This window comes from Dasypus novemcinctus, chromosome 12 (assembly GCF_030445035.2).
Source record: "Dasypus novemcinctus isolate mDasNov1 chromosome 12, mDasNov1.1.hap2, whole genome shotgun sequence".
NCBI lineage: Eukaryota > Metazoa > Chordata > Mammalia > Cingulata > Dasypodidae > Dasypus > Dasypus novemcinctus.
In genome coordinates this window covers 91,465,008-91,753,365 of record NC_080684.1, presented here as the reverse complement: position 1 = coordinate 91,753,365, position 288,358 = coordinate 91,465,008, and the positions used below count along the sequence as shown (strand labels likewise).

The following is a 288,358-nucleotide window of genomic DNA, read 5'->3' as shown; positions in this document are numbered from 1 at the left end:
TTAGATGAAGGATAGGCAAGACTAATTTGCATTGTTAGAAATTAATCTGGTGGTTACTTCTCAGAATAGGGATGACAATTAATGACGGGGCACAAGGGCACTTCTGAGAGTTGGTAGTATTCTAGTTCTTGATCTAGGTGGTAGCCATTTGGGTGGGTTCACTTTATAATAATTCATTGGACTGTTCACTGATATTTGAACATTTCTGCACATTGTTAGGCTTTAATAAATAGGTTTATTCAAATAAATAAAGTTTAAAAATAAAAAGGGAGGGTCCTGTCAAAGTCCTAACAGGAGTGACTGGCTCACTGTGCAGTTCTGCCTCTATGGCCTGGCTTAGTTCCCACAATAGAAGGCTGCCAGGGCCCACTGGCTAAGCTAGCCCACTCTCCCCAGGTTCTCAGCTCCTTCAGCCCCTACTACAACCCTCCGTCCCTCTCCACTGTCCCCTACTCCAACTGCCACCTCCCCACCGGGGCTCCAGCTGCCTCAGTTGGGTTTTATCAGAATTGTTCTTGAGTATCCTCCTTCAAATCCAGAACCACTTGCCTCCGCCAGGGAAATACAGAAGGGCCAGTTCAGTTCCTTTAAATCTTAAACTGAGGCTATTATGTCCCACCCTTTCCACCCTTGCTCACCCTGCGCTGCCCTCCTTCAGGGACTTGTGGGACTGCGCAGCTGCCTTTCTGAGGGCGGCTCCCCTCCTGTGACAATAACTCCCGTTTATGGTGGCTTCACTCTTCATCAGATGCTGTTACGTGCTTCTGCTATATAATCTCATTTGATCTCACAACAATGTTTTGAGGTAGGCACTCTTATCATCCTCACTTTCCAGGCAAGGAAGGAGATACAGCAAACAAATTGGCAAGGACTTTTGTTCCTGGAGGAGAAACTGCATGTTCCCATCCTTCTGGTAGTTCCCAGGTGAATTCCTGGGACATCTCCCAGAAGAGTTGGGAAGGAAAGGTTGCTCTTGCTAGGCCTCTCACTTGAACTGTAAACTATAAAAAACGACTTTGTGAGGGAAGTATGATAGAAACCAAAGACAGACACAAGCAAAGGAGGGACAAAGGGGAGGTGAGATAAACATCACACCCAGGAGAGCAGGAGATACTGGTTGGAGGAGGTGGCATTTGAGAGGGCCCTCAAAGGGTGGGCAGGAGCTGAACAGGCAGAGGGCCCTCAAAGGGTGAGCGACTCATGTAGACCGAGGTAGGGAAATGGGAAGCACCAGTCATGATTAGAAAGCAGTGAGGGTCCAGTTTAGCAGGGGTATAAAGTGTACGGGGGTGGTGAGAAGTGGGGCAGGAGAAAGAGAAAGGGCCTAGCCCAACAGAGGGAAAAGGAACTGACACCAAATTTGGTCAACAGTGGGAAAGAAGGGATTGAGTTTAGCAGGTGGGATTTGGGAAGATTAATTTGGCTGCAGATTGAGATATGTATCTCCTGGAGAAACACTCAAAAGAGTTCAGGAGCACCTCCTCAAGCCACTCTTAATTTTCGGGAAAATCTTTGGTTTAAGGATTGGCCTGGATGTGCTGTGGTCTGGGTCTAAAGGAATTCTAGTAGCATATTCAGGCAAGGGGCTCTGATATTTGGGAGAGGGGTTATCTTAATAGGAATGTAGCCTCTTACATAAAAAGGCCCTAAAAAGAATGATTCTAATTCGAGCAACTTCTTGGCTTTTATAAGACCACACATATGAAAATATAGAGCAACCAAAGTCTCCCTAGAAAGCCCTGCCTTGATTAGAGGATGAGTGTGTTTTAGGTTTGTTTGTTTGTTTGTTAGGTTTTTTGATTGCAAAGAACAGAGACTCATTCGGGCTATGTTTTAAGTAGGGTGTAGGTGGGGAGATTATTGCAAGGTGGTACTTATTATAAGCACACACATTCCTGGAATTGGAACTGGGTAGCTACCAGAATCAAGGCACTCTTGGGACCGGCTCCTCTGAGTGTGTCTGTCACAGCCAGATTGGTCTAACTCTTCTGATGTCCCTGTTTCCCTGTCCCCCATCACCGCTGACTGGTCTATACTCTTGGAATACGCCAGTCCACACTCTGCAGGGAGCTGTCTGAGTAGTTCAGCTAATTCCTCTTCACCTCCACAAGTAGTCAGCCAGCCTTGGGTTAGGGGCCACCTTACAATCAAGTGAACATTTGCAGTTTTATAGTGTTTAAGTGCACAGGCGTTGGGGCCAGACTGCATGAGTCAAGTGCCTGAGCCATCATTTACTAGCTCCATGACTTGACCATATGAGTTATTTAACCTCTCTGTGCCTCGCTGTGAAATTGGGATACTAATAATATCTGATGCATATGGTGGTTGGAAGGATTAAAGGAATTAATGCTGTAAAGAGCTTAGAATCGTGCCTGGCACACAGGGCACATTCAATAAAGTTAGTTATTATAGTGATATGCTTTTTCTTTTTATTTGGGTTTTTACGTAGAGAAACATTTGTGTTGTTTAAAATTTCAAAGGTATAAGAGCATCCCACTGAAATTTTCCCTCCCCACTCATGTTCTTCAGCATCCCACTTTCCTTCCTTAGAGGCATCCAATGTTACCAGTTCCTTATGTAGTCTTCCACAGATAATTTATGCTTAAATATGCATACCAATATATTTTCCTCACTTTTTTACAAACAGGAAGCCCAACAGACGCGCTGTTCTTAGCCTTGCTTCGTTCAGTTGATGATATATCTTGGAGATCATTCCTTATCCTTACATGAAGATCCTCCTCATCCTTTTCATGGCTATATAAAATTCCATGACAGGAATGTGCCATTGTTTTATTTAACTCTCCCCCCTAGGGATGGACACTTAAGTTCCTTTCATTCTTTTGCAATTACAAACAAAGCTGCAATTAAACAACCAAACAAGCAAAATTTTTGAAAGTATACATATGTCATTTCACACATATGTAAGGATTTAGAAGTATTTGAGTAACTTTTGAAAGCAGAAAATCATTTTCAACATTTCCCCTCCTACATTCACCTCTTTCCTGCTTGGCTATTCCTTGTGTCCCTCATTATCTACATTTCCTTCTCCCAGGTACAGGTCCCCAAGGACCTGCCATGGCTGCCTTCTCTTCTTCCTTTATATTCTTCTGTAAAAGCTGTTCTCCATCTGCACTTGGTGTACAGGCAATGGCCAAAGCCATCCATTTGGCCACGACTTCTTTTCTGTACCCTGATTCTGAATCAAGGGCCAGCCCTGGTTGGACTTTCACCATGCATGTCCTGCTGGTACTTTGCTCCTGTCATGTCCAAAAAAGAGCTCATCCCCTTTCCTTGTGAATCAGCTCTCTTGCTTCACTTGATGGTATCACAATCTTGTCACTTAGCCTCAAACCTCCTCTGCCCTCTCCCCCAGAACATCCTTTAGAGTCCCTTCCATCTTCCCTACAGTTCATCCTTGCTTTCTTATTTCCACGGCTTATCATGGATGCTCTTTAAGCTTACTAGCCTCTTAACTAGTTGCCCAGCTTTTAATTTCACCCCTTTAGAGGAAATCTGACTCACTGCTGCCAAATGCTCTTCCTAAAACATACTAATTATGATATTCCTCTGATCCAAAACCATCCATGATTCCCCATTGCCTACAGAATAAGGTGCAAACTCTTGAAGAGGGTATTTAAGACTATCTAAGATATGCCCCAAACTCTCTCTCTACCTTCTTCCCTCTACCCCTCACACTCACTCTCCAGCCATGCTGAACCACTCCCTGGTTCCTCTAACACACCATGTTCATGTCCACCTCTGATCTTAGTTCACGTTGTTCTTTCAACCTGAAGATCCCACCCACCCATCTCTAGAATGGGTTTCCTAAACTCCAGCTAAGATGCTACATCCCACACGGGATATCCTCTCATTGGAAGTATCTGCCCTTCTTACACACTCCATAATTCTGTGTACCTCGAGTTTGAGAGACTCTTTTCTGAGACCCCCTTTATATTGAGACAGGCCACCCATGAGCTTTCTAACTTGGTTTCTTCCTGTCCTCCATCCTTTCCCCTTACCTCCATTCATAGTCAACTCTCCACATAGCAACCAGATATTTTCTTAAGTGTCAGATATTGTCATTGCCCTGCTCAAGACCCTCCAGCAGTTTCCCATCACACTTCATCCTTGCCATGGCCTTCAAGACCTCCCACAATCTAGCCTCTGGTTGGTTACCTCTCGAATGCCCTTCTTCTCTGACTCACTCTTTTCTGGCCACGGTGGCCTCCTTGCTCTTCCACGACTCACCAAGCTCCTTCTCACCTCCTTGGCTTCAGATTTGCAAGTCACTCAGCCTAAACTCTCTTTCCTAAGAGATTTGCCTGGCCCTGCTCCTCCCTCAATCAGGTCTTCCCAGAGAGTAGCTGACCACCCGATCTATAATAGCCCCCTCATAACTTTTAACCCACTTACCCTGCTTTGTTTTCATCATAGTGTTTAACACTATCTGAAGTTAAGTTATATACATTTTTATTTATTTTCTGTCTTCTCAATAATCTGTCTGAGTAGGGGCTTTGTTTTGTTCACTGGTATATCCATGACTACAAGAACAACAGGGGCATATAGTAGATTCTCAATAAGTATTTGTTGAAGGAAGGAAGGAGTTTTAATGCTTGCATTCTCCTTCATTAAGGAAGGTACCAGTTCACCTTGGCTCCTCACTGTGTCTCAACCATCTTAGCAAGGTACCTGGGCCATGGGAGGAGGTCAGGAAAAGTATGCTGAATGGTAATTGCCTGAAATTTGGTTATTCTATACTTGTTTCTCTTCCACTCTAGATTGCAAACTATCTGAGGACAGGGACCATCTATCAATGGCCCACCTTGCCTATCCCAAAGCCTTGTGCAGCAAAAGCTGTGGTATTTGTAGAAGTCGATGAATTGTGTCCCTGAAATGCATGGTAACTGCTGTGTACCAAGAAAGCACTCCATCAAAATTTTTAAATCGCTACTGAACATTTCCACTTAAACCTTTCATTACTGAGTTCATTATGAAGAAGGAACACACACATTAAACAAGAGAATGACCACTTGGGGAAGATTTGACCCTCATTTTGATTCATTGGATGATTTTCTGTCTAAGACATTAGCAACCTGCTATTTGACTGTGCCACAATTATTTTGTTGAATACAGGATCAGATTGACTTAGAATGTGATTGGTTTTCCTTTTCTGAAGTGCCACTTTTGCCTTTCTTAAAGGAAGCCTCTCTGAACTTTTCATTTTGGGACATCTTGTTTTGGAAAGTTGTGTCTTCAGTGAAATAAAATCGCTTTGATGAGAAGCACTTTTGGAATAAGCAAGTAAAGGAGGGAAGAGGCTTTTCTTTTTGATCTGAGGGTCACAAGAGAATGAAATTGTCAAACACTTTCGCCCCACGAGAGAGCTAAAGTGCTGAGCTTAAGCTGTTTCATTATACGGGGAAGTGAAGAGTGGAAAGCAGAGGAGCGAAAGAATGTAGTGTTATTTAGTTAATTTCCTAAGGAAAACTTGAAGCAGGCTACCGCTTGCGAACTGCTGCTCTAGTCAGCCACATGAGCGCAGGGCTCAGGTGATGAGGGTTCTTGCTTCATCCAAGCATTGGCTTGTTGTACACAAAGCTCAGGAGAATTTGGATTCTCTCTGATTCTGGGAAAATCAAATTTAGAAACAGGACAGGGAGGGAAGTTTCTAGAACCTAATGACTCCCATTATAAGCCAAAGGCAAAATGTTAGCTCAGGGCGGACTGATAATGAAGTTGGTCGTTAGCAGCTAGAAAATACCATTCCCAAAGATTATCCAGCTCTGGTGAACCACGTGAAATTGGTTGGAAGATTAGAGATTGCCAATTTACTCTGCTCTCACGGGTCTGTCGCAGAGCGAGAGCTGGCTGTTGTCACCAGTTGCCTGTTTGTAAAAAAAAAAAAAAAAAGAAGCAGAATAAAGCTGACATGAATCTGGAAAAAAATCTCGAAACGATATGAAAGGGTGGATTTTTAGAAAGTGATCTGACTCTAAGGATGGGCAGGGTTCCTCACTCCTGAGTACTGTCGCACCCATTTCAAAGGAAAACATTCTTGCTTCCCCCCTCCTCCAAGAATTCATTCCCCCAAGAAACTAAAGTCTTATTTTGCTAAATGGCTATGAATTGCAAATCACTTGTACAGCTAAAAGTTTTATCTTTATAACTGAGAAAGTTTAAGGTTACCATGGAAAACATGTATCATATGTATTTTTTCAAGTCTGGTGGAAAGGCAGATTCAAATTTAAGAAATACTGTGTTCAGGAAGATCTGGCTTCTGTCAACTTCATCTTCTATCATATGGTCACTGGCTTAGAACCGACATTTCTGGAAAAAGCCTAGAAGTATGTTAACAATTACTTAGAGGTAAGAGAAGAAAATGCATACAGATTTGGAGCATTTCTTTAATATGACTTAGCTTCTATTTCTGTGAGCATGAAACATCAGGTTTTTATAGGCATGTCTGGAAAAAAAAAAGCTTGTTGAATTAGTATTACAGGTTAAAACCCTCTATTCACCAGAAGGATCAAGGATGCATGTTGTCCTAACTGGAGCGTTGGTGGTCAGACTCTGAAGACCAGGCAGACACAAGGGTCTCAAGGCCTGTACACCTCAAAGGCATAAAAGTTGAATTTGGCTCATGAGAGCTGATTGCTAAAGACTCAGCAATTTTTTTTTTTTTTTAGATACCAAGGCCAGAGATTGAAACTGGGACCTCATATATGGGAAGGTGGCACTCAACCATTGAGCCAGATTGATTCCCCTGAGTTGTTTTTTTTGTTTGTTTGTTTGCTTGGCGTTGTTGTTTTTTTAGGAGGTATCAGGAACAGAGCCCCAGACCTCCCATGTGGGAAGCAGGTGCTCAACTGCTTGAGCCACACCCACTGTCTTCAGCAGTTTTGAGAGCTTGATGGTAAATTGATGGCAGCTTGAAATCTGCTATGGTAGAGATATTTACACCACAAAAACTGACACACTTTATAGCTTAGCTTTTTTTTTTTTTTTGAGAGTCAGCTTACCAGCACATTCTACTGCAAAGAAGTCATGTGAAACTAGTCCTCTGGACTTGTATCATTGATATAAAGGCAGTGGTCACCAGAGGTTCTGAGGGGAGAGACAGAGAGAGAAAAATAGGTGCCATATGGGGCCATTTTTGGGACATTGGAATTGTCCTGCATGACATTGTAATGAAGGATACAGGCCATTATACATTTTGTCAAAACCTATACAATTGTGCAGGGTAAAGTGTGAACTATAATGTAAACTATAGTCCTTGATTAATACAATGCTACATTCAACATGTGTTCATCAATTTTAACAAATGTACCACACTAATGAAAGATGTTGTTTTGTGGGAGAGTGTGGGAGGGGGCGGGGGGTATATGGGAATCCTCTTTCTATATATTTTTGTGCTCATTGTTTGTTCATTGTTTTGTGCATTGTCTGCTCATTGTTGTTTTGCTCATTGTCTGCTCATTGTTGTTGTTGTTGTTTTGCTCATTGCTTGTTGTTGTTGTTTTGCTCATTGTCTGCTCGTTGTTGTTGTTTTGCTCATTGTCTGCTCGTTGTTGTTGTTGTTGTTTTGCTCATTGTCTGCTCGTTGTTTTTGCTGGTTGTTTGTTTTCTTCAGGAGGCATCAGGAGCCACATGGGAAGTGGGTGCTCACCTGCTTGAGCCCATCTGCTCCTCACCTATCTCTCTCCCTAGATAGATTTATTTATTTATTTATTACCCCCACCCCTTGTTGTGTGCTTTCTGTGTCCATTCTCTGTGTGTTTTTCTGTGTCTGCCTGTCTTCTCTTTAGGTAGCACCAGGAACCAATCCTGGGACCTTCCGGAATGGGAAAGAGTGCTCATTCTCTTGTGCCACCTCAGCTCCCTGGTCTGCTGTGTCTCTTATTGTCTCTCCTCTGTGTTTCTTTTTGTTGTGTCATCTTGCTGTGCCACCTCTGCACTTGGGCCAGCTTGCTGTGTGAGTCAGCACTTATATGGGCCAGCTCTCCTCTTGGGCCAGCTCACTGGATGGGCCAGCACTCTGTATGGACCAGCTCTCCACTTGGACCAGCTCATTAGGCAGGCTAGCTTGCCTTCACCAGGAGGCCCCAGGAATCAAACTGTGGACCTCCCAATGGTAGATGAGAGCCCAATTGCTTAAGCTACATCCACTTCCAGACCACCTCTATGTTTTTGATGTAGCATTTATGTAAGCTAAAGCTTCTTTAAAAATTAAAAAACAAAAGGCAGCTAAAAACAAACAAACAAACAAACAACAACTGAAAAAAAAAAACCAGTCCTCTGGGAGCCAACAAGTTAAGCCCAGGAGTCCCGGCTAACTGAGGGGCATTTCGTGGTTTAATGGTTAAGAACATTGGCCTTGGAGTCAGTCAGACCAAGACTACTGCTTACAGTTGTATCACCTAGGCCAAGTCACATACCTGAAGCTGAGTTTGCTCATTTATAAAATGAAATAATGACACCCTCCTCGTAGGTTTGTGAAGATTAGGTAAAACAATATGTGTATAGTAGTAACCTCACATAAAGATTTCAATGTCTAGAACAGTGCCTGGCACACAGGAACTCCAGGGTGGGCGCACAGGTGTTGAACGCTGGATGAGTGAATTCCCAGCCCAGGCTGTGAGCTCAGTTGCCTCGCAGACCTCTGAGTCCAGGGCACTTCATGCCCACCTCTGCCCCTCCTTCAGGGCTCAGCTGGTCTCTCTATCCTTGACCAGTGCCTCTGTCTTTAAGCTCTTGTTGGCACTCTCTCTTGCTCACTCTCTCTCCCCCTCTCCCTCTCCCTCTCTCTCTTTCCCTTTCTCCCTCTACCTCTCTCCCTCTCTCTCTCTCTCTGCCCCGCTCTGTCTCTCTCTCTGTCTCTCTCTCCTGAGGTTCTCTGGTTCTGAACTCCCAAGCCACAGAGGCTAGTTGGAAGCACTGAGCTTGTCTGTAATCTGTATGTTGAAGGAGCATAATTAGGACACAATTTTATATTTGTCTCCAACCCTTTAAAAGTGATTCTGTGAGCCATCTGGTAGTTCCTCAGAAGAGTAAACATAGAGTTACCACATGACCCATCAATTCCACTCCTAAATATATACCCAAGAGAAATGAACCATAAATATAAACAAAAACTTGTTCATAATAGCTAAAAAATGAAAACAACCCAAATATCTACCAATGAATGAATGGATGAACAAAATGTGGCATATCCGTACAATGGAATGTTACTTGGTAATACAAAGGGATGAAGTACTAATACAGGCTACGACGTGGATGAACCTTGAAAATATTATTATTATTTTTTAAAGATTTATTTCTTTTTCTCCCCTCCCCTCCCTCCACCCCAGTTCCCTTTGTCTATTTGCTGCGTCTTCTTTGTCCGCTTCTGTTGTTGTCAGCGGCACGGGAATCTGTGTTTCTTTTTGTTGCACCATCTTGTGTCAGTTCTCTGTGTGTTTGGTGCCATTCCTGGGCAGGCGGCACTTTCTTTCACGCTGGGCGACTCTCCTTATGGGGCGCACACCTTGCACGTAGGGCTCCCCTATGTGGGGGACACCCCTGCTTGGCAGGGCACTCCTTGTGCACATCAGCACTGAGCATGGGCCAACTGCACACGGGTCAAGGAGGCCTGGGGTTTGAACCACGGACCTCCCATGTGGTAGACGGACGCCCTAACTGCTGGGCCAGGTCCACCACCTGAAAATATTATGTTACATGAAAGAAGCCAGTCCCCCAAACCACACATTGTATGATTCCATTTATGTGAAATGTCCATAATGGGCAAATCTGTAGAAACAGAAAGTAGATTAGTGGTTGCCTTGGACTGGGGAAACAGGTACAGGATTTCTTTTTAAAGTGATGAAAATGTAAAATTGATTGTGGAGGGAAGCGGACATATCTCAACTGATAGAGCAACTGCCTACCATACAGAGGGTCCAGGATTCAATTCCCAGGGCCTCCTGACCCACATGGTGAGCTGGCCCACAGGTAATCCTGCGGCGTGTAAGGAGTGCCCTGCCACACAGGGGTGTCCCCATGTAGGGGAGCCCCACATAAAGGAGAGCCACCCAGCGTGAAAAAAGCACAGCCTGCCCAGGAGTGGTGCCACACACACGGAGAGCTGATGCAGCAAGATGACGCAACAAAAAGAGACACAGTTTTCCGGTGCCACCGGATAACGCAAGCGGACACAGAAGAACACACAGCGATTGGACACAGAGAGCAGACAACGGGGGGGATGGGGAGAGAAATAAATAAAAAATAAATCTTAAAAAAAAGTGATTGTAGAGATGGTTACAGAACTCTGAATATATTAAAAACCATCAAATTGTACACTTTAAATAGGTGAATTGTATGGTACATGAATTGTATCTCCAAGTGTTATAAAATGAAGACGTGATTCAAAGGGGTAATTTTCCCTTGTACATGGAGAAAACCTGTCAGACCCTTGATTTTTCTGCATATACTTAGGTAATGTCCTGGTGTTACTATAAGTACAAATACAAGTTCAATTCAGAAATCATAAAGTCCAGTTCAAAAATTTAACGTCAGATCTTCTTGCCTCCCCAGTTTGGGTTTGCTTTAGGTTGGAAGGCTGAATTTGGCAAGAGGGATAGACTGGCTTATTCCCTTCCTTCCACCTTGAGCTTTTGCTCCTATTTTGCACCCACTCATATATCACTTTCTGATCTCAGCAACATGGGATGGAGAAGAGGAAAGGGGCAGTAAAGTTTTGTTTGAGCTGCCCTCATAGGACACTGTGCAATTTGAGCCTGGCAGCTATTTAAGTGGTACTTCTAATGGGGCCCTTGCTAGGGTCTCAGGGAGAACTACCTCTGGAATATCTCTCCTGCCGTCCCCTAAAACCAGGGAAACACATCAATGCCAGGTAGTCCTTGGCCAGACCCTAGGAATCGCATATGTGTCAGCTTCTCCTGCTGGGGTCCCTTAGCCGCTCTGGGAGGCCCTACTGGAGAGTCCCCCAAACGGCCTCTGCTAGCCTTCTTCCCCCATAGGTCACACGTCTGGCCCATGGGACACACTCACCCAGCCCGGGAGTGCAGGCCCAAACCCAACATGGCAGCCATCTCCCAGCTCTACCACGAAGGAGAGTGAATCCAGTTGCTCTTTTGACCTCAAGATTTTTCCATAGTTGACTCAGTCCATGGTGTCTCACAATTACCCAGAACATATTTTAAATTCCCCAAGTGATCTTGTGTAAGTCTCCCCTCACTAGACTCTAGGTGGAGGCGGTACCTCCCTCCCATCTCTCCCTTTCTGGTGTGGGTACCTCTCCAAGGATAGTGCTCCATGAATTCCTGTCTTCCTTAGCTGACCCCTTTTTATATCTTTGAGCTGGTTGAAGGATTCAAGAATCACAAATGAGTCTTCGAGATCTACCTGGTAAATTCTGCCATTTTAATGTAACCCCTAGCCTTGAGGGAAATGTCTGGGTAGGGTAAATACCAATGCCAGTCTTACTTGTCACCTGGCCTGGATCCTGGGCAGTCTCTGCTCTCAGGGGACAGGCCTACTCAGCAACTTCTCTTGATAAGTCATCAGTTAGCAATTGTTGTGTGGTAAAGCTGCCTCTTGAAAAATTGCTAAAGGGGCTTTTCACAGGGAGAAATAGGGATGTGAGCAAGCAACTCACCTAACTTTTCTAAGCAACCTTTTATAATGTGCTGCCCCAACTCCTTATATACTCCTTTATCCAATTACCACCTGTTAACTTATCAAGGACAGAAGTTGAATGGACAAAACCTTTAGTCCACAAATCTAGGGTGCAAGAGATGTCACAGAACTTCATTTCTCTAAATAAAATATAATCTGCTTCAAGCTCCCCAGCCTTCTCCTGGCTAGTGGGAAACATTTTGGGGACTCAGTAATGTGGGGGGGAGGGGTCTCCCTTTCCATTGGTTAATTCTAGAATTATGGAATTAGTGAAGGCAAAAACTGGAGTAAGCGGCACCTCATCACACCAGCTTTACCACTCACCTCCCCTTCAGTGTGCCTGCTGAGCACTGGTCTGCACCACCCATCTTGTGGAGGCTGCTCTGCAGGTGGGCCCAGAAACACCCCCACAGCAGTACTCCCTCTGGGGCGCTGCCTTCAGGGCTTTAGTTGGGCTTTAGTCTCTAGCACCCATCTCCACACTTTCCCAGTCTTGGATGATGCTCTAACTTCCTCCCACCTGCCCTACCCAGGAGCTCTTCCTTTGGCTACAGCTACCTCTAGCAGGTCTTTAGATATTCAGTGCTGGCCTGGTTTCTGGGGGTAGGTGGGAAAAGTAGATGCTAACATAGCTAGTCTTTCTCCCCTCTGCTAATAATTCAGCCTCTTTGTGTTTCCTAGGGCTGCGGTAACAGGTACCACAAACTGGATGGTATGGAACAACAGAAGTTTGTTGTTTCAAGACTAGAAGTTCAAAATCAAGATGGCAGCAAAGCCACGCTCCCTCTGAAACCTGTAGGGCAAAATCCTTCCTTGTCTCCGCTGACTTTTGGTGTTTGCCAGTGATCCTTAGAGTCTTTGGTTTGCAACTGCAGCATTTCAATCTCTGCTTCCATTGTCATTCTCCCTTTTATGTCTGTCACTATGTCCAAGTTTCCTCCTTTTATAAGAGTGCTAATAATATTGAATTAGGGTGTACCCTAACCCCATTTGGCCCATCTTAATTAATCATCTCTTCAAAGACCCTATTTCCAAATAAGGTGACATTCACAGAACCAAGAGTTAGGACTTGAACATATCTTTTGGTGATACACAATTCAACCCATAAGATACCCTGCAACAGAATCTCAGAATCTTGAGGCTTAGCAAAAGATTCATAACCTGTTCAATGGAATATTTCTGGGCATGTGGATCCTTGGGTGTCACCAATCATGAATCCAAACCATGGATAATAGGGCAAGCTCGTAAAGGAAACATGGCTAGGAGGACTCATCTTTCAGTGCTCTCCAGCCAAATTCTCTCTGTACCTGGTAGGCCTACCAGGTTGGACAGCTGGCATTGCCCCTCTGGAGCACATCTACTGTCGCCTTGCCTCCCAGCCCAGTCAGGGCGGTTCCATAAGTCATGCACAAGCCAAGGAGGGTGCAGACATCTTGGTGCTTGAGCCACACCCACGCAGTCCCAGTACAGTACCAGCCCTATACCCAAGTAAATTTCAGATTTAAAATTCTGTGTATAAAGAAAAGAAAAATTACTATGATTTCCACTCCCTGAGAAGGAAACTAGACAGGACTTTACCCTACTTATATTTTATTTAAAACCCTCTGCTCCATCAAAGCAGTCTGTGAACTGATCTCTGAAAGCTCATTTCATCCTTGCCTGGAAATCTCACCATCTCCCTTCCTGCCACACCAAAATACTAAGGCCCAGCTCCTTTCCCACTGCCCCTGTGAAGCCTCCCTTGCCTATCAGCACGAGGGGCTTTTGCACCCTCCTGAGTCCTGATCGCACTGTTTTCTGTGCCCTACTCTGGCTCCCAAATCAGATAGACTTTTTCATCTGATTGTTTTAATGTTTTACATATCTTATCTCCTCAAGGTCAGGGACTATGTCCTCTGCTTTAGACCTCCAGTCTCTTCCCTGCCATATACCCCAGGACATTGTTTTGACAGTGATGGGCTGTGAGTCAAGAACTCAATTAAGTGTTCCCTTCACTAACCCTCAGAGCAATCCTAAAAGTCGGGCCAATTCACAAAGGAGGAAATAGTGACTTCCAATGGCTGAATTTCCAGAGGTCATGGAGAGTAAGTGGCAGATCTGAGTGCCGAGCCTGGATGCTTAGTTTCTAGGAGGTATGAGGAGTCCGATTACACAGCGTGGAAGGGAGGACGCCTCAGTCTCCCAGGGCTGCCATAATATAAAGTAAGACTAGCTGGACGGCCTAAAACGACAGAAATGTAATGCCTAGAACCTAGAAGTCCACAAGCTGCAAGGGAGGCTCTTTCCTTGCCTCTTCCCAGCTTCTGGTGGGTGGCCCACAGTTCTTTGGGCTTCAGTCTTAGCCTGTTGTCACATGGCATTCTCTCTGCCTGTCTCGCTGTGCCCAGTTCTCCCCTTCTTAGAAGAACATTGGTTATGTTGATTAGGGGCTCACCCTCTTCTAGTATGACCTCCTTTAATTTGCCTAATTCCATCTGTAACGACCCTATTTCCAAATAAGTTCACATCTGAGGTGGTGGGGATTAGGATGTCAACACATCTTTTTGGGGACAAAATTCAGCCCAAAATTCAATATGCATTCCATAGACAAGCACTAATCCCTAAAAAGACTCTAAAACTCAGAAAGGTGACTTGCCCCAGTCCAACCGTTTGTTCAGAGCAGAGGATTCTTGAGCCCCCGGCCCAGTCTCTTTCATATCCTGGTGCTCCCATTATAAGACAAAAACACTCCTTCCAGAGACTTAGTATTTTGGTACTTCTCTGGTGTAAAACAAACCACCCTTTAGCAAAACCCAAAATAGTCGTTTTCTGTGGCGTGGATAATCACTCACTGCAGCAAACTGAGACATAGTGTGGTTTCAGTAGGAGAAACGTGAAGAATCTATGGCTCTGTTTTTCTCCGTATATAGACGGTGTGCATGTGTGTCTGTGTGTACACGCCATGTGTGCACAGACTTTCCAGTTCACCTAACTTATACATAAGAGTCTCTCCTGGCTGGGCCGCCCACCCACGACCCTTCTGACCTCCCTTTCATAGACTAGAGTAGGGCCAAGTTGAATCGGTTTCTGTGACTATTATTTATAGTCTTTAGCTTTAAAAATCCACATCCTGGAAAATTTGGAACAGTGTGGCATTGACGAGGCATGAGGGAGTTTGAGAGAAAGAAAGAAGGGGAGGGGGCAGAAATGGCTGAGGCTGCAAACCACCCAGCACTGTTCACATTTTAACAGAGGTCAGTTCAACAGACGTTTACTGAATGCTCATTACTTGCCAGACACTGTGCTAAGTGACAGAGATGAAAAAATGAATACGATTTGGACTCCAGCTTGAAAGGCTCATAGTGATGAGGTAAATGGTCATGTCAGAATAAAGAATCTTAAAGAGACAGGGAAGATTAAAAGAAAACACCAAAGGAATCATCTGAAGGAAGAATCATCTGGGGGCGGTTTAGCAGCCAGGGCGCCCTGGGTTCACAGCCCACCTCCATTACCAACTTGCCAGCTCCGTGCCTTAGTTCCTGCATCTGTAAAACGGGCACACTATTGGTAGTAAGGGCTCAATAGATTGAAGTAAAATAAAATGATAGTTAAAAAATACAATTGAGTTTCCCTGGCCCTGGAGGCTCAAAAGCAGATAGCCCCTTAGACCAGAATATGGAGGGGCAAGTGGCCTCCAAGGGACCTTTCATCCCCGAGATTCTAGACTCTTAGGGATAGTTCTTACGTGGAAGTTTTCTGTATGGCTCTAGGGATCAGCCAGGAGTCACAAATGGGAGAGGGAGGTGAGATGCTGGAAGGAGAGTGAAAATTTAAAAGTATAATGAAAAAGTCCTTGTCTTCTATTGACAATCTAGCTGGAGAAATGTGACATACCCCTGAGAAAGCAGTATAATAAATGGATTCTTCCATTCATTAATAATGATAGAATCCAAAACACCCTGAGACAGACTACGTGAGATGTTTTTGGACAAGAAGGCCCTCTCTCGGCATTCATTGCACACACATTCATTTTTATTTAGCAAATACTTACCCAGTATCTAGTATGCATCAAGCATTGTTAGAAGTGCTTTACAAAATATTAACACAGTTAATCCTCATGCTAACACCCTTACACCTACGAGTCTGTCATTATCCCCATTTTAGACCAGGAGAGGTTGAGGACTTGCCTTAGAGCCCCCAGCTGGTTAAGTGGGGCGCTCTGAGCTTCAGGTCCAGGCTGCCCAGCTCTGGTACCTGTGCTTTCACCACAATGCTCGGCTTTGTAGGCTACGGCAGACCAGGTGCAGTTTGGAGGCTGGGAATTCAGCAGTGAACCCGACCAAGCCCTGGCCTTTTGGAACTTATATTCCCCTGTGGAGACACAGCCCAGAACAGACAAACCAATCACCAGAGAATACCAAGGACTGGTAAGCACTGTGAAAATAAGTAAAGCAGGGTAAAGGGCTAAAGAAAGATGGGTTGGAGATCTCTTTTTTTTTTTTAATATATTTTTAATTTATTTTTAAAAGATATATAGATTACATAAAATGTTACTTTAAAAAATATAGGGGATTCCCATATACCCAACTCCCCACACCTCCCACTTTTCCCCACATTAACAACTTCTTTCGTTAGTGTGGTACATTCATTGCAATTGATGAACACATTTTGGAGCACTGCCACACAGCACGGATCGTAGTTTACATTGTAGTTTACACTCTCTCCCACTCAATTCGACTTTGGGGGTATGTACCTCAGAGTGGAATTGCTGGATCATATGGTAGTAGACTTTGACTTTTTATGACTTTGCCTATTCTAAATATTTTATGTAAGTGGAATCATACAATATTTATCCTTTTGATATTTATCTGGCAAATTTCACTTAATATTTTCAAGGTTCACCCATGTTGTCACCTGTATCAGAATTTCATTCCTTTTTAGAGCTGAATAATATTCCACTGTCTGAATATACACCATTTTTAAAATTCATTCATCTGTTGGTGGACACTTGAGTTGTTTCCACCTTTTTGCTATTCTGAATCATGCTGCTATAAACATTCGCATACCAATATCTGTTTGAATCTGTTTTCAGTTCTTTGGGGCTATGTATCTCAGAGTGTAATTGCTGGGTCATATGGTAGTAGACTTTGACTTTTGTTTTGAATGTGATGAAAACAAAATGTGATGGAAAGCCATTTGATATGATGTAAATTGTGTGTTTTAAAAGGCTTCTCTTGCTGCTGATTGGAAAATAGATGTAGGGAACCAAACCAAGAGTGGACACAGGGCAACCAGTTAGGGGGATGTTGTAATAACCAAGGCCAGAAATGACAGTGCCTTCTACAGTGGTAGCAGAAGAGGTAGTGAACATGGTCAGATTTGAGACATATTTTGACAGTACAGCTCACAGGACTTGATGATGTCATAGTACTCATTTACTTTTCTGTTTAGTGGCCATTTCTGGTCATGCAAAATGCTCTCCAAGAGGGCAGAGACTTCTTTTTGTTTTATCTAATTTTTCCCTATGTGGTTCTGCCCCAGCTCTTAAAATAGTGCCTGCTATACAACTAGCACTCAATGCATATTTGTCATTGAAAAATAATACATTGACTGTAGGGAAAAGACTGTAGAGAAAGAGAGGCATCAAGGTTGATTCCAAGGTCATCACAGAGGTGGCTGTGTCCCTATCCTGATTAGTATCAGCTTTACACTTATGGTCTTCTCAAGGGCTGGAGAATTCTAGACAAGTAGATGAATAAATTTATTCTTTTATTTTATTTTATTTTTTTAATTTAATTTAATTTAATTTTTTAATTATCTTTTTTTAAAGTTAATAGATCACACAAAAAGTAGATGAATAAATTTAAACAATATGTTGTATGAGTCAGCCAAAGGGGTGTTGATGGCTAAGTATCAGAAATCTGTTGACTTTTATGATGGGTACTTATTTGGGGTAGAAGCTTACGTTCAAGGCTCTAAAGAGTCCAACTCAAGTTTACTTCCTTACCAAACTCTGTTGTCACGTGTTGAAGCAAGATGGTGGGCAACATCGGCAAGAGTTCAGCCTTCCTCTTCCTCTTAAGGCTCCGTGGGCCCAGCTTCTTCTGATCTTATCTGTAGGGTGGGGTAAGGCTCAGCTGTTCTGTTCTCTTCAGCTGCAAACTATCAGGCGAATGGCTCATCTCTCTTTTGTGTCTGTATCATCTCCTGTGTGTCTAGTTCTCTGTTCTCCTTGATTGAGTGTCCGTTTATATATCCCACAAAAGGGGGTGGGGACTCAACTACTGACATGGGTGAACCAAAGCCCTAATCTTAACATAATTTAATCAAAGACATCTCAGCTGAATCTATTATAATCAAAGGGTATCAAGCCCAGAGGAACAGACCAGTTTACAAACATAATCAATATCTCTTCTTGGAATTCATAAATGATATCAAGTTGCCACATATGTATATAATTAATACACATTTATCCTTCCAAGAATCACAGCACACAACCTTGGGAGACTATGTGATGCTGCGCCATCAGGTGAATACAAAAAGCCATGCCCCTTTTGACTTAGGAGACAAACTAAGGCCCAAAGAGCCCAAGTGACTTACCTCATAATAATTTAAAATAAGGATGAAAATAGATTGCATTTATTTTTGCATTTGCTATGTGGCAAGTCCATCATGAAGTGCTTTATAATTAATTCTCACAGTTACTCACAGAGGTAGGTACTGTTGCCATTCCCATTTCACAAAAAAGGAAAACGTGTTGCTACAAAGGTGAAGTCATGAGTCCAAGACCAAACAACCAGGAAATAATGGATCCAGGACTCAAACCCAAGTCTACTTTTTTTTTTTTTAGGATTTATTTTATTTATTTCTCCCCTCCCCCATCATTGTTTGTACTTGCTGTCTGCTCTCTGTGTCTGTTCATTGTGTGCTTGTCTTCTTTTTAGGAGGTACCAGGAACCAAGCCTGGGACCTTCCATGTGGGAGGGAGGCGCCTAATTGCTCGAGCTCCCTCTACTTCCTGCTTATTGTGTCTCTCATTGTGTTTTCCTCCTCGTGTCTCTTCATTGTATCATCTCATTGCATCAACTTCCTTCACCAGCCCATTGTTTCAGCTCACAGTCTGCTCATCTTTTTTAGGAGGCACTGGGAACTGAACCCAAGACCTCCCATGTGGTGGGCGGGCACCCAACTGTTTGAGCCACATCCAATTCCCTCTAGTTTGCTTTTAAAGCCACAGTCTCATGCAGTTTCCTAGAGTTACATAACTCATTGTGCTATAACACCCAGTTATGGCACAATGGTTGTGGTATAACTTCCTGAGTTAGGTAGATAAGAGCAACCCAAGGGAGAACCAGCAAAATGGCAGCAGAGTAAGGAGCTCCTAGAGTCAGTCCCTGCTACAGGGCAGTTAGTAAACACCCAGAGCTCTCTGGAGCTGGCTACAGCACCTGTTTGGGGGCTCCAGGAGACCAGCAGAGCATCCTGCCACGTCCTTGAAGAAATGGAAGGAGGAGACTGCCCATCTGCAGAGAAGACTCCATTTGTAACAAAAGAACTACACCAAAGTTAAGAGTCAATAACAGATGGGTCTTAATCTTATTACTGGAGTCCTTTATACACTGAATGAAATTCAGACAAATAGAGAGTCAAAGGAAGGAAGAAGGTGAAGGTCAACAGAACATAGAAGATAAGGGAGAGGCAAGAGTGTCCACCATGTGCCTTGCCATGTGAGATAGGACCCTAGGAACAAGAACAATTGGCAGCCTGTCCCAGAAAGCCATAGTCTTCAAGAAGAAAGCATAACCTTGATGATAACTTGATTTGGCATTTTTTCTTATCCTCAAAACATTGGGGTAATAAATTCCTATTGTTTAAGCTCCCCCCTCCCCCCAAAAAGAGCAACTCAAGGGCTTATAAAGAACTGACTTCTTTGGGTTCCTCTTTTAGCTTAGCTATCTTTGTGCCCTTTGGTACTTTGTTCCTATTAAACTGAGGAGGGATCAATCTACTGCTATGCTCTGCCCTGGTTTTACTCTCCCCCACAAAGGGATCACTTTTAATGAATGCATAGCTTGAACATATAATATTGCATGTTGTTAAAACAAATTGCAGGGAAACAGGGAAACAGATGTGGCTCCAGCAGTTGGGTGCCCAACTACCACATGGGAGGTCCTGGGTTCAGTTTCCGGTGCCTCCTAAAGAAGACAAGTTATCAGCCATGTGAGATCTAAGTCCCCTCTCAATTTAGAGGTAGAATGGGTATAACCATCCCAGAGTCCTCAGGATGGAGGAATAAAATATGGACTAGAGTGAATTTATTGGTACTCTCCTATAGAATTACTGAGACCCTAGTAACCAAAGAAATTATATCATTGATGTGGAGACAGTGGCCACGGGAGTTGCTGAGGGCAGGGAGAGGGAAGAAGATGTATGATATGGGGACATTTTCGGGACTTGGAGTTGCCCTGAATGATATTGCAGGGACAGATGCAGGACATTATATATCCAACCATAATCCACTGAATGGACTGGGAGAGAGTGTAAACTACAACGTAAACTATAATCCTTGCTGTGTAGCAGTGCTTCAAAATGTACTCATCAAATGCAATGAATGTACCACACTAATGAAAGAAGTTGTCGATGTGGGAGGAGTGGGGGGTATGGGAAATGGGGTATATGGGAACCTCTTATATTTTTTAATGTAACATTTTGTATGATACATACATCTTTTTAAAAAAGATAATAATTTTTAAAATGAAAGGAAAAAAAAAGAAGACAAGCAAGACAGCAAGCTGGCACCTCAGGCTGGAACAGCGAGCTGATGCGACGAGATGACACAATGAAGAGATACTATGAGGAAACACAATGAGAGACACAACAAGCAGGAGTGGAGGTGGCTCAAGCCACTGGGCTCCTCCCTCCCACATGGGAGGTCCCAGGTTCGGTTCCCAGTACCACCTAAAGAAAAGAAGACGAGCACACAGTGAAGACACATAGAGAGCAGACAGCCAGTGCAAACAAGGGTGTGTGTGTGTGTGGGGGGGATAAATAAATAAAAATAAATCTTAAAAAAAAACAGATTGCAAAGACCTGTTAAATTGAGTTCTATTGTCTTATCAAAAGATCCAAAAGTTATTGTAGTTTGTCTTCCTTTTATGTCCAAATCCATTATAAATGGCCTAAAATTGGATTATTGTTACATATATTGCCTAGACCACAAATTTGGTTACCTTTTCAATGTTTTCATGCATTTTAATGAAATATTGATTAAGACTACTATTCATGAAATGTTTTATGTGTAACCAATAGCTAACACTGAACGACTAAATGAGAAAAATTATAGCATCGGTTGACCTAAAGAGAAGTAAAAATTTGAAGCACCTCATGGTACATTAAGTTTTTCAGAGCTAACGATTTGTATTTTCTCTATCCTTTACAGGACTGTGGCTTTTATTCAAAAAAGAATTAGATGGTTTTTAGAAATGATTGAACACTTCTGGATACTAGAACATGTGAAATAGTCATAACCAAAAGTTTCATTTTTTTTTCTTTCTGGGTGTCAGGATTTACATAAATTTATTTCACTTTAATTTTTTAATAGTTTTTATGTTTTCTAAATAAAAGGCATTGTTTTTGTAATTCGAAATAATAATAGAGTTGTTTTCCTTTTACTAAACACAGTCACATCACAGAGGGTTTGATTGAGTTTGAAAGAACAGGGAAATTTTCCCCAAGGGGGTGGTGGTGGCTGAGATCTCAAAGTCAAGCAGGAGATTAGGCAAAGGGTAGAAGGAGCACCCTTTCAGGAGCAGGAGCAGCAGGAGGACTCCAAAGTGAACCTGCACTGCAGGGAACAGTGAACAGGGCAGGGAGGCCAGGGCAGGGAGCAGGACATGGTGGGCCTGAGGCTGGAGAGGGGTGCTGGGGCGGAGCACAGACACCCTGCCGTGGGAAGCATGTAGGCCTTCATTTTTTTTTTTTTTTGGTCTTTATTTTTTATTTTTTTTAATTTTATATTAAAAAAATATGAGGTCCCCATAAACCGCCCCCCCCCCCATCCCCTCACTCCATTCCTCCCACAACAACAACCTCCTCCAACATCATGGGACACTCACTGTACTCGGTGAACACATCTCTGAGCACTGCTGCACCGCATGGTCAATGGTCCACATTTAAGTTTACACTGTTCCCCAGTCCACCCAGTGGGCCATGAGAGGACACACAGTGTCCAGTAACTGTCCCTGCAGTACCACCCAGGACAACTCCAAGTCCTGAAAATGCCCCCACATCACATCTCTTCTTCCCACTCCCCACCCCCAGCAGCCATCCTGGCCACTTTCTCCACCTCAATGCCACATATACTTCCATCACTAATCACAACAATTCCAGAATAGAGCATCAGCAAGTCCACTCCAATCCATACTCCATTCCTCCATTCTGTGGACCCTGGGATGGTTATGTCCACTCCACCTCTGTATCAGAAAGGTGCTTAGATTCCATTTGGATGATGGATGCAGTTCTCCTGTTTGCAGTTGTAGGCAATCTTGGCTCCCTGGTGTGATGGTTGACCTTCTTTCACCTCCCTGTTAGCTGGCTGGGGTAAGTCCAATAAACCAGAGGATAGGAGTTGCAAGTCTGTTGAGGTTCAGGGCCTGGCTATCACATGGACGGTCCAGAGATTTAGGTCCCTTGAGTAGACACTAAACCCAGGTACCAACCACAGGTCCGGTAAAAGTGACAGGAGAGGCTTGTGAACAAATATCACATCTGAGTCCAACTCCATCACATTCAGGAACACAAACTCCAAAGTAGGGCCAACTGATATGGCACTGAAGTCCATCTGCCATGATCATAGAACTTGTGGGTTTCTGTAGCCCTCAGAAGAACCAATACCTGGGGTTGTGTCTACTTTAGCTGCCTCTGGGACTCTGCTGAGGTGTGTGTAAAGGCGACCCCTCTGATGACCTCCTGGCTCTTTTTTGGAGACTCATAGCCATATAAACTCATTTGTCCTTTCCAATTCCCCCTTTTATTCAAGGTCAGAAAGCATTTTTATCTCCTGATATTACATGTAGACTGAGATATTCTGCTGGTCTGAGTTGACCCTTTTATTCAAGGTCGTTCTCCAGTCACATCATCAGCTGGTACTTGGTATTGATCCCTCGGCGCCAGGGAGGCACATCCCCGGGAATCATGTCCCACGCTGGGGGGAAGGCAATGCATTTACATGCTGAGTTTGGCTTTGAGACTGGCCACATTTGAGCAACACGGAGGCTCTCAGGAGGTAACTCTTAGGCACACTGCTGTTCTAGGCCTTGTTCTTATTTCAGGTGCACAGGCTCACAAGCATAGCCATTAGTACCAGGGGCTCTTCATTCTTTTTTGGTCTTTGCCATTGCACTTGGGGGATTGTTGCTGTTCCTTTAGGGACTGTGATAGTGCTCCCTTGGCTAGAATCTCAGCACTCCCTCAGTTGTTGTTTTTAATTGTTTCCACTATGAAAATATCCAGACATTTTTATGTACCTTGGATATATGCCCTGTAGAACTCCCTGCCAACCATGTGTCCTCTGTCAATAACATCCCACACTAGTATTCCTCCGCTGCCCTTGTTGAATCTCTCTGTGATGCAAAATTTCCTGAAAAGTGAAGCCCAATATATTGCCAGGTTCCCTTAACAGTAAAATGGAATATAGCGATGAGCTTAAAGGTTAGATATAGAATACATATTAATTTGGAAAAATTCTACGTCCTATCTTTTTCTTTTCTTTTTTCTAATTATTAAGCTTATCTTCACAAGAGTCTTAGGTCACAGTAATTCATATATACAATATACAGTACTACCACATATCCAACATAAAACCTTTTTCCTTCTATACTCATAGTGGCAACAATTAAAAACCACAGTAGGGGGGGGTACTGGGTTCCCGGCCAGTGGTGCTCTGTCGTGGTCCCTAGGGGAGCAGCGACAGTCTCCCAGGTACAGTGGTGGGGACCGGGAGGGAGTGAGGGTTCAACAGTGAGCCCCTGATACTAATGACTATGCTTGTGAGCTGATAAACCCAAAATAATAACAAGGCCTAGAGCAACTTTGTGCCTGGGAATTTCCTTCTGTCAGCCTTCATGTTACTCAAATGTGGCCAGTCTCGAAGCCAAACTCAGCATGTAAATGCAATGCCTTCCCCCCAGCGTGGGACATGACACCCGGGGATGAGCCTCCCTGGCAACGAGGGACCACTATCAACTACCAACTGATGATGCAACTGGAAAATGACCTTATACGGAAGGTTCAATGCGGATCAGCAGAATATCCATGTCTACATAAAATACCATGACTTTAAAATGCTGTTTGACCTAAAGTAAGGGGGAAATGGAAAGGAGAAATGAGTTTATATGGCTACGAGTTTCTAAAAAAGAGTCTGGAGGCTGGCAGAAGGTTTGCCCTCATGCACAACTGAGCAGAGTCAGAGAGACAGATAAAGCAGATACAACCCCCAGATATTGGTTCCTTTGAGGGCTAAAGAGACCCATGGGAGTTATGGTCATGGCTGATGGGGTTAACTACCAGGGCAGATGGCCCCTCTTTGGAAATGGTGTTTATGTGTGATGAATCTGGACTCAGATGGGATCTCCCTTCATAAGACTTTCATGCTAATGTGCTGGAGGTGCAGTTAATGTTGGGGTTTAAGATATATTTAGGGGATTTGAATCTCTGGACTGACAATGTGATAGCCAGATCCTGAGCCTCAACAGACTCCAGCACCTACAATCTGATTTATTGGACTTACCACACTCAGCTAAGATGGAGGTGAAGAAGGACAACCACCACACCATGGAGCCTAGAGTGATTACAACTGAAAATGGGAGGATTGCATCCAGCATCCAGGTGGAATCTGAGCCTCCTCTTGACATAAAGGTGCAATGGACACAACCAATCCAGTGTCCACATAGAAGAGGTGGCATTGGATTGGGAAAAGCGGACATAATGGACAAAGGGTATGGGGAAAGGCAGGAAGAGATGAGAGGTGGAGGCATCTTCGGGACATGGAGCTGCCCTGGATGGTGCTTCAGAGGTAATCACCGGACATTGTAAATCCTCACAGGGCCTACATGATGGAATAGAGGAGAGTATGGGACATGATGTGAACCAATGTATATGAGGTGCAGAGGTGCCCAAAGATGTACTTACCAAATCCAATGGATGTGTCATGATGATGGGAACGAGTGTTGTTGGGGGGGGGGAGAGGGGGGGTGGGGGGGTGGGGTTGAATGGGACCTCACATATATATTTTTAATGTAATATTATTACAAAGTCAATAAAAAATAAAAAAATTAAAAAAAAAAAACAAAAACAAAAAAAAAACCTTTTTCCTTCCACAGCAATAATCTTTTAACATATTCATACCATATTTACTGAAACTGATGTACAGATATTGAGACAATAGCTTTCAAACAAGGTAACATTTGTGTTTACATTGTGGTTTATATTTTAGACTATACAATTTTCTAAATTTTTAGTTATCTTATGTTTTACATTATGATTTACATTTTAGCCTATCAGTCCCTATATATTTTTGGTGTAATTTTACATGTCTTACATTCATCCTTGCATACTCTTGTGAAACACTTCTATTGCCCACACAGTTACATTGGTTCCATCTATTCAATACTTATTTCCCCCTCCCCTTAAGACCCACAGTGCCAGTCAATCTTCATTTCTTAAAGAGCCATGTTCAGAGATACTTGCAACAGTGTTGAGGGCTTGACATGCTGAACTGCCCTAATGCCCTGGGAGCCACCATTTCTCTTGAGGGATACAGTTCCCTCTATTTGATGGCCTCAGTCCTCGCCAGGGTGTCAGTATACCTTCACTCTCATTTTATGGGTCTCTACCCAATGATATAACCCACTCTGGCAAAATGAGCATTCACATATTCCCTAGGAGTCTGTCATGTGTCAGATTATCCCCTTTAAGTATCTTAAACAGGTAACTTTCCTTATTATATTTTTTAAAAGGTTTTCTCAGCATTATACTCTCAACGAACACCTGACAATCTCCTATGTTTGTATGTCGCCCCAACCTCCCCCCAATTTCTTGGGCAATATTACCCGTCCTCCAATCCCTAGCCCCACTCAAGCCCACAAAGCCCCACCCAAAGGTAACCCTATGCCATTTTATCCCTTCCATGTACACATACTTACCTCCAGCTTATCATAGATATCACCCATGCAGATGTCAACTTACGTCCTTCTTCTACCCACCGATTTCCTGTAAGCCTATCATCCACTCTCTAGCTCTCTGAGGCAGCTTGGTTTACTTATTTCATATCAATGAGGTCATCAAGTATTTGTCCTTCAATGCCTGGGTTGTTTCACTCAACATAAGGTTCTTGAGATTCATCCATGTTATCATGTGTGTTTGTAGTGTATTTGTTCTTAAAGCCGAGTAGTATTCCATTTTATGTATATACCACATTTTATTTATCCATTCATCCGTTGATGGGTATTTGGGTTGATTCCAACTTTTGGCGATAGTGAATAATGCTGCTATGAACATTGTTGTGCATGTATCGGTTTGTGTCCTTGTTTTCAGTTCTGCTGGGTATATACCCAACAGTGGAATTGCTGGGTCATATGGCAAATCGATGGTCAGTTTTTTGAGAAACCTCCAAACTGTCCTCTAGAATGATTGGATCCTTCTGCATTCCCACCAGCAGTGGATGAGTGTTCCCATTCCTCCACATCCTCTCCAGCATTTGTAGTCTTCTGTTTTTTTCATAGCTGCCAATCTTATGGGAGTAAGATACAATGGTATCTCATTGTAGTTTTGATTTGCATTTCCCTGATAGCTAGAGATTTGGAGCATTTTTTTCATGTGCTTTTTAGCCATTTGTATTTCTTCTTCAGAGAAGTGTCTGTTTAAATCTTTTTCCCATTTTTTAAATGGATTGTTTATCTTTTTATTTTCAAGATATAGGATTTCTTTATATATGCAAGTTATAAGTCTCCTATCCGATATATGGTTACCAAATATTTTCTCCTATTGTGTAGGCTCCCTTTTCACTTTCTTGAGAAACTCCTTTGAGGTGCAGAAGGCTTTAATTTTGAGGAGGTCCCATTTATCTATTTGTTCTTTTGCTGCTCGTGCTTTTGGTGTGAAGTTCATGAAGCCATTTACTATTACAAGGTCTTGTATATGCTTCCCTACTGCTTTCTAAAGTCTTTATGGTCTTGGCTCTTATATTTAGGTCTTTGATCCATCTTGAGTTGATTTTTGTGTAAGGTGTGAGATGGTAATCCTCTTTCATTCTTTTACATATGGATATTCAGTTCTCCAGGCACCATTTGTTGAATAGGCCATTCTCTCCCAGTTGAGAGGGTTTGGTGGCTTTATCAAATATTATATGACTATATATATGAGGATCTATATCAGAACTCTCAATTTGGTTCCATTGGTCTGTGTGTCTCTCCTTATGCCAATACCATGCTGTTTTCACTACTGTAGCTTTGTAGTATTTTTTGAAGACAGGTAGTGTCTTCATTTTTCTTTTTCAATATGTGTTTGGCTATTCGGGGCCTCTTTCTTTTCCAAATAAATTTCATAGTTAGTTTTTCTAGTTCCTCAAAGAATGCTATGTTGATTTTTATTGGAATTGCTTTGAATGTGTAGATCAGTTTTGGTAGGATAGACATCTTAATAATATTTAGTCTTCCTATCCATGAACAGGGAATATTCTTCCATTTATTTAGGTCTTCTTTGATTTCCTTGAACAGTCTTGTGTAGTTCTCTGTGTATAAGTTTTTTTTTTTGTTTTTTTTTAAAGATTTATTTATTTATTTAATTTCCCCCCCTCCCCTGGTTGTCTGTTCTTGGTGTCTATTTGCTGCGTCTTGTTTCTCTGTCCGCTTCTGTTGTCGTCAGCGGCACGGGAAGTGTGGGCGGCGCCATTCCTGGGCAGGCTGCTCTTTCTTTTCACGCTGGGCGGCTTTCCTCAGGGGCGCACTCCTTGCGCATGGGGCTCCCCCACGCGGGGGACACCCTTGCGTGGCACGGCACTCCTTGTGCGCATCAGCGCTGCGCATGGCCAGCTCCACACGGGTCAAGGAGGCCCGGGGTTTGAACCGCGGACCTCCCATATGGTAGACGGACGCCCTAACCACTGGGCCAAAGTCCATTTCCCTGTGTATAAGTTTTTTACATCTTTAGTTAAATGTATTCCTAGGTATTTGATTTTTTTATTTACTATTGTAAATGTATTTGTTTCTTGATTTCCTCCTGAGCTTGCTCATTATTGGTGTACAGAAATGCTACTGATTTTTGCACATTGATCTTATAACCTGTGACTTTACTAAACTCATTTATGAGTGCTAAAAGCTTTGCTGTAGACCTCTCAGGGTTTTCTATGTATAGGATCATGTCATCTGCAAATAATGAAATTTTGACTTCTTCCTTTCCAATCTGAATGCATTTTATATCTGGTTCTTGCCTCAGTGCTCGAGCAAGTACTTCTAAGACAATGTTAAATAGAAGGGGAGAGAGTGGGCATCCTTGTCTTGTTCCTGATCTTAGAGGGAAGGATTTTAGGATTTCACCATTATAAATGATGTTGGCTGTGGGTTTTTCATATATACTCTTCATTATGTTCAAAAAATTTCCTTGTATTCCAAACTTTTGGAGTGTTTTTATCAAGAAAGTGTGTTGTATTTTGTCAAATGCTTTTTCTGCATCTATAGATATAATCATGTGATTTTTTTCCTTCAATCTGTTTATATGGTGTATTACCTTGATTGATTTTCTTATGTTGAACCATCCTTGCATACCTGGAATGAATCCCACTTGGTCATGGTGTATAATTCGTTTAATGTGTTGTTGAATACAGTTAGCAAGTATTTTGTTGAGTATTTTTGCATCTAGGTTCATTAGAGAAATAGGTCTGTAATTTTCCTTTCCTCTGGTGTCTTTGTTTGGCTTTGGTACTAGGGTAATGTTGGCATCATAGAATGAGTTCGGTAACATTCCTTCTATTTCGATTTTTTTGGAAGAGTTTTAGCAGGATTGGTGTTACTTCTTTCCGGAATGTTTTGTAGAATTCACCTGTGAAGCCATCTGGACCTGGGCTTTTCTTAGTTGGCAGGATTTTAATGACTGATTCTATCTCTTTACTTGTGATTGGTTTGCTGAGATCATCAATTTCTTCTTTCGTCAATATAGGCTGCTTATGTGTTTCTAGGAATTTGTCCATTTCCTCAGAATTGTCATTTTTGTTGGAATATAGTTTTTCAAAGTATCCTCTTATGATAGTCTTTATTTCTGTGGGGTCAGTGGTGATATTTCCTTTCTCATTTCTTATTTTGCATATTTGCATCTTCCCTCTTTTTTTCTTTGTTAGTCTTGCTAAGGGTTTGTCAATTTTATTGATCTTCTCAAGGAACCAGCTCTTGGTCTTGTTTATCTTTTCAAGTGCTTTCTTATTTTCTATTTCACTAAGTTCTGCTCTTATCTTTGTTATTTCTTTCTTTCTTCCTCCTGTGGGGTTACTTTGTTGTTCTTTTACTAATTCCTCCAAATATGCAGCTACTTCTTCAATTTTGGCTCTTCTTTTTTGATGTGTGAATTTATGACTATAAATTTCCCTCTCAGTACTGCTTTTGCTGTATCCCATAAGTTTTGGTTGTTGTGTTATCATTATCATTAGTTTCAAGGAAGTCATTGATTTCTTTTGAGATTTCCTCTTTGACCCACTGTTTTTCTAAGAGTGTGCTGTTTAATTTCCATATCTTGGTGTGAAATCTGAGCTTCTGGCCCTTGCAGATTTCCAGCTTCACTCCACTGTGGTCAGAGACATTATTTTGTATGATTTCAAACTTTCTGAATTCATTGAGCCTTACTTTGTGGCCTAGCATATGGTCTATCTTGGAGAATGATCCATGTGCACTTGAGGAAAATGTATATCCTGCTGTATTTGGGTGTAATGATCTGTATATGTCTATTAGATCCAGCTCCTCTAATATACTGTTCAAATATTTTGTTTCTTTAGTGATTCTCTTTTGAGATGTTCTGTCCAAAGTTGACAGTGGTGTATTAAAATCTCCCACTATAATTTTAGAGGCATCTATTCTTTCACTTAGTTTTTCCAGTGTTTGCCTCACGTATTTGGAGGTGCCCTTGTTAGGAGCATAAATATTTATGATTGTTCATTCTTCTTGAGAGATTGTCCCTTTCACTAATATGTAGTATCCTTCTTTGTCTCTCACAGTTGTTTCGCATTTAAAGTCCATTTTGTCTGGTATTAATATAGCTACTCCTGCCTTTTTTTGGTTATTGTTTGCTTGTAAGATTGTTTTCCAACCATTCACTTTCAGCCTCCATGAATCCCTGGGTCTAAGATGTGTTTCTTGTAGACAGCATATGGATGGGTCATATTTCCTTATCCAGTGTTCCAGTCTGAATCTTTTGATAGGTGAGTTTAATCCATTGACATTCAGTGTTATTACTTTCAAGGAATTATTTATGTTAGCCATATTTTGATTGGATTTGTGTTTGTCTATTTTGTTTGTTTGTTTTCCTTCTCTTTTTGTCTTTTTTGTTGCTCTTACACTCTCCTCCAACTCTGCCTCTCCTGTTTTTCCTTTCTTCCTGCAGAACTCCCTTTAGTATTTCTTGAAGGTGAGGTTTCTTGTTGGCATACTCCTTCAATTTCTGTTTATCTGTGAATATTTTGAACTTTCCATCATTTTTGAATGCTAGTTTAGCTGGGTAGAGTATTCTTGGTTGGAAATTTTTTTCTTTTAGTTCCTTGACTATATCATACCACTGCCTTCTTGCCACCATGGTTTCAGATGAGAAATCAGTGCTTAATCTTATGGAACCTCCCTTGTATGTTATGGTTTTCTTTTCTCTTGCTGCTTTTAGAATTTTCTCTTTGTCTTGAGCATTGGATAATTTGACAAGTATATGTCTTGGGGTGGGCCTGTTGGGGTTTATGATGTTTGGGGTGCATTGTGCTTCCTGGATATGAACATCTGTCTCTCTCAGTAGATTTGGGAAGTTTTCAGCCATTATTTCCTGCAACACACCTTCTGTCCCCTTTCCCTTCTCTTCTCCTTCTGGGATGCCTATAATACTTATATTTGTGCATTTTGCATTGTCATTCAGGTCCCTAAGTCCTAGCTGGATTTTTTCTATCTTTTTATCGATCAATTCTACTATCTGTTTGATTTCTGATGTACTGTCTTCCACGTCGCTAATTCTCTCCTCTGCCTCTTCTAATCTACTGCTATTTGCTGCGAGTGTATTTTTGATTTCTTGAACTGTGGTGTTCATTCCCATAATATCTGTTATCTTTTTGCACATGTCTGCAATTTCCTCTCCAAGTGTTTTCTTCATATTGTTAAACTCTTCCTTTACTTCATTAAGTTGGTCTCTAATATATGTTCTGAGATCTTTAATTACCTGTCCAATGTTCTGTTCCCCTTCCTGGTTTTTAGTTGTTCATTGGATTCAGCCATGTTTTCCTGATTATTGGTTTGGTTTGTAGTTTTTTGTTGCTGTCTGGTCATCATTTTATTGTGACAGGTTTAATCAGTTCCTTAGCTTCTTTGTCTAGTCTTGGGGATTAATTAGTTGTTGTTCTTGCATAAGTGTTATGTCTTCTCTTTGTCAGTTTGTTCTTCTTATTCTAATTTCTTGTTGCTGGCTGAGTTCACTTTGAAGGAAAATATTAGGACCAGGGAAAGAAATTGTGTAAGAAAAGAAAGTGTGTAAAGTAGTATTGGTAATAAATGTTAACAGAGCAACAATGCGAGATCTGGGAGAATGGATATTAGACTCATGTAAGTTGTGTAGAGTTATAGCAGTAAGTAGAGTACCTATAATGGGATAGTCAACCGAATATGGGGAGGAATATAGTATGAATTAAAAAGCCAGTGTTTTCATGAGAGAGGGAAAGAGAAAAGAAAGACAATAATATCAAGAGTGGATAAAAGACAGAAAACAGAACAAAGGTATTAGAAATTAAAAGTTAGACAATTTGGGGACCAAAGAAAGGGAGGTGGAATGTAAGAGAGACAGTAGATGATGGAGGATAGCAAGATGTGGGGGAAAGGGGCTAGTGTAGGTGGTCAAAATCAATTCACACAGAAACGAGGAAATGGAGGATGAGGAGACACAGCAAATGTGAGGCACTCCCTGCAGCACCTATTGTATAAATAAAATAAAATAAGAAGAAAAAGAGAGAAAAGAAAAAAATGAGAAGAAAAAAAGGGGGAGTGGGCAAAGAAAAGGGAGGGAAACAAGCAAAAAAAAAGAAAAGAAGAATGAAGAAAAAAAAACCCTAAATAAACAAAAAAGGACCTTGGGGGATACAATGGGAGAAAAGACCAGGAGATAATGCAATATTAGCAACCAAGGCAAAAAAAAAAAAAAAAAACACAAACACCAAGGGCTAGGACAATCAAGGACCTCAGATGGACCTCAGGGTGTGGTGGATTCAGGGATGGGAAGTCTGTGATATTGCAGACTCAAGAGATGTGAGTCTCTGGGGTGTGGGCCACCAGGGTTTAGGGGACACAGACCTGGGAACCACGCATCTGGTTAACAGGGAGCCTGGGAGCACCACAGTGCAACACAGCCTTCAGGGATCCCCGCAGCTGGGTGCCAGCCCTAGGGGAAGGGGTCACGCCCGCAAACTCTGACCTCTGTGTCAGAAACCCAAAATTCCACCTCTCACAAGAGTCTCTTCTGTCACTGTCTCACCAAATCGACTTCAGGACACCTCCCGCCCTGTAAGCCCCCAAAACAGCCTCCTAGGGGGCGCCGCTGTACTACAAACAGTTTGGGGATGCCGCAGATGGGCAATCTGCCCTAGGGGGAGGGGCTCTAGCTGGAAGCTCTGATCTCCATGTCAGAAACCCAAAATTCCACGTCTCACAAAAATCTCCTCCGTCTCTGTCTCACCACATCAGCTTCCAGACACCTCCTGCCCTGCAAGCCCCTGAAACAGCCTGCTGGGGCGCCGCTGTACTACAAACATTTTGGGACACTGCAGATGGGCTGTCTGCCCTAGGGGGAGGGGCTCTAGCTGGAATCTCTGATCTCCATGTCAGAAACCCAAAATTCCACGTCTCACAAGAATCACCTCTGTCTCTGTCTCACCAAATCGACTTCCAGACACCTCCCGCCTTGCAAGCCCCTGAAACAGCCTGCTGGGGGGTGCCACTGTACTACAAATAGTTTGGGGATGCCGCAGATGGGCCGTCTGCCCTAGGGGGAGGGGCTCTAGCTGGAATCTCTGATCTCCGTGTCAGAAACCCAAAATTCCACGTCTCGCAAAAATCTCCTCCATCTCTGTCTCACCAAATCGACTTCCAGACACCTCCCACCCTGCAAGCCCCCAAATAGCCCGCTCAGGGCTTGGGAACTCCCCAGCACAGCAAAGCCACCCCAGGGGGAAGCATCCCACACGCAGCCCCAATTTCCGTAAAAGAGACCCCAAATTCTACCTTTTACAAGAATCTTCTCTGTCACTGTCCCACTAAATCGATGTCCACACACCTCCTGTCCTGCAAACAGCTGAAACAGCCCAGTCCAGCAAAATTCCAACCCTACTCAGCCGCTTCTTTGCAGGAGAGATTATAAGGTGCACTCACTCAGATGCCATCTTGCCCCGCCTCCCGCCATGCACTTTTAACCTCCTTGAATCCCTGGGTCTAAGATGAGTTTCTTATAGACAACATATAGATGGGTCATATTTCCTTATCCAGTCTTCCAATCTTTGTCTCTTAACAGGTGAGTTTAATCCACTGACATTTAGTGTTATTACTTTCAAGGAATTACTTATATTAGCCATATTTTCTTTGGATTTGTGTTTGTCTTAGGTTGTTTGATTTTTTTCTCTTTTTTGTAGTTTTAGTTGTTCTTACACTCTCCTCCAACTCTGTCTGTCCTGTTTGTTTCATTCCTCCTGCAGAACTCCCTTTAGTATTTCTCGAAGGGCAGGTTTCTTGTTGACATACTCTCTTGGTTTCTGTTTATCTGTGAATATTTTGAACTCTCCATCATTTTTGAATGTTAGCTTTGCTGGATAGAGTATTCTTGGTTGGAAATTCTTTTCTTTTAGTACCTTGACTATGTCATACCACTGCCTTCTTGCCTCCATGGTTTCAGATGAGAGATCAGCACATAAATCTTATTGAACTTCTCTTGTATGTGATGTTTCTCTTTTCTCTTGCTGCTTTTAGTATTTTCTGTTTTGTGCATTGGATAATTTGACAACTATATGTCTTGGGGTATGCCTGTTGGGATTTATGCTGTTCAGGGTGTGTTGTGCTTCCTGGACATGTATATCCATCTCCCTCAATAGGTTTGGGAAGTTTTCAGCCATTATTTCCTCCAACACCCGTTCTGTCCCCTTTCCCTTCTCTTCTCCTTCTGGGATGCCTATAATGCATATGTTTGTGCGTTTTGCATTGTCATTCAGGTCTCTAAGTCTCTGCTGGATTTTTTCTATCTTTTTATCGATTAATTCTACTATCTGTTTGATTTCAGATGTACTGTCTTCCACATCACTAATTCTTTCCTCTGCCTCTTCAAATCTGCTGTTATTTGCTGAGAGTGTATTTTTTATTTTTTGGATTGTGCTATTGATCCCCATCATTTCTCTGATCTTTTTGTGCATGATCACAATTTCTTCTATATGCTCTCCAAGTGTTTTCTTGATATGCTTAATCTCTTCCATCGCTTCATTGAATTGGTCCATGATACATTTTTTTTTTTAAGATTTATTTTTATTTCTTTCTCTCCCCTTCCCCCCCCTCTGCCCCCACCGGCCCAGTTGTCTGTTCTCTGTGTCCATTTGCTGCATGTTCTTTTTGTCCGCTTCTGTTGTCAGTGGCACAGGAATCTGTGTTTCTTTTTTTGTTGCATCATCTTGCTGCGTCAACTCTCCACATGTGCAGCACCATTCCTGGGCAGGCCACATTTTCTTTCACACTGGGTGGCTCTCCTTACAAGGCACACTCCTTGCACGTAGGGCTCCCCTACACGGGGGACACCCCTAATGGCACGGCACTCCTTGTGCGCATCAGCACTGCACATGGGCCAGTTCCACATGGGTCAAGGAGGCCCAGGGTTTGAACCGCAGACCTCCTATGTGGTACAGACACCCTATCCACTGGGCCAAGTTGGCTTCCCATGATACATGTTTTGAGAGCTTTAATTACTTGTTCAGTGTTCCACTTCTCTTCCTGGTTTTTAGTTTGTTCATTGTATTGGGCCATATTTTCCTGATTATTGGTATGTTCTGTAGTTTTTTGTTGCTGTCCGGTCATCATTTTATCTTGTTGGCTTTATTCTGTTGATTATCTTCTTATTCTAACCTTGGGGTTTAATTAGTTGTGGTTTTTGTGTGTGTGTTAAGTCTTCTCTTTGTCACTTTTTTCTTCTTATTCTGTTTCCTTGTTATTGCCTAAGTTCCCTCAAAGGAAAATATTAGGTCCAGAGAAAGCAAAAAGGGTAAGAAAAGAAAAATATAATAGTAGTATTGATAGTGAGTGTTAGCATAAGAACCATGTGAGATCTGGGAGAATGTATATAGAACTCATAGAAGCTGTGTATAGTTTTGACCATAAAAGAGTGAAGTACCCATAATGAGATATTAAGCTGAATATGGGGAGGAATATACTATGAATTAAAAGGTCAGTGTGGTCAGGAGAGAGGGAAAATGAAAAGAGAGGACAATAACATAAAGAGTGAATAAATGATAGAAAACAGATTAGCGGTATTAGAGATAAAAAGTCAGAAATATTGGGAGTTAAACAGAGAGAGGTGGAATGTAAGAGAAACAATAAATGATGGAGGAGAGAATGATGTAAAGAAAAGGGGATAGTGTTGATAGCCAGTCAGTACACACAAGAAAAGGGAAAATTGAAGATGAGGAAGCACAACAAATAAGAAAGGTTGCCTGCAGCACTAATACACAGAAAAGAAAAAAGGGGAAAAAAGGAGAAAGAAAGAGAGAAGAATAATAAAAGCAGAGAGAAGGGAGAAAAAAGAAAAAGAAAAAAAAGGGTGGTGGGGGGTGATAAAGGGGAAGAAAAAACAAGAAAATCGATCAACGTAAAAGACCAGAAAAGGCCCCAGGCAAAGAACTCTCTTTGCAATTGAATAAACTGCTTAGGAGTCTGACCTTCCCCCTTTCTCCCTTCCTTACTTCCTTCTCTCCCAGGGCAGCAGGAAGGCTACATGAGGGCTCCTGTAGGAAATTCAAATGGGTCCCTGGTGAACCAACTCACCTGAGAAAATAACGACTCTTAATTTCTCGAAAGAGCACCCACCCCTTGCCAGGAACCCTAAATATGCTATTGGAAGCCTGCAAAGCACGTCCTACTGTCCCTCTCCCTTAGGTGTGCTACAAGGGGGCTGGTTAATTTTCTGACTCCACCTTCTCCCAGACCAAGTTTCCTATCCCAGGGCGTTTAGGTAAATTGGGCTCTCTTACCAGATTTGCCTCTTCTCTCTTCCTAGGCTCTCCCCAAGTCAGCTAATATCTCTGCCAAACTCAATAAAAGGGGGAGGGGAGTCCAGAAAATTGAACCTGCACTCCTTGGCCCCTCTGTACCTCCCACCTAAACTCTCCCACTTCTGGAGTTAGTCCGCTACTGGAGGGGTAAGGCAATGCTGGATTTCCGGGAGTGCTGGGCTCAGGAAACTGCAGCCTGGGAGAATGTGGACTAGGGGTATTTAGTGTGGCCCATGGAGATTCAGGGGACACAGGCTTGGGGTTCACACATTTGGGGGACACGGGGCTTGGAAACTCCGCCCCACCACCGGCAGTTCTCAGTGAACACCGAGGCTCTTAGCCCTAGGGGGAGGCTTCCCACAGCTTCCATGTTCAGTGTTAGAAACACGCAGTTCTACCTTGAGCAAATGCCAATTCTGCTGCAGTCTCGCCAGATCGATGTCCAGTCACCTCCCGCCCTGTAGGTTCCCAAAACAGCCTGCTCTGGTAGGACTCAGTCACCACACAGCTGGTCTTTTGTAAGAGAGATGACGACCGTGTACTTACTCAGATGCCATCTTGCCCTGCATCCTCTAACCAAACGTTTCATATTAAAATATTACATATAGACATATGTGTGTATGTGTGTGTATAAAACCAGGAAGGCCAGACATAGAATATTTTTTTAAACAGGGTTTTCTTGTTTGTTTGTTTTTTTATAGATTCTTTTTACTCCAATTTTTCCCTGTTTTTTTTTCTTCCCTTCTCCCTCCCCTGCCCCCTTCCCTGCCTCCTTCCCTGCCCTGCTGTTTTTGCTGTCTCTATCCATTTGCTGTGTGATTTTCTGTATCTCTTTCTCTTTTTGTCTTCTCTTCTTTTCTAGGATTCACCAGGATTCAGTCCTGGGGACCTCTGATGTGCAGAGAGGTTCCCTGTCAGTTACACCACCTTAGTTCCTGGTCTCTGCTGTGCTTCACCTTGACTCTCTCCTTTATCTCTCTGTTGTGTCATCATCTTGCTGCATGACTCGCTTGCACGGGCACTGGCTCACCACCAAGCATTCGGCTTGCCACGCAGGCACTCGGCTCAGCACACAGGCAATGGCTCACCGCGTGGACACTGGCTCACCACGTGGGCACTTGGCTCCCCATGCGGGCACTCGGCTCACTGTGCAGGCACTGGCTCACCGCATGGGCACTGCCTCACCATGCAGGCACCCACATGGGCACTCAGCTCTCCACACAGGCACTCATGTGGGCACTTGGCTCACCACACAGGCTCCGGCTCACCTTGCAGGCACTCACGTGTGCACTTGGCTCACCACATGGGCACTTGGCTCGCTGTGCTGGCACCAACATTGGCACTCAGCTCTCTACACAGGCATGTGGTTCACCACATGGGAATTGGCTTGCTGTGCAGGCACATGTTCTCTTCTTCCTTTTCACCAGGAGGCCCCAGGGATCAAACCTGGATCCTCCCATATGGTAGGTGGAGGCCTTATCACTTGAGCCACATCTGCTTCCCCAAAGATTTTTTTTAACGAAAGACATCCTCATTGATCATGTAACATTTAATAAAATAAGACAGATGTTTATCTCTCGGTTAGATAGTACCTCTTTCTACTTATATCACCCGAGTTACTAGACAGATATTCCATCTTTGGAGACAGAATCTATAATCTAATGACATTTTTTAAAAATCTCATTATTGTTTTATTTTGCATTTCTTTTATAATTAAGTCAGTGTTTTCCTATGTACTTAACAGCCATTTGTTTTTCTCCTTGTATATTTTGTGTTCATGCATGTACTTTGCCTATTTTTCTATTGGGTTTTTTTTTTTTTAATAGAGTTTGTTTTGGATCAGTGTTTCTCAATTAAGGCTGCTCATTTGAATCACTTGAGGAGATTTTAAGACTTATCAATGCCAAAGCCCATATATAGAATTTGAATATCTATTTTGGATCTACTATTTATGCCAATCACAGGAGAAAGAGTTATAAGACATGGCTGCAGTAAGCTGCATGTAGAAAACCAGGACAGAGATTTTCCCAGTTTCCAACATGAAGAGCTCAAATGGGCCAGTGCCTCTTGTCCTTTATCAAGGTATGGTGGCTATTTGGTGCCAGACTATCTCATTTGAGAAAGAGATTTAATAAAGCTAAGAAAATTTAAAACTACCACTCAAATTGCTAACATTTTGGGGGTGCTTACCTCTGCCAGGCACTATTCTCAACTCTTTAAATGTATTGACTCAATCCTCACAACAACTCTGTGAATCAGATAGTATCAGTATTCTCATTTTGCATATGGGGACAATGAAGGATTGGGTGGTTTATCTAAGGCGATATGACTAGTAAATGCCCAAGCAGGGATTTGAACACAGGCAGTCTGTCTCCAAAGTCCAGGTTCTTAACCACTACCCTGTGGTGTCTTTCAATAACAATAGCATAATAATCACATTGTTTTTAAGCCCTTAGTGTATGTGAAACTTTACTGCAAGACTGTCTTATATTTTACCTCATTTAATCCTTGGAAGAAGCCAGTGAAATTGAAGTTATCCCCAGGTTATAGGTGAGCTTAGAACTTTAAAAGTCTTATATTCATCTTGTTCTTTTTTTCTGCTTTCTTTACAGTCCCCATTGTTGGTGTTAGGGGGCAGACATAGGGCAAATGCTTGAGAACATAGAATCTCAAGACCAGAAGGGACTTAAATAACAACTAAGCCCAACCCCTGATAATAAGCTTTACCCTCTTCTACATAATTTCTGACTGGGGTTGAACCACCATTAATAGGGTCGTTATTCTAGATGTTCTCCTCAAGGTGGTGAAGTTGAATTCTGTTTCAAAGAAGAAAAATAGAAACAGAAACACAAGCCTTTCCTCATTTTAAAGAAGTTGAAATAAAACAAAATGATACTATTTATTATTTATTAGAAGGAATGCTTGGGAAGTAGTCTAAAAGGTATGAGAGCAACTCAACAACAAAAAGGCAGACAACCCAATTTAAAAATGGGCAAAGGACTTAAATAAATATTTCTCCAATGAAGATATATAAAATGGCCAATAAGCACATGAAAAGTTGTTCAACGTCATTAGCTGTTAGGGAAACACAAATCAAAACCACAATAAGATACTATTTCATACTCATTAGGATGGCTATTATTATTTTTTAAATACCAAAAATAACAAGTGTTGGCAATGGCAAGAATGTGGAGGAACAGAAACCCTTGTGCACTGCTACTGGGAATAAAAAATAATGTAACCACTGTGGATAACAATTTGATAATTCCTCAAAAACTTAAACATAGAAGGATCACATGGCCTGGCAACTCTGCTAGTAGGTATATACCCAAAAGAATTGAAATTAAGGATTCAGACAGATATTTGCCTACCAATATTCACAAGAGCCAAAAGGTTAAAACAACCCAAGTGCCCATCAGCAAATGAAGGGTTTAAAAAAAAAGGAATATTTTGCTGTAAAAAGGAATAGAATCTAATATATGCTACAACATAGATGAACTTTGAAAACATGCTAAGGGAAAAAATAAGCCAGATACAAAAAGGCCAAAGAGAATATGATTCCACTTACTTAAAGTGTCTAGAATAGGCAAATTCATAGAGACAGAAAGAGGATTAGAGGTTATCAGAACCTAAGGATATCTGGGAATGGAGAGTTATTGCTTAAAGGGTACAGAGTTTCTGGGGTAATGGAAAGATTGGGTAAGCAATGGTAGCAATGGTTGCACAACATTGTGAATGTAATTAATGCCACTTTATTGTATACTTTAAATGATTAAAATGGAAACATATATATATATATTACCACAATTTTAAAAATTTACCATAAAAAAAGGCTCTGAGATAGATTGGACCACATACTGCTTCCCATGTATGTGGTCCTGGGTTCAAACCCTCGTACCTCCTAAAAACAAAACAAACAAACAAATAAAAAAAACAAAAAAACTCTCATTGGGGAGTGGCAGTAGCTCAGTGGATGAGTACCTGCTTCCCATGTACATGGTCCTGGGTTCAATCCCGGTACCTCCTAAAAACAAAACAAACAAATGAAAAAAAAAAAACTCCCATTGGGGAGTGGCTGTAGCTCAGTAGTTGAGTACCTGCTTCCCATGCACATGGTCCTGGGTTCAATCCTAAAAAAATTAACTATGAGAGTTCAAGACTACCCTTATAAATATTAATTTTCTCAACCATTTGAAGCTAAAGGGGAAAAGGTAGATGCAACGTAGTTGTGGCTCAACTGATAGAGCATCTGCCTACTATATAGGAGATCCAGGGTTCAGTACCCAGGCCCTCTTGACCCATGTGATGACCTGGCCCACACACAGTGCTGCCATGTGCAAGGAGTACCATGCCATGCAAGGTGTCCCCCATGTAGGGATACCCCATGCACAAGGAGTATACCATGGAAGGAGAGCTCCTCCACGTGAAAAAAGCACAGCCAGCCCAGGAGTGGCACTGCACACATGGAGAGCTGATGCAGCAAGATGATGCAACAAAAAAAGTGACACAGTTTCCCGGTGTCGCATGACAAGAATACAAGCGGACACAGAAGAAAACACAGTGAATGGACACAGAGAGCAGACAATTGGGGGGGGGGGGGAATAAAATAAGTCTTTAATAAATAAATAGATAAATAAAGGGAAAAGGTAGAGGTACTGTTTGCCAACTCAAATTACAGACAAAATGACTAGCAAAGATGACCCTGCTTTAACAGTGAGCCTCCTTGTGAATAGTGTAAAGAGTTTTATAGCCATGCCTTGAAATGATATACAACACTTCTGTGGCATCCTATTGGCTAGATCCCAGTCACAAGGTTCAACCTAATTGTAAAGGAGGCTGGGAAATGTAGTCTTCCTATGTCGTTAGGAAGAGAAAAACGAAACAGGCTTTGAGAAATACACAGGTGATCTCTGTCCCCAATTACAGTGATTCCTACAATTCTAGTCTTAGATTTACACTTAATATTTTAGGAGACAATTATGAAAATGAACCAAATGAACTATATCCGTAGCACTAATACTATATCTGTAATGTATTAGAGAAGGGTAATAAATATTTGTTGAGTGAGTGAGTAAATTAACCTTTGACACTTTCTAGGTGTGTAGTCTTTAGCAAAGCCCTTCAACCCAATGGATCTCAGAGTCCTTATCTATAAATGGTGGTGGAGGTAAGTGTATGGACATTATCCAGGTGCCTATCCAACAGTCCATTCACCTTCTTCCCGGTTAACAAGACCCCAACTGTTGGTGGGTGGCAATTTGCCCATCCTGGAGGGATTAATTATGATTGGTATAAGGCAACAATGCCAATTCTTTTCTTTTTGACAATGTCTTAATCAGGATACTCCAAAGAAACAGACCCAATAAGATACATATATTTATGCGCACACAAAGTAAGAGATTTATTTTTTATCCCCCTCCCTGGCGACTTTTTTTTTTTTGCATGCTGTCTGCTCTGTGTCCATTTTGCTGTACATTCTTCTGTGTCTGCATTTATTTATGTTCCCCTCCCCCCTTGCAGCTTGCTTGCTGTCTGCTCTCTGTGGTCATTCACTGCCGGTCTTCTGTGTTCTTGCTTGTCTCCCTTCTTTTGTTGCATCTCCTTTTGCTAAGTCAGCTCTCCGTGGCATCTGTGGGCCAGGCGGTGCTCGGCAGTTTGCAGGCAAGCCTGCCTTCACAAGGCGGCCCCAGGACTCAAACTGAGGGCCTCCCATATGGGAGACGAAAGCTCATCTGATTGAGCCACAGCCGCTTCCCAAGAGATTTATTTTTAAGAAATTGGCTCATGTACTTTTGGGGGCTGGCAAATCCAAAATCTGTGGGACAGGCTGGCATATTGGAAACTCAGGAAGGAGTTGATATTGCCATTGTGAGCGCAGTGTGTACGGCAGACTGGCAGGCTGGAAACTTGGGTGGGATTTTATGCCACAGTTTGAAGCAGAACTTCTTCATCTCTGAGAAACCTCAGTTTTTGCTCATAAGACTTTCATTGGATGAGTCCTGCCCACATTAGCAAGGATAATCTCCTTTACTTAAAGTCAACTGATTGTAGATGTTAACCACGTCTACCAAACACTTTCATTGCAACACCTGGATTAGAGTTTGAGCAAGTAACTGGGTACTATGAGCCAAGTTGATGAATCTCGTCATCACAGACAGTGATTAGTCTAAAGGTAGGCTTGTGACCAGGTTAGGGCCAATGAGGTTTAAGGGAAAATCTGCCTTAGGGAAAAGAATGTCTTCCCTGATAAAATAGAAACTTACATAAAGAGAAGGCCCTTTGGGATCCACTTCCTGAAATGTGAGACTATGATAGTTGGAGCTGCTGCAGGTGGCCTACCACCTTGGGAGGAGTCACGGTAAACACACTGAAGATGGCAGCATGGAAAGATTGGAAAAGCCAAGGCCTTTTCTGACATTGTTGAGCCCTTGAAACAATCCTGGAACAACCTATTTCCAGACTTGGTGTTGCATGAAAAAAGTACATCCCTATTGTTTGAACCACCTTATTTGCATATTCTGTTACTTGCAGATAAGCTAGTTCCTAACTATTATTATATAATATGTATTGTATAATAATACAAGGTGGGTGACTTTTAGAAGTCTCTCCAGCTTCAAAACCGTCAGACTCTTAAATGAAATGTCAAGAAGGAAAAAAAGGCAACTGCCCTGGAATATATGAACAGAGAGGGAAAGTTTAAAAGGGGGGAGAAAGAATTGAAGTTGGCTAAACCTGAATATATCAACCAGGTGACAAGCATGGCAAAAAAGAGCTGAAATGTAAATTGAGATGCCCATAGAAAACAGAAAATTGGTCCAGATGCTTATGGAGGAGGAAAAGAGTTGATTCAAGTCTGTAGGAACAGAATTAGAGAGTAAATATAACTCAAACAGATATACAAATATATCAAGAAACAAATGACCATTTAAAAAAGCCTTTTGACTATATTTAAAGTAAATGTTATCTTTGGATGGGTAAAAATTATATTAAAAACAGATGACTTTGGGGAGCAGATGTAGCTCAAGTGGTTGAACATCTGCTTCCCATGCACAAGGTCCCAGATTCTATCACTGATACCTGCTAAAAACAAAAACAAACAAACAAATGGGGGGAAAAAACAACCCTCACTGGGGAGCAGATGTCGTTCAGTGGTTGAGCGCCTGCTTCCCACGTACAAGGTCCTGGATTTTTTTAAAAAAGACTTTAAAATGATCTCTTCCCATCTAAATTTTAGGAATTTATAGTTACTTTTTTGTTAATGCCATCTTACCAGAAAAGGTATCCTATGGCCAGTAATTAGGACAAGTGGAAAGTCAAACCAATATAGGAAATGAAAGACTTGAAGATTAGTTATGGTTTTTTACAAAACAGAGCTATTCAATGTCTGTATCTGATTCTGTAGTTAGGTATTAGCTTTCTATGTGTGTGTGAAAAAGTATGAGCATTTTCTGGCAAAATATCTGGCATTTATAAGACACTCCATAAGTGTTGGTTGAAGCTGATTTGTATGATGTATTTTAAGTCACTCTGTTCTATTTAGAGCAATAATCAAAACTAAATTGATGGGCATCAGTCAGCAAAAATAAACAAGAACACGTCTGGAGTCTTCTAGAAGGGACATAAAAACTTCAGGTCTAAATAAATAAATCTTTAAAAACAAAACAAAACAAAAAAGCTCAGGTCTGATCATGAACAATAGATTGAATCTAGAACCCTGTTGTTTGTTTATTTTGAGGGTTATACTAAAAACAGCCGAAGTTTGTTTTGTGCTCACTATATACCATCATTGTACATTTATGTTCTCATTTAATCCTGACAATGACCTTCTAAACAGGGAAACTTTATCATCTCCATTTTACAAATGAAGGTATTTCACCAAGGTCCTGCAGTCTAGGATGCAGCAAAACTGGGACTCAAACCCAGATCTAGCTGACTCAAAAATCCTTTCATTTTCCACTACACTACACTGACTCTCAGAAATACAAAAGAAAGAGTGGATTCTTCACAGTTGAGGCTAGAAGAAAGTTACTTCTCAGGAGAGATCAAAAAGTGTAGGCTAGGAGCAGGAACTGGAAAGTCAACAAAATCTTCCTTGGAGAGTCAAGAGAACTGGGGGAAAGAGATGACTCAGCTTGGATATGGGGTAGAAATAAGTAAAACTAAAACAAATAATACACAGACTTCTAAAATGAACAGAAGAGGAGTGAATGTAGCTCAGTGGTTGAGCACCTGCTTCACATACATGAGGTCCTGGGTACAGTCCCAGGTACCACATTAAATAGATAGATAGATAGATAGATAGATAGATAGATAGATAGATAGATAGATAGATAGATAGATAAAATGAACAGAGATCCAAGCAATTGGACAAAGAACAGTTAGAGTCAAGTATCCAGTGTATCTGGATTCCTCTTGTAGCCTGGAGAGTCTCAAAACAAAATTTTATCTCTTATACTGGATAATGCCTAAATCAGCTTTTTGGATATCTGCTGGAACTCTCGTTCCGCAAAAAGCAAAACATTTGATGAATCCTTCACTTGCCTCATTAGCAATTTCCCCTTTTAGAAGATCCAGGGAGCAGTGATGAAGGGCATGTGACTGGGTAGGGAGTGCTGATGAGCTCAAATTTTCAAAGGGCGTGTACAGAAAGAGGGAATGAGGGACACATAATCAAGGTGGATGGCACAAAGACAAGCAAGGCCCTGTAAGAATTATGTCCAGGGAGCTGGGGCCCTGAATCTCTAATGCTTGTAAAAACTTCTAAGAACAATAAAAAGGGATTCTTCTGGTCTGCATGGAGCTTAGGTCTGCTGCTCAGGGCTGGATACACAACAACAGATAAAAAAGTTAAAGCCACAGATGAAAACAAGTGGGCAGAGTCAAATTGGGATAACTTATTTACAAAGGAACTAAGAACAAAAGTGAGGGCGGCATCTAGGAGAATCACAAGGAATGGTGCAGAAATCCTAGGGCAGCAGTGGCAGAGCTGTCACCACCCAAAGGCCAGAAGGGACCTGAGGAGAGAGTGGTCACCAGAACTTGGAAGGACAGAGAAGCAGAAACCTTGAGTGGAAGAACATTGCAAGCCTAAGGCAACTTGCAGGGATGGAGCCAGGAGCTTCTCTTCTCCTTCCCTCCAGGCTCCCGCCAGGGCTACCCATTGGCTAAACCCAGTTGGAATCCAAAGGGCAAAGGAACCCTTAACGTAGCTCAAACAGGGAAGCCTCCTAGGGCAGAGAGTAGAGTGGAAAGGGTGGACAACCAATCTAGAAGGATCTACAGAAGATATCTGGCACGCTACCTAAATGATTTTTTTCCTTCTAAACCACCACATAAAATGAGCCCTGAGTCTTGACTCTCCTTCTGTTTCCCTATCACTTAGATCTGAGACAATACAGACAGTACAGCTCTCCTCCAATTCTGCAGATTCCTGCTGCCAGATACCTGCTTTGTGTATTGCTGCACTGGAACAAGTTTGGTAGCCCGCTCTAGGTTTTAGTGGGATAGGAACAATCGCATACCTAATTACTTTGAGGCTTATATCAAAGACAGTTGATACCAAAGATTCATGTTTCCTTTCCATTATGTAGCCTTGATACTGGGAAGAAGTGCCCAGCCAGAGATTGATTTCCCAGCACTACTCTTTTCTGGAGAGGGATCAGGTGACTAGTCTGACCAATGGAAGGAGAGCAAAAGTGATGTAAGTCTACTGAGCCAAGATGGTTAAATATCTGATATGACCTCATGCTCACTCTGCTTTCCACAACCATGTGTGAAGATGGTGCTGGCATAAAATGGAAGGACCTCGTAAAGGAAAGCCACTCCCTCCTAATCAGGAACAAACACATTACGAAAATGAGAAATAAACCTTTAGTGTGTTAAGAGTTGCTGGCTCTTTATCATAGCAGTTAGCCCATCCTGGCTAATCTAAGGCCCTTTACTCTGTAGCTACTTCTTATAATTCTCCTTTCCTATTTTTTAACCTTGGCTGCGAGTTAGAGTAGCTGAAATTTAAGATTGGGGTAGAAAATTGTTTACTAGCTGCCTCACTAAGATTTCAGTGTTTAACCATTCTGTATAGGAAACATCTTGCATTAATGTTTTTGTTGCTAAAGGACATGCAAATTATTCTCTTTTTGTCAAACTGCAGTTTGAGGCAGTTCTGCGATCATAGAAAGAATATATTTGGAGGATTTGAGTCCAAGTTCAACTGCTCACTTAAGCTGCATGACTTTGGGCAGATCCCATCAGTTCTCTTCTCTGTCAAATAAGGATATTAAAATTTCTTCCCTCTCACAGTTGTTGTGAGGATCAAATAAGATAAGGGATGTGGAAACACTTTATTCACTGTAAAGCTTTGGATAAAATCAGTTCTCATTTCCAGTTAAAGGGAGTGAAGTTGCATTTGCCTTTTGAGATGGTTCAGTGTCCATGGTGTTGTCATGTTAATCCCCCACCTCTTTTCTCTCAGATGGTCAGGTTCTCTTCCTTCCATTCTCTCTCTCCTCTATTATCAAAAAAACAGTTCTCATTATTGTTTGGAATTCTTGCGATTTGAGTTTTGCCCAAGGAAGAATGATTTTAAAAAAAAGATCCAAAACCAAATTAATAGAAATAACTTCTGCATATTTTAGGGACATGGTTTACAGTAAAGCTCATTATTTGCCCTGGGCTGTAGTTTCACATTGAAGTTGTTGGATTTCTCGTATGCATTCAAAATATATATACACATCCAAAAACCCTGTTTATTATTCCAAAGCAATCAAGTTATAGAATGTGTGGCTTTTTGTTGTTTTAAATTTCCTCTGTATTTATAAGTAGAATTTTAAAAATTGCTGGGTTGTTTTATTCAAGACGTAAATAATGGCCTAGTTTAATCCTCTTGTTTTATAAACGAGGAACCAGAAGCTCAAAAATATTTCATGACCCATTTTAAGCATCACCTCCTCCATAAAGCTTACCCTGACTTTCTCCTCTCCCTCACAGGCTGAGCAATATCCTTCCACTATCCAGAACTTGTTGGTGATAGGCAGAAACAGATTTTGAACTCATAGAAAGGAACTAAGTCTTTTTTGCATTCAGGATCCACTGACTTCCATTGAAATCCTCAGCAATATTCTGCTTCTGCCTCCTTAGCACAATTGTGTCACATGGTCACCTCTAGCTGCAAGGGAGGCTGGGAAAGAGAGTATTGGACTAAACACATTGCATCCCCAAACAAAATCAGGATTCTATGAGCAAGGAAGAAGGCAGGATAGATATTGACTGGCTACTTACAGTATCTGCTGTAGCCTGTGACATAGTAGTTGCTCTATAAATATTGGTAGATAAATTGAGTGCCAAGGATTCAAGGTTGAATGACTAAACTGTCTGAGGTCTCTCTAGTGGTAGAAATTGGGCTAGGACTTAGGTATGCTGAGTTCCAGTCCAAAGCTCTTTCTACTACCTGGTTCTACCTCAAAATCATAAATCCATTGTGTATTTGGGTCTGTATTCCCTTCAAGAATCACTTCTCTGGAGGATTGCATCCAGCATCCAGGTGGAATCTGACCCTCCTCTTGACATAGAGGTGCAATGGACACAACCAATCCAATGTCCACATAGAAGAGGTGGCATTGGATTGGGAAAAGTGGACATAATGGACAAAGGGTATGGGGAAAGGCAGGAAGAGATGAGAGGTGGAGGCGTCTTCGGGACATGGAGCTGCCCTGGATGGTGCTTCAGAGGTAATCACCGGACATTGTAAATCCTCACAGGGCCCACTTGATGGAATAGAGGAGAGTATGGGCCATGATGTGAACCAATGTATATGAGGTGCAGAGGTGCCCAAAGATGTACTTACCAAATCCAATGGATGTGTCATGATGATGGGAACGAGTGTTGTTGGGGGGGGGGAGAGGGGGGGTGGGGGGGTGGGGTTGAATGGGACCTCACATATATATTTTTAATGTAATATTATTACAAAGTCAATAAAAAATAAAAAAATTAAAAAAAAAAAAAAAGAATCACTTCTGCAGTCTCTGAAATCCTTTAAAAGATATATAACCAATCCAACTGGGGTTTTTTCCTCTAATTCTTCTATAGTGTTTACCCTAATACCTTTGTAATAGGAGTATGACATTGATGAGACTCTAATAAATGCAAGAGAGTGGGAGTTTTTGTAGGATTTTTCCCTTTTTTTAAATTTGACTTACTTTTAGGCTTGAATTTATTATGACATGTAACTCTATCTCTTCCAACACTACAGAGTTATTAATAACTTGCCCTGCTGAATAAATCAGAGACCCTGAAGAAATGTAGAGTAAGCATTTGTTATATACATATGGGATTTACCAAATTTCCACATTTGAAGGTCTAATATTAGGATTCACATATTGTGCAAGGCACTGCAGAGCAAAAGACATTTCATATCTTCTCGACTTTGAAAATAGGGTCTGCTTTGCATGCAAACAATGCTGTGTGAGTATAGTAATTTTGAATAAATCACCAAGAAACAGGGTTGTAGTAAACTAGAAAGAACACATTTCCAGGATAATTTCAAAAGCAGAAAATAAAATTAGGTGCAAGGATTTATATGAAACAGTGGATCAGGGCTTATACTGCATTTTTATATTAATGCCTGCTTGTAATTAACTGTACACCCTTATGAACATCTTTAGCATTTGAGGGCTCCAGTTCTGTCACCTCTAAGAACAGAGTTGAGCTAAGTGATCTCCTAGGCCCCATCCATGTCTATATTCTATGATTCCATTTTTCAAGCATCGAGACTGAGAAAGTTAATTGGTGGTGTTACATGATGTCCAAATCCTGAAAAGGGCATGCTAACCTTTTGCCAGTGTTACCCTTTGATTTAAGGCTGATAATTTTTTAAAAATTGTTCATCCTATAATTATTATAACTTTGGCATAGTACCATTTGTTTGCTTATCTATTTTACATTTTAGCATTTTACCACTTGTTCTCATTTTACTTGTAATTATCAGAAATACACTGTTTTGAACTCTACTCCTTTCACTTAACAATTATCATATCTATTTGTCCATGTTTCCACAGTCTTCAGAATTATGGTTTTATTGGTGCACATTAGTCCATTTGGTTAGTATATTCCAAATATGGATTTATCCCTGACTTCTCCCTTTCTTTCACACTCCACATCCAATTCCCCAGCAAATCCTGGCAGTTCTTCTGATAATATCCAAAATCCGACCACTTCTCACAATTGCAACCATCCTGCTCCAAACTGCCATTATCTGTTGCCTGGTTCATTTTGTGGTCTTCCGACTGGCATCTCTGCTTCCACCCTGGCCTCCTGCAATGTGTATTTCACATACTGCATCTGGAGAAATCCTTTCAAAACATTGTCATATCCTGCCCTTTTTCTTCTCAAAATTTCCAAAGCCTTCCCTTCTTGCTCAGCAATCTGGGTCCTTACTTGGGCATAAAGATTCTCCATGATCTGGTTTCCCTTACACTTCTTTGACCTCCCCTTGCTCATTCTACCCCAGCCATACTTGCCCCCTAGTTGCTCTTGCCAAGCACACTTATGTCTCAAAGTCTTTGCAATCTCTGTAAACTCTGCCTAGAACGATGATCCCCAAGATATCCTCATGGCTCTCTCTAATTATTTTCAGATGACGTTCAAAAGTGATCTCTATCTCTTTATTTTTCTTTTTTTTTTTTTTATGGCACTTATCACTCCCTGGCATGTTATTTATTTGTCTATCACCTTTCAAGAGCCCACACCACCATCACGCACCAGAATGGAAGCTCCATGATGGCAGGGACTTAGTTTTGGTCACTGCTGTGTCCCTCATGCCTAGAACAGTCAGTCGTTAATAACATTTGTTTAAGGAGTGAATTAAATCATTTGATAAATGTTGACTTCAGGTTATAGGTTTTGTGATAGAAAACTTGGTGGAGAGTGTCCGGAAGTGAAGCAAAAAAGGCAAATAGGATCTTATCCACGGATCGCTGTGTGTGTGCCATACTAAAGCTTTGGGCTTCATTTTGGCTAATTGGGAGCCATAGAAAGATTTTAATCAGGGGAATAACAATAATGCAATAAAATAATATTTGCACTGAAAAAGGAAACTCTATAAGTAGTGGGAATAATGCGTTGGAGATGGAAGATACCAAAGGCAGTGAGAGGGCTATTGCAAAGTTCACAAGAGTGCTGATGAAAGCCTGGGTCTGGGAAATTGGTGGGGAAATGGTTAGAAGGGGACAGATTTAACAACTGTAAAGGAAATTAGAACCAATGGGAGTTTGAGCCCTTTGGTCGTGGGGAGTAAAGACAGGAAAAAGATGACTTCCAAGTCTCCAGTTGAGCATCTGGAGTGGGAGGGAGTGCCCTCAGTGGAAGAAGGTGGAGGTAGAATGGATTTGAGGGAAAGATGATGAGCTCAGTTTTGAACTTTAGAGTTATCTGTGAGCCTTCCAAATGGAGATGCCCAGTAAACCTTTGAATATATAAATTCAGGGTTTAAAGAAAAGCATTTCAGCTGGAAATATAGATTTGGCATCATTAGTACATGGTCATTGAAATGACTGAATCACTTGGGAAGTATGTCAGAGAAAGAAGAGAAAAGCTTTCTGGAATCAGAAAGTGAAGAAGTATCTTCACAGAGAGACAATGAAGAAATAGTTGAAAGAGAATGAGGAGCCACAGGGAGTCCACAATTTTAAGACAGAGGGAGTGGACACTGGTGGAAAAAGCTACAAGGTATTCAAGAAGATAAATACTGAAGTGGATCCCTCTGCAATTGGGAAGGGCAGTGGAGACCTTGATAGAAAAATTTCAGGGGAAATGGTAAGTTTAAAAACCAAGTTGCAGTGAAACTATTAAAAAGGACAGGAAGTTAAAGGCATGGGTAGGAATTTAAGGAGAAAATGACAATGTCTTTTTTTTTTTATCTACTGTAATTCAGGCCCTTGATCTGGCTGATGAAAATCAATCAGATGAGGGCAAACTACTTAACTTTTGTTCACTAACTGGGCAAAGTGCATTAACACATGTCCACATACTTAGCCCTGTAAAATAAAACAAAACAAAACAGGTGACTGCTTTAAAAGAAATTGTATCTATGGTAGAGACAGCCAATTATCTACCCGTTTTCCTTTCTTACCTTTTTCATCGGTAGCAGAACTCTGCTTTCAGTCAAGGCAGCAATGTTCAGCTAATAGTCTTCTTTTCTCAGCCTCCCTTATAGTTAGGGATTTGTAAGTTGAAACCTTGGGTGTGGCTTTCAAGAGAACTCCTCAAAGAAAGTTTACACCATAGTTTCGGGCCTCCCTTTTGTCCCTTGCCCTTTCTCATCTTCCTTTCTGGAGAGAGAATGTGATGGCTGGACTTCCGGTAGTCATGTTGGGACCATGGAGCTACTTTGAGGATAAAGGTTACACATGCCAAGGATGGCAGAGCAGCAAATATGCCTCAGTCTCTGACACCATTAGAGAGATACCATACCTTCTCTGCATTATTCACCTGTACGCTTCTTACATTTTAGAGAGTAAATCCCTACTTAATTTTAGTTAGGTTTCTGCTATTAGCAGCTGAACATAATTCCTAATGGTGTGTCATCTTATGCACCTGACTTTAAATTACTATTCTGTTCAAACTTGCCTTCTACTAAAGTGCTGTAATATCAAGAACACTGTCATCAGCTGCATGAAAAATAGACCTACCTGGTTGCCAATATCTAAAATTGCTGGAAAAGTGGCCAAAGCCTTGTTTCACCACTCAGGTTAAGATTTTAGATTCAAATATCCTTGAGAGAGGTCTCATGGACCAAAATTCTCAGCCTGTCTTGGGTTTTGATCAGGAGCATGATATGGATGAATACCTAGGGAAAAGGTGGTATCAAAGGGAAGGTTCTCAGAATGGCATTAGGGCCCTAGGGCCCAGACAGTTGGTCTTGGGGTTGGTCCAGGTGATGGACTTTCTTGTCATTTAACTTGCAAGCAATAGTGAAATAGCTAATATTTATAAAGCACTCGTTCTGTGCCATGCACTTTACTTACGTTATCTTACTCAATCCTTACAATGTCCCTATGTGGTTCAGTGATGTTGTTATCAGCCCCATTTTAGATGAGGAAACTGAGGAATAGAGAGATTAAGTAAATGGGAGACGTGAAATTTGAATCAAGGCCTATCTCATGCCTTAGCTCAAACTAATGATAGTTTTAAAAAATAATTTAGTAGTCAACCTGTATTAACTACTTAGCATGTATCAAGCACTTTACGTATATCAACTTTAACAACCCCAGGAGATAATATTATTCATGTTTCCCTTTTGTAGATGAGGAAACTGAGGCAAAGAGAGGCTAAGTAACTTGCCCATGGTCCACATAGCTAGAAAATGGGAGACCTGGAATTTGAACCCAAAGTTGTCTCACTCCAGAATTAGTATTCAAGGCCTCTCAATTTGTAATACACAAAAAATAAGTGATGCCATGCAATACATCTTAGCTTTCCAATGCTCTACTCATTGTTGGAAGCACACACTAAGGTCCAGTTACTCGTGTGGGATTAATGACATACATTGACATTGGATAGCGATTCCAATTATTCTTTTTATTTTACAAACTCAGAAGCATAGAAGTCACGTGACTTGATCAAAGTACAATAAAGAAACGGAGATAATGGACCCAGGAAAAAGCGGCCCATGCTTTCATTCTGTCAGGCACTGTCTGATCTTAGTCCTCATGGTTTAGTGGTGAGAGGAAAGATGGAGCTTGTTTTCGTTTCCTACATTTGTCATAACAAATTACTAAAAACGTGATGCCTTAAAAAAATAGAAATGTATTCTCTGGAGGCTAGAAGTCCAAAATGAAGGTGTGTGTAGGGCCATGCTCCCTGATGTCTCCAGGGCACTATCCTTCCTTGCCTCTTTCTTGCAGCTCTTGGCATTCTTCAGCTTGTAGCTGCATCGTTCCACCCTCCACCCGTCATCATATGCCCTTTTCCCCTGGGTGTGTATCCGCACATCCTCTCCTCTTCTTATAAGGATACCAGTGATTGGATTTGAGGCCCACCCTCAAATCATCTTAACCAATGACATCTGCAAAGACCCTATTTCCAAAGAAGGTAGCATTCTGAGATTCTGGGTGGACACGAATTTTTTTAATTTTTTTTGTTAAAGAAATTGTAGGTTTACAGAAATATCATGCATAAAATACATACAATACAGAGTTCCCATATGCCACCCTATTATTAACACCTTGTTTTAGTGTGGTATATCTGTTTTATAATTCATGAAAGAACATTTTATAATTGTACTATTAGCTGTAGTCCATCATTTACAATAGGGTTCAGTGTGTTGTGCAGTCCTATGATTTTCCTTTTAATTTTTATTCTAGTAATATAGATACTACCTACAATTTCCCCTGTTAACCATATTCACATATATAATTCAGGGCTGTTAATTATATTCACAATGTTGTGCTACCATCACCACCATCCATTACCAATAGTTTAAAATCAACCCAAATAGAAATTCTGTACAATTTAAGCATTAACTTTCCATTCCCTCTCCACTGGTAGCCTATATTCTCAATTCTGACTCTGCAGGTTTGCTTATTGCAAGTTCTTCTTATCAGTGAGATTAGAAAGTGAATTTTTATAGGGTGGCATTCAACTCACTACAGAGCTCTTCTACCTAATTCTGAGCAGGTAAAGCTGCCCTAGTCCTTGCCCTTAAGGAGGAAATTTTTAAGATGAAACTTTATTGCCCCTCCTTCTCTCCCCCTTTTGGAATAAAGGTTTATTTTTCACTCCTGAGGAATTCAATCACTGCAGCAGCTAGTCTGGAAACAATGTCCAGGGTTAGGAGCTCAGGAGCTGAGGCTAGAGGTGCCTGGAACGGAAAGAGGGGCCATGGATCTTCTTGACATCAACAAGCGCCCTGGAAGGCGAGGGGACCGAGTGGCACGGTGTGGCTGCATTTCCACCTTCAGTGGCTACTTTCAGCGGCCTCAGGCATGTTCTCTTCGGATTGACAGGAGAAGTCAGTGAGGTGAATGCAAACACAAAAGAAATCCTGCGCTGAGGCTGAAATGTGCTTTCTGGTGCGTTGGGACAGGCTCTCAGAAGGCTGCTTGGCCTCTCCCCTTCACTGCGACCCAAGGCAGACGAACTGAGCCTCCCTGCCTGTGCCCGTCAACCACGCCAGCTAGAGGGTTCTAAAAAGGAGTCCTGTCTCTGAGGCTGTGTTTAGAAATGTTTTGTGGCAGTACAGTGTTTAGAGGAAATAGCTGCCTTCCAAGTTTCTGGTTACTTGAAGACTCGCACTTTTTAGTTCTACAATGTTAAATCGCCTAGTGAGAGGGATTCTTTTTTTTTTTTAAGGTTTATTTTATTTATTTCTCTCCCCCTCCCCGCCATTGCCTGCTCTCTGTGTCCATTTGCTGTGTTCTTCTGCATCTGCTTGTGTTATCCAGAGGCACAGGGAAACTGCATCACTTTCCTGTTGCATCATCTTGCTGTGTCAGCTCTCCGTGTGTGGCACCACTCCTAGGTGGGCTTTTTCATGTGGAGCAGCTCTCCTTGCAGGGCATGCTCCTTGTGCATGGGGCTCCCCTATGCAGGGGCGCCCCTGCATGGCACCACACTCCTTGCATGCGGCAGCACTGAGCATGAGCCAGCTCACCACACGGGTTAGGAGGTCCTGGGTATAGAACCCTGGACCCTCCATATGGTAGGTGGACACTCTATCAATAGAGCCATGTCTGCTTCCCATAAGATGGATTCTTAAAGCACATGTTGATTAATGTTCATTTTCTGTTTTGGCACAAGCTCACTGGTAATTTTTTTTAAGTAAAAGTAAAGCAACAATAAGAAGCTGTTTCCCACTTATCAGATACTCAAATTTTTTTTATGGCAGTCAATGCTGAATGAAGGGGAAGGGGCATGGAATGATCCTCTAATGCACTGCAGGTAGAAATGAAAATTGACAGACAGTCTTAAAAATGCTCATATCCTTTGACCTATTAATTCACTCTTAGGAATTTATCTTTAGGAAATAGGTGGAAATGTACACAAGGATATAGCAGTAAAACCTTTTTTAAAATTTTATCCAGAAATTTGTGTATGGCAGACATACTCATCTTTTTGGGAAACAGTCCTACCCCTGTAGTTCAGTTGCCATCTTCTTATCCATCCCAGGCCTTTGGCCACAAATGATCGGAGAAAGCAGGGCTGGGTAGCTGATCCAAAATGGGCCAGTGATAGTCCTCACCCCCTTGATGGATGACAATTAATCAATGCAGGGCTGGCCAGTTATTGTTCACACTGGCATTGTCATTTGCAACTGAAATAGTGCAGATGTTTTTTACTGCTTTTTTTTTTTTTTTTTTTTTTAGTTTTTTTCTTTGTTAGAGAAGTTGTGGGTTTACAGAGCAATCATGCATAAAATACAGGATCTCCATATACCACCCACCACCACTTTGATGGGGAACATTTGTTCTAATTGATGATAGAACATTTTATAATTGTACAATTAATTAAAGTCCATGGTTTAACTTAGGGTTCACTGTGTAGTGTAATTTCATGGATTTTTTTTACAAATTTTATTCTGTTAATATATACATACAATCTAACATACCCCCTTTTAATAAAATTCATATATATATTTCACTGTTGTTAATTCCATTCACAATGTTGTGCTACCATCATCACCATCCATTACCAAAACAATTCCATCATTCCAGATAGGAATCCTATGTATTTTAAACCTTAATTTCCCATTCCCTAGCCCCACCCCATCCCCTGGTAACCTAAATTCTAGATTCTGACTCTATGAGTTTGCATATTCTAATTGTTTCAAATCAGTGAGATCATACAATATTTGTCTTTTTGTGTCTTCTTTATTTTACTCAGCATGATGAGGTTCATCCATATTGTCACATGTGTCAATACTTCATTCCTTTTTACGGCTACATAATAATTCATTGTGTATATATACCACATTTTATTTATCCGTTCATCAGTTAATAGACACTTGGGTTGCTTCCAGCTTTTGGCAATTGTGAACAATGCCACTATGAACATTGGTGTGCATCTATCTGTTCAAGCCCCTACTTTAAGTTCTTTTGGTTACATACCTAGTAATGAGATTGCCAGACCATATGATAGTTCTCTCTTAGCTGTCTTCTACAGCAACTGCACCATTTTACATTGTCACCAGCAATGAATGAGTGTTCATATTTCTCTTCATCCTCTCCAACATTTGATATTTTCCATTTTTTTAATAGCAGCCATTCTAATGGGCATGAAATGGTTATCTCATTCAGGTTTTGATTTTCATTTCCCTGATGGCTAATTATGTTGAGCATCTTTTCACATGCTTTCTGGCCATGTGTATATCTTCTTTGGAGAGCTCTCTGTCCAAGTCTGTTACTTAAAGATTTATTTATTTATTCATTCCTACCACCACCTACCACCCACTGCTTGTGCTACCTGTCTGCTCTCTGTGTCCATTTGCTACATGTTCTTCTGTGTCTGTTTGTCTTCTTTTCTTGTCTTCTCTTTAGGAGGTATGGAGAACCAATCCTGGGACCTTCTGATGTGGAAAAGAGGCACTCAATTGCCCGAGCCACCTCAGCTCCCTGGTTTGCTGTGTCTCTCACTGTCTCTCCTCTGTGTCTCTTTTTGTTGGGTCATCTTGTTGCACCAGCTCTCCACGCCACACAGGCAGGTTGCTTTTCACCATGGGGTCCTGGGAATCGAATCCAGGACCCTCCATGTATTACCCACTTTTTAAATTATGTTGTTTGTCTTTGTGTTGTTAAGTTGAAGGATTTCTTTTTATGTTCTGAATATTAATCCTTTATCAGATATGTGGTTTTGAAATATTTTCTCCCATTGTGTAGGTTGTCTTTTTACTTTCATGATAAAGCCCTTTGAAGAACAATAGGTTTTTATTTTAATGACGTCTATTTATCTATTTTTTCTTTTGTTGCTTGTGCTTTGGATATAAAGTCTAAGAAACCATTGCCTAACACAAGTTCCTGAAAATGCATCCCTACATTTTCTTCTAGGAGTTTGATAGTTCCAGCTCTTATATTTAGGTCTTTGATCCATTTTGAGTTGATTTTTGTATGTGGTGTGAGGTAGGGGTCCTCCTTTTTTTTGGAAATGGAAATCTAGTTTTCCCAGCACCATTTATTGAAGAGACTATTCTTTCCCAATTGCATGGTCTTTGCCACCTTGTCAAAAATCAGTTGGCCATAAATGTGAGGGTTGATTTCTGAGCTCTCAATTTTACTCCATTGGTCTATGTGTCTGTCCTTCTGCCAGTACCATGCTGTTTTGATTACCGTGGCTTTGTAATAACTTTTAAGATCAGGAAGTGTGAGTCCTCTAATTTCATTCTTTTTTTCCAAGATGGCTTTAGCTATTAAGGGCCCCTTACTCCTCTGTATAAATTTGATGATTAGCTGTTCCATTTCTGCAAACAACATTGCAGAATTTTGATTGGGGTTGCATTGAATCTATAAATTGCTTTGGGTAGTATTGACATCTTAATTTAGTCTCCAATCTATGAACATGGAATATCCTACCATTTATTTAGGTCTTCTTTAGTATCTTATAGCAATCTTTTGAAGTTTTCTGTGTATAAGTCCTTTACATCCTTGATTAGATTTACTCTTATATATTTGATTCTTTTAGTTGCTATTGTGAATGGAATTCTTTTCTTGATTTTTTTATTTCTTGTTCTAATTGCTCATTGTTTGTGTATAGGGCCACTGCTGATTTTGGGGTGTTGATCTTGTACCCCACCACTTTGCTGAATTCATTTATTAGCTCTAGGAGCTTTGTTGTGTATTTATCTCCCTATGTATATAGGACCATATCATCTGCAAATAGTTTTACTTCTTCCTTCCTAATCTGGAGGCTTTTATTTATTTTTCTTGCCTATTTGGTCTGTCTAGAATTTCCAGTAGAATGTTGAATAACAGTGGTGACAGTGGGCATCCTTGTCTTATTCCTGATCTTAGAGGGAAAGCTTTCAATCTTTTGCACCTTTAAGCAGGATGTTAGTTGTAGGCTTATCATATACACCTTTTATCATGTTGAGGAAGTTTCCTTCTATTCCTAATGTTCTAAATGTTTTTATCAAGTATTTATTTTTATTTATTTTTCTTTTAGGAGGTACAGGTAATTGAACCCAGGACCTCATACATGGGAAGTAGACATTCAACCACTGAGCTACAGCTGCAATCTGCAGCTTTATTTTTAATAGAAAAATTAGACACAGAAAATGCTTGTAATATAGGATTGGTTAAATAAATTATGGTACACTTATAAATGGAGTACAGTATTATAAGCATTAAAGTTATGTTTTAAAAAGACAAGCAAATTTTCATGATATAATATGAAGGGTAAAAAATATCAATATTACCAATGTGGTACTGGTCAGGACTCTTTGATTGCAAGTGACAGACTCAGAGCTAGCATCAATTTGCAAAAAGGGGGATTTATTGGTTTTTATATAACCAGATCACAAAAAAGGAAAATGGAACTGACCTCAGAGACCTAGACTCAAATAATGTCAGTCTGCCTCTTGTACTCTTTCTTCCTTTGTCTTTTATCTCTGCTTCTCTCTCTTTCTCTCAGACTGGCTAGAAACAGGTTGTAGAATAAAACTACCAGCAACATTGCCCTCATGACCTTAACATGAAAGCAAAAAATTCATTTTAAATATTGGCATATATGTAAGTATAGAGTGTCTTGAATTTTTTTGTCCAAATTCCTTGATACAGAAATAAAATTTGTTTTTCTATAAGTAAACCCTAATTATATATAAGTATTTTATAATTTCCTTTGTAATTCTTCTTTAAACCATTGGTTGTTTAAAGGTGTGCTGTTTAATTTCCACGTATTTGTAAATTTTCCAGTTTTCCTTTTGCTATTGATTTCTAGTTTCATTCCATTGTGGTCAGAGAGGTTACTTGTGATTTCAATATTTTAAATTTTATTTAGACTTCTCTGTGCCCTAACATATGGTCTGTCCTTGAGGCACTTGAAAAGAATGTATATTCTGCTGTTGTTGGGTGAAGTGTTCTATATGTCTGTTAGATTTACTAGGTTTATTGTGTTGTTCAGGTCCTAGGTTTCCTTACAGATCCTTTGTTTAGATGTACTATTCAGTGTTGAAAGTGGTGTCTAAAAGTCTCCAATAATTATCTCCCTATACAACTATTTCTCCCTTAAATTCTGCCAATGTTTGCTTCATATATTTTGGCACTCTGCTGTTAGATGTGTAAATGCTCATAATTGTTGAACTTTCTTATTGAATCAATCCTTTTATCTGTATATAATGTCCTTCATTGTCTCTTGTGGCAGTTTTTTACTTAAAGTCTAATTTGTCTGATAGAGCCACCCCTTCTCTCTTTTGATTACTATTTGCATGAAATATTTTTTTCCATTCTTTCACTTCCAACCTATTTGTAGTTATGGATCTAAGATTGTTCTCTTGTAAACAACATATAGTTGGGTTATGTTTCTTTATCCATTCTGCCAATCTCTGTCTTTTGATTGGAGAGTTTAAACTGTTTACATTTAGGGAAATTACTGCCAAGACAAAATTTACTTCTGCCATTTGGTTAATTATTTTTTTGTAAGTCTTATAATCTTTTTTGTTCCTCCTTTCCTCCATTAGTACATTCCTTTTTGTTCAGATGACCTTTTATAATAAGCCCATTTGAATCACTTATCCTTTCCTTTTGTGTAGATTGTTTAAATATTTTCTTCATGGTTACCATGGGGATTACATTTAGCATACTAAGTCTATTACAATATAATTTATAATGATCCCAACTTGACTTCAATACCCTACATATACACAGTACCTATATCCCTCCATCCCTCCCTTTTATGTTGTTCAAGTCACAAATTACACCTTTATGCCTTTTGTGCCAAGTAACAGAGAATTATACTTGTTTTTATGCATATGAATTTTCATCTTTATTAGAAGGAAAAGACTGAATTACAAATGAAAAAAATGACATAATATTGGTATATATATTTACCCACATTGTTACCTACACTAGAGATCTTTATCATCCAACATTGAGATACTTTCCTTTCAAGATGGAGAACTATCTTTAGTAATTCCTATAAGGGAGGTCTAGTGGTAATGATCTCTCTCAGTTTTTGTTTGTCTGGAAAGTCTTAATCTCACTTTTATTTTTGAAGGACAATTTTGCCAGATATTTTATTTTCAGGAACAGTCTTTTTCTTTTCTCGCATGATTTTGAAGACTATAAAGTTTGATCTGGGTTCTAGACTAGCAGAGAATGACACCTGCAACTCAGTTCAAAATTCCTTTTACTTAGGACTGCTACTGAAATCACACAAAGAATATTAATAAAGTAAGGGTACAGGAGAGTGGACCCAGACTTCCATTCCCTGTCATCAAACATAGGTGTCTCTGAAGTGAGTCTATGACAAGTGGTATCTTCTGGTCAGAGGAGCAAGAATTGTAGTGCCAAAATTTTCTAAACCGCCAGCCACAGCCAACTCAGAAACAACTAATATTACCATATAAGGCACTAATTCTGCTTCTCAGCCTGGTCATCTAAGCTTAAGGTTTAGGTTTCAGGCCTTGTTATTCTGCACTGGGTAATACATTATCTGGGCCTGGATTTCAAGGCCAAGTTTTCTATTTTGCTGCTTAGGGGCTTTCTGTGGACAAGCATAGCCTTGGACAGGCTCACTTCAGTTATAGGATCTCTACTTCATAAAGAGGAAAATCCATGAAATGAAGTAGAAAGATCCACATGTATTCTAACTGCTCCCCCTTGGGAGAAGGTCAGGAAGGGTTGTGCAAAAGGTTTGTGTAGCAGAGGGAACATGTGAAGGTCACATATATACAGTTTAAATTGACCCTGTGCACTCAAGAGCTGCTGGGTTCCAGGCAGTGCCCTGATTCCTCCTACTGATTTCAGGAGTCTGCACATCCATGTTGTTCCATCTGTTCTACCCATTGGCACCACTGCCTGAAAGCAACCTAGGAGTAGAGGGTCACATATAGATGGTGGCCTGGGACCACAGTTAGATGGCTGAGCCCAGGAAAGCTGAACATACCAGAATATGATCATAGGAGAACAAGGAAACCATATATGCTTTTATAATTTTGTAACTCTTCTACAATCAAAGATAAGCTACTTTTACTTATAATTGTAAAAAATATATTTGGGGAAAAGGAGTAGAGCAGAGTATGAGGGTCAAGAAACAAGACAGAACCTGAAAGGCAGAACAGGGAAAGACAAAAACAAATTTTGCCTCTTAGAAGACCATTCCCCTGTTCCACAGCCAAGTGATGGTGTGGACTTGACTCCTATGCTCTTGATTCCTGCCATTAATTTAAGCTTGAGTGCTGTATTCCTGACATGTCCTGTTATTTGACCCTTGATGTCTATTTTTCTGAATTTAATCTATAAAAATTGAAACTGATTAATTGTTTAATGATTGTTTATAAGGTAATTCTGAGCCTTTATCCTGATAGATGAGTGAGGTTACCTCTGGAATACTGATTTTTATAAGTTACTTTGTTATTTCTTATTTATAAAATCATAAAATACAGGGCTGGATGATATCTTAGGGTTCACTGAGTTCAACTCTCTGAGGATAAAGAAACCGAAGCCCAAAGAGAGTCAGTGATTTGCTCAAGGCACCCCAATGTCACCTGATTTCCAGTGCTCTCTCTGCTGGATCACAGAGAATAAAAACAAGCAGGATGAAAGGGAAGAAGCAGATTCCTCTCCTGCCTACAGAGGAGGCACATGGCTCCTTCCACATATTGCATGTTACTTTGGGAATTAATGGCTCAATTTGGTATTAAACAAAACGGCTCATGTGGCTGGGCTGGTCCAAATGAAGGGTCAGCAAAATGGAAACCTGCGTTCTCTGGATAATAATGAGGCGCAGTCCCTGAAGCGGTAGGAAAAACATATTAAGCTTTTCTGCAAAGCCAGTTTTGGGAAATGGTCTGATTGCTGGATAAATCACACTAGGAAATTGAAATGAGTGGTGACGATGGCACAAGCAGGGTACATTATAGGGGAGCAAACAGCTCTCTATACCTTAGAGAAATCACTCTATCAGAAGTGAAGAGGACTTGTGCAGCATATCCAGGGAAATAAGGAGAGACAAGGAATAAGAAAAGAGTATATATGAAATATATAAATCAAAAGGATAAATTCTTGTTAGAGGTGGTATAGAATTAAAGGAAAGAAAATGATAGCTAAAGGCAGGACTAAAATGGGACAGAAGACTGCAAGGGAAAAAACAAAACAAAACAAAAGAAAAGACAGTCACCTTGCAACAGCTCATGAACTTGGACTGACATGAGCATGAACCACAGAACTCCTGTCCTGTCTCTTAACTAGCCTACCCACAGGGTTGCAAATTAGCATGATGCTAAGTACAACATAATCAGGAGATTAAACTTCTTGCAGTATTAGCCACCATTCATTTATTGGCTTAGTCATCATTTGCTCAAAACATATTTATTGAGCATCTAATATGTCCCAGACACTGTGCTAAGGGTTGAAGGGGCAATAATACACAGGATTACCATAGTCCCTGTCTTCATTAAGCTAAAAGTCTAGGAGGGAAATATGATGACTACAAAGTCACATAAAAGTGATCTGGAATATTAGCTACACCATTGCTTTTCTATCAGTACTATATTCTGCTACATATAGCAAAAAACCAGAATAATCATGGCTTAAACAAACAGAGATTTGTTTTTCACACTAGTATGAAATACAAGCAAATAGGCATTTATTTTTCATACATAGAAATACAAATACATGCAGTCCAGAGAAGGTACAAATGCTCAAGCATGCCACCAGGGACCCAGGCTCAGTCTATTTCTCTAGACAGCAGTATAGCACAGTGGTTAGTGCAGGGATGCTGACACCTAGCTGCCTGGGTCCAAATCTTGGCCCTGCTACTTATTGCTGGGTGACATTGGGAAAGTTATTTAACCTCTCTGTTCTGCAGTTTCCTTTTCTGCAAAGTGGAGATGACAAGTCCTCCACCTCCTAGGACCATCAAAAGGATTAATAGTTTAATACTGCTAGAATAGTGCACACTGAGGCAATACATAAGTGTTATTATGGCTCTTATTATGAGTGCCCTGCCAGCCTTAACAAGATGAGTTTTGTCTTCATGCCTGGCCCCTTGTGGTCTCAGGAAGACTGCTGTACCTGCAGTCATCATATAGTGTTCAGGTCTGGTAGAAGGGAGGAAGAAATGAAAAAGGCATGCCACCTACATCTGGCCATTTCCAAGTAAAGGATACAAAGGCTCTGCTGAAAGTCCCTTCCAGCAGACTTTGCTTTTATCTCATTGAACAGAGCTGTGTGGCGAGGCCATCGCTGGCTGAAGGTGGTGAAGAACAGGGCTTCCGGAGGGATTAAGGATGTCATGGATGAGGGATGGGATACAGGCATAGAAAAAGCCAACCAATAAGGTCTGTGATGGCTTCTGTCCAGAGACCGCCACTGTCAACATGTGGCATATTTCCAGTTGTGTGGACACCTTTTCCTTATTTAATTACCTGGATCAAAAGTTGGGGGAACTCAATAGTCCCTGCATCTTGTCTAGTGGCTACCTATTCAGATCTCATCTCCTCCACACAAGACAAGACACTCTAAGCTCTTCGGTTCAGCTCCGTTACAGCCAACTCAACTATTGACTGTATTCCTGGTATGTGTTCGGAGCTATTCCCTGTGAAGCAAGAGGACCTTTAGAAATTTGGAAATGATGCTTGACCTCATAGATGATAAAATCTCTTCAGCAAGAAGCAACCTAAATTAAGGGTTAGAGGACACTATGGAAAGAAACCCAGCCTTAATAATCAGGAAACAAGCAAAAATGACTGAACTTAAAAAAAAAAAAACACCTTAAAAAACAAAATAAATAAAAGAAGAAAAAATAAAGGAAAAAAAGAATCAGGAGCCTTAGAATTGTTCCCAAAAATATTCTAAACAATTCATCAGAAAACCAGACAAAAATTATATACAGAAAGATACTGTCCACATACTCAATAGCCAAAATGTTCATGCCATGGACTGTTACAAAAATTCACAAAAATTATGTTTATGAGTTTTTAATGTTATGAGAAAATTCTCATGATATATTATTAAAATACTATGCACTATAGTGGTTAAGTAAGGAATTTAGAGATAGATATAGGCCAATTTCAAGATTCTTCTCTGCAATTTACCAATTATTTGTTTGGAAACAGCTTACTAAACTTCTGTGAGTCTCTAAGTCCAACCTGGAAAAGAAAAGGGGTAAAGAAAGGCCATTACAGAAAGGAAGACTTGCCTTAACAAAGCACCCTAATTGAGAGGGGGCAAGATGGCGGCTGAGTGAACATCCCTGTTAGAGTCTTCTGCAGGGAATCGGCTGGGCGGCGTTGGAGACTCTTTGGGACCGGATTGTTTCGGGATTTTTGCTGGTCCGGAGGTGTCTGGACATCGATTTGGAGGGAAGGTAACAGAGAGGATTCGTCTGTGAAATATACACGGAGATCCCAGCTACCTGTAGAGGATTCCCTTCTTGGGTAGGCGGAGACGAGGCATCTAGCCCCGCTCGGTGGGGCTGAGCCAGGCCGGGCCGCAGCGGTGGACGCCGGAGCCGGGCGGCGCTGCGCCGGCGGTGAGCGGGGCCGGGCGGGGCCGAGCCAGGCCGAGCAGGGCCGCGGTAGCGTTTGGAGCCGGGCGGGGCCGGTGCAGGCCCCGGCTGCGGGCCGCGGTAGCGCTTGGAGCCGGGCGGGGCCGGTGCAGGCCCCGGCTGCGGGCCGCGGTAGCGCTTGGAGCCGGGCGGGGCCGGTGCAGGCCCCGGCTGCGGGCCGCGGTAGCGCTTGGAGCCGGGCGGGGCCGGTGCAGGCCCCGGCTGCGGGCCGCGGTAGCGCTTGGAGCCGGGCGGGGCCGGTGCAGGCCCCGGCTGCGGGCCGCGGTAGCGCTTGGAGCCGGGCGGGGCCGGTGCAGGCCCCGGCTGCGGGCCGCGGTAGCGCTTGGAGCCGGGCGGGGCCGGTGCAGGCCCCGGCTGCGGGCCGCGGTAGCGTTTGGAGCCGGGCGGGCCCGGGTCAGGCCGCGGCGGGTACGGAGCCGGGCAGGGCCAGTCCAGGCCGCGGTGGCGGGAGGTGGACGCCGGAGCCGGCTGGGCCGCTGTAGCGAGCGGAGCTGGGCGGAGCCAGGCCAGGCCAAGGCGGCGTGAGGAGCCGGGCAGAGCCGGTCCAAGCCTCCGCAGCGGGCGGAGCCGGGCCTGCGGAGGGGTTTCTGTTTTTTTTGTTTGTTTGTTTGTTTGTTTGTTTTTTGTTTTTTTTTTTTTTTTTTTTTTTAATTTTACTTAATTTTTTTTTTTTTGAGCATCTGCAGTACTAGGGAGTTCGTGGGCCCTGGGCGGCCTATTGGGGGTTTGTGGGAAGGGAGGTGCTTGCAGACCCATTTGGGCAGACAGACGGGGGGGGGGGTTTTAGGGCAAAGCGGGGGGAAGTTGTTGTTTTAGATAGTGTTGCAATTGTGACACATGTGTACCTGTATCTCTCTTCTCCCTATCCGTTCCCCACCGTTTGCCCATCCTCTTTTTCTTTCTTCCTTTCTTCTTGCCTTTCTTTTTTCTTTATTATAATTAGTTAGTTTGTTTTTTTTTTCTTTCGGTTTTCTCTTTCCCTCTTGTCCCTCATCTTCCACTTATTTTTACTTTAATTCAAGTATACAATAGGTGCTACAGGGAACACCTCACATTTGCTGGGTTTTCCCATCCTCCACTGCCTCATTTCTGTGTGAACTGATTTAGGCTACCTACACTATCCCCCTTCTCCTGCATCTTGATATCCACTATCATCTACTGTCTCTCCTATATTCCACCCCCCACCTCCCGTTCTTTGATCCACAAAGTGTCTAACTCTTAATTTCTAATACCTTTGTTCTGTTTTCTGTCTATTATCCACTCTTGAAACTATTACCTTTCTTTTCTTTTTCCCTCTCTCATGAAAACAATAGCTGTGTAGTTCATACCATATTCCTCCCAAATTCAGTCATCAACTTCATAAAAGGTACTCTACCTACAGCTATAACTCTATACAATCTACATGAATCTAACCTCCATCCTTCCAGATCTCATATTCCTGCTTTATTAACATACATCACCAATACAACTTTACACTTTTCCCTTGCTTACACAATTGCCTTTCCCCAACACTAATACTTTCCTCTAAAGTGAACTTAACCAACAATAAGTAACTAGAATAAGAAGAAAAAAGTGACAAAGAGAAGATATAACACCTGTGCAAAAATAACAACTAATTAACCTCCAAGAGCAGACAAAGAAGCTAAGGAACTGATTAAATTCGCCAAAATAAAGAGATGACCAGAAAGCAACAAAAATCTACGAACCAAACCAATAATCAGGAAAACATGGCTGAATCCAATCAACAAACCAATAATCACGAAGGGGAGCAAAACTTGGCACAAGCAATGAAAGATCTCAGAACATTTATCACCGACAAATTTGATGCAGTAATGAAAGAGGTTAACAACATGAAGACATCACTTGGAGGGGAAATTGCAGACATACGCAAAAACATAACAGATATGATGGGAATGAACACCACAGTTCAAGAAATCAAAAATACACTTGCAGCAAATATCAGCAGACTAGAAGAGACAGAGCAGAGAATTAGTGATGTGGAAGACAGTACATCAGAAATCAAACAGATAGTAGAAGGGGTCAATAAGAAGATAGAAAAAATCCAATTAGGATTTAGGGACCTGAATGACAATGCAAAACGCTCAAACATACGTATTATAGGCATTCCAGAAGGTGAAGAGAAGGGAAAGGGGTCAGAAAGAGTGTTGCAGGAAATAATGGCTGAAAACTTCCCAAATCTACTGAAAGAGACAGATGTACATATCCAAGAAGCACAGCGCACTCCACAAGTCATAAACCCCTACAGGCCCACCCCAAGACATATACTTGTCAAAGCACCCTAATTGAAATGAGTATGGAGAATATCAAAGAGACCATCTCAGAGTAGTTTTCCATCGTTATGCTTTCTACTTTCTTACATCTGAATTTCTACTCAGCCACCTCAATAAGGTTTCTTTCCCCACCCAACCCACAGAAAATCCTCTTTTTATTGTCACCAATGGCATCTATGTTGCTGAATCTAATATTGCTGTGTTGTTAAACTCTAATATTACTTGACTACTTCTGAAGATGGCAGAATGGTCTCTGATTTCAAGGCTGGAAGCATACATGGTACAGGGTGCTTTGGTTGGGAAGAATATAAGGACAGCCCCACTCCAACCCAGTTCTCTGTGGCCTTCAGAGGGGGTGGAAGAGGTCCTTGGAAATTTTGGTGATTCCACTGGGCGAGGGGAGGCCCAAGAGAAGGAATCTTTGAGCAGCCCAGATGGTCGCTCGGCCAAGTGATAGGACACCAACCAGGGGAAAGTGTCCTCAGCGACAGGATGAGACTGAGCATCCCACACGTGCCACCTGCAGGGAGACCACCACTCCAGCAGCGGTCAGTCACATCAGATAGAACCAGATAGAAAGGGACAGAAGCCGTAGGCACCTCCCTTACATGGACCCCTAGTGGGCAATCACAGAGGAATAACTTTGTCTCTCCTCCTCCTCCCTGTCCTCAACTACAGAGGAGCTCATGAGAAGAGGGGAGAGCGCAGTTATCAAACGGCCATCTCTGGCCCTCCACTGCCAGCCCCCACAGCCACAGAGAGAATCATCTGTCCTGGGGCCAGAAACAGGGAAGTGGGAAGGACAAAACTTTTCATCAAGTTTGATATTGGGGTCATAGAAATGGGTGAAACTGTGTCTTAAACCCTGAAACAAGACTGTTTGCATCACCAGAAGGACTAGAAATTTATTGAATATGTCCAAGCTATCGCCAAGGGAGCCTGACCCAGGGGAATATAGCATAGCACAGTTGGAAGCAGAGATTGGGCAAAATAAAACTACTTCATGTTTATTATACCCAAATGGATTGAAATGCTTCAAAGAATTGATTGCACACACATTATTATAAAGTTGAGCCTCAAAACCAGGCTGTGAGGTCAGTTATTATCCCATGTCACATATAAGAAAAGAGAGGCCCAAGAGTCATGTTAGATGACTTGTCTAAGGCCACAAAGCAAATAAACTGAACTAGAAATCACAGAGAAACTGAGAGGTGATTATTAAGGAGCAGAGGTTTCTTTTTGGTCTGGTTTTTGTTCGTTATTATTATCATTATTCTTGGAGAAATGAAAATGCTCCAATAACGATTGAAGTAATGAATGCACAGCCATGTGCTTATACCAATAACCATTGATTGTACACTTTGGGTGAATTGTATGCTTTATTAATATGTATCAATAAAATCAATTTTAAAAAAACAACTCTAATGCTCTTCCAGTAGCTACAAAATCACTATGACCTTTAATTAATTGGTAACAATGCACCCAGACCCTGAACTAAAAGCTTTAGTTACAGAAGCTCATGTAATCCTTATAAGTCTCCTGTGAGGCCAATTTTCTCACTTTCATTCTGCGGATGAGGAAGCTACCTCTCTCACTACCGGGTATGCAGCAAAGCAATCCACAAAGCACTATGTGGGTAGGTGGGTGTATTAGTCAGCCAAAGGGGTGCAATGCAAAATACCAGAAATCTGCTGGGCATTATGAAGGGTATTTATTTGGGGCAGGAGCTTACAGATACCAGGCCATAAAGCATAAGTTATTTCCCTCACCAAAGTCTATTTGGAGCAAGATGGCTGCCGACGTCTGCGACGGTTCAGGCTTCCTGGGTTCCTACATTCCTGAGGCTTGCTTTTCTCTGGTTCCTTCCTTCCTGGGGCTGGCTTCTCTTTCCTCTGCGTGCTGACTTCCCAGGGCTCCAGTTTAAGTCTTCAGCATCAAACTCCAAAATCAAAACTCCAACATTAAAAGCCCTCAACTCTGTTCTTTGCCATGCCTTTTATCTGTGAGTCGCCAGGGGACTCAACGCCCTAATTATAACTCAATCATGCCCAGATACAGACCAGATTACAAGCATAATCCAATATTTCTTTTTGGAATTCATCAATTATATCAAACTGCTACAGTGGGTAAGACACAGTTCCCTCTTTCTGTGGCCAAGTCAAAGAGAAGAAACAACTCAAAGTAGAGGATTATTAAATAGCAAATGAAGGACATAGTCTCTAATGTTAAAGAATTTCAAAGTACAGAATGAACATTTGGAGTTGGGACTATTGTCCAGGGTTTCGAGAAAGAAATGGCATTTTTACTGGATCTTCAAAGATTGCCCAGATTTGGAAGGTTAGGCCTGGAAATAGTGAGGTGAGGCAGGGAATCATCGGAAAAGCCCCAAAGGTGGAATGAACAATGAATTCCAAGGACAATGAGCCCACTAGTCTGGCTCAAAAAAAATTGAGTCTTGGGGAGCTGTAGGCCTTTGCTGCAGGCTAGAACTTTCTCCCTATCCCTGCTCTCCCCTCCTCCACAACTCCCTGCCCCTGGCTGATTCCTATTCATCTCTTCCCTTTCAGCTTAGACAGCACCTCTGCCAGGATGTCTTCCCTAACCCTTACCATGGGTTCCCATTGCACTTTGTGTGTTCTCTATCTGCTATCCAATAACCTTCACCTTGTAACTCAATGGCTTGCTTTTGCTGGAGTACCCCACCAATCTATAAACTGCTGAGGGAGAGACCATATCAATCTTATTTACCGCTCCATGTCTGACAGTGTCTGGGACGCAGTGGGTAAGCCAAAAAATACTTGCTGAATAATATCTGACTCTTCATAAGTCTCTTTAAATGCTCGGCTAAGGAGTTTTGACTTCATCCCAAATGCACTAGGGAGTTATTCAAGATGCTAGAGCAAGTGAGTGACATAGCAAAAATAGTGTTTTTAAAATAAACTTTCTATCTTGGAATAACTTCAGATCTACAAAACAGTTGCAAGGATAGTATAGAGAGTTCTAGTGCTCCCTTCACCCAGTTTTCCCTGTTGTTAACATCTTGAATTTCACACAACCAAGAAACCAACATTAGTATATTACTATTAACTAAACTCCAGGCATTATTTGCATTTCACCAGTTTTTCTATTAATGTCCTTTTTCTTTTCCAGGATACAATCCAGGGACCACATCATGTTAGGCGGCACTTCTCAGTTTATTTGAAAGGTTGGCAGTTGAAGGCAACCTGGGAAGGATCCTGAGGGTGAGGAGACTAGTTGGATAAGAATAATAAGAATCCAGGTTTGGGGACCTCATCTAAGGAGATGACAATAGGACTGGATGGGGGAGAACAAACTGATAAGGATTAAAAAAAAAAAAACAAAAAAGAAATCATCTGCTGGCCTTCTGGCCCTTCCTAAAATTCCCAGGCCTTCACACCTGCTGTTTGTTCTCTTTGCCTGGAACGCTCTTCCTCTGCATTATTTCATGACTAGCTCCCTCCCTTTCCTTTAGTCTTAGCAAACAAGTTAATTTCTCAAAGAGGCTTTCCTTCACCCAATTTTCATTCCCTCCCTAAAACTGTTTATCCCTCTGAAGCTGTAGCTTCATTAACCCCTTAAAGAAGTATCCTGTCAGGTACTTTTTTCTTACTGATTTAATAAAGTTCCTATTTCCTTAGTTTCAAAACTCCATCCTCTTTATGTATATTATTAGGAAACTTATCTCATCTTATGCATAGTAATGAGACATAATGATCTAAACCCAAGATCTGGGTTAGAACCTGTTTTTACCTTTTACTTTAGAACTAGAATAAACTGGTTCTGGTCACTAGAACATGCACAGTTAAGAGGAGCTTGACCCAAAAGTTAAACTTTGCTTCATTACAATAGTAAAATTCACGCCCACAGCTGCCATTGCACTACCATTTCTTACATGCCACAGATGACCAAGCATGTTTTGAAACAGCACATGCTCAACTAAAAACACCTCCTCCCCCACGTAATCTCACTACATCTGCCTCATTATACTAAACCAGCCCCCACAAAATCATTTAAAATTCAGCACAGCTTTCAGCTCCAGGAAAGGAATTTGAGGAAATTACTGTCCTCTGGTTGCCACTGGACTGGCCCTTGCTAATAAATCTTTCTTTTCTTGAAATCCTAGTATCACTGTATTGGCATTGTGTGCTTCAAGCAAAAGGACTCACTTGCACAATTTCAGTTGGTGACCCAGATGGGACGGGAGCCCTAAACACCCCTGCCTGAGGTTCCCTGGCCCCTGCTGAGCCAGAGCTTCCCCCTGGGGCCACCTTGACCAATTACCCTAGGGTCTGACAGCAGGAATGCACTCTCACTCCCACCAGTGTTGTCAGCTCTACAGTTTCATTTTCAAGAGGAAAAATAGCTCTGGGAACAGACATCTTCTGGGTGCTTACTTAACAAATTGTGCCTTTTCTTTCGCCCAAAACTGGTAATAACTGATTTCTGGCTGTCGGTTAAGGAATTGTGAATTTAAGTCCCACCTTAATCAGGTCTTCCGGTTTGTCAGGTACAGACCCTGTGGCTTATGAATGTCAGTCATAGAAGTACTCACATTGGTTTGGTTTCCTGTTTGGTTTCTTATAAACATATAATATTTTTTTAAGGCACCAAGAAAAGAAATTATCATTATGGGAAATGTTAACAGCACTACCAATAATTGCTGCAGCCCCCTAAATTGTATTTTAGATAGTTGGTCTACATTTAGTTATAAACCAATGAAGAAGAAAACAGTGATATTTTTTGTTCCACTATTTAAACTCAGTATAAATTAGGATGTGGAGAACAATGGCCTGCAGACCCGTTTCTTAACCACAACACTATTTGACAGTTACATTTATTTTGTAAGAGGGAAGAAAAATGGGATGAAATACTTTATGTTCAGTGTTTCATGTTTTGTTTCAAAATATGAGTCTGCAAAAGAAACATCATATTATGGTTCAGAGAGAAAATAATCTTCAAAATTTAACTGTTAATAGCAGCTCTATTAAAAGCTCAGAAAATCCTGTTTAGTACTAAACAGGTATTGCTTGTCTCGAATCCAGAGGAGGATCTTCCACCATTAGCTTTAGAATTTCCCTCTGCTCCTCCTCCTCTCCATGTTGGAGAATAAGAGAAAGAGGATGCCTCCTCATCTCTGTCTCAGAGCAAGTCATCATCTAGCCCTCCTACATCTCCTAGTCAGGAAGGAATGGTCTCCCCACCTGATACCCATCAGGGCACACCATTTGGCTGGGGAGCTATTCAGTTCCAGGTGGGGCAATTTCTTTGAGACAAGTTCCAATTAGAATTAATGATCAAGGTAACCCAAGAGGATTTGTCTATGTACTCTCCTTTTTCCACTTCAGAGTTCTATAATTGGAAAAATAATAAGCCTTCATTTTGAGATGACCCCAAGAAAATGGAAAATGTATTTGTTTGTATTTTTGCTACTCATAATCCCACCTAGGCAGAAACATTCAAGCACTTTTCAATATTTCTCCTCGCTCCTGAGGAGTGTAAGAAAGTCCTTGAAAAAGCTAAACAGGAGATTGATAGACTACATAATGTACAGTCTAACAGCCATTCCAGCTGCTGTGTTCTTTGGCCTTTCCTACAACTGAGCTCCATTGGAATGACTGGGAAGATTGAACCAAGCTAGATCACTATACAGGGTGTATAATTGTTGGAATGCAAAAAGAGATTCCAAAACCTAAGAGTTCAAAGAAGATTCAAGAAATTCAACAAGAGCCAAATAAAAATCCCTCTTTTCCTTGAATGAATATGAAGCATATAGAAAGTATACTAACTTAGATCCTGAACATCTAGATAATATGAGAATAATTAATATGACCTGTATTAGTCAGAGTACTCCAGATATAAAGAAGAAATTACAAAAAAATGTAAGGTGGATTAGAAATGCCTATGTCATGCAGGTTGAGATTGCATTCAAGGTTTTTAACAATCAAGACCAAATCCAAGAAAAGCAGAGGAAACATCAAGCTGCCTTGTTGGGGGCAGCCATCAGTCAAGGTACATCTGGATCGAGACGAGACTTGCCAACCCAAGTACAAGACAGATGAAGAGTAAGACTCTCAGGATCCCCAATGACTAAAGCAAGGCTAACCCATCCCTAAAGGCCACAGTAATGTGCCTATTGCAAGGAAGAAGGCCACTGGAAGCAGGGGTGGCCAAGTAGCCCCAGCAAGGGGATGTCCAGAAACCCACAAATCCACCTATCAAATGCCTCAACTTACTGGGGCTGAGACTGACCAAGAATGATGAGGCCCAGCTGCACCTTCCAACTTTAATAACCACATGGCCATTTCCCACCGGGAGCCCTGGCTATCTAGACTACTGGAAAAAAGCCTCATAGGCTTTCTAATTGATACTTGAGCTACCCTTTCCATTTTAAATTAAAAAATGGGATTCTTTTCCCAAGAACAGTTTCTTTAATTGGAGTATCTGGAGCCTCTAGTAACAAGCCTTTCTTACAATCTCTCAAATGACAGCTAGGAAACACTCGTTTAAAACATAGTTTTCTCTATATGCCTGAGTATACCATGCCTCTACTAACCAAACTAAATGCACAAGTACCTTTCTCAGCAGACACCCTGAACATTGAAGTTCCTCCAAACCAGGCCTATGCCGTCCAGTCTGCCCTGCTGCATCTGTGAGAGGAAGTTCTATCTGAGATACGTGCACACAGCCTTTTAAAAGGTAAAATCATAGTTATGACCTGATGAAATGCCAGGATGATCTAGAACTGTGAAACCAATTCAGATAAAACTCTGGGCTAAAGCAATTACCCCTCCTGAAACAAAAAAGGAGATACTGACTTAACTACTAGAAAATTAAACAAATACAAGGCTATTCTAAACACAGTCTCTTCTTTAAATCCTGCTAATTTACCTAAAGTAAAGGGACCAATACATAATTGTATACAAATAATTGAAGAAATCTATTCCAGCCACCCTGATCTCATAGATCAACCACTGGATCACCCTCAACTGGAAATGGTCACCAATGGAAGCAGTTTCATGGACCAAGGACATGGGTATGCCATTGTAACCTTACAGAATGTGCTCAAAGCAGGAAGCTCTTCCTTCAGAAGATACACCAAATAATTCCAGTGGAGAATACATCTCACTGCTTGAACTCCAAAAATGTCTTCAATATCATATTAAAATATTCCATTCCTCAAACCCCAGTCATTGCCCGTGACCAACAGGAATGAGCCAGAGCAGTTGTCACCTCTTATCTGTCAGGATTGTGGAATATAGCAACAAAAAGGGGCGACTGAAGCTAACGCTTCACTCACCCTTAACAGAAGCAACCTTTCCCACTGATTTATTAACATGTCTATTTCCTTAGTTTCAAAACTCCATCCCCTTTTTGTATATTAATAGGAAACTTATCATACCTTATACATAGTATTAAGACTATTAGATGATCTAATCCCAAGGTCTCAGTTAGAACCTGTTTTTGTCTTTCACTTTAGAACTAGAATACACTGGTTCTGGCCACCAGGACATGTGCGGTTAAGAGAAGCTTGACCTAAAAGTTAACCTTTGCTTCATTATAATAGTGAAAATCATCCCCACAGCCGCCATTGCACCACCTTCATGCCACGGATGACCAAGCATGTTTTGAAACAGCACATGCTCAACTAAAACCGTCTCCTATCCCATGTAATCTCACTATATCCACCACATTATACTAAATCAGCCCCCAACAAAATAACATAAAATTCAGCACAACTTTCAACTCAGGGAAATTGATTTGAGGAAATTACTGGCCTCCAGTCTGCCCTGAACTGGCCCTTGCTAAAAAATTCTTTCTTTTATTGAAATCTTGGTGTCACTGTATTGGCATTGTATGCATAGGGCAAAAGAACTCACTTGAGCAATTTCACCTCGTTCCTGTCTGTTTAGCTTTTTTTCCCTACTAACACACAAATAATTTGTTTATTCTATTTGTTTTCTGTTTCCCTCATGAGAGCAGAGAATTTTGTCTGTTTTGTTCATTTCCATACCCTGGAGCCTAGAACGTTTTTAGGTATACATTGAATCCTTGGTAGAAGGAGTAGCCAGTAGGGACTCTAAGGTTTTGAATCTGGGTGATGGGGGAAATTGGTGATTTGATTGACTGAAATAAGATATCTGAAAAATTAGCTTGGAAAGGCAGGAAGGCATGGCAGCCCAAGAGGCAGGAGTCCAGGCAGTCGCCTCCTTGATGCCGCTGCTGGTTGAGAGACAGCAAGTGCCGCAGTCCACAGGGGACCTTGTACGAACCCACCCACCCCTGGAGAAAAGAGCCAGACTTCTCAGAGGTCAGTATGTTCAACAAGTGGGACCCTAGGGCCTTCTGCATGTCCAGCCAAGAGAGCTTGCAGTGACCTCACCAAAGGATGGCTCCATATCCATTCGGGGTTCCAATGATGCTACCACTTGTCACATTATGGTCCTGAGACCCACAGGTAATGGGGCTACCTGTTTGATACATTGTGAGGGAACTGATACCACAGAGATTTACCTCCTTTTAAGCTCAAGGTCCAGAGAAGGAGCTGTGTGCTGCATGAGCTTTAAGAGGAGAACTGATGATTAGCATATATGATACAAAGACAGAACAACTTTGCATAGGACCGTATTCCTGGGTGTCATTTTTGGTTACAGCAAGATGACAACCAAATACCGGAAAACCTTTCCACTTCACCTCTGGCTGCACCCTCCCACTTTGTTGGACATATCAAAACTACCTTGAAAGAAAGAGAGAGAAAAAGAGAGAAAGAGAGAAGGCGGGAGGGAGAAAATATCCATGTTCAACTAATACTGTTTCCTGGAAATAAAGCTCTACTCTACAAAAAAAAAAAAAAAAAAGAAGATTGCTTATAAGAAAATATCTTTTCCCCAGGAAGCTGAAAATAGGAATTGCCAAAGAAAGAAGATTGCTTATAAGAAAATATCTTTCCCCCAGGAAGCTGAAAATAGGAATTGCCAAAGAAAGCAACTCTTTTTGGCATGACAAAGAACCATCGGTTGTTTGAAAGAATATGAATTTGTAATGAACGCCGCCAGTTGATTCTTAGGTTTCCTTACTTACTGTCTCTTAAATGACTTTCAAAATAAGACCTTATTTTGGCAAAGGCTAAATAAAGAAAAAAGAAAAGAAAAAAAACCCGGAGACAAAGACTCAGACTCAGTACCTGCCATTTGTAATAAGTCCTGCTAGGGTGGCAGTCATGAGTATAAAGAATAGGTCAATGACCCATGGTCAATGAACTTTGCCTGAACCCTGCCCTAACCAAGCAGGCCATGGTCTCCCCATTCCCCACCAGCATCGTTCACTTTTCACCATGCCCTACAAGGTTCACCAAAAAACTGGAAAGCGCTGGACTGGGAGCCAGGCAACTACAGTTTTGGTCTGGCCAAACTAAGAACTTGTTGGGCGACTTTGGGCAATTGGTCCTTAAATTTGAGGGTAGCAACTTCCCCAACAAGAAAATGAGAGTATTTGAAAGTGATTTCCAAGGTTCCTACAAGCTTTACAAATGCTGTCACTCCAGGACCAAGAGGCTGCAAGTTAAGTCATTACTTAAAGGGCTACTTCTTGCCTTTATATTCTGTGATTCTAAGAATATTACAGTATAGATATCGTTGTGCTCAAACAGCAGATGCAGAGCTGGACAGCTTGGGAAGAGGGGCTTTCTAAGGGTACAGGGCAAAGCTGTTTCCTTCACGAAAATGCCAGAGAAAGGGTGGAGTTGATGGTTGGTGAGGTTTTGCTTTCTAGCCTAGATTCATCGACCCTGCAGTATGGTAATCTCATTCTTAAAGCGCCATCTATTGATGAAGCATTTTTCATCACCAGGTAAGATGTGCTCCCATGGGGTTTGCTATCTCTTCCTAAACTTGTGCTCAAGCACATTACAAGAAAGAAATGTAGGATAATATTTTTAAAATAACCGCCCCCCCCCACCATAGAGGCACTTATGTTACAGTTTTTAACATTTGGCAGTAAACAGGAAAGAGAGATTTGCAGGCCTTATTCAGTACTTGTAATAAAGAATCAAACCTTTAATTGAGTCTTCTTTACAAGGCATCCCTTGCTTAATAAAACAAGGGTTTTTCTGAAAGGTCATGTGTGTTAACCAAATTTGAAGAGAGATTTACATTTTAATTGCAGTAAGGGAGATCACTGCTTTAAGGAGTCCCAAGGGTAATCCTTTCCTAAAGCAAAATAATCACTCCAGAATGTCTTGCTTTGGTAAATTCAGTCTCTCATTTATTATGTTTTAAATCTGGGCCCACCTGCTCTTGTGACATGGGTTCTGGGCAATTTTAAATGACAGCCTTTAGCTCACACCCTCTTTAAAAACAAACCAAATACACTCGAAACCCATTTGGAGCTGGCAGTGAGGCATGTGTAAGAGGTTATTTATTATGTGCTATGCCTGCCTGGATCTGGTGGACAGCCCCAAAGGGCCCCACACTTGTGTCTTTCCCAGAGTCCTCTGCCTACCCATCCCTGGCTTTTAAATGTTGTCCTTAGCAACTACCACTCTAGCAGTGCTTGAAATCATCGTTTGGACTCTACTGTTTTTGCTACTCTTTCATCCCCCAAAGAACAGAATTTAGTGTAAGATAGGCTTAAGGGGGATTGATTACTGAAAAAGGAAAAGGGACATTTTAAAAGGATTTTCAACTTTATTGTGGGCGCAAGGGGGAGGGAACATTATAATTACACCCTGAGGCCTGATAAGAGGCTGGTCAGATAAGGTAGGGATAAGGTAGGAATTTAAGCCTTCAAGGCCAATGGTTTTATACTTTTTGCCAAGAAAAGAAAGTAGTGAAAAATACAGGGAAGGTACTAAATAGTTAAAAGCTTGGGTTCTGAGGCCAGAAAGAACTGGATTTACATCTTGACCCTGACTTTTACTCATTGTTGTTCAAAATGCTGGGTAAGTTGCTTATCATATTAATAATGACATCAAATATAGTATTTCCCAAGTCAACACTTAGAAGGGGGTTAGGAGGACAAATGAGGAAGTGGAGCGGGTATTGGGTTGGAAATCAAAAGTCCTACAATTTTAAGCACAGCTCACTTAGGCACTACCCATATGACTCCGGGCTAGTCCAGGAGATTCTCTTTGAGCCTCAGTTTCTTCATTTACTGGACAGAATCACGAGTGTACCTGGTCCTTTTCAGCTTTGAAAATAAAATCAATGAGATCTATAGCTTTAAAAGTAGTTTTAAAGTTCTAAGTGGTAGAAATAATGTTATTATAAAAATGATTATTCTACAGCTAAGAAAAACATTTCAGTAGAATCTTTTGGTTATTTCCCCCACATTAGAGCTACCAAAAATATGAGACCATTTTGGAGCACAAAGACCTTCTTGTAGATTGCTATTAAAGGCTTGACTGGAAATGAGACGGGGGTAGAGTGGCAGCAGAGCACATGCACTAGAGCATGACGTCCCCAAGCTCAGGGCTGGCTTTGTCAGGGCACCTGGGAGAGGGCTGGGGCAACTCTGAGGGTTTAGGGCCATGGCTTCCCTGGGGAACACTGCCTGTTGGATTGATTATGTCAAATTGAGGCGCTTCTTGCAAAGTGAGCAAATAGTCCCCCCGGGATCAGACTGTAACCAACACATTCGTTGTATATTTCAGACTGCTGAGTATAACACGTGGGAAAATGAGGCCGTAATCAAATCAGACTGGCAATATGAGGTCAGACCAAAGTAGAAGTGATTTTGGATATAGAAATCAAATTTATGACTTCTCTACTCCAGCAGCTTTTGTTGATTCTTTGGCTAGGTTGGCAATAGGTAGAGTTTTAATGTAGCCAGTCTGCTAGCCTGCTGAGCTGTGGAATGATCTTTTCCCAAAATTTTAACTCCATCTCAATAATGATCAATCCCAAAGCCAAGTCCCTTAAGAACTATATAAAGGCAAGTTGTAAATATTGTATATTAACCCTTCAAAAGCAAAACATACTGGAATAAAATGTAATACTTCTTTTACCAGCTAACTTTTTAATTTTTTTAAATATAAACATTTTTGTTTTAAAATAAATGAATTATATTCAGAAGACATTGCTTAGGCTTAAGTACTATCTTCTAGGTTCACTTAGCAAAACTACAGTTTGCATTTTTTAAATGAAGCTATTATTACATGTAGAAAAAAAATAACAACAAAAACAAAGGCTTCCCTTAATTCTAGAACCCAAGAACTATGAGTAATGCGTTACAGAATTTTTTTTCTATGTATCTGGGTTTGGATGTGAATAAAATTGGGATAGAATCTATGGCTTTATTTTTTAAACGAATCCATTTTATTGCTACACATTAATAAAGCATACAATTTCATCCAACATGTACAATCAAAGGTATTTGGTATAATCACATAGTTGTGCATTCATCACCTCAGTCATCATTTGAGCATTTTCATTATTTCAACAACAATAATAATAAACAAACAAGAAAATTCTTCACTTTCCAATCACTCTATATTTCCCCTGCTGATAGCTGTGATTTCTGCCTATTCTTGCACAATTATTTATTTATTTATTAAGCACTTTTATTGAGATATATTCACATACCATACAATCTATCCCATGTGTATAATTTTAGTATAACCACAATGTCGTGTATTCATTACTACAAAATATTTTAGAAGAATTTCACTACTTCAAAAAGAAAAACTCCAAACTCCACACCCTTAGCAGTCCTCCAGCCCTACATAACCACTAATCTAATTTCATCTTTGTAAATTGATTTATATTTTATATAAATGAAATCATACAATAGGTAATGTTTTTCATGACTTTATTTTTTAAAATAATTATATAGAAATTTCCAGAATACTTTGAAAATCAAAAAGATTACTGAGAAGTAGGTAAGGGGTAAGTTAGAAAACTAAAACTTATCATACTCAAAACTCACGTGGGCATTTGTCTAATATTCTAGAGCAGAATATAATTTCAGAAAACAGAAATAATTTGAAATTTAAAAGTTGTGCTCATCTTCTCAGATTTTTTTTCTAAGTCTATCCATATATTTTACAGATCCTTTGCTTCTATTACAGTCTCTATGAAAGTCTGAGACCATTTAATTATGTCCCATACATCTTTTTTTAGTGCTCCCTTTATTGGAAAGAGACTTCAAAGCACTTTCCAAAGTGTAACCACAAAGATCATCATTAAACAGTCAAGGAAAGCTACGTGACTGAAGATGGTATGCAGCCCTGGACTAAAGGTTTATGTTGTCAAGAAAGGAAAAGGCACAATTAAAATTGATTTAATGCTATAAGACATTACAAAGGTATTCTTTGTATGGATAACTTTGAAATGAGTTTGTGATTTGTTATCTTGGGGTCCCAGAGCTGTACTTCTATCAAGGTGGCCAAGTTATCTATGGGCTCCCTTATGGAAGGAGGAAAACCATATGACATTACGGAACCTATAACTATATTTCGTGACTTGGAGCTGCACACCTCATGTTATTGTTATTCAGCATGCAGTCCGTATAACAGATCCACAACAACCAAAGTCAAAAGATTGCTGTGCTTCAGAAACTCAACTCAGTAGATTGGAGTCCATTATGTTAGCACAGTTCTGTTAGGTGGCTCATATTTTATAGGTAGAGAATTTTAAAAATCTGGATATTATGTAGATGCAAAGAGTATTGCTGAACATTCCAGTAAATAACAATAAGGACCAACATGCTTACTCTATGCTAGGCACTTACATGGATTAGCTGGTTGAATTCTCACAATAGCCCTGAGGCAGGTACTGCTACTCTCCGCATTGTGCAGATGAGGAAACCGGGGAGCAGAGCTAGTAAATGGCAGAGTGAGGATTACAGCCCAGGGAGTTTAGCCCAGAACCTATGTGTTTAACCCACACACAACACTGTCTCTTCACTCTTCTCATTAAAAGAACAAAGATTCATAAAAGATATAACTCAGGTTCTCCTCCCAGGTCTTGGTCTACGTAACTCCATTCATCTTTCAGAACTCAGCCAAAACCTTACTTCCCTGAAGACCTTCCCTGGCTCCTTGGGCTACATTTGGTTCATTTTCTTTTCCTGCCTTCCAGTACCATATGCTTTTACAAGCATAACACAAACCTAAGTTTGGGAAATTACTCATTGAATTAACCCAGTAGAATTCTTCCAGAGGGCAGGACTGTGTCTGTTTTTGGTCACCATTATAGCCTGACAGTCTGGCATAGAGTAGACGCATGGTAAATCTTTACTGCGTGAATGAATAAATAAGCACATCCTATCTGCCCTTGATCATGAGAGATGATAGAAAAAATGTGTGCAAAGCATACATGGTGCAAAGCATAACATGAGGTGAAAAACATTGTGTTATAGAAACAGTTCACCAAAAAGCAGGCAGCAGGTTCCCAGCAGAGATCAGGCATGACATCTGCTGGTGTTTCTGTATATATGGAAGAGGCTGGTTCTCAAATGGAAAACTGACATGGCACACTGACTCACTGCCAGCACCCATCCATTCATTCAGTCTGACTTTTATTGGGCTCTCTCAGGGTGCTGCTCTCATAGGGGATGACAGAGAATAAAGACAGCCATTATCGGGCTGACAGGTACTGGCTATGAACCCTTGAAGGAACGAGAGCAAAAGAACCAGTTCCCTTAGACCAATTTATAGGCTTGCTTCAATCTTCCCAGGCCTTTTGTTGGTGAGCAGGCTTTACAGAGAGAGGTCAACAATCCCCAAGGGCTTTGCTACTTTAGCATTAACATTATCTCTATTTTATTATGGGCTCCTAATGAGCATGTGTCACCTTTACTAACTTGACTTTGTTCACTCAATTTGGGTCCCTGGCCTTATATTCTAATTCCAGGTTAGGCTGTTTATTTATCTAACAAATTTTGATCAGAGGCCTGTTAAATGCCAAGCATTGCACTAGTCACTGAGAAACAATAGTGAAAATAGACAACCCTCTGTCATGAACAAATAGCCTAGCAGGGAATACAGATAAGTTAATAGGCAATTGCAAAAACAGCAGGGGCTGTTGGCCTGCAGTTCTTCCATGAAATTCAGGCAGTTTTTGAAATCCATAAATTGTAAGTAAAACTTGATATACGTGTTTACGTGCATTTTTCAATACTTCCAACAAGTTCTTAATCACCTTCACACTAATGACTGAAATGAGTCAAAACTACATGCAGGGGCTCAATTGACTGGGCTCATGTCTACCATATGGCAGGCCCTGGGTTTGCGTCCCAGGGCCTTCTTGTGAAGGCAAGCTGGCCCGCCCCCTTGGAGAGCTGGCACAGCAAGATGACACAACAAATGGAAGACAAGCAGACACAGAAGAATGCACAGTGAATAGACACAGAGAGCAGGCAGCAAGCAAGACGCAAAGGGGGGGGATAAATAAAATTTTTTTAAATGAATAAATAATAAAATAAAACTACATGCAAAGGGAATAGATACAGCTCAGTGATTGAGTACCTGCTTCCCATGTTCAAGGTCCCCAGATTCAATCCCCAATACCTCCTAAAATATCAAAAAAAATAACAAAAAATTAAAAATAAAAATGACATGACAAAGGTGCTGGAGAATAAAATTATAGCATAAAAAATTGCCATCTGGATCAGCTGTTTCAACCTGGATGGGCCACATAATTGGGGCCAGGCAGGGTCAACTCTGAGTTAGTTACCAAAAGATCTGGTTTAAAAATTTTGAGTAGTTTATTCAAAACAACAAAAACACAGGTGTTGCAGATTGTATTATTGTCCCTAATCATTCTCTCCTCTCTCCTGTAATATGGTTATATTTTCCCACCCCCATCCCCTGACATCAGGCTTGGCCACATGGCTTGCTTTGTCTACTAAAATGCACATGGAAGTGTTGCATGCCTCAACCACGCAGAAACTTCAAAAACTTTCAAGTAGTTCTACATTGCTCTTTTTCCTCTAGCACAAAGCAGGCCTGTTCCAGGTAATGGGCTACTTCTCCACTCTGAGTCCCAGAACGAAGATGTGGATCAGAGCTAACCCGTGAATAACAAGAAATATGAACAGGATGTTAATCTTTGTGGTTGGGAGCCACCGAGTTTTGAGGGCTGATCATTTCTGCCCATAGCCTTGCAAGGGTAGATCAGACCACCAGGTAAGTTTCAGTCACTCACTGGTATACAAATAGAGGCTTGGCCATGTGGGATTGAAGCCCCCTCTCAATTAGAGGTGGACTGAGCATCACCATCTGTATTAGTCAGCCAAAAGGGTGCTGATGCAAAATACCAGAAACTGGTTGGTTTTTATAAAGGGTATTTATTTGGGGTAGGAGCTTATAGATACCAGGCCAAAAAGCACAAGTTACTTCCCTTACCAAAGTCTATTTGGAGCAAGATGGCTGCCGACACCTGGGAGGGTTCAGACTTCCTGGGTTCCTATGTTCCTGGGGCTTGCTTTACTCTGGCTTCAAGGTTCCTTCCTTCCTGGGGCTGGCTTCTCTTTCCTCTGTGACCTTACTTCCCGGAGCTCCAACTTAAGTCTTTAGCATCAAACTCCGTCATCAAAATTTCAACATCAGAAACCCTCCACTCTGTCCTTTTCTGTGCATTTTATCTGTGAGTCCCTACCCACCAAGGGGTGGGGACTGGGTGGGGACTCAATGCCGTATTCATAACTCAATCATGCCCAGGTACAGAGCAGATTACAAGTATAATCCAATATTTCTTTTAGGAATTCATCAATTATATCAAACTACTACACCATTCCAGAATCCTCAGGATTGGGGAATGAACTATAGACTAAAGTAGACTTACTGGTATTCTACTATAGACTTACTGTGATTTTAGCTTGGAAGAACTTTTATCATTGATGTGGAAGCTGTGGCCACGGGAAGTTCTGAGGGAAGGGAGAGGGAAAAACAGGCATAATACAGGGACATTTTCAGGACTTGAGAATCATCCTGAATGACATTACAACAACAGATACAGGCCATTATATATCCTGCCATAACCTACAGAATTGTGTAGGACAGAGTGTAAACTGCCATGTAAACTATAATCCATTCTTAGTGGCAATGCTTCAGAATGTGTTCATCAATTGTAATGAATGTACTGCACTAATGAAGGATGTTGTTAATGTGGAAAAGTGTAGGAGGTTTGAGGAGTGGGGCATTTGGGAATCTTCTATATATTTTTTTATGTAACATTTATGTAATCTAAGTATCTTTTAGAATATATATATATATTTTAAAATAGAGGCTTGAAGGAAGATACAGTACAGATATAGAATAAACACAAATTCCTAGAACAAGTCAAGAAATTTAACATAAAAGAGAGGTCTATAATCAAACAGACAATGAAGAAAGTGAGGACAAAGATGATTTTACTAACCATGAGCAAATTTAATCCAACGTCGCCGTATACATTGAACCCAACAACAGAAGAATCTGCACTCTTTCTTATCAAGCCCCATGAAAAATTTACAAAATGATTTGTATACTAACCATGAAATAGTTTCAACAAGTTCCAAAAAATTGGTATCTTTAATATCCACAATCTCTGACCACAATGCAATAATTTATAAATCTTTTTCTATTAAAAAAATAGTTTTAGAAATTTCTTTTTTTTTTTTTTTTTTTTGAGGTACCAGGGGCCAGGGGTTGAACCCGGAATCTCATATGCGGGAAGCCGGCACTCAACCACTGAGTCATATCAGCTCCCCTGAGTTGGTCTTTTCATTTGTTTGCTGTTTGCTTTTCTGTTTTTAGAAGGCACCAGGGACTGAACCCAGGATCTCCCATGTGGGAAGCAGGCACTCAACCCTTGAGCCACATCTGCTCCCCTACATTTTTTAATTAAAAAAGAAAAGTTAAACACAGGGAAAAAAAATAGTGCAAATTCAAGAACATTCCTCTACTGCAAGGTGTTAAGAATATGTGATACATGGGAAGACTATGGTAACTTATAGACCATAGTTAGCAGTAATATTATAATGTTTTTACAGCAGTGGCAAAGAAGGTACTAAATCAATGCTAAAGGCCAACAGTGCAGGGGGGTATAAGGAAGTATGGGACTCTTCCTTTCGGAAAAGTGAAAGCATTCTAAAATGGACTGAGGTGATGACAGCACAACTGTGATGAAATTGAGAGCCACTGAGTGTACTCTGTACATGGATTGTACAAGACAGGAGACTGTATAATACAATAACTCCATGGTGAAAGATGGGCAGGGGTTAACAGTACAAATACGTGAATGTTCTCTTAGGAACTATAACAAATATACAAACTAATACATGGTGGTAATAATAGGATGGATTGTGGAAAAAAATACACCAAACATAAGCTATGGACTATTGATAGCAGTAATATTATAGCAATGTTCTTTCATTTCATATTTCTAACAAATGTGTCACAACCATGTAAGGTGTTGGTGGTTGGGCAACTTATGGAAACTGTATGTTATCCCTGATTGTTTTGTAAACTCACAACTTTTTTAATTAAGAAAAAAAGCACCCATATATTTGGAAATTGAAAAAGCACACTTCTAAATAAATAGTTCATAGATCAAAGAAATCATAACAAAAGTTAGAAAATGCTTACAACTGAACAATAATATGACTTGTCAAAATTAGTGACATGAAAGACTTAAGGAAAAAATAAATCCAATCTTAAATTTGTCTAGGCCTTAGAAAAAGAGGAAATACTTTCTAATTCATTTTATAATGTCAACAAAAGCATGACATACATCAAAGCCAGACAAGAGCAACACAAGAATGAAAAATTATGGGTAATTTCACTAGTGATCATGCATGCAAAAATCCTAAACAAAATATTAGTGAACTGATTCTAGCAATAGATAAAAAACACAATTCATCATCACAAAGTTGGTTTCATTCTAGAACTCAAGATTGGTTCAATATTAGAAAATATTTTAATTTAATATACCACAGCAACAAATTAAGGAGAAAAAATCATATGATCATCTTAACAGATGAAGGAAAATCATTTAATAAAATATAATATACAATCATGATTTTGAAAACATGTCTTTGTATTAAACTAGAAGGAAGGAGAAAAAAACTTTAAACCTGATAAAGGTTGTCTACAAAAAAAAATCTATACCAAAAATCATGCATAATGGTGAAATATAAAAATATTATTTTACGATCAGGAACAAGACTTCTAGTCAACATTGTACCAGTGATCTTAACCAGTGAAATAAGATAAGAAAAAGAACACAAAATACATGAAGAGTTAAAAGGAAGAAACAAAACTGCTGTTGTTTGTAGATGATAGAATTGTCTACATTGAAAACACTAAAAAAAAATCTGAAGATAAAGTTTAAAAATTAATAAGAGGTTTAACAGGTTTCTGGGTACAAAATCAGAATACAATAGTAAATTGCATCTATACATGTCAGTAATAAAGAGAATTTACAATATCAATAACAAAAAATAAGGCACATAGAAAATAAATCTTATAAAAGATATGCAAGACCTTTATGGATAAAATTATAAATATAATTTTTTTAAAAATTTCTCTCCCCTTCCCCCTACCCCCCTCCGGTTGTCTGCTCTCTGTGTCCATTTTGCTGTGTGTTCTTTGTCCACTTCTGTTGTTGTCAGCGGCATGGGAATCTGTGTTTCTTTTTGTTGCAGTCATCTTGCCGTGTCAGCTCTCCATGTGTGCGGTGCCATTCCTGGGCAGGCTGAACTTTCTTTCACGCTGGGCGGCTCTCCTTATGGGGCGCACTCCTTGCGCGAGGGGTTCCCCTATGCACAGACACCCCTGTGTGGCACGGCACTCCTTGCGTTCATCAGCACTGCACGTAGGCCAGCTCCACACGGGTCAAGGAGGCCTGGGGTTTGAACCGCGGACTTCCCATGTGGTAGACGGACGCCCTAACCACTGGGCCAAGTCTGCTTCCCTAAATATAATATTAAATGGCATTAAAGAAGCTCAAGTAAATGGAGAAAGATCATGTTCATGGATTGAAAGACTTGATGTTGTAAAAATTGTCCCTTCTCCCCAAATTGAACTGAGATCCCGACAAATTAATGTTAAGAGTGTGTGTGTGTGTTACGTGTGTGTAAGCTGATTCTATACATTATATGAACAGGTAAAACCAAGATATTCATGAAAAAGAATAAAGTACAAATACTTGCCCCAGCAGATAGTAACTGAGACAACTTGACCAGTAAAACAGAATAAATAACTCTGAAACAAATTCTTACATGTAAGGAAACAATTTATTAAACAACAATTATCTATTGCTGTATCACCAGCTACCCTACAACTTAGCATCTTAAAATAGTGACCATTTTATAATTTCTTAAGATTCTGTGGATTGACCAGGTCTATTTGTCTCACCTCAACTTAATCATGTGGCTGCAGCTAGTGGCTAGGCTGCACTGGGCAAGAAGGTCTGAGAAGACTGTTCTTTCATGTCTAGGCCTTGGTACGGTCTATTGGCCAGAGTGCCTCAATTCTCTCTCATGTTATCACACTCTATTTGTTAAAGCAAGTCACAAGGCCAATCCAGATTTGGAATGAAGGAGGGGATTTGGAATCTTGATGGATGGAATGGTATACATTCAAGGAGGGAAAGAATTAATGAGAATCATCTTTGGAGATGATCTGGCACAGCTGAAATTACAGTCTAGTGAATAATGAAGGGCCTATACAATATTTACCCATATTGAATACAATGAAATTGAACCTTATTGGGGATTGAATCATGTTCCCCACAAAATGCATGTTCAGGTCCAACCACCAGGAATGTGAGCCCATTTGTAAATAGCCCTTTTGAAGATGCTATTAATTAAGGTGTGCCCAAACCTAACGAGGGTGGACCTTAATCCAATATGGCTAAAGTCCTTATAAGCAAAGTAAATTAGACACCAGAGAGGAAGCCATGTGAAACAGCCAGAAGCTGAAGGTCCACAGAAATTAGAAGAGTAAGAAGACACTGCTATGTGATGGAAAAGCCAAGGAACCCCACAGATTTGTTAATGGCATAGGAGGAGTTCTAGCTGTTTGCTGTTTTGATTGATTATCCAAACCACCAATCTCCTGGGAGGGCCCAATGATAAGGTCCCTGGAGAATACTGAACTCCCTTTTAGCTCTAGGAAGTATCCACAGTCCTTACTTTGATATACAGAAAACTTTCTACACTGGTCTTGGCCAATCTCTTTCCTCTTCCTCTCACACTCTATTTCCCAGACACAGTGAAATAATACTTTCCATTTTCTGTATGGGCCATACCCCCTGCCTTTTCACATGCTGTTCCCTCTGCCTAGATGGTCTTTGCTGCATTTTTACTAAAGAATGTGATTTCCTGCAGGTTCTTCAAGTCCCTGCTCATAGGTGGGCAAAAGAGACTTTCCTGATGTCTCTGGTCAGAAGCACTGCTTCCTTCTGTGATCCATCTCCACCACAGTACTTCCTACATTCCAAAGGTACTCAAAAAGTTGGGAAACATGAGATAAGCTCATTAATAAACAGAGTGCTAGTTACATTTTCCAATAAGATACTCAAATTTTTTCTCCTATCTCCAGACACCTTTTCAAGTAAAAAGCTGCTAAATTTAAAGCAATGTGTTCAATGTTTAATCTAAAAAGAATATAATAAATACACTACAGGATACTCCAAAGTCTAAAAACATGTGGGGGCATTTTTGGGACTTGGAGTTGTCCTAAATGATATTGCAGGGACAGATGCTATACTTTATATATCCTGCTATATCCACTGAATGGACTGGGGGAGAATGTAAACTACAATGTAAACTATAATCTTTGCAGTGCAGCAGTGCTCCAAAATGGATTCACCAAATACAATGAAAGTGCCACAGTGATGAAAGAGGTTGTTGATGTGGGAGGAGTGGGGGTTGGGGGGTTGGGTATATGGGAACCTCTTATATTTTTTAATGTAACATTTTTTGTGATCTATGCATCTTTTTTTAAAAAAGCTATTAAATTTTTAAAATTAAAAAAACATCAGGAAATATGTATTGTTTTCTGCTTACATGTCCATCTTCTTTAACCAAGTCATGAACTCCTAAAATCATGTTTGCTTATACTGTTAGCTCCTAACACAAACCCTGACACACACACATAACAGGCAGACAATAAATGCTTAGGAAAAAAATAAAACAAAACAAACAAAAACATGAATATATAAGATCAGAAAAAACAGTTAAGTAATACATTTTATCTACAAACAGAGATATTCTTTGTTATCCATTGGTAGTATCTAACAAACAATGCTTGAACTAAATTGCTGACAGTTGCTGCTTGGAACTCAGTGCAATGAATGTTTGATAGTATATTTTTTATTACTGCCTCATGGCCATTATGTATTTTGCAATACTCAGGTTAGTTTTACAAATATCGATATTCATCTGTCTCCACATGAAATTTCTACTACAAACTCTATTAATGTGACTCAGCCCATACCTAATATTCAAATAATTTTCTTCTACAAGTACATTATTTTAAAAAATTAATAGACAAACAATAGAATTGAACAAAATATGTTAAATTGATACATTCAATTGCTTAAGTGTAAAAATTTCTTAGTTCTGCTGTAAAAAATTATCATAAACTTAGCGGCTTTGAACAACTCAAGTTTATTATCTTATTGTTCTGGAAGTCAGAAGCCTGAAACAGGTCTCACTGGGCTAAGATCCAGGAGTCAGCAGGACTGTATTCCTTTCTGGAGGCTCTAGGGAAGAATTGTTTCCTTGACTTCTCCACATTCTAGAGGCTGCCTGCATTCCTTTGCTCATGGCCCTCTTCAAAGTGAGCAGTGCAGCATCTTCAAACTTCCCTCTGACTTGAAACCTTCTGTCTCTGTCTTCCATTTAAAAGGTCATATCCAGGACAATCTCCCCATTTCAAGGTCAGCTGATTAGCAAACTTAATTCTATCTGAAACCTTAATTTCTCCTTGCCATGTACTATAACATTTTCACAGTGTGTGTCTGAGTGTGTAGCACAGGTTCTGGGGATAAAAATGAGGACATCTTTGGGGGCAATTACTCTGCCTACCTCAGTAAGTAATTAAAGGTATTAAAGGTATGTGGAGGGAAGTGGACTTGGCCCAATGGACTTGGCCATCTACCACATGAGAGGTCCGAGGTTCAAACCCCTGGTCTCCTTGACTCGCATGGAGCTGGCCCATGTGCAGTGCTGATGCACGCAAGGAGAGCCCTATGCCAAGTAGGGGTGTCCCCCACGTAGGGGAGCCCTATGCACAAGGAGTGCGCCCTGTAAGGAGAGCCGCCCAGCGTGAAAGAAAGTGCGGCCTGCCCAAGAATGTCACTGCACACATGGAGGGCTGACACAACAAAATGACGCAACAAAAAGAAACAGATTCCCGGTGCCACTGACAAGGATGGACGCGGTCACAGAAGAACACACAGTGAATGGACACAGAGAGCAGACAACTGTGTGTGTGTGGGGAGGGGGGAAGGGGAGAGAAATAAATAAGTAAATAAATCTTTAAAAAAAATACTTATTAAAAAAAAAGGTATATGGAGGGGCTGATGTAGCTCAGTGGTTGAGTGCCAGTTTCCCATATACAAGGTCCCAAGTTCAATTGCTGGCTCTGGTACTTAAAAAAGAAAAAAGGTGTATGGAGTAGATAAAAATCTAACCTCGTCCAAGAAAATTTAAATTTGACAAGTACCAGTTCCCTCAATTTGGATTCCTGCCCATTACCCTCATCCAGATTATTCTAAATTGAAGTCCACCTGCCTGGATCTCTGAACACTCAAGGCCCTTGTCTTAGTATTACTCTATTTCTAGAAAAGTTCCTAAACCCTACTTCCTGAGTTCTAAGCCTGGCTCCTCTCCTTACTGTGAGATCCTGGAAAATTATGTAAACTCCTTATATTTCCAATTCCTTGCCTCTATTATTAGGGTAATAATACTTAGCTGAAAGGGTTCCCATGAGGATAAAAGATGGTGTATGTATGGCAGACCCTTTGGGGCTATTGGTTTCTATCCCAGTGCTCTCCAGGAAAGACTCTGCCTCAGAATGCACTGGGTTCCTGTGAAACATACGATGACTGGGCTGTGTTCAGCTCAACTGAACCAGAATCTCAGTGGTGGAATGAGGAGATGAGTGTGTATCTGAATACTTGGTTCTAATTCTGATGTGCGTCTGTGGTAGGCATATTTCTAAGAATGACTCTAATGATCCTCATCCTTGTATAATCTCGCCTCCTATGAGTGTGGGTAGAGCCTGTGAATTTGCTGTTATATCACTCCCCCAAAAGGGAAAATATCTGGTGGGCCTTATCTAATTGCATGAGCCCTTTAAACACAGTTTTCTCCAGCTGGTGGTAGAAGAGAAAAATCAGAGATTTGAAGCAGGAGGGTAATTTGATGTGTCCTTATTGTCTTTGAGGATGGAAGGACCACATGCCAAGAAGTGCAGGCTGCCTGACATTGCCCCCAGCTGCAAAGAAACAAGGACCTCAGTCCTTCAACCCTAAAGAACTAAACTCAGCCAACAACTTGACTGAGCTTGAAAGTGGGTTCCTTTCCTTCATATAAGAGCCAGGTCTGCCTGACACCTTGATTTCAGCTTTGTGAGACCCTAAGCAAAGGTCCCAGTCAAGCTGCCTGGGTTTGTGCTGTTTTAAGCCTTTAAGTGTGAGGTAATTTGTTACACAGCAACAGAGAACTAGCATAACATCTAAACTTGGGAATGACTAGAGAAAATATCCAATTCCCACCATTACCCTCTAAAACATTACTATTGATTTCTCTCTTTCTGTATTTGGAGGATTAAAAAAATTAGAGAAGACAGATATTTTCATGATGGGAAGAGCTGAGTAGGACAAGAAAAGAAACCAGAAAGGTGATGCAACAGATCTAGTTTTGACCCCCAGGAAAGATGAGTTTAGAAGCAGATGAGGTTATTCTAGAGGGATTTAAGGAGCTCTGGGCATGAGCAAAGATACTTTGGAAGACACCATCTACTCCACCACACCACCTTGGCAACACTGCTCAGACACCCCAGGACTGAATGCTGTGAGAGCACCCAGAGGCAGGGCCCTGGTAGGGTGGCTCTTCTCTACAACACATGATACTAACTAATAGAAGGAAGATGTGAGCCCCACCCTTGGGTGTCTCCTGGAAATAACTGGGGTCCCTGACCAGGGTGAGGATAGACTAAAGAGTGACTACTAACTAGACATCTGGGCTGCATATGGAAAGTACCTAGCATTGGCATGCTATTTCTCAAGCTTTCATAAAGCGTAGGTTTAATTGACAAAAAAAAAAAAAGTTCTATAGCTCTGATCACCAAATCCCTGTTCCTTGTCTGACTTGATATTATTCCTTATGTCTTAGTTTACTAGTCTGCTATGACAAATACCACATAATGGATTGGCTTAAACAACAGGAATTTATTGGCTCACGGTTTTGAGGGTAGGAGAAGTCCAAAATCAAGGAGTCAGCAAAGCAGTGCTTTCTCCCCAAAGTCTGTAACATTCTGGTGCTGACTGCCATAGACCCTTGGGGTTCCTTGGCTTGTATCCCTGCCTCATGTTACATGTTTGCATTAGTTACGATTCTCTAGGAAAACAGAAATGACAAGAGATAGCTGTAAATATGATGAGATCTTATTTGTCTCATACAACTGTGGGATGCACAGGCCCAAATTTTGCAGGGCAGGCTGGATTGTACAAGGCATGGGACTGTATAACACAATGAACCTCATGGTGGATGGTGGACTGTGGTTAACAGCACAAATGAGAGCATTATATCATGAATTATAACAAATATGTACTATCAATCCATGGTGTTAACAATAGGGTGGTTTATGGGAAAAATACACCAAATGAAAGCTATGGACCATAGCTAGCAGTAATATTTTGATGATGTTCCTTCACCTTTTGTAACAAATGTTCTACAACAATGCAAGGTATTGGTGGTAGGGTGATACGTGGGAATCCTGTATTATGTTATCCATAAATATTTTGTAAACTCACAACTACTCTAATAAAAATAAAAGCAAGAGGTCCTGTTTTAATGAGTTCAAACCTGCAAGATTAGGAACCTGTCTACGGAAGCGGATTTGGCTCAACAGATAGAGCGTCTGCTTACCACATGGGAGGTCCAGGGTTCAAACCCAGGGCCTCCTGATCCATGTGGTGAGCTGGCCCACTCACAGTGCTGATGCACGCAAGGAGTGCCGTGCCATGCAGGGGTGTCCCCCTCACAGGGGTCCCCCATACCCAAGGAATACACCCCGCATGGAGAACCACCCCGCAGGAAACAAGGGCAGCCGGCCCAGGAGTGGCGCCGCACAAACAGAGAGCTGACACAGCAAGATGACGCAACAAAAAGAGACACAGTTTGCCAGTGCCGCTGACAAGAATGCAAGCAGACACAGAAGAATACACAGCAAATGGACATAGAGAGCAGACAACGCCAGGGGGGCGGGGGGGAGGGCACAGGGGAGGGAGTTGAGAGGGAGAGAAATAAAAAATAAATAAATAAATAAATCTTTTACTGAAAAAAAAGAACCTGTCTAAATCAGGGTACATAATTCGATCTACCACACCCTATTAATCTGAGCAATAAATCACGTCTGCCTGTTGTAGATGCCTTTTTCCTGTTATAACTGCCCTTTACTCCCTGACTAAATGCCTGGACTTCCTTTGAGTCACTGTTTCCTTGCAGCTAGGGTTCTTTTAAAGTTTCACTTCAGTCGTGATACTCAGCCAAAGTCGATTTTTGGCATTAGCTTTGATTTTTGGAAGGTTGAGCAGCAGAATGCCAACTTTAGTATCATTTCTGGCCTCCCTGAACTTGCATATGATCAAAGAGCAAGTGACTGCATAGTTACTTCTAAATCTAATCAGCATACCAGTGTTAATAATAGAACAAAGCATGTCATGCAGAGTCATTATTAATATCTGAATATATACTTTTAAGTATAGGTAACTATGTTAGATGTAACTCAGAGTTTTAAAAAGTTTTAAAAATATCTGTGTGTTTTAGTTTTTGAATTCCTATCACTCAAAGTATAAACATATATTTTTAATACGCAAGAGTAAAATGATAAAATAATTAATGATTGTGAAAGCTCTTCATGTTATGAAAAAATATTAAGAAAGTTCTAATATATATAATACATACGGACAATATCTACTGGATAGCTTTAGGAAGAATGTCATAGCCCCTATGAATCAATCAGCTTTATAAAAATTTAATAGCACAAGGCAGAATAACAGAGATTAGATTATATCATAAGTCGCATCTTTGCAGAACTCTAGCATTTATAACGTATAAAATAAACTTTAAAACTGGATTTTAGTTTTTTATTTAATTCCTAACTTAGGCCATGAATCTTCACTTGTGCTCTTAGAAAGTGATTAACACACAGTATAAAGAAGCAGGATTACTGGCTATAAACACACAGATAACAGGTCACTTTAATCATTTTTCTTCAGCTAAAGAACAAACTACAAATGAGACAAGAGATTTTGGAATTGCTTTGTCACATACTTATAACAGATGTTCAAACAAGATGAAATGGCAGCTATTACATTTGTTAAGGCTGCTTGAAAAAAGAAAGCCCTAATGTTGTACATTGCAGATTAAGATACCAATATAGCAGGGCTTATTAATCATCAGAGGTTGCTTTCAGAGAAAGTGGTTCATGTGCCATAACCTACTGAAGAAATAACTAAAGCAGTGTACCTTAAGAAAGCATGTAAAAATTGCTTGTATGATGTGGACTGTACAGATGCTCATAGCATTCTTTTCCAGGGAAGATGAAAAATTGGTGTTCATGACACAAAAGCCAAGGTGCAGATGGAAATTAAGAGAATTATGTTATCTCAGAAGTCAATTAAATGGTCCACTGTCATAGTTCTGGACCCATGATTTAAAGACAATTTTTTTCTCAAGGGATGGTATGAGGTAACAAATACATGCAAAAATACCAGGAATGGGTGGGCAGACCTAGCTGCGGAGCAGATATAGCTCAAGTGGTTGAGTGCCTGCTCCCCATGAATGAGGTCCTGGGTTTAATTCCTGGTATTTTCTTAAAAAAAAATACTAGGAATGAAAAATATAAGTGATGGCAATAACTTTGCTTTGGAAACAGCTGTCAACTTCTTCAGAGAGTGCAAGAGCTTTCCTTTGTGGACCTGTCTTAAGAAATTGCATTCTTACCATTAAACAAATCTTTAGCTCAGGAATCAGGGGTCTTTTTTTTTTTTTTTTAAAGATTTTATTTTTATTTATTTAATTCCCCTCCCCTCCCCCGGTTGTCTGTCTTCTGTGTCTTTTTGCTGCGTCTTGTTTCTTTGTCCGCTTCTGTTGTCTTCAGCAGCACGGGAAGTGTGGGTGGCGCCATTCCTCGGCAGGCTGCTCCCTCCTTCGCGCTGGGCAGCTCTCCTTATGGGTGCACTCCCTGCAAATGGGGCTCCCCTACGCGGGGGACACCCCTGTGTGGCAGGGCACTCCTTGCGCGCATCAGCACTGCGCATGGGCCAGCTCCACACGGGTCAAGGAAGCCCGGGGCTTGAACCGCGGGCCTCCCCATGTGGTAGACGGACGCCCTAACCACTGGGCCAAAGTCCGTATCCCGAATCAGGCGGTCTTTAGTCAGTTACTACTGGAGAGAAAGGAAAGCTTAATAACTGGGTGCCAACATCACCATCAGCTGTGCTTAAGGGGGTGGAGTTAGCTAATAAAATAATTCAGAAGCCTCATTAGCCCAGCTCTACCCTCTATATTTTGCCTGTCTCCTGACTATTATTATAATTATTATTATTAATAGACTTACTTTTAACAGGCTTAGATAGACATAAAATATCAGCAGATAGTGCAGAGTTCTCTATACTCCCCATACTCACACATACAAGATTATTAATATCTGACATTAACATGAAATATTTCTCCCAGTACTGAACCAATATTGACATATTATTTTCTAACGACCAAATTTTATACAGATTTCTTTGACTTTTACCTAATGTCCAGTTTCTGTTTCAGGATCCCATCCAGGACACCAGATTTCCTTTAGTCATTGTCTCCTCAGACTCCTTTTAGCTCTAACACTTCCTCAGACTTCCCTTGTTTTTGATGACCTTGCACTTTTTGATGAGTACTCATCAGGTATATTGTTGGGTGCTCTTCTTTTGGAACTTGTCTGAAGTTTTCCTCATGATTAGACTGGAATTATTAATATTGGGGAGGAAGATCATAGAGGCAAAGTCCCATTTTCATCACATCATATCAAGGTACATACTATCAACATGACTTTTGACTACTGCTGTTGGGAATGAACACCTGGCTAAAGGTAAAATTAATTTTAGTAATATAATTTATCTGAACCAATATATCTAAAATATTATCATTTCAACATGCAGTCAATATAAAAATGTAGTAATGAATTATTTTACATTTTCCTTCTGAGCTAGGCCTTCAAAATCCGATACATGCTTTATACTTATAGCACATTTCAATTTGGAGTAGGCACAATTCTAGGGACCAATAACTGCACATGCTAGTGGCTACCATATCTGACAGTGCAGGTCTAAGAGGATTCTGCCAGAGCTCCAAGCAGGAAAAGGCTTCTGCCAGCGTACCAGAGTGCCAGGTAGGAAGCTCTTTCTGCCAGGGTTCCATGCAGGACTGAAAAACATTCAAAGAATCAGGAAGTGATGGCTGATGCAAAGGAGAAGATTAAAACATTAGAAACCATCAAATGAGGAGGATACAACCTGGGATATACCAGACAAGGACCTTAAAAAATGGTCACAAATATTCTCAGAGAGATAAAAGAGAACATGGACAAAGAACTCAAATCAGGAAAGGATAGATGAACACAAGGGGAATTTCAGAAAAGCTAAAAAAATAAAGGGAATTTCAGCAGAGAGATGGAAATTATGGAAAGGAACCAAACAGAAGCCTTACATTCACTTGCATTAACTCACTCTTTGCTTCTATCCCCACCCTTAATAACCTGTATTCAACTTTCTATCTCTATAAATTTGCATGTTCACTGAATTTTTTGTGTGAATACCTGGTGCTTCTTAAATTTAACCTCCTAAATCCACAACAATCTTTTTTGCTTTGATACCAACTTAACTTCAATAGCATATATAAACTGTGTTCCTGTAATCCTTGGTCCCCACACTTTTATGTAGTTCTTATCATAAATTACATATTTCTATTTTATGAGTCCAAAATCATTGATTTATCATTACCTTTTATGAATTTACATTTTAGAGGCTGTAGGAAGTAAAAAGTGGAGTTACAAATGAAAAATACAACAGTACTGGTATTTCTATTTATCCATGCCATTATCCTAACTGGAGATCTTTTATTTCTTCATGTGGCTTCAGTCAGTTGTTTAATGTCCTTTCTTTTCCACCTGCAGAATTCCCTTTAGCATTTCTGTTTGAGGTGAAGGGTGAGTTCTAGTAATTGATGGTGGAGAGGGTACTGCAACACTGTGAATGTGATTAATCCCACTGAATGACAGACTCGGGAGAAGTTGGGATGAGAAGATTTATGCTGTAGGTATGTTTCCACAATGAAATAGAAAGAAAGAGAAACTGAAGAGATAATGACAATTAAATGCAATCCATGACACTGGATGAGTTCTAAGAATGGAGGAAGAAAAAACAAAACAAAACAAAAAAAGGAATGGAGGAAGAAAGGCTCAAAAGGACATTATTGGGGGGAAGCAGATTTGGCTCAATTGATAGAGCATCCACCTACCACATGGGAGGCCCTGTGTGGTGAGCTGGCCCACGCTCAGTGCTGATGGGTGTAAGGAGTGCCATACCACGCAGGGGTGTCCCCCATGGAGGGAAGCCCCATGCACAAGGAGTGCGCCCCTGCAGGGAGAGCTGCCCCACATGATAAAAGTGCAGTCTGCCCAGGAGTGGCACCGCACACACGGAGAGCTGATGCAGCAAGATGATGCAACAGAAAGAGACACAGATTCCTGGTGCTGCTGACAAGAATGCAAGCGGACACAGAAGAACACACAGTGAATGGACACAGAGAGCAGACAATGGGGCGGGGGGGGGGAAAGGGGAGAGAAATATTTTAAAAAAGAACATTATTGGGACATTTGAAATTTTTGAAATATAAAATATAAGCTGTATATTAATGCTAAATTTCTTGAACTCAGTAATTGGACTTACGGTCGTTATATACATGAATATCCTTATTCATAGGAAATCCACATGGATGTACTATGTTTTCAAGAAGTATGATATGTAGAACCTGTTCTCAAGTGCTTAGAAAAATGAATAGATAGATAGATAAACAGATAATAGGTAGCATGATACTGCAAAGTTGACAAAATATTAAAATTGTTTGATCTGGGTATCTAGGGAGGTTGGGGTATGTTGACATTCTTTTTTTTTTTTTTTAATTTTTTTATTTTTTATTGACTTTGTAATAATATTACATTAAAAATATATATGTGAGGTCACATTCAACCCCACCCCCCCACCCCCCCTCTCCCCCCCCCCCAACAACACTCGTTCCCATCATCATGACACATCCATTGGATTTGGTAAGTACATCTTTGGGCACCTCTGCACCTCATATACATTGGTTCACATCATGGCCCATACTCTCCTCTATTCCATCATGTAGGCCCTGTGAGGATTTACAATGTCCGGTGATTACCTCTGAAGCACCATCCAGGGCAGCTCCATGTCCCGAAGACGCCTCCACCTCTCATCTCTTCCTGCCTTTCCCCATACCCTTTGTCCATTATGTCCACTTTTCCCAATCCAATGCCACCTCTTCTATGTGGACACTGGATTGGTTGTGTCCATTGCACCTTTATGTCAAGAGGAGGCTCAGATTCCACCTGGATGCTGGATGCAATCCTCCCATTTTCAGTTGTAATCACTCTAGGCTCCATGGTGTGGTGGTTGTCCTTCTTCACCTCCATCTTAGCTGAGTGTGGTAAGTCCAATAAATCAGATTGTAGGTGCTGGAGTCTGTTGAGGCTCAGGATCTGGCTATCACATTGTCAGTCCAGAGATTCAAATCCCCTAAATATATCTTAAACCCCAACATTAACTGCACCTCCAGCACATTAGCATGAAAGTCTTATGAAGGGAGATCCCATCTGAGTCCAGATTCATCACACATAAACACCATTTCCAAAGAGGGGCCATCTGCCCTGGTAGTTAACCCCATCGGCCATGACCATAACTCCCATGGGTCTCTTTAGCCCTCAAAGGAACCAATATCTGGGGGTTGTATCTGCTTTATCTGTCTCTCTGACTCTGCTCAGTTGTGCATGAGGGCAAACCTTCTGCCAGCCTCCAGACTCTTTTTTAGAAACTCGTAGCCATATAAACTCATTTCTCCTTTCCATTTCCCCCTTACTTTAGGTCAAACAGCATTTTAAAGTCATGGTATTTTATGTAGACATGGATATTCTGCTGATCCGCATTGAACCTTCCGTATAAGGTCATTTTCCAGTTGCATCATCAGTTGGTAGTTGATAGTGGTCCCTCGTTGCCAGGGAGGCTCATCCCCGGGTGTCATGTCCCACGCTGGGGGGAAGGCATTGCATTTACATGCTGAGTTTGGCTTCGAGACTGGCCACATTTGAGTAACATGAAGGCTGACAGAAGGAAATTCCCAGGCACAAAGTTGCTCTAGGCCTTGTTATTATTTTGGGTTTATCAGCTCACAAGCATAGTCATTAGTATCAGGGGCTCACTGTTGAACCCTCACTCCCTCCCGGTCCCCACCACTGTACCTGGGAGACTGTCGCTGCTCCCCTAGGGACCACGACAGAGCACCACTGGCCAGGAACCCAGTACCCCCCCTACTGTGGTTTTTAATTGTTGCCACTATGAGTATATCCAAACATTACCATGCACCCTGGACATATGTTCTGTACAGCTCCCTGTCAGTCTGTTGACATTCTTTGTATGGGGTTTGAATTATTTTTGCAACTGTCCTGTAAGTTTGAAATTCTTTCAAAATAAAAAATTTAAAAAAATGGTTATGTTATGTTACTACAATAAAAAGTTTTAAAAAACTGTTTAAAGTTTTGTTTGGGTTTGGTCTTTTGTTTTTATCTAAACCCGTGATTTGGGGTCTTTTTTCCATTGGTCCTACTCAGCATACTTCCCTCTGGGGCAAGTGAAACAGTTAAGTCTGTTTAAGGAGATGAACCCCATGGAAGGTTTTTTTTTTTGGAAGGGGTAAGGAGAGAGAACATTTTAGTCAATACTTTACAGTATCACCTGCCCACGCTCACTAATAACCATTAAAATTAGTGACAGTCCATTAAAAACTATAATCAGAGCAGCAGTACACTCTCTGTAATGCACTCTAAAATTGGCATGTATAAAAGTGTGTGCCATTAATTTTCAGGGAAAGTCATTTGTAGTAATTCATAATACTAAATAGTCTTGCATTTTTCTCTCATCTGTGAAAGTCAGCATCTCATTTCAAATTTATAAATGCTCTCTGTTCTAAAAGTTCTAAAATGTTATGAAATTCAGTTTTAATCAGAAAAAATTTTTTAAAGATTTATTTTTATTTATTTCTCTCCCCTTCCCCTCCCCCCCACCCCAGTTGTCTGTTCTCTGCGTCTATTTGCTGCGTGTTCTTTCTTTGTCCACTTCTGTTGTTGTCAGCAGCACAGGAATCTGTTTCTTTTTGTTATGTCATCTTGCCGTGTCAGCTCTCCATGTGTGCGGCGCCATTCCTAGGCAGGCTGCACTTTCTTTCACGCTGGGCAGCTCTCCTTACCGGGCGCACACCTTGCGCATGGGGCTCCCCTATGTGAGGGACACCCCTGCGTGGCAGAGCACTCCTTGGACGCATCAGCACTGTGCATGGGCCAGCTCCACACGGGTCAAGGAGGCCCCGGGTTTGAACCCCGGACCTCCCATGTGGTAGAAGGACACCCTAACCACTGGGCCAAGTCCGCTTCCCAAATCAGAACAATTTTATCAGCAATAAGTTTCCAGGCTAGTTCCCCAAGCCTATTTAATTCATTGTGTAGCTGAAATAAATTACATCTGAAATGAAAACTGGAGGAAACAATATAGTTGTATTGTTTAAGGGAACCATCAACATAGATAGGTACAACAAATGTACAGTACCTTATACGTAAATGGCCTGGTCAAAAAAGCTGATACAGCTGAATCCACCTAGTAGTCTCAGAAACTTTCCCTCTATCTCCTTTCTCCCACCCAATTTTCCTGCAGCCAGAACAACTTCCTTTTCCTTTTCTCCAATCTTGTTAACAGTAAACATGCTTAGAGAAAAAAAGAGAAAAGTCTGTTGTGAATTTGGTGGTCACAGAGAAGGAAGAAGAGTGATTGGTGGTATGTACAGAAAAGATTATTTTTAAACTTACAATTTATTAGGGTGTTACAATTTAAAGCCTAGTTTTCCTTAAGCTTTTAAATCCAACATATAAATCTTATTATTCTATTAATAAATCTAGTATATTTTAATATTCACATTCAGGTGGGCTTTGATTAATACTCTCAAGTTGAACAAACTAAACTCCTTTCAACAACTAGTTTTATTTACAAGCATAGTTTAATTCCCCTTAAACATTTTAAACGACATTCATAAATTTAACATATTCAATTTTCTTTTTTAAGCACATTATCCACCCTGACAAGCAAAGTATTCCCAAATACTTACAAACTAAATTAAATTTATAAACATAACAAATCTCTTAAATATTTCAGTACTGTATAGTTTACAAACCATCAAATCTTCTTACGCCTTTCATTGATAAATTACAAATCTAAAATCAATTACTCCATTACACAGTTCAAGTTGTGATCAGAGGCTAATCTTTCAAATATTCTCATTAACTCAATTATTTTAAACATAATTAATACTGTAAATACAGAATATACACGGATTATTCCTAAATTTAATACAAAAGTCTTAATACTGTGGGCTTGGTTTCTTGATTTTTCTACATTTATTTCTAAACTTTCTGAAGGCTAAAATACACATATATTCTACAACTAAGTGAAGAGTTACATCATCTTGAAATGAGTTGATGTTCCCATCCCAAGCAACTTGGGTTGATTGCTTGCCAGAAAATTTTGGCCCAAGGCAGGACCTGAATTCCAGGATGATTTTTCCAGCACCAAAAACAGATGCATTCAGCCTTTTAAAAAAATTAGCCTTTTGATCTTGCTGTGGACTTCAAGTCCAAACCTTTCCAATGGAAAGGTTGATTTTGTAAACCTTCCTTCTGTGTTTAAGAAGTTAAATCACTATCTAATTCTACGTTGCTTCGCCACTTTAATTAGATTCAACTAATCTTTTCACTGCCCAATTGAATTGAGCATTGTTTTCAGTTTTTGTCTTTGTTGTCTGTACAACTTAACTGATGACATGCGTTTGCTTCAAGAAAGGAATTGAGTGCCCAGGACACTGTGAGACTCCGGGACACTGTGATATTGCATTTTGTTTAAAGTGGGAATGGGAAAGGAGAGAAGCAAAGATGGTGGCCTGTTGTGTCATGGGAGAGGAAAGGAGCTGGCAGGACACTGAGAAGTGCATGCTTGGAAGGATTGGCCTAATGATAATAGCTGCTGAAGGCACAGAATCTCTGCTTCATAACTGCTCACCAACCTCTTTGCAAACCCTGCCCTCAATTTGCTATAATCTGCCCACCACCCACAGGGCGGAGAGAAAGAGGATCTCATCTCACTGATGCATGGAAAGATGTATTTCTGACACTTTGCTATCCCACTCTGCTAGGGAACACCTAGGCCTGGAGGAGCAAATAGAAGAAATAATGTTGTTAGATCAGGCCATCAGGGGGATGGAGTTACCAGGCAGGAGCTGGCACCCCTAGGAAAGGGCCTGCCCAGCAACTAGTAGTGCCTATGGTGTGCCACGGTCTGCCAGAAATGACATCACAAGAAATAGTGGTGAGGCAGGGAGTAGAGTGAGGGGTATAAACCTGGCTTTTGACTTCTCCTCTGCTGTCTTCGAGTCTTCTACCAGTTCCTCCCACAGACCTAACCTATCCAGAAGCGATAGTGTCAGAAGCCTGGGAAAAGTGGTTCCCTGTGATTCAGATCAGAGTAAATAAGAGCAAATATGGATCTGGAGGAAATCAGCAATTTATGGGCACAGATGTTATTATGCCAATGCTACGATAATCTAATTTCAGAACGTATACCTTTCCTTAACCTTGATAAAAAGTATTTCATTAGCATCAATCTTATATTTATCAATAAACAGAATTTATTTTGGGCTAGTGTGGTTTTCCAGTAACACTGCTGTTTCACAAACCGTTCCAAAATGTAGTGGCTTAAGACAGCAACTATCATTTATTTTGCTCACAAGCTTGCAATTTGGGCACAGCTTGGGAGGAACAGCTTGTGTCTGCTAGAATTGGGTTTTTGTGGGTTTTTTTCCCCTAGAGCCATGGTTATAAAGTTGCATACATATTGAGTGGTAGGTCCAAACCAAATGTTTTCTATAAGCCTTTTTTAACCTGAGTTTTTGCAGAATGGAGATTTTCTGAACTTGTACTTCTTGCTTTGGCCACCTGGTGGCATCACCAGTCCCAGGCACCTTTGCTTTCCAGGGATTCTAAGAAGTTGAGCGCCAGGAAGGTAGCGGTTCTTACCACCAGCCTGTACAACTTGTCTTCTCTAACTTGCCCTCTTAGTCTTATCTACCTACTATTCTTACTTAAAATTCTAGCTCTGGGAACAGAAGAGTTGTTCTTTCTTCTTTCATCTTGAGCCCCTGCTATTTGTCATTTACGTGAGTTTTCTTTAGAGTCCCTACCAAGCTTTTTGTGGCTTTGGTGAACATCTGAAGCAATTCCTACATTCACTTCTCTACCTGGACCCTTCTCCTCAACAAGTGCCACTGTCCCAATTCTACCAAGCCAAGAGTGGCAGGTTTAGTTTGCTCTGAATGCTCAAGTAAATGGAGATGATCACTTCAGAAGTACTTCAGTACCTCTGAGGAGTAATTCAGTGCCATCCTTCGGCCCTTTCTTTCCATTACTGCCCTTCTTCCTACTAATAGGCTGTGTTGATGCTGCAGTTATAAAACATATCCTTCCAGGTTTCTGCCACTGTTCACAAGGTTTTCAATTTATACTTGAAACTTTTTTTCTTATATGTGCCTACTTTACTCTCTGAACAGTTTTAATAAACATATTTCCTTATATTGTACAACCATCGAATCCAGGGATTCTTAACAAGGGGTCTGTGAGCTTGAATGAAATTCAAGAAAACATTATTCTTGTGGGGATGTGTTGGTGTGGGTGTGAAATATTTATTAAATAACACACAGTTAAGGGGTTCGGGGTTTTCACCTGACTGGCAAAGGGATCCATGGAACAAAAAAAGTTAAGAGCCCCTGACTTTCTTGGAATCCTTTCCTTCCTTTTTTTTAAATTTTATTTTTGTGTTTTCCCAATGTAAATGCTACCTTCTGCAAAAAGTCTCCTCAGTTTTGTGCTAACCAGAATTACTCTGCCTTCCCCCATGCTTTGATAATCCTTGGTCGCACACACATAGAAGCACTCCAGAGGCTGTGGGTTGCCAGCACAGAGAAGGCAGGAGTGTGTACTTGGCTACCCACAGCCTCTGGAGTTGGGTGAGCCTGGGTTTGTTCTCTGCTTCTTCCACTTCTGAGGACAACGTACGAGAATCTAACTACTCTGGGTCCCAGTTTCCTTGTCTTTAAAACAATAGGGATAATAATATCTATCTCATATAAGGTTTGTGAAAAGTAAACGAAATGTCATATCTAAGGCATTTAATATAGAACATAGTAGAGTTGTTCTGTGTCTGGCACTCATTAAGGGCCCAATTGCTCTCAACTATTACTAATATTAGTATTTTGGGCATTTATCCATTCATTCACTTAATAAATATTAAACACCAAATCCTTGCCTTCTAGGGCTTCTTCTGGTGGGGAGAGATATATGTAACCAGATAAATAAATACATCAAGTAATGACAGGTACTGATGAGAGTGCTATAAAGAAAAGGAAAGCAGGATATAGGGATTAGAAAATGATGAGGAGTGCGTTTCAGATAGAGTGGACAAGGAAGTCTGCCCTGAGAAGGTGACGTGGGGAACAGACACCTTAAGGAAATGAGGGAGGGAGGAGCCATGAGAACATCAGGCGAGAGACATTCCAGGCAAAGGCAACAGCAAATATGAAGTCCTCGGGGTAGGAGACTTTTTGGCTTGCTTGCAGAACAGCAAGGAGGGAGGGAGAGTGGGAAGTTGAGGCCAGAGATCTAGGTGGGGAGGTGGTGGGGCCGGAGAAGTAGACCAGATAGCTGGGTAAGTTCTTAGGGATTTCTGTAATATTTGGTTTGATTTTGCAGCAAGTACAATATTTTTGAATCCAGAAATCGGAGTTTAAGTATCTTTATATTTTTAATGTAACATTTATGTAATCTAAAGTTTCTTTAAAAGAGCAGCCTGCCCAGGAATGGCGCCGCCCACACTTCCCGTGCCGCTGACGACAACAGAAGCGGGCAAAAGAAACAAGATGCAGCAAACAGACACCAAGAACAGACAACCAGGGGAGGGGGGGAAATTAAATAAATAAATAAATCTTTAAAAAAAATAAAAATAAAAATAAAGTTTCTTTAAAAATAAAAAAAAATTTTTTTTAATTTTTAAGTATATTTTGTAATAGCTTAACTTAGTTTCTATCTTCAAGTCTCAGTTCGCTCAATGTTTGAAAACTGGCCTAGTCAATTCCAGGTTTTCTCGGTTATTTCAGGAATTTTGTCATCTCAAGTTTAAACTCTTGAGCATGCTGAAAAACATGTCCTTTCCTTTCCTTCTCTCCAAGGTTGCATGGAAGTTTTCAGATGTTTAAGGAACATTGCCTCTTGGGGAGGACAAGGGTTGGTCTGGCTGTCATTCTGCACCTGCCTGTACTGACATCTGCTATGATGTATGATCCTGTCCGGTCCTCAATTGATGTTAGCTGCTGAGATGCCTGTTTCCCACCTGGTCCTTGGTCAGAACCTCTTGTGACACTTTGTACCATTGGTCAGCTGGTTTTCTGTTTTAGCTAACTTTCACAGACCTCTGATACAATGAAGAATTTGACAGAAAAAAAGTCTCTGCCCTCCTGGAGCTTACATATGGGGTGGGGGTGAGCACAGACTGACTAACAAGTAAGTAAACAAAATTTCCAGATTATAAGTGGTGCTATGATGAAAGTAAATGTTTTCAGAGGCTAGAAGGCATGCTTCCTCCTGGGGTTGGTATATTCTGACTGGTGGCACTCTTTAAGGTTCCTTGGCTTTTCCATGGCAATGCATATGGTGGAGTCTTCTCCTCTTTACTTGGGGTTCCACTGACTTCCAACTTCTTGCTTCTTCCTTGGCTTCTCTTTCTGAGTCCACTTTCCTTTGCTTATAAGGACTTCAGCCATATTGGGTTAAGGCACACCCTCATTCAGTTTGGGCACACCTTAACTAATAAGATCTCCAAAGGTCCTATTTACAAATGGGTTCATACCCACAGGACCAGGGGTTGGGACCTGAGCGTGACTTTTGTGGGGGACATGATTGAATCCCCAACATCAGGAAACAGAAATCATCTATTTCAATCCCCTCATTGGATATATGAAGGTTTAGGTAACTTGTTCAAGATTATCGGCTAATTAACAGAGAGCTGAGATATAACCAAATCTCTTCTTCTTAGTCCCATAATCAACCAGAATTTCAAAAGCAATTTCAGACAATGCACACCCAACTCCATTTCTCACTTCTTTCACTCCTCGTACTTACACACTCATTCTGAAAGAGAGGGGAAAAGGGAGTCAGTGAGAGATAGTATACAAAAAGGAAAGAGCTTTGAATTCACAATCCTGATTTTTTATCCTAATTTTACTACTTAGTTGTATTTCTGAGCTTTAGCTTTTCCATCAGCAATGTGGGCATAAATTATTATTAAATAATAACAAACTGTCTCATAAGAATATTATAACTAATATTAGCTGTAAAAGTGCCACATAGGCGCACAATAAGTTGTAGTTATTATTAAATGCTAACTCCCCACCAAATCAAAGATATATTAAAGTAACCACCCATGTGCCATAAAAACTATTCAGTCTTTGAGGAATGCAGTTGACAGTAATGATGCTTTTATAATAAATTAGCACTTTAATGTTTAAATGAAAGTTACATACACACCCACACACACAGCTGTCTATTAAAAAAAAAATCTTTCTTTAGTGAATGAACAATCCACAAACCTAAATTAATTCTACGGGGATCAGAATTCTCTCCACCTCCCACCTTTTCATTTGGATGCTTGAACATCCATCAGATGCTTGCATGAGAGCTGGGAAGAGGCCTACATCTGCCCCGAGAGTCAAGTATCATTTCACAAATTAGGTAACCCTTCATCGGAGTCCAAAGAGATGTATAGTTCAAAGTTGATTATAGTAACCAGTGGGTTCCAAAGGAGAACATTTCATAGAGGGGAAAAAAAAGCAAGTTCAAAAGTTAAGAGGCTTTATCAACTCCAGGAGTGCTGGGGCGTTGGTTTTATTCTCGTCTGTACTCCCAGCGCCTTGAACAGTGCCTGGCAAATAAAGACTTGATAAGTAATTGTAGAATGAATACAGAAGCATCACAGGTCTAAGGAACACTGTGGCCTCGGCTAGAAAGGAAGGTAAGAACGAAGAGTAAGCCACGGGAAGTTAAAGAGAGAAGGTTGGACACGGTGGTAGATAGTATAAAGGACAATACATCTAGGAACGCTTGGCACCAGCCCTGTCACTATCCCTCCTCTCCAGGGGAAGTCCAAGGCTGTCCCACCGCGAGGTACAGAAGAAAGCTAGGAGCACTCTCAAATTAGGGCTCTCAGGCCAAAGGTGGACCGAAGCCTTTGGTTTGAGCTCCAAGTCCAAGCGGAGATCCTACTCTCTCTCCACTCCACCCTCTCCACACTCCCTGTTGCGCTCCAACGCCTGCGCAGATCACCCGGATCGTATCCGACTTTACCCCGCCCCACTCGACGAAGCCTCGTGCGCGCTCTGGCGCTCAGGCCCGCCCTCCAACTCTCCAGGACGCCGCGAGGGCGCACGCGCGCCTCTCCGAGCCGTGCGCGTACCCGCGAGCTTCCACCATCCCCGTGCTCATCCGGGTCTCAAAGCGCCTCAGCCAATGGTAGCCGTTCATGGCCCCCGGGGGCGTGGCTTAGCTTTTCTCACATGGGGCCTAGGGTCGGCGCTGGCGCCTCCCGGATCCTACGGCCAGTCGGAGAAGGAAAGGGCGTGAGGCAAGGAGCCTAACGATGGGGAGAGGGCTGGTAGACTTCGGGGCGAGAAAGCGTCGACCCCCAGAGGCAATAGAAGCACTAGCAAGTTCCCTAGCCAGAGCCGGTGTAGTAAACACACTTCAAAAACGTGAGGTGCCGATGGTCACGTGGGAACACATCCGCCAATGAGGAGCCGGGGGCGGGGCCGAAGCCGCTGACGCGGCGGCGCCGGTGGAGTCACCCGGGCAGCCTCGGGACCGGTTGTCTACCGGCAACTGTCCAGTGGCCTCAACCCCCGTCTTCGTCCTCGGTGTTCACTCCTTTCTCCCAGGCCGAGAAGCAGCGTCGCTGACGATGGCTGGGTCTTCTCTCGTTCCTCTCAGTGACTTGCCTCGGGCGGGCCGTTTTCTCCTCAGGGGCCGCCTCAGTGGGGCGAGGTTTCCGTGAGGAACCTCCTGGGACTGTCGGTGCCGGCTAGGGCCGTCGTGGCGTCTCGAGCTCCTGGAACTTGCCCACTCGCTGGGGGTCTTGAGCCCTCGAACTTACGCGGCTCGCCGAGGCGGTTGCGGCCAGCGCCGGGTCCTAAAGGGTGTCACATCCTGACTACGCTGACTGGGCAGCCTCCATTCGTCGGCCAGCTGCGCCTCCGGCGCCCTCTCCTTCTGTCCCCTCCTCGGAGTCATTTTTTCCTCTCTCCCCTCTGCTGCCCTTTCCTCGCTCCTTGGGTGCGGCGATTCTCCTGGAAGCGAAGGTGCCGGTTATGAGCCGGACCTTCCTTTCCTGAATTTCTCTCTGGAGGAGCTCAGCGGTGAGCCGCTGCCCGCCTCGCCCCGGGATGGGGGTGAACGCCGTGCACTGGTTCCGAAAGGGGCTCCGGCTTCACGACAACCCCGCGCTGAAGGAGTGCATTCAGGGCGCCGACACCATCCGCTGTGTCTACATCCTCGACCCTTGGTTCGCCGGCTCCTCCAACGTGGGGATCAACAGGTGGCGGTGAGTAAATCCCGTGGGAAGTGCATTTCTGTGTGTTATGAATCGGGACTTATGCGCTCCGCCGAATCTGAGGCTTTAGACCTGGGACCGCCTTGCTTATAACGTTTAAGGGACGTAGGTGCTTCGTGTGCATATCAAATATTATTGACTTCAAGAATATTTCCCTGGCCAGAGAGTGCTGACAGCCTGGAACACCTTGGCCTGCATCCCTGTCTCTCTGCGCTAATGGGAACTCTTTGCCCTGGGTTTAGGGACAGTTCTCAGTGGTGGAGTTAAACAGCCTGGCAGTACTTAGTGGCCTGCGGATTGATTTCCTGGGGCACTTTGTGGCATTGGAAAGGATCATGGCTTTTCATGCTTACGTTTGTGTGTGTTTAAGTAACTCATAGTACGGAGAAAATCATTCATTCAGCGCAGTCGTCTCCAAATACAGTTTTCTTCCACCTTCAGGTTACGATAGGAAAAGCAAGGAGACGGAAGCAGCAGTATCTAGTTTCTCTTTATCTTCCTCTCAACTCCTCCTTGTGGTTGACCAGACAAAGCACACTTTTTCTTTCTAGGCATTAAGTATAATCCTTCTAGGGATCAGAGGATTGGAAGAACTATAAGATAAGGTCTTTTCCTGAAATACCAGGCTAGTTGATTGTTAGGTTCCCCTGGTGGAAATGAAATAATTCATCCAACAGATCGATTATTGGTCACCTGCTGTATATCAGGTACTGCTTTAAATGCCAGGGGTATAGCAGTGACGGAAAAACAAAAATTCTTGTCATCTTCGAGCTTACATCCCAGAAAGTAAAATATGTAATATTGTAGGTGATGGTGAGTGCTGTGGAGAAATACAGAGCGGAGAGAAGGGATTAGGGTGGGGGTTGCAATTTTTAACATGATGATCTGGGGGAAATGCAGTGAAAAGGTGACATTTGACCTTAGGAGGTATTGGAATGTGCATTTCTTGGGAAAGAGCATTCCAGGCAGAGGAAATAGTAAAAGAAAGAGCCTTCAGGTGGAAATGTGCTTAACCTTTGGAAAGAACATCAGTGGAAGTCAGTGTTGACTGGAGGGGAAAAAAGTAGGATTAAGTGAGGAGAAAAGTAGTAGGAAATGAGGTCAGAGATGTAATAGGGCCAAAGTGAATAGAACTTTATAGGCAGTTGTCAAGATTTGTATTTTTACTGAGTTAAGTAGGAAAATGTGATCTGACTTTAAGTTTGAGAAGAATTTCTCTGGCTGTAGTTCTGAGAACAGATGGTACTGGGGCAGGAAAGTGGACAAGGAGTAGGATGACCATTTAGGAGGCTATTGCATTCATCAAGATAAAGACTTGGACCATAGTGATAATGGTGAGACTGGTGAGAAGTCAGATACTGGATGTATTTTGAAGGCAGAACCCACAATATTTGTTGGCAAATCGGCTATGTGGTGTGAGAGAAAGAGAAGGAGGAATAATTTCAAGATTCTTGGCTTGAGAAACTAGAAAGATAAGAGTTGTACTTTGCTAAGAAAGTGCAGTCAGTCAAGTCATTAGGAGGGTGATTGGAGTTCTCTTTTTGACTTGGTTAAGTGTGAAATGTTTATTACACATCCACGTGGAGATAGCAAATAGGTGTTCAGATACATCTGGAGTTCAGCACAGAGATCCAGGTAGGAGGTATAAATTAGAGAGTCATCAATTTTTTTTTTTAAGATTTATTTTTTATTTATTTCTCTCCCCCAACCCTGTTGTCTGCTCTCTGTGTCCATTCACTGTGTGTTCCTCTGTGTCCGCTTGGCTTCTTGTCAGCAGCACCCGGAATCTGCATTTCTTTTTGTTGCATCATTCTTGCTGCGTCAGCTGTCCTTGTGTGTGGCACCACACCTGGGCAGGCTGTGCTTTCCTTGCGCTGGGCAGCTCTCCTTGCGGGGCACACTTCCTGCACGTGAGGCTCCCCTATGCAGGGGACACCCCTGCGTGGCACAGCACTCCCCACGCACATCAGCACTGCACATAGGCCAGCTCACCACATGGTTCAGGAAGCCGTGGGTTTGAACCCTGGACCTCCCATGTGGTAGGTGGACGCTCTGTTGAGCCAAATCAGCTTCCTGAGTCATCAGTTTTATAGATAATATATAAAACCATTTATTCACCCGTCCATTCATTAACAGATATTTGTTAAGCACCTTATGTGCTAGGCACTGTTTTAGGTATGGGAAATTAATCTTAAACAAAAATCCTGACCCTACTGAAGCTACATTCTTGTGGAGCCATGAGACTGTATGAAAACAGTAGGGATAAGAGGGGTTGGGATGCTTTAAAAATTTAAGGGGAAGATGGATGTGGCTCAACCAATTGGGCTTCCATCTACTATATAGGAGGCCTAGGGTTTGGTGGCCAGGGCCTCCTGGTGAGGACAAACTGGCCCACGCGGAGTACTGGCCCACATGGGAATGCTGCCCCGCACAGGAGTGCCGCCCTGCGTGGGAATGCCGCCCAACGTGAGAAGCCACCTCGCGCAGGATTGCCAGCCGATGTGAAGAGCTGGTGCAGCAAGATGACACAACATGAGACACAAAGGAGAGAAAAAAAAAAATAAGACATAGCAGAACAGGGAGTTCAGGTGGTGCAAGAGAGTAATCGCCTCTCTCCCACTCTGGAAGATCCCAGGATTGGTTCCTGGAGCCGCCTAATAAGAATACAAGCAGACAGAGAAGAACTTACAGTGAATGGACACAGAGAGCAGATAACGGAGGGAGTGGGGGGGAGAAATAAATAAAATAAATCTTAAAAAAAAAAAGGAATAACACATATATATATACCTATACTATGAATGTTCAAATGCAATGTGACACGAAATCTAAGTCAGTTTTTATGATGGAGCAATAAAATTATTTCCCTGTGGGGAAAAAAAGGGGGTTGGGGACAAATCATACCAAAGTTCTCTCAAGGACTTTTGCTGTAAAGGGGATCAGAGAAATGGAGTGGTTTCTGAAGGAGGCTGTGAAGTTGAGAGGATTCTTTTTAAGAAGGGAGAAATTATAGTGTGTTTGTGTGCTGATGGGAATGATGCAGCAACTATTAATATGTACAACAATTTTCCATTAGCAAGAGTAGTGTCATGAAACGTTGATTCTGGAAAAAGATAAGTGATGTTGTGTTTATATATGGTAAATAAGTGTGTGTGTGTTGACGTCTATTAAGTTGGAAGCTCTAAGTAAATATCTAATTAAATGCCTACTGTCAGTTTCTTCTGGAACAGTTTATAAGTTTATAGAATCTGAACTGTAAGTTTCTATAGGATAGAGGCTATAACTTGCTTACTTTTGTACACCCAGCAATTAACATTGTTAAATCATGAATGAATTAAAACTGGTAAGCCCTACAGGAATAGTGCTATGTTTTTATTTTAAAAAAAGGAATTTTGGGGGAACTAAATATATTGCCTGTTCTAAAAGGCAGATGAAGGTGTAAATAATGAATAAAGGCAGACTATGTTCTTTCACTGAAGACCAAGTTCTAAAAAGGCAGGGACTGAGCATTATTGACTCTGTTCTCATAGCACCAAATTGAGTGCATTTTAGTAGCTCAGTTACTTTTTGTTGAATGAAATGGCATCCTGGAGGCTATAATTTTATATTTCAACAACTTTATTAATTTCCCTATTGACTATGGGATAAAGCTCGAATTCCTTAACCTAACAGTAAGACTCTACCTTTTGTTATATTTAATTTCATTTTCTGTTAGTAACACATGACCTCAACTATTCAAGGAGAACAAAACAACCCTCCTTGTTTTCCTTACAAGGTCTCTTGTGTGTTTATTTTCTTTTTTAAAGATTTCATTTTTATTTATTCCCCCGCCCTTACCATTGTCTGCTCTCTGTGTCCATTTGCTGTATATTCTTCTGTGTCTGCTTGCATTCTTATCAGGTGGCACCAGGAATCCGTGTCTCTTTTTGTTGCATCATCTTGCTCCGTCAGCTCTCCGTGTATGTGGCACCACTCTTGGGCAGGCTGCACTTTTTTCAAGTGGGGCGGCTCTCCTTGTGGGGCATACTCCTTGTGCATGGGGCACCCCTACACTGGGGGGCACCCCTGTGTGGCTCAGAGCTCCTTGCATGCAGAAGCATTGCACATGGGCCAGCTTACCACATGGGCCAGGAGACCCTGGGTATCGAACCCTGGACCTCCTATATGGTAGATGGACGCTCTGTCAGTTGGGAAACATTTCCCTCTTGCATGTTTGTGTGTTCTTTCCTTTGCTCATGCATTTTCCTTCGATTAACAACATTTCCTAGACTTTCGGGTTTAACAAAACAAAAAACAAAATTAAAAAATTATTTTACCTACTAAATATAGTAGCAAAAATACCAATTTCAGTTTACATCATTTCATATAAAAAAGGATGCTTTAGCATTTAAAAAAAAGCTTTAAGGACATTGTCACAGAATAAAAGACAGTCCTGTGACTTGAATAAATTTAGCTTTATGAAAATTCATTTTATGACTCATTCGATCTTAGACCAGTGGAAAAATCTTGAATTGGCATTTTTGGGATTGAATGATTTAAAGTATTTCAGTTCCTTCCTTCATTTAGCTCTTATTTAAATTCTTACATACAAAAACTTATATGCAACTGCTCATAGCAGCATTATTCATAATAACCAAATGATGGAAAGAACCCAAATGTCCATCAACTTCTGAATGAATAAACAAAATTTTTTGGTTTATCCATGCCTTGGGCTTTTATCATTTGGCCATAAAAAGGAATGACCTACTGATACATGCTACAACATGGATGAACCTTGAAAACATACTAAGAAGCCAGTCACAAAACCCCACAAATTATTATATATGATCCATTTGTATGAAATGTCCAGAATGGGCAAATCTATAGAGACTAAAAGTGGGTTAGTGATTGTGCAGGGCTTGAGTGAACAAAGAGGAAGATTTGGGGGAGGTGGATGTGATAATAGCTAAGGGGGATATGGAATTTCTTTTTGAGGTCATGAAAATGTTCTAGAATTGATTTTGGTGATTGTTGCACAGCTCTGTAAATATACTAAAAACCACTGAATTTTACACTTAGAAAAATTCTACTTATCCTTTCAAAAAAGCCAGGCCCAAAAGCATCTTTTCCATAATACCATTCTTGATCACCTTGACTGGAATGATTACAGTCTTCTGAACTCTTGCACCATTTTTCTCTCCTTTTTTTACTTTAGCATTTAGATTGTTAAGTTGGATCTGCTAGAGTTTGTCGTATGTAATATAAAGTCTAGTGAATGCTTGAGCAGCTTACAATAGAGTATAGTATTTGTTTCTAAGATAATGTTCTATTGTGGTTTATTTTGTGGTTACATATATATATAATTTGTCATTTTAACCATTTTCTTAGGTATACAATTTGGTGACCTTAATTATATCCACAGTTGTGTACATCCATCACCTCTATTTCCAAAATTTTTTATCACCCAAAACAGAAACTGTACCCATTAAGAGATAATTATTTATTCTTTCACCTTTTCTTCATTATCCTCTTTTTAGGTTGCTTCAAATCAGCATTTAAACATGCTTAAGACTAAGCTTCATTTAAAAAAAAAAAAAAAGCAAAACCTACCCTTGACAATGTCCTTCTTCTGCAATTGTGTTTTCTTACTCCTTTATAGCCAGACTTCTTCAAAAAGATATCTAACACTGATTGACTTCGTTTATCTTCTGTTTAGCTTAACCCACTCCAAATAAGTTTCTGGTTCCATCCCTGCCTACTCCACCAAAACTTTTCACCAAGTTATTTAAGACCATGGTATTATTAAACCCACAGGATATTTAAAATTTTTTCACTCCTTGGCTTTTTTACAATGTTTGATACATTACCATATTGCCCTTTTCTTCCCCTGTCTTTGGTTGGAGCACCTTCCTCTGATGGTGTTTCTGCCAGAGCTTTTAGTGTCCTTCTTTGGTTTCTCTTTTCTATTCAGTCCTTAAATGGCCTTTAGGTGTCTGATCTCAACCCTCTTTTCATTTTACATCTCTACTAGGCAATGTCATCTTTTCGCATAAAGTCACTTATCCTTTATATGCCCCAATTGTCAAATCAATATCTTCAATCCAGGTCTCTCTCTTACTCCCCAGATATATAAGCCCTATTTATAGTTGTCCCATATATCCAACTGCCTACTCAGTATTCCTATTTGAATGTATTACATTACCTCAAATTCAACTTTTTAAAAAGACTTCATCTTCTCCTTTACCTGTTGCTCAGAAGCAAGCCAAGAAAACCAAACTGACTTTTCCTGTGTTTCCTATCTTCATCAGTGGTACTACCATTTTAACTCAGTTGCTTAAACAACTTCCAGATTAGATTGCTAATTATCTTTTCATTTATTGAACAGATTTTGAGTCCTTTCAGTGTGCCCATCACTTTGCCAGATACTGGGGATAAAATGGTAGTCAACAGTTAATTTCTCTGTCTTTAGGGAGTTATCATAAAAGGGGGATTCATCTAGAAATAAAACCATCACAGAAATCAATTTTTCTATTCCCACTGCTACTTTAGCCCATACCACTATCCTTTTTTGCCTAGAATACTTTAGTAGTTTACTAATCCCTATCCCTCTTGCCCTTCTCTAGGTCTTTACAGGGTAACCAGAGTAATCTTTTTAAGTTGAAAATCTGATAATGCCATTTGCTCTTTAAAACCCTTTAAAACCCTTTAATAGCTTTTTTTTACCCTTTGGTTAAAATTCAAGATTCTTTCTGTCGCCTTGAGAGATGCTTCACTGAGTCATTTGGGCTGAGCCTTGAAGTATGAAGTGTATCTTAATAACAAGCAAAGATTGGAAGAAAGGGAGTTCTAGGAAGAGGGGAAATTTTCTAGACTTCGAGAGTAACATGAAGAAAGTCATAATATTATGATACTGGTGAGGAGACTTTGTGTAACTGAATCATTTGGTGCATGGAAAGATAGGAGGTGTTAGTACTGTTTTGGTTGCTTAGTTGGATGCCTCATTCAAATAAAGAAAAAGAGAGTTTATATGCAGATGTAATTGAAATATCCAAGGGAAACTGACTTTAGACATGGGTTGCTGCAAAGGATCGAAAGATGTCACCAGGACACAATTTCTCTTTTTGCATTTCTTTTTGATTTCTCAGACAGGCTAACTTCTTTCTGATGGTAAAAGATAGAAATGAAAATGGTATCAGGACAGCAGTAAAAAGCGTAAGCTTCTTCTCCAGAAATTTCAGCAAAAGTTTTATGGCATTTCAGTGACTCTTTTGGGGCCAATTCCTGAACCAATCATTGTGAGCCTCTGATTGTCTAAGCTTGAGTTGTGTGTCTCACGGTGTAATCAGCTAAAGTGGAGAAAGTAACTGAAGTAGAATGAATAGGAAGTAGATGGATGTGTTAAAAACAATAGATGGTTATTATGTCAGAAAAACTTTTGACTGCTGTTTGGGGAAATATAACTTTGGAAGCTAAGCGAGTGATAGAAGAGAGAAACAAAATACCAGTTTGGAGATTTTATCAGCAATTGAGGTGAAAATTATTATGAGCTTGAGCTAGGGAAAAGCTATGAGGATGGTGAAAGATGCAAGAGAGAATTGTACTGGTGTAGTTGATAGTTTAGGTCATTAATGACTGGAAAGGCAGTTTCATTTAGGAGGGTGGGGGAAGAATGTAAGATTCTTGTGCTTTGTACCTCCATGACAATTAGGCAAGAGTTAGAGAACACAGGAAGAGGATATATTTAGATGAGGCAAAAAGTGAGCTTAGTTTAGATCATTCCTCAATTTGAGGTATAAGATACCAACATTGAAAATGAAGAAAATAGAAGTTCAAACTTGGTGATTGTAGACATTAGAGCCATGGATGTGGGCGTCATTCCTGTAGAAGTAGTAGATGAAGCATGACTGGATGAGATTTGATAGAATAAGGCTCAGATCGCAACCTTAGGCAATATTATATTTAAGATGAATAGGATTTGATGAAGGAGACTGAGGATGGCAGGTTAGGATGAGTTTTGACAGGCAGGAAAAAAATTGTCAAAGATTTGGGAATGAGTATCTTTTCACTGGAATATTGAATGTTGTCTAGAAGAGGACCCTCCAAGAATTATATGAATCTGATTCTGGGATATGCACCTTAGTCTTTGATTGTCTAGACTGTTTTATGACTATAGGGATAAAAGTTAAATTGTAGAAAACTGATAACAGTACAAATGTTTCCTGTCCGTTCCAGTGCAAATTATTCATGCTCATGCCATGCAAATGTATTCTGATCCTCTGTTATTCAGATTCTTACTTCAACTGGTTTTAGTTGCTTACTAGTTAATTAATGGATTAAATAAAATATTTGCTACATATTTATTTTAATTTCTATGAGAGTCATGATTTTACCATTTTGAAAGTTGTATTTTAACTGTTATAAGGTTTTTGGTGACCTTAAAGAGCAACTTCAATATAGTCGTAAAGACAGAAATCAGATTGTATGGGGGTGTCAGTGAAAGTTGTGTGCGTGGAGGAGAGGAGTGGATTGAAGGTTGGAATGTGAGGAAGGAATTTTATGGGAGAGTTAAGACATGTTTGGGATAGGTGAAGGAAAAGTGAATGTTGGGCTGGCCACCAGGTTTATAATCAATACTGACTATAGTAGATTCACAGGATGATCAACAGAAAGTAAGATATATAGATAAGGTGAGGCCAGAATGTGGAATTCTTTGAATGACAGACTGAAGTGAGTTTAGATTATTTGGTAGTCCTAAAGCCTTGGTTCTAATGGCTGCTTTACTACTAAGTGACTGTGGGACTGACCTTGGGTAAATCGCTTCCTCTTCATTCTTTCAGGAAATATTCCTTGGTAGCTTTTTATCTGCCAGGCATTGTGCAAGTATTGAGACTACAAAGATAGAGATCATGGTTCCTGTCCATAAGAAAATTGTCACATAGCTAAAATATACAGTGTTAAATAGGGCCACTGTAGAAATAGCAAAGACAATCATGTGAGCACAAAGGAAAAACATCCCAAGGGGTGGGGTGGGAATAGGGGTAGACGTGTAGTGGGTGTGTGTATGTGTGTGTGTGTGTTGTAGGAAAAAGGAGTGAGATACTAGGTTGAAAGGAGTTCCAAAAAGTTCCAAAATACTTTTTTTTTTGTTTAAGATTTATTTATTTATTTTTCTCCCCTTCCCCCCACCCCTGCCCGGGTTGGCTGTTCTCTGTGTCTGTTTGCTGCATCATCTTCTTTATCTGCTTCTGTTGTTGTCAGCGGCAGGGGAATCTGTGTTTCTTTTTGTTGCGTCATCTTGTTGATGTCAGCTTTCCATGTGGGTGGTGCCATTCTTAGGCAGGCTGTACTTTCTTTCACACTGGGCGGCTCTCCTTACAGGGCGCACTCCTTGCATGTGGGGTACCCTTACGCGGGGGACACCCCTGCATAGCATGGCACTCCTTGCATGCATCAGCACTGCACATGGGCCAGCTCCACACGGGTCAAGGAGGCCCAGGGTTTGAACTGCAGATCTCCTATGTGGTAGACGGACGCCCTAACCACTGGGCCAATTCCAACTCCCAAAATACTTTTTTTTTTTTTTAAAGATTTATTTTTTATTTATTTATTTATTTAATTCCCCTCCCCTCCCCCAGTTGTCTGTTTTCTGTGTCTTTTTGCTGCGTCTTGTTTCTTTGTCCGCTTCTGTTGTCGTCAGCAGCACGGGAAGTGTGGGCGGCGCCATTCCTCGGCAGGCTGCTCCCTCCTTCGCGCTGGGCGGCTCTCCTTACGGGTGCACTCCTTGCACGTGGGGCTCCCCTACGCGGGGGACACCCCTGTGTGGCACGGCACTCCTTGAGCGCATCAGCACTGCGCATGGGCCAGCTCCACACGGGTCAAGGAGGCCCGGGGCTTGAACCGCGGGCCTCCCATGTGGTAGACGGACGCCCTAACCACTGGGCCAAGGTCTGTTTCCCCCCAAAATACTTTTTGATGAGCATTATTTCTGCATCATTGTCCTCACATGAAAGGTAAGATACCAAAAAACTTTCTTATATGGCACTGTTGGAACTATATGGTGGTGGTACATTTTTTTGACAACTTTTGATATAGGGCAAAATTCCAGGTAGCAATTCTTCTGCTTGCTTCTTTAACCACATTTATTCCTTAGATGATCTCATCTCTTCCCGCACTTGAATGCCTGCTGATTTCTTATCATGTGTCTCCTGCCCTGACCTCTTAACTTGAGTTCCATACTCACATATCCAATATTTTTGCTTGGATTCCTAATCAGCATCTTAAGCTTGATTATCTCCTCTTCTCCCCTACCTCCCATGTTTTCTATCATGATAAATGGCAACATTTGCCATACAAAAACCTAGGAGCCATACTTTCACTCTCTTTCCCCTTCCTCCCTTCCTCTTATTCTCTTTTTCTTTCTCCCATCCCTTTTATATCTATTTGAATTTATTTCTCCCATAAACACTCTAATATATTTGTTTATATTTTTGTAACTGTGTGTTCTTACAAAATGAGAATTGTTTCTTTGTGTGCTTTTATTTGTGTGTGTGTGCATTTATTTTTAATTTACTTAAAATCTATTGTGTTATGTATCTTATTCTGTTATTATTTCATAAGCACTATGGTTTTAAATATATATTCATGTTGGTACTTATTATCCATTGATAACAGCTGCATAGTATTCTGTGGGGCATCCACCACATTTTATCTACCAGTTTTCTTAGTATTGCGTACCCAGTTAATTCAAATTTCCTGCCACCACAAATTATGTTGCAGTGGACATTCTCATGTATTAACTCTATGTAAGTATTTCTTAGGAACATATATACGAAGGAAAATTGCTGGGTGATAGGATACCTTTATGTTATGACTAAGAAATGCCAGATTGCTGTCCACAATGGGCTCCTTTCCCATAGACAATGCATGAGAGTTCCTATATCCTTACATATCAACACTTTTTCATTAACTAGCTTTCTCAATTTTACCGGTTTAAGTGTAAAGTAATATCTTATTGTATAAATTTGCACTTTTCTAATTGATAATAGGTTTGAACATTTTTTCTTATACATATTAGCTTTGGAAGTTTTTTCCTTCTGTAAATTGTTTTTTCATAAAAACAACTTTCTCGTTTTTCTGTCAGGATTGCTGTCTTTTTCTTTTTTATTTGTAGGAGTTTAAAAATAAATATATATTTAAAAATATAGATTGTGCCATCAAGTACATGTAAAGATGTTCAACATCATTAGTCATTAGGGAAATGAAAACCAAAACCACAGTGAGATACCACTTTATTTATTTATTTATTTATTTATTTTTCTCTCCTCTTCTCCCCCCCCCCCACCCCCGTTGTCTACTCTCTGTATCCATTCTGTGTCCGTTTCCATTCTTGTCAGTGGTACACAGTGGAATCTGTGTCTCTTGGTTGAGTCATCTTGCTGCATCAGCTCTCTGTGTGTGCAGCACCACTTTTTTTGCATGGGGCAGCTCTCCTTGTAGGGTGCACTCCTTGCGAGTGGGGCGCCCCTATGTGGGGGACACCCCTGCGTGGCATGGCACTCCTATACGCATAAGCACTGCGCATGGGCCAGCTCACCACATGGGTTAGAAGGCCCTGGGTTTGAACCCTGGACCTTCCATATGGTAGACGGATGCTCTATCAGTTGAGCCAAATCTGCTTCCCGAGATACCACTTTACACCCACAAGGATGGCTGTAATAATAACAATAATAAATAAATAAACAGAAAATAAGTGTTAGGATGTGGAGAAATTGAAATCCTTCAACATTGCTGATTGGAGTATAAAGTGGTGCCAGCTATTGTGTAAAAAAAGCTTGATAGTTCCTCAGAAAGTTAAACATAACATTACCATATGACCTGGCATTTGCACTGCTAGGATTATACCTAAAAAAGTTGAAAACAGGTATTCAGACAAAAATTAGCACTATTCACAATCACCAAATAGTGGAAATAACCCAGATGCCCATCAACTGATGAATGAGTAAATAAAATGTGGTTTATCTATGCAATGGAGTATTATTTACCCATAAAAAAGAATAAGGTACTGATATATGCTATGACATGGATAAACCTCAAAAACATGTTAATTGAAAGAAGCCAGACACAAAAAGTCACATAATATGATTCCATTTATATGAAATATCAGAATAGGTAAATTAGTTATAGCCAGGGGCTAGGGGAACGGTGAAATAAGGAGTGAATATTTAATATGTGTGAGGTTTCCTGTTAAGGTGATGAAAATATTTTGGAACTAGATAGAGGCGATGGTTGTATAACTTTGGAAATTACTAAATGCCATTGGATCATACACTTTAAAATGGTTAATTTTATATTATGCAAATTTTCCCTCAATAAAAAAATACAAAATAATAGTTTTCCTATGTATCATTAGGATCCAGAAACCTTTTTATTATTTTATTTTATTTTATTTTATTTTATTTTATTTTATTTTATTTTATTTATTTTTTAAGGTATTGGGGCTGGGGAATGAAATTGGGAACCTTGTAAGTGGGAAACCAGCACCCAGCCACTAAGCTACATTGGCTTGCCATGGGGTCTGGAATCTTTTTATGTGAAAGGAAATGCTTTAAACTTTGTGGACCATACAGTTTTTGTCTCAGTCACCCAGTTGTGTTGTAGCATGAAAGCAGTCATAGACAATATGTAAGTGAATGAACTTGACTGTGGTCCTATTTAAATTTTATTTACAAGGCAGAAAGTGGGCTAGATTGGCCCTTGACCTAGAGTTTGCCAATCCCCTGCCATATATAAAAATCCATTAGAGAATGGAAAGCCGAGGTTTAATCTATGCAGAATTGATTGAAATGTTGTTCATAAATCTTTGGAAATGAATAAAAATGGTTAAGCACATCAGAATGTTTGTTACTAGCAGTGCTTATATATTGGTATGAGGGTGGTTGAAAGGGAAAGTCTAATGTCATGTATATTATTAGAAGGATGGCTAAAAAATGTAGCATGAGACTGTATGGCATAGTGAAACCTCGTGAAATATGAGTATTAGTAATATTGAACATATAAGACTTTTTCTTTGAAATTGAACAAATGTACATTAATGTTACAAGATGTTAATATCAAGCAAAAATACAAGCAAATTGTGAACAGCAGTGTTTTCTAATATATTAATCTTCCTTTAAGAGTGAAAATGAAGTATACTAAGTGAAAGAAATAGACAAAAAGTACTATATACTGTTTCATTCCATTGATACAAAAGTATATACAAAAAATTAGAAACAGAATAGCAGATATATACAGCAAGTGAATTATAGAAAGATTGAGGTGGTTATTTAGCCATAGAGTTTTATGCTTTTTTTTGTTTTTTTATTATTAGAATAATGAAAATGCTCTAATAGTGACTGTGGGATGAATGTAAAACTATGTGATTGTACCAAATAACATTGATTGTACACTTTGGGTGGATTGTATGCTTTAGTAATATGTATCAATAAAATTGATTGTTAGAAAAAATTAGAAATATAGGAAGAAAATCCTATTTACATTAGCAATAAGAAAAGGTCATAATCCAGTGATAACTTGAATTCAGATTACAAAGAGATTGATGATTAGACATTACTCTCCTCCCAGGTTTTTGTTCTCAGACTATAAGGGGTTAGGGTGTGTGCGTAGTTAAAGAAACCACTGCCTCACAGCCTATAGTACTTCCTCAGTTCAAAACATTCTTTACAGTATTTTCTACAAAGGGTACAGTTTGAAGCTTTGGGTGAGAGGAGTAGCAGTTACAGTATCAGTCAATCAGTTTCAAGGTTTCAGCCTTATTACAGACTCCTCGTTTTCCTCTCCCCCCCGCCCCGACTGCACTATTTCAACACTCCCTTTCTCCATTAGTCTACATCTGGTTTCCTGCGCTATAGATTCTCCTCGCTTTCCCCTGTCACAGTAAAGAAAATAAGGCCTAAGGAAAACTAAAATAAATTCCAGGTATCTCAGATTGAAAATATAAAAAAGGAAACTATAGTAGAAGAAAACTTGGGAAGAATTTTTTGTAGTATCCTTTAAGTGAGGAAAGTCTTTTTAACATGAAGTCCAGAAACAGAAACAGAAGATTGGTAATTTCAGAGATAACCAGCAAGGTGGTACAGGGTAAGCAGCTCCAATACGTCAGATTGTTCTACAAGGCAATTTATAATCACCCAGAGCTATCTAAAGCACCTGTTTGGGGGCTCTACAAGACCAGAAGAACATCCTGCAACATCCTTGAAGGAATGGAAGGAAGAGACTACTCATCTGCAGAGAAGATTCATGAGTAAAGCACTCCATGCTGTGGAAACCAGGGCCCGTACTCCACTGGTGGTGCAAGCCACCTCAGGTGCTATTCCATGACTGGAATTGGAAGCTCCATTTCCCAAAACCAGGGGAAGAAGAGATGATTGGGCACCAAATTCAGCTACTGATTAGTAAATTCGGCCGGCTAAAGTTTAATTGTAAGAAGAGCTAAAGTTCAAACCTACCCAACCTGAAAAGAGGCCAGTAGCTGCCATTTTGTCTCTGCCTCTGGCATGAGGGGAAGCAGGGCTGATTGAAAATCACCAGTGATGGTAGAGACCAGGTTCTTCCCACCTGGAACAGGCAGCAGCCCTAGCCAGCCTCTCCAGGTGACTGCAGGTACATTTGGCCAGCACAGACTAAAAAGTTGGAAGTGTGTCTGGGCACCTGTGGTCATTTTGGACCTGGATGGAATAGATTGCTGCCCACACCTGTAACTCCATCCCTGCCCCAGGCAGCATACTTCATCAATATCTCCTGGCAACTACAGATAGTCTTGGCCTGCACGACTTGGATTATATATGGCTGCGGCTCTATCCTTACCCCTGGCAAAGGAGAAAGGTGGGAGAAGCTTCATGGGTCCCTGGGGCAATGTGGGCAGCTTGTGCCTCTACAGATTACAGCACCAACTACATCCTTGGCTCCTACTACACAATCAGCCAGGGAGAAAAGGCAAGAACACCTTAAATAAAGAGAGAAACTGCACCCAGAATAAATACATCCAGTAACCCAGACGCCAAGACACCAACAATAAAACTACAATCCATCCAAGAAACAGGAAGATAGGGCCCAGTTAAAGAACTAAGATAAGCCCCCAGGTGACATAAAGGAGATGAGACAACTCATCACAGATGTTCAAACAAATCTCCTTAATAAATTCATTGAGATGGCTAAGGAGATTAAAGATATTAGGAAGACATTGGATGAGCACAAAGAAGAATTTGAAAGCATATATAGAAAAATAGATCTTACAGGAATGAAACGTGTGATAAATGAAATAAAAAATACACTGGAGTTCATATAACAGATTTGAGGAGGCAGAAGAAAGGATTGGTGGGCTTGAAAACATAGCCTCCAAAAGGAAACATACAAAAGAACAGATGAAAAGATTGGAAAAAATTGAACCAAGTTGTCAGGGAACTAAATGATAGCAGGAGAAGTACAAAATACATGTCATGGGTGTCCCAGAAGGAGAAGAGAAGGGAAAAGCAGCAGAAGGAGTATTTGAAGAAATAATGGTAGAAAATTTCCCAACCCTTTTGAAGGACATAGATATCCATGTCTAAGAAGTACATTGTACTCCCATCCGAATAAATCCAAATAGACCAATGCCGAGGCACACACTAATCAGAATATCAAATGCCAAAGACAAAGAGAGAATTCTGAAAGCAGCAAGAGAAAAGCAATGCATTACATATAAGGGATACCCAATAATATTAGGTGCTGATTTCTTACCAGAAACGATGGAGGCAAGAAGGCAGTGGTATGATATATTTAAAATACTACAAGAAAAAAATTCCAGCCAAGAGTCTTATATCTGGCAAAAGTGTCTTTCAAAAATGAGGGCAAGTTTAGAATATTCACAGATAAACAAAACTGAGAGAGTTTATAACAAAGAGACCAACTTTGCAGGAAATACTAAAGGGTATGCTGTAGTCTGAAAAGAAAAGACAGAAGAGAGAAGCTTGGAAGAGAGTCTAGAAATAAAGTATAAATAAAAGTAACAAAAAGTCTCAAAGAATAGTGAAAATAAAATGATGGATAAAACCCAAAGGTCAAAATGGATGAAATAAGAACTGCCTTTACAGTAATAATATTGAATGTTAATGGGTTAAATTCCCCAATCAAAAGACATGGACTGGGCGAATGGATAAGAAAATATACCCAAGGATACCAATAGATTGAAAGTGAAAGACTGGAAAAAGATATTCCATGCGTGTAGTAACCTAAAAAAAAAAAAAGCCAGAGCAGCTATACTTATATCAGATCAAATAGGCTCTAAAAAACATTAGTAATATGCAATCTGAGGAGGAAGTCAGGGGAAAAAAATTCCATTCACAATAGCGACTAAAAGAATCAATATTTAGGAATAAACTTAACCAAGGATGTAAAGCACTTGTATTCAGAAAACTGCAATGCATTGTTAAAAGAAGTCAAAAAAGACCTAAACAATTGGAAGAACATTCCACGTTCATGGATTGGAAGACTAAATATCATTAAGGTGTCATTTCTACACAAATTGAAATACAGATTCAATGCAATCCCAATAGAAATTCCACCAGCATTTTTTAAACAATTGGAAAACACTGTTATCAAATTTATTTGGAAGGGTAAGGGATCCTGAACAGGCAGAAACATTTAAAAAAAGGAAAAGCAAAGTTGGAGGACTCTCACTCACTTCCAGACTTTAAATCATATTACCTAGCTGTGGTGGTAAAAACAGCATGGTATTGGCATAAAGATAGATAGATCATCGACCATGAGGTGCAGCGGTGCTCCGAGATGTATTCACCAAATGCAGTGAATGTCTCATGATGATGGAGGAGATTGTTGTTATGAGGGGAGGAGTGGGGTGAGAGGGTTGGAGGGTATATGGGGACCTGATATTTTTTGAATGTAATATTTAAAAAATAAATAAAGACCAAAAAAAAAAAAAGATCAGTGGAATCAAATTGATGGTTTAGAAACAAGTCCTCACATCTGTGGTCTAGTGATTTTTGACAAGCCTGTCAAACCTATCCAGCTGGGACAGAACAGTCTCTTCAACAAATGGTGCTGGAGAGCTGTATATCCATAGCCAAAAGAAAGAGAGAAGATCCCTGTCTCACACCTTATACAAAAATTAACTCAAAATGGATCAGAAACCTAAATATAAAAGCAAGAATTATAAAGCTGCTAGAAGAAAATGTAGGAAAACATCTTCAAGACCTGGTGGTCGGTAGTGTATTCTTTTTTTTTTTTTTTTTTTTTTTTATCTTTGAGGTGAGGCTTTATTTTATTCAAGTGGATGGGATGACATAGAAATTAACATGTTGGCATTCACAACTTCCCCCTCACCCACCCACCCACTTAGCTATTTTTGCAGCTCTGCTCTCTGAAAAGAAAGATCCAAAGCTGCTTAGGAGAGTTATCACAAGAAAATCAATCCGGTGAATAATTTTAACTCCAAGGGAAGTTGCATATAAAGAAGGACAAGGAGAATTGAATAAACAAGACAGCAAAACCAGGATGGAGTATGTGGGCGAGTCTGGAGTACAAAAGAGTAAGAGACTCTGAGTTTGAAGGCCAGGCTAGAAAATAGGATAGAACAAAACATTTTTTTTTTTTAGAGGAGAGCTGAGAAGGACTACTGATGCTTAATGTATGTAGTAGTTTTAATTAACTTTACTGTAAGAGTGTGGAAATGTGTAGAGTTGATGATAACACATTATAGTGAGTAACAGCTGGTTTATAAATGGGAATGTGGCTGGACAGGGTAGTCTAGGGGTGTACATATCAATAGAAAGAAAGCTAGAGGATAATCTAGGGACTGAATAACACAGTGAACCTAGAGGTGGATGAGAATTGTGGGTGATGGTACAGATGCAAGCATGAGTGTCCTCCTGTGAGCTATTGCAGGGTGGTGGGAATGTGGAAAAGCATGGGGAAAAATACAGTTGGAGTGACCTTTGGACTGTGGTTAACAGCAATACTGTAATATTCATGCATCTATGTACTGTGTTGGTAATGGGGGAGTATGGAAAAAGTGTGCCAAATGTATGCTGTGGACCATGGTTGGTGGTAATAGCCTGATGTTATTATCTCATAATCTGTAACTAATATTCTACCACAGTGTGGTACACCAAATGTAATATGGACTATAGTTAGTAGTAAGATTTGGACAACATTCTTTCATAATTTGTAACATATGTCTCACAATAATGCAAGGTGTTGGTGGGTTGATGTACAGAACCCCTGTATGATGATAGGCATGTTTTGTAAGTTCACAACTTTTACTATGCACTTATTGTTTATGTGTTCATGTACGAATGATATAAAAAATAATAGGGTAAGTTGGGGGAAAATATACCAAATGTAAGATACTTTGGTTAGTAGTAATATTTTTGGTTAGTAGTAATAGTTTTAGGATGATTTTTCATCATTTGTTAAAATGTTTTGCAACAAAGCAAGGTGGGGTGGGGATGACATGAGAGTATTGTATGATATTATGCATGTTTGTTTTATAAGTTTGCAACTTTTACTTTTTACACTTTTTGTTTATGTTTATGTATGAGTGGTATACTTCAATAAATTTTTTAAATGAAAGAAAAAAATGGGCAAGATTTGAATAGACATTTTCCAAAGAGGAAATACAAATGGCTTAAATGCAAGTGAAAAAATGTTCAACATCACTACATTAGTGAAATGAAAATCAAAACTACAATAAGATATGTAGCAGTTTGATTTATTGATGAATTCCAAAAAGAAATATTGAATTATGTTTGTAAACTGGTCTTTTCCTCTGGGTATATTAGATTATATTGGATTCAGAGGTTTACTTGATTACTTAATCAGGTAAACCTCTTGTGTCAATAGGGTGTTGAGTACCCGCCCCTTGGTGGGTGGGGACTCACAGATAAAAGGCATGATGAAGGACGGAGTTGGGGGTTCTTAATATTGGAGTTTTGATGTTGGAGTTTGATGCTGGTCTTAAGTTGGAGCCCCAGGGAGAGAGCCATTTGCCTGATAGTCTACAGCTGACCTTGTGGAGAAACCAGAGGAGCTGAGCCCAGAGGAACCCAGGAAGCCTGAACCCTTGCAGTCGTCAGCAGCCATCTTGCTTCAACATGTGAAAATAGGGTTTGGTGAGGGAAGTAACTTACACTTTATAGTCTGGTATCTGTAAGCTCCTACCCCAAATAAATACCCTTTAGAAAAAACAACCAATTTCTGGTATTTTGCATTAGCACCCCTTTGACTGACTAATACAAGATATTTCACACCGTAAAGAATGGCCATTATTTAAAAAGCAGAAGGCACTCCTTCACTGTTGGTAGGAATTGTGCAGCCTCTGTGGAAGACAATTTGGAGGAATCTCAGGAGGCTGAACATAGAACTGCTGTATGATCCAGCAGTGTAGAAGAATTGAAAACAAGGATACCAACTGACATTTGCACACCGATGTTCATAGCAGCAGTATTCACAATTGCTAAAATATGGAAACAGCTCAAGTGTCCATCAACTGATGAATGGATAAACAAAATGTGGTGTATACATAAATTGAATACTATTCAGATGTAAGAAGAAATGAAATTGGGATGCATATGACAACGTGAATCAACCTTGAGGACATTCTGTTGAGTGAAATAAGCCAGACAGAAAGGGACAAATATTGCATGGTCTCACTAATAAAGAACTAAATACAAAGAGTAACCTCATGGAGGTAAACTCTAGAATATAGGTTAATAGGAGATAGAATATTGTTTGAGAATGGGAGCTGTTGCTTAATGTACGTAGAATGTTTAATAAAGTATATTATAAAAGTGTGGAAATGAATAGAATTGATGGTAAAACATTATAATGAATATAACTGCTGATTTAAAAATGATACTGACTGAAGGGGATAGTCTAGAGTAATAATTGTCAATTCTAAGGAATCTAGAGAATAATTTAGGGACTATATAACTGATTGCTGTGGCGGATGAATTTTGTGGTTAATAGTGTAAATATAAGTATGTTTTTTACAAAGTGTTAAGAATATGGTGATACACAGGAAAATTATAAATAATGTAACTTATGGACCATAGATAGGAGTAACTTTGTAATATTTTTGCAGCAATGGCAGAAAAGAGATATCAATTCTAAGGATCAGCAATAGGGGAATTTAAGGGGGTATGGGATTTTTCCTTTTGAAGTAATGAAAACGTTGTAAAACTGACTGAGTTGATGACAGCACAGCTTTGTAATGAAACTGAGAGTCATTGAGTGTACACTTTGAATGGATTTTACAAGGCATGAGATTGCATAACACAGTGAATCCTGTGGTGGGAGATGGACTGTGGTTAACCAAACAAATAAGAGAATGTTCTTTCGTGAGCTGTACAAATATATAATACTAATACAGGGTGTTAATAATAGGGTAGATTGGGAGAAAATGTACCAAGTGTAAGATATGGACTATGGTTAGTAGTAATATTTTGATGATGCTCTTTCATAATTTGTTAGTGTTTCACACAATGCAAATTGTTGCTAGTGTGGTTATGTATGGGGGTCCTGTACGATGTTATGCATGTTTGATTTGTAAGTTCACAACGTTTACTATATACTTATTGTTTATGTATGTTCATATATGAGTGATATACTTCAATTTAAAAATTTTAAATGAAAAAAAGTATAAATTTAAAAATACTTCAAAATTTTAAAAAAATTGGTAAATTCAATTAGATAGCAGAAAAGTTGTACATGCCAATATCACCATGTCTATTGTAAAGAAAGTCTAAAGATAAGTATACTAAGGGAGGGGAAATGCCATATATTCGATAAAAGTCTAATTACCTTAATTAGGTAATTAAGGTAATTTAATGATAAATTACAAATTTTTGTGCCTTTGGTCAGTTTAAGCAAGAGTTGATGGCATTTTCTTTTTTTAAAAAAAACATCATTTTTATTGATACATATTATTAATAATAAAGCATACAATTTATCCAAATTGTATAATCACATAGTTGTGTGTTCATCACTTCAATCATTAGAGCATTTTCATTATTTCAATAATAATTAAAAACAAACAAAATTTTCATCTCTCAGTCTCTGTTTCTGCTGCTCTATATAATTGTATTTCTGGCTAATTTTGCACAATTATTTATTAATTGATTAGTAGTTTTCAGATATATTCACATACTGTACATTGAATCCAAAGTGTACAAGCAATAGATTTTAGTAAAATCACAATGTTGTGCATTTATCACCATAAAAAATTTGAGGACAATTTCATTATTCCAAAAAGAAAAGCTCCACACGCCTTAGTATTCCTTCCCAGCCCTACATAGCCGCTAATCTGATTTCATCTTTATAAATTGATTGATACTTACATTTTTATATTTTATATGAACGGAATCATATAATATGTAGTACTTTGTGTCTGGTTTCTTTCACTTAGCATAATGGTTTTTTTGGTCAAATATTAACAGTTTGTATTATTAATGTATTTGTTCAGCTTCGAAGAAAAATGGTCTTATATATGCAGTTTTACCCATATTCATGTTTCGCCATGCAGTTTTACTATGTTATGCAGTTCCATGTTATATTTTTTAGCTTTCCTTTCAGTAATGTATATGACCTTAGACTTTCCTTTTAAACCACTTTCATATCCACATAATACTACTACTGCTAGTTAAAAATATTGTATTGGACTTTCACCTTTTCTGTTCATTTTCAAAGATTAACACCATCTTTTTTTTTTTTTTTTTTTTTTTTTAACCATTCTACCACTGTTAACCCTCAGCTTTCCATTCTCTGAACTCATTCTATTTTTTGGTGACCCGTCTCCAAGTTAGTAACTCCATGAGATTACACATATATTTAGTTCATAGTAGTGCAGTCATATAGTATTTGTCCTTTTGTGTCTGGCTTGGTTCACTCAACATAATGTCCCCCAGGTTCATCCATGTTCTCATATGCTTTATGACTTCATATCTTAGAGCTGTGTAATATTTCATTGTGTGAATAAACCATAGTTTATTTAGTCATTCATCAGTTGATGCACACCTGGGTTGTTTTCCACGTTTTGGCAATTGTGAATAATGCCGCTGTGAACATCATTGTGCAGATGTCTGGTCATGTCACTGCTCTCGGTTCTTCTGGGTATATACCCAGTAGTGGTAATGCAGGATCATGCAGCTAGTCTACGTTCAGCTTCTTTAGGAGCCGCCAAACAGTCCTCTACAGTGGTTGTCCTGTTCTTCATTTCCACCAACAGTGAGTAAGTGTTACTATCTCTCCATATCCTCTACAGCACTTGTAGTTCTCTGTCTTTTACATAGTGGCCATTCTGATAAGTGTGAAATGATATCTTATTGTAGTTTTGATTTGCATTTCCCTAATCATTAGTGGTGATGAACCTTTTTTATGTGCGTTTTTTTTTTTCCATTTGTATTTCTTCTTTGGACAAATGTCTATTGAAGTCTTCTACTTGTTTATCAGTTGGGTTGTTTGTCTTTTTATTGTTGAGTTGTAGAATCCCTTTATATATTATGGATATTAAACGCTTATCAGACATGTGATTTCCAAATATTTTATCCCATTGAGTTGGCTGCATTTTTACCCTTTTGAAAAATCTTGTAAGGTGCAAAATTATTATTTTATTTTCTTATTAATCCTTTTTGGTTATTTTTTTACCTTAATTTCTGCAGAGGTTTTGGATCACAGAAGGGTCACAACTGTGGCAGGAGAGGATCACTAGTGTGGGGTGTCAGTGATGGGGGAATATGTGGAGCGGGTGCGCAAGGGACATCCTTCTAAGGCATATGAATATGTTCAGATGTTCGTGAGGTGCTGTCTTGGTGGGTGGAGAGTCACACCCACCAAAAGAATACTGATTTCCCATCCTGGGGTGTCCTGCTACATTCTTTAATAGAATGGCAAGAACTCCCCCAAATATATGGGCAGTGCCTAGTGAAGGAAAATAGACCATTATGCCAGGCCCTTGATACTGATGGTTGTATTTACGGATCTTTTCTTTTTAAATTGAAACTTAGTCTAGTATTTTATACTGCCTAAGAGTTACCTCCTGAAAGCCTCCTTCTTGCTCAAATGTGGACTTTCTCTAAGTCAAACTCTACCTTCCCCCCAGCGTGGGAAATGACTCCCAGGGATTAGCCTCCCTGGCACTGAGGGATTATCACTAAGCATGAATTTCAGCGCATCTGGAAAAAGATGTTGATCAAAAGGGGGAAATGTGAACTATAGATGAGTTTCTATGGCTCAGAGATTTCAAAATGAGTCAGGAGGTCTTTCCAGAAGTTACTTTTATGAATGTCTCAGCAAGATATCATTGACTGCTACAGTATACAGTGCCTCAAACAATGGGGCTTCTGAGGGCTCTAGGGACATCTAGACACTATAAACAGGGCAGACAGGCTCAGGAGTTCAGCACTCTTGTCATTGGGCCTTACTTTGGAATGTATGCTCCCCAGTGTAACAGAGTTAGACTCATTTCTAATTTTCCTACACATGGCTGTTCTGTCCCTTTTATTTGAACCTATAGTTAGCACCATACTTGTTAAATATATGTCTCAGGAGACTTAAATCTTTGGTCTGTTCATGTGCCAGCTCAGCCCTGAATCTTAGCAGAGTTGCAACAACTACTGTTCAGGTCATTGAATTCACCCATGGCAACTAACAAGAGGGTGATGATGGACAACTACCATCCCAAGGAACAGAGTGTCTGCAACTGGAAGAAGACAGTTCCATCCATCTGCACATGGAATCTAAGCCTGCTCTTAATTAGAAACAGAGTTGGCATCACCATCCCTAAATCCTCAAGATTGTGGAATGAACAGTGGACTACAGTGGACTTATTATTATTCTGTTGTAGACATATTATTATTTTAGCAATTGAAGAACTCTTATAATTGATATAAAGGTAGCAGCCACCAGAGGTTCTGAGGGAGGGAGTGGGAAGAATAGGTGTGATGTGGGGGCATTTTCGGTACATTTGGAATTGTCCTGCATGACATTGCAATGATGGATACAGGCCATTATAGATTTTACCATAACCTATAAAATTGTGCAGAGCAGAGTGTAAACTATAATGGAAATTATAGCCCATGGTTAGTTAGTAGTAATGTTTCAATATGTTCATCAACTATAGCAAATGTACTACACAAGTGAAAGATGTTATTAATGTGGGAAAGTGTGGAAGGGGGAGTGGGTGGTGGGACATATGGGAATCCCCTATATTTTTTATGTAACACTTATGTAACCTAAAGCTTCTTTAAAAATAAAAATAAAATTTAATGAATTAAAAATAAAAAGTTTGATTTTGAAAAGGTCCCATTTGTCTATTTTTTCTTTTGTTGTGCCCTGTGCTTTGGGTGTATGATCCAAGATATCACTACCTACCACAGGGTCTTTAAGATGTTTCCCTGCATTTTCTTGTAGTAGTTTTATGGTTCTATTTAGATGTTTGATACATTTCATGCTGTTCTTTTTCTTGTTCCTCCGGTTGTGTGGTTAACTCTTTGCTTTTAGCTTGTCTTTTTTAAAATATAGGCATTTTTAGTGCTATAAATTTCCCTGTCAAGACTGCCTTTGCTGTATCCCATAAATTTTGATAAGCTGTGTTTTCGTTTTCATTTGTCTCAATATATTTGCTCATTTTACTTGCACTTTCTTCCTTGACCTACTGATTATTTAGGAGTTGTTGTTTAGTTCCACACATTTGCAAATTTACCTCCTTCCTATCTATTACTGATTTCCAGTTTCATTCCATTATGATCTGCGAAGGTGCTTTCTATATATACAGTCTTTTTGTATTTATTGAGAGCTGTATTGTGACCTAGCATTGGTCTGTCCTGGAGAAAGATCCATGGGCACTTGCTGCGTTTGGGTGCAAAGTTCTGATTGTCTGTTAGGTCTAGCTTGTTTATCATATCCTTGTTGATCTTCTGTCTGTTTCTGTCTAATGATGTGAGTGGTTTTTTGACATCTCCAACGATCATCTATTTCTCCCTTCAGTTTTGCCTGGTTTTGCCTCATGTATTTTGGTGCACCCTGGCTACATGCATAGATATTTAGGACTGTTATTTCTTCCTGGTTGATTGTCCCTTTTGTTAAATATATTATGGCCTTGTATCTTTTATAATTTTTTGTATTTAAAGTCTGTTTTGTCTGATATTAGTATATCTACCCCTACTCTTTTTTGGTTACTATTTGCTTGGAGTATCTTTTTCTACCGTTCACTTTGAACTGGTCTGTATTCCTTGGTCTAAGGCATCTCTCTTGTAAGCAGCATATGTCTGACTCATGTGTTTTTTTTTCCATTCTATCAGCCTGTATCTTTTGATTGGGGAGTTTAATCCATTCACATTCAATGGTAATACTGTAAATGCATTACTTCCACCATTTTTCTTATGTTTTCCTCTATCATATCTTATTTTCGTCTTTTTGCTCTTTTGGTTACCCTTTCTGCTATTCTTTTTTCTATACTCTCCTCCAAGCCTCTCTCTCCTATCATTTTCTTTCAGGCTGTAAGGCTTCCTGTAATATTTCCTGCAAAGGTGGATTCTTTTTGTGAACTCTCTTAGTTTCTGGATGTTTGTGAATATTTTAAACTCATCATCATATTTGAAGTACGATTTTGCTAGATAAAGAATTCTCGGCTGGCAGTTATTCTTTCAGTATCCTAGTTGTATCATACCACTGTCGTCTTCCTTCTGTAGTTTCTGATGAGAAATCTATACTCATTCTTACTAGGCATCGCTCGTATGTGATGGTTTGCTTCTCCCTTGCTACTTTGAGAATTTTGTCTTTATCTTTGAGATTTGACATTCTAAGTAGTATGTGTCTTGGAGAATGTCTTTTAAGATTTATTCTGATTGGGCATGTAGGTTAATTTTTTTCATGAAAGTTGGGAAATTTTCAGCTATTTTCTCAAATACTTTTTCTGCCCCTTTTCCCTTCTCTTCTCCTTCTGGAACTCTCATGTTGTTGCATTTTGTGTTATAAAAAAAACTAGAGCAGGGGCTATAAAAATAAATCTCCAATTCTGTCCTTTGCCATGCCTTTTATCTGTGAGACTAAATGCCCTGATGATGTGGCCTAATCAAAGCCCTAATCATAACTCAGTTGTGCCCAGTAATAGACCAGATTACAAACATAACCCAATATCTATTTTTGGAATTCATAACTATATCAAACTGCTACAGTCCACCATCTGAATTCCAAAAAGACATTACAATATTGAAATAAACCTTAAATCAATAACAATGCAAGTACTAAATCATGTCACTATCAACTTAAAGAAATATAGTTTGTCTTGGGGCAAAATCTCATCTGCTAAAGACTTCTGAAACTTACAAAACAATTTATGTGTTTCCAATACACAAATGGACAAACAAAGGATAAACATTTTGATTACAATAAGGAGAAATTGGGAGGGAAACATGAGTAACGGGTCGTCTACAGTTCAGTAAACCTGCAGGGCATCGTCCATTGATTTCAGTCTGAGAGTCATTCTTAAGATGTTGGTTTCTTCTCCTTGGTGCCTTATGGGAACCCACCCTTTTCACATGCTTGCCCAGTGGCCATTTTCTTGGTTACACCCTCATCAAGCATATGGGTATCCACCAAGCTCCAGACCTCACCCTCCAAGAGTGTTGGGGTGATTGTTACACCTTACCCAATCTTTAGATTAGAGTCTTAACCTCCCTAGTACAGTGACATGAAAACAACATTCCCCCTAACCTTTGGCAAACAGACTGAACCCTCTCAGAGCAATGAGTTGACCACCTGGCCTTCCCTAATCCATGGGGGACAGCAGCTAGGAAACTAAAACAACCACCATTTATGTACCACATTTTGATGTTTCTTGAGTTCCAAAAATTGTTCATAGATGATTTCTTGTCCTATGGCCTTGTTTTTGCCTTATGCATGAGTAATAGAGTAATGGGGGAAACGGACTTTGGCCCAGTGGTTAGGGCGTCCGTCTACCACATGGGAGGCCCGCGGTTCAAGTCCCGGGCCTCCTTGACCCGTGTGGAGCTGGCCCATGCGCAGTGCTGATGCGCGCAAGGAGTGCCGTGCCACACAGGGGTGTCCCCCGCGTAGGGGAGCCCCACGCGCAAGGAGTGCACCCATAAGGAGAGCCGCCCAGTGCGAAGGAAGGAGCAGCCTGCTGAGGAATGGCGCCGCCCACACTTCCCGTGCCGCTGACAACAACAGAAGCGGACAAAGAAACAAGACGCAGCAAAAAGACACAGAAAACAGACAACCGGGGGAGGGGAGGGGAGTTAAATAAATAAAAAAATAAATCTTTAAAAAAAAATAAAAAATAAAAAAATAAAATAAAATAAGTAATATTTATTTTTAAAAAAATAGAGTAATGGTATAGAATTCTATTAAGCTTTATTTATAGAAAGCTTTAATCAGATGTATTTTGGTTGGTCCACACAAAGTATAAAAATGTAGTTAATTGTCATCATTTAAAAATCAAGAACTTTTTATACAAAAATCTCTATTTCTGATCTATCTTGAAAAATTGGAAGCTCTGGCAACACTGGGTTGGTATTCCCCCATGATCCATTTGACTTGAGTTGTATATGGTTACCCCTTTTAGATGGGGTATGTGTTCTCTGGTTAATTGCATCCTCCTCTGATCATTTAAATTACTTCCTTGATCCCTGGAGACATATCCTGGCTTAGAAGCAATAGAATATTTGAAAATTAGGCAGCAAAGAAGTAAACTACAAGAATAATCCAAGAATAAAAATTGTTACAATAACTATTATAAAACTCTAAAAAATCTAGTCAACTCATCCAGGTATAAGATTAATGGAAGAATATGGAAGGGGAATAATACATTAAAAAGTATATCTGTATTTTGCTTTATTGAATAGATGTGGAAGAAGATTTTTTAAAAGTTAACCTTGTTGTCTTAGGGTGTAAGTTTATTGTGAATTCTCAAACTCCTTGATTAAAATGGAGAAATTCTAATTAAAGAATATTTAAGGAAGTTAAATTTTGCTAAATAATATTTCATTGTCTTTACCCTTCAGTGAGCCCAAGATACCCTGGAAACACCTTTTATAGTCATTGGATCTAGGCTATAATTTCTTTTTATGCTCATTGTTCTCAATCATACAGAAAATACAGAGTTCCCATGTATCCTTTCCTGCCTTTATTAACACTTTGCATTAGTGTGGTACCTTTGTTACAGTTGATAAAAGAATGTTATAATTGTACTATTACCTGTAGTCGATAGTTTATATTACTGTGTATTTTTCCCCATATACCACCACCCTATACACCTTGTATCAATGCAGTACATATGTTAAAAATGAAAGAACATTTTAAAATTGTACTATTAACCATAGTCCATCATGTCAGGGGAAGGATAGAGGGATTGAGAAGTGACTACTAAAGGGTAGGGGTTTTTTTTAGTCCATTTGCTTGATTTTTTTTCTTTTTCTTTTTTTTTTTATGTTTTTGAGTAATGAAAATGTTCTAATACTGAGTGAAGTGATGAATGCACAAGTCTGAGATTATACCACACGCCACTAATTGTACAATTTAGATGAATTGTATGGTTTATGAATGTGTTTCAATAAAATTTATTTTAAAAATCACTAGCCTATTCATATATTTTGAAAAAAAAGAAAAGAAACAAATGGAAAACCAACTTTGGGGAGCTGATGTAATTCAGTTTTTGAGCACTGGCTTCCCACGTATGAGGTCGCAGGTTCAATCTTTGGCTCCTAGTACCTGAAGAAAAAAAAAAAAAACGTGTCTAGAGGAGCACAAAGTGGTTGTGGAAACGCAGCTAGAATTGTTCAGGGGAGGTGTCCTGAAAGAAGAGTTCTCTCTGTGAGGAGAAAAGTAAAGGAATAGAGAAAATAAATCATACATTTAATAAATACTGAGTTACTCAGCATGTCTGAAGACTTGAACACGTATAACATGTAGTTGAGAGTAGAGAAAATCAGCAGCAGGAAAGAGGTGGCCAATAGGAATAGCTTTCTCTTTAAAGCTGTTATTCCACATCCACCAAGTTTTTGTATGTAAATTTCATAATTGTTTAGTTAGAATTTTTTCCAAATTTTATTATATTCTTTATATGATCATAGATTTCCACATGTGGAGATTTACTAGCCATATATACAGTATTGTATTCTACTTTAATTAAATCATATTCTGAGAGTGGATCTTGTTGATAGTAATACTTTAAGGTATGTTAAGGCTAACTTTTGTAAATGTTTCCTGTTTACTTGAGAATAATATAAACATACATATGTGGTTGAATTTATCATTTTATTTATTGAATTAATCTTTTATAAAATTATTTTTAATGTATATAGATAGGTAGATAGAAGTGTTCTGTATTCCATGTAAGTATATCTATGTCTTTCTCTTTATAATTTGTACTTCAGATTATATTGTTATTACTTTTTTTTGCTTGATTTTTCAGTTACTCAGACTTTTGTGTAAAAATATCCTGCAATGATTTATGACCATGTCCATCTCTCACTGTAGGTCCGTCTGTTTTGTTTTGTATATTTCGAAGCTCTGTCATATATATTTTGACTTATTATATCTTTCTAATGAATGAAAATTTTTCCATTATGTGATAACCCTCTTTATCATTAATAGTGTTTTCCTTAAATCTGTTTTAGATGTTAATAGAGCTCTTCCAGCTGTATTTTTTGGCTTAGCGTTTACATGGTATGCCTGTTCTGGGTTTTAATTTTGAATATCTATGTTTCTTGTTGACAGAATAAATTTGTAAAATGAAAAAAGATAAAAGAAAATCAATTGATTGTAGATTTGAGAGTCTATTTCTCAACTGTCAATTAAATTCCACTGGTCTGTACATCCTTCTGCCAACAACATGCTGTTTTGGCCACTTGTAACTTTGTAATTAGTTTTTTTTAAGAAAAGATTTTTTTCCCCTTCCCTGCCCCCCGCCCTGCTGCTTTTGCTGTCTCTGTTCATCCACTGTGTGATCTTCTGTATCTTTCTCTTTGTGGTGTTTTCTTCTCATTTTTTCTCCTCTGGGGTTCACCAGGATTTGATCCTGGGGGCCTCTGATGTGGAGAGAGGTTCCTGTTAGCTGCGCCACCTCAGTTCCTGGTTTCTGCTGCATTTCACATTGACTCTCCCCTTTGTCTCTCTTTTGTTGCGTCATTGTCTTGCTGCATGACTCACTTGTATGGGCACTGGTTCACCACACAGGCACTCACTCGCTCACTGTGTGGGCACTTAGTTCGCTGTGCAGGCACTGGCTCACCACGTGGACACTGGCTCACCACGTGGACACTGGCTTACCATGCAGGCATGCTTTTGCTTCTTTTTCACCAGGAGGCCCCAGGGATCAAACCCGGGTCCTTCCATACGGTAGGCAGAATCCTTATCACTTGATCCACATCTGCTTCTCTGTAATAGGTTTTAACGTCAGGTATGAATTCTCCAAGGTCATTCTTTTTTTTTTTTTTTTTAATTTATTTTATTTATTTCTTCCCCTCTCCTTCCCCCTTGTCTGCCTTCTTTGTTCATTCCCTGTGTGTTCTGCGTCCACTTACATTATCTGGCGGCACTGGGAACTTGTGTCTCTTTTTTGTTGCATCATCTTGCTGCATCAGCTCTCTGTGTGTGTGGCGCCACTCCTGGATGGGCTGCACTTTTCACACAGGGTGGCTCTCCTTGTGGAGCACACACCTTGCACATGGGGCACCCCTGCATGGGGACATCCCTGCATGGCATAGCACTCTTTGTGTGTGGCAGCACTGCGTGTGGGCCAGCTCACCACACAGATCAGGAGGCCCTGGGGATTGAACCCTGGACCCTCCATATGGTAGGCAGACACCAGCAGTTGAGCCATGTCTGCTTCCCCATTCTTCTTTTTCAAAATGTTTTTGGCTATTTGGGGCCCTTTACCCTTCCAAATAAATTTGATAATTGGCATTTCCCTTTTTCCAAAGTAGGCTATTAGAATTTTGATTTGGATTGCATTCAGTCTGTAAATAATTTTGGGTGGAATTGACATCATAACAATATTTAGTATTCTGACCTATCAGCATGGAATGTCCTTCTGCTTATTTAGATCTTCTTTGATTTCTTTTAGCAGTGAATCATAGTTGTCCTTATTTAAGTTCTTTACACCCTTGGTTAAATTTATTCCAAGATACTTGATTCTTTTAGTTGCTATTGTAAATGGAATTTTTTCTTGATTTCCTCCTCAGGTTACTCATTACTGTTGTATAGAAAGACTACTGATTTCTGTATGTTGATCTTGTACCCTTCCACTTTGCTGAGTTGTTTATTATCTCTAGTAGCTTTGTTGTACATTTCTTGGGAATTTGCATATATAAGATCATATCATCTGCAAAATAGTGAAAGTTTTATTTCTTCCTTTTCCATTTATTTGCCTTTTATTTCTTTGTCTTGCCTAATTGCTATTGCTAAAACTTCCAGTACAAAGTTGAATTACAATGGTGACAGTGCACATCCTTGTTCGAGATCCTAGAGGAAAAACTTTATCTTTCACCATCGAGTATGATGTTAGCTGTGGGATTTTCATATATGTCCTTTATCGTGTTGAGGAAGTTTCATCTCTATTCCTATTTTTCTAAGTGTTTGTATAAAAAAGGTTTTTAGATTTTGTCAGAAGTCTTCTGATCATGTAGTTTTTTTTCCCTTCATTTTGTTAATATACTTTATAACGTTAACTGATTTTGAACCACCTGTGCATAACCTGGGATAAATTAAACTTGATCATTATATATAATTCTTTTAACATATCGTGGGATTTGATTTGCAAGTATCTTATTGAGGATTTTTGCACCTATATGAATAAGAGAAATTGATTGTCATTTTCTTTTCTTCTAGTATCTTTACCTGGCTTTGCTATTAGGGTGATGTTGCCCTCAAAGAATGAGTTAGGTAGTGTTCCTTCCTCTTCAGCTTTTTGGAAGAGTTTGTTATTCTTATGGAATGATTGGTAGAATTCACCAGTGATGCCATCTGGTCCTGGGCTTTTCTTTTTTTAGGAGGTTTTTGATGACTGATTCAATCTCTTTATTTGTAATTGGTCTGTTGAGATCTTCTATTTCTTCTAGAGTCAGTGTAAGTTGTTCATGTATTCCTACAAATTTGCCCACTTCATCTAAGTTGTCTGATTTGTTGGCATACAGTTGTTCATAGTATTCTCCTATGAATACTAATAAATATTTTATATATAATTATATATTATATATATTATGAATTTTTTATTTCTGTGGGGTCAAGGGTAATGTCCTGTGTTTCATTTCTGCTTTTATTTGTATCTTCTTCTTTTCAGTTTAGCTAAAGGTTTGCCAGTTTTATTGTTCTTTTCAAAAAACCAAGTTTTGGTTTTGTCAGTGTTCTTTATTGTTTTTTTTACTCTCAGTTTCATTTATTTCTGCCCTTATCTTTGTTATTTCTTTCCTTCTGCTTACTTTCGGATTAGTTTGCTGTTCTTTTTCTAATTCCTGTAGGTATTCAGTTAGGTCTTTGACTTTAGCTCTTTCATCTTTTTTAATATAGGTGTTTAGGGCTATTAATTTCCCTTTCAGCACTGCCTTCACTGCATCCCATGAGTTCTATTTTATTTATTTTATTTTATTCCAGAGGTACTGGCAATTGAACTCAGAACGTTGTACATACATGGGAAGCAGGCACTCAACCACTGAGCTACATTCGCATCCCAATGATACTTGGTTTTTTCGTTTGCTTGTTTTGTTTTTAGGAGGTACTGGGGATTGAATCTGAGACACCTCCTACATGGGAAGCAGGCGCTCAATGACTTGAGCTACATCCACTCCCCTCCCATGAGTTTTAATATTTTCTTATTTTCATTTGTCTAAAGATATTTACTGAATTCTCTTGCATTTCCTTTTTTGGCCCACTGATTGTTTGAGTATGTTACTTAGCTTTATTCCATTATGATCAGAGAAAGTGCTTTGTTTAATTTCAGTCATCTTAAATTTATTGAGAGCTGTGTTGTAGCCGAACATGTGGTCTATCCTGAAGAATGATCCATAATCACTTGAGAGGAACTATATTGGGCTGATTTGGCGTGCAGTGTTCTATATATGTCTGTCAGGTCTAATTCATATATTATATTGTTCAAGTTGTCTGTTTCCTTATTGATCTTCTGTCTAGTTTTTCTTTCTATGATGTGATTGGTTTATTGAAGTTTCCAGCTATTATTATAGAGGTGTCTGTTTCTCCCTTCAATTTTACCTGTGTTCACCTCATGTATTTTGAGACACCCTGGTTAGGTGAATAAATATTTGTGATTGTTATTTCTTCCTGGTGGATAGTCCCTTTTATTTATAGTGTCCTTCTTAGTCTCTTACAACAACTTTTGAGTTATCAGTTTTGTCTGATCTTAGTGTAGATAACTCATTTCTTTTTTGCTTACTGTTTGCATGAAATATGTTTTTCCATCCTTTCATTTTCAACCTCTTGTGTCTTTGGGTCTAAAATGAGTCTCTTGTGAATAGCACAGAGATAGCTTATATATTTTTTAATCCAGTAACTTTCAGTATTATTACTGTAAAGGCATTACTTCAACCATTTTAGCCTTTGGCTTTCATATGTCATATCTTATTTTTGTCTGTCTTTTTACTCTTTTAGTTACCATTTCTGATAATCTTCATTTCCACACTTTCCTCCAAGCCTCTCTCTTCCGTTCTTTCCTTTGAGGCTGCAGAACTCCCTTTAGTGTTTCTCATATGACTGGCCTCTTGTTAACTTGCTCCCTTAGTTTCTGTTTATCTGTGAATATTTTAAACTCACCCTCATTTTCGAAGGACAGTTTTGCCAGATAAAGAGTTCTTGGCTAGCAGTTTTTCTCTTTTAGTATCTTAAATATATCATACCACTACCTTTTCACCTCCATGTTTGTGATGAGAAGTTTGCACTAAGTCTTATTAAACTTCTTTTGTATACGATGAATTGCTTTTCTCTTGCTGCTTTCAGAATTCTGTCTTGGCATTCGACATTCTGAGCATGTGTCTCAGTGTAGCTCTACTTGGATGTATTATTTTTGGAGAGCATTGCATATATTGAATATGGATTTTCATATCTTTCATCAGAGTCATGAAATTTTCAGCCATTATTACCTCACATATTCTTTCTACCCCTTTTCCCTGCTCTTTTCCTTTTAGAACTCTCATGACATGTATGTTAGTACACTTTGTGCTATTATTCAATTCCCTGAGCCCCTGCTCAATTTTTCTATTCTTTTCTCTGTTTTTCTCTCTTTTCAGTATCAGATATTCTGTCCTCTTAATTTGCTCATCCTTCTTCTGGTTCACATCTTTATGTCTCTGATGTTGTTTTATTTTTTTATTGGCTTCCCTGAGTTGGTTCCCTCATCTGTTTGCTCATTGTTTTTGTTTGCTTCTTTTTTGCTCATTATCTGCTTTTTTTTTTCTCATTGTTTGTTTTTCTTTAGGAGACACCAGGAACCAAACCTGGGACCTTCCTTGTGGGAGGCAGGTGTTCAACTGCTCAAGCTACAACCTCTCCACTCCAATGTATTTTTATCTGCCCCCCCTTTGTGGCTTTTTGTGTGCTCTCTGCTCTCTGTGTCCATTCACTGTATGTTATTCTGTGTCTGTATTTATTTTTTTATTTCCCCTCCCCCCTTGCATCTTGCTTGCTGTCTGCTCTCTGTGTCCATTTGCTGCTGGCTCTTCTGTGTTCTCACTTGTCTCCCTTCTTTCTGTTGCATCACCTTGCTGAGCTGGTGTTCCATGGCACCTGCAGGCAAGCCTGCCTTCACAAGGAGGCCCCAGCATGCGACTAAGGGCCTCACATATGGTAGACATGTGCTTATTTGATTGAGCCACAGCCGCTTCCCTCCAATGTATTTTTAATCTCATCCATTGTGTCTTTCGTTCTTAAAAGGTTTACTTTTCTTTTCAAGCATTCAAATACTGCTTTATGCTCAACTCCTGGAACTGGTTTAGGAGATATGATTGAACATCATTGCTTAGTTGTTTCAAAACCTGTGTCTTTCTGGTATTTTGTTTTGTTCCTTTGAGCCATAGCATCCTGCTTCTTAGTACAGCTTGTAATTTTTTGCTGATGTCTAGCCATCTGATTTTGTTGGTGACTATCTGATGGTCAGTTTCTCTTGCCTAGGGTTTTCTTGTTGATTGACTTTGCGTTATGGCTCTTCTTTGATTTTTGGTTCAGCTTATTCTAGATCTGTAAAACTGCCCTTGTTTAACTGATAAATACAGGACCACAGACCCACTTATGTGATGCAGACCAATTTCCAAGGGCCTTAGTGAGGCGGATAGTAAAGACCCCAAAAAGCTTCTCTTTTTTTCCTGGTGAGCACTTTCCTGGCCTGCAAGTAGATCGTGCCCTTCAGCAGCTCTTCCCCTTCCATCCTAGGGTAGAAGTAGGATTACTCCAGTCTCCACTGTGTGGGCAATGCCAAAACAATGTCTTCATGTGTTCCCTGTCTGGGCAGGCTATTCAGAACCAGGCTCTGCAAACCAACCTCATTGATCAGAAGCCTTCAGCCTCACGCTCCCTTTTCCTGGAGAGGGAAAATCACTACTTTCCTTAGTAGCAGCGACAGCAGCAGCAAAGGAGGACGTTTGCCTTGAGGATGGAAGATGGGTACCATCCACTTGGTTTCTGTCTTTCCTCTTGCTGTTTTATAAGAGAGGTGACTTCTTTTTGTCCCTGTGTCGCTGTCTTCCTGGAAGTCTTAGAATGAACTTCTTTATGTATTAAACTCTGGTGATTATTCCACCACCCTTGGAGATGATGAGAAAGACAGAACTCAAATGGTTCAAAATGAATGCCTTTCCCTCTCTGTCTTTTTGCCTCTAGAGTTGTCAGCATTTGCTTTCAGATACCATCCTCATTGCTAAAACATACCAAAGACTTTACTCCTACAGAGAAAGCCTCTCTGTGTGACAATATCCATTTCTCTAGCCTATTAATTTTTAGCCTTTTTAAAAATATTATTATATGGTAATCCTCTAATTACTGCTGTAGCTGTACCCCATAAGTCTTGACAATGCAATATTTTTATCATTCAGTTCAAAATATTTTCTAATTTTGCTTTGTTTTTCTGTTGCCTATAAGTTATCCAAAGTGTTTTTCTTTATTTCCAAACATAAAAAGTATTTCTAATTATCCTTTTAATATTACTTTTAGCTTGAATACATCAAGGTCAGAGAATGTGTTCTGTGTTATTAAATTTCGTCTGTACACTACTCTTCCATTAGTATATTGCCGTCATTAGTTGGAATATTCTTGTTTTTTCATTAGGTCAGTGTTGATGTGTGATCTAAATCTTTTATATTATTCCCTTTTGGCCTGCTTGTTATCTCAGTTATTATCAGATGGGGTTAAAATCCCCCAGTTTATTCATAAATTTGCTTCTTGAAGTTCTATTACTTTTCACTTTACACAGTTTGAGATTGTATATTTAGATATGTATCCTCCTGTTGAATTGAAACTTATGGGTTTTATCATGAAGTGTGGGGATGTAGGTGTAAAATTTTTATATATTATTAGATAAGTATTATTTTCCTGATGAAGAGTTTCTCATTATGAACGTGACCTTCTCTGTTTGTAAAGACAAGTTCGTTTGTTTTATATTTTTATGGTGAATATATATTTGTTTTCAGTGTTTCTGGAGCCTTTTGTTCTAGCTGTTTCTAATCACATTTTAGGTTTTTTTTTAATTGGTATGACAATTCTTAATTGAAACTATTCTTTAATCTATTTATAATTTTTAATAATTACCTACCATCTTATTTTGTGTTTTCTTTTTGTCCTACCTATTCTTTACCTATTTTCCCTTCTTTTAAAATGTTTTAAATTTCATTAATTTCTTTCTACTAGTTTGGTAATTATGCATGGTTTTAACTATCTTTTTATGTTTACTTTAGAAATTATCACAGGCATGTCCAAAGTTAATAACTTTTATCTCCTTTTTGGGTGATATGAGGACCTTATAACCCTTAAACTCCAATTAGCTTTCTCCTGACTTTATATATTCCAATTCTTTGAAAAAAATACATACAGGGGAGTGGATATAGCTCAGTGGCTTAGCATCTGCTTCCCATGTATGAGGTCCTGAGTTCAATCCTGAGTACCTCCTAAAAAATTATATATTAATTACATATTAATATATATATAAAATATTGTTGTTTCATAAGATCAGTGTTTCTGTATCTCCATATTTACCACTTTCTGTGTTTCTTTATTCCTTCTAGCATCTTAAATCTCTCATCTGTGATCATTTTTCATTTATCTTGTATATGCTTTAGAAATCTCTGTAGTTGTAAACTCTCACGTTTTGTTCTCACACACAGACAGAATATATTAATAAAAATTGTGGCAGTTTGATAATATTTACAAATTCAAAGAAAGATATAGATTATGTTGGTAAACTAGTCTGTTCCTCTGGGCATGATAGCACATTGTATTAGATTCAGCTGAGATATCTGATTAAATTATGTTGAGATTAGGGCTTTGATTCATCCATATCATTAGAGTGCGACTCAGTGTTGAGTCCCAGCCCCCTTGGTGGGCTGTTAAAACAGATTCTGACACAGAAGTAGATACACAGAGAAGAGGAACACAGAGGAAGAGCGACAACTTGATAGACATGGCAGAGTCCCAGGAAGAGAGATGAGCCTGATAGTCTACAGCTGACCTTGTGAAGATACCAGAGCAGCTGAGCCTGGAGAGAAACAATCCCTGGGAAGAGAGACAAACTTTATGCCAGCCTACTGCTGAGATCAGAAGAAGCTGGGACCTGGGACCACAGAGCCTTAAGAGGAAGAAGAAGGGCTGAACCCTTGCAGACATCACCTCCCATCTTGCTTCAAAACATGGCAACAGACTTGGGGTGAGACAGTACCTCATATGGTACCTTGAGTTGGACTCTTTAGGGCCTTGTGACTATAAGCTTCTACTCCAAATAAATAGCCCTATTATAAAAGCCAACAGAGTTCTGGTACTTTGTATCAGCACCCCTTTGGCTAATACAGAAAAAAAAATTTGTTTCTCCTGAAAGGTTTTCCTCATTATTCTTGAGTGGTATATTTTCACTGGGTATGAAATTCTAGGTTGACAATTTTGTTCTCTAAGCTCATGGGAGATGTAGTTACAGCTAACTTTCACTCTCACTGACAGTTTGAAATTCTTTTATGAATCCAAAAAAAGGAAAGCCTATGTTTTGTTGGAAATGCTTTCAAATTCACTGCTGAGCTCAGATGACCTGTGTTTTTTAAATATATATTTTATTGAAGTATATCATTCATACATGCACATGCATAAACAATAAATGCCTAGTAAAGGTTGTAAACTTAGAAAATAGACATGTATAACATCATACAGGGGTTCCATATATCACCCCTCCACCAACATCTTTCATTGTTGTGAAACATTTGCTACAAACTATACAAGAGCCTCGTCAAAATATTACTATTAACTATAGTCTCTTTCTTACATTTGGTGTATTTCCCCATAAACACACACTTTATTTTTTAAAAATATATTTTCTTTACAGAGGTTGTGAACTTACAAAACAATCATGCGCATGTGTAGAATTCCCATACAGCACCCCTTCACCAACATACCACACTGTGGTGGAAATTTTATTACAGATTATGAGATAATATCATCAGACTATTACCACCAAACATGGTCCATAGCATACATTTGGCACATTTTTTTCCATACCGCCCATTATCAACAGAGTACATCTTTGGCATCAGTGCAAGAATATTAGATTGCTGTTAACCACAGTCCATAGGTCACGCCAGTTGTATTTTTCCCATGCTTCTCCACATTCCCACCACCCTGCAATAGTGTTGTACATCTGTTCTAGGTCACAGAAGGACACTCTTGCATCTGTACCCTCAACCATGATTCTCATCTACCTCTGGGTTCACTGTGTTATTCAGTCCCTAGATTATTCTCTAGCTTTCTTGAATTGACATTTACTTTCTCAGACTACCCTTTTCAATCACAGTCCATTTATAAACCAGCTGTTACTCACTATAATGTTACCATCAACTCTATACATTGCCACACTTTTATAGTCAAGTTAATTAAAACTTCTAAATATATTAAGCACCAGTAGTTCTTCTCAAACCTCCTCTTACCTTCTAATAGCCTATACTCTAGGTTTTAACTCCATATGTTTATTATTCTTATTTAGTTCATATTAATGAGACTGTGCAACAGTTGTCCCTTTTGCTTGGTTTACTTCGCTTAGCATATTGTCTTCAAGATTCATTCATGTTATCTCATGTGTCCCAACTTCATTTCTTCTTACTGCAGCGTTAGTATTCTATCGTATGTATATGCTGCATTTTGTTTATCCATTTATTGGTTGATGGACACTTGGGTTGATTCCATCTTTTGGCAATTGTGAATAATGTCACTGTGAACATTGGTGTGCAGATGACTCTTAGTTTCACAGTTCTTAGTTCTTCTGGATATATTCCTAGTAGAGGAATTGCTAGACCATATAGCAGTTCTACATTAGCTTCCTGAGGAACTGCCAAACTGTCTTCCACAGAAGCTGCACCATTTTACGATCTGACCAACAGTGAAGGAGTGTTCGTATTTCTCCACATCCTCTCCAGTGCTTACTGTTGTCTGTTTTTTAAATAATGGCCATTCTCTGTGGTGTTAGCTGATATTGAATTGTTGTTTTGATTTGCATTTCCCTAATAGCTCATGATATGGAACTTATTTTCATGTGCTTTTTGGCCATTTGTATTGCTTCTTTGAAGAAATGTCTGATTATTTTGCCCATATTTAAATTGAATTGTTCGCTCTTTTCTTGTTGAGTTATATGATCTCTTTATATAGATGGGAAATCCTTATTGGATATGTGATTCCAGTATTTTCTCTCATTGAGTTCAGGGCTGCCTTTTCACCTTCTTGATGTCGTCCTTTGAATCACAGAAGTGTTTAATTTTGAGGAGATCCCATTTATCCATGTTTTTTGTTGTTGTTGCTTGTGCTTTCAGTGTAAGGTTTAAGAATCACCACATACCACCAGGTCTTGAAGATGTTTCCATATATTTTATTCTAGGAGCTTTATGGTTCTTGCTTTTATTTTTAAGTCTTTGAACCATTTTGAGTAATTTTCGTATACGGTATGAGACAGGGTCCTCTTTCTTTCTTTTGGCTATGGATGTCCAGTTCTCCCAGCACAATTTGTTGAATACACCGTTCTGTTTGAGCTGCGTGGGATTGATAGGCTTGTCAAGAATTGCTTGGCCATAGATGTGTGGATCTGTTTCTGAACCATTAATTTGGTTCCATTGGTCTCTGTGTCTGTCTTTATGCCAGTGCCATGCTGTTTTTACCACTACAGCTAGGTGATATGATTTAAAGTCCAGAAGTGACTCCAAGTATACTTTTCTTTTTAAGATGTTTAAGATATTTCTGGCTATTCAGGGCCTCTTACACTTCCGGATAAGTTTGACAATTGTGTTTTCCATTTGTGTAAAAACTGTGGAGTTTTTATTGGGATTTCATTGAATCTGTGTATCAATTTCAGTAGAATTGACACCTTAATAATATTTAGTCTTCCAATCCATGAACATGGAATGTTCTTCCAATTGTTTAGGTCTTTTTAAAATTTCTTTTAACTATGCCTTGTAATTTTCTGAATACAAGTGCTTCACATCTTTGGTTAAGTTTTTATTCCTAAATATTAATTCTTTTAGTTGCTGTTGTAAATGGAGTTTTTTTCCCTGACTTCCTCCTTAGATTGTGCATTACAATTGTATAGAAACATCACTGATTTTTGCATATTGATCTTGTATCCTGACACTATTATGAAATAGTTTATTAGCTCTATCAGCTTTGTTGTAGACTTTTTGGGGCTTTCTAGATGTAGGATCATATTATCTGAGAATAGTGTAAGTTTTACTACTTCCTTTCCAATTTGGATACCTTTTATTTCTTTCTTTTTTTTTTTTTTTTTTTGCTCTACCTGGAACCTCTAGGACTGTATTGAACAACAGTGGTGACAGTGTGCACCCTTTTCCTGTCCCTGATCTCAGCAGGAAAGCTTTTACTTTTTTTACTATTGTACAATGTTAGCTGTGTGTTTTTCATATATGGCCTTTATCATGTTGAGAAAGTTTCCTTCAATTCCTGTCTTTTGTTGTATTTTTATCAATAAAGGATGCTATATTTTGTCAAATGCTTTTTCTGCATCATTCGATAGGATCATGCTCTTCAATTTATTAATGTGCTGTATTATGCTGATTGATTTTCTAGTGTTGAACCAGCCTTGCATGCTAGACATCAGCAAAATAGATGCAGCCTTGCATGCATGATCAACCCACTTGATCATGATGAATAATTCTTTTAATATGTTGTTGGATTTGATTAGCAAGTCTTTTATTGAGGATTTTTTGCATCTGTATTCAGTAGAGAATTGGTCTGTAATTTTCTTTTTTCATAACATCTTTATTTGGCTTTGGTATTAGGGTGATATCAGCTTCATAGAATGAGTTTGGTAGTGTTCTTTCTTGTTCAATTTTTTGGAAGAGCTTGAGTAAGATTGGTATTAAATCTTCTTTGAATGCTTGGTAGAACCTTCCTTTGAACCTGTCTGAAACTGGGCTTTTCATTTTGGGAAGCTGTTTGATGACTGTTTCAGTCTCTTTACTTGTGATTAGTTTGTTGAGGTCTTCTCTTTCTTTTAGGGTAAGTTGTTTTACTTTCCTAGGAATTTTCCCATTCCATCTACATTTTCCAGTTTTTTTGGCATTAAGTTGTTCATAATATTCTCTTATGATCTCTCTTATTTTTGTGGGAGCAGTAGTAATGTTCTTGTTTTCATTTTTTATTTCATTTATTTATATTCTGTTTCTTTTTTCTTAGTCTCTCTAAGGGTTTGTCAATTTTGTTAATCTTCTCTAAGAACCAACTTTTGGTTTTGTCAACTCTCTATTTTTCGTTTCTCAATTTCATTTATTTCTGGTCTGATCTTTGTTATTTCATACCTTCTACTTGCTTTGGGGTTTGTTTGCTTTTTTTTTTTTCTTCCTAGTTCCTCCAGCTGTGTAGTTAAGTCACTGATTTTAGCTCTTCTTTCTTGATATAAACATAGAGGTTTAAGTTTCCCTCTCACCACTGCATCCCATAGATTCTCATGTTGTATTCTAGTTGTCACTCATGTTGAGATATTTATTGATTTCTCTTTTTTGAGATATTTATTGATTTTTTCTTTGACCCACTATTTAAGAATTGTTGTTTAATCTCCATATATTTGTGAATTTTCCCTTTTTCCGTCTTTTGTTGATTTCCAGCCCTATTCCATTATGACCAGAGAAAGTGCTTTGTAGAATTTCAATCTTGTTGAATTTATTGAGATCTGCTTTGTGACCCAACATATGGTCTATACTTGAGAGAGATCCCTGAGCACTTGAAAAGAATGTATATCCTGCTGTTTTGAGTGCAGTGTTCTGTATATGTCTGTTAGGTTTAGTCCATTTATCATATCATTCAAGCTCTCTGTTTCTCTATTGAGCCTCTGCCAGATGTTCTATACAGTGCTGAGAATAGTGTATTGAAATCTCCAACCATTATTGTAGAGATGTCTTTTTCTCCCATAGTTTTGCACATGTTTGTCTCATGTATCTTGGGGCATCCTAGTTGTGTGCATATATCTTTATGATTGTTAACTTCTTTGTGACTTATCCCTTTTTTAAATATGTAATGTCCTTCCTTGTCTCTAATAACAGTTTTGCTTTTAAAATCTATTTCATATGATATAAATATAGGTGCCCCAGCTTCTTTGTTTGTTTTTCCATGCATGGAGTATCTTTTTCCAACCTTTCACTTTCAGTCTGTTGGTATTGTTGGGTCTAAAGTACATGCTGTTGCCCAGAGAGGCTGAGGAAACACCAGCCTCCTCCTGTCGTATTGAATGGTGGTGGTAGACCCACCAGTGCCCAACAGTTTAGTCCCTTTAGGCCGAAAGTACCTGCCATTGCCTGGAGAGGCTGAGGAAACACCAGTCCCCTCCTATCCTATTAGGGCATGAGGTTAGGTCTACAGGTACTCAACAGTTCGGGTTCCATAGGCTGAAAGAACCCACCATTGCCTGGAGAGGCTGTGGGGATACCAGACCCCTCCTATCCTACTGGGGATGGGGTAGATCCATAGGCATCCAACAGTCCAGTCTGTGCAGGCTGAAAAGTGCCTGCCTTTGCCCAGAGAGGCTCAGGAAACACAAACCCCCTCCTTTCCTACTGGATGGTGGGGGTGGATCCACAGATATCGCACAGTCCATCTGTGCAGGCAGAAGGTACCTGCCGTTGCCTAGAAAGACTGTGAAAACACCAGCCCCCTCCTTTCCTATTGGGGAGTGGGGGTGTATCCACAAGTACCTTCCAGTCCAGGCTGTATGCTCCAAAAGCACCTGCAGTTACCCAGAGATGCTGGGCAATCACAGTCCCTCTCTTGTCCTGTTGGTGGTGGGGGTAGTGCCACAGGTCAGGTTCATGCAGGTCAAAAGCACCTGTGAAAGTTTATGTTTTTGAACTAATCCATTCCTGTGGGTGTGAGACTTTTTATTGGACTATGTCAGAAGAGAGGCATGACTTGGGTTGGGTCTCCATCCTCTTACTGGAGTTAATATAAATGAGAGACAGGAAAAGGGAGCTGCGTTTTTTGATCCTGCCATGTGAGCGAAAGAAGAAAATATAGAGAGAAAGGACTCCGGGTTTGCCTGCAACTGTGGGAGGGCAGAGAAGCCCCAAGAGACTATGAATGGAGGCCTGGAAAGAGACAAGCCCTATGTCTAGTTGCTCATAGTTGGACTCTGGGAGCTGGTAGATTGTGGGAAGGAAGGCAGAGACCTCAACAGGGATTGGCAGCCATCTTGCTTTACCATGTAGCGGCTCACCTTGTTGAGAAAGCATTTCTGATGGTGATTTGATTTGGATGTTTCATAGCCACGGAACTACAGTTATACCTTGCTATTTGACTGCTTTGAAATTCATTGAATTTGGTACTTGACACATTTTGATGCAGAAATTTTGTCTTGGTATTGTCATTTGTTTGGTACTCAACATACAAGTTTGAACTTGTTGGTGTTAGTTGCCTTGTGTTCGGTACCCTTTCCAGCCAAAACAAAAGGTCATGCATCAGTTATGTGATAGCTCTTACCCTATGCACATCCCATTGCTGTCTTGTCTTAGCTTCTGTGGTTGTGTATTTTTGCGGGGTTTTTTTCTCATCATGGGTCCTAAGAAAATGAGCAAGAATAGCCCTGAGCAGAAAAGAAAATTACTTTGCGCTACCATTGAGCAAAAGAAAAGAAATAATAGGTAAATGTGAGAGCAATATTCACATTACTGATTGTGCTAGGGAATATGGTATGCCTAGAACAATGGTCACCACCATCATTAAGACTAAAGAAGCAATAAAAATGTCTGGTGTTGAGAAAAGAGAGAAAGTGGTAGCAAAGCTACATTCCCAAACACTCGAAGTTGAAGAGCTGTTTAATTTGGATAAACAAGAAGCAGTTAGGCAGTTGAGCATGTCAAGCCCTCAACACTGTTGCAAGTATCTCTGAACATGGCTCTTCAAGCAGTGAAGATTGACTGTCACTGTGGGCCCTAAGGGAAGGGGGAAATAGGTATTGAATAGATGGAACCAACGTAACTGTGAGGGCAATAGAAGTATTTCACAAGAGTACGCAAGGATGGATATAAGACATGTAAAATTACACCAAAAATACATAGGGGCTGATAGGCTAAAATGTAAATCATAATGTAAAACATAGGATAACTAAAAATTTAGAAAATTGTATAGCCTAAAGTATAAACCACAATGTAAACACAAATGTTACCTTGTTTGAAAGCTATTGTCTCAATATCTGTACATCAATTTCAGTAAATATGGTATGAATATGTTAAAAGATTATTTCTGTGGAAGGGAAAAGGTTTTATGTTGGATATGTGGGAGTACTGTATATTGTATATATGAATTACTGTGATCTAAAACTCTTGTGAAGATAAGCTTAATAATTAGAAAAAAAGAGAAGAAAAAGATAGGATGTAGAATTTTTCCAAATTAATATCTATTCTATATCTAACCTTTAAACTCATCGCTATATTCCATTTTACTATTAAGGGAACTTGGCAATATATTGGGCTTCACTTTTCAGGAAGTTTTGGATCACAGAGAGGTTCAACAATGGCAGCGGAGGAATACTGGTGTGGGATGTTATTGACAGAGGACACATGGTTGGCAGGGAGTTCTACAGGGCATATATCCAAGGTACATAAAAATGTTTGGATATTTTCAAAATGGAAACAATTAAAAACAACAACTGAGGGGGTACTGAGTTCCTAGCCAGGGGAGCTCTATCACAGTCCCTAAAGGAACAGCAACAATCCCCCAAATGCAACAGCAAAGACCAAAAAGGAATGAAGGTCCAACAATGAGCTCCTGATACTAATGACTATGCTTGTGAGCCTTTGCACCTGAAATAAGAACTAGGCCTACAGCTGCAGGGTGCCTAAGAGTTACCTCCTGAGAGCCTCCGTGTTGCTCAAATGTGGCCAGTCTCGAAGCCAAACTCAGCATGTAAATGCATTGCCTTTCCCCCAGCGTGGGACATGACTCCTGGGGATGAGCCTCCCTGGTGCCGAGGGATCACTACCAAGTACCAGCTGACGACATAACTAGAAAATGACCTTGAATAAAAGGTTCAACTCGGACCAGCAGAATATCCCTGTCTACATATAATAACAAGAGTTTAAAATGCTTTTTGACCTAAATCAAGGGGGAAATGGAAAGGACAAATGAGTTTATATGGCTATGAGTCTCTAAAAAAGAACTGGGAGGTTATCAGAGGGGTTGCCTTGATGCACACCTGAGCAGTGTCTCAGAGACAGATAAAGTAGGTACAACCCCAGGTATTGGTTCTTCTGAGGGCCACAGAGACCCACAGGTTTTATGGTCATGGCAGATGGAGTTCGCTGCCATGTCAGATGGAGTTCGCTGCCATGTCAGTTGGCCCTTCTTTGGAGTTGGTGTTTCTGTGTGATGGAGCTGGACTCAGGTGTGATCTCTTTTCACAGGCCTTTCCTGTTACTTTACAGAATTGTAGCTGGTGCTGGGATTTAAGATATACCCAGGGGATCTGAATCTCTGGACCGATCATATGATAGCCAGGCTCTGAGCCTAAACAGACTTCAGCTCCTACTCTCTGGTTTATTGGACTTACCCCACTCAGCTAACATGGAGTTGAAGAATGTCAACCACCACACCATGGAGCCAAGAGTGCCTACAACTGAAAGCAGGAGGATTGCATCCAGCATCCATGTGGAATCTAAGCCCCCTCTTGACAGAGATGTGGAATGGACACAACCAATCCAAGGTCCATAGGATGGAGGAATAGACTATGGATTAGAGTGGACTTACTGATATTCTCTTCATGAACTACTGTGGTTAGTAATCAAAGAAAATATGGCATTGGCGTGGAAAAAGTGGCCATGGTGGCTGCTGGGTGTGGGGAATGGGAGGAAGAGATGAGATGTGGAGGCATTTTTGGGACTTGGAGTTGTCCTGGGTGGTGCTGCAGGGACAATTACTGGACATTGTATGTCCTCCCATGACCCACTGGATGGAACGTGGGAGAGTGTGGGCTATGATGTGGACCATTGATGATGAGGTGCAGCGATGCTCAGAGATGTATTCACCACATGCAATGAATGTGTCATGATGATGAAGGAGAATGTTGCTATGGGGGGAGTAGTAGGGTGAGGAGGGTGGGGGGTACATGGGGACCTCATATTTTTTTAATGTAATATTTTAAAAAATGAATTTTAAAAAATTAAAAAAAAAAAAGAAGCAGTTAGCAGGCAACAGTGTATTGGAAGCTGTGATACATGAAAACGTGAAAGTGTTTTGAAAAACAAACCAGGACTGAGTGAGGAGAGTATTGAAGTTTTTAAGACTAGCCACAGCTGTTTTGATAATTTTAAAAAAAGGACTGGCTTCCACAGTGTTGTGAGGCTTTTTTTTTTTCTTTTTTAGCAAGTGCTAATAAAAAGGCTGCTGATGAATTAATCAGTGAATGTCAAGACCATGTAGTGGCTGAGGGTTTTATTCCCCACCAGGTTTTTAACGGTGATGAGACTGGAGGTTTTTGGGAAAAAATGCCAAGTAGAACCTACATCACAAAAGAGGAAAAGGCATTACCAGGCCACATAAAACTCAGACTTGGAAGGGTTTGAGGCCGACCCCAAACCTGCAGATACAGAGGGTACACTTGTGCAGGACATTGTATCTTTGGGCCAATTCATGGGTCTGGAGGTTGATGCTACTGATGTTGAGGAGTTAGTGGAGGAACATCTTGAAGAGCTCAGCACTGAGGAGCTGCAGGAACTACAGAAGCCTCAACAAGAAGAGGTGTCTGAAGAGATTTCCTTCAAATGAGGAGGAGAAAGAACACCTGAAGTGCAAATGCCCGATGTTCTATTGGAGGAGAACTCTCTTTTCTAGCAATACTCCATATAACCTCAAATCCATATCACTCTCCTACCATCCTATTAGGCCATAGACTTTTCTTATACAGGTAATGTGAAGTTTTTATTTTATCTAAGTATCTATTAACTTTTAGACTTACTTCTCATGTAAAGTAATGATATACAATCTTATCATTTTACATACTACCTTAAAAATGTACATTGTCTTTGGTTTGGGAACATATTCAATTTATTTACATTATTTCCTATGGGAAAAATTTGTTTGGTGCTTATTGTTTTTCGTACTCATTGTACTTCCTGGAACCAATTAATGACAAGCACCAAGGTACCACTGTATAAGCTTCTACCCCCAATAAATCCCCTTTATAAAAGCCAACACATTTCTGGTGCTTTGCATTGGCAGACTTTGGCAAATAAAAACACCCCTTGTTAGGTTTTTTAAAAAATTTTAATTAGCTTGCTGTAGTTTTGTTTTGTTTTGTTTTTAATCTCGCTCCTCTACCCTAAGTTTGCTCCCTTGTCTGTTCATTGTGTGCTCATCTTCTTTAGAAGGCACTGGGAACTGAACCTGGAACCTCCCATGTGGGAGGCAGGTACCCAATTGCTTGAGTCACATCCACTCCCCCACTGTTAGATTTTTGCTTTTCTCTTTTTAATGTTTAGTTCTTAAAATGAACAAGTTCCATACTAGGAAACAGGAAGTGATGGCCCAGCCAAGGAACAAACCAACTATCCTGAAGAGATACAGGATTTAAGACAACTAAACAATGATAATCATACAAATCTCCTAAATTAATTCAAAGAATTGAAGGAAAATATAACTAGAGATAAAGGATATTAAGAAATTGCTGGTGGGAAGCAGACCTGGCCCAATGGATAAGGCGTCCACCTACCACATGGGAGGTCCGCAGTTCAAACCCCAGGCCTCCTAGACCCGTGTGGAGCTGGCCCATGTGCAGTGCTTATGTGCGCAAGGAGTGCTGTGCCATGCTGGAGTGTCCTCCATGTAGGGAAGCCCCACGTGCAAGGAGTGTGCCCCATAAGGAGAGCTGCCCAGCGCAAAAGAAAGTGCAGCCTGCCCAAGAATGGTGTCGCACACATGGATAGCTGACACAACAAGATGACGCAACAAAAAGAAGCACAGATTCCCGGTGTCACTGATAAGGATAGAAGTGGACACAGAAGAACAAAGAGTGAATGGACACAGAGAGCAGACAACTGGGGGTGGGGGGAAGGGGAGAGAAATAAATAAAAAATAAATCTTAAAAAAAAAAAAGAAAGAAATTGCTGGGTGAGCATAATGAATAATTTGAAAGCCTACAAAAGAAGGTAACTGAGCTTATGGGACTGAAAGACACAATGGATGAGATTAAAAATATAGGCATCTCACCCAGCAGCATGCCCACAGTCTTATGTCTCAGATTGTGTACTGTTTTTCTTTTCTTGTTTCTTAATAAACTCTTTACTCCCTTGCCTATCCTAAAAAATTTATGTACACACACACATATATATATTTTACAGGTATATAACAACAGATTTTAATTGCTTGAAGACAAAATTAGTGATTTTGAGGAAAGAACATCTGAACTGGAAAAGGCAGGAGAACAGAACAGAAAGAAAAGAATAGAAAAATTGGAACAGGGTCCCAGTACTTGAATGACAACACAAAACAGACAAACATGCATTGTCGGTGTCCCAGAAGGAGAAGAGAACAGAAAAGAGCAGAAAGAATACTTGAGGCAATAATGACCGAAAACTTTCCAACCCTTATGAAAGACATAAATATCAACATCCAAAGAGGACAGTGCACCCCAAACAGAGTATATCAGAATAAACCTACTCCAAGACACCTTCTATTCTGATTAACAAATATCAGAGATAAAGAGAGAATTCTGAAAGCAGCAAGAGAAAAGCAAAGCATCATCTACAGGGGAACCTCAGTAAGACTACGTGCAGACCTCTCATCAGAAACCAAGTGAGGTGAGAAGAAAGTGGTATGATATATTTAAAGAGAAAACTGCCAGCCAAGAATTTTGTATCCAGCAAAACTGCCCTTCAAAAATGAGGGTGAGTTTAAAATCTTCACAAACAAAAACTGAGAAAAATGTTACCGAAAGACCAGATTTATAAGAGATACTAAAGGGAGTGCTGCAGCCTGAAAGGAAAAATCAAAGGCGAGAGACTTGGAGAAGTGTATAGAAATGAAGATTATCAGAAAGGGTGACTAAAAGTGTGAAAAGACAGAAATAGTAAGATAACAACAACAGAAAGCCGAAGGACAAAATGGAAGAAGTAAATAATGCCTTTACAGTAATAACATGGAATGTTAATGGCTTGTAATGGATTGTACTCCCCAATCAAAAGACATAAACTGGGCGAAAAAGTATGAGCCATTTATATGCTATCTATAAGAGACTCACCTCAGATGTAAGGGCACAACTAGGTTGAATGTGAAAGGTTGTAGAAAGGTACTCCACACAAATGGTAACCAAAAAAGAGCTGGAGTAATGGTGCTAATATTGTATAAAGTAGATTTTAAATGCAAAAAACTGTTATAAGAGATGAAGAAGGTCATTATATATTAATAAAAGTGGGAAATTCACCAAGTAGACATAAATACAGTAAATATTTATGCACTTACCCTGGGTGCCTTAGGATATATAAGGCACACACTGGCAAAATTGAAGGGAGAAATAGATGTCTCTACTATAATAGTTGGAGACTTCAATACATCACTCTCAGCATCAGATAGAACATCTGGAGAAAGGATGAATAAAGAAGTAGAGAGTTTGAATAATATGATAAATGAACTAGATCTAACAGACATTTATAGAGCATTATACCCCCAAAGAGCAGGATATACATTCTTTTCAAGTGCTCATGGATCCTTCTCTAGGATAGATCATATGTTGGGTCACAAGACAGGTCTCAGTAAATTTAAAAAGATTGAAATTATACAAAACACTTTCTCTGATCATAACAATGAAGCTGGAAATCAATAATGGACAGAAAAAGGAAACATAAGTATATGGAGATTAAACACTCTTAAATAATCAGTGGGTCAAAGGAGAAATTGCAAGAGAATTCAGTAAATATCTTAAGACAAATGAAAATTAGACCATAACATATCGAAACCTATGGGACAGGAAAGCAGATGTGACTCAAGCGATTGGGCTCTCATCTATTATATAGGAGGTCCAGGGTTTGATTCCTGGGGCCTCTTGGTGAAAGCAAGCTGGCCCGAGTGGCAGACTGGCCCATGCAGAGTGTTGTCCTGCACGGTGTGCTGGTCTGCACAGGAGTGCTGGCTCACACAAGAGTGCTGGCCTGCATGGAGTGCTTACCCACGCAGAGACCTGGTGCAGCAAGATGATGCAACAAAAAGAGACACAGAGGAGAGACAATAAGAGATGCAGCAGACCAGGGAGTTGAGGTGGAGCAAGAGGTTGAGTGCCTCTCTCTCACTTTGGAAGATCCCAGGATTGGTTTCCGGTGCTGCATGGACACAGAGTAGACAGCAAGTGCAAAAACAAGGGGGATGGGGGAGGGGGAAGAAATAAATAAATCTTAAGGAAAAATAAAAATAAAAAACCTATGGGACACAATAAAGGTAGTGCTGAGAGGGGAATTTATAGCCCTCAATGTTTAAATTAAAAAAGAAGAAAGAACTAAAATTGAAGATCTAACTCCACGCCTGGAGGAACTAGAAAAAGAATAGCAAACTAATACTAGACCAAGCCAAAGGAAAGAAATAGTAAAGATCAGAGCAGAAGTAAATGAAATTGAGAACAAATAATAATTGAGAGAATCAACAGAACTAAAAGTTGGTTCTTTGAGATCAATGAAATCTACAAATCCTTATCTAGACTGACATTGAAAAAAAGAGAGAAGACGCAAATAAATAAAATCAGAAATGAAAGGAAAGACGTTACCAGTGACCTCACAGAAATGAAGCTCATAAATGTCATTAATTCTTTCTAGCTGTAGCCATTGTTCATTTCAGTTATATCTTTCATATTGAAAGGTTTTGTTTTGTTCTTTTTCAAATCTACCGTTTCTTATTTTTTTGTTTCTTTGTTTCTTCCTTTTACCCCCTTCAGCCTCTTAGGATCCTTTTGAATTATCAATAAGATAATCCTCTAATGGCTTACATCTAGAATTTTTTAAAAAATTAAAAAGCAAAAGGTCCTTAGGGTAGTCCATGAGATATTACTGGATCTTGATAACTTTCTAACCTAATCTACCACTCTGCCTTTCAATTTCTATGCTGCAGCCATATTAACCTCTTTAGTATTCTTTTAAAAATGCTGTATGTATTCTGCATCAGGGTTGTACACTTGTTTTTCCCTCTGCACTAAATATTTTTCTACTAGCAAGGCTTGCTCCCTCACTTTCTTTTAGATCTCAGTACAAATGTTCCATTGCCATTGAGGATTTCCCTGACAGTTTTATACATAAAGGGAGTAGCTTTCTCCATTCCCTTCCCCCTGAAATTCCTATTTCCCTTTTCACCTTGTGTTATTCACTTATTATCTCTTTCCTTTTTTGTTTATTATTCTGTCTCCACAAATGTTACTGCTATTTCCCTAACGTCTAGTACAGAACCTAGTACATAAGAGGTTCTCAATAAATATTCAGTAAATAAATGATTACATATTGTAGTGGGATACTGTCATTTTGGGAAAGAGTAACAAATCTAATTTCATCAGGATACTGTGGTTCACCTTCAATAGCTCTCCTTATTTCTTTTTTCTGTAATCCTATCATGTTACTATTAGGAAGAGCTTTAGGCAAACTTGGGATAGCTGTATGCAATTTAGGATGTAGATCTCAAAAATAGTTTCCAGCATTTAAAAACTAGTTTTGAGAAATTTCTTTTGAGTTGTCTAGAGAAAAGCATTATATATAGCTCTAAGATAGTTTGCCTGTATATAAATATTTGACAGATTTTATTTAATTCCATATAAATCCCCAAAGTCTCAAAATAGATCTACCTGATTTTGCTAATTGTTTTGGGGTCACAATATGATGCTTTCTAAAAATAGATAAAGATTATTATGAGCCTCAGATTATAAATAACTTTGTGATTTTTTAAATGAGGGTGGTATAAGTTATGTAGACTTGTACTAGTGTAATTTGTTTCCAGAAGTTATATGATGATTATAACATCATATGCTGCTAAAAAAAACTTATATTGTTAATATTAATATAACATCACTGTTAATTTATATAGCAAAGTAAAATAATGCTGTATTGGTAAAAGACCCACATCAAATACCATTTTTGTGAAACTTTTTGACCCTTCCTGGTAAGATTTATCAACTCCTCTGTGTTTTCTTACTTCCAGGAGCTTTAATAATACAACTTTTAATTAACATAATAATTGATTTTCATAAAATTTGGAAGCCATAAAGACTGAAAATTCTATATTTATTTTTGTAACTCAAGGAAATGTCAAAATGATGATTGAAAGAAATGATGAATGAAAGTGCTTCAGCCATGCTTTTCTACATTTTATTAGTCACTAATAATTTATCATAAAACCATAAAAACAGTAAGACTGTAAAAATAGTAGAATTAAATATAGGCTTAAATGTGAATTTTCGTTAAAGTAAGGATATGTACCCTTAATTTATTCATTCATTAAGTACATAATGAATAACATAATCTGTTTTTGTTTTGCTTTTTTTCATATAATTATATAATAGCTGTAAGATTGTGGAACATTTCTTATTTTCAGATATGCAGACATCTGAAATTGAAATTTGTGATCAATAGTACGTCTGGAACCCTCTTTTTTTTGGAATTTAAGAAATATTTCTTGCTTTTTTCAGATCATTGAAGGCCACATCCATATTAATGGTTCTTTTAATTGGATTTTTTCCCACTTCATCCATTTTTCTCTTTTTCTTTTGCACCCTCACATTGATCTCTTGTTGACCCCTATGCTCCTGGAATGGCTGATTAGGTTGTTTTAGACCAACTTCACTTTAGGAAGATCTTTCAAAATATTAATTTCTTTCAAGTCACCAGAAAGTTAAAAATGCAGTTAAGTATTTGTGATGCTAAGATCTAGAAGAAAAAGAAAGCTAAAAGAATTGAAACTGACAGTTGATGCTGCTTTTCTTTTTCCTTAAGATAGAAGTCAGTTTTGAAAATTAAAATGGTGGCTAATAAGTTGAGCAGAGTTTTTTATCAGTATCATCAGGCAGTAAGAAAAAAAAGTTGCAGTTCAGGGCTTGCCAAAAGAGAAGGGCCATGGAGAATACCCCTGCCTTCAAGTTGTAGCCCTGAAGGGCAACACTCTTAGAGTGAAATGAATAAAACAGCCTGCATACTCACTGAATTGCAGAAGTAAGTCACTTCGGACTTTGATTAAAGGGATTTGCCCATATCTTACCAGCCTGACACAAACAAAAGCTATAAATCTCAGTAAAATGTGGCATTGCCAAAGTCTGGAGTTCTGGATTTATTTTTTGTTTCCCAAGTAGATGCCCAAATGTTTGTTTATAAATGAAAGAATGCACTTCCAAATATGCACCTTTACGTTTTCAAAGATTACTAACCTTCAAATTTCTCTAAAGATAGTAAAAATTAGTGTGAACCTAAATGAATCTTTTTACCAAATAAGAAATGTTGGGATAATACCTTGTATTCATTTAGTTTCACCTCTTTTACTTCTGTCTGTAAGCATATAACGTTCTGTCATGTAATTATATAGCATTCATAAAGTCAGGAGGCATTTCTCATTTTCAAATATGAAATCAAATATATATGGCATATATTTGAAGTCCATAACAAGTTCAAAACTCACTTATTAGACCATTAGAAGTATAGTAATCTCCTGAGTGGCCTTACTATTTCCCCTTACTACTTAACCTCTAAGCATATTGATCTTTTTTTTTTCCTTAAGCAAGCACAGGATCTCATGTGTCTGAGCCTTTACTCTCTACGTGACATTCTCTTTTCTCAGATATCCATATGGAACAGTCATTCCCTTAGTTGTCTTTCTCTGTTCACATGTCATCTTCATTCATTAAAAAAAAATTATTGAATGCACTGAACAAAGAGACAAAAACCCTATTCTATGGCACTTACATTTAGGTAAGGGACAGGTAGTAAACACATAAGTAAAATAAAACTAGAGTAGTATGATGGCGGCACATGCTAAAGAGAAAAAAACAGCAAGGAAGGGGGATGAGAAATGCCAAGGGCCAGCAGTGGGGGAAGGTTATTTTTAAATAAATTGATCAGAGAGGGCTTCATTGAGAAGAGGACATTTGATCAAAGAACTGAAAACTGAGGATTTGAATCATGTGAGGGAATTAAGAGTTAAGTATTTTTCAGATGGAAAGAATAGCCTGTGCAGAAGACAGTGAGATAAGAGCATTTCTGGCATATTCAAAAGGAATTCCAAGGAGAGTGTATGACTAAAACAAAGGGAGTGAAGGGTAGGGGGAGTAGTAGAAGATGGAGCCAGAGAAGTAATGGTTGCCCAGGTTTATTCTGTGGGACCTAGAAGTCCATTTTAAGGATTTTTGTGATTTGAGAATTTGTTCAGAAAAGTTACATGGCCCCTAGGGGGAAACTAGACTAGAGAACAGGGTGCTAAGTATGGAAGCAGTGAAAGCAGAGAGAAAGCTAATTCAGTAATCTACGTGAGACGTGATGGAGGATTGGTCAGAGGTAAAAGTAGTAAGTAGTTGGATTCTGGATATATATACACACACACACACATAAACACATATATATATATTTTACGATTTATTTATCCTGCCTCCCCTCCCCCGCCCCCCGCTTGCTTGCTGTCTGCTCTCTGTGTCCATTCGCTGTGCATTCTTCTATGTCTGCTTGTCTCTCTTTGTTGTGTCATCTTGCTGCCCCAGCTCTCTGTATGGGCCAGCTTGCCCTCACACAGAGACCCAGGTAAGCAAACCCAGGGCCTCCCATATGGTAGATGGAAGCCCAGTCAGTTAGCCACATCCGCTTCCCATTATGGATATATTTTGAAGGTAAAGCTGATAAGGTTTGTTAGAGTTTTAGACGTGGGCTCTGATGAAAAAGGAGTCAAGGATGATATAATTGATATTACTAGTATTCACCAATGACTAATTTTCCTTTCTTACCTTGGCCTTTGAGATATTTCCCAGCTCCCTTTGTAGTTTGGTGAGGCCGTGTGACTAGTTCTGGTCAATGACTTGTGTGAGGAAGTGCTTGGCTGAGGCAGTGGAAAGCCCTGTATGCTTCACCAGTTCTTCATGTGCTATGATGGAGGCCTTGTGTTGAAATTATAGAACTTTAGAGGATAACTGCATTGGATAGCACAGAGCTGCAGTGGACTCTTCTTGAGCAAGATAAACACTTATGCTGTTTCAGGCCACAGATTTTTGGAAGGGTTTTTTGTTACCCCAGTATAAGCCTATCCTGTTCTGACCAAACAGAAGACTTTGTGTGTGGGGGGTTGGGGGGGCAGGGAGGGGGCGGCAATAAGAATGTTTCCATGCCCAAGCCAGCACAGACCCAGCAGAAAGTGGTCTCTCAGGGCAAAGAGGGAAGGTAATGTCAGAGGGGCCAGGCCCGATGCCTACTGGAAGGAACACAGAGAGAGCCACTGCTTGCAAGTTGAGCACATGGACAGAGCACTGGTGGTGCCAGTCCTGTGTAGTCAGGTATAGCTTGGGCTCTGTATATTCCCTCAGTTTTTTTCAGGTGCTCCTCATTGGGTTCTTGTATGAATTCAGTGCCTGTGAGGTGGGCCAAGGATGCAGAAGGAATGAGACTGGCCTGTCCCAGACTGAGTCCTCTGTGTTCTTTCCATCAGCTGCTGTTTGCTGGCATCTGGGACCAGCAGTCGGAGTGGCTGTCCATTGTCATTAAGTGGGGAGGAGGCAACCTGAAGGGCAGGGCCATCTTGTTGAGCGAGGCACTAGGTACAAAGGTATACCATGCAGGGTTTGTGGTGGGGGCCAGGGCGTTCTCCAGTTTGCTCTGAACTGGCTGGGCCCTGCTGCAACCCAAGCTGAAGCATTGCCTGCAGACATGGATCTTGTTTTGGCTTCAATATGCACGAGGCCCCCTGTCTTCCCCTGTGGATGCTCAGCACCCAGTTGTCCACCACCACACTAGCCTGCACAGCTTTGCCTCCTTGAGTGAGTTGGGAGATGAAGAGGGGGCATTGAACTCCTTGCCCCACTGTAGCTGGAAGCCCCAGGATGCTGACCTCTCCAGTACCACCTTGAAAGGAATCTGTGGTGCCTGCACCAGCTCACCCCTCCAGCATGTTGCTCTGCTGGGAGCTCCTAGGATCAGTGTTGAGATCGGCCTTTTATGTTCTGACCCAGCAGATGACTTTTTGGCCTCTGTAACTTGAAGAATGGAGCCATCATTTACTGAGATTTGGAGATTATGGAAGAAGAAAGTTTGAGAGGACTTCCAAAGGGAGGTTTTGAATGGGCTGTAGAATATCAATCAATAAATCCTTCCATGACTACTCTATATAAAATTGTATCCCCCCTCTAATATTCCTCTATACTGTTTGAGTTTTCTTCATAGAAATTATAACCACTAAAATATAGTATAGTGGTTAAAGAGCTTGGACTCTGAGCCTGGCTGCCTGAGTTTAAAATCCTGGCTCTGTAGGAAGCGGCTGTGGCTCAACAAGTTGGGCTCCCGTCTACCATATGGGAGGCCCTGGGTTCGTGTCCTGGGGCCTCTTTGTAAAGGCAGGCTCGCCTGCATGCTGCAGAGTGCCACCTGGCCCACAAGTGCTGTGGAGTGCCAACTCAGCAAGGTGGCACAACAAAAAAAAGGAGACAAGCAAAAACGCAGAAGAGCGTGCAGCAAATGGACACAAAGAAGCAGACAGCAAGCAAGCCACAAAGGTGTGGTGGGAAATTTTTAAAAAAAATTTTTAATCCTGGCTCTGCCATTTTACTATTTGTGTATCCTTGGAAAAATTACTTAACCTCTCTATACCTCAATTTCCTCTTGTAAATGGAGGAAATACCTATATCAAAGGGCTGTGTATACATACAAAGTACTTAGAGCAGTGTCTCAAACACACTATACATGTTTGTAGCTGTTATCATCATAGTAGGCTCTCTCAATATGTTTTTAATGGCTATATGGACAGATTACATTATGTAATGATCATTTTTTGCAGAAATGTCAACCTATGAAAGATCTTAACCATTCGCTAAACCTCAGACAGAAGTCATAGGCAAAAAAAAAAGGGGGAGAATAATTTTTCAGCATTATTAATCTTTTTGTGGAGCAGAGAAATTTCAAATAGGACTGTTCACAGAAAAATATTTACACATAGCTCTGAGACAGAATGATTTTGAGGGAAACGGACTTTGGCCCAGTGGTTAGGGCGTCCGTCTACCATATGGGAGGTCCGCGGTTCAAACCCCGGGCCTCCTTGACCCGTGTGGAGCTGGCCATGCGCAGTGCTGATGCGTGCAAGGAGTGCCGTGCCACGCAGGGTGTCCCCCGCGTGGGGGAGCTCCACTCGCAAGGAGTGCACCCGTGAGGAAAGCCGCCCAGCGTGAAAAGAAAGTGCAGCCTGCCCAGGAATGGCGACGCCCACAGTTCCCGTGCCGTGCCGCTGACGACAACAGAAGCGGACAAAGAAACAAGACGCAGCAAATAGACACCAAGAACAGACAACCAGGGGAGGGGGGGAAATTAAATAAATAAATAAATCTTTAAAAAAAAAAAAAAAAAGAATGATTTTGAATACATGTTAAACAGATTTTATTTAGTTGTATGTAAATTCCTTCAGCACTAGCAATATATCTTCGACTTGATTTTGGCCTAATCTGGTAAAGTTGCAATGCATTGGTTTCTTTAAAATTATATAAGAAATAATAAGAGTTCTAGATTATAAATAGCTTGGTGTGATTTTTTGAGATTAGGGAAACAAATTACATAGATTGTATTAGTATAAATTGATTCCAGAAGTTAAATGATTTTTAACCCTATTAAACCTTATTATTTTCATAATTTTTATATATTTTTTATTTTAAAAATTTTTATTAAAATATATCATTCATACATGAACATACATAAACAAAAAGTGTAGTAAATGTTCTGAGCTTACAAAACAAACTTGGATGTCATAAAGGGTTTCCATATGTTACTCCACTATCACCATCTTGTATTGTTGTGAAACATTTGTTACAAACTGTGAAAGAGCATCGTGAAAATATTACTACTGGGAAGCAGACTTGGCCCAGTGGATAGGGCGTCCGTCTACCATGTGGGAGGTCCGTGCCTCCTTGACCCGTGTGGAGCTGGCCCACGCACAGTGCTGACTCACTCAAGGAGTGCTGTGCCACACAGGGGTGTCCCCCGCCTAGGGGAGCCACACACACAAGGAGTGTGCCCCATAAGGAGAGCCACCCAGCGTGAAAGAAAGTGCAGCCTGCCCAGGAATGGTGCCACACGCATGGAGAGCTGACACAGCAAGATGACGCAACAAAAAGAGACACAGATTCCCGTGCCTCTGACAACAACAGAAGCGGACAAAAAAAACAACACGCAGCAAAATGGACACAGAGAACAGACAGTTTGGATGGGGCGGAGGAAGGGGAGAGAAATAAATAAAATAAAATAAAATAAATCTTTAAAAATATATATATATTACTACTAACTATAGCCCATATCTTATACTTGGTGTATTTCGCCCCCCCCCAACCTATCCAATTATTAACACCCTGTCTTAGTATTATGTATTTGTTTCAGTTCATAAGAGAACATTCTCATATTTTGTTAACTACAGTCCATCTTCAATGACCGGATTCCCTCTGTTATACAGCCCCATGTTTTATGCAGTCCATTCAAAGTGTACACTCAGTGGCTCTCATTTTCATCACAGAGTTGTGCTGTCATAACCTCAATATATTTTAGAACATTTTCATTACTCCAAAAATTAAAATCCCATACGCCCCCCTTATACCCCTATTGTTGTTTCTTAGAATTGATATATCTTCTTTGCCATTGCTGCAAAAATATTAAAATATTGCTATTAACTATATCCATAAGTTACATTAGTTGTAATTTTCCCATGTATCACCATATTCTTCACTTTGTAAAAGAACATTCTTATATTTATATTATTAACTACAGTCTTAATCCGCCACAATAATCACTGTGTTAAACATTTCAGTTGACATTTATGTTCACAGACTACCCCTTTCAACCACAATCTCATTTATAAATCAGTAGTGTTAGTTATACTCACTATAATATGTATTTTCATCAACTATTCATTTCCACATTTACAATAAACCTTATTAAAAATTCTACATATATTAGGCATCAGCTCCCATTTTCAACCCACATTCAATTTCCTAGTAGCCTGTACTCTAGAGTTTACCTCCATGAGGTAACTTTTTGTATTTAGTTTATATTAATGAGACCATACAATATTTGTCCTTTTATGTCTGGCTTATTTCACTTAGCATAATATCCTCAAGGTTAATCCATGTTGTCATATGCATCCGATATCATTTCTTCTTACAGCTGAATAATATTTCATTGTATGTATATACCACTTTTTGTTAATCCATTCATTGGTTGTTGGACACTTGGGCTGGTCCCATAATTTAGCAATTGTGAACAATGTTGCTCCAAACATCGGGGTGCAAATGTCAGTTCATGTACTTCCTTTCAGTTCTGAATGTATTCCTAGTAACAGGATTGCTGGATCATATGGCAATTTTATATTCAGCTTCTTGAGGTACTGCCAAACTGTGTTCCACAGAGACTACACTATTCTGTATACCCACCGAGTGTTCCTGTATCTCCAGATCATCTTCCATCACTTGTAGTTTTCTGTTTGTGCTTTTTTATTTTTATAATGGCCAGTCTATAATGTGTTAAATGATATCTCATTGTAGTTTTGATCTGCATTTCCCTAATACCTAGTGATGTTGAAGATTTTTTCATGTGCTTTTTGACCATTTGTATTTCCTCTTTGGTGAAATGTCTGTTTAGTCTTTTGCCCATCTTTTTATTGTTGAGTTATTATCTCTTTGTATAACATGGATATCAAACCGTTAACTGATAAGCGGTTTCCAAATATTTTCTTCTGTTGAGTAGGCGTTTTACTTTCTTGACAGAGTCTTTTGAAGAACAAATGTTTAATTTCGAGGAGGTCCCATTTATCTATTTTTTTATTTTGTTGCTTGTACTTTGGGTATAATATTTAAGAAACTAACACCTACCACAAGAACTTGAAGGTGTTTCCCTGCATTTTCTTCCAAGAGTTTCCAGCTTTTATATTTATGGCCCTTGATCCATTTTGAGTTAATTTTTGTATAAGCTGTGAGATAGGAGTCTACTTTTTTTCTTTTGGGTATGGATATCCAGTTCTCCCAGCACCATTCATTGAATATAGATTGTTCTGGCCCATCTGGGTGGACTTGACAGCCTTGTCAAAAATCATTTGACCTTACATATGAGGGTATATTTCTTAGTTCTCAGTTTGGTTTCATTGGTCAATCTGTCAGTCTTTTTGCTAGTACCCTGCTGGGGTTTTTTTTGGTTTTTTGTTTTTAAAGATTTATTTGTTTTTTCCTCATTGTTTTGCACTCACTGTCCTCTGTGTCCATTCACTGTGTGCTCTCTGTGTCTGCTTGTCTTCTCCGTAGGAGGCACAGGGAACTGAACCTGGGACCTCACATGTGGGAGAGAGGTGCTCAATTGCTTGAGCCACCTTTGCTCCCTACCATGCTGTTTTTAAGACTGTAGCTAAGTAATATGCTTTAAAGTCAGGAAGCAAGAGTCCTCCTACTTTGTAAATTTTTTTTTCCATTTATTTGCTAGTGAAATTTAGAATCCCTTTTCTTTTTTCTTCTTTTTATTTATTTTTTTGTTACTCCAGAGTCACTTTTCAAGTTTCAGAATATCCCATTAAGAATTTTAGAGGAATTAAATCAAACTATAGTTTAACTGGGGGAGAATTGACAGACAATATTCAGTTTTCCCATTCAGTAATATCATCTATCTCTTACATTATTGCTATCTTCTTTTTATTCCTTAATGAAGTTTAGAAGTTTCCTCTCATTTTTTTTCATTTTTAAATTGAAGTATATTATTCATACATGAACACACATGATAAGTGTCTAGTAAAGATTGTGAACTTACAAAATAAACATACATAACATCTCTCAGGGGTCTCATACATCACCCTTCCATCAACTCTTTGCATTGGTGTGAAACATTTGTTACAAACTATACAAGGGCATTGTCAAAATATTACTATGAACTATATTCCTTATCTTACATTTGGTGTATTTTTCCCCCAACTCACTTTGTAATTCTTTTTAAAGACATTTTTGGCTATTTGGGACCTCTTATCCTTCCAAGTAAATTTTATAATTGACACTTACATTTCTGCAAGAAAGGCTGTTGGTATTTGTTGAGATTGCGTTGAATCTGTAAATCAATTTGGGTAGAATTGACATCTTAACGATATTTAGTCTTCCATCTCATAAACATGGAAGGTCCTTACAATTATTTAGGTGTTCTTTGGCTTCTTTTAACAATGTTTTGTAGTTTTTTAAATGCAGGTCTTTTATAAACTTATGGTTAAGCTTACTCCTAAGTACTTTATTCTTTTAGTTGCTATTATAAATGTAATTTTATTTCTGACTTTCTTCTCAGATTCCTCATCAGTAGTGTATAAAAATGCTGCTGATTTTTGCAGATTAATCAATTTCCCATCACTTTAACTCCTCTCTTAGTTCTAGTAGCTTTGTTCTGGATTTTTCAGGATTCCCTAAAAATAGGATCATATCATCAGTGAATAGTGAAAGCGTTACTTCTTCTTTTCCTATTTGGATGTCCCCCCCCCCTTTTTTTTTTTTTGCCTAGACTAAGTGGTCTAGTCACAATTTCTAGCACAGTGTTGAATAATGGTGGTGATATAGTGGGCATCCTTGTCTTGTTTCCCATCTCAGCAGGAAAGCTTTCAGTCTTTCAGTCTTTTACTGAGTGCAGTGCTAGCTGTGGGTTTTTCATATATGCACTTAGCCATGTTGAGAAAGCATCCTATTACTGTCATTTTGGAGAGTTTTTATCAAGAACAGATGCTATATTTTGTCAAATGCTTGCTCTGTGTTAATCGAGAGGATCTCTGATTTTTCTTCTTCAATCTTTTACTGTGGTTTATTACACTAATTGTTTTGGTGTGTTGAACCACCATTTCATAACTGGAATAAAACCTACTTGATCATGGTGTATAATTCTTTTAATTTGCTTTTGAATTCAGTTTGAGTATTTTGTTGAAGAGTTTTGCATTTGTATTCATTAGAGATATTGGTCTACAGTTTTGTTTTTTTTTTTCTTAGTATCTTTATCTACTTTTGATACTAGGGTGATGTTGGCTTCAGAAAATGAGTTTGATAGTGTTCCTTCCTGTCCCTGTTTTGGAGGAGCTTGAACAAGATTGGTATTAGAATATCTCTGAATGATTTCTAGAATTCACCTGTGAAACCACATGGTCCTGGACTTTTCTTTGTTGGGAGGTTTATGATGATTTTCAGTCTGTACTTGTGATTGGTTTGTTGAGGTCTATTTCTTCTAGAATCAGTGTGGATTGTGTTTTTCTAGGAATTTGTCCATTTTGTCTATGTTGCCTGGTTTGTTGGCATACAGGTGTTCACAGTATCCTTTTATCTCTCATTTCTGTGTGGTCAGTAGTAATGTGTACCCTTCTCTCACTTCTGATTGTATTTATATCTTCTCTTTTTATCTTTATCATTTTATCAATTTTGTTGGTCTTCTCAAAGAGCCAACTTTCGGTTTGTTGATTTTCTCTACTGATTTTTTCATTCTCATTTTCATTTATTTCCTCTCTGATATTTATTTCTTCCCATTGGTTTGGTTTGGGATGAGTTTGCTGTTCTTTTTTTCATTTCTCCAGGTGTGCAGTTAAGTCTTTGATTTTAGCCCTTTCTTCGTCTCTTTTTTTTTTTTTAAGATTTATTTATTTCTCTCCCCCTCCCCCTCCCAGTTGTCTGTTCTCTGTGTCTATTGGCTAGGTGTTCTTCCTTGTCCGCTTCTGTTGTTGTCAGCGGCACGGGAATCTGTGTTTCCCTTTGTTGCATCATCTGTGTGTGCGGCGCCATTCCTGGGCAGGCTGCACTCTCTTTCGCACTGGGCGGCTCTCCTTATAGGGCACACTCCTTGTGCGTGGTGCTCCCCCACGCCGGGGACAGCCCTGCATGGCAGGGCACTCCCTGCGCGCATCAGCACCGTGCATGGGCCAGCTCCACACGGGTCAAGGAGGCCTGGGGTTTGAACCGCAGACCTCCGATGTGGTAGATGGACACCCTAACCACTGGGTCAGGTCCACTTCCCTCTTCTTTTTTAATGTCAGCCTTAAACACTGTAAATTTTCCACTCAGCACTGCCCATAGGTACTTTTTAAAATTTTATTTTTAAAGAATAGATTACCTAAATATTACAATGAAATTATAGGGGATTCCCATATTCCTCATTCCCCTTCCCTCCCACACTTTTCCCCATTAATGATATCTTTCATTTGTGTGGTACATTTGTTACAATTGATGAACACATATTGAAGTATTGCTACTAACCATGGTCTATACTTAACGTTATGATTTACACTTTGCACTGCACAATTTTACAGGTTTTGACAAAATGTATAATTGCCTGTATCCATCATTGTAATATCATGCAAAACAGTTCCAGTGTCCAAAAAATACATCATATTACACATAATCTTCCTTCTCCCTTCCCTCAGAACCCCTGGTGACCACTGTCTTTATAGCAATGTTACAAGTTTTTCCATTGCTAGAAAAATAAGCTTTCTTTGGTCCATAGTTGCATTCCCCACATAGATTTGTTCATTCCTCAATCTCGAGGATTTGGGGATGGTGATAACCCACTCTGCTTATGATTGAGAGGGGGCTTAGATACCATGGGGAAGATGGTTGGAAGTGTCTTTCTTGCATTTGCAGATACTGTTTTTTGGGATGGGTATTATTCATCACTGTCACTCTATATCTTTTTTTTGGGGGGGGCGGGGGTTGTCATTATTTATTTTAATGTTACATAAAAAAACATGAGGTCCCCATATACCCCCCACCCCCTCACCACGCTCCTCCCATAACAACCACCTCCTTCATCATGGGATATTCATTGCACTTGGTGAATACATCTCCACATGGCCAATGGTCCACTTTATAGTTTACACTCTCCCCCAGTCCACCCAGTGGGCCATGGGAGGACATACAATGTCCAGTAACTGTCCCTGCAGTACCACCCAGGACAGCTCCAAGTCCTGAAAATGCCCCCACATCACATCTCTTCTTCTTGTTGGGTGATTTTTTATAACAAATTCCATCTTTTTAAATGTGGTTGGTTTATTAAATTCTTCTATTTCTTGTAGCATCAGTGTAGGTTGTTTGTGCATTTTTAGAAATTTGTCCATTTCATCTAGGTTTTCTAGTTTCTTGGCATATAATATCCTCTTTTGATCCTTTCCCCAATCATTTCTGATTGTATTTATTTCCATCTTCTCTCTTTTTTTCCTTTGTTAGTCTTGCCAGGGGTTTGTCCATTTTATTGATCTTCTCAAAGAAAATGCTTTTAGTTTTGTTGATTTTCTCTACTTTTTCTCATTTATTTCTGCTCAGATTTTTATTATTTCTGTCTTTCTACGTGTGTTGGGGTTGGTTTGCTGTACTTTTCTAGTTTCTCCAGTTATTCAGTTAAATCTTTGTGTTTAGCTCTTCTTTTTTAATACAGGGATTTAGGGCTATAAATTTCCCTGTCAAGACTGCCTCCGCTGTATCCCATAAGTTTTGATAAGTTATGTTCTTGTTTTCATTTGTCTCAATATACTTACTGATTTCACTTGCAGTTTCTCCTAGACCCACTGATTATTTAGGAGTATGTTGTTTAGCCTCCACACGTTTGTGAATGTATCTCTTTTATTGATTTCCCGTTTCATTATGATCTGGGTAGGTGCTTTGTATAATTTCAGTCTTTTTATATTTGTTGAGAGCTGCACTATCCCCTAACACATGGTCTCTCTTGGATAAAGATCCATGGGCACTTGAGAAGAATGTAAAGCCTGCTAGTTTAGATACAACATTCTGTTCGTGTCTTTTAGGTATAATTCATTTATCATATAATTCAAGTTCTCTCTTTTATTGTTGATCTTCTATCTGGTTGTTCTGTCTAATGATGTGAGTGGTGTGTTCAAGTCTCCAACAATTATTGTAAAGATGTCTGTTTTTCCCTTCTGTTTTGGCAGAGTTTTTCTCATGTATTTTGGGGCACCCTGGTTAGATGCACAGATATTTATGATGGTTATATCTTCCTGGTGGATTGTCCCTTTTGTTAATATATAATGACCTTCTGTATCTCTCAAAACTTTTTTGCATTTAAAGTCTGTTTTGTTCAATATTAGTACAGCTACCCTTGTTCTTTTTTGGTTACTATTTTTATAGAGTATCTTTTTCCAGCCTTTCATTTTTGTCTGGTTTCTATCCCTGGGACGAAGGTGAGACTCTTGTAAGCAATATATGGCTGGCTCATGTTTTTGTTTTATCCATTCTGTCAGCATATATCTTTAGATTGGGGTGTTTAATCCATTCACATTCAGTGATTATTACTATACATGCATTGCTTACTTCCACCACTTTACTCTTTGGTTTTCATATGTCATATCCTATTTTTGTCTGTCTTTACTCTTTTGGTTAACCTTTCTGCTATTCTTTCTTTTATACTCCTCTCCAAGCCTTTCTCTCCTGTCATTTTCTTTCACACGCTAAGGCCTCTTTTAGTTTTTCCTGCAAAGGTAGATTCTTCTATATGAACTCTCTTCATTTCTGTTTGTGAATATTTTATACCCACTTTCATGTGAGTATAAATTTTGCTGGATAAAGAAATCTCAGCTGGCACTTTTTCAGTATCCTAATTGTATCATACTACTGTCTTCTTGCCTCCATGGTTTCTGATAAGAAATCCACTGTAAATCTTAACAGGGTGTCCCTTGTATGTGATGGTTTGCTTCTCTCTTGCTGCCTTCAGAATTTTTTCTCTATCTTTGACATTTGACATTCTGAGCAGTATGTATTAGAGTAGGTCTATTTGTATTCATTCTGATTGGGGTATACTGTGCTTCTTGGACATGTAAATTCATTTCTTTCATGAGAGTTGGGAAGTTTTTGGCTATTATTCCTCAAATACTTTTTCTGCCCCCTCTCCTTCTCTTCTTCTTGAACTCCCATGACACATATGTTCTTGGGTTTTGTGTTGTCATTCAGCTCCCACCCCTGCTCAATTTTTCCCATTCTTTTTTCACTCTGTTCTTTTAGCTCTTCAATTTCACTGTTCTGTCTTTGGTATCCCTTATTATTTCTTCTTTCATTTTGAGTCTGCTCTTCTATGCTTTTAATGTGTTTTTGACCTAACCTATTGTGTTTTTCATTCCCATAAGCTCTGTTACTTTCTGTTCAGGATTTCATATTCTTCTTTGTGCTCACTCAGTATCTTCTTGATGTCATTTGTCTCGTTAGCCTTATTGCTTTCCAACTCATTAATTTCATTTTGGAAGTTTGTGTGCATCTTGTTAATTAGTTGTCTCAAATTCTGTGTCTCTTTGGGGACTTTGATATATTCCTTTTCCTAGGCCATTTCTTCCATTTCTTAGTATGGCTTCTAATTTTTTCTGATGTCTAGGTATCTGATTAGGGTGGTGGTTTACTCACATGCTCAATTTCTCTCTCTTTCATAGGGATTTAGTGGCAGGAGACTATGTGTTACTGCTGTTCTTTGATTCTTGATTGAACCTGGGTCTTTAGGATTGTCTCTGTTAGTTGCTCAAAACTGGGCTCTGGACCCAGTAATGGGTTGCAGACCTGCTTCCTAGGGCATTGGGGAAAGGAGGCTATCATGGCCTGAATAAGCCTCTTTTATTATATGTATTTACTTTTAATTTTCTTTCTGCACTTCCTTGGTCTGCCAGTACACGGCGCTCTTTGGCAGCCCTCTCATCAGAGTCTGTTTGTTGCAACATGGACAGGATCGATGTGATAGAGGTTCCTGCCTGGAGGCTAAGAACGTTGTAATTCAAACTTTCTCAGAGACAGTTCTCCAGTCTTCTCTGGCAGCCCCCTCCATTTTCCTGGGTAGGAAATAATTCCACTCCGAGTCCTCATCAGTCAGTCCCAGTTAGTAGAGATGGAGATTGGGAGGGTTGAATCTCTTTAGTCCCAGAATTCTATAGTCCAGAGCTGGTTACCAAGGCAAGCCATGGTGTCGCCCTACCTGGCCTGGAAGGGCTTGCGGGACACAGCAGACCAAATTTGTGGGTCAGAAGGTGAGCCAGTTTTAGGCTCTGTCCCTCTCTTTCCCCTTTCCTGGGGCAGTGAATCTCTGGAGCTCCCTTTGGTTTTAACTCCTCATTTTGTTATCGCATCTCTTCTCCTTTGACCCTGTCTATTCTGGGCATTGTCCAGCCTTCACCTGGTGTCCTAAACCCTAGAAGAATTTTTTCCAGGCTGTTTCAGCCTGTCTTTTGCTGTTTTTCTGAAAGAGAATAGAGTTCCTTGTCTTTCCAATCTGCCATCTTCCTAGAATTCTGGTAATGTATTTTTTTTGGTCTTACCCCACCCCCCTTACCCCACTCCTCCCACAACAACTTCCTCCTCTTCATGGGACATTCATTGCACTTGGTGAGTACATCTCTGAGCACTGATGAACCACATGGTCAGTGGTTCACACTATAATTTATACTCTTCCCCCAGTCCACCAAGTGGGCCATGGGAGGACATACAGTGTCCAGTAACTGTCCCTGAAGTACCACCCCAGGACAACTCCAAGTCCTGAAAATGCCCCCACATCACATCCCTCTTCCCACTCCCTACCCTCAGCAGCTACCGTGGCTTCTTTCTCCACATCAATGCTACATTTACTTCCATTACTAATCACAATAGTTCCAGAATAGAATATCAGTAAATCCACTCTAATCCATACTCTATTCCTCCATTCTGTGGGCCTTGGGATGGTTATGTCCACTCCACCTCTATATCGAGAGGGTGCCTAGATTCCACATGGATGATGCACGCCGTTCTCCTGCTTGCAGTTGTAGGCACTCTTGGCTCCCTGGTGTGGTGTATTTTTAATCTCATCCATTGTGTCTTTCTTTCCCATAAGCTCTGCTACTTTTCTTTACAGACTTTCAAATTATTCTTTATGTTCATCTAGGGACTTCTTAATATACTATAACTCTTTTAGTCATATTTTCCTTCAACTCTTGAATTGATTTAGGCGATTGGTGTGATTACCATTGATTGATTTTCTTAAATCTTGTGTCTTGCCAGGGTTTTTGTTTGCTCCCTTAACTGGGTCATCTCTTCCTTTTTTTAGTATGACTTGTAATTTTTTGCTGATATCTAGGCATTTGAATATGTTTGTCAATTTCTCTGTCTTGTATAGTGCTTCTGTTTCAGGGTGGTTCTTTCATTTTTGGTTCAACTACCTCTAAATCTTTAAAATTGCCCAGTTTTATCATCACAGTAGGGACAGGGACTCACTAATGGGGCTCAGATCTACCCGCAGAGGCTTGGGTAGAGACACCTAAAAGCAGTTTTTCTCCTAGCAGTTTCCCAGCCTGCAGCAGATACTGTTTGTTAGCACATCTTTCCATGGAGGTAACTCTTTCAACCTCCACTTGCCAATGATACTGGTTTGTCCAGAGTCGAGATTCAAAGCAAGATCTGCTGACCAAATTCACTGAAGAAAAACCACTCCCAACCCTTTACTGCACCTTACCTCTTTCTGCCCTGGGATGAACTTCTGTTCCCCCTCAGCTGGCTGCAGTGAGCCACTGGTTTTATCTAGGCTGTTTACCTTCAGGGTAGGGCATGGGTGCTGTTTCTTGTCATAGGTTTAGTAGCACATGCTTTTCTCTTTGACTTCATCTCTCTGTCCCTCACTCTCCTGGGGCATGTGCAGCAATCTCCCGGTCTACAGATCCCCAAATCAGGTTACTTGAACAGCTTTTTGTTCTTCCTGTTTTGTATAGAGTTTGTACTCTGCCTACTTACTCAGATGCCATCTTTCAGAATTCCTACCCAAATCTATATATTTCTTTTTAAATATACCAATAGTCACCTGATTCTAGTTTTGTCTCTTCCTTTTCCACCTTTTATTTCTTATTTTTCTGTTACTAATACTGGTTAAACCTTCTAGTACAGATTGAATAGGCATGGTGATAATCAGGTATCTTGTTTTCTTTCTAGTCTTAAAGGAAGTGTGTGGTGGTTTCAAACTGTAATTACCTCAGAAAAACATGTTCTTAAATCAGTTCCCGTGGGTGTGGACCCATTTTAAGTAGGACCTATTGATGAGGCTGTTTCGATTAAAATGTGTCCCACCTAAATATGAATGGGTCTTAATCTTCTTACTAGAATCCTTTATAAGATCATGAAATACAGACCAAAAAAAAAAAAAGCTATGGAAGCAAGAGCTGAAAGTAGCGAAATTGGGAAGAGACAGTGGGAGACCAGCAGAAGCTGCCATATTCCTTGCCACGTGACAGAGTAGACCAGGACTGGTGGCAGCCAGTCATCAGGAAGAAGGCATTGACTTGATGATGCCTTAAGTTGGACATTTTCTCAACCTCAAACTTAAGGTAATAAATCCTCATTGTTTAATCTAACTCATTTTATGGTATCTGCTTACAGCAGTCTAGGTAATGAAAACAAAAATGCTTTCAACATTTTATCATTAAATATGATCTTTTCTGTAAGTATTTTTATGGATGCCCTTTTTCAGATTAAGGAAGTTCCCTTCTGTTCTTAGTTTATTGAGGTTAAATGGAAATTGAATTTTAGGGCCTACACTTTTTGCATCTGTTGAAATAGTCATATGATTTTTTCTCCTTTATTCTGTGAAGGAGGTGAATTACACTAACCTATTTTTTAATATTACATTACCTGCCTTCCTGAGAATAAACCCAACTTGATCATTAAGTACATTTTTTACACATTGCTAGATTTGCTTTGCTAACATAAAATCATATAGCAAATTATAGTCCATAGTGAGATCAGCTTGTAATTTTCTTTTGTATTGTCCTTTGCTAATTTTAGTGTCTTGGTAAATCTAACCTCGAAATGATTTGAGTAGTATTCCTCATTTCTTTATCCTCTGGATGAGATTGTGTTAAATTAGAATTATTTATTCCTTGAATGTTTGGTAGAATCATCTTTAGAAAGCTGACTGGCTCTTGCATTTTTCTTTTAAGATTTTAAACTACCAATTCAGTTTTCATTAATTGTAGGACCACGCATGCTCTTTTTTTGTACTTGAGTTAATTTTGGTAAATTTTTTATCTCTTCTTGTCAGTTTTGGTAAGCAATTCATCCATTTTATCTAAGTTTTCAAATTTATCATTATAAAATTGTTCATACTACCTTATCTGTTTAATCCCTGCAATATCAGAGATAGTTCTTTTATAGTCTGATTTATTTTGCCTCCTCATTTTTAAAAATTAATTTATTAAAACATATCACCCACACACAAACATACATAAACAATAAGTGCATAACAATAGTTGCGAACTTAAAAAACAAACATATATAACACCATACAATGCCCTCATAACTCACCCTACCACCAACACCTTGCATTGTTGTTAAACCTTTTTAACTAATAATTAAGGAGCATTGTCAAAATATTGCTACTAACCAAAGTATTTTTCCCCCAACCCTCCCTATTATTATCTTTATATCATTTATATATGAACATACATAAACAATTAAGTGTATAGTAAAAGTTGTGAACTTACAAAGCAAACATGTATAACATCATACAAGAGTCCCATATATCACCCCTCCATCAAAACCTTGAATTGTCATGAGATGTTTGTTACAAATTATGACAGAATATTGTCAAAATCTTACTACTAATTATTGTCCTTATCTTATATTTGGTGTGTTTTTCCCCAACCCACCCTATTACTGTTTTTGAATATATTTTTTTATGACAGAAGTTATAAACTTATAAAAACAATCATGTGCATGTGCAGAATTCCCAGACAGTACTCCTCTGTCAACACACTGCACTGGTGGAACATTTGTTGCAGATAAGATAATATCATCTAATTGTTACCATGTCCATAGTGTACATTTGGCTCACATTTTCCATACTGCCTCATTATCAACATAGTACATCTTTCACATAGATGCTAGAATATTATGTTATTACTGCTAACCACAGTCCATAGGTCACTCCAGTTGTATTTTTCCCATGTGTTCCCAACACCCTGCAGTAGTGATATACGTTTACTCATGCTCACAAAGGACACTACTGCATCTGTACCATCAACCACAATTCTCATCCAATTTTTGGTTTACTGTGCTATTCAGTTCCTAGATTGTTCTCCAGTATTTTGTTAATTGGCATTTATATCCCTAGACTACCATTTTCAGCCACATCCCTATTTGTAAATGAGCTGTTTCTATTTGTTACCATCCACTCTATACATTTCGACACTTTTAAAACTTCTACATACATTAAACATCAGTAGTTCATCTCAGTCCTCCTCTTATCTCCTTTAAGAATCCACCACCTACCACCAGGTCCTGAAGATATTTTCCCACAGTCTCCTCCAGAAGTCCTTGGTTCCTGCTTTTATCCTTAGGTTTTCTATCCATTTTGAGTCAACTTCTGGATAAGGTGTGAGACAGGCACCCCCCCACACCCCCACACCCCCGCTATGGACTTTCATTTCTCCCAGCACCACCCTGCCAAATGGACTGTTCTGCCCGAGTTGAATTGTGTGGGTTTGACAGGCTATTCAAAAATCACTTGACCATGCATGTGAGGGTCTGTTTCTGAACCATCAATTTGGTTCCATTGGTCTATGTGTCTGTCTTTATGACAGTACCATGCTTTTTTTACCACTAAACCTAGGTAATATGATTTAAAATCCAGAGATGAGGGTTTGCTTTTCCTTTTTATGATGTTTCTGGCTATTCAGGACCTCTACCATTCCAAACAAATTTGATAATTTTGTTTTCAATTTTTTTTTAAATGCTGGTAGAATTTTTATCAGGATTGCATTGACTCTGCATATCAGTCTGAGTAGAACTGACAGTTCAATGATACCTAGTCTTCCAATCCATGAGTATGGAATGCTCTTCCCATTATTTAGGCCTTTAAAAACTTCTAACATTGTTTGAGTTTCAGCCCTTTGAGTATAAGTGCACCCACCTCGTTGATCAAGTTTATTCCCGTCTATTTGAGTTTTATCTGTCATATTTTATTTTCACCACTCTTGACACTTTGTTACTTTTATTGATATAATCTTCATTTGTAGACTCTCTTCCAGGCCTCTTTCTTCTGTCTTTTTTTTTCAGGCTCTAGCACACCCTTTAGTATTTCCTGAAAATCTGATCTCTTGCTTAGAAGTTCTCTTAGTTTTTGTTTATCTGTGAATATTCTAATCTCACTCTCATTTTTGAAAGACAGCCTTGCTGGATATAAGATTCTTGGCTGGAAGTTTTTCTCTTGTGGTATCTTAAATATATCAGACCACTGTCTTCTTGCCTCCATTGTTTCTGGTAAGAAATCAGCACTTTATCTTTTTGGGAATCCCTTATATGTTATGCCTTGCTTTTCTCTTGCTGTTCTCAGAATTCTCTCTTTGTCTTTGGCATTTGACATTCTGATTAGTATGTGTCTCAGAGTTGGTCTATTCGGATTTTTTCAGATGGGAGTACATTGTGCTTCTTGGTCACGGATATCTACGTCCTTCAATAGGGTTGGGAAATTTTCTACCAATATTTCTTCAAACATTCCTTCTGCCCCTTTTCCCTTCCCTTCTCCTTCTGGGACACCCATGACACATATGTTTGCATGCCTTTTGCTATCATTTAGTTCCCTGAGACTTCAATTTTTTCCATTCTCTTTTTCAGCTGTTCTTTTGTATGTTTACTTTCAGAAGCCATTTCTTCAAGCTCACCAGTCCTTTCTTCTCCCTCCTCAAATCTGCTATTATATAATGCCAGTGTATTTTTTATTTCATTTATTGTACCTTTCATTCCCATAAGATCTGCTATTTTTCTATGTATACTTTCAAATTCTTCTTTGTGCTTATCCAGTATCTTCTTAATATCCTTAATCTCCTTAGCCATTTCACTGAATTTATTAAGGAGATTTGTTTGAACATCTATGATTAGTTGTCTCAACTCCTTTATGTCATCTGGAGACTTATCTTGTTCCTTTAACGGGGCCATATCTTCCTGTTTCTTGGTGTGGTTTGTAATTTTTTGTTGGTGTCTTTGCATCTGGATTACTAGATTATTTATTTTGGGTGCAGTTTTTCTGTTTAGTTTAAGGCTTCCTGTACTTTCTCTCTTGCTGGTTGTGCAATAGGAGCCAAGGATGTAATTGGTGCTGTAAACTTCGGAGGCTCAAGCTGGCCTCATTGCCCCTGGGACTGATGAAGCTTCTCCCAACTTTCTCCTTTGCCAGAGGTAGGGACAGTCACAGTTGTGTAGAATAATTCAAGTCGTGCAGGCCTAGACTGTAGTTGCACAAAGACTGATGAAGCTTCACACCCTTTTCTCCCCTGTTTAGGGTGGGGATTGAGCTGTGGGTGTGGGCAGCAGGCTATGCAGTGCAGGTCCAAGATGGCCGCAGTTGCCCAGGTATACTTCCTATTATTCAGTTCGTGGCAGCCAAAGGTACCTGAAGTTACCTGGATAGGGTGGTGAAAGGTTTGCCAGTCTCCTCCCTGCCAGAGGTGGGGCTGAAGGCTAGCCTAGGGCTGCAGACTGATCTGGGTGAAAGAAACTGGTTCGTCACTATGATTTTCGATGAGCCCAGCTTCCCCTCAGGCTGGGGGCAGAGTCAAAATGGCGGACACTGGCCTCTTTCCAACTTGGACAGTTTCACATCTCTGCTGTTCTAGGATTATACCTCAGGCAACCGAGCCTACTAATCAGTAGCCAAAATCGGCAGCCAGCCATCTCCTCCTCCCCTGTTTTTGGGACATGGAGTTTCCAACTCTAGCCACAGAATAGCTCCTGGGGCAGCTTTCACCAACAGTTGAAGGTGATCACTGGCCTCTGCAGTTTGGCTGGTAATTTCTGAGAGAGGCTGGCACAGGTCTCCGCAGCTTCCTCCCTGCTGAAGGTGGTGCAGGGGTTTAGGCTAGAGCTTCATTCTGACCTTGATGGAAAGAAGCCAGTCCCCACCAGCACTGGGATTTTCAGTCCACCCCACTTCTCCTCATTCCAGGCACAGAGTTAAGATGGTGGCTCCCGGCCTCTTTCTGACTCGGACAGGCTCAAACTTTAGCTGTTCTCGTGATGATAATTTAGCCCGCTGAATTTACTCATAAGTAACTGACATTGGTGCTCAGCCATCTCTTCCTCCCCTGTTTTGGAGAAGTGGAGCTTTCATTTCCAGCCATGGAACAGCTCCTGAGGCGGTTTGTGCCTCCAGTGGAGGATGGGCACCAACCTCCGGGGGCATGGAGCACTCTACTTATGACTCTTCTCTGCAGATGGGCCCTCTCCTTCCATTCCTTCAAGGCTGTGGCAGGATGCTCTTCTGGCCTCCTGAAGCCCTCAAACAGATGCTTCAGCTAGCTCCAGAGAACTCTGGGTATCTATTAACTGCCCTGTAGCAGGAGCTGACTCTAGGAGCTCCTTACTCCACTGCCATCTTGCTGGTTGTCTCTTGCCTTCTCATTTTTAAATTAATCTCATCAGAAGTTTATATTACTTTCTTTTTAAAGTGAAATTTGACTTTGTTGCTTCTATTATATATGTTCTATTTTCACTAACATCTGTTCTTTTTTATTTCTACTTTTTTATGATTTTTCTAATTTTCTAACTTGCAAGTCTTTAAACCTATGCATTTCCTTCTAAGTACCACTTTAGTTGCATTCTACAACTTGTAGATATAGTGTTTTCATTATCAGTATTTTCTAAAATTCATTATGATGTTCTTAGTCCCATAAGTTGTTTAGAAATGTTTTATGATTTCAAACTGCATGAATGATACTAATCCCTTTAAATTTGTTGATTAGAGTATTATGGTATAGTACAATGTCATGTTTCATAACTTCCGTGTGTTCTTGAAAAGAATAAGCATTCTCCAGTTGTTGAGTATGATGTTCTCTATTTGCTTTTTGTTGATTATCTATTTTGTCTTTGATTTTGTGCATTTTCAATTTGATGTGTCTAGATATAGATTCTATATCTATCTTGCCCTCTCACCCTCTAGCCCTCTTTGTCTGGCTACCCGTTTCTATTTTTTATTTCTTTCTTCACTTCTCCCCTTTACCCACTCCCACCCCTCCTTCTACTCCATCCCATATATCTCTCTTGTTCTTACCCTGTTTATGATTTACTAATCATCTTGAGTTTATAGATTGCTATCTTTCGTCAGTGCTGGAAAATTCCTAGTCATTTTCACTGTATAATCATGCCTTTTCATTCTGCAACTAAGATTAAATTCTTGTTCGTGTGTGTTATTTTTTTATTGATTTTTTTTCCCTCACTAAACTTTGTTTTAATGGGTCTCAAAATTCCTGGACAGATTTTTAGCCAAGTTGTTGCCATTTATAATAACTTAAAACTGCCACATAAAATAAGCAAATGGTCCACAAAACATTCCTTTCCTTCTGAAGGTTTTACAGTGCATTGTTATCATTAACCAGTCTTTTATTTTTTTTTTTTTAAGATTTATTTATTTATTTAATTCCCCCTCTCCCCCGGTTGTCTGTTCTCTGTGTCTATTTGCTGCGTCTTATTTCTTTGTCTGCTTCTGTTGTCCGTCAGCTGCACGGGAAGTGTGGGCGGCGCCATTCCTGGGCAGGCTGCACTTTCTTTCGCGCTGAGCGGCTCTCCTTACGGGTGCACTCCTTGCGCGTAGGGCTCCCCTACACGGGGGACACCCCTGTGTGGCACAGCACTCCTTGCACACATCAGCACTGCGCATGGGCCAGCTCCACACGGGTCAAGGAGGCCCAGGGTTTGAACCGTGGACCTCCCATGTGGTAGACGGACGCCCTAACCACTGGGCCAAGTCCGTTTCCCAACCAGTCTTTTAGTATTATACGGAAATGCCAAAGGTTCTGAGACCATCTTCCACCACTGAATAGAGAAGCTTTCAACACACATATGCTTGCCAGGAACCATATCAATGATGGTAGCATCACCGGATTCCAAAAAATTGGGAGCCATCTTCGAGCTTCTTACCAGAACAGCAATCAGTTTTCTTCTTCAGCTGAACAAACTTGAAAGCAGTGTGATCTATGTGAAAATCCATTATGGGTGAATAACTAGCATTCACTTGGCATGAATTGTTCAAGATAATCACCTGAGCAGTGAAGCCAGCTGATTCCATCGGTGGGTCATTTAGGCTGTCATCAGCTGTTACCATGATGAACATCTTTTACAGACATATTCTTGACATTGAAGCTCACATTGTCTCCAGGAAGAGCTTGACTCAAAGCTTCATGGTGCATTTCAACAAACTTTACTTCATTTGTAATGTTCAGTGGAGCAAGGGTAACCACCATGCCTAATTTGAGAACACCAAGTCTCTATTAGGCACACAGGGACAGTACCAATATTACCAATTTGTAGACGTCTTTAAGGGACCAGATGCAATTCAGAGCTTCAGTCGCTTGGTTCCACTTGGATTGCCATTCTTACGGCTGATTTTCCATGGCTTGAACTAAGGCATGTTTAGCTCTTGGCACCGGCATGTTGTCGCCATTCCAACCAGAAATTGATACAATGTGTTGGGATTGTAGCCAATTTTCTTAATGTAGTTGCTGACTTAACAATTTCCTCATTTCTCTTCTGGCTGTAGAACTCTGTGTCCTGGGGCATCAATGATGGTCACATAATACTTGCTGGTCTCAAATTTCCACAGGAAGGTGGTGATACCATGCTCACTTTTTGCCTTTATCTTAGATCCAAGCATACTTAAAGGAGCCCTTTCCCATTTTAGCACTCTTTCTTAAAGTTTTCAGTAGTCTATTCTCAAGTTTTTGAATAGTTCTTTTGTCTATTTCACCACATTTGTAGACCAGGGAGCCTTTAATGGTAAACTTGTTGGAATCTACACATCCATTAACAACAGTGTTGATACGACAGTGTTTCAAACTTTCCCATTTTGGCTTAAGATCTAGTGATGGTTTTTAATAAATTGGAATAATTTTAGATTTACAGAAAATTTACAAAGATAATGCAGAAGAGTCCCTGTTTACTTCTTATTCATTTTCCCCTAATATTAACATCTTACATTACGGTGATACTTTGGTCTAAACTAAAAAAGCATACTGCTAACTAAACACCAGGCATTATTCAAATTTCCAGTAATATTCCTTTCTGTTCCAGGATTCTCTCCAGAATACCACATTACTTTTAGTTTTATGTCTTGTTAGTTTCCTCTGATCTATGACAATTTTTTAGGTTTTCCCTGTTTTTCATGATCTTGACAGTTTTGAATACTGATCAAGTATTTTTTAGAATGGCCTTCAATTTGGCTTTGTCTGATTTTTCCCCCCTCATTATTAAACTGGGATGATGGGTTTAGGGGGGAAATACCACAGAGGTAAATGCTGTTCTCATCACATGATACCAGGGGGTACGTGATTGACTTCTCACTGTGATATTTACTATAATCATGTGATTAAAGCAGTGTTTGCCAAGTTTCTCCAACATAAAGTTACTATTTTTCCCTTTCCATTCAGGGGAGATTTAATTTTCTTTCAATCCAGACTGGATAAAGCCAGGCAGGTTTCCTTTTTGTCCCATTCTGTGACTTAGGATTTATGTCTTACATTTACACTGTGAGTGAAGCTTTTTGAAGTTCAGTCTTTATTTCAGGGGCTTATGAATAGCTTTCTCACTTTTTTATTTCCTGTCTTCTTCAACATGGATTAGGTTTAAGGTTTCAGGGGTCTGTAGAAATCCTCAGGGTTAAAGCTGACTTTAGTACCCTGCTTACTTTTCATAATTCTTTACTTTTGGGGGCACATCAGTGAAACATTTAAAGTTTTCTTTTGTTGTTGTTTATTGTTAGGGTATCTTAATCCAACGTATTGTCAGCAACAGAAATTGCTAGCAGGTTTATTTTGATATTGATTTTGAATATTGTATTAGTCAGCCAAAGGGGTGCTGATGCAGAATACCAGAAATTGGTTGGTTTTTATAAAGGGTGTTTATTTAGGGTAGGCGCTTACAGATACCAGGCCATAAAGCATAAGTTACTTCCCTCGCCAAAGTCTATTTGGAGCAAGATGGCTGCCGACATCTGTGAGGCTTCAGGCTTCCTGGGTTCCTATGTTCCTGGAGCTTGCTTTTCTCTGTGTTCAAGGTTCCTCTCTTCCTGGGGCAGGCGTTTCTTTCCTCTGTGAGCTTACTTCCTGTGGCTCCAGCTTAAGTCTTCAGCATCAAACTCCAACATCAAAACTCCAACATCAAAAACCCTCAACTCTGTTCTTTGCCGTGCCTTTTATGCCCTAATCATAACTCAGTCATGCCCAGGTACAGATCAGGTTACAAATATAATCCAGTATTTCTTTTTGGAATTCATTGATAATATCAGCTGCTACAAATATATTTTGAAATGTTAAAATATACTGAGATGGGGGGGATACATCTTATTATAGGAAGTATGATAAATTTTAGTCTCATAATTCTCCCAACTTCTTCCCCAACACACACACTCCTCCTCCTCCTACTCCTCCTCCTCCGTGTTTCCTTAATTGAACATATTGTTTTCTTGGCTTTGGTTGTCCTTTCTTATTTTTGTCCTCTTGATAAGCACAACTATTGATTCCAATCTCTTCTCAAATGTCTTCTTCCTTGCCTCTTCCCTTGCTACACCCCACCAGTGCCCCTCATTCCACCCTCCATAGAATTAGGTTTCTTCTGTGCTGCCATAAAACACCCTTCATTATAAAATTCACCACATAATACATACATTTTAAAATCGGTTTAGATATTGTGGTAGGTAGGTATTGTTATACTTGGTAGATGTTCACCATTATTCAGTGTCCCTTCCTGCAGAAAGTTTATGCTTCTTGCTTTCTTGAAGTCAGGGTTGGCTATGGGACCTGCTTTAACCACTTAACTGTGAGCAGAAATTTCTTAGCTGATCTAAGCCACATATATAGCATGGATGAGAAATAAACACTATTTTAATGCATGAAGATTTGAGGTGTTTGTTACCACGTTATAACCTAACCTATCTTCAATAACATATATATGCCTGTCCCCCATCTTGAGGGCAAAATCTATATTCTAGTCATCTTTATATCTTTAAAGCTGTCAGATTAACTTTCCAGAAACATTTTAGATTATTACTAATATATAGTGCAAAAAACATGGTTTTGGAGTCATATATATTCAGGTTAATATTCTTACTTCATTGCCTGGATGAGTACTTTGGATATTGAACATAACCTGGATAACTTTAAGATTCATCATTTTAAAAATGAGAATGCCCTTGTGATAGTTGAGGATATAAAAAGAGAGAGTATGCATAAAGTATCCACCACATCGATATTCAGTGTTCTTTCCCTTTCACCCTTCTTGCTTCTCAATTGATTATTGAATTCTTTAAAGTCTCTTTCTCCTGCTTTCATTAACTTACTTATTTGGTTAGTCATCAGATAAATATTTATTGAACTCCTGCTATATGGCGGGCATTATCTAGGCACCAGGAAGTAGTGAACAAGGCCTAGTCTGTTTTAAAAGGGGTTACAGGGAAATGGACTTTGGCCCAGTGGTTAGGGCGTCCGTCTACCACATGGGAGGCCCGCGGTTCAAACCCCGGGCCTCCTTGACCCGTGTGGAGCTGGCCCATGCTAAGTGCTGATGCGCACAAGGAGTGCCGTGCCACGCAAGGGTGTCCCCCGCGTGGGGGAGCCCCACGCGCAAGGAGTGCGCCGGTGAGGAGAGCCGCCCAGCGTGAAAGAAAGTGCAGCCTGCCCAGGAATGGCGCCGCCCACACTTCCCATGCGGCTGACGACAACAGAAGCGGACAAAGAAACAAGACGCAGCAAATAGACACCAAGAACAGACAACCAGGGGAGCGGGGGAAATTAAATAAATAAATAAATCTTAAAAAATGAATAAATAAATAAATAAATAAATAAAAGGGGTTACAGTCCAGTGACCAGTTAACTGTCCTTTCCCATATCCAGCTGTTAAACTTAAAATAAGTCAAGTCCCTTCTCTCCCATCATCACATCCTTGAAATTTTGCCTCATTATCTCCCCATCTCAAAATGGAAAAAGAAAAGAAAAATCCAGAAATGATTTCTCCCTCCTGATTTTTTCAGTTCATGAATGGTATCCTTATTTCCCTTATAATAGACTGCATTCTTCAATAACAGATTCTATTATAGTCACATACATAATGTACATGTTCAAGTTCCTTTTCTAAATTTTAAGCTCCTTGAGTATTAGAATCTACTCTTATTTATCTTTGTATCCCTCAGAGATCAATGAATGAAATCATGTAAGTAATAAAACAATATCACTTCCTAGAATGCATTTTAGAAATTTCTGGGAGTACTTTTTGTTGTCCCAGTCATTTGGAGGGTGCTAGTAGAATTAGTGAGGAGGGTCAAGAATGGAAGACTTTTTTACAATGCTCAAGATAGTCTATCAAAAAAAATAATTATCCTGAGTCCCACATAACTTTCAGATGAAAAACCTATTCATAATTATCTGAAGCGAAAACCTAAATCCATTTTATTAATATATGTGATAAAACAGTTGAGTTTACAGTTATTCTGTGTTGTGGGTGTATATACCCAACTAATTTCTTGTCTTTTGGTTTCATGCCCAGGTATTTATTTGTAGAAGTATGTGTTACTTCTTTTTAAAATAAGTTATTTTCCTTTAATTTCTCCTGTGTATTACAGTTACAGCTTTATATTAATGTTTTTAAAATTGTGTATATGGATAGGTTGTATTATGTATGAATTTCATGTCAGGATTTAAAAGAGGACATTACGAAATATTTATTATAAAAAATGATATTGTATCAGGGTATAGGACAACTATGGCATTAGAGCCTGGCAAAATGCAAACTTTGCCTTTAAATATATATTTCATATTTATTAAATCATAACTTTTCTCTTTAGGGAAAAGTGTATCATAAATCTTCTGACAATTTGAACAATGAAAACAGTAAAAACTTTGTTACAAACCAGAAAAAGATGCATATATATATATACACTTTATTCAGTTTATAGAGAGAAAAACTATAGTCTTAAAATCACTAATAAAACACTGTTGACTATGGTTAATGACTCAGAACCTCCATTTTTTTCCTTTTTGATATTATATTCAGAACTTTGTTTTTTAAACCTTATTGTTTCATGCAAAGGCTAGGAGAGGAGATAGTCTTCATGTGGTTTTTTGGGTTTGGTTTGTTGGTTTTGGGTTTTTTTTTTTGCAATTTTTGATTAATGTGGTTTTAATTATTTTAATTTATCTTTTTCAAATCTGTTCTCTAGGGTCAGCAGTGAACTGTTTTGGTTTAGATATTCAGCATTTGCTTTTCATTGCTGAACGTATGATAAGATATATTTTATAAAGTACAGAACCAGATAGCTTTATTCTGATGTGATACATGTTAATTTTTAATGCCTTACTTTCAGCAATAATAGGGTTATGTTTGTATCTACTATTGTGTTTTTTAGACAATTTCATCGATGGAACTAGAAATTCTAGTTATATAAAGCTGTTCTAGCGCAGGCTGAAAAGTAGGTCATTGTGACGAGAACATACCAGACTGCCTGTTGGTTGCTATAGCAATGACCTACTTTAAGAAACTATTTCTGTTGATTCATGTTGAAGTCATCTTTTGGAAGCAATATAAGGAAGTTCACTGTACGTAATTTTTTTCTAATTGCAACAAGGTAGTGATCTCTGGAGGGGAAAAATCCTGAGATGTTTAAAGTGAAGAAATTGTCTCACCAAACACCTCTTAAATTTAAAGTGGTGCAATCGGTTTTGTAACTGAATTGCATGAAAACAGTGCTTCTATGTAGGCAACATAACTACATGGTGGGATGTAGTGAGTTTTACTACCATTAGCCTGTTTTAAAAAATCTCTTGTGTGTAGTTAAAGCATTATTATTCAAATGTGTGTAGTTTCAAGAAAACAGTGTTTATTCCGAATTAAAGAAGGTCTGCATTGACCATGTGGAGCAGCAGTGCTCAGAGATGTATTCACCAAGTGCAGTGAATGTCCCATGATGATGGAGGAGGTTGTGGTTATGAGAGGAGTGGGGTGAGAGGGGTGGGGGGTATATGGGGACCTCATATTTTTTTAATGTAACATTAAAAATAATTAATTAAAAAAATAAGGTCTAAAATTTTGTTGCTGGTAAAGTACAATACTTAAGGTAAATACCGTAAGTATTTTCGGTGAAATATATTAAATCATTCATGCATACTGAATGCCTGTTCTAAGGCACAAGTATTTGTAAAATATATAAGTCAAAATTGTGTGTTTTCCCACTCTGACACTGAACTCTGACAGATCGAATTCTTCTCTTAATCACGGATAAAGTGTTGAAGGATTAGACTTTTTATAACACATTTTCAAATAAAATTTTTCCAATGCTTAAAAGCAGTCAACATCTGTCAATGAGTTGATACTTTGAAGTTGGGATATTAGAGTTTTGTTTTATGGTGTTTTCCTCTGATTTTTGTGAATGTTGAGAAGATAATTCAAGAAGGAATTGCATATTTAGAGATTATTTGATTCAATTTTTAATGATATTGTGTCTGGTTATATACATGTTCATATTCGCTTTATCACTGAGAAAGATTTTCTTGAACCTTAGTTCAAAGTCACATTCAAGTGAAGTTATAAGTTCAGGGTGATTCTTTGTAAAGGTATAGGCATCCAGCTAATTCATTTTCTTTAGAAGTACATATTAGTATAAAAAAATATATATATATATATAAATTATTGTTAAGGGAGAATGATGATTTCTGTTTAATGAATGTCTATCAAGTGCTAGAGAGTTTACTAGGTGATTTCATGCTGTTACTAATCCTTTCATAATGACAAGACAACTATACTAGGTGATTTTAATCCTATTTCTAATATTTTTCACAAATTATACAAAGCCCATAAAGATTATGTTTTCCAAATGTAGAAGCTAAAACACAGGTTAAGAAAGTGTCTTGGTAGGAACCAGACACAGATATTTAAACATTTTGAAATCTATCAGGAGACCACTAGGTAAGATATATCAGGAGGGAAGTATAAGACATATGAGGCACAATCTGGAAGTGTCTCTAGGATGAGATAGTTCAGAAGATGGAGAAATTACTTTCACCTGGAATACTGAAGGACAGTAAGCTATGAGCTTGAAGGGATGGGAATTGGGAAAAGCATTCTAAGCAAAGGGAACAGCATGGAGCAAATTCCAGGGAATTGAAAGTGTGGGGAAGAGTAGTGGTAGGAAATGAATCTGGTGGTACCCTAGGTTGGTAGCCAAGCAAAATAATTCTTTAGGGAAGGAGTCTTTGAAGATCTTTCTCCAGGTGGGTATGCCGCAGGAAGATTTTGGAATTATATATAAAATGGATTAGAATGGAAAGAGATTTTTAGTAGGGAGATCTACTTTAAGGCATTACAGTAAATAATACAAGAAAGAGGTAATAGAGACTAAAATTATTGTAGCAGCAATAGAAGTGGGTAGGAAGGAGGGAAATTAAAATATTATTAGTGTGGGCTAGGCACTGTTCTAAAAGCTTCTCATATATTAGTTCATATAATTCTCACAGTATTGCTGTATCCCAGTTTTACTGATTAGGAAATTTGAACATTTCAGATTTTTATTTGAAGGTTAGTAATTTGTTCTAAATTTGTAAAATTACGGGATATCTGTGCAATGGAACACTACAAAACTATGCCTTAGAAATATGTTTATTGCCTTGTAAAAAGGTTCACCATGTATTAAACCCGGTTTACAGTATGTACAGCATATTTCATTTTTGTTGTCCTTGGAAGAAATATGTGCTAATTATCAATTTGAAATCTCCCTATGAATTTAAAGTCTTTCTTCCTCACCACCCTCCTTCAAACTTCCACTCCCCAAGGGTATCCATTATCAATAGTTTAGTAAGTGAAAATAGTGTAATTTATGGACTACAGGTAACAACACTGTACTATTTTTGTAGCAAAAGCAAAGTTGTTATTATATCAATGCTAAAGGCAAAAAAAGAATATGGGGTTTGGTTTTGTGAGAATAAATATGATTAAGGTTTTTTTTCCTCTTCATTTTTTTCATTAATAAGGAGACCTTGATTATGTCATTAAAAAAATAGTAAGTATCCTTACCAATAATCTGGTAAGTGTCTTCACCATATATTTGTTTATATACATTTAAACATAAATAGAAACATTTCAATTAATTTTTTCTTTTATCAGTTAAATTTTTCTTTTATCAAAGTGTATATACATATAGTTTTAAAAGTCATAGTTCAAAAAGTCTTAAAACAAAGAACAGCATCACAATGTGTTCCCCTCCCTCTTTTTCTTCCTTTTCTTCACAGATCTTTTCTACTTCAAGTATTTGGGTACAAAGCACCTATAAATTTTTCTGAAGTACAATATATTTTTTAAGTATTTTTATTTGAGTCCACTATCCCTATGTAATTTTTAGGTGAAATCACAGAGATAGGATAACATCTATGGAAAAAACACCATCAATAACATCTATGGAAGAAAAACATACTTAAATTCAACTTCTATTCCTTTGTTTCATGAAATACCAAAACAAAATTAATTTTTAGGTTGCAAAACTTTTCCATTATAATACATTATTTCAATCCATATCACTCTGTAAAATTACAACTTTCATTTGGTTCATAGGATGTTTATTGATAAGCATTTAGAATGCTTATTAAACCTGTGAATAGGAAAAGAAAAAAAAGGACCAGCTATTCATTAATCCAGACTTAATTATGCAATTTATGAGTTACTCAGATGCTTTTGTTTTTCTTCTTTCCTGTCTTATTGTCCATCATTGACCTATTCATACCACATAGAAATATTTCCCCAAAAATATTTGAATAGGGGGAAGCAATGTGGCTCAAGCAATTGGCCTCCTGTCTAACATACAGAAGGTCCAGGGTTTGATACCCAGAGCCTTCTGGTGAAGCAAACTGGCCCACGCAGAGTCCTGGCCTGTGTGGAGTGCTGCCCCGCACAGGAGTGCTGCCCCATACAGGAGAGCTGCCCCACACAGGAGAGCTGCCCCACACAGGAGTGCTGGCCCACGCAGAGAGCTGATGCAGCAAGATGACGCGACAAAAATAGACACAGAAGAGAGACAGTAAGAGGCAGAGCAGGCAGGGAACTGAGATGGCGCAAGACAATTACTGCCACTCTCCCACTTTGGAAGCTCCCAGGATCAGTTCCTGGAGCTGCCTGATGAGAATACAAGCAGATGCAGAAGAACACACGGTGAATGAACACAGCAGACAGTGGAGGGAGGGGGGAGAAATAAATCTTTAAAAAAAAATTTGAATAGGGAAAATTCTTGCTACTTTGTACCACTTCTTCTAGAGAAGATGCTGAAACTAGTAGTACAAAAGAAATTTGGGGATTTACCTCTACCTTGGATTATTCCTCAATGACATTTTAGTTTTTGTACTGTTTAAGAAAACTCAAAATTCCTAGTTCATTCAACCCTTAATTGTTTAACTACTATAGTGTCTTCTTGCCAAGCAAATACATAAAACTACATGCTTCCCGTAAACATTTGTCACCAGACATCAGAAGTTATTCAGTGTTGTAGATAGTTTTATGAAACTCAGATGCTTTTTATTGTAAGAACAACAACAAACATCTTCTCAACAAAGTATTTTCACATTGGTAGTAGTAGGTTGAGATGGGATGGAGTGTTAGGGAAATGACTCCCAACCAAGACAGAAAAGTGATGTAATAAAATATAAATGTGAGGATATAGAAGGGCTTTCTTTCCCTGTTTGTTTAAGGGCAACGGTGAAACTTCCAAAGGTGAAATGGTAGACTATCTTTTATATCTTTTATATCTTTTTAACCCTGTGATTCCCCAAGCAATAGATTTGGTGACTCTTTAAGATGAAAGACTGTCAATTCTGAGAGGGTATACTAATGTCACTCATAATTGCAGTTGTAAAAAATTAACAAGACCACTTTGGTAAAATAAAAATTGGGATCAGAATGGACAAAGAGCAGAATGATCTAGCTTGAACAACTTTCTAGAACAGCACTATTTAATAGCATTTTGTGCATCAATGGAAATATTCTGTATTTGTGTTGTCTAATACAGTAGCCTCTTGCCACATATGACTGTTAAGGATTTGAAATCTGACAAGTGTGACTGAGGAACTGGATTTATAATTGTAATTATTTTGAAATTAAACTTAAATGCCTACATGTGGCTAGTGGGCTACCATATCAGAAAGTGCAGGTCTGAAATAAGCTTTTCCCTGCCCCTTATCACTTCTCCTTACAAATAGGACAGAGCACATATCATATGCTCTGTTAGTTAGACAATATTAGACAAATATTTAACCTTAAAATCAAGAACGTTAAAAGAAGTAAAGAGGAAACATATGTCCAGCTGTATTAAAATAAAATCTAGATTAAATGTTAAAGATGAGACAATGTGGATATACCTTTCAGGGATGGCATCACTTTCAGATTTGTTCTTAGAGAATGCTCCATTTTGTCACTACAAAAGTAAGCTATCTTCTGGTGATGACCCAGAATTTTCCCAGGTATCTGTCATGAGTAAGACTTGTTAGTACTTATTTCATCAAAAAAGTACATAGCTCTGCCTGCTCCATGAAACTTTTTTTTGATTAATCTGATATTCTCAACTCAAGTTAATGTTACATAATTTAGCATCTATTTATTAGTAGTACTTTTTCCTTAAACTATAAACTTGAAAGTGGGCACTGTAATTTTTTTCTTTCAGAAGTCTATAATATTACCTGGTAAAGTATAATTTTTTTTTGAAAGTCAGTATCTTTTCCTATGTTTGCTATCCTCTTTGTACCTTGCTGTCGATCCTTATAACAATTCTATGACATAATATCCCCATTTAGCTTACCTGTAAAATGTTAAATAACTTGTCCAAAATGACACAGCTGATAAGGAATGGGGCCGGCCCTTGACACTGTGAAGCAGAGTTCTTTTCCTTGCAGCACACTTTTTTCCCCCTACATTATGGGTTTACTTTACTGTATGTAAAGAGAATTTCATAAATTATGTTTTAATAGTTATCAAAGATGTTTTCTTCACTGCCTTTTGTTCACTTCATTTTTCTTTTGCATCCCTATTAGGTTTTTAAAATATATTTTTATTGAAGTATATCTTTCATACATGAACTTGCATAAACAGTAAGTTTATAGTAAAGATTGTGAACTTACAAAATAAACATACGTAACATCATACAGGGGTCATATATATCACCCCACCACCAACACTTTGCATGGTTGTGAAGCATTTGTTACAATCTATGCAAGATCATCGTCAAAATATTACTAACTAATAGTCCCTATCTTACATTTGGTGTGTTTTTCCGCCAACCCACCCTATTTTTTAAAATGTATTTTTATTACAGAGGTTGTGAACTTACAAAACAATCATGCACATGTGTAGAATTCCCATACAATACCCCGTCACCAACACACTACACTGTGGTAGAACATTTGTTACAGATTATGAGATAATATCATCAGACTATTATCACCAGCCATCGTCCATAGTGTACATTTGGCACACTTTTTCCATACACCTCAATTATCAACCAGTACACCTCCAGTACATCTTTGGCATTGATGCAAGAATATTACAGTATTGCTGTAACCACAGTCTATAGGTCACACGAATTATAGTTATCCCCATGCTTCTCTACATTCCCACCACCCTGCAATAGTGATGTACAGCTGCTCTAGCTCACAGAAGGACACTCTTGCATCTGTACCCTCAACCACAATTCTCATCCACTTCTGGGTTCACTGTGTTATTCAGTCCCTACATTATTCTCCAGCTTTCTTTCAATTGACATTTACTTCCCCAGACTACCCTTGTCAGCCACAGTTCCATTATAAACCAGTCACTATAATTTGCTACCAATTCTATCCATTTCCACACTTTTACAGTCAAGTTAATTAAACTTTTACATAGATTAAGCAGCAGTAGTTCTTCTCAACCCACCTCTTAACTCCTAATAACCTATACTCTAGGTTTTAACTTCATGTGTTTATTCTTTGTATTTAGTTCATATTAATGAAATCATGCAATATTTGTCCTTCTGTGTCTCGCTTACTTTGCTGAGTATAATGTCTTCAAGTTCATCCATGTTATCATATGTGTCCCAACTTCATTTCTTCTTACTGCAGTGTAGTATTCTATCATATGTATATACCACATTTTGTTTATCCATTCATTGGTTCATGGACACTTGGGTTGATTCCATCTTTCGGCAATTGTGAATAATACTGCTATGACCATTGGTGTGCAGATGTCTATTCACGTTAGTTTTTAGTCCTTCTGGATATATTCCTAGTAGAAGAATTGCTGGATCATATGGCAGTTCTATATTTAGCTTCCTGAGGAACTGCCAAACTATCTTCCACAGAGGCTGCACCATTTTACAATCCCACCAACAGTGAAGGAGTATTCCTATTTCTCCACATCCTCTCTGGTACTTATTGTCTGTTTTTTAATAATGGCCGTTCTATGTGGTGTTAGATGATATCGCATTGTTGTTTTGATTTGCATTTCTGTAGTAGCTACTGATGGGGAACATATTTTTGTGTGCTTTTTAGCCATTTGTATTTCCTCTTTGGAGAAATGTCTCTTTAAATCTTTTGTCCATTTTTTAATTGGATTGCTTCCTCTATTATTGTTGAGTTGTATGATCTCTTTATATAGAATGGAAATTAAACCCTTATTGGATATGTGATTTCCAAATATTTTCTCCCATTGAGTGGGTTGCTTGTTCACCTTCTTGATGAAATCCTTTGAATCACAGAAGTGTTTAAGCTTGAGGAAGTCCCATTTATCCATGTTTTCTTTCCTTCCTCATGCTTTCAGTATATAGTTTAAGAATTCATCACCTATGGCCAGGTCTTGAAGATGTTTCCCTACATTTTCTTCTAGGAGCTTTATGATACTTGTTTTTATATTTAGGTCTTGAATCCATTTTGAGTTAATTTTTGTATAAGGTGTGAGATAGGGGTCTTCTTTTTTTCGTTTGGCTATGGATGTCCAGTTCTCCAAACACCATTTGTTGAATAGACTGTTCTGTCCCCATTGGGTGGGTTTGACAGGCTTGTCAAAAATCACTTGGCCAGACGTGAGGGTCTGTTTCTGAACCATCAGTTTGGTTCCATTGGTGTATGTGTCTGTCTCTATGCCAGTACTGTGCTGTTTTTACCACTGTAGCTAGGGTAATATTATTTAAAGTCTGGAAATGAGAGTCCTCCAACTTCACTTTTCTTTTTTAAGATGGTTCTGGCTATTTGGCGCCTCTTACCCTTCCAGATAGATTTGATAATTGTGCTTTCCTTTTGTTTAAAATATGCTCGTGGAATTTTTATTGGAATTGCATTGAATCTGTATATCAATTTGCATAGAATTGACATCTTAATACTTAATCTGCCAATCCACGAGCATGGAATGTTCTTCCAGTTATTTAGGTCTTTTTTAAAATTTCTTTTAGCAATGCATTATATTTTTCTGAATACAAGCACTTTATGTACTTGGTTAAGTTTATCCTAAATATTTGATTGTTATAGTTGCTATTGTAAATGGAATTTTTTTCCAGACTTCCTCCTCAGTGCATTGCTAATATTTAGAAACACCACTGATTTTTGCATATTGATCTTGTATCCTGACACTCTACTGAAATCGTTTATGAGATCTAGCAGCTTTGTTGTAGATATTTTAGGACTTTCTAGATATAGGATCATATTATCTGAAAATAGTGCAAGTTTTACTTCTTCCTTTCTGATTTGGATACCTTTTATTTCTTTTTCTTGCCTTATTGCTTTAGCTAGAACCTCTAGGACTATACTGAACAGCAGTGGTGACAGTGAGCATCTTTGTATTGTCCCTGATCTCAAAGGGAAAGCTTTCTGTCTTTCACCATTGAGTACACTATTAGTTGTGGATTTTCATATATGGCCTTTATCATGTTAAGAAAGATTCCTTCAATTCCTGTCTTTTGTAGTATTTTTATCAAGAAAGGATGCTGTGTTTTGTCACTTGCCTTTCTGCATCAATCAGTAATATCATGTGATTTTTCTTCTTTGATTTATTAATGTAGTATATTATGCTGAATGATTTTCTTGTGTTGAGCCAGCCTTGCATGCCTGGTATAAAACTTATTTGATCATGAAAAATAATTATTTTATTAGTGTAATGTTGGATTCGATTAGCAAGTATTTTATCGAGGATTTTTGCAAATGTATTCATTAGAGAAATGGATCTGTAATTTTTTCCCCCATAATATCTTAATCTGGCTTTGGTATTAACATGATATTGGCTTCATAGAATAAGTTTGGTAGTGTTTCATCTTGTTCAATTTTTTGGAAGAGCTTTGAGTAAGATTGGTATTAAATCTTCTTTGAATGCTTGGTAGAACTCACTGTGGAACCATCTGGTCCTGAGCTTTTTCATTTTGAGGAGCTGTTTGATGACTGTTTCAACCTCTTTGCTTGTGATTGGTTTGTCGAGATCTTCTGTTTCTTCTATGGTCACTGTAGGTTGTTTGTACGTTCCTAGAAATTTTCCCATTTTGTCAACATTGTCTAGTTTTTTGGCATAAAGTTGTTCATAGTATCCTAATATGATCTCTCTTATTTCTGTGGGGTCAGTAGTAATGTTCCCATTTTCATTTTTTATTTCATTTATTTGCAGTTTCTCTCTTTTTTTCTTCGTCTAGCTAAGGGTTTATTGATTTTACTAAGTACCAGTTTTTGGGAAGCAGATTTGGCTCAACTGATAGAACATCCATCTACCACATGGGAGGTCCAAGGTTCAAACCCAGGACCTCCTGACCCATGTGGTGAGCTGGCCCACATGCAGTGCTGATGCATTCAAGGAGTCCCGTACCACACAGGGGTGTCCCCCATGTAGGGGAGCCCCATGCACAAGGAGTGTGCCCTGTAAGGAGAGCCGCCTTGTGGGAAAAAAGTGCAGCCTGCCCAGGAGTGGCACCACACACATGGAGAGCTGATGCAGCAAGATGAAACAAGAAAAAGTGACACAGATTCCTGGTGCTGCTGACAAGAATACAAGTGGACACAGAAGAACACACAGCAAGTGGACACAGAGAGCAGAAAAATGGGGGAGGGGGAAAAGGGAGAGAAATAAATGAAAATAAATAAATCTTAAAAAAAAAAAAAAGAACCAATTCTTGGTTTTGTTCTATTGTTTTTTGTTCTCAAGTTTGTTTATTTCTACTCTGATCTTTGTTATTTCATTCCTTCTACTTGCTTAGAAATTAGTTTGCTGTTCTTTTTCTCTTTTCTCCAGCTGCGTAGTTAGGGCATTGATTTTAGCTAGTTTTTCTTTTTTAATATCAGCATTGGTGGCCATAAATTTTCCTCTCAATACTGCTTTCACTGCATCCCATAGGTTCTGATATTTTCATTCATCTTGAGATATATTGATTTCTCTTGAAATTTCTTCTTTGACCCACTGATTATTTAAGAGTTTGCTGTTTAATCTTCATATATGTGAATTTTCCCTTTTACTTCTTCTTGTTGATTTCCAACTTTATTCCATTATGATCAGAGAATGTGCTTTGTATAATTTTGATTTTGTTGAGTTTATTGAGATCTGCTTTGTGACCCAACATATGATCTATTCTGGGGAAAGATCCACAAGCACTTGAAAAGAATGTATATCCTGCTGTTTTGGGATGCAGTGTTCTCTATATGTCTATTAGGTTTAGTCCATTTGTCATATTATTCAAGCTCTCTGTTTCTTTATTGATCCTCTGCCCAGATGTTCTATCCAGTGGTAAGAGTGGTGTATTGAAGTCTCCAACTATTTTTGTAGAGACATCTATTTCTCCCTTTGCTTTTCCCAGTGTTTGCCTCATGTGTCTTGGGGCATTCTGGTTAGGTGCATATATATTCATGGTTGTTATTTCTTTCTAGTGAATCATCCCTTTTATTAATATGTAATATCTTTCCTTGTCTCTAACAACAGTTTTGCTCTTAAAATCTATGTCATCTGATATAAGTACAGCTACCCCAGCTGTTTTTTGGTTACCACATGCATGGAATACCTTTTTTCTACCTTTCACTTTCAGTTTATTGGTATCCTGGGGTCTAAGGTGAGTCTCTTGCAGACAGCACATAGATGGCTCATATTTTCTTATCCATTCTGCCAGTCTGTATCTTTTGATTAGGGAGTTTAATCCATTAGCATTCAATGTTATTACTATAAAGGCACTTCTTACTTCATCCATTTTGATCTTTACGTTTTATGTCATTTTATTTTTGACACTTCTAGTTACTGTTACTGAAACCGTCATCATTTCTAGACTCTCTTCCAAGCCTTTCTCTCCTGTCTTTTCTTTTCAGGCTATAACACTCCCTTTAGTATTTCCTGCAAAGCTGGGTTTTTTTTTTGTTATAAACTCTCCAAAGTTTCTCTTTATCTGTGAATATTCTAATCTGACCCTCATTTTTGAAAGATAATCTTGCCGGATATAAAATTCTTGGCTGGAAGTTTTTCTCTTGCATATCTTAAATGTATCATACCACTGCCTTCTTGCCTCCATGGTTTCTGATGAGAAATCTGCACTTAATCTTATTGGGTACCCTTTATATGTTATGAATTGCTTTTCCCTTGCTGCTTTCATAATTCTCTCTTTGTCTTTGGCATTTGACATTTTGATTAGTATGTGTCTTGGAGTTGTTCCGTTTGGATTTATACAGACAGGAGTATGTTGTGCTTCTTGGACACGGATATTTATGTCCTTCAATAGGGCTAGGAAATTTTCCACCATTATTTCTTCACATATTCTTTCTGCTCCTTTTCCCTTCTCTTCTCCTTCTGTGACACCCATGGCATGTATGTTTGCATGTCTCTTGCCGACATTTAGTTCCCTGACACCCTGTTCAGTTTTTCTATTTTTTCTCCAAATGCTTTTTTGTAAGTTTGCTTTCAGAGGCCTTTGAGTTCATCAGTCCTTTCTTCTGCTTCCTCAAATCTGCTGTATATGTCTCCAGTGTGTTTTTAATTTCATTTATTACACCTTTCATTCCCATAACATGTGCTAATTTTCTATGTATGCTTTCAAATTCTTTGTTGTGCTTCAGGGTGTCTTCTTAATGTCCTTAATCTCTTTAGCCATTTCACTGAATTTATTGAGGAGTTTTGTTTGAACATCTATGAATAGTTGTCTCAACTCTTTTATGTCATCTGGAGGCTTATCTCGTTCCTTTAACTGGGCCATATCTTTCTGTTACTTGGTATGGATTGTAATTTTTTGTTGGTGTTTTCACATCTGGCTTTCTAGATGTTTTTATTCTGGGTGTAGTTTCTCCCTTTAGTTTAGCACTTTCTTGTCTTTTCTCCCTTGCTTGTTGTATAGTAGGAGTCAAGGATGTAGGTGGTGCTGTAAGCTGTGGAGGCTAAAGCTGCTCACATTGCCCCAGAAATTGATGATGCTTCTCTCACCTTTCTCCTCTGTCAGGGGTAGGGACAGGGCTGCAGCCATGAATATTAATCCAAACTGGGCAGAACAAGACTATCTGTAGTTGCCTGGAAAGACTGATGAAGCTTCACACCCCTTCCTCTCCTACCTTGGGCAGGGATGGAGCTATAGTTGTGGGCAGCAATCTTTGCTGTGTGTGTCCAAAATGATAGCAGTTGTCCAAGTAAACTGACATAGCACCAGACCCCTTCCCTAGAAGGGGGTGAGAATGGACCCTCTGGAGTGCCCAGCAGTCTAATTTGTGTGAGCTGAATATGCCTGCAGTTGCTCTGAGAGGCTGAGGGATTACTGTCCCTTCTGCCCTAGGGGATAAGAACAGAACCACCAATGGCCAACAGTTCAATCTCTTTAGGCCAAGAATACCTGCTGTTTCTAGGAGAGGCTGAGGAAACATCAGCCTCATATTGGGTTGTGGGGGGTTCTACCAGTGCCCAACAGTTCAGTCCCTTTAGGCCAAGAATACCTGCCATTGGCTCGGAGAGGCTGAGGAAACACCAGCCCCCTCCTATCCTATTAGGGCATGGTGTTGGATCCACAGGCACCCAACAGTTAAGTCCTTGTAGGCCAAAGTATCCGCCATTGTCTGGAGAGGCTGTGGAGACACCAGTCCCCTCCTCTCCTATTGGGGGTGTGGGTATATTCATAGGCATCCAGCAGTCCAGTCTGTGCAGGCCAAAAGTGTCTACCATTGCCTGGAAAGACTATGGAAACACTAGCCCCCTCCGTTCCTATTCGGGGGGTGAGGGTAGATCCACAAGTACCCACAAGTCCAGGCTGTGTGGTCAGAAAGCACCTGCAGTACCCAGAGAGGCTGGGCAAACACAATCCCTCTCTCATTTGGGGATGGGAGTGGAGCCACAGGTACCCAACAGTCGTGTTTTTGCCAGTCAAAAGCACCTGCAGTTGCCCTGAGAGGCTGAGGAATCACCAGCCTCCTCCTATCCTATTGGGGACAAAGGTGAGGTGGACTCAAAGGCATTCAACAAACCAGTTTGTGTGGGCTGCAAATGCCTGCTGTTGCCCAGAGAGCTGAGGATACCCAGCTTCTCTCCTATCCTATTGGGGTGTAAGGATGCAGCCCCAGGTGTCTAACTATTAAGTCGGTGATAGCAGAGAGCACTTGCAGTTGCCTGGAGAGCCCAGTGCAGGTCCTGCCAGCTTCCTGTCTGCTGGAGGAGGAGTCTAGGACTACAGTCCAGCCTTGATAGAAAGACGTCAGTCCCTAACTTCACTGGATTTTCAGTCAGCCAGGCTTCCCCTCCTGCAGGGGGCAGAGTCAAAATGGAAGCCACCAGACTACAATTTGGACAGGCTCAAACCCTAGCTGTTCCTAGGATTATACTTTAGCCAGCCAAGTCCGCTAATCAGTAGCTGAGATCGGTGGACAACTGTCTGTTCCTCCACTATTTATGGGAAATGGAACTTCTAACTCCAGCCACAGAATAGCTCTGGAGACAGCTTGCACTGCTAGAGAAGAATGGGCACTGGTCTCTGCAGCGTGGTTTGCAGTTTCCCAGAGAGATGGTACAGGTACCCCCAACTCCATGCCAGAGGTGGGGCTGGGGTTTAGGTTGATGCTGCAGTCGATCTGGGTAGAAAGAAGCCAATCCCTACCAGCACTGTGATTTTCAGTCAGCCCGGCTTCCCCTCTTACTGGTGCCTCACTGTGTCTTCCCTGGTTTTTGGGAAATGGTATTTCCAACTCCAACCACGGAAATAGCTCCCAATGCTGCTTGCACCATGAGCACTGACCTCCGCGGCCTGGTGGGCTTTACTCACAAATCCTTTCTGCGGATGGGCAGTCTCCTCCTTCTGACATCCATCCTTGAAGGATGTTGCAGGATACTTTTCTGGTCTCCTAGGGCCCCCAGACAGGTGCTTTAGATAGCTCTGGGTGATTACTAACTGCCCTGCAGAATGAGCTGATTCCAGGAGCTCCTTACTCTGCTATCATCTTGGCTTCTCCCCAAAGTACTTAATTTTTAAAATTATTTACTAGCTCAAAATCATTTAGTAGGATGCTTCATTTTTCTTCTCAGGGGAAAATGTTCTAAATTTTTCAAGGTGGACTTTTTATATGAACTTGATTCCATCTCATAAAGTTTAAACAATAAGATCAGTTGATTTAATTGCTTTGTCAATTTTTTACATAATTTTTTATATAATTTTCAGAAATTAAACTTAGCAATGTTTAATGAAGACTTGTGATACTTAATTTAGGAACTTCATTAAAATATTAGGAAACTTGTGCTGTAATTTTTTTCTTACTTGCAAGTATAGTTTCTGTAAACATAATTTATATACCAGGAAGAATTAATAAGACGATCATAAGTAATAAAATGATAGGTTGGCATTTCAGTTTTTAGATTGCCATGATTTTGCCATACTTTATATCTTCTAAATATGTATTTTTAAGAATATTAATATTTTCTTTTCTCTAGATTTTTGCTTCAGTGTCTTGAGGATCTTGATGCCAATCTGCGAAAATTAAACTCTCGTCTATTCGTGATCCGTGGACAACCAGCAGATGTGTTTCCCAGGCTTTTCAAGGTAATTCGAAAAATCTTTGATAAAATAATCTTTTCACGAGAGTGTCAACTGCAATGTAAACTAAAATCCGTGATTGGTGGTAGTGTTCCAAATGTGTTCATCAATTGCAGTGAATGTATCACACTAATGAAAGAAGTTGTTGATGTGGGAAAGGGTAGGAGGTGTAAGGAGTGGGACATATAAAAATCCCTTATTTCTTTTTTATGTAACATTTTATGTAATCTAAGTAGCTTTTAAAAATAAAAAATATATTTAAAAAATCTTTTCTCAAAGAAAATAACATTTTCTAAGTAAGGCATTTTGGACAATTTTAAGTATGGGGTATATAAGTATTTTTAAATAAAATTTTTTTCTTTATTTAATGAAATAGTTATATATAATACAAACAGTGAAAAAAATGGTTTACAATGAAAAGTTGAATCTTCCTTCTACCATAAGCCACTAGTTCCCTTCCCAGAATCAACAACTACTACCAGCTTCTTGTGTGTCCATTGGATAGAAATGTTTTTTGCATAAACAAGAATTTTATATGTGTTTGTGTATGCATGTATACCATCCCCTTTTTTAAAAAACCAAGATGGGAGCACATCATTTATAGCATTCTGTGCTTTGCTTTACTCACACAACAGTGTATGTTAGAGATTGTACCCTGTCAGCGCAAATAACTTCCTCAGTCTTCCACAGAATTCCACTTTGTAGATGTGCCATACTTCTTTTAAACTACTCTCTTCTATTTATTTATTTTTTTTAATTCATTTTTTAAAAAAATATTACATTCAAAAAATATGAAGTCCCATTCAACCCCACCGCCCTCTCTTTTAAACATTTATTTTTTCCACTGTCCTTTTGCTTACAAATAATGCTGCCAGTGAGCATCCTTGTCCATGTATATGTATCTTTGGTCACATGTGTCAGTACATTTGGGGAATAATTGTTAGAAGGAGACCTCTCCAGGCCAAATGGTTATGAAAGTTGGCATGTTATCAATAATACAAAATTGTAGCTTTTAAAAATACATGAGGGATGGGAAGCAGCTGTGCCTCAATCAGATGAGCTCCTGCCTACCATATGGGAGGCCCTCGGCTCACATCCCGAGGCCTCCTTGTGAAGGCAGGCTCACCCACATGCTGTGGAGCGCCACCTGGCCCGCAGGCACCACAGAGAGCCAACTCAACAAGGTGACGCAACAAATAAAAGAAGGAAAACAAGCGAGAACACAGAAGAGGGAATGGACACAGAGAGCAGACAGCAAAACAAGCCACAAGGCAGGGAGGGGAAATAAATAAATACAGACACAGAAGAATGTACAGCGAATGGACACAGAGAGCAGAAAGTACACCAAAAAAAGCCACAAGGGAGCGGATAATTTAAAAAAAAAATTCATGAGGGAGTGGATGTGGCTTAAGCAGTTGAGCGCCTGCCTTCCACACGGGCAGTCCAAGCTTTGGTTTCTCGTCCTCCTGAAACAATAAAAAACAACAACAAGCAAAACAAGCCATAAAACCAACTCAGGAAGCTGATGTGACTCAGCGGTTGAGTGCCATCTTCCCACATATGAGGTCCTAGGTTCAATCCCCAGCCCCACTACTTTAAAAACAAAAACCTCGATATGATCTTAAAATTTTCCTTATTCCCCTTTTCTTCCCAAATAATAAAATTAGGCTTATGTGCTTAAATGAGTTGTCCAAGGTCCTGTCTACCTCATGGAAGTGTTCAGAGCAAGTGCTGAGTATACTGGCTGTCCTTTTATATTACTTTTTCTGTTTACTGATGAAATTCCTAAATTTCTGTCTGCTGATTCTTGCATCTGTTTGTCATCAAATTTCTATAATAGCAGTGTTTCTGTTTATAATGCAGAAGAGAACAGTTCCTTTCCCTGAATGTTGGGTATCAAATAAACACTAGCCTTTTTTTCACTGGTATTAAAAAAAAAAGACCTTTAATATTTAAGATTTAGCTAATGTAACAATCTCAGCTAGTGAAAATTTATCTTCCAATTAAAGTCTCTTCACAATTGTAGCTACTATATCCGAGGTGCATGGAATAGTTCTGAGTAAAAAGCATGTCAGAAACAATGGCAACAGATTATCAGCAACTCACAAGTATAAGAGTGGTATAAGTAAAATGAGTCCTAAGACTAATGCAACTTTTATTTACTTGTTTTTGAACAAACATTGTTCCAGGTCAGCAAGTCTTTTGTACTCTTGACATTTCCTCTGCCTAAAATAACATATTGTTGACTCACACTATCTTCTGCATTTATATGATGTCCTTGCTTGTCAGTTTGACAGAGGCAGGGATTTCCACATTGACCATAAAATGCAGATACATGAACACACACACAAACGTGTGCACATAGGCTTATTATCTGATTTTCATTTTTTCCTTGGGCCACATAGAGTAACTTTATAAAATGCCATTCTATGAAAAAATCCCTTTCAGATTTTTTACTATATGTAGAGTCATGGAGGAAGTTAATTCCTTTTTCATTATGTTAATGTTTTAATTTTTACTTTTTGTTTCTTTAGAGGTACTACATGCATGTGGGAAAAAAAATTGAAACTGTCTAAAAGTATATACAAAAAAAAGTAGGTCTCCCCCTACCCCTAACCCTTCGTACTTTGTCTGAGGGAGTATTCTTTTTTAGTAAACTAACTGACATTTAAATTAGTGTTTCTGGTTTTATTATTCTCGTACTGCAAATAGTGAAATATTTTAATAGATAGTTAATCCTTTATCACCCACATAGGTAAAATTAGTTTAGACTTGATAGCAGTGTCTTTAATTTGTTGGGATGGTTGACAGTGGCTCCAGTACTGATGTCTTTTCAAGTATGTACTTTTTCTCCTCTATAGTATTCATTCATTTTACTCTATCTATATCTAGTAGATTTAGACATGGGTTTAAAGTGTTTTTTTAATACACACACATACATATTTCTCATATAACTGTTGTCATTTTTTATCATATGCTTTCTACTTAGAACTTTTCTTAGTTAAATTCTGACTACTGTTAGCTGACAAGATGGCTTCTGTTTTAACGTCTTCCTTTTTTCATGTTCTAAGGAAGGTAAGAACTGAAGAAACTTAGGAGAGACTAGCATAGGCTAAACTTGACAAGGTTGACAGTATTAATCATACGTGTGTTAAGTAAATTATTATACATCTGAATTCTGTTTTCTCTATATTTGGTGCCAGACTGGTAAACTACCAAGACCATGCAGATTCTAGGCCCTGCAGAAACTTTTTATGAAGAGTTTAAAGTAGCGGTTCTTAACCTTTTGTCTTTTACAGACCCCTTACTAAGTCCACACTGTACTATGTATTATTTAATAAACATATCACACCCACACCAACAGGAACCCACAATAATAATGTTTTTTGAACTTCAAGGTCACAGAACCTTTGTTAAGAACCCCTGGTTTAAAGTATTGTTTTTAGAGAATAGGTATATAATAAATGAATGAATGAATCAATCAGTCAATCAGTCAATCAATAAATCAGTCAATCGATAAACAAATTTCCAGACTGAACCTTAATTGAGTCAGTCAACCAAGGCAAAAGCTCGTTCTTTAAAAAGATGAATAAAACTGATACACTGTTAGTGATATTGATCACATCAAAAAAGGGAGTACAGTCAGGCAAGATTACTTATATCAGGAATAAAAAGGGATATCACTAGAGATTCTCCAAACTTTAAAAGAATGGTAAAGGAGATTATAAACACCACATTGCCAATAAATTTTGCAAACTAGATAAAAGGCAAACATTCCTTGAAAAGTACAATTTACAAAAACTCTCATAAGAAAAATTGAAAAGCTCTGTATCTCTTAAAGAAATTCAATTTGTAATTTAAAAAGACCTTCCCATAAATAAAATTCTAGGCCCAAAATGGTTTCACTTGTGAATTCTATCACATATTTTAAGAAGAAATAATGCCATCTTCTAAAACTTTTTTAGAAAACAAAAGAAGGTTGGGAACACTTCCCAACTCATTTTGTGGGGCCAGCATAACCCTGATACCAAAACCTGACCAAGTACTTTTAAGGGGAGAAAAGTGTTGTAGTCCGGTGTCTGTCATAAACATAGACTCAGAAATCCTGTAACAAAATTTTAAGAAATTGAAATCTAGTAATATTTTAAATTAACAATACAGTCATGATCAAGTGGAGTTTACCCCAAGAATACAAAATTGATTCAACAGTTTAAAAAGTCAATTAAGGGAAGTGGATTTGGCCCAGCGGATAGGGTGTCCACCTACCACATGGGAGGTCCAAGGTTCAAACCCAAGGCTTCCTGACCCGTGTGACGAGCTGGCCCATGTGCAGTGCTGGTGTGCACAAGGAGTGCCGTGCCACGCAGGGTGTCCTCCGCATAGGGGAACCCCACTCTCAAGGAGTGTGCCCTGTAAGGAGAGCCGCCCAGTGCAAAAAAGGTACAGCCTGCCCAGGAATGGTGCCTCACACGGGGAGAGCTGACGCAGCAAGATGACGCAACAAAATGAGACACAGATTCCGGGTGCCACTGACAAGAATACAAGCGGGCACAGAAGAACACACAGCGAATGGACACAGAGCACAGACAGCTGGGGGGGAAGGAGAGAGAAATATTTTTTTAAAAGTCAATTAATATAATCCATCCTGTTAATACATTAAAGGAAAATTTATGGTTATCTCATAATATATTCTAATCAGTACAATCTGGCAAGAAAAAGAGTGGGCAATTTGCTCACCAGTTCACTACCATAGTTTCTGTCATAACAGTCTATGTTTTCTAATAGTTATTATATATTTTATTTATTTACTATATATTGATGGTCTTCCTCAATAAACTCCATGAGAACAAGCACCTAGCAAAATATCTGGCCCATAATAAGAATTCTAATATTTAATGTATGAAAAAATGAATTTATTATTTGGGGAACCTTCTATTCCCTAACTTTTCCTTTTTCTTGTGGAAAGACATTCACTAATTTGTTTCCAGGGAAGGATAAGTGTATTGTTGCATTGTTGCATTTAAGAGGAGATTCTGGTGTTCTTTTCCTCCTCTTCAGTTGCAGAGAGTGCACATACTGCTCTCTTCCTCCATATAAGTTTTATAGAGGTAGGTCCATACCACAGAAAAAGCATTGCCTATCATTGGGTAGGTAAGTATGTTTAATTTCAGGGTAAAATATTAGCATGCCTACCTGCCCTTAAACCTAATATGATTTCTCCGTTTCAGCTTTACTTGTAAAGTTGTTTAGTGGTTTATAGATTGATCTTGACTTCTCTGACTTCCTATTTGAATGCAAGAGGGAAAAGGGAAGTGGGTATTACTGATTTTTCTCAAACTGAAACATTTACTATCTAAAAACTAAAAATGTATATATCAAAATCAAATCCATAAGAGAAATTTTAACTGTGCAATGGAAAATCAAATATAAACTGCAATTTAAAAAAGAAGAAATAAACGGCTACTTATAATAATTATTATAAATTTTGAGGACTTACTTTGTGCTGTGCTCTGTCCTAAACACTTCCACATGTATGTACTATTTCATTCCTTCATCAACTCATTAACATAATATTATATTTTCATTTTACTTTAGTAAACATTAACTCTAGTGTTTACTATGTGTTAAGCACTCTTGTTAGTACTTTACTTAACATTCTTCCCATTTTATAGATTAAGAGATAGGCATGGAGAGTTTAGCAGCTTGCCCCAATAGGTGAGCCAGTCTTTGAACTATATTTTTTAATTACTACTCTATACAACCTTGCAATAAAACAAAAAAATACAATGCCATCTTTTATTTTAGTTTCATTTTTAAATTTCAAAAGCAGTACATGCTTTTGCTAACAAATCTGAATAACGCAGTAGTGTGTAAATTAAAAATTGTGTTAATTTACACTCCCAAATTGTATGCAAAGATAACACCTCTCAACAGTTTGGTGTGCAGTCTTCGAGACTTTCGAAAAAGGAAAATTAACTTGATGTATTTTTTGTTTAGTGGTTCAGCAGGGACTTTAAAAATCACTAATACATGTCATTGGAAAGTGTGTGGGATCAAACACTTCGGTGTGCTACTAATAGAAGTGCAAATTGTTGCAATATAGCTGGCTGAAGATCTTGAAACTGTCCATCAAAATTTTAAATGTGTTTATCTTTGATCCATCAATTGTTTTTCAACAAGTTATTTCTAGAAAATAACAGGACAGATTCCTCAGAGTTTTTGAAGATGTCTACACAGAGATGTACACTACTATGTTCCTAGTAGGAACTAAAAAAATAAAAAAGGAAACATTGGGAACAGCCCTTATCTAATCTGTAGGCATTTGGAGAATTTCAGTGTTTTACCATATAGTCAATTAAACAATGATGGAATTACAGGTGATTTTTTTTTCTTTGTGTGATAAATCAGTAGATTTTAGAATTTTTAAAATTTACTATCTCTCTGGAAAATTTTCTTAGTTAGCTTAAGTCATAATCTCATCATTTAAAATCACTATAAGAAGATTGTTTTAGTTTTATAAGGCTGTCAATGCAAAATGCCAAAAATGGGTTTGCTTTTGTAAAGGGAATTTATTTGGGGTAAAAGCTTAGAGTTCTGAGGCTGCAAAATGTCCAGATCAAGGCATTAATAGAGATGCTTTCTTCAGCTGCTGGCAGATCCTGGACTTCTGTCATGCATCAGGGCAAGATGGCAGCAGGTCTCTGTCTTCTCCTCCAAGCTGCTTTCTCTCCCAGCTCAACTGTGGGCGATTAAGCACATCTCAGGGCTGGTCTCCTCGGCTTTGAGCTGTTCTATGGACCTAGCCTATCTTAAAAATTTCCACAGTTAACATATTTTTTGGTAATCAGAAAAAATATTTTATATACATATATTTATTACAAAGCACCTCGGCAAATCAGATTATACCATAGCAACCATCAAAATAAAGACCAGTTTTTAGGATTAGCAGGCATAAGTTTAAGTTATAGCTCTCTTTAAACCAAGACAATTTTATACAATTTTATTTATATATTTATTTTATTTATTTGTGTGTGTGTGTGTGTGCGCGCACAGCGCCGCTCCTGGGCAGGCTGCTCTTTTTTTTTTTTTTTCACGTGGACGGTTCTCCTTATGGGGCGCACTCCTTGCGCATAGGACTCCCATAAGCAGGGGACACCCCTGTGTGGCACAGCACTCCTTGCATGCATTAGCGCTGTGCATTAGGCAGCTCACCACAGGGATCAGGAGGCCCTGGGTTTGACCCCTGGACCTTTCATGTGGTAGGCGGACGCTGTATCCACTGAGCCAAATCTGCTTCCCTGTACAATTTTAAAATAACCTTATCTGCAAAATGGAGATTCCAACCAAAGTTCCAAATTCTGCAGGTTGTTTTGAGGATCTAATGTATGTGCAAATAGTTTGAAAAAGTAAAGTGATCTACAAACACATTTAGTATAGGAAACTGGTCTTAAACATATTTGCTGTATCTTCTAGAACCTAACACAGTGCCGGGAATCTAATGAGTACACATTTGTTGTATACATATTTTTAAATTAATAAATTGTGCATTTTTTCTTGTATAGTCAACATTTGATTTATATATGATCATTTTATATGTAGATTGTGTGTTTTTCTCTTTTTTCAACCTTTACTTTTATGATTAAAAAAATTTAAAATCGGTGGCCATTTTTGCCCCTTTCTCTTATTTTAGGAATGGAACATTACTAAGCTTTCAATTGAGTATGATTCTGAGCCCTTTGGAAAGGAACGAGATGCAGCTATTAAGAAACTGGCTACTGAGGCTGGAGTAGAAGTCATTGTACGAATTTCACATACGTTATATGACCTAGACAAGTAAGTTTTAACGTCTGAGACTTAAATTTGTAAAATGGAAATAACAACATATACATCAGAGATTTGTGGATAAATTAAATGTATTATATTAAATCTTAACATTTTACTTATTTATTTAGCTGCTGTGATTTTTATTTACCCAGTGACAGGTACCAAAATTATAGACATAATGCACTGAATAAAAATATTCAGTATTTCGTTTCCAAAACCATTATTGATTAGGAATATCACAGAATTATCCTTGACTCTTCTCACTGAACATATTGTGGTCTTTCCCTTCTGGGCTTTTAACATTTTTATACTTTATAGTTTATATGATATATAGCCATAAACTATCTTGATATATTTTGTATGATTATCTTATTCTATTTTATTTGATGTGTGTATATCTCCTCTCCCTGTCTGGATTTTAAATCTACATGCAAACTATATGTAGCAGTTTGATAAAGTTATGAATTCCAAAAGTAGATATTGGATTGTATTTGTAAACTGGTCTGTACCTGGGCATGATTAAATTATGATTAGGGCTTTGATTGGGCCACATCAGTAGGGTTTTGAGTCCCTGCCCCTTGGTGCATGGGGACTCACAGATAAAAGACATGGCAAAGGACAGAGTTGGAGCTTTTTTCATGCTGGAAGTGTTTGATGTTGGAATTTTGATGCTGAGGTCTTAAGCTAGAGCCCCAGGAAGTAAGCATACAGAGCAAAGAGAAGTCAGCCCCAGGAAGAGAGGAACCCTGAGCCCAGAGAGAAGCAAGCTTAGAAAGAGAAGAACCCAGGAAGCCTGAACCCTCACAGATGTCAGCAGCCATCTTGCTCCAACACATGAAAATAGACTTTGGTGAGGGAAGTAACTTATGCTTTAAGGCCTGGTATCTGTAAGCTCCTACCCCATATAAGTATGCTTTATAAAAGCCAACAGATTTCTGGTATTTTTCATCAGCACCCCTTTGACTGACTAATACACTATATATATAGCATTATTTTGCATACCTGTAGTCTTCTAAACAATGGCATAAAACTATTTCTCAAAGTATATTCCTTGGAACATAATCAATGATAATGCTTTGTCCAACAAAGATTATGAGGTCAAATTTAATTTAAATTTAAATGAGTCGTGAAAAGTCATAAAGTTCACTAACTTAATTAACTTTTGCCATACATTATCCTTGTAAGTGCTGAAATCTCATAAATTATGTACCTTTTAAATTATTTTACTTTTTAAGTTATAAACACATTTTAATCGAGTTGATAAGCTTTATTCTGTAAGGAACATGACAGACTAGTTCATTTTGTTGGTGGTGGAAGAAGTGTAATTTCTTTTTAAACAGTTTTATTCAGCTCATCATATGGTCTGTCTCAGGTGTATAATCAGTGGCTCTCAGTATTATCAGAGTTGTGCATTCATCACCATAGTCAATTTTAGAACATTTTCATTACTCCAAAAAGAAACCCCATACCCTTATACCGCCCCCATTATTGACCTTTAGCATTATTGTAGTACCTTTGTTACAATTAGTGAACAAAATATTACATTACTGTTATCTATGTTCCTTAGTTAGCATTAGTTTTATAAAGTGTAATTTTATTCTACTTTTTCAAGTGTATCAAAAAATTGGGGAAACGGACTTTGGCCCAGTGGTTGGGGCGTCTGTCTGCCATATGGGAGGTCCGCGGTTCAAACCCAGGGCCTCCTTGACCCTTGTGGAGCTGGCCATGCGCAGTGCTGATGCGCGCAAGGAGTGCCCTGCCACACAGGGGTGTCCCCCGCGTGGGGAAGCCCCACGCGCAGGGAGTGCGCCCGTGAGGAGAGCCGCCCAGCGTGAAAAGGAGAGGGTAGCCTGCCCGGGAATGGCACCACCCACACTTCCCATGCCGCTGACGACAACAGAAGCGGACGAAGAAACAAGACGCAGCAAATGGACACCAAGAACAGACAACCAGGGGAGGGGGGGGAATTAAATAAATAAATAAATCTTTAAAAAAAAAAATTGTTTTTCACTCAGGAAAGGATCTTCCTTTATACTAAGATGGAAGTCATAATCTTTGGTAATAAACTTACCTTCTAGTTAACCAGTTTGCTTATTTTATGAAACTGATAGCAAGGAGGAAGCAAAACAGGATAAGAGTAGTTGCTTCTAAGTGGGAGACTGAGTATTATGTACAAAATTAGTGTTTATTGAATTGAATGTGAATGCTTGCCATACAAGTTCCATCATATAAAAATGTAATATATAGAAACATTTTCCTAAGGTTCTCATTTTGCTACTGTTTTATGTGTAATTGTAGTTCCTCAATAGATTATTACAATCAACAAATTTTATTATGACCCTAAGTATTATTAATAAGTCAAATGATTACACCAAAACAAAATTCACTAAAAGAGTGACTAGATTTCATGGGAATTATTTTTTTGTAATATAGTTGGTATAGTGAAAAATCACCAGAATTGGATTAAGAAAACTTTAATTTGCCATTTATCATTTATGTATTAACCGAGTTAATGAACCTTCTATGTAGGCTTCAGGTTACTCATCTATAAAATGAGGGCGTTGGAGTTTACCAGTAATTCTTTATTAGGGCACAATGCCAGCAAATAGCTGTAGTGTAAAAGAATAATTAGTTATTCCAAAATATTAATAGTGTCTAATACTACCATTGGCAAGACTAATTATTCTTTCTTTTGAATTATGGCTTGATTGAGGCAATTAATGAGCATAAATAAATGTGAAAGGTGCTTAAATTTAAATAGTTTTAAATTTGGTATGTAATATAAGATAAATATGACATAAGCAAAATGTTCTTTTACAAAGTACCAAGAATATGGTAATACGTGGGAAAATTACAACTAATGTAGGTTATGGACTATAGTTAACACTAGTTAATATTTTTACAGCAGTGACAAAGAAGGTATTATATCAATTCTAAGGAACAACAGTAGAGGGATATAAGGGGGTATGGGATTTTTCATTTTGGAGTAATGAAAACATTCTAAAATTGACTGAGGTGATGACAGCATAACTGTGATGAAAATGAAAGCCACTAAGTGTACGTTTTGAACGGATTGTACAAAGCATGGCATTGTATAACACAGTGAATCCTGTGGTGGAAGAACAAATATGAGAACACTCTCTTGTGAACTAAAACAAATGTGTAATACTAAGTGTGTTAATCAGATTAGTTAGGGGGAAAATACACCAAATGTAAGATACGGTATAGTGGTAGTATTTTTTTTTAACTGTCTTTTTTAAAAAGATAAATAGATCACAAAAAATGTTACATTAAAAAATATAAGAGGTACCCATATTTGACGATGCTCTTTCATGGTTTGCAACAAACATTTCACAACAAATGCAAGGTGTTGGTGGTGGGGTGATGTATGATGATATGCATGCTGTTTTGTAAATTCACAGCTTTTAATATGCACTTCCATTGTTTATGTATGTGCATGTATGAATGATATATTTCAATAAGTTTTTTAAAATAAAAAAATGATACATATGATTATAACTTTAGTGAAGGAAAAGCACAATAGAAAATAGCAAGTGACTTTCACACAGTACTATATTGTAGAATTCTAAGTGGTAAGAATTGCTGATTGCTCATTGATATAATTGTTGGCCTGGTTTTGGTTTTATTGTTAATTGAGAGATTATTTGAGCTGGACTGTATTATGTTTTTTACATAGGCATATGAATTTCTTATTACTGCTTAAACAACTTTACCACTTTGGGTTTTTTTTTTTTACCTTTAAAAAACCTTTGTTTTAAAGTTTTTATACCTACTAGATGTTAGAAAATGAAGAGAATGATTTTTTTTAATGCCTCACTAACCATTTAAATAAGTTTACTGGTCTTGCAAGAAGTTAGCCTTCCTCTAGAGAATTAAGTGGTTAATTTTATGTTCTGATTTTAAGCATTTTCAGAGCTTACCAACCAAAATACAATTTTTTTAACTAACTGCGTTTTACTATTACTTGTAATAGGATCATAGAACTCAATGGTGGACAACCACCTCTAACTTATAAAAGATTCCAGACTCTTATCAGCAAAATGGAGCCACTAGAGATACCAGTAGAGACAATTACTCCAGAAATGATAGAAAAGTGCACGACTCCTCTGTCTGATGACCATGATGAGAAATATGGAGTTCCTTCACTGGAAGAACTAGGTGGGTATAGACTATAATAAATGTGAAACTTAAGAGTTAATAAATCATAAGTCATTCAGGCAATCCTACTTGTAATTCTGCCATTTAAAATATTTTACATTAGGAAGGGAAAATGGGGGAGAAAGATACCTCAAACTAAGATGTTATAAATCTGAACATTATTTATGTGTTCTATAAACATGTGATCTCTCCTTGCTACCTTACAATGTCTTAAAGAATAGAGACCATGTAGTATATCTTCTGTATATGAGAGCCTATCCAGAGTTGTTAAATAATTTCCATGCTACTCCCTTAATTTTTCTTCATAATAGCTTGTTCTCCAAAATATTTTGGTTATATAAAAACTATTTTCGTTTTAGAAGAATATTTTTTTAATTTTTTATTTTCAGGTTTTGATACAGATGGTTTACCCTCTGCAGTGTGGCCAGGTGGAGAAACTGAAGCACTTACACGTTTGGAAAGGCATTTGGAAAGAAAAGTATGATAATATATATAATATGGCCATGCTCATATTTCCAAACTGACATCTTGAAAATAATTTTAAAGTCTTTAAAAAAAAAAAACCCACAAAATTGGATTTTGAAGTTAGGAGGATTGAAAAGAAATAAGTTAATACAAACCTAATTGTCTGAAAATTAACAACTTCATCTCCTTGTTTAAATATCCTTTCCCCTTCTATAATTGTTTCCCCTTTAGCTGCTACCACTGCAACCTCTTCTGTTCTTTCTAACCTGGAATCTGCTAACCATAACCTTGAGGCTAGAACAGAATTATTCTGTTTTACCTTTACCGATTAAGACTAATTAAACTTAATATAAAAGAGAGTAAAGGAGCTCTCAGCCTTGTGGTAGAAATTTAAAGCTAACATACTTCTCATGAGTATGTGCTGCACTAGGATGGCTGAAACCAAAGAGCACTCATTTTTATCTTGTCTTATTTTTTATAATAACTTGTTCTTTGTTACTGGGATAATAAAAATTGTTCCCTAAGAAATTTGTAACTTAAAAATATTTCAATTTTGAACATGTTTTTAAAATGGAAAAGGCAGTTAGTTAATGTAATTCTCTGTATGTTTTCAAGGCTTGGGTGGCAAACTTTGAAAGACCTCGAATGAATGCAAATTCCCTGTTGGCAAGCCCAACTGGACTCAGTCCTTATCTGCGATTTGGTTGTTTGTCATGTCGACTCTTTTACTTTAAACTCACAGATCTCTACAAAAAGGTATTATCTAAAACTGGAGCTTATTTTTTAAAATACTTTTTAAAAATTTTGCCTGATAATACTTCTTTGCTTTTTAATTTTAGGTAAAGAAGAACAGTTCTCCTCCCCTTTCCCTTTATGGGCAGTTATTATGGCGTGAATTTTTCTATACAGCAGCAACAAATAATCCACGTTTTGATAAAATGGAAGGAAACCCCATCTGTGTTCAGATTCCTTGGGACAAGAATCCTGAAGCTTTAGCCAAATGGGCAGAAGGCCGGACAGGTTTTCCATGGATTGATGCCATCATGACACAACTTCGTCAAGAGGGTTGGATTCACCATTTAGCCAGACATGCAGTTGCTTGCTTCCTGACACGAGGTGACCTGTGGATTAGTTGGGAAGAAGGAATGAAGGTAAGTTTTCTTCTACCAAATGTAGCTATGCCTTATTTAGAAGGAATCCATATCTTACTAAAATAAGTCCTAGAAGTTGTCTATTATGTTAGATTCATTTAGAGGCTAGTTTTTCAGTGGATAAAGTATTTAATTGCCACAGTACAAGCATACTTTAGGAGAGCAGAATGGTGTAGTCAGACAAGAGAAATGGTGAAATCTGGCTAAATTGATTAAGCTAAAATCATTGCATTGACTATAAACTAGCTTAGCCCATCAAAGGAAGTAAGATTTAACACTCTGGACTTATTGCATAGATAAAATTTATAGGTGATCATTTCTTTTGCCAAAAAGTATTCACCCAAGAGTTCTTTGAAACAGTGACTTTCTATCATGAATTTTTAAATATAAATCATTTTGCCTCACTTTACCATCTCAACTTTTGAACCATACTACATTTTGTGACATCTTCTTGTACATAACAGGACTTATGTATATATCTTACTTTCTTATATATATTATGAATTTCCCCAACCCAAGGACCATTTCTGATCCTTTAAATTTTTGCATCTCCTCTATTTCTTAGTACAAAGTTGTACACAAAGTAGATATATAGTACAAACTCAATGAATTTTTCAAAGCCCCATTTTAAATTCTATTTCCCTTTTGGATCAAGGAATTCCAAATGTAGACTATATGACAGTAGTGCAATTTTAAAGGTCATGTATATTTAGATGCTCTTTTTATATAGGCCAATGTACCAAACTTCTTAGAGTTTTTGTTCGTTATTTATTGTAGCATTTTTGCTTTCTTGGAAGTGGTTTACTGTTTTGCTGCTTTTTTTTTTCCTTTGTTTTTTTTTAAATCTCATAGCTTATCTTTAACTTTTTTTTTATTCATTTTTTAAAAAATATTACGTTAAAAAAATATGAGGTCCCCATTCACCCCCACCTCCCCCACCCCACCACTCCCCCCACAGTAACACTCTCCCCCATCATCATGACACATCCATTGCATTTGATGAGTACATCTCTGGGCATCGCTGCACCCCGTGGCCAATGGTCCACACCATAGTCCACACTCTCCCATGTGCCATCCAGTGGGCCATGGGAAGATATACAGTGTCCGGTAATTGTCCCTGCAGCACCACCCAGGACAACTCCAAGTCCTGAAAATGCCTCCACATCTCATCTCCTCCTCCCATTCCCCGCACCCATCAGCCATCATGGCCACACCAATGCCACGTTTTCTCGATTATTAACCACAATAGTACCTGAACAGAATATCATTAAGTCCACTCTAATCCTTACTGTATTCCTCCTTCCTGTGGACCTTGGCTTGGTTGTGTCTATTCCACATCTGTGTCAAGAGGGGGCTTAGATTCTACATGGATACTGGATGCAATCCTCCTGCTTTCAGCTGTAGGCACTCTAGGCTCCATGGTGTGGTGGTTGACATTCTTCAATTCCATGTTAGCTGAGTGGGGTAAGTCCAATAAATCAGAGTGTAGGAGCTGAAGTCTGTTGAAGCTCAGGGCCTGGCTTTCATATTGTCAGTCCAGAGATTCAGATCCCCTAGATATATCTTAAACCCCAGCACCAACTACAATTCCAGTAAAGTTGCAGGAAAGGCTTGTGAAAAGAGATCCCATCTGAGTCCAGCTCCATCACGCAGAAACACCAACTCCAAAGAAGGGCCAACTGACATGGCAGTGAACTCCATCTTCCATGACCATAAAACCTGTGGGTCTCTTTAGCCCTCAAAAGAACCAATACCTGGGGTTATATCTACTTTATCTGTCTCTGAAACTCTGCTCAGGTGTGCATAAGGGCAATCCTTCTGACAACCTCCAGACTCTTTTTTAGAGACTCATAGCCATATAAACTCATTTGTCCTTTCCATTTCCCCCTTAATTTAGGTCAGAAAGCATTTTTAACTCCTGTTATTATATGTAGACAGGGATATTCTGCTGGTCCACGTTGAACCTTTTATTCAAGGTAATTTTCTAGTTACGTCATCAGCTGGTACTTGGTAGTGATCCCTCGGCACCAGGGAGGCTCATCCCTGGGTGTCATGTCCCACGCTAGGGGGAAGGCAGTGCATTTACATGCTAAGTTTGGCTTCGAGACCAGCCACATGTGAGTAACACAGAGGCTGTCAGGAGGAAACTCTTAGGCACAGTGCTTCTCTAGGCCTTGTTCTTATTTCAGGTATATAGGCTCACAAGCATAGTCATTAGTATAAGGGGCTCACTGTTGGACCCTCATTCCTTCCTGGTCCTTGCCGTTGCACCCGGGGGACTGCCGCTGCTCCCCTAGGGACCACGACAGAGCCCCCTCCCTGGCCAGGAACCCAGTACCCCCCCCCAGCTGTTGTTTTTAATTGTTTCCACTATGAGTATATCCAAACATTTCCATGCACGCTGGACACATGCCCTGTATGACTCCCTGTCAACCATATGTCCCCTGTCAATAACATCCCTTACCAGTATTCCCCCGCTGCCATTGTTTAACCACTCTGTGATCCAGAACTTCCTGAAAAGTGAAGCCCAATATAATGCCAGGTTCCCTTAATAGTAAAATGGAATATAGCGATGAGTTTAAAGGTTAGATATAGAATACATATTTTTTTAAATATTTATTTATTATTATTATTTTTTTAATTACATTAAAAAAATATATGAGGTCCCATTCAACCCCACCGCCCCCGCCCCCCACTCCCCCCACAGCAACACTCTCTCCCATCATTGTGATACATCCATTGCACCTGGTAAGTTCATCTCTGAGCATCACTGCACCCCATAGTCAATGGTCCACATCATAGCCCAGACTCTCTCACGTTCCATCCAGTGGGCCCTGGGGGGATCTACAGTGTCCCGTAATTGTCCGTGAAGCACTATCCAGGACAACTCTACGTCCCGAAAACGCCTCCACATCTCATCTCTTCCTCCCGTTCCCCACACCCAGCAGCCCCCATGGCTACCGTTCCCACACCCATTCCACATTTTCTCTGTGGACATTGGATTGGTTGTGTCCATTGCACACCTATGTCAAGTGAGGGCTTAGATTCCACATGGGTACTGGATGCACTCTTCCCGCTTCTAGTTGTAGACACTCTAGGCTCCATGTTGTGGTGGTTGACCTTCTTCAACTCCATGTTAGCTGAGTGGAGCAAGTCCAATAAGTCAAAGTGTAGGAGCTGAAGTCTGTTGAGGCTCTGGGCCTGGGTGTCATATTATCAGTCCAGAGATTCAAATCCCCTACATATATCTTAAACCCAGCACCAACTACAATTCCAATAAAGTAGCATGCAAGTCTTGTGAAAAGAGATCCCCTCTGAGTCCATTTCCATCACGCAGAAACACCAGCTCCAAAGAAGGGCCATCTGTCATGGCAGTGAACCCCTTCTGCCATGACCATAGAACCCGTGGGTCTCCTTATCCCTCAAAAGAACCAATACCTGGGGTTGTATCTACCTTTTCTGTCTCTTGGACTCTGTTCAGTTGTACATAGGGGTATTCCTTCTGACAACCTCCAGACTCTTTTTTAGAGACTCACAGCCTTATAATCTCATTTCTCCTTTCCATTTCCCCCTTACATTAGGTCAAACCGCTTCCCGAAGTCATGTTATTATATGTAGACAGGTATATCCTGCTGTTCCGCATTAAATCTTTAATTCAAGGTCATTTTCTAGTTGCTTCTTCAGCTGGTATGTGGTAGTGATCCCTCGGTGCCAGGGAGGCTCATCCCCGGGTGTCGTGTCCCACGCTGGGGGGAATGCATCACATCTACACGCTGAGTTTGGCTATGAGAGTGGCCACATTTGAGTAACATAAGGCTGTCAGGAGGAAACCCCCAGGCACAATGCTACTCTAGGCCTTGTTCTTATTGCAGGTGCATAGGCTCAAAAGTGTAGCCATTAGTATCAAGGGCCCACTGTTGGGCCCTCCTTCCTTCCTGGTTCTTGCCGTTGCACCTGGAGGATTGCCTCTGCTCTCCCAGGGCCCACAACAGTGACCCCCCGGCCAGGAGCCCAGTACCCCCCCAGCTGTTGTTTTTAATTGTTTCCACAATGAGTATATATAGACATTACCATATACCCTGGGCATATGCCCTGTATAACTCCCTGTCAACCATATATATCCTGTCAATAACATCCCATATCAGTATTCCTCCGCTGCCATTGTTGAACCACTCTGTGATCCAAAACTTCCCGTAAAGTGAATCCCAACATAATGTCAGCTTCAGAAGAGTCTTAGATCACCAAAATTCATATATACAATATACAGTATTTCCCCAGATCCACCATAAAACCTTTTCCCTTCCACAGCAATAATCTTTTAACTTATTCATATCATATTTCCTGAAACTGATGTACAGATTCCAAAACTATAGTTTTCAAACAAGGTAACATTTGTGCTTACTATGTGGTCCATACTTTAGGTTGTACAGTTTTCTAAATTTTTTAGTTATCCTATGTTTTGTCTTATGGTTTTCATTATTAGTCTGTCGTCCCCTATATGTTTTTGGTGTAATATTAACTGTTTTATATTCATCCTCGTGTACTCTCACATAACTCCTCTTTTGCCCCCTTATTTACCTTTGTTCCATCCATTGCACATCCATTTTCCCCTCCCCTTAGGGCCCACAACGCCTGCCAATCTAATGCCCTGGGAGCCGTCCTTTCTCACGAGAGATACAGTTCTCTCTATTCGACGGCATTAGTCTTCCCCAGGATATGGGTCCACCCCACCCAATGGTAGAACCCACCTTGGCAAAATGAGCCTTCAGCTATTCCCTCCGGAGTCCGTCCCGCATCAGACCATACCCCCTGAGCGTCCTAACCAGGTAACCCTCCTACTTATACTTTGATACGTTTTACTCAACATTTAGTTCTCAACGAACTTCTGGCACTCTCCCATGTTTGTATGTTGCCCCTCCCTCCCACCTATTTCTTGGACCATATTACCCCTCTTCCCATCCCCAGCCCCCCTCAAACCCAGAAAACCCCACCCGAAGGTAACCCCTTGCCCCCATTTTGTCCCTTCTTTGTGCTCATACTTACCCCAGCTCATCACAGATTCCACCCCTACAGACATTAACTCACATCCTTCCTCCACCCCCCCGATTTCCAGTAAGCCACTTTTCCAGACTCTAGCTCTCTGAGGCAGTTAACTTATTTCATATCATTGAGGTCATATAGTATTTGTCCTTCAATGCCTGGGTTGCTTCACTCAACATAAGATTCTCAAGGTTCATCCATGTTATCACGTGCGATTGTAGTGTATTGGTTCTTACAGCTGAGTAGTATTCCATTGTGTGTATATACCACATTTTATTGATCCACTCATCTGTTGATGGACTTTTGGATTGATTCCAACTTTTGGCGATGGTGAACAATGCTGCTATGAACATTGGTGTACATATATCGGTTTGTGTCCTTGTTTTCAGATCTGATGGGTATATACCCAGCAGTGGTATTGCTGGGTCATATGGCAAATCTATGGATAATTTTTTGAGAAACTGCCAAACTGTCCTCCAGAATGGTTGGATCCTTCTGCATTCCCACCAGCAATGGATGAGTGTTCCCCTTTCTTCACATCCTCTCCAGCATTTGTATTCTACTATTTTTTTCATGGCTGCCAATCTTATGGGAGTAAGATGGTATCTCATTGTAGTTTTGATTTGCATTTCCCTGATAGCTAGGGATTTGGAGCATTTTTTCATGTGCTTTTTAGCCATTTGTATTTCTTCTTTGCAGAAGTGTCTGTTTAAATCTTTTTCCCATTTTTTAAATGGGTTGTTTATCTTTTTGTTTTCGAGATATATGAGTTCTTTATATATTCAAGTTATAAGTCTCTTATCAGATATATGGTTGCCAAATATTTTCTCCCATTGTGTGGGTTCCCTTTTTACTTTCTTGACAAACTCCTTTGAGGTGCAGAAGGCTTTAATTTTGAGGTAGTCCCATTTATCTATTTGTTCTTTTGCTGCTCGTGCTTTTGGTGTGATATTCATGAAGCCATTTCCTATTACAAGGTCCTGTAGATGTTTCCCTACACTGCTTTCTAAGGTCTTTATGGTCTTGGCTCTTATATTTAGGTCTTTGATCCATCTTGAGTTGATCTTTGTATAAGGTGTGAGATGGTAATCCTCTTTCATTCTTCTACATATGGATATCCAGTTCTCCAGGCACCATTTGTTGAATAGGCCATTCTCTCCCAGTTGAGAGGGTTTGGTGGCTTTATCGAATATTATATGGCTATATACATGAGGTTCTATATCTGAACTTTCAATTCGATTCCATTGGTCTGTGTGTCTCTCCTTATGCCAGTACCATGCTGTTTTCACTACTGTAGCTTTGTAGTATGTTTTAAAGTCAGGTAGTGTGATTCCTCCTATTTCGTTTTTCTTTTTTAATATGTCTTTGGCTATTCGGGGCCTCTTTTTATTCCAAATAAATTTCATAGTTAGTTTTTCTAGTTCCTTAAAAGAAGGCTGTGTTGATTTTTATTGGGATTGCATTGAATGTGTAGATCAGTTTTGGTAGGATAGACATCTTAATAATATTCAGTCTTCCTATCCATGAACAGGGAATATTCTTCCATTTATTTAGGTCTTCTTTGATTTCCTTGAACAATCTTGTATAGTTCTTGATGTATAAGTTTTTTACCTCTTTAGTTAAATTTATTCCTAAGTATTTGATTTTTTTATTTACTATTGTGAATGGTATTTGTTTCTTGATTTCCTCCTGATCTTGCTCATTATTGGTGTATAGAAATGCTACTGATTTTTGCGCATTGATCTTATAACCTGCGACTTTGCTAAACTCATTTATGAGTTCTAGGAGCTTTGTTGTAGATCTCTCAGGGTTTTCTATATATAGGATCATGTCATCTGCAAATAATGAAATTTTGACTTCTTCCCTTCCAATTTGAATGCCTTTTATATCTGGTTCTTGTCTCAGTGCTCGAGCCAGTACTTCCAAGACAATGTTAAATAGGAGCGGAGACAATGGGCATCCTTGTCTTGTTCCTGATTTTAGAGGGAAGAATTTCAGGATTTCGCCATTGTAAACAATGTTGGCTTTAGGTTTTTCATATATACTCTTTATCATGTTCAAAAAGTTTCCTTGTATTCCGATCTTTTGGAGTGTTTTTATCAGGAAGGGGTGCTGTATTTTGTCAAATGCCTTTTCTGCATCTATAGATATAATCATGTGGTTTTTTTCTCTCAATCTGTTTATATGGTGTATTACATTGATTGGTTTTCTTATGTTGAACCATCCTTGCATACCTGGAATAAATCCCACTTGGTCATGGTGTATAATTTGTTTAATGTGTTGTTGAATATGATTAGCAAGTATTTTGTTAAGTATTTTTGCGTCTAGGTTCATTAGAGAAATTGGTCTGTAGTTTTCCTTTCTTGTGGTGTCTTTGTTTGGCTTTGGTACTAGGGTAATGTTGGCATCATAGAAGGAATTAGACAGTGTTCCTTCTGTTTCAATTTTTTGGAGTAGTTTCAACAGGATTGGTGTTAGTTCTTTCCGGAATGTTTTGTAGAATTCACCTGTGAAGCCGTCTGGCCCTGGGCTCTTCTTAGTTGGGAGATTTTTAATGACTGATTCTATCTCTTTGCTTGTGATTGGTTTGTTAAGATCATCAATTTCTTCTTTCGTCAGTATGGGCTGCTTATGTATTTCTAGGAATTTGTCCATTTCCTCTAAATTGTCATTTTTGTTGGAATATAGTTTTTCAAAGTATCCTCTTATGACAGTCTTTATTTCTGTGGGGTCAGTGGTGATATCACCTTTCTCATTTCTTATTTTGTGTATTTGCATCTTTTCTCTTTTTTTCTTTGTTAGTCTTGCTAAAGGTTTGTCAATTTTGTTGATCTTCTCAAAAAACCAGCTCTTGGTCTTGTTTATTTTTTCAAGTGCTTTCTTATTTTCTATTTCATTTAGTTCTGCTCTTATCTTTGTTATTTCCTTCCTTCTTCTTCCTGTTGGGTTACTTTGTTGTTGTTTTTCTAATTCCTTCAAATGTGCAGTTAATTCTTCAATTTCTGCTCTTTCTTCTTTTTCGGTATATGAATTTATGGCTATAAATTTCCCTCTCAGTACCGCTTTTGCTGCATCCCATAAATTTTGGTATGTTGTGTTATCATTATCATTTGTTTCAAGGTAGTCATTGATTTCTTCTGAGATTTCCTCTTTGACCCACTGTTTTTCTAAGAGTGTGCTGTTTAATTTCCAAATTGTCGTGTGAAGTCTGGGTCTCTGTCCCTTGCAAATTTCCAGCTTGACTCCACTGTGTTCAGAGATATTGTTTTGTATGATTTCGATCTTTCTGAATTCATTAAACCTTTCTTTGTGGCCTAGCATATGGTCAATCTTGGAGAATGTTCCATGTGCGCTTGAGAAAAATGTATATCCTGCTGTGTTTGGGTGTAATGATCTATATATGTCTATTAGATCCAGCTCTTCTAATATACTGTTCAAATGTTTTGTTTCTTTAGTGATTCTCTTTTGAGATGTTCTGTCCAGAGTTGATAGTGGTGTATTAAAATCCCCCACTATAATTGTAGATGCATCTATTCTTTCACTTAGTTTTTCCAGCGTTTCCCTCACATATTTAGAGGCGCCCTTGTTAGGAGCATAAATATTTATGATTGTTCGTTCTTCTTGACAAATTGTCCCTTTCACTAAAATATAGTATCCTTCTTTGTCTCTCACAATTGTTTCGCATTTAAAGTCTATTTTGTCTGATATTAATATAGCTACTCCTGCCTTTTTTTGGTTGTTGTTTGCTTGTATGATTGTTTTCCAGCCATTCACTTTCAACCTCCATGAGTCTCTGGGTCTAAGATGTGTCTCTTGTAGGCAGCATATAGATGGGTCGTATTTCCTTATCCAGTGTCCCAGTCTGAATCTTTTGATAGGTGAGTTTAATCCTTTGACATTCAGTGTTATTACGTTTAGAGAGTTATTTATGGTAGCCATATTTTGGTTGGATTTGTGTTTGTTATATTTTGTTTGTATTATTTTATTTTCCCCTTCTATTTTTGTCTTTCTTGTTGCTTTTACACTCTCCTCCATCTCTGACTGTCCTGTTTTTTCCTTTCTTCCTGCAGAATTCCCTTAAGAATTTCTTGAAGGGGAGGTTTCTTGTTGATATACTCTTTCAGTTTCTGTTTATCTGTGAATATTTTGAACTCTCCATCATTTTTGAATGCTAGTTTAGCTGGATAGAGTATTCTTGGTTGGAAATTTTTTTCCTTTAGTACCTTGACTATATCATACCACTGCCTTCTTGCCTCCATCGTTTCAGATGAGAAATCAGCACTTAATCTTATGGAGTTTCCCTTGTATGTGATGGTTTTCTTTTCTCTTGCTGCTTTTAGAATTTTTTCTTTGTCTTGAGCATTGGATAATTTGACAAGTATATGTCTTGGGGTGGGCCTGTTGGGGTTTATGACCAGTGGAGTGCGCTGTGCTTCTTGGATATGTACATCTGTCTCTTTCAGTAGATTTGGGAAGTTTTCATTCATTATTTCCTGCAACACTCCTTCTGACCCCTTTCCCTTCTCTTCTCCTTCTGGAATGCCTATAATACGTATGTTTGAGCGTTTTGCGTTATCATTCAGGTCCCTAAGTCCTATCTGGATTTTTTCTACCTTTTTATTGACCACTTCTACTATCTGTTTGATTTCCAATGCACTGTCTTCCACATCACTAATTCTCTGCTCTGCCTCTTCTAGTCTGCTGATATTTGCTGCAAGTGTATTTTTGATTTCTTGAATTGTGGTGTTCATTTCCATCATATCTGTTATTTTTTTGCGCATGTCTGCAATTTCCCCTCCAAGTGTTGTCTTCACACTGTTAACCTCTTTCATTACTTCATCAAATTTGTCGGTGATAAATGTTCTGAGATCTTTCATTGCTTGTGCGAAGTCCTGCCCCCCTTCCTGATTTTCAGTTTGTTGATTGGATTCAGCCATGTTTTCCTGATTACTGGTTTGGTTTGTAGATTTTTGTTGCTGTCTTGTCAACATTTTTTCTTGACCGGTTTAATCAGTTCCTTAGCTTCTTTGTCTAGTCTTGGAGATTAATTAGCTGTTGTTTTTGCGTAAGTGTTATATCTTCTCTTTGTCACTTTGTTCTTCTTATTCCAATTTCTTATTGCTAGTTAAGCTCACTTTAAAGGAAAGTATTAGTGCTGGGGAAAGTCAATTGTGTAAGGAAGGAAAAAGTGTGAAGTAGTACTGGTGATATATGTTTACAAAGCAACAATATGAGTTCTGGGAGGATGGAGGTTAGATCATGTAAATTGTGTAGAGTTATAGTAGTAGGAAAGTACCTATAATGAGGTAGACGACTGAATATGGGAGGAATGTGGTACGTACTAAGAGGCTATTGTTTTCGTGAGAGAGGGAAAGAGAAAAGAAAGGTACTAGTTTCAGGGACGAATACCAGATGGAAAACTAAACAAAGGTATTAGAAATTAAGAGTTAGACACTTTGTGGATCAAAGAAAGGGAGATGGAATATAGGAGAGATAGCAGATGGTGGAGGATATCAAGTTGTAGGGGAAAGGGGATAGTGTAGATAGGCTAAATCTATTCACAGAGAAATGAGGCAGTGGAGGGTGAGGAAACCCAGCAAATGTGAGGTATTTCCTGTAGGACCTATTGTATTGTTAAGGTAAAATAGTATAAGAAGAATATTGGGGACAAGAAAGAGAGGATTGAAAAAAAGAAAAAAAAAAAAAGAACAACAAGAACAACAACAACAAAAAAAAATTAAAAAAAAAAAACAAAAAAAAAACCCAAAGATCAGAAACCCCGCCGCCAGGCTTGGCTGGGCTCAGCTGGGCTCCGGTCCCCCGCCCGCCGCCCGCCGCGGCTCGGCTGGGCTTGGCTGGGCTTGGCTGGGCTCGGGTCCCCCGCCTGCCACCCGCCGCGGCTCGGCTGGGCTCGGCTTCCCCTCCCGCCACGGCTCGGCTGGGCTCGGCTTTCCCGCCCGCCGCCCGGCGCGGCGCAGCACATCTCGGCTCTCCCGCTCGCCGCCCGGCGCGGCGCGGCTGGGCTTGGCCGAGCTCAGCTGGGCTCGGCGCCCCCGCCCGCCGCAGCTCAGCCGGGCTCGGCCGGACTCGGCTTCCCCGCCCACCGCCCGCCGCGGCACAGCGCGGCTCGGCTCTCCCACCACCCGCCGCGGCGCGGCTAGGCTCGGCTGGGCTCGGCTCCCTCGCCCGCTGCCCAGGCGGCTCAGCGCAGCTCGGCTCTCCCACCCGCCGCCCACCACAGCACAGCGCGGCTCGTCTCTCCCGCCCGCCACCCGCCGCGGCGCGGCTGGGCTCGGCTGGGCTCGGCTGGGCTCGGCTTCCCGGCCTGCCGCGGCTCGGGTGGGTTCGACTGGGCTCGGCTGGGCTCGGTTCCCCTGCCCGCCACCCGCCGCGGCGCAACACTGCTCGGCTCGGCTCTCCCGCCCGCTGCCCGCCGCGGCGTGGCTCGGATCCCCCACCCGCTGCCCACCTCGGCCCAGCTAGGCTACCCTGGCCGCCGCCCGCCGGGGCTCTGCGCGGTGCTAGCTGCCTCGGCTCCGCCTACCCAGGGAGGGAGTCCTCCACACGTAGCTGGGATCTCCGTGTATATTTCACAGATGGATCCTCTCTGTTACCTTCCCTCCAAATCGATGTCCAGACACCTCCGGACCAGGAAAAATCCCGAAACAGCCGGTCCCAAAGAGTCTCCGATGCCTCCCAGCCAATTCACCCCAGGAGCTAGTAACCGGGAAGTTCACTCAGCCGCCATCTTGCCTCCCCCTCCTGAAAAGTCCCAAATTATATCTTATAGACCAGTCCTTTCTGTTACCTTCCCACCAAATCGATGTCCAGACACTTCCTGCCCTGAAAAAATCCTGAAAAAGCCTGGTCCCGGAGAACCTCCAGCGGTGCCCAGCTTCCTCTTCCCAGGAGAGACAGCAAGGCAAACTCACTCAGCCACCATCTTGCCGGAAGTCCTAGAATACATATTGATTTGGAAAAATTCTACATCTGTCTTTTTCTTTTCTTTTTTCCTATTTTTGAGCTTCTCTTCACAAGAGCCATAGATCAAAGTAATTCATATATACAATATACAGTACTCCCACATATCCAATATAAAACCTTTTCCCTTCCACAGCGATAATCTTTTAGCTTATTCATATCATATTTACTGAAATTGATGTACAGATATTGAGACAATAGCTTTCAAACAAGGTAACATTTGTGTTTACATTGTGGTTTATACTTTAGGCTATACAGTTTTCATAAATTTTAAGTTATCCTATGTTTTACATTATGGTTTACATTATTAGTCTGTCGTCCCCTATATGTTTTTGGTGTAATATTACATGTTTTATATCCATCCTTGTGTATTCTTGTGAAACACTTCTTTTGCCATCACAGTTACATTGGTTCCATCTATTCAATATCTATTCCCCCCCTCCCCTTGGGGCCCACAGTGACAGTCAGTCTTCATTTCTTGAGGAGCCATGTTCAGAGATACTTGGAACAGTGTTGAGGGCTTGACTTCCTCAACTGCCCTAATGCCCTGGGAGCCACCATTTCTCTTGAGAGATACAGTTTCCTCTATTTGATGGTATTAGTCCTCCCCAGGATGTGGGTCTACCTTCACTCTCATTATATGGGTCTCTACCCAATGATATAACCCACTCTGGCAAAATGAGCATTCAGATATTCCCTAGGAGTCTGTCCAACATCAGATTATCCCCTTTAAGTATCTTAAACAGGTAACTTTCCTAATAATATTTTGGAAAGGTTTTCTCAGCATTATACTCTCCACCAATACCTGACAATCTCCTATGTTCGTATGTTGCCCCACCCTCCCCCCAATTTCTTGGGCAATATTACCTATCCGCCCATCCCTAGCCCCCCTCAAGCCCACAAAGCCCCACCGAAAGGTAACCCTCTACCCCCATTTTATCCCTTCCTTATACACATACTTACCTCCAGCTTATCATAGATTTCACCCATGTAGATGTCAGCTTACATCCTTCCTCTACCCCCCGATTTCCTGTAAGCCTATCTTCCAGTCTCTAGCTCTCTGAGGCAGCTTGCTTATTTCATATCATTGAGGTCATGTAGTATTTGTCCTTCAATGCCTGGGTTGCTTCACTCAACATAAGGTTCTCAAGATTCATCCATGTTATCACATGTGTTTGTAGTGTATTTCTTCTTAAAGCCGAGTACTTTTCCATTGTACGTGTATACCATATTTTATTGATCCACTCATCTGTTGATGGGCATTTGGGTTGATTCCAACTTTTGGCGATAGTGAACAATGCTACTGTGAACATTGCTGTGCATATATTGGTTTGTGTTCTTGTTTTCAGTTCTGCTCGGTATATACCCAGCAGTGGAATTGCTGGGTCATATGGCAAATCTATTTTTAGTTTTTTGAGAAACCACCAAACTGTCCTACAGAATGGTTGGATTCTTCTGCATTCCCACCAGCAGTGGATGAGTGTTCCCATTTCTTCACATCTTCTCCAACATTTATATTCTTCTGTTTTTTTCATAGCTGCCAATCTTATGGCAGTAAGATGGTATCCCATTGTAGTTTTGATTTGCATTTCCCTGATAGCTAAAGATTTGGAGCATTTTTTCATGTGCTTTTTTAGCCATTTGTATTTCTTCTTTGGAGAAGTGTCTGTTTAAATCTTTTTCCCATTTTTTAAATGGGTTGTTTATCTTTTTATTTTCAAGATATAGGAGTTCTTTATATATGCAAGTTATAAGTCTCTTGTCGGATATATGATTGCCAAATATTTTCTCCCATTGTGTAGGCTCCCTTTTTACTTTCTTGACAAACCTCCTTTGAGGTGCAGAAGGCTTTAATTTTGAGGAAGTCCCATTTATCTATTTGTTCTTTTGCTGCTCATGCTTTTGGTATGATGTTCATGAAGCCATTTCCTATTACAAGGTCTTGTAGATGTTTCCCTACACTGCTTTCCAAGGTCTTTATGGTCTTGGCTCTTATATTTAGGTCTTTGATCCACCTTGAGTTGATCTTTGTATAAGGTGTGTGATGGTAATCTTCTTTCATTCTTCTGCATATGGATATCCAGTTCTCCAGGCACCATTTGTTGAATAGGTCATTCTCTCCCAGTTGAGAGTGTTTGGTGGCTTTATCGAATATTATATGGCTATATATATGAGGTTCTATATCAGAACTTTCAATTCAATTCCATTGGTCTGTGTGTCTCTCCTTATGCCAATACCATGCTGTTTTCACTACTGTAGCTTTGTAGTATGTTTTAAAGTCAGGTAGTGTGCTCCAATTTCGTTTTTCTTTTTCAATATGTCTTTGGCTATTCGGGGCCTCTTTCCTTTCCAAATAAATTTCATAGGTAGTTTTTCTAGTTCCTTAAAGAAGGCTGTGTTGATTTTTATTGGGATTGCATTGAATGTGTAGATCAGTTTTGGTAGGATAGACATCTTCAAAATATTTAGTCTTCCTATCCATGAACAGGGAATATTCTTCCATTTATTTAGGTCTTCTTTGATTTCCTTGAACAGTCTTGTATAGTTCTCGGTGTATAAATTTTTTACATCTTTAGTTAAATTTATTCCTAAATATTTGATTTTTTTATTTACTGTTGTGAATGGTATTTGTTTCTTGATTTCCTCCTGATCTTGCTCATTATTGGTGTACAGAAATGCTACTGATTTTTGCGCATTGATCTTATAACCTGCGACTTCACTAAATTCATTTATGAGTTCTAGAAGCTTTGTTGTAGACCTCCCAGGGTTTTCTATGTATAGGATCATGCCATCTGCAAATAATGAAATTTTGACTCTTCCTTTCCAATTTGAATGCCTTTTTTATCTGGTTCTTGCCTCTGTGCTCGAGCAAGTACTTCTAAGACAGTGTTAAATAGAAGGGGAGAGATTGGGCATCCTTGTCTTGTTCCTGACTTTAGAGGGAAGGATTTTAGGATTTCTCTATTGTAAACGATGTTGGCTGTGGGTTCTTCATATATACTCTTTATCATGTTCAAAAAATTTCCTTGTATTCCTATCTTTTGGAGTGTTTTTATCAAGAAAGTGTGCTATATTTTGTCAGATGCTTTTTCTGCATCTATAGATATAATCATGTGATTTTTTTCCTTCAATCTGTTTATATGGTGTATTACATTGATTGATTTTCTTATGTCGGACCATCCTTGCATACCTGGAATGAATCCCACTTGGTCGTGGTGTATAATTCGTTTAATGTGTTGTTGAATACAATTAGCAAGTATTTTGTTAAATATTTTTGCATCTAGGTTCATTAGAGAAATTGGTCTGTAATTTTCCTTTCTTGTGGTGTCTTTGTTTGGCTTTGGTACTAGGGTAATGTTCCTTCTGTTTCGATTTTTTGGAAGAGTTTCAGCAGGATTGGTGTTAGTTCTTTCCGGAATGTTTTGTAGAATTCACCTGTGACGCCATCTGGACCTGGGCTTTTCTTAGTTGGGAGGTTTTTAATGACTGATTCTATCTCTTTACTTGTGATTGGTTTGTTAAGATCATCAATTTCTTCTTTCGTCAATGTAGGCTGCTAATGTGTTTGTAGGAATTTGTCCATTTCCTCTGAATTGTCTTTTTTGTTGGAATATAGTTTTTCAAAGTATCCTCTTATGATAGTCTTTATTTCTGTGGGGTCAGTGGTGATATCTCCTTTCTCAGTTCTTATTTTGTGTATTTGCATCTTCTCTCTTTTTTTCTTTGTTAGTCTCGCTAAAGTTTGTCAATTTTATTGATCTTCTCAAAAAACTAACTCTTTGTCTTGTTTATCTTTTCAAGTGCTTTCTTATTTTCCATTTCATTTAGTTCTGCTCTTATCTTTGTTATTTCTTTCTTCCTGTGGGATTACTTTGTTGTTTTTTTACTAATTCCTCCAAATGTGCAGTTAGTTCTTCAATTTTTGTTCTTTTTTGATCTATGAATTTATGGCTATAAATTTCCCTCTCAGTACTGCTTTTGCTGCATCCCATAAATTTTGGTATGTTGTGTTATCATTATCATTTGTTTCAAGGTAGTTACTGATGTCTTTTGAGATTTCCTCTTTGGCCCACTGTTTTTCTAAGAGTGTGCTGTTTAATTTCCATATCTTGGTGTGAAATCTGGGCCTCTGGCCCTTGCAGATTTCCAGCTTCACTCCACTGTGGTCAGAGATATTATTTTGTATGATTTCGATCTTTCTGAATTCATTAAGCCTTTCTTTGTGGCCTAGCATATGGTCTATCTTGGAGAATGATCCATGTGCACTTGAGAAAAATGTGTATCTTGCTGTGTTTGGGTGTAATGATCTGTATATGTCTATTAGATCCAGCTCCCCTAATATACTGTTCAAATATTTTGTTTCTTTAGTGATTCTCTTTTGAGATGTTCTGTCCAGAGTTGATAGTGGTGTATTAAAATCTCCCGCTATAATTGTAGATGCATCTATTCTTTCACTTAGTTTTTCCAGTGTTTGTCTCACGTATTTAGAGGCACCCTTGTTAGGAGGATAAATATTTATGCTTGTTCGTTCTTCTTGAGAGAGTGTCCCTTTCACTAATATGTAGTATCCTTCTTTGTCTCTCACAATTGTTTCGCATTTAAAGTCTATTTTGTCTGATATTAATATAGCTACTCCTGCCTTTTTTTGGTTATTGTTTGCTTGTAAGATTGTTTTCCAACCATTCACTTTCAGCCTCCGTGAATCTCTGGGTCTAAGATGTGTCTCTTGTAGACAGCATATAGATGGGTCATATTTCCTTATCCAGTGTTCCAGTCTGAATCTTTTGATAGGTGAGTTTAATCCGTTGACATGCAGTGTTATTACTTTCAAGGAATTATTTGTTAGCGGTATTTTGATTGGACTTTTGTTTGTCATATTTTGTTTGCTTTTTTTCCTTCTCTTTTTGTCTTTTTGTTGCTCTTACACTCTCCTCCAACTCTGCCTGTCCTGTTTTTTCCTTTCTTCCTGCAGAACTCCCTTTAGAATTTCTTGAAGGGGAGGTTTCTTGTTGGCATACTCCTTCAATTTCTGTTTATCTGTTATTTCGAACTCTCCATCATTTTTGAATGCTAGTTTAGCTGGATAGAGTATTCTTGGTTGGAAATTTTTTTCTTTTAGTACCTTGACTATATCATACCATTGCCTTCTTGCCTCCATGGTTTCATATGTGAAATCAGCACTTAATCTTACGGAGCTTCCCTTGTATGTGATGGTTTTCTTTTCTCTTGCTGATTTTAGAATTTTTTCTTTGTCTTGAGCATTGGATAATTTGACAAGTATATGTCTTGGGGTGGGCCTGTTGGGGTGTATGATGTTTGGGGTGTGTTGTGCTTCTTGGATATGTACATCTGTCTCTTTCAGTAGATTTGGGAAGTTTTCAGCCATTATTTCCTACAATACTCCTTCTGACCCCTTTCCCTTCTCTTCTTCTTCTGGGATGCCTATAATACGTATGTTTGTGCGTTTTGCATTGTCATTCAGGTCCCTAGGTCCTAGCTGGATTTTTTCTGTGTTCTTATCGATCAATCTACTATCTGTTTGATTTCCGATGTACTGTCTTCCACATTGCTAATTTTCTCCTGTGCCTCTTCTAATCTCCTATTTGCTGCAAGTATATTTTTGATTTCTCAAACTGTGTTGTTCATTCCCATCGTATCTGTTATCTTTCTGCATATGTCTGCAATTTCCTCTCCAAGTGTTTTCTTCATATTGTTAAACTCTTCCTTTACTTCATTACGTTTGTCTCTGATATATGTCCTGAGATCTTTAATTTCTTGTGCGAAGTTCTCCCCTTCCTGGTTTTTCATTTGGTCATTGGATTCAGCCATGTTTTCCTGATTACTGGTTTGGTTTGTAGTTTTTTGTTGCTGTCTGGTCATCATTTTATCTTGACGGGTTTAATCAGTTCGTTAGCTTCTTTGTCTAGTCTTGGGGATTAATTAGCTGTTGTTTTTGCGTAAGTGTTACATCTTCTCTTGTCACTTTGTTCTTCTTATTCTAATTTCTTATTGCTGGCTGAGTTCATTTTGAAGGAAAGTATTAGGTCCAGGGAAAGGCAATTGTGTAAGAAAGGAAAATGTGTAAAGTAGTATTGGTAATAAATGTTAACGGAGCAACATTATGAGATCTGGGAGGATGGATATTAGATTCATGTAAGTTGTGTAGAGTTATAGCAGTAAGTAGAGTACCTATAATGAGGTAGTCAACTGAATATGGGAGGAATATGGTATGAATTAAAAAGCTAGTGTTTTCGTGAGAGAGGGAAAGAGAAAAGAAAGACAATATTTTCAAGAGTGGATAAAAGACAGAAAACAAAACAAAGGTATTAGAAATTAAAAGTTAGACAATTTGGGGGTCAAAGAAAGGGAGGTGGAATATAGGAGAGACAATAGATGATGGAGGATAGCAAGATGTGGGGGAAAGGGGATAGTGTAGGTAGCCAAAATCAATTCACACAGAAATGAGGCAACGGAGGATGAGGAAACCCAGCAAATGTGAGGTGTTCCCTGCAGCACCTATTGTATAATTAGGATAAAATAAAATAAGAAGAAAATGAGGGACAAGAGAAAAAAAGAGAGAGAAGAAAGGGTAAAGAAAAGGGAGGGGAACAAGTAAGGAAAAGAAAAGAAGATAGAGAATAACAGCAACAACAATAAACCCCTAAATAAATGGAAAAAAAAAGACCTTGGGGGATACAATGGGAGAAAATACTAGTAGATAATGCAATATTAGCAACCAGGACAATAAAAAAGAAAAAGGAAAGAGAAAAAAAAAAATGCAAACATTGAGGGCTAGGACAATCAAGGACCTCAGATGGACCTCAGGGCGTGGTGGATTCAGGGATGGGAAGTCTGTGATATTGCAGACTCAAGAGGTGTGAGTCTCTGGGGTGTGGGCCATCAGGGTTTAGGGGACACAGACCTGGCAACCTCAAATCCAGTTAACAGGGAGCCTGGGAGCATCGCAGTGCAACACAGCTTTCAGGGATCCCCGCAGCTGGGTGCCAGCCCTATGGGAGAGGTCACATCCGCAAACTCTGACCTAACTGCAATTACCCCTCTTACTAGGGTCTCTTCTGTCACTGTATCACCAATTCGACTTCAGGACACCTCCCGCCCTGCAAGCCCCCGAAACAGCCAGTTGGGGCGCCTCTATATTGCAGCCAATTTAAGGGTGCTGCAGATCAGCAGCCAGGTCTAGGGGGCCGGGCTCTAGCCGGAAGCACTGATATCAATGTCAGAAACCGAAAATCCCACGCCCCGCAAAAGATTCACCTAATTGGCTTCCAGATGCCTCCCACCCTGCAAGCCCCCAAAACACCCTCCTGGTGACGCCTCTTTATTGCGAGCAATTTAAGGACGCTGCAGATCGGCAGCCAGGCCTAGGGGGCGGGGCTCTAGCGGAAGCGCTATTATTCGTGTCAGAAATCAAAAATTCCCCGCCTCGCAAAAAACCCCGTCTGTCTCACCAAGTCAGTTTCTGAAGGCCTCCTGCCCTGCAAGCCCCTGAATAGCCTGCTCAGGGCTTATGAATTCCCCAGCACTGCAGAGCCTCCAGGAATCACCGCCGCAGTGCCGGTGCCGCAGTGCCGCCCGCCCCAGGGGGGAGTGTCCTGTGCACAGCCCCTAACTCGGTGTAAGAGAGCCTCAATTTTATCTTTTACACGAATCTTCTCTGTTACCTTCCCACCAAATCTATGTCCAGACACCTCCTGCCCCACAATATCCTGAAACAGCCTGGTCCTGAAGAATTTCTAACGCTGCCCCGCCGTTTCTTTGTAGGAGAGACTATAAGGTGCACTCACTCAGCCACCATCTTTCCCCGCCTCTCTCTATCTTTCACTTTTTAAATCAGAGACTTGAGTAATTTTTTTTACCATCCTCCCATTTATACATTCCTATGCAATAACACTGCAAAGATTAGAAAGGAAAATTCTCTTCAGAAATCTACTTATATTACCAAGTTGAAATGGCTACTGCAATGGCTCTTAAAGAATTTTGTGCAATAGAATATGGACAATTGGGAAATGGATGTGGCTCAAGTGGAAGATCTCCACCTACCATATAGGAAGACGGTTCGATCCCTTGGACCTCCTGGTGAAAAAGAAGAGAAAGCGTGCCTGCGCTGTGAGCCAGTGCCCATGCGATAAGCCGAGTGCCCATGTGAGTGCCTGCATGGTGAGCCAAGTGCCCACGTGAGTGCCCACGCAAGTGAGTCATGCAGCAAGATGATGACGCAACAAAAGAGGCAAAAGGGAGAGTCAAAGTGAAGCTCAGCAGAGACAAGGAACTGAGATGTCATAATTGACAGGGAACCTCTCTCCACATCAGAGGTCCCCATGATTGAATCCTTCTGAATCCTAGAGGAGAAAGATGACAAGAGAAGACAAAAAAGAGAAATGGATATAGAAAATTACATAGTGAATGGATACAACAAAAGACTACAGAGTGGGGGCACGGTAGGGGTGGGAAAAATAAATTTTAAAAAAAAGGAATATAGACAATGCAGCTATTTTAGGAATGCTTAATTTTAAAGCTCTCTGCTAGATTCTCTTTACCTTGAGTTTGATCTGTAGTAACCTGGAAAATGCTTGTTTTGAGAATTGTGTGTGTAAACTAATTGGTTACTGTTACTTCCAAAGGTATTTGAAGAATTATTGCTTGATGCAGATTGGAGCATAAATGCTGGAAGTTGGATGTGGCTGTCTTGTAGTTCCTTTTTCCAACAGTTTTTTCACTGCTATTGTCCTGTTGGTTTTGGTAGGAGAACAGATCCCAATGGAGACTATATCAGGTAAATCAAGGGTGATTATTATTTGGGTTGGAATAGATAACCCAACAAAAGCTTTTAATGTTTAAGCAACAGTTAAAATATTCACTACTCCTGAGGTCATGAAGGGTAGCAGATGAGGAAAAGCTCATAGGTAATAGTTATAATTTGCTTACAATATTTTTTTTCTTTTTTCTTTTTTCTTTTAGGAGGCACCAGGGATTGAACCCAGGACCTCTTATATGTGATATGCAAAGCAGGAGCTCAACCACTGAGCTACACCTCACCCCCTGCAGTGCATTTTATTAATAATTTTTGTTCTTTCTCCCAAAAGGCGTTATTTGCCTGTCCTGAGAGGCTTCCCTGCAAAATATATCTATGATCCCTGGAATGCACCAGAAGGTATCCAAAAGGTAGCCAAATGTTTGATAGGAGTTAATTATCCTAAACCAATGGTGAACCATGCTGAGGCAAGCCGTTTGAATATTGAAAGAATGAAACAGATCTATCAGCAGCTTTCACGATATAGAGGACTAGGTATGTCAGTAACTGCCTTTAATTTTGTTTTGTTTCACAGCTGGTTATGTACATATTCTTGATTTTCATCTTGATCATAATTTAATAGGAAATTATTTCCCTTTAGGTCTTCTTGCATCAGTGCCATCTAATCCTAATGGGAATGGAGGCCTCATGGGCTATGCGCCTGGAGAAAATATCCTAGGTTGTAGCAGCAGTGGAAGTAAGTAAAAAGGAAATTTCTACACTTCCTAACACAAAAGGATTAATCAGATATATTGTTTATTAAATTTTATTGTAAAATATTTTTAGAAAAATCTATCTTTAAAATTAATATAATAAGGTTTTTTGTATGCTTGAATTCATGCACAGAGGGACACACACATCCCCTCTATTAGTGATATTTTAGAGATGGAAAGTATCTTATATGTAGTAGAATTTGTATTAATTTGCAAACTAAATGAGGAGAGCAATTTTAAGGGGAAAATGAAATTCAGATATCTTTGTTTTCAGAATGCTTATTTTTTACTCTCTTTTGCTGCACATCAGCTTCAAGGTAGTCATTTAAGGTCAGTGGCCCTGTGGAACATGGCCAAAAGATTTGTCATACACATGCATAAGGTCTCTAATCCTTCTGCTATTGAGTTTTTCTTACAAAGTCTGATAGTTTCTTTCAAAGTGATAGTTTTGTGTATCACATGTATTCAGTTACCAGATAATTTTTTTTTATTTATTTTATTTATTTTTTATTTTTTATTTTTATTGACTTTGTAATAATATTACATTAAAAATATATATATATGCGGTCCCATTCAACCCCACCACCCCCACCCCATCCCTCCCCCCCCAGCTAAATTCTTAATATATGTGATATTAATAATATGACAAAGGTAATATATATATATATAGAATATTTTGAATCATCATATCAATTTCAAAGATTCTAACCAAAAAATAACATGAGACTGATAATCTGGTTAAAGCAAGGCGGCATTTGACAAATGCTTATTTTAAAAAGGTGTTCTAAATTGGTATTAAGAATAAAACCTTTTAAAGTTTGCGAAAATAGCCTTTGTTCTCCTGATAGCATGTATTTTGTCCCCCAAGAATTAGCTTAGGGAGAAAAGAACAAATGCTCTCACTTTTTGGCTACCAACCTTGTGCCAGGTACAAAGGGATTTTTGCCTATATTCTCAAAAAACTTTCTGGGGAAGTGGTGGTGGGATCCTCATTTTATGCTTGAGGAAATAAACCTAAAAAGGCCAAGTAACTTAAACAAGATCTCACAGTTAGTAAAGAGTTAAGATAAGATTCAGAACCCCAAAGCTCATATAACTCTTTAGCTGCATCATCACTGGGCTTCTCCTGCAAATATACTGTTTATAAAATAAAATATTTTATTACTTGAATTTGTCTCACCTGGCAGTCACAAATAGATGGCAATGATGGCAATATATTATATTTCTTTTTCAGAGTCTCCCAGCAGTTTAAAGTTAAATTCAGTAAGATATTATTTCACAAGTTCTTTCACATCTTCTGGTCAGTTCAAAGCCTGACTTGTCGGGAACTCTGTGAAGCATTACAATAACAGGCAGGCAGCACAGGGGTGGGAAGCAACAGGTTCCAGGTGCTTAGCTAATAAGCAGTCTATTGCTTTGTAGTTTACTCAACTTTGTATCATTTATTTAGAATTGCCTTCAAAAGCTGATCATGGTACCAAGTTAAATAGGATTAATTTTTTCTTTTCAAATTTATAATTTTATGGTAGTTTTGACGTTAAATAGAAGAATTAATAAATCTTGAATTAGCCATAAAGCTATTTACCTATAACACAGTTTGTAGCTAGATGCTGTGAGGCTTTCAAAAGAAAAGCCACTTAAAGCTTACAGTCTAAATAGAAGTATGGATGTGCAGGGGGATGGGAAAAAAGTGAAAACTCGTAAGGTGCTGCTTCTGTATTGCAGTAGGAGAAAAGGGAGAGATCATTGAGGGATAAAGAAACTTGAGAAATTTCCTTGTAAGATGGGGATAAGATGAGGCAGAGGAAGGAAAAACATTTCTAGGCCTGGAAATGGGAATGATTGTGGAAAAATCCTTGGGATTTGGACTATGTTGTTAAGTAATTTTTTCCTCAGGTTTCTGCTCCTTTTGAAAGAACTTATATACTTCAGAGGCATATCCCTTCATGCCCTGTGCTTATCCTGTCTGTCAGTTTTTATTTTACAGTGCTTCACAAGGTGCATCAAAGAGCAAGATTCTTTATGACTTTTCTTAGGTTTTTAAATGACTGTGGGAAATTACCAATCTCTGCAGCACACATTACATTTTTATCCTCTCATTTTTTAAGTATTTTTCTTATGCTCTGTATATTTTTTCTGCTAAAGAAAGGAATAAGCTATACATAGAGTTCTTCAAGTACTTTTGTTCTTATAGTAAAACAGCTGAAAATCTGTTTCCTATAGTTACGTTTTAGTTTTCATTAATTTTTAGTTTAATTTTTTTCTTTTATAAAATGGTTGTTCATTAACATTATTAGTCATTAGGGAAATGCAGATTGAAACTACTGTGAGATACCACTTCATTCCCACTTATCGCGAACAACTATCCCTGATTGCTTGGGATTGAGGGGTTTCCTGGGACACAGTACTTGCAGTACTAAAAGCTGCAAAGTCCTGAACACATTAGGACAAAATGGTCACCCTATATCCACTAGGGTGACTAAAGTAAGATAGACAATGAGTGTTATAGGGGATGTGGAAAACCTAGGACCCTCAAACATGGGAGGTGGGGTGAGCAAAATGTTGCATCCACTTTGGAAAACAGTTTGATAGTTTCTTAAAAAGGTAAACATAAATTTACCAAACAACCCAGCAGTTCCATTCCTATGTATATCCCAAGAGAAATGAAAACACAAATCCACACAAAGACTTGTACATGAATGTTCATGTAGCAGCTTTATTCGTAATAGCCAAAAAGTAGAAATAATACAGATATCTGTCAGCAATTGAATGGATAAAACAAAATGTGGTATATCTATACAGTGGAATATTATTCAGCCATGAAAAGGATCAAAATTCTGATACAATCTACAACCTGGATGAACCTCAGAAACCTAAATTTAAAAAGCCAGACACAAAAGACTGCATAGTACGTGATTCCATTTATATGAAATGTCCAGAAAAGGCAGATCTTTAGAGACAAAGTAATTAGTGGTTGCCTTGAAGGATCCTTTGGGGTAATGGTTGTGTAACACAGTAAAACTAATAAAAATCACTGAATTGTAACATTTAAAATGGGTGAATTTTATGGTATGCAAATTTATACCTTAAAGCTATTTTTAAAAATACCTGTTCACTTTAGAGGATTTAGAAAACTCAGAAAAATAGAAAAGAGGAAGAACAAAAATCGCCCCCAATTTCATCCAGTAGAGACAGTATTAAAAATTTGATATATTTCCTTTCAGTAACTTTTTTCTGCATTTTTCCCCCACAATAATTTTTAAGTCAGAATTTTATAAGCAGAAAATCTTTTTGGTGCTGTTGACAGGTTAACATGAGGGGAAAGTGATGATACAAACCTCTTTCCCTTTGCAAAAATTTGTTTGTTTTTTTTTTTAAAAACAAAAAGTACTTTTCAAAAACCCTTGTTTTATATTCTAGGAGTTCCATATTGTATATTCTTGGCATTTTAAAATTTAATTCCTTTAATGACCCAGAATACAAATGGATCTAAGGACTTGTGATTTTTTGTGACTGAAGCTAGTAACAAGCCAATTGCTTAGCAAAGCTCTGTTCTTATTGTCTCTTGCACTGCTGTTCTCTATGTAGAAATATAATTTACTACATTTTATGGGGAAGGCTATACTGGTATTCATGAATTTAGGAACTTCCTAAATTCTAATTGAAGATCCCATGTGCCTACCTATCATATGGTTCTCTAAAAAAATAAAATACCAGGGGAGTGGATGTGGCTCAAGCAGTTTAGTGCCCACCTCCCACATGGGAAGTCCCGGGTTTGGTTCCCGGTGCCTCCTGAAAAAGCAAAAACAAAAAACAACAAGCAAAACAAACAAAACTCAGGGAAATCCATGTGAATCAGTGGTTGAGTGCTGGCTTCCCACATAGGAGGTCCCAGGTTCAATCCCTGGCCCAGGTACCTAAAAAATAAATAAATAAAATACTATCTTAATGAAATTTCTAGTGTACTTAATTGAGCTTATTAATTTCCCCTTCTCCGCAAAGGTAATCACTTTCCTGATTTCTGTACTATAGATTAGTTTTGCCTGATTTTAAGCTTTATAGAAATTGAGTCATATGGTTTGTATTCTTTTGCATCTATGACTTCTTTCACTTACTATTTGTTTTGAGATTCATTCTCATTTATCTTAGAATTAGAAGAAAGAATAGTACTGATGAAATCAAGAACAGAGTTTTAAGGTGACTAGTGTATGACTTGGTCCAAGGGCCACCTCCATGAATTTTCCAGTTAAATTGGCCTTTCCTTCCTTCAGAGTCCCAACCATATCCTGTACTGACATCTATCCCAGCACCTAATAACCTTTCTTTGTACTTAGTGATTTATATATCTGTCTGTCTCTACTACCTTGCAGGCAGAACCCATGTTGTAGTAATATTTGTATTCCTAATACTTGGAATAGTCCCTAGCATAAACATGCATTCAGCAAATGTGTAAGATATAGATAAATATGTTAATTGAAAATGTTTTTATGGAAGTGTTATGCTGTACAATGTCATGTAGCAACAACTATGGTTGTTAGGGGAAGCACTGCTGATGGTAAGACCAGGAATAGCACCATTCACTGGTGAATTTGCCATCAGTCCAGCCTCTGACCTTTAGCTTTACAATGTTAAAATCAATTTTTTCAATTTAATTAGAGATTATCCTTTTGTGAATGGCAGACTACAAACTTTAAAATCTTATAAATCAAAATATCAGATGGGAGCATTAGTTTATTAATTTATAGGAGGAATAATCCTTTCCAGCGATAGAAGGCTTCAAACTGACCTAGCACATCCACTTTCCCTATTTTAAGTTATTTGAAGAATTGAATTCTTTATCCATAAAGATCTTGATGAGTATGTAATAAAAGCAAAAATAAGTAGATTATCTTGAGATATATTCTGTTCAAGTCATGAAGTAACTTCTGTAGGGAACAGAATGCTTATATTTTCCCATAATCTGGGCACACTGACAAAAATCTTTGTATAAAATCTACTTGTGTGTGCTAGCCAATCCATTTTCCTTTTACGTTCTTTGCCAGAAGAGTTGATATAACTGAGTAGGCTAGGTAACTGCCAGATAGTCTTTATCTTCTCCCTGCTAGGTGTGATTTGAATTAACTCTCATTGGCAGACCCTTATCGCAGGGGCAGTGTGTTTTGGAGAGGCAGGGAGGGACGGAAGATGAAAAAAGGCTGTATAGCTCATTGTTGCCCTTAAGTTTTCCTTTTAAGATCAAGTTTCTAATAGTTATTATCCAGCAAAATGTTTTTTAGAAAATGATTATCACTAATTTTTCCTTTAAACTGTCAGTGTTTTTATGAGCCTTAAATTTTTCTAATTTGGACATGTGATTTTTGGTTCATACAGAGAATTGAGTTCTAAGAGTGTAAAAGATCTTAAATCCAAAGTCTAAAAATTGGATTTGCAGTTTAATACATATATTATTTGGAATTTAGTGTAAATAATGTTATTGTGTTTTAAATACTAACAGGTTGCGCTCAAGGGAGTAGTATTTTACATTATGCTCATGGAGACAATCAGCAAACACACCTATTAAAGCAAGGTAAGAATATAGCATTCAAGCATACTATTCATGTCACCTTTTCTATCTTAAACATAACATTTCTTAATGTGTAGGAAGAAGCTCCATGGGCACTGTTCTTAGCAGTGGGAAACGCCCTAGTCAGGAAGAGGAGACACAGAGTATTGGTCCAAAAGTACAGCGACAGAGCACTAATTAGGTAAATATTGTAGAACTTTATTTCTTGACTTTTAGTGTATAATTAACATAAAGTAAGATGATTTCCAAAATGGACCTAATCTCTGTTTTCAAAACAGAGAATCTGAAGTATAAATTTTAGGTGGTTATTCCAAAATTGGTTAATTATTAGATAAGAAAAATAGGTCTGTACTGGACAAAGTACTATACTCCATTTTATGATTGTCCTGAATCCATAATCTTTAAATTTGAAAAGCTTATGGTTTTGTGGTAAAGTTTTTCTTAGAAAAATAACGTATTTTTCATTTCTTTAATGTGTGACCATGAGTCTAAAATTTTTAATTTAAAGCAGCCTTTTTATTTTAATGGTATTAATATAATGCCTTTTTGAACTTTTCCCCCAAACCTTTGCCTGTTACATGTTTCTAAATTTCTGTTAACTACTGTAATACTTGTAAAATCTAAATTCTTTCCAGTTTTGTAATAGTTTACATTTCAAAAATGCTTCTTTCAGAAGTATCAAAAAGCTATGCCTGGGGAGCAAGGGTAGCTCAGTGGTTGAGGGTTTGCTTTGCATATACGAGGTCCCAGGTTCAATCCCTGGTAACTCCTTTAAAAAAAAAAAAGCTATGTGCAACCTATTTAATTGGATTTGGTATAATATTGTGTGATTTTAAATGAATATGAAAAAGTATTTATGCAATATATTTGCCAGATTTGAGAGATTTTTTGTTTCTTTGGTTATCTTAAACTATTTATAATTTTCTAGTTTAGTTTGTGCCAATCTAATTAGACTATAAATTCTTTTAGATAAGATTGGTAAACACTGATCAAATTTTATCATTTAATTGCTTGCAATCAAATTTTACCCAGTTTTTTTCCCCTTAGATCACAGAAAACATTCAAGAAGAAAACTGTTGCAGCTGAAATTGATGGGGAGTTCAATACTTTTTCAGTTAAATTATTTTAAAATGTCCCTCATTGATGGAAACTAGTTACATTTTGCAATACACTGTTTCTAATAACAATTCCGAGGTTTTTAACTTTTTAATCAGTTTCACAAAGGACAAATGGTAATTTGTATATAAAGAACTTGGTAAAAGAATTTGCTCAATGTAAATATAAATAGTCACAATTAGTATAGACCCATCAATATATTTTTGATAATTTCTCATGTATGGTTAAAGTTGCAAACTGGTATGTTGATATAATATCAAAGTTTTGAGAATCAATGTGGGATAATAGAGTCAATGTGGTTTTTAGACTTTCTTAAAAGGCTTTGTTAAAATTTTAGGACAAAGTATTCTTGACATCATTGTTTGGTCTAACTTTGCACTCTTTGATAATGTTTTAGAAATGTCTGTAATTAAAATTGGTAGGTCTTAAGCCTCTGTTAACACAATTGTATGTGTTCTAAAGCCTGATGTACACCTCTTTTAACGCAGATTTGTATCATGTGTTAAGTTCTCCTTGTCTCCCTTTTTTTGTTCACTTACAGCTAAAGTGACTTTGTTATTAAACTATATGCAAATATGGAATCTTGTGTATTTAGTGGGGTTTTATTTTCTTATTTATTCTTGGTTTGTTTTTTGGTAAAGGGAGAACATTGATATATGAGACATGATTATAAATTAGAGACAACATCTGTAAACCACATGTCACTATTTTGATTGAACACCTAACATATTTAGGAAAATTGTATTTTTCAAATTTATTTCAAGAAAGAATATTGTATTTCAAATACTTTATACTTTTTTAAAGGAAAAGTTATCTCCAAGAGAGACTTAAAACCAAAGATATTTCTTCATGTGATGGGGCTTGTAAATATGAGTGTGATAGAGTGTGATAATAAGAGTGAAGGGTTTTGGGTTGTGGAGTCACGTGCTTAGCTCTGCCACTCATTAGCATTGAGATCTCAGGCAAGTTCCTAACCTTGTGTGCCTTACTTTTTCTCATTTATAAAATGTGCATGAGACTAGTGCCTGTTTCATAGTCGATGTGAGGTACCCATTACAGTGCCTGGCATTTGGGTAATATGTTAGCTACAAGGCTGCAGTTGTAGCATAGCTCCCTTTACTGTTACCCAATAGTATGCTAGCTCTTGCCATTTTGAATTATAACCAGTGGTTTTTGTTTTCCCTACTCTAGTAGTGATAGATGATCAGTGTATTTAAATTCAAAGTAATTGTTAGATAAATTTGAGCCAAAAATTCAGAAACACTAACACTTGGGGATGATACTCATTTTTTAATAATATCCAGAAAATGAATTAACAATGATCATTAAACTTTATTACTGAGAGAAGAAAAAGCAAAACTATGTATCTTTATTCACCACGTTAAGAAGGAGTACTGTTTTAGTAGTTTTTTTTTTTAATTTTTTTTTAGAGTTGTTTTTTTTTAAAGATTTATTTATTTATTTAATTCCCCCCCTCCCCCTGTTGTCTGTTCTCTGTGTCTATTTGCTGCGTCTTGTTTCTTTGTCCACTTCTGTTGTCGTCAGTGGCACGGGAAGTGTGGGTGGCGCCATTCCTGGGCAGGCTGCACTTCTTTCACGCTGGGCGGCTCTCCTTGCGGGGCGCACTCCTTGCGCATGGGGCTCCCCTACGTGGGGGACACCCCTGCGTGGCAGGGCACTCCTTGCACGCATCAGCACTGCGCATGGGCCAGCTCCACACGGGTCAAGGAGGCCCGGGGTTTGAACCGCGGACCTCCCATGTGGTAGACGGACGCCCTAACCACTGGGCCAAGTCCGTTTCCCTGTTTTAGTAGTTTTTCATGATGCCTGTACTGCACACTCGTTGGACCTCATTGTACTGTGCAAACTTGAGAAATTCATAGGGAGAAGTTAAGTTTAATGTGAATAAATAAGCATTTTAATAAATATAGAATCATTTTGTTTTCTTTTTTTAGGTTTTGTTTTGCATGTGTTTTATTTTTTGGAAAACTTATTCAGTTTGGTCTAAAACAGGACTAAGAAGTAACACTAAAAGGGAAAGAGAGATAATCAGTGTGCCTCTGTTGATAGCTGTGCTATATTTGAATACAGTGTTCTCCACCTGACTGGAAGAGTTAGTCCCAAAAACATCCAACATATCAAATTGATGGTGAAGGGATTTAAGATCTTTTATTCACTCAGCAAACAATTTTTTTTTTTTTTTAACAGCAGGAAGGGAATTTATTGACTCACTAAATTGGAAAGTCCACTGGTAGGATAAGCTTCAGGCCTGGTTGGGTCCAGGGACACAAATATGTCAATGAGAGTCAGTCTCTCCATACTCTGATCCTGCTTTCCATTTTGTTACCTCCATTCTTAGGCAGCATTTCTTGTGGTGGCATATGATTGCCTCTGGCTCCAGGTTTACATCTTTTTTTTTTTTTTTTCTGAATCATTTTAGAGTAGTTTACAAACATAATGAATGCACAACACTGTGATTATACTAAAAGCCATTGATTGTACACTTTGGATAGACTGTATGATGTATTAGGGTTACCTAGGGAAACAACCGACAGGAGATATATCTATAAATAGTATGAGATTTTATAAAATAGTCTAATGTGACAGTGGGGATGCACAAGTCCAAATTCTGTGGGGCAGGCGCAAACCAGGAGCTCTGGTGAAGATCCTTGATAAGTTCCCAGGAGACACTCTGTCTGAAGTAGAAATGGGAATTCTTTCTCTGAATGCTGAAATCACTTGTCCTTTTAAGGCTTTCAACTGATTGGATGAGATGCCAGGTGGTTGACAACAATCTCCTTAGTTGATTATAGATGTAATCAATCATCTATGCAGTTGACTCACTGATGATTAAAGTCCATGAAATGCCCTTGTGTTGCCTTTAGCCCAGTGCTTCTTGACCAAACAACTAGGCACTGTTACCTGGTGGAGTTGACACATTAGCCTAACTGTCACATGCAGTATTGGAATATATCTCAATAAAACTCCTTTAAAAAAAACAAACCAGAGAGATGACAATTAAATGCAATCCATGAAAACATGAACCTGGATTGGATCTTGACCCCTGGGGGGAAATGCTATATATAGGATGTTACTGTGACAACTGGTAAAACTGTGTTACATATTGTACATTAGATAATAGTGCTATATCAACGTTAAAAATTTATTGATTTTGATCATTTTACTGTGGTTATGTAAGAGAATGTCCTTGTTCTTAGGAGATACCCACTGAAGTATTTAGGGATAAAGGGACAGTCATTATGTCAGCAAACACTTCTTAGCCTCTTTGTACCAAAATCTTTGCTGGGCAATTTGGAAAAATTAAGTTGAGGGAACTAAGTTTTTGAATGAACCTATGAAAAGTTCTTATGTTTTTTTACACTCAAATTAGTAAACTTGGGATATAAAAGTCAATGATATCCTTATCATTTTTAGTGCATCTCTTACATGCTAGAAACGTCAGGATTTTCCCATAATTTCAAACATACCTTTCTATTTTATCCCCCATTTTCTTGTAGATAATATGCATAATAGTAGTTTCTCCCATTTCTCCCTCCTCATGTTTTTTCTGTGTGGTCCTGGAAATGCACTGTTTAATACTTGAGATAGAACATATTTTTTAATACAGTTTCAAGTTTTGATTGCAGTGCACAAGGTCATATGAGTTGTCATTTCTCACATAATCACATGGAGCTATGGTACAAGCTTTTAAGCACCGTAGTGCACATCTCTCCTCCTTTCCTTCTGACAAGTGGTTGTAGCATGCAGTTCTAGGGACCGAGTGTACCATTTCCTAACTTATCTTTTCTGATTCCAACTCCTAGTTCTCTCATCCTAAAAGTAAGTTATAGGGACGCGGATTTGGCTCAACGGATAGAGTGTCCGCCTACCACATGAGAGGTCCAGGGTTCAAACCCAGGGCCTCCTGACCTGGGTGTTGAGCTGGCCCACACACAGTGCTGATGCGTGCAAGGAGTGCTGTGTCACACAGGGGTGTACAACCTGCCCAGGAGTGGCAGCGAGATGACGCAACAAAAAAAGACACAGATTCCAGGTGCTGCTGACAAGAATATAAGCAGACACAGAAGAATATACAGCGAATGGACACAGCAGACAACTGGGGGCGGGGGTACTGGGGGGAAGGGGAGAGAAATAAATAAATCTTAAAAAAAAAAAAGTTATATATTTTGGTTAGTCTGGATCTTAAATTCTTACATTTTGGGAAAAAGTGGGCAGTAAATCTATGAATAATAGGGTTTTTGTGTAAGTGTGATACAGAGGGAGAAAGATGGCTAGTCAAGAATCCACCTACCCTGTATTAGCTTCTCAATTAATTGCAGAGTAATATTCCAGAGATGAGAGTTGATCTTGAGGTGAAGATCCAGGACAGTAAAAGTGCAAGTGTTGTTCTTTTTCAACAAAGCCTATTGAGCATAAACTGGATACAAAAGGTAGGGACTCAAAGATTTAGTTATTTCCTGAGTCCTTTTTTGTGTGCTAGGCATATTGTGTAGGAGAATGGTCAGTATCCACAAGGAGCTCACTCCAGAAGGTAAGAAAGAAGTTTAGAAGCGTTTCAGGGCTGTGTGTTAAGGATCAGGTTAGAACTGTGCAGTGTGCTGTGAACTCAGCTGTCCTAATCCACGGCCACATTCAAACAGGACAACTAGGCCAGATTCAGGGTACCTTGTTCTTGGAAACTTAACTCTAATTGTGATTCAATCATGTTATTAGTCTTTTTTACCCCTCTAAAATATAAGCTCCCTGAGGGCAGAGAATGTATCTCATTCTCCAGTGTCTTGTCCACCGTCTTTTCAGTTGCTGTTTTACATGCCTGACACGTAATAGGTGTGCTGTAAATATTTGTTGATTGCATGGGTAAAAGATAATAATTGAGGGTACACTGAGCTTGACTAAGGAGAAATTCAGTCATGTGGAAGAGAGAAAAGGGGTGAGGGTGGGAGTGGGGGGAGAATGGCTGGGGAAAGAGGCTTTTAAAGATGAGTCAGGGGAGGGGATGTAACTCAGTGGCTGTGCCCCATATATGAGGTCCTGGGTTCAATAATATGAGGTCCCCATGAACCCCCCCCCACCCCCCTCACCCCACTATTCCCCCCATAGCAACATTCGCCATCATCATGACACATTCATTGCATTTGGTGAATACATCTCTGAGCATCGCTGCACCTCATGGTCAATGGTCCACATCATAGCCCACACACTCCCACATTCCATCCAGTGGGCCATGGGAGGACATACAATGTCTGGTAATTGTTCCTGCAGTACCACCCAGGACAACTCCAAGTCCCAAAAACGCCTCCACATCTCGTCTCTTCCTCGCATTGCCCACACCCAGCAGCCACCATGGCCTTTTTCCACACCAATGCCACATTTTCTTCGATTTCTAACCACAATAGTTAATGAATAGAATATCAATAAGTCCACTCTAATCCATATTCTATTCCTCCATCCTGAGGACCTTGGCTTGGTTGTGTCCATTCCACATCTATGTCAAGAGGGGGCTTAGATTCCACATGGATACTGGATGCAATCCTCCTGCTTTCAGTTGTAGGCACTCTTGGCTCCATGGTGTGGTGGTTGACAGTCTTCAAGTCCATGTTAGCTGAGTGGGGTAAGTCCAATAAACCAGAGTGTAGGAGCTGAAGTCTGTTGAGGCTCAGGGCCTGGCTATCATATGGTCAGTCCAGAGATTCAGATCCCCTGGGTACATCTTAAACCCCAGCACCAACTACAATTCTGGTAAAGTAACAGGAAAGTCTTGTGAAAAGAGATGACATGAGTCCTGCTCCATCACACAGAAACACCAACTCCAAAGAAGGGCCAACTGACATGGCACTGAACTCCATCTGCCATGACCATAGAACCTGTGGGTCTCTGTAGCCCTCAGAAGAACCAATACCTGGGGTTGTATCTACTTTATCTGTCTCTGGGACTCTGCTCAGGTGTGCATAAGGCAACCCCTCTGATAACCTCCCGGCTCTTTTTTAGAGACTCAGCCATATAAACTCATTTGTCCTTTCCATTTCCCCCTTGATTTAGGTCAAAAAGCATTTTTAAATGCTGTTATATGTAGACAGAGATAGTCTGGTCCGAGTTGAACCTTGTTTGTTTTTAAGTACAACTCTTTTGTACGTTGGGTCTTTACGTATTAATTTATTTTGGGAATTCCTAATGGCTATATCTTAAAAGATATAGCGGTTTCGTGGTTATTTCTTTTTTCTTTTACGGGCTAATAACATTCCCCAAGAAGCAAAGCCTAATAGGCTGGGTAGGAAAGGGTGTGAAAATGCCAGAGGCTATAATTACTAGTACTGAAACTTTTCCCAGGAATGCGGATTCCCACGCTAGCCGGCCTCCTCGCCTTGCCCCATCCCCCCGGTTGCGTCACCGTATCCCGCGCTCCGGTTGGCTGACATAGGGGAGTTGCTGCGGGCTCACCGGTCTCCCCTGCGCTGATTGGCTGCAGGTGAAAGGGCAGGTGGGAGGTGGCCGCTGCTGAGGGAAATTCGGCCTCTACGGAGGCCGGGTTTTGAGAGCCGCCCCTCGAGAACCAGGCCCCAGCCCTGGGGAAGGCGGCGGGTTCCGGGTAACGTCGACTGAGGGAGGGAGGACCAAGCCATAGACGCGGGACTCTGCGCCGTGCGCGGAGCGAGCACTAACAGGTGAGTCGCTTTTTCCACCCTTGGGGGTGATCCTCAGGCCAACCGCCCAGCGGCCGAGAGTGGGGTCGGGGCCCCAGCCGCGGAACTGCTCCGCGCCCGCCCGTCAGCCCAACTCTCCAGGCGCGAGGCCCGGCGCCGCCCATCTGAAACCTCTACGGAGACCCAGTGTAACGTAAACGTGCGCCTTTGGGTCGGCCCAGGAGCTCCTTTTCCTAGGGCGCTCGTTTTCCCATGTTTATAAACACTGGGATTAATTTGAAACTGTCCGCTGATGAGACATGTTATAAAAGTAGAACTTAGTTGAAGTTAATGGGTTGTAGAGAAGACTAGTATGAAAATTGTGCGTATTACAAGTGAATTTATCTCCACTTCAGAATGCTTAAGAAACATGAAGCTTAAGAAAATAGCTCCCATTATTTAGCAAGCTTTTACGAAGAGCATTAACTATGTGTTGGGTACAAGACATTTATTTAGCTGAATCTTTAGAAGTTTGTCAACTAAATTTTTTCAAATAGTCCAGGTGCGGATTATTTCATAGTCCTAGAATTCAGAGGGGATTTTATTGTCGTTTTGTTAAATATAGCTACTTTCTCTAAAATACATGTGTCAACCAAAACTAAACTCTAGCGGGTGGGATACAGAATGACTGGAAACTACAGCTCTTGCCCTAAAACTTTTAGAGTCTAGTAGGAGAGGTGAATATATATAAGTAAGTAATCGTTGCCAAGGGAGTTTTGATGTTTATTGCTCATTTGCAGACTGCACATATGTCCAACCTATCATTCTGAAATCTTGGTTTAAAGCACATGGAATTTAGGTAAGATTCTTTTAAAATATGGAAAACTGGTGTATTTGAAGTCATGAAAATTATTTTCATTTGAATTCTTGATTTGTTCTTAACAATGTGGTTTTAGCTTTCTTTAGAATAATAAAAACTGCTTTGTTTATTGAGTACCAGGTACTTGTCTAATAGGTACTTGGCATGTATTAGGCAGTATTGCAGGACTCTGGAGCAAGCTGTTCTGTTTGAATCCAAGGTCTGCTGTTTAATAACTGTGCAACCTTTCACAAATTACTTTATCTGCCATCTGTTTCTAATGACTTCGTGAGGTAGTATATAAGAGTTTTCTGAATGCTCTTGTGATTTATGACATTATTAACTCACAGTCACCCAGTGAGGTAGTGTTCCCATTTTCCTGATGATCAAACCAAGGACAGAGGGGTGAATATAATTCAAGTCATGCCATAGCTAGTGGCTAGGAATCAGGCCCAGGCAGACTGGTGCCAGTAGCCCCCAATTTCACCCACTACATTAAGTTGCCTCATGACCTTGGTTTGTTCATTCAAGTTCAGTTTACGAATAATGATTTTGTTCCGCTGTGGACCAAGTTCTTTGCTGAATACTGGGGGATAAAGCAGAACAGAACTCCATCCCTGGCCTCCCAGCACAAGCAATCTAGTGAAGGTTGATCATGCCAGGGCTGCAGGGAGGTCCATGAGTCCTACTGAAATCATTTGCAAAATGTTGTGGGTGTGGGTCTTTTTTCCAAAAAGAGAGTCTGTAGTTTTCATCAGGTTCTTAGATGGGCCTGTGATCCAAAGAAAAGTTATGTAGTGTTTCAGCCAAAGAGCTAGTGCCTAACTGAATTCCTGATGCACAGCATGAACTAGAAAACCTACTAGTTGAGTGAATGAAGAAGAGATAAGAGTGTGGGTAGTACTACAGTAGGGTCAGGGCAGGGTGCTCTGAGAGAGCACACAGGAGGATCACCTGCCCAGAATGCTTCCTTAGAGTCAGTGATGACAGCCAGATGAAGAAAAGCAATTCATTAATTCATTGAAACGCCATAGTGAACAAAGACACAGTCCCCGTTCTCATTGAGTTTACTAATGGGTAAGTCAAAAACACACATGATCATCTGCACACCGATGTTCATAGCCACGTTATTCACAATTGCCAAAAGATGGAAATAACCCAGGTGTCCATCAACCGATGAATGGATAAACTAGGAAGCGGATGTGGCTCAACTGATAAGAGCGTTCACCTACCATATAGGAGGTCCAGGGTTCAAACCCAGGACCTCCTGGCCCGTGTGGTGAGCTGGCCCATGCACAGTGCTGCTGTGCACAAGGAGTGCCACATGCAGGGGTGTCCCCTGTGTAAACTCATGGAGTTAATAATTAGAATATAGGTCACCAGAAAATAGAATGAGGGTAAAGACTGGAAAGCTAAGGGGTAATCTGTGTAGAACTGGTAAAAAGGCTATTTTAGTAAATCTTTGGAAATGAATAGAAATGATGAAAGCACATCACAGTGTTTGTAACTAGCAGGGCTATTATATGCAAATGACAATGTTTGAAAGGGAAATTCTAAGGACATATATTACTAGAAGGAAAACTTAAAAATGTAACATGGGAATGTATAACATTGAAACCGCATTTGAAATATGAATATGCATATTATTGCATTAATAAGACTTTTTACAAAATATAAATACAAATAAACTACAGAGACAAACAGATAAGCAGCTGTATACAGCAGGGGAAGCTTAGAGAGGTTGAGAAGTGATGAGTTTTTGTTTGTAATGAAACTGGTATAAAAATGATTGAAGTGATGAATGCACAACTATGCGATTATATCAAATACCATTACTTGTATACTTTGGATGGATTTATGCATTATTCTTATGTATCAATAAAATTGATTTGTTAAAAAAGAAATACACATGATTTAGAAGAGTGGTACCACGTGCCATGACAAATGGTTTAGAAGAGTGGTACCATGTGCCATGAAAGCTTTTACTGGGGACAGGGAACTTTCATCTACTCATCAAAGTCAAAGAAGGTTTCCCTGAGAAACTGAACATATAGATCTAGAAGATAACTAGACAGAAACATTTCAGGCAGGGAGAATAGCATCTTCAAAGACAATGTGATAGGAAAAGATGAAACACCAAGACTGAAAGGAGGCAAGTGTGTGGCTAACTAGCGTAGGGAGAGAGAGACAGGGCAACTGGGATGGAGCCCAGACAAGGAGGCCTTGTCCGCTATGGTAAGTCATTTTATGTTTTATTTTGGTTTTTGTTTTTATACTAAAGTGCATTGAAAAGTTTATTGCAGGGGAGTGACAAGATCACACTTTGAGAAGATGCTGGAGAGGAGGCCAAGTGGATTGACTCAAGCCCTGGATGAGGACCAGATCTCTAGGGAGAGACTGCAAGGTAAGAAGGGGAGAAATAGAATGATATAACAACAGAGAGCCAAAGGAAAAAATGGATGAAGTAATGCCTTTACAGTAATCACACTGAATGTTAATGAATTGAACTCCCCAATTAGAAGACATAGACTGATAGACTGGATTTTTTAAAAAATGAGCCGTCTATATGTTGTCTACAAGAGACCCATCTCAGATGTAAGGACAAACCAAGTTCAAAGTGAAAGGCTGGAAAAAGATATTCCATGCAAATAATAATCAAAACATAGCTGGAGTAGACCTGAAAAATGTAAAATAACAACATTATAGTATATGAACAATCATTAGTGCAACTGGCAAATTGTTCGTATGATTAGTGTTCTGTAATTTTTTTTCATATAAAACAAACACTTTCAATTGAAAAAATATATATAGTGAACCCCATTGTGGATGATGAGTGTGGTTAATATACAAATATAAGAATATTCTTCCATGAATCAGAACAAATGTATATTAATATTACAAGATGTTAATCATAGGGTGGTATTTAGGCAAAAATATACCTAAAGCAAACTATGGACTATAGTGAATAGTAATATATTAATATTTTTTCATCAACTGTAAAAAGAATTAAGCTAAGTGAAAGAAACCAGACATGAATTACCACATATTGTTAAACTACATTTATATAAATTATAAATATTAATAAATTTATAAAGATGAAATAAAGTTAGTAGCTATGTATGGCAGGGAAAGGATGGAGGGATTGAGAGGTCACTGCTAAGTGGTAAGGGTTTTTTCTTTTTGGAGTAATGAAAATGCTCTATTATTGATTGTGGTGATGAATGCTAAATTCTGTGATTATACCAAAAGCCATTGAGTGTACACTTGAGATGGATTGCATGGTATGTGAATATGTCTCAATAAAATGGCTTTAAAAACAAATTTTTTTTTAGAGGTGCAGGGGGAGACTGTCTAGAACCAAGCTGCTGAGGAGCCAGATGTGTCTCCTTAGTTGATGGATGTCAGCTGTGCTGAAAGCTGCAGAGAGGTCAAAAAAACATGAACTTAAAACTATTCATTGGTTCTAATCACTTGTAATTTATCCTTATTGAGAGCTATTTAGATAGGATGAGAGGAAATGGAAGGAGAAAAGGATCTGCAAAAATTAGATGGGGAGGTAGGAGTGAAGAAAGATGGAATTTTAGTTGGGGAGGCAATGAGAGAAAGATTGTCTTTTTAAGTGGAAGAGGCCTAAATGTGTTTAAGAGCCATTGAGGTGAAGGATGGGATCACCAGAGAGGAGGATTCAGCTAGAGGAGTGAATAATATAGAAGCACTGTAGAGTTTCCAGTTCACAAGAGCAGGAACATGAAAGAACCCTAGACAACAGAAGGTATAATTGGAGGGACAGGTGCGGGCAGCGGCGGGCCTCCGGGAGGGTCGGCGCGGTTGGCCGGGCGGGCTTTCCGGACGGGGGCTGCCTTGCGGTCGAAGGAGAGGAGGGGGTTCGGCACAAAACTGTTGGGCCCTCGCTCTCTCCGCTCAGGCACGGGGGACGCGCGGTGCAAGCAAGAACACCACGGAGACAAGGTCTAGGCACAAGTCTACTTTATTGTTGAAGGGGACATGGTTTTATAGGGTCTAGGGATACGTAAAGGGACTTGATTGGTGCCGGCGGGTGCTGTTGCTTGCGTAGGCGGTTACTGGACAGTAAGCTGGCTAAGAGGTTAGGAGCAAGGGAGGGGAAGGGGAAAGTGTGGGCTGTCTAGATAACGGCTAGGCGGAAGACGGAGAAGGGGAGAAGGAGGGGCAGCACTGGCTGCCAATACTGGGTGGGAAGGAGACGGGGACAGACAGGGAGATGGTAGACATTTTACATTTGGTATGAGGAGTTTCTCTCCTTTTCTGGTACAGTTAAGAGACAAGGACATTGGTTAAGAGAATGAGGAAAGGTATTGGAGGTCCAAGTTGAGAAGATTTGACATGGTAGGGAGTATATAAGAGTGAGTTGACCAGAGAAATGTTTAAGATGGGATGGCAGAGGGAGCCAACTATACATCACAAGCCAGAAATGAACCTCGTGGCTCATTCAGAGAATTGCAAAATAATGAGGGGTTTGGGGTGGAGGCTAGCCAGAAATAGAACCTACTTTAATGTGTGATAAAGGAGGCATCACAAGTCATAGAGAACGAAAACATTGTTCAAAAAATAATAGTAAAATCTTTTGATTTGATAACATCTATTTATATTCTCAGCTCCCACCTAGGAATTTCACATGAATTAAGGAGTTAACTTTTAAAAATTCAAAAAGTATAGAAGGAATTAATCTGGTTCTTAAAAAGCAGTGGGTGGGAGCAGATGTGGCTCAAACAGTTGAGTTCCCGCTTCCCATATGGGAGGTCCCAGGTTCAGTTCAGGTGCCTCCTGAAAAAAACAAAAAAGCAAAAACAACAAGCAAAACTAACGATAAAACCAGCTCAAGAGAAACCAATGGTGGCTCAATGGTTGAGTGCCGGCTTCCCACATACAAGGTATCAGGTTTGATCTGTGGCCTCTGGTACCTCAAAAAAAAAAAGAAAAAGTAGTAGGACTTAAAAAAATAAACACACACACACAAAACAAAAATAATAATGGAAAGACAAAAAAGCAATAGGACTTATATATGAAAGGGACAATTTGACTGCTTAAATGATCCACTTTGTTACGTTACATATACCAATGACAACAGCAAATGAACTGGAGAAAATATTTCCAAAAATGAGAAGACTATTAGACTTAATATATAAAGAGTTTATACAAGTCATTTTTTAGAAAGCAGAAATATCACCGTTCAGCTAAAAGGTGGGAATGGTTGATTCACAAAAGAAAATAAAGATGGTCAAAATAGTTCCTTAAGAAAAGCTCATTGTAACAAATATACCACCTAATGAAAGATGTTAATAGGGGAAAGTGGGGCTGCGGCATATGGGAATCCCCTATATTTTTTATGTAACATTTATATAATCTAAAACTACTTTAAAAGTAAAAATAAAAATTTTTTTTAAAAAGCTCAGCCTTACTAATAATAAAATGAAATTAATTTGGTGGTGTATCATTTTTCACATCTCAAAAATAAAAACTGAAGAATGAAGCACTTATACCACTGGTGATAATGTCAACTGAGATAGTTTTTCTAGGCAATAAATTTAACAACTTAGCCTTGAAAATGTTCACACATACCCTCTCCAGTAATTCTACTTCTAGGAATCCAACCTAAACGAAAAAATATGAAATGTGGACAGATATTTAGCAAATAGCAAAAGTTACAAATAGCCTAAATGTTCAATATTAGGGAATGAATTAGAAAATTATAGCATATCCATCCCGTATAATATCATGCCCTAATTTTAAATATTGACAGAGTTTTTAATGCCATGGTAGATCCTGGGAGCATATAAATAAAGTAAAAGAAGCAGAAAATAAGTCCCATATCATGTGCATTGATTACAGAAGAGTCACAACACTCATACTTTTCATATTTGCAGTTACCATTTTGCTCATCAGAGAGAGATTGACAGGGGAAGACTGACAATTTTAATCATTTAGACAACTCACCTGGCACTCGACACATTATAGGTCACCCCGGAGTAAGCAGGAAATGGAGACAACCTGCTGTTTCCTTAGCCTCATTTAGCAGGGGCCTCTTTGTCAGTGTAAGCATCTTGTCATGGTGAGTGCAGTCTAATGTTTAATGATCTGTCATTTTGTATAATGTAACCAAACTAAGCCAACCTACTACACATGGTGCTCAGCCAGACATAACAATCTCTTCCAACCCTGGAGGACCCCCTGGCTGGGCTGGACTTAATGGAAGACAGTATGTTGGTCTCCAGCATGGTGCTTGCTAAAGAGATTTCCAAGGAAAATGAATCTATGCCATTTTCACTTTATAGGCTGAGTTTAAAACCTAACTCCCAGGCACAAGGCAGCCCCGTTTTATGTATTTTTAAAATAATAAATGGAGCAAGAAATACTTTAAAAATTGATATTTATATGTCAAAATATAAACAGCAGTTGTTTCTAAGTGGTAGAATTATAAGACTTTCCTGCTTTCTTACACTTTTCAGAATTTGGCAAACTCTGCAGTGAGTGTTATTGGCTTTATTAACCATTATCATTTTGGAAAACTGAATTCTGTTTTTTCGGTTTCTCCTTATAAATAATGTATTTTTGTTTAAAATACAATTTAAAGTCATATTGCTGTAAGACTTTTAGTTCCAAACATTTCCTAATAATGGCTAGCTGCCATTTATTGAATACTTACCAGGCATTGTGCAAAGTACTTGACATGCATTTTAACCCTCACAGTATCCCTGTAATTGAGATGGTGTTTTGTTTTACAGATAGCCGTTATTATTATTGACTGAGCACATATTGTACAGCATTGTTCTAATTACTACTATCTTATTTAATCCACTGCACAAAGAGGTTAAATAACTCTCCCAAGATCATCTGTAAGTTAGGGCCATGACTGGGAGTTCAGTTCTTCTGCAGCATGCTCAACACATGTGGATCCCAAGGCTTGTAGGGTCACACAGAAAAACCCAGATCTGCCCTTGCTCTTCATCATTAATGCTGTACCTCCTCCTTCCTATTAAAATCCAGGGTTAAAAAATACTTTAATATTGCCATCTTGGCTAATGATATGAGGAATTATCTGTAGAAAATTCTGGTTGAACCACTAGAAATAAAACAAGTTAGGCCTACAATTGTTTTAGTCTCCATAGGCACTAACGACAAGCTACTACTACTAGGATGGTAAACGAAAATGAGAAAGTTATGTGTCTACAACAATCGTTTATTTGGATTAGTCATGACAGGCTGGAAAGTGAAGAGCCCTTGGTATATATGGCAAGGGTATTATTAGTGGACGTGATTAGAAATGCCTATATTTGACTTTCCTTTCAAACCTACAAATAATTAGGGAAGGCTGCTAACTAGCTAAATGGTCTATGCTGCACATTTTTATGGCAAGGCCAAGACACTTAAGAACACTCTCAGGTACTAAAAGATTAAAAACAAAAAGTAGGTATGTTTTCATTATCAAAGTCAAAAGAAAAAGTGGTAAAGACATACTGTACTAGGCACAAAACAATCTCAAGGTACTAAAGACTGTTAAGCAGGAACAGCTGGTTAGACTATTTTAAAAGTTGCTCCCTATTCCACAGTTAACCTGATTTCCCATGGTTCCTCAGGGAAGTTACCCCTGGGACAGTCACTTGTATTTCTTACTTTACGCAGCTAAGACTTACTTTAATTCTGTATTTAAAAGAGGATTTTCACATAATTCTAATAAAACAAGCATGCGTTCATTAGCTCATTTTAAATGAAACTAATTAACTGACTCCTTTTGGGTGATAGTTAGTACCCAAATTCAGTATGGCAAAAATACTCCAAAATATAAGACATGATTCCCCCTGCCCTTTTTTTTTTATTTATTTTTTTAAGTAACACTTTTTTTATTAAAGTTACTAGATCACATAGAACATTACATTAAAAAAACAGAAGAGGTTCCCATATAACCCCCCCCACCCCCATCCCCTGCCCTTAAGCATCTGCATCAAATTGAAAAGGTAAAATATTTCCAAAAAAGTATGTGTGTGGGTGCAATATGTCTCCTAGAAGAATTGTAACAGTATAGAAAAGAGAATGTGTCAAAATAACAATGAGATCTATAAATTGTATCTCTTGTGGTCTTGCTGTAGATCTGTAGAAATGGAAATACCTACTTCATAAGGTGGTTGCAAAGCTCAAATAGATATTTTATTAAATTGAAAGATAGCTAAATTGTAATGAGGGGGTATGTATTAGTTACTTCAATGCATTTTTCTCATGAGTTTTCTTTTGTATAGTAATTTAAATTTATTCTGTTCTTCTCTTTACTGCTTATACCTCAAAGTTTAAGTGTATATGTTCTAAAAGCCAATGTGCCCCTTATATTGAAACCTACATTTTCTTTCTTACAGGTTCACTGAGTACATTTTGAGTCCCAGGATGGTGGGAATTTGCCAGTGGATTACAGGCATGTTTTGGATGTTGCTGATGAGATCCCAGCCCCATAGATTGCATTCTTTCAGAAAAATGATAGTAATTCCAAAATACAGATCTCTTTTTGCATCCCTGACCTACACAACTGATACACAGTCAAACAGAGAAAATAAAAGAACAGTGGAAAAACTCTGTAAATTTTCAGTTGATATTAAGAAAATTCGCAGATTAAAAGGATGGGTACTTTCAGAAGATGAAACCTATGTTGAAGAAATTGCAAATATTTTGCAAAAACTAGGTCTCAATGAATATTCTGTAGCCCATATTTTGGAACGCTGCCCAGAAGCAATTGTCTATAGTCCAACTGCTGTTGATACCCAGAGAGAACTCTGGCAGTTGGTCTGCAAAAATGAGAAAGACTTAGCCAAGTTAATAGAACAGTTTCCAGAATCTTTCTTTACGGTTAAAGACCAGGAGAACCAGAAGCTGAACATTCAGTTCTTTCAAGAGTTAGGAGTCAAGAATGTGATCATTAGCAGATTTTTGACGACCGCACCTAATATTTTTCTTAATCCTTTTGAGAGGAATAAGCAAATGATAGAGATTCTCCAAGAGAGTTATCTAAATTTAGGGGGCTCCGAGGCCAATATGAAAGTTTGGCTACTAAAATTGTTAAGCCAAAACCCTTTTATTTTGTTAAATTCTTCTGCAGCTATAAAGGAAACACTAGAATTTCTCCAGGAGCAAGGTTTCACAAACTTTGAAATTCTAGAACTTGTATCCAAACTCAAAGGCTTTCTTTTTCAGCTTTGCCCTGGAAAGATACAGAACAGTATTTCCTTCTCTAAAAATACATTTAAATGCACAGATCATGACTTGAGGCAATTAGTTTTAAAATGCCCAGCCCTTTTATATTATTCTGTTCCAGTTTTGGACGAGAGAATTCAGGGATTACTGAAAGAAGGGATTTCCATAGCTCAGATAAGAGAGGCACCAATGGTTCTTGAATTAACACCACAGATAGTCCAGTACAGGATAAGGAAACTAAATTCTTTAGGCTATAGAATAATGGAGGGACATCTTGCAAACCTGAATGGAACCAAAAAAGAGTTTGAGGCTAACTACGGTAAAATTCAAGCCAAAAAAGGAAGGCCAATATTTAACCCTGTGGCACCATTAAATATTGAAAAGTAACTTACTGACTTATGTTTTCTTTCTAGTAGTGCAGAATACAACTGATGAGCAAAGACTTAAGTGATTCAGGGATTTTGTAGACACGAGTAATTTTATGAATCTGTTTAGCTTCTGAGTTGTGTTTGTTATCTCTAAATAGGTAATATGACTCATTTGCTGTATTTGAAAACATAATTGTATTTATTTGAAATAAAATTGCTAACTCTCTGGACTGACAATATGATAGCCAGGTCCTGAGCCCCAACAGACTTCAGCTCCTGCAATCTGATTTATTGGACTTACCTCACTCAGCTAAGATGGAGTTGAAGAAGGACAACCACCACACCATGGAGTCTATAGGGCCTACAACTGAAAGCAAGAGGATTGCATCCAGTATCCATGTGGAATCTGAGCCTCCTCTTGACATAGAGGTGCAACGGACAGAACCAATCCAAGGTCCACAGAGAAAAGGTGGCATTGGAGTGGGAAAAGTGGACATGGTGGCTGATGGGTATGGGGAATGGCAAGAAGAGATGAGAGGTGGAGGCGCCTTTGGGACTTAAGAGTTGCCCTGGATGGTGCTTCAGGGGCAATCACCGGACATTGTAAATCCTCCCAGGGCCCACTGCATGGAATGTGGGAGAGTATGGGCCATGATGTAGACCATTGACCATGGGGTGCAGAGATGCCCAGAGATGTACTTACCAGGTGCAATGGATGAGTCATGATGATGGGAGTGAGGGTTACTGGGGGGGGGAGTGGTGGGGTGAGGGTGGTAGGGTTGAATGGGACCTCATATTTTTTAATGTAATATTTTTACAAAATCAATAAAAAATAAAATAATTGCTTTCACCTAGAGCTATTATTTCAAGAATTCATCTACTATTAAATGGCACAGTAGTAACCTTTTATACTAAGGAAACCATTTCCAAGAAATTGACAAGACCGCTCTTAATTCAAAGTATAAATACATTTTTATTCATAGCACGTTTCATCTGGAATGCAAATCCAGTCTTCTTCCTCACCACCAGCCCTGAAACCCTGTGATCTGAATGTGACCTGATTTCTGGATCTTTGTGTCAAGGAAAACATCAAACTTCTAATAAAATTCATTAAGCAAAACTTGCTGTCACCTCCTAGTTGGAGTAAATGAGTATCTTTGAGAACCTGGCAGTAATCACCCAAAAACAGAATGTTCTACTAGAGGAGTGATTAGAGCCTTTTTATGTGATGAATTTGTTTGAAATATGACCATTATACCTCACAAAATACTTTTATGTGTATTAATTACTTTCCTCATTTTACATATGAGGAAACTGAAATTATGAGTGGTCACTCAGCTGCCAAGTGGCAGAGCCCAGATTTATTTAATTCTGACTCCCATTTAAATCTTGTGAATACAAAGATTCCTTTTGAGTTGGCTTAAGAAAAGTCACTGCTACCTGAAATGCCAAAAGTAGAGTCCTAATAACAAGTTTTAGAGATGTTTATGAAAATGTCTCTGTGAAACCTCTTAAATTTGAAATGATCTTATATACATTTGAAGTAAATGTAGATTTTTAAAAAGCGTTCTGAAAATCCAGGTCTGCCCCATAAGGGTTATGTAATGGTACTGCTTTTAGTGGTAACGTTTCAAGTTTCTAATTATCTTATTCCAAGATAAACATTACCCAGATAAAAACTGGCTCATTTAACCAGTTTTTTTGTTGTTGTTTTTAAAGATTTATTTATTCCCCCTCCCCCCATCCCCAGTTGTCTCCTCTCTGTGTCCATTCGCTTGTGTGTTCTTCTGTGTCTGCTTGTATTCTTGTCAGCCACACCGGGAATCTGTCTTTCTTTTTTGTTGCATCATCTTACTGTATCAGCTGTGTGTGTCTGCAGTGCCACTCCTGGGCAGGCTGCACTTTTTCATGCGGGGTGGCTCTCCATTCAGGGCGCACTCCTTAGGCATGGGGCTCCCCTATGTGGGGGACACCCCTGCGTGGCACGGCACTCCTTGCACAGCATCAGCACTGCACGTGGGCCAGCACACCACATGGATCAGGAGGCCCTGGGTTTGAACCCTGGACCTTCCATGTGGTAGGCGGACACTCAGTTGAGCCAAATCTGCTTCCCATCAACCGTGGAGCTTGAACAAATAATTGATTATAGCACTCAAACACCTGTGCACTGTGTGCTCATGTCCTTTTCTTCATGAAAAAATTATGAAAAATACAGGCAACATCATCCTTTACTCAGTTATTTAGCAAATCCAAGTAACCTTCGCAATCCAGATCTGTCTTTTTAAGTAAAGACTGATGAGAGAAAAAACGCAGGATTGCTATACTTAAGTGAAGGTGGATTGCCTTTGGATATTGGTCATAGTCCACTGTGAATGAATGTGGGAACAGATGCTGGCAGGGTAATGGAGTGGGTGGTGTAAGGTAGGGGAGTTGCTGTCTAGTTTCCTCACTTTTTTAAGAAAATAACAATGGGAAGGAGGACAGTAGGCGGCATGAAGAGATAAAGGTATGAAATAATCATTTTCAGATGAACGAAAGTGAACATATATATTAGAAAAGTACAACAGAATTGAATGGCCTTGTGTGATTGTGGCCGTTAATTTAAAGAGAAAATAGACAGCAGAGCAGCAAATTCAGTTGCTTGAGTCCAGTTACAGAAATAGTTCTTTTTTAAAGATTTATTTCTGTGCCCCCTCCCATTGTTTTACACTCGCCGTCTGCTTTCTGTGTCCATTCGCTGTGTGTTCTTCTGTGTCTGCTTGTCTTCTATTTAGGTGGCACCGGGAACCAATCCTGGGACCTTCTGAAGTGGGAGAGATGTGCTCAATCTCTTGTATCACCTCAGCAACCTGGTCTGCTGCATCTCTTATTGTCTCTCCTCTGTGTCTCTTGTAGTTTTGTCATCTTCCTAAACCAGCTCCCTGGGCAAGCCAGCTCTCTGCTCTGGCTAGCTTGCCATGTGGGCCAGCTTGGCTTTACCAGGAGGCCCTGGGAATCGAACCCTGGACCTCCTATGATAGGAGCCCAATTGCTTGAGGCACATCCGCTTCCCTACCTTAAAAGATTATTTAAATACCAATTCCACATTCAAGATCATACACACTGTATACCTATTTTATTTTCTCTTACACCAAATCCCACTCCATTATTTTGAGCCACTAACCCTCAGGATTAGTTTTGCTTTTGCCTTTTCTCCATTCTTATCATTAATATCTGATAATACTAATATCTACAAAAGAGAATTTTAAAAACTCAAAATTACCAATATATCAGGAAGATATCCTTCCATAAAATACCAGAGTCAAGATATCCTTTCATAAAATACCCCTGTGAAAAATGGCTCTAGTAAAATATTACTTCGCCAAAACATTTTAAGTATGACTAAATTCATTTCTGTAGCAAACTGTAATTAGCTGCCAAAGTAAATACAAATACCTAGAAGACGTCCAGTGAGTACACATTATGGCCTGGTAAACCAGGCACACAGGCAGCACTGAATGCCAACAGTTGAGTGAAGGGCTAGTTTCTGAGTAGCCCTATTCTGTTTTCAGACATGAGTTTGACAGACTGTGACTTAAGCGAATTCAAAACGACATGGATAGGGAAGCGGATATGGCTCAACTGATACAACATAGGAGGTCCAGGGTTCAAACCCAGGGCCTCCTGACCCGCGTGGTAAGGTGGCCCATGAGCAGTGCTGATGCACACAAGGAGTGCCATACCATACAGGAGTGTCCCCAGCGTAGGGGAGCCCCACATACAAGGAGAGCCATTCCCCATAAGGAGAGCCATTCCACGTGAAAAGAAGTGCAGACTGCCGAGGAGTGGGACCTCACACACGGGTGCTGACACAACAAGATGACACAACAAAGACACAGATTCCCAGTGCCGCTGACAAGAATACAAGTGGACACAGAACAGCACACAGCAAATGGTCACAGAAAGCAGACAACTGGGCCGGAGGGGAGAGAGAAAAATTTTTTTTAAATCTAAAAAAAAAAAAAAAAAAGACATGGGTAATGCCCAGTAAACATCAATTTTATGCAGTCTCTAAAACCAGTCCCCATCCCTTTGAGTGATTTCTGTCCAACAGGAGGTCTAGGCTGGTACTTAGAGCTAAGGAAAGTGTTTCCTACTTTTAACTCCTCCATCAGTTCTCAAACTTTAGTATACAGAAGAATAACATGCAGAGCTTGTTAAAAATGCAAAGTCCTGAGAGAGGACTGCACCTGCAGAGATTTGGCAAATTGAGGTGGAACCTAGAAATCTGCTCTATTTTTAATCTTTATTCGATGTTTTAAGATGTATTTCATTATCACTTTGGTATCAAAATACATTTTAGGAGATGTTGCCATATTTGTGCATTAGTACAAAACATACTTAAAATTGGCTACAGCACTCTCTGAACTGCTTAGTAACTAAAAATTTTAAGAAGATTATCCCATTTAAAAATTTCCTTTATTTCCTTAGATCTTTAAGAAACATTTCATCTTTTGCAGATCATAGTGCTTTATAACAGATTCATGGGTTCTTTTCCCATTAATACAAAAAATTTATTCAATCACCAGTTATGTTCATCTGACATTTCACTAAGTACAGGATTCAAAATGTCAACATTATTAGATCAGTCATTCAAGTGGGTCACACCAGTTTATCCTCACTGTGCCAAATATCCACTGAAAAAATAATGTGAATAACAGATGCCTCCGTATATACAACCACCTTAGTTTCTTGAAGTGAATCAATCCTGTTTAACAGGTCAAATTGCTAGTCTACGTAAATAAACGAGAAAAGACTCAAGTGTGCAGCTGTACATATCAAACATTTCGATAGGAACCTCTATAGCTAACCATACATTTGTACTGCTATCATTGCAAAAGCCCCTCCTGAACAAAGGTATAGTTTAGAATTTAAAACAAACTTGATGAGAATTTTAACAGGTAGCTTTTTCTGCAGCAGAAATTAATTACAACCATTTTTACTCAGGCCATTTTTAAAGACAAGCAAAGCTGAAAATAAATATGCAAGTATAAACTCAAGTCTACACTTAGAAATTCAGATACAGAGCACAGCAGAGCCTATAAATGTAGAAGATAAGTTAGAAATACAAACTAGCAGTGAAGCAATAATCTCTTCAAATAGCAGTAAACAAGTTCTCCAATACTATTATATATTATTTGGGTTTTTTAATTCTTTTTGCTAATAGTGGCATTTGAGAAGATATACTAACAAATATACCTTAAATCATACTCTATGAGACAAATGACCATTTAATGTATGATAAATTGTACAAACTCCTTAATGACTTCAGTTTTGAGTACAGTCAAAAGATTCAAAACCTCTGCAGATTTGCTTAAAATCCCTGTACATATTTACGAAGGCTTTTCACAATTAAGTTTCATTATCTATTTGTTGATCCAAATAATTAATGTAAAACCCTCAGTGTTTTACAAGCAAACATTTACACTTCAGGTGTTGGAGTGATGTGTTTTAAGTTCTCAGGGATGCTGTTTTGACTTATTTACTACAAGACATCATCCCCTCTTGCTTCCTTGCCCACCAAAAACAGTCTCTAAATAAAGGCAAATTTCCAAATGAAAACTCTTTGAGATTTTTCAGGCTGGATTTTAACTTTTAGTTAAGAAAAATGCCAAATATATATGCCAGTTGTTATATTTTTATGAAACAAAAAGAAATAGAGCCTATAAGCCATACTCTCTGAGAATGAATGAGACATGATGGGACCTGTTAAGACATGCCACCCTTATCATTCATAATCAGAAACTTCAGTTCCCTGTCTGAAATTGACTTGAAAAACTGACACAAAGTCAACACCTGCTTTTAAGAACTTTAAGCTAACTTACATTTTAAAAGCCTTTATAAACCTCTTGAAAACATATGTACCTATTTTATACTGACTACTTATCTATGGAGCCCATTTAATTCAACTTAAAACAATCTTCCCATTTTGTGTTTGCTTTTACCATGTTTTTAAAAGGGGGTAGAGCAAATAATTTAAGCCATTTGAGATAAAACAGGTATGAAGGATTTTTTTTTTAAATCTTACATTCGTTCAGTAATTCTTAAGAACTTAAAATTATCTATTAAATATTTGTTCCTCCTTAATATGAAACTCTTCCAACAAAGCTGATGAATAAAGAAATGTTCTTTAGGCACTGTGAGGTGTATTAACAATGGAGTATGAAACCAGGTTGAAGTACAGTTTGAATGAAGATAACAATGTGATTATAACTACAATAGTTAATAAGCACTATCCTATCCACTGATAGCAAGAAATGCTTTTACTCCAACTACTCCTGAGATTCTTGTCTAAAAAGGGAAAGTTAATTTCAGACAACTTTTAAGAGAATTCATAGATAATTCTAAGAATTGCACATATTTAGGGTATTAGAAAAGATGTTTTCTTTTGTAAGGCATCAATGATTACGTGAATAGAATGCACATCTTAACAAAAGACTGTTAACACTCTGCATCATAAAACCATTTATCTTTTCTTCTAAACCTTTCTAGCTCCTGCTACTTTTATCAGCTTAAATTAAAAAAAAGAAAAAAAAAAAAAAAGAATGCCTGTTGGCCTAATCAACTATGGTTATAAAAAACTAAGACATCTGAAACTATTAGGCACATCAAAGGTACAGTTTATGTAGTTCAAGGTTCCCTTCTTAAGGGGCAGATGAATTACCTGGCACATCATACATATGGAACTATAAAGATCATTCACTAAATTCAATGTTCACATTTATAGTCAAACTGAAACAGACGTATAGTAAATATTCAAATATACCATATCTTCAGTTACAACTGAATAAGTGTAACATTTTACCAGATAAGAAGCTGGAATTTAAGTATGAGAAACCTTCACACACTGTGCTAGTATTGGTCTCTTCTGTTTAGACGAAAGCCAGTCATCAATACTTTCAACACAGCAGATTAGAAGATAAAAGTCCAAAATAGGTGACTTGGTTGTAGTTCATAATTTAGCAATTCAATGCCACTGGCATCATAATGCTGTGGAGATCAAGTATATCTCCATATTTTAGTCAGATTTGTCCTTCTTCTTTCCTGTTAAGGGCACTTTGTTTACAACAGCAGACCCAACAGCTGTAACACCTCCAGCCACAGCAGACACTCCCCCTTTCACCAGCCCTATTCCCATGGAAGGCACGGTTGTAACAGCTGTTTTGGTCACCTCCAGACTCTTTCCACCAATCCAAGCCACACCACCAATGGTGGCACCAACGGCTCCCTTTGTAACACTGAAGATACCCCCAGTCACACGGGACAACATGCCAGGCTGCTGCTGTGGGTGATCTTTCATTGAACCTAATGAGAGAAAATATCAGGAGACAGTCAAATATAAGTATTTAAAAGAGCAGTGCAAATCACTAACCTAAGACTTCCTAACAATTCGGAGGTTGGGTTTGATAAGGCCAATCACATAGGTATAAATCCGAATACAAGACAATAAACAGCTTTTCCCTCAAAGCTAGGGTTAAATACTTGTTTTTAAAATATCTTTGTCCAGTACTAAGTCTTAGTATTTTAGAAGAAATTCTTTAGAAACTAGGCAACTATGCTAAAATGGAGTCCTATTTAAAAATCTTTCCATGATATTGTGAAAAAAGGAAAAAAAAAAAGACCTTATCTTATATTCTAATAGGAGCATGAACAAATAAAAAGATAAATATATTTAAGACTTCATTTCCTTGATAGAATCATACTGAAACAAGGATCTCAAGGTATAGTCCAGAACCTCTGGGGATCATTGAAACCATATCATAGGATCCATGAGGTAAAAAACTACTTGACTTTTCAATTTCACTCTGTCACAAATGGAGAGCAGAACTTTTCCAGAGGCTACATGATATGATAACACAACAGACTGAATGCAGAAGCAGCTTCAAGAATCTACTTATCTTGTATTAAACCAGAAACAAGAGATTTGCAAAAATGTAAAAACAATGTTTCCCTTCTTAAAATTTTGTTTTGGAAAAAGTTTACTTTTCCTAAAAATGTTTGCCATGTTAATACATAATGGATTTGTTAGCCATACTAACATGTAAATGGGTTTATTAGGTTTTCCAATGAATATGTAAATTTCTCAGAATTTATTGCTAACATGGTAAATATTGACAGAAGCCACAAAAACATAAGGTCTTTAGGGTCCTCAATTTTTGAGAGTATAAAAGGCTCCTGAGACCAAAAAGTTTGAGAACTGTGGATTTACTATTTGGGTTTCTGCTCCATGTGCCCCTTAATGATGTATTTAAGGAACTAATACTATACAAAAATAGGAAAATTACCATTTTAAATAATGCTACTTACCTGAAATCATTTTTACTCAGATATAAGGACTGGCAAACAACAGCTAAGATTAATACCTAAATCACTGTCTCAGTAATTCTTATGGAAAAGAGTATGTATTTTGAAGAGTTTAATAAACTCTTCAGATAGTCCCAGAAAAGGTGACATCAACATGAAAAAATGCAGATTTATCTTTAAGTCATGAGTTCTCTGGTTTGTTTGGCAGATAGCCTCAAACTCAGGCACAAAATTATTCATAGGAAGAGTTCATAGAAATTTGCTTGTGCCAGACTCAAATGAACATATGCCTTTTCTCCCTTTGTAATCTATGATTTAGGCAGCAACAACAGGTAAACAATGGTATTTTTCTAAACTTCAAGGAAAAATATTTGGTAACTATGCAATTCAGGACTTAAACCACAGAAAAAAGTAGTCACACACAAAGAAAGGTAAATTCTTGGCATATAGGTCCAACTAAGATCACCAAAGCAAATTAGATCCTAGCAGAATGAAGTTATGAGAGATCATAACACTGGGAAACTGACAATATATTTCAAAGAGAAAAAAGAAAATAAATCTGAACATTGAGCTTTTCTAATATATAAGGCATAAATTTACCCTGAGGTAGTTTTTCTTTTCATTGTTTAGTGATTTTACATCCTATCACACGTGGGAAATCTCACCAATTAGTTAAAACAGCATGCACATAGAGAGGAAAAAATACATATAGAGCAACTAAATTTATTAAAACCAGCCAACCATATTTCTTATTAAGACTATTTCCATACTAATATAAATTTTCAAAATGGAAATAGCTGAAGATGCACTAGATTGAATATATAAATATATATTTGAATACATTAATTATTATGATGAACAACATTACATAACTGATCATTCTTTTGTAATCAAAGTCAGTGGCAATAAGAAACTGGGGAAAAATCATGATTTGAGGATGAAACAAATAATTGCCTCATGCTAAATACCTCATTAGTAAACTTATTTTGCTATGCCAAATTTTGTACACATGCATTTAATGAAGACAAATAATTTTTCCTAATCAGATAAATATTAAAGCTGTCAATTTGTTTAATTACAGTGTACTCATGAATATCACTATAAAATTATCTGCTTTGCAGATTACTCGTTTAGCAGGTTGTCACAGAAGAACATTCTTGAGGCCATGTTCTCTTCTTTGACATTATACTCCTGTCTTGTCCTTATTTATCCCTGTCCTGATTTCTTTATCACAACGTTCTTGTTAATTCTTATTGAACCGTAACCTTTTTTTTTCCCTAAAACTCCATGGTTCTACTTCTAAAAAACCAAGGAAGTAGAAGAGCTGAACCAATAATTTTCCAGGCTCTTCCTCCATACACCCTCCCGGACAAAACACCTACACAACCAACAACCAAAAAACCCTAAACTAAACGTAACCAGCTGGTTACCTCACCTCCATCTTCTTTTCACCCTAAATATGATCTTTACTGTGTTTATTTTCCTGGCAATTTAATTTTTGCCTACCAACATAAGGTAGAATATAGGGAGAAAATTTTAGACAGTGGGTAAGAGTAGGGAAGAAAATATGTACCCAGAGTCATGAATTCCAGCCCTAGCCTCTTCTCAGAGACATCCCAGTGAATGCTACCTTAGCTCTGTCAGGCATTCAGCCCTTATTCTCCAATCTGATTCATATTAAGTATTATAACTATCCTGTACAAACATGCAATTCCCTAAGGAGATCTACTTTTTGGATTATTTTTATTAATATTCTATACCAAAACCAAAACCATAAATTAAAAAATGCCTGTAATAATTTTCTATATGGTCAGGACATTCATGTGTGCAAACAATGTTTCCAAGGATTTTTTGAAATAAAGAATAAAATGATTCATGATGTCATAATTTTCAAACTTAAAATAAAATTACGCAGACTCTATAGCCATATATTATAGGAAGAGAGAGCTACCAATTATACTTCAATGAATAGGTATTTAACAACAAATCTTAAGTACCTCTTGAATTACGGTGATTTTTTTGTTTGCATTACATCAAAACTAAACATAGTCCATCATTCCTCCCCATCCCACCCCACCCCACCCTTTATGAATGAAAGGATTTCTTATGAAATGGTCTTGAATAAAAGTGGGACAAGAAAATAGACCATATATAATAAAAGTTACATTGTGTGCCCATTCAACAATATCTGTGCTTACTTATTAAAGGCTAAAAATGTTTATCTTCAATTATTTTCTGAACTATTATACTGATAGGGTACATGAGTTATATTACTTTAAATTTAATAAAAATCAGAGCAGTAATTCTTCAGGATACTGTCTATACTCTTAATATTATAGACGCATATTTACCTTCTGGTGGTTCATCACTAAGGTATGATGGGATTTCTTGTTGGTTTTTATCTGCCTGATTCATAATCGCCTAAAAAAAAAATACACATTTCATTTTAACTTCAACATGTGAGACTAGCTCTGATCACATACTAATTTAGGACTCAATTAACTTTATTCAACTAAACATTTAAAACACCCACCAAAAAACTATTTTATCTCATCTCTCTCCTATTTCAATTCATGGCATTTATGAAATACTTTAAATTAGACCAGTGGACAATAAAAATCACATCTGAAACACTAACCAGAGAGGCAGGCTTGGTACAAGCTTTCCTATGTGGTTACTACTGTGCTTCAACTTAAATTGAAAATTACCAATTGAACCTAATATACTGGCTAATTTAGTTGTAATTCATTTCACAATACACTTAAGATTAAAAATAATAAGAAAGTTAAAATACGAGAAGCAGACTTGGCCCAGTGGATAGGGCATCTGCCTACCACATGGGAGGTCCGCAGTTCAAACCCCAGGCCTCCTTGACCTGTGTGGAGCTGGCCCATAGGCAGTGCTGATGCACACAAGGAGTGCCGTGCCATGCAGGGGTGTCCCCCGCGTATGGGAGCCCCATGTGCAAGGAATGTGCCCCGTAAGGAGAGCCACCCAGCGTGAAAGAAAGGGCAGCCTGCCCAGGAATGGCGCCACACACACGGAGAGCTGACGCAGCAAGATAACGCAACAAAAAGAGACACAGATTCCCGTTGCCGCTTATAAGGATAGAAGCTGTCACAGAAGAACACACAGGGAAAGGACACAGAGAGCATACAATGGGTGGGGGAGGGGGAAATTAAATAAAATCTTAAAAAAAAAAAAAAGGAAGCTAAAATATAAAATAAGCTATGTTGGGAATATTAAATTTTATTTTCCCAGTTCCCTTTACTGTCTTAAAATATTTGTCTAAAAAATTCACTTGACTAAGTAAAGATTAAAAACAACTCAAAATTGATCTAAAAGTGTCCTTGGCCAGAACACTACGTTTATGATCCCATCAGTCAACTAAGAATTTCCTAGTCATATCATCTTAGAGCCTAAATTACTGTTTTTCTACATATACAACTAACAAGTGATTAATTTTGATGAGTGTTTCAGTATATCATTAAGTATTGATTGAGTACCTACAATGGGTCAAGCAATGTTTTAGGTGTACAGGACAATGCAGTGATCAATACATGCCAAAAAATTTCACGCTATTATGAAATGAACACTGATGGGAGGCAGGGAAGACAATAAATATAAAAAGAATATATTGTATATCAGATGGCGTTCAGGGCTGTGGCGAAAAAGTTTCAGCAAGAAGAGCTATGGAGGGTGACGTGTGCTTTTTTAAATAGGAGAGTCTGTGAAAGCCTGTGGGAGGTCACATCCCAAGGCTGAAGAAATAGCAAGAGCCCAGGCCCTGAGGCAGGAGAGGAGTTTTGCCTTGGGTGTTCTGACTAGGTCAAAGGAAGCAGAAGAGGTCAAAGAGAAAGGTTCTGATCACAAAGGCCCTTGCAGGCTGTGATGGAGATTCTGAAATAATTCTGAGTGAGATGGGAAGAAATCAGTTTGCATATATCAGATTCTGAAATAATTCTGTGTGAGATGGGAAGGAAGTAAACGAAAGACACTGAACCAGGGAATGAGGTGTTGATTTACATTTTTACAAGATCACCTGGCTAATGTAGGTAGAACAAGGAGATAAAGTGCAGAGTCAGAAATCCCTATCAGAAGACGACTATTTTGAATAATCCACATAGAAAATGTAGATGGCTCGGAGAGTGGGGTAGAAGTTATGAGAAAGCAGGGATTTTCAAGGGTAATTTTAACTCTGCAATTCATCTTGCAATGTCTTTAAAACCTAAATCCTGTGGAAGATGTAACTTCATGACAGTTTACACACTCTAGCAGCACTTGTCATGTGACTAATGCATCTTTTAGTTGCTCAAGTTGAAAACCCTGACTCATGCCATTTTTGAAAAGCACATAATCTTACCCTAAACTGGTTTGTGAATTGAGCACTTCATCGCATACATACAACTTAAAAAGTAATAGTCAAGATACGTAATCTCTGACAAAAAGGACCACAAGAGTATCAACTAGTGCAAGACTAGGAGAAAGGGTTCTTGATTGACATGCCTTAATTTTAAAAAGTCCCTCACACCAGAAAGTTACATTCATTTCCATTCATATTTAGATTTTCTTTGACATATCACAATAAGAGCATAACAAATTATACATCATAGTGGTTAAGACTCTGGAATCAGACAGCCTGGATCTGAATCACAATCAACCATAAACCATATACTGAGGACAAATAACTTCAGCAGATCCTTGCTGTTCAGGAGATTTAAAATAGAAATTAAAGATATTCTAGCCCTAACTCTTAAGATTAGAATACTGCTTAACAAATTCCAAAACAGTAGTCCTGCAAGAATGTATGTGTCCCTTCTTGAGGACTATGACTATTTTGGAGTCATTCTCTTCCCCTTCAGAAATTCTAAGAGCATGATCTTTGTGTAATATGTTCATCACTGTAATACAGTATCTATGTGCCATACCCACACACACAAATTTGGCTGAGAAACTGATCAATACAAGCTGCCATACCCTGTAGAAAAATATGGTAAAATATATGTACACCTACACCTTGCATATTTTAGTTGGAGTTTAAAAACAGGTGTGATTTTGTTAGTGACTACATACATTTCAAATCCCTATCCCACAAATTCTTACCTGAGTTCCTTTTAAAAAAATAAGTTATTTTCCACATCGTGTCTTGTAATTTAAAAAGACCATTTTAAAAAATTAGACAAGATATATGCAAACTAATGCAGACAATATGAATTTTTTTAAAGATTTCTTTCTTATTTATTAACGTCTTCCTGTAGGTATGCGAGGAGCCTGCAGATCTCTGAGCAGAGAAACATTTGTCAGAACCACACTTTAAGAAGCTGAGGCTAGAGAGATTAACTCCAATAAGTGGCTTCTTCAGTGCTCAATGTGAAGGAATAACAATCAGTACTCTTTCCAGTTCTTCTCTCCATAAATGCTCAAGCCAAAAATCCTAGGAGTCATGCTTGACGTCCTCTTTTTTACATCCCCATCTAATCATCAGTAAATTCTGTTGGCTAAATAAATACAGAATGACTTCTCACTGCTTCTACTGCCATCACTTTATTCTAAAGCATCATAATCTCTTAATTGGACTACTGTAAAATCTCTTTACCTGGGCTCCAAGCTCAGCAGTTAAGCCTTGCTCTTCCCCCCTTCAGTCTAGCTATGTCAGACTTTTGATTTAAAACCCTCTAACTGGGAAGCGGATGTGGCTCAACTGAGAGAGCATCCACCTACCATATAGAAGGTCCAGGGTTCAAACCCAAGGCCTCCTGGCCCGTGGGGAGCTAGCCCACATGCAGTGCTGCCACGCGCAAGGAGTGCCATAACACACAGGGATGTCCCGTGTAGGGGAGCCCCACACCCAAGGAGTGCGCCCTGCAAGGAAAGCCACCCCACGGGAACAAAGCGCAGCCCGCCTAGGAGTGGCACTGCACACACAGAGAGCTGATGCAACAGAAAAGAGACAGATTCCCAGTGCTGCTGAGAATGCAAGTGAACACAGAAGAACACAAAGCAAATGGACACAAGAGAGCAGACAATAGAGGTTGGGGGAAGGGGAGAGAAATAAATAAAATCAATCTTTAAAAATAAATAAATGCTACTTAAAAATAGAAATAAAACCCTCTGCTTCCTATTTCCTTCAGAATAAAATCCAGAACCGTTACTTTAGCCTTTGAGGCCCAGAATCTAACACCGCCATTTCTATTCTGATATCACGTACCAGTCTGTCTCTTGCTCATTCTATTGTAACACTGGCTTCCTTGCTCTTCCTCCTGAAAGGTCTTCCCTACCATATCTTGCTACTTACTTCATTCAGACCCTTATGCAAATGTTGCCTTATCAGAGGGCCTACTCTGACTACCCTGAAAAAGACTGACACCCTCCTCCCACTATCCTTATCATTTCGCTCTTACTCTGCTCTATTTTCTTATCTCTTAATGGCACTTGATATTTACTTCAAGTCTCTCCCAATTAGAATGTAAGCTTCAAAAGAAAATGGATTATGTTAGTTGCTAGATACCCAGAGCCTTATTCAATATCTCATGCATGGTAGACATCCAAATAGCTGGATTTTTTAAAAAATTTCTCTCCCCTTCCCCTCCTCCCCCAATTGTCTGTTCTCTGTGTCCATTTGCTGCGTGTTCTTCTTTGTCCGCTTCTGTTGTTGTCAGTGACACAGGAATCTGTGTTTCTTTTTGTTGCGTCATCTTGTTGTGTCAGTTCTCCATGTGTGCGGCGCCATTCCTGGGCAGGCTGCACTTTCTTTCGCATTGGGTGGCTCTCCTTACAGGGCGCACTCCCTGTGCGGCGTAGGCTCCCCTACGCCGGGACACCCCTGCATGGCAGGGCACTCCTTGTGCGCATCAGCACTGCACATGGGCCAGCTACACAAAGGTCAAGGAGGCCCGGGGTTTGAACTGCAGACCTCCCATGTGGTAGACGGATGCCCTAACCACTGGGCCAAGTCCGCTTCCACAAATAGTTGAATTTTTTAATGAAGTAGAAGCAACATCACTTGGGTATTAATGTGAGCTACAAAGAAGAAATTTTGCTGATGTCAGATTTCTAGTGTGAGCAAGAAGATACATAAAGATGATGATGAAGACAGAATACAAGAAAAGAGAAACAGCTTCTGAAGGAAGATGAAGGTATTTTTTTTTAATTAGAAAAATTACAGGTTAACGAAAAATCGTGCAGAAAATATGAAGTTCTCATATACCATCCTATATTAATTCCTTGTATTTGTGTGCTATATTTGTTACAAATCATGAATGAACATTTTTATAATTGTACTATTAACTATAATCCAGGGTTTACATTAGGGCTCACTGTGTTGTACAGTCCTATGGGATTTTTTATGTGTTTTTAATTTTTATTCTAGTAACATATATACAATCTAAAATTTCCCCTTTTGATGAAGGACTTGTTTTGAATAAGCAATATGTGAGATGACTTAAGGACATCCATAGGAGATGTTCATCAGGTAAGTGGATTTCAGGGTTTTGAGACAGACTTGAATACTTGAAGCCTGAGGTGGAGCTGAGGCTCTGAAACTGGTTTGACGTGACAAGTGAAGCTGTGGAAGTGGGTGATAGGATAAAGAAAGAGAGCAAAAAGAGAGAAGTAGACTGATAACCTTAGCTAGATTACTCATATTTAAGAGGTGAGCTGATAAGCCAGCAAAAATATACAAACAAAAAACACTTGAAAATGAATAGTCAAATGAGTAGTCTCATGGAATTTATAAGCTTCCTAAAGAGCTACACAATGGAAACATTAAAATAATTTTGAAACTCAAATACCACAGGGAAATGCTAATGATATATTTAGAGAATACAAAAGGCATATTCCATATGATCCAATTTTTTAAATGCATATAAAAAGACTGAACAAAGGTATAGCAAAGTGTTAACAGTTGCCACTAAGGAGCAAAAATATAGTTAACAACTATATTTCAATTGACCAAAACCATATACTACTTTTGTAATTAAAGAAAAATACGTATTTTTAAGTTTTGGAAATCAGTGATGTTCTATAAAGGATATTTTTAAACGGTTATGCAGTCCATCTAGTCCTAGTTATTCTAGGTTTTTATCCACACATCAGGTTGATCATCTGAAAAACAATGTACTTGAATCACATTATGCTGACTTCAAGAAAACAGCATCATTGAGTCTTGTTCACAGTTATGTCCTTAGTAAGGAAACCCTGGCAAACAGCCTTATGTAGCCTATTACTACATTCACTCTCCAACACTGCTGAACACATGATCCACTACATCACTTGATGGCTGTGATATGGAGCTCTGAGACTTTCTTTACAAGTAATTATTCAGAAAGCCTTTCCTTTCCCCTAAATATTAAGCATGTTTTCTTCTGAGACCTACAAACTTTTTCTTATTTAAAATATACAAAGATGTGATGTTTCCCTCTCCTTTTGGTTTCCAAGAAGCTTTTAGCTAAAATCCCAGGTCAACGAAGTAGGTAGGCTTCTGTGGCTTGCACAGCTGTGTCCCATGTTCCTATTCCTCCATATTCCCTCATAACATCCACCTCAAATTTCTATTTCCCCTGGTCTGTAATTTGAGTATCTTATTCATATTTTACCATTGTATTCATATTTTTGTTATATGCTGTCACATAGTATTCGTGGAATAAATAGGATAAAAATTTAAATATAATTTGTACCCACATTAAGCATCACTAGAAAAAAGGTGTATACCAATATATGGTAAAATTTTTTGTTAAAAAAAAATAATTTAAGCTAGATTACTCTTTCATATGTACCTTTTTAAGAGTATGCAGTGGTATGCCAGGGGCTTCAAAAGCCACAGAAGAGACAGGATACATCCATGTTATTAGTCAGTAATTTTTAATAGTTTTATTTTTAAATGCACACTAATTAAAAATTAAAATGAAACATACTTGTGAATTTATTTTTAAGATAATTAGACTTTCAAGAAATTTCATTCTTGCTTGGGGATGCTTCCAGTGTAACCTCAGATTTACCAGCCCCTCTTCTGAGCCCACTCTCAATCCCATGATTTCACTCTCTACTGCCCTTAAGTGGAGAATTTGGGGCACAAAAGTTTAAAGTGTACAAAGCTGATGCAATTACATTATATAGAAACTTTGCTATTATATATTATTAGCAATACTTACCAACAGGATTATCTATAAATCAGAAATAGCAGCTCTGGAGACCTGTCAGGCCAGACACCCAGATATCCAGACTAAACGAAGTGCTATTACAGGGCCTCAAAAGTTTTAAGAAGCCAAAGAGATTGATTTGTTGTTTTTTTTAACGTCTGGGTTTCATGTATAACTATAGACCATAATAGCAAGTTTGTAATATTAAAATTCCTCTAGGCCCTTAGGGTAATAAAAATTGTATAAAAGCAGCAAGTGTTTTGGATATATTTTCTTTTCTGAATTCCTAATCCGATCATAAGATACCAAGCTACCTTACAAAGGTTTTTTGCTAAAATCCCTAGCTATTTATAGCGCATGTCCACATCCAACCTCTACACATACACATGTGCCAAAATTTTACTGATTTTCTCTTCCTGGATATTAGCCCTTCACTACTTTTTATATTACCATCCTCTTCATTATCATCACTACAGGAGATGTATTCTTCTTAAATTGGAAAAAAGACAAAATGATCCCTAACATCCTAAAACAGGAAAGTAATAAAAAAATTTAAAACTACACAGGTAGAGACAAGTAACAACTGAGTGTCAAAATGACAATTTTAAAATAATAGTGGCATTAAACAAAATTACTAAATTCTATGCAAATCGTCTTGAGTCTTTTTTCTTCCCCTCCCCCTCCCCGCTGTTTCTGCTGTGTCCATTCGCTGTGTGATCTTTCGTATCTATTTGTCCTCTCTTCTAGTCTTACTCACCAGGATTTGATCCTGGGGAACTCTGATGTGGAGAGAGGTTCCCTGTCAATTGTGCCACCTCAGTTCCTGGTCTCTGCTGCGCTTCACCTTGACTCTCCCCTTCGTCTCTCTTTTGTCGCATCATCATCTTGCTGCATGGCTCACTCGTGCAGGACACTGGCTCACCACGTGGGCACTCAGCTTGCCATGCAGGAACTCACGAGGGCACCTGGCTCACCATGTAGGCACTCGGCTCGCCAAACGAGCACTTTTGTAGGCACTCGGCTTACCGCGCAGGCACTGGCTCATCACATAAGCATTGGGGCCCACCACGCGGGCACTCACGTGGGCACTTGGCTCACCACGCGGGCACCCACATGGGCACTCGGATCGCTGCACAGGCACTGGCTTGCCACGCAGGTACACTTTCTCTTCTTTTTCACCAGGAGACCTCCCATATGGTAGGCAGAGGCCTTATCACTTGAGCCACATCCTCTTCTTGAGTCTTTAGTTCAACATATACTTGAACATCTACTATATGCCAGGCACCCTGTTAGATACTGAGATTTCACTGTGATTAAGCATACTCAGGATTATAAACTCCAATGTTACAATCAGTGGGGATGTATTTTCCCAGAATTTACCAGTTTAGTAAATCACTCACTCCAAAAACAAAAATATGTGCCCTCTAGGGGCTCATAATGCACACAGTTCTATTAAAAATGTATTTTCCTAAGGAAAACAATAAAGACAAAAAACAACCCTTAGCACAAATGGTTTAACTTATTCTATCTACCTTTTGGTCCTGAACATGTGACCAAACTATTACGACGCCAAAACTGGTTATAAAGAGGTTTTTAATAAATTGCGAAATGGGAAAGACTTCTTAGCTATAGGCTATATATTATTTATGCAAATTCATGAGCAGTTACTTTAAGCATTTTTGGTGGAAGAAATAATACTTTTTCAGTACAATAGCATCATAGATATAGCAGCTGGCAAATATACTAAGCAAAGATTAACAACAGTTCCCTAGAGGATAATTTATTCCAATAATAGAAATAAGTAAACAAATGCCTCTTAGGAAACTTCCTTTTTTTAAAGGAAAACAAATGAATCAATGTTGTTTGTGGATTTCAATAACACTGTATATAAAAATTAAATTTGTAAGTTATAATGGGAATGAAGTCTGAAAACAGTACACAAATGTGCCTATGGGGTTCACTCCCTCTATACACCAAAGCAAGTTAAATACAGTAACATAAGTTGTATAAACCTTATCTACAAAATACAGAGGACAATAGTTTATGCTTCAAAATACCTATTATTAAACATTAAGTGCCAATTTCCCCATATAAGACTATAAATGAATTAACCAAATTCTCCTAAAAATTCTATATATAGGTACATTTCCACATCCTCACTCCCATTTTTTAGAGTCTTTGTCAAATAACTAGAGGGAGCTTCAAATATATATTTATATAGAGCTTTAATGCACACACGCACCAAAAATCAGTGTATATGAAAACTCCAACTTACTTTTTTTAGGCTTTTCTAGTTAATCACTATCCTGAACAGGCTACTTTTAAAAATGGCCCCTGCCCACTAAGTCAACAGCAGAGGAGACATGCACTGAATCTGGCAACAAGGTCTCTGGAATAGGGAGGAAAAAGCAACCTACCAGTAAAATTTGTAAGTGCACATGTAATGACAACTCACAGTATCAAAATGAAAATTTTTAAATGTTGCCCTCATATAAATCATTAAGCATTACAACACTCTATCAAACCAGAGAACAGTACATAAGTCATCTTCATTAAATTATACCTCATTAGTTCAGATATTTTCCTCCCTACTATGTGTTAGGCACTCTGTAAGGCATAGAGATTTCAGTGTTAAATAAGAATGAAAGGATCTCCTCTCAAGGAGTTTATATATAACTCAGTAGGACAGCTTCAGGAAGTAGGAAAACAGCAAATACTCAGTGACTAAAACAAAGAAAAGGAAAGATTTTCCTGGAGTTTGAAAGAATAAAACAAACACACACAAGACCTGCATGTTTATTTGTCTTCTTAACAATGTTGCCTGCACATGGACAAATTTTTACCGAATTTGGTTTCTGGTACACTTGTTATAAAAAAGACTAAAGAAATAAAACTTGGAAAAAAACAAGATGTTTATAGGTTACTTCTCTCTTTCTTTTTAAAAAAGCAGGCATGGGCCCACACATTTATCCCATGGTGTGGTATCAATATTCCTGGAGAGCCCTTTAAAGCACCCACACCGGTGGAAGTTTTAAAGGCTAAGCAATAGCATATAGTACAAATCCACAGATAGTAAATAAAGATTTTTCATTTGGAATTAGCACAAACGTTCGTTTGAAATTGTTTCATAGTGGAGGTCGTGATAAATTAAACGAGAACTGTTCTCTTTCTCTAAGTATTTCTAAACCCTTCCCCGGACGGCTCCCTCTCCCTCCACGGATCCCATTAGGCACTAGCAAATCTCTCTTTTTTTCTTTAGCAGAGGGAGTGACGTGGCATGAGAGGCAGAAAATGACCGTGGAGGAGCTGTGGCTAGGGCCAGTCGGCACCTCCTCCCTCCGCTCCACGCTGTACACCCAGTACACCCCCAAGGCCCCGGCGTTCCAGAATTTCTTTGTAAAAGGCTTAGAAGAGGCAATCTGGTTGGCAGTAGGAGCTGGGGGAGCAGTCTTGAAGCTGCCAAGTGCAGAGCAAGCAGTCTTCATTTCGACCGGGGAGGCACTGACGGATGCTCCAGCGCTGCCCCCGTCATCCCTGGGCGCCATCAGCGCCCCCTTCCTTCCCACACTTTCCAGGTTGAGGTTCGGTGTGGGGGTAGAGCCCGCCTACCTGGTTAGAGCACAGGGACTGTCCACAAAGGGCCAACTCTTGTGTGCGACTCGCGCCTGAACCCAAGACAGCGGTTTATCAACAGGTCGGGAGTCGGCGACGGTGGAGGGGGGGTGGGCGGACACCAGAACACAAGCGCCCTGCCGCATCCCTCTCCCAAGCCGCAGACGCCCACCCCAAACCCCGTCCTGGCCCCATGGAACTGAGAGGTCAGGCGGAGGCCTCCAACGGGAGCCCCCAATTTTAAACCATGTCCGGGAGAGTCAGGGACACAGAAAAAGGAGCAGCCGCGCTAGCCAACCTCCATCCGCCTCCAACTTCGCCGCCCCCTTCCCAGCTTAGTCCCCCCAGAGGGCCCGGCTCGGCGAAGCCAGGCCCGGAGAGAGAGGAGGTGGAGAGCAGGAGGGCTAACGGAAGAAAGCGAGAGAGGGGGGCAGGAAGCCAGGCCGGCACCCCCCGCCTTCCCCGTCCCATTTACTCACCGCGGGGGCTGGGGCCGAGGCCAGGGGCTGGAACCGGGCAGAGGGAGCCTGGGGCGGCAGCGGCGACTGAGACAGCCCCAGGGCAGTTGCAGGCTTCAGCAGCACCTCCGCAGGTAGTGGAGCGAAGAACCTCAGTTGGTGGTGGAGGCGGCGGCGGCGGCCTCTGGCTGCGGACGTGGCGCCCGACTCAACCCGCCCCTTCGCAGCCTCCTTGGCTCCCGCCTTCTCCCGTGGATCGGGCTCCAGCGCGCACGCGCGCTTGCGCACGCCGACCCCTCCCGCACCCGCTGGGCACGAGCCCACCGTTTCTCGAACCGCCCAGCCCTCCCAGCAGCCCCCTAGGCTGCCTCCGCCTGATGTGCGCACGCGCGACGTCCCCCCCACCCCGCCCCCTCCTCAATCACCCTTCCGCCCCTTTTGCCCCTGGCTGTCTCTGCGGAAGCCCCCAGCCCGCGCGCTCGCCCGCCTCCTCCAGGGTCTCCCCGCCCCCTCTTGCCGCTGTCCAATCAGATCGGGCGAGGGGTGCGCTGCGCTGGGTATGCGTAGGCGACGGCCTTTGACCCTGAGCGCCAACGAGGCGGGTTGCTGGAGTCTTCGTTTCTGTGCCGAGTAACGGTCTCGCGGAATTCAGAACGTTCGCTTCAGGGCAGGTGGGACGGTCGCCAGTTTTCTCTGACACTTCGCCCATAAGCTTGAACCATCTTTCCTTACCCGCCTCCCCTCCGGGGAATTACGAGCTGGACCTTCCCTCAGCCTCTCTCGGGCCTCTCTACACTTCTTTACTGACCAAGTGTTATGGTTGGAGAGGCCTTGCTTATGTTGTTTTTTTCCCCCAGTCTTTTAACACCTTGAGAGTACGAACCCCTGTGGTTCGTCCTCATTGCCGCAATGCTTAGTGGAATGCCTAGGGTTTGCTAGGCAGTCATGTTTTTTTAAGGGAGGTACCGGGAATCGAACACAGAGCGTCAAACGAAGGGCACGAGTTGGTGAGGCCGGGAGACCAAAGAACACACTTCGTTGGCGTTTAGTCGGGCATAAGCTTTATTGGGACAGAGGGACAGGAGAGAATCATTGACAGCCAGTCAAAAATGAATGAAGTTAGTCCTCTACAAAGAGATGGGAAAATAAGGAGTGATGTAAAGGGTAATAAGGATGTTCGATAGGGCATGAGAACAGAGTTCCTGCTAAAATCCCATGAAGGTGCACTTGGGGTCTGGTGATGTTTTCACTATGCCCATAGGAAGGCCATTTATCAAGGATGCCTACTGCTTTGGGAAGATTATAGTTTATGATACTATCTGTTCTCTGGGGAGGGTAGTTAACTTTTAACTTAAGCCTAGGTCACACAGATGGCTCTGTGCTGAGAACTTGGGGAGGGCACCTGGGTCCCCACACATGGGAGCGGTCTCAACCACTGAGCTACACCCGCTCCCCATGATATTTTTTGACCAGAATGGATGAGTAGTGAAAAGAAAACTTAATTGGAAATTAGAAAACTGGTCTTGCACCTCTTCCTGTCACTTCCTGTTTAGGTTCCTCTTCAAGTCTCTCCGCAAT

The 288,358-nt window shown here is 39.3% G+C and overlaps 3 protein-coding genes and 1 pseudogene across 7 annotated transcripts; 2 read left to right on the top strand and 2 right to left on the bottom strand.

The window, feature by feature from the left end:
* Positions 1-108,332: 108,332 nt before the first annotated feature.
* CRY1 (cryptochrome circadian regulator 1) lies at positions 108,333-248,730 on the top strand. 2 transcript variants are annotated; one of them, XM_004473303.4, is made up of 13 exons: positions 108,333-109,424; positions 206,203-206,311; positions 213,996-214,138; positions 218,124-218,308; positions 218,698-218,786; positions 219,389-219,529; positions 219,613-219,924; positions 240,588-240,739; positions 241,050-241,252; positions 241,359-241,454; positions 246,965-247,036; positions 247,111-247,214; positions 248,081-248,730. In XM_004473303.4, the coding sequence occupies exons 1-12, from the start codon at positions 109,267-109,269 to the stop codon at positions 247,212-247,214; spliced, it is 1,764 nt and encodes a 587-aa protein (XP_004473360.1). In that variant the 5' UTR covers positions 108,333-109,266; the 3' UTR covers positions 248,081-248,730. The 2 variants fall into 2 exon arrangements, with proteins under 2 accessions (XP_004473360.1, XP_023438815.1); XM_023583047.3 differs by having other exon boundaries at positions 108,385-109,424; positions 248,066-248,730.
* Positions 165,533-186,554, bottom strand: LOC139440209 (PDZ and LIM domain protein 7 pseudogene; annotated as a pseudogene).
* Positions 248,731-254,692: 5,962 nt separating the features above from the next.
* Positions 254,693-265,398, top strand: MTERF2 (mitochondrial transcription termination factor 2). 3 transcript variants are annotated; one of them, XM_004473299.5, is made up of 4 exons: positions 254,693-254,832; positions 255,591-255,649; positions 257,953-258,053; positions 264,034-265,398. In XM_004473299.5, exon 4 carries the CDS (start codon positions 264,062-264,064, stop codon positions 265,247-265,249), a length of 1,188 nt encoding a protein of 395 aa, XP_004473356.1. In that variant the 5' UTR covers positions 254,693-254,832; positions 255,591-255,649; positions 257,953-258,053; positions 264,034-264,061; the 3' UTR covers positions 265,250-265,398. The 3 variants fall into 3 exon arrangements, with proteins under 3 accessions (XP_004473356.1, XP_004473358.1, XP_004473357.1); XM_004473301.5 differs by having other exon boundaries at positions 257,943-258,053; XM_004473300.5 differs by lacking the exon at positions 255,591-255,649 and having other exon boundaries at positions 254,694-254,832.
* A 4,271-nt stretch (positions 265,399-269,669) lies between these two features.
* On the bottom strand, positions 269,670-287,160 carry TMEM263 (transmembrane protein 263). 2 transcript variants are annotated; one of them, XM_004473298.5, is made up of 3 exons: positions 286,802-287,160; positions 275,925-275,994; positions 269,670-272,574 (listed from the first exon to the last, which is right to left on the bottom strand). In XM_004473298.5, exons 2-3 carry the CDS (start codon positions 275,986-275,988, stop codon positions 272,288-272,290), a joined length of 351 nt encoding a protein of 116 aa, XP_004473355.1. In that variant the 5' UTR covers positions 275,989-275,994; positions 286,802-287,160; the 3' UTR covers positions 269,670-272,287. The 2 variants fall into 2 exon arrangements, with proteins under 2 accessions (XP_004473355.1, XP_058164656.1); XM_058308673.2 differs by lacking the exon at positions 286,802-287,160 and adding an exon at positions 283,468-283,488.
* Between the last annotated feature and the right edge of the window lie 1,198 nt (positions 287,161-288,358).

Coding starts and splice junctions, on each gene's coding strand:
- CRY1 (XM_004473303.4), top strand. CDS start 109,267: ATGGGGGTGAACGCCGTGCACTGGTTCCGAAAGGGGCTCCGGCTTCAC. Junction 206,312..213,995: donor TGTTTCCCAGGCTTTTCAAG/GTAATTCGAAAA, acceptor CTCTTATTTTAG/GAATGGAACATTACTAAGCT. Junction 219,530..219,612: donor TCACAGATCTCTACAAAAAG/GTATTATCTAAA, acceptor TTTTAATTTTAG/GTAAAGAAGAACAGTTCTCC.
- MTERF2 (XM_004473299.5), top strand. CDS start 264,062: ATGGTGGGAATTTGCCAGTGGATTACAGGCATGTTTTGGATGTTGCTG.
- TMEM263 (XM_004473298.5), bottom strand. CDS start 275,988: ATGAATCAGGCAGATAAAAACCAACAAGAAATCCCATCATACCTTAGT. Junction 272,575..275,924: donor TAGTGATGAACCACCAGAAG/GTAAATATGCGT, acceptor TTCTCTCATTAG/GTTCAATGAAAGATCACCCA.